General features: G+C 47.8%; 3 protein-coding genes across 4 annotated transcripts; 1 reads left to right on the forward strand and 2 right to left on the reverse strand.

Annotated features, from left to right (window-relative positions):
* Positions 1-10,858: 10,858 nt before the first annotated feature.
* On the forward strand, positions 10,859-59,401 carry mgst3a (microsomal glutathione S-transferase 3a). The gene is made up of 6 exons (XM_072511528.1): positions 10,859-11,007; positions 22,301-22,430; positions 28,433-28,506; positions 48,487-48,544; positions 56,952-57,024; positions 59,167-59,401. The coding sequence occupies exons 2-6, from the start codon at positions 22,311-22,313 to the stop codon at positions 59,283-59,285; spliced, it is 444 nt and encodes a 147-aa protein (XP_072367629.1). The 5' UTR covers positions 10,859-11,007; positions 22,301-22,310; the 3' UTR covers positions 59,286-59,401.
* A 3,876-nt stretch (positions 59,402-63,277) lies between these two features.
* LOC140426583 (4-trimethylaminobutyraldehyde dehydrogenase-like) lies at positions 63,278-152,586 on the reverse strand. Of its 2 annotated transcripts, XM_072511527.1 has the most exons (12): positions 152,157-152,302; positions 144,389-144,494; positions 114,671-114,816; positions 90,726-90,855; positions 80,875-81,009; positions 77,855-78,051; positions 75,669-75,809; positions 71,844-72,032; positions 69,539-69,626; positions 66,984-67,125; positions 63,721-63,833; positions 63,278-63,636 (listed from the first exon to the last, which is right to left on the reverse strand). In XM_072511527.1, exons 2-12 carry the CDS (start codon positions 144,393-144,395, stop codon positions 63,542-63,544), a joined length of 1,383 nt encoding a protein of 460 aa, XP_072367628.1. In that variant the 5' UTR covers positions 144,396-144,494; positions 152,157-152,302; the 3' UTR covers positions 63,278-63,541. The 2 variants fall into 2 exon arrangements, with proteins under 2 accessions (XP_072367628.1, XP_072367627.1); XM_072511526.1 differs by lacking the exon at positions 144,389-144,494 and having other exon boundaries at positions 152,157-152,586.
* Positions 152,587-159,968: 7,382 nt separating this feature from the next.
* tmco1 (transmembrane and coiled-coil domains 1) lies at positions 159,969-223,415 on the reverse strand. Its single transcript, XM_072511529.1, has 7 exons — positions 223,070-223,415; positions 198,125-198,202; positions 194,973-195,032; positions 185,606-185,652; positions 185,202-185,269; positions 170,417-170,561; positions 159,969-168,777 (listed from the first exon to the last, which is right to left on the reverse strand). Exons 1-7 carry the CDS (start codon positions 223,146-223,148, stop codon positions 168,679-168,681), a joined length of 576 nt encoding a protein of 191 aa, XP_072367630.1. The 5' UTR covers positions 223,149-223,415; the 3' UTR covers positions 159,969-168,678.
* Between the last annotated feature and the right edge of the window lie 64,943 nt (positions 223,416-288,358).

Raw genomic sequence — 288,358 nt, forward strand, 5'->3', positions numbered from 1 at the left:
GCGAATAGATGTTTTTGTGCTGGGTAGGGCATTGATCCCGAAGGTGAGGGGAACGGAGTATACGGCTATAGCCATTTCGGATCACGCTCCACACTGGGTGGACTTGGAGATAGGGGAGGAAACAGGAGGGCGCCCACCCTGGAGAATGGACATGGGACTAATGGCAGATGAGGGGGGGTGTCTAAGGGTGAGGGGGTGCATTGAAAAGTACTAGGAACTCAATGATAATGGGGAGGTCCAGGTGGGAGTGGTCTGGGAGGCGTTGAAGGCGGTGGTTAGAGGGGAGCTGATATCAATAAGGGCACATAAAGGGAAGCAGGAGAGTAAGGAACGGGAGCGGTTGCTGCAAGAACTTTTGAGGGTGGACAGACAATATGCGGAAGCACCGGAGGAGGGACTGTACAGGGAAAGGCAAAGGCTACATGTAGAATTTGACTTGCTGACTACAGGCACTGCAGAGGCACAATGGAGGAAGGCACAGGGTGTACAGTATGAATATGGGGAGAAGGCGAGCAGGTTGCTGGCACACCAATTGAGGAAAAGGGGAGCAGCGAGGGAAATAGGGGGAGTGAGGGATGAGGAAGGAGAGATGGAGCGGAGAGCGGAGAGAGTGAATGGAGTGTTCAAGACATTTTATAAAAAATTATATGAAGCTCAACCCCCGGATGGGAGGGAGAGAATGATGGGCTTCTTGGATCGGCTGGAATTTCCCAAGGTGGAAGAGCAGGAAAGGGTGGGACTGGGAGCACAGATCGAGGTAGAAGAAGTGGTGAAAGGAATTAGGAGCATGCAGGCGGGAAAGGCCCCGGGACCGGATGGATTCCCAGTCGAATTCTATAGAAAATATGTGGACTTGCTCGCCCCGGTACTGACGAGGACCTTTAATGAGGCAAAGGAAAGGGGACAACTGCCCCCGACTATGTCTGAAGCAACGATATCGCTTCTCTTAAAGAAGGAAAAGGACCCGCTACACTGCGGGTCCTATAGACCTATTTCCCTCCTAAATGTAGATGCCAAGGTCCTGGCCAAGGTAATGGCAATGAGAATAGAGGAATGTGTCCCGGGGGTGGTCCACGAGGACCAAACTGGGTTTGTGAAGGGGAGACAGCTGAACACGAATATACGGAGGTTGTTAGGGGTAATGATGATGGCCCCACCAGAGGGAGAAACGGAGATAGTAGTGGCGATGGATGCCGAGAAAGCATTTGATAGAGTGGAGTGGGATTATTTGTGGGAGGTGTTGAGGAGATTTGGTTTTGGAGAGGGGTGTGTTAGATGGGTGCAGCTGTTGTATAGGGCCCCAGTGGCGAGCGTGGTCACGAATGGACGGGGATCTGCATATTTTCGGCTCCATAGAGGGACAAGGCAGGGATGCCCTCTGTCCCCATTATTGTTTGCACTGGCGATTGAGCCCCTGGCGATAGCGTTGAGGGGTTCCAAGAAGTGGAGGGGAGTACTTAGGGGAGGAGAAGAGCACCGGGTATCTTTGTATGCGGACGATTTGCTACTATACGTGGCGGACCCGGCGGAGGGGATGCCAGAAATAATGCGGATACTTGGGGAGTTTGGGGATTTTTCAGGGTATAAATTGAACATGGGGAAAAGTGAGTTGTTTGTGGTGCATCCAGGGGAGCAGAGTAGAGAAATAGAGGACCTACCGTTGAGGAAGGTAACAAGGGACTTTCGTTACCTGGGGATCCAGATAGCTAAGAATTGGGGCACATTGCATAGGTTAAATTTAACGCGGTTGGTGGAACAGATGGAGGGGGATTTCAAGAGATGGGATATGGTATCCCTGTCAATGGCAGGGAGGGTGCAGGCGGTTAAGATGGTGGTCCTCCCGAGATTCCTCTTTGTGTTTCAGTGCCTCCCGGTGGTGATTCAGAAGGCTTTTTTAAAAAGGATTGAAAAGAGCATCATGGGTTTTGTGTGGGCCGGGAAGACCCCGAGAGTGAGGAAGGGATTCTTACAGCGTAGCAGGGATAGGGGGGGGCTGGCACTACCGAGCCTAAGTGAGTATTATTGGGCCGCTAATATTTCAATGGTGAGTAAGTGGATGGGAGAGGAGGAGGGAGCGGCGTGGAAGAGATTAGAGAGGGCGTCCTGTAGGGGGACTAGCCTACAGGCTATGGTGACAGCCCCATTGCCGTTCTCACCGAGGAACTACACCACAAGCCCGGTGGTGGTGGCTACACTGAAGATTTGGGGACAGTTGGGACGGCATAGGGGAAAGACTGGGGCCTTGGGGGGGGTCCCCGATAAGAAACAACCATAGGTTTGCCCCGGGGGGAATGGATGGGGGATATGGAATGTGGCAAAGAGCAGGAATAACGCAACTGAAAGATCTGTTTGTGGATGGGAAGTTCGCGAGTCTGGGAGCGCTGACCGAGAAATATGGGTTGCCCCAAGGGAATGCATTCAGGTATATGCAACTGAGGGCTTTTGCGAGGCAACAGGTGAGGGAATTCCCGTAGCTCCCGACACAAGAGGTGCAGGACAGAGTGATCTCAAAGACATGGGTGGGGGATGGTAAGGTGTCAGATATATATAGGGAAATGAGGGACGAAGGGGAGACTATGGTAGACGAACTAAAAGGGAAATGGGAAGAAGAGCTGGGGGAGGAGATCGAGGAGGGGCTGTGGGCAGATGCCCTAAGCAGGGTAAACCCGTCGTCCTCGTGTGCCAGGCTAAGCCTGATTCAGTTTAAGGTATTACACAGGGCGCATATGACTGGAGCACGGCTCAGTAAATTTTTTGGGGTGGAGGATAGGTGTGCGAGGTGCTCGAGAAGCCCAGCGAATCATACCCATATGTTTTGGTCATGCCCGGCACTACAGGGGTTTTGGATGGGGGTGACAAAGGTGCTTTCAAAAGTAGTGGGGGTCCGGGTCGAACCAAGCTGGGGGTTGGCTATATTTGGGGTTGCACAAGAGCCGGGAGTGCAGGAGGCGAGAGAGGCCGATGTTTTGGCCTTTGCGTCCCTAGTAGCCCGGCGCAGGATATTGCTAATGTGGAAAGAAGCCAAGCCCCCGGGGGTGGAGACCTGGATAAATGACATGGCGGGGTTTATAAAGCTAGAGCGGATTAAGTTTGTCCTAAGGGGGTCGGCTCAAGGGTTCACCAGGCGGTGGCAACCGTTCGTCGAATACCTCGCAGAAAGATAGACGGAATGGGAAAAAGAAGGCAGCAGCAGCAGCCCAGGATCGGGGGGGGGGGGGGGGTGGGAGGAGGAACCAGAAGGACTCTCAGGGTTGTTAATATATACTGTATAGTATGTATAGGTCGTTGCTACAGATAATTATATATTGGACTGTTAAATTATATTTTTGGAGAGTGTTACTTGTGACAAGGCAGTTGCCAATTAGGGTTAGTTTTCATTTTTGTTATTTATTATTTATTCATTTTTTGTTTATAAAATAGGTCATTGTTATTTGTGTTGTTATAATATTGTGTAAAGGATGCACAATGTACAGTGTTGGTTGACCAAAAATTTTCAATAAAATATTTAATAAAAAAAAGAGATGGCGAAGGAGTTGGGAACGTTTCTGGAACATATGAGAATGGTTGATTCCTGGAGGTGCAGGAAACCGAGGGAGGGGGGGGGGGGGGTGGGTGGGCAGGATTCCTTCTTCTCACACGTGTACAAGGTGTACTCTAGAATTGATTTGTTTGTGGTAAGTCGGGCGGAGCTGATGGGGGTTGGGGGCAGAATATGCGGGAATAGTAATTCTGGATCATGCGCCACATTGGCTGGAGTTGAGGCTTAGCTCAGGGTAGCTGCAGAAGCTGGGGTGAAGGGTAGATTCTGGTCTCTTGGCAGATAAGGGGTTTCGTGAAAAGGTGAGGCTGGCGATTGGGGATTACGTGGAGCTTAATCACAAGACGGAGGTGTCGGCGGCCATGTTCTGTGAGGCGCTGAAGGCGATGGTTCAAGGGGAGATTATCTTGTTCAAGGCACTCAGGAACAGGAGGAGGAGGGAGGAATATGGATAGCTGCTGGTCGTGATAGTCGAGGTGGATGGGAGATACTCGGGGGGGGCTCCCACTCACAGGTTGCTTGCGGAGAGGAAGAGCTTGCAAGGGCAGTTTGATTGGTCGACAATGGGAAAGGTGGTGGGGCAGTTAGGGAGGGCGAGGGGTGTGCAGTACAAGTACGGAGAGAAGGCGAGACGTATGCTGGCCCACCAGCTATGGAGGCTGTTGGCATCTAGGGAAATTCTAAGGATGCGGACAGAGAAGGGTGAAGTGGTGTCAGAGCCGGGAAGGATAAACGAGGTGTTCACGAGGTATTATCAGAAGCTGTGTAGGGCCGAGCCAGGTGGCGAGGAAGGGGATTTGGTGCAGATTTTGGACGGGTTGGAGTTCCCAAAGAGGAAGGGAGGAGGCAGGCGTTGGAGCAGCTGAGGGAGGTGATAGGTGGTCTCAGGGGAATGCAGTCGGGGAAGGCCCCGGGTCCAAGTGGCTTCCTGGTGGAGTTTTATAAGGTGTTTGCGGCAGAATTGACACCTCATTTGTTGGGATTGTTTAGTGAGGCTTTGGAGAAGGGGGAGTTGCCAGAGAAACTGACACAGGCTTCGGTTACACTAATCACGAAGAAGGGGAAGGATCCGCTGGAATGCGGGTCATACAGGCCCAATTCGTTGCTGAATATGGACATGAATGTACTGGCTGAGGTGTTGGTGGGGAGGATGGAAGGATGTGTGCCAGGGATGATTTCCGAGGATCAAACGGGTTTGGTCTTGACGATGGCCCTTTGGGGGTCTGTGGACTGGCAGGGGATTGTGAGGGGGAGCAGGAAACACCGGGATCCAAGATGGAGGAGGAGTCCTGTAGGGGGTCCAGTCTGAGGGTCATGGTGGGGCTTTGCTGCCGTTTGTTCCGGGAAAGTATAAGGGGAGCCCGGTGGTGTAGTCGACGGTCAGGGTGTGGAATCAGCTGAGGAGACAGTTGGGATGTCGGTGTTAACACCGCTGTGTGGGAATCACAGGTTCAAGCTGGGGAAGATGGATGGGATGTACGGGAAATGGAGGGAAGCGGGGCTGGAGAGGGTTAGTGATTTGTACTCGGAAGGGAAATTTGCAGGTCTGGATGAGTTGCGGGAGAGGTTTAAGTTACCGAGGGTGTGGTAATACCAGGTATTGCGGTACCAGAGAGCGGAATAACCATTGGCTAGACCGCGGGGTTTACCATTGGGCAATGTACATAGCCCCGCCCTGAGAGGCGGGGTATAAGAACCGATGCCGTCCCAGCAGCCTCCACTTCTGTAACATCGCTGCTGGGTACAGTTCTATCTGATTGAAGCTGAATCGATATGACTCCACGTGGACTCAAGCGTATTGATTGTGTATCAATTTAATCAGATGAGTACTTCTGAAGGATGGATCTGCGCATCAAGCCAGCGTGCCTTCAGCTCAGCCCGCACGCAGAAAACTCTACCGAGATTTTTAAGCATTGGCTGGCATGCTTCCAGAGCTACCTCGATACGGCTGCCGACACCCCCACGGAAAGGCAGAAAATGCACCTCCTACGCTCGCGGGTCAGCCCGGCGATCTAGCCCCTGATCGAAGGGGCGGCGAACTATGATAAAGCCATGGAACTGCTGGAAGGAACTATATTCGTCCACTTAATCAGGTCTACGCCCGTCACCTGCTGGCAACGAGATGGCAGAGCCAAGATGAGACGCGAGAAGATTTCTACAGGGCACTGATCGTGCTTGGCCAAAACTGCGGCTGCCCAGCGGTGACGGCGAACGAGCACTCCGAACCTTTAATTCGAGACGCTTTCGTGGCAGGTATGATCTCCCCCGACATTCGCCGAAGGCTGCTCGAAATGGAGACGCTGGGCCTCACCAAGGCCCGGGCCCTGGCAGGGTCCATGGACGTGGCGTACAAAAAGACCCTTGCGAACGCCCGCGCGCGCACCGCGCCCCCCTGGGCTGCATGGCACCCCGCCGCGGCAGTCCCCCAGACTTACCCGTTTAACCCCCAGACTTACCCGCTTACTCCGCAGGCCTGCGCGGCAGGGCGCCCCGCTACCGCCGTCGGCCAACGCTGCCTCTTTTGCGGCCAGACGAATCACCCGCGCGCGCTGCCCGGCCCACACCGTCACCTGCAAAGGGTGTGGCAAGAAAGGCCACTATGCCGCGGTCTGCCTCGCCCGCGCGGTGAACGCGGTGTCCAATGACTACCCTCAGCCATTCCTCCAGCCGCCCGCTGTGCAACCACAGCCGTTCTTCCACCTCCCGACCGTCCCAGGCCCACCGCCGCACTCCCTTTTCCCAGCCCCACCGGCCCAACGCGCACCGCAGCCTTTGCCCCGCCAGGCAGCGTCGCAGCCGCAGCCATTTTTGCCCCCGGCAACCATGCTGGAGGAGTACGCGCAGACATTTTGTCCCTCGCCGGTCCAATCGTCGGGGTCTCCGTCCCCGAACTCCGTGGGCGATCCCTGGCCGGCTCCATCTTGGATGGGGCCTCAAGTCCCCAGTGCGGCTGGCTACGTGCTGCCGGACCAAAACCCCTTGCTGCAGCTGGCCTCCATCACACTGGAGCAGCATGCGCCGCCAGTTTACTCCTCCCCGCCGCCATCTTCCGAGTCCCCAGACTCCACGTACGATCCATGGCCGGCGCCATCTTGGATGGGGCCTCAAGCCCCCAGCGCGGCTGGCTACGCACTGCCCGATCAAAACCCTTTGTTGCAGCTGGCCTCCGCCTCGTGGGAGCAGAGTGCGCCGCCATTTTGTCCCTCCCCACCGCTATTTTGTTTCTCCCTGCCACCATCCTCGGAGTCCCCGGACTCCATGTGCGATCCATGGATGACGCCATCTTGGATGGGGCCTCAAGCTTCCAACACGGCTGACGATGCGCTGCCCGATCTTCACTCCTTGCTGCAGCTGGCCTCCGTTACCCTGGACCAGAGTCGGCCCCGAACGCTAGCAAAGGCCACCACGACGATTGGCATCAACGGCCACGTGACGTCATGCCTCATCGACTCCGGGAGCACAGAGAGCTTCGTCCACCCCGACACGGAAGTCCTCCTCGGGGACCACGCTCCCAACCTGGCTAGCAACACCCGGACCTGTCCTGCTGCGGAAACATGCGAGGGCGCACAAGTCGGACCCGCTGGTCGAAAGGGTCCACCTGCTGCATGCCAACCCCCAGCACGCCTACGTAGTGTTCCCCTCCGTACGCCAAGATACGGTCTCCCTCGGGGACCTGGCGCCCGCCGGAGCACCTCGCGCGCCCGAGCCACTGCCACACCCCCCCCCCTCCGTACCTGACCGGAGGGTCAGTACTGCTGCCAGAACCCCGACCCAGAGCCGAGCAGGCACCGACGCCCCCTCCAGGCACCCCTTCCTTCTGCCCATCTTTCGACCTTACAGCGCCGCCTAGGGGGGACGAAACTGCCTGGGAGGAAGACACCACATTCCCGGAGTCACTACTGCCGGGGCCCTCATCAAGATCGCCGCCGAAACTTAGACGCTCCAGTAGGACGACCAGGCCGCCCGATCGTCTGATTGCAGCACCATTAAATTAACAACGCAAGAACTTTCTCCGCAACCCTCGATAGCATGGTACCTGCAATACCTGGTCCTACCATGAAAAGGCAACAGTAATACTGGCCATCACCCCGCTGACTTTTTTTTAACAGGGGGTGAATGTGGTAATACCAGGTATTGCGGTACCAGAGAGAGGAATAACCATTGGCTAGACCGCGGGGTCTACCATTGGGCAATGTACATAGCCCCGCCCTGAGAGGCGGGCTATAAGAACCAATGCCGTCCCAGCAGCCTCCACTTCTGTAACATCGCTGCTGGGTACAGTTCTATCTGATTAAAGCTGAATCGATATGACTCCACGTGGACTCAAGCGTATTGATTGTGTATCAGAGGGGTAGTGAGTTTAGATATGTACAGGTGAGGGACTTTGCACGGAAGGAGTGGAGGGCGTTTCCCAGGTTGCCTCTATTGTTTCTATTGGAGCAACTGCTGCTCCATGATGAGTTGGGGAGTGTAGGATCGGAGATATATACAGGTGGTTGGGGGTGCGGGGGGGGACAAGTGGTGAGGATCAAAAACGAATGGGAGGAGGAGTTTGGGGGGGGAAATAGGCTGGGGACTGTGTTACGAGCCGATGCGCTGGGTCAATTCAACCTCTTATTGTGCAAGGATGAGTATGATTCAGTTCAAGGTGGTGCACAGGTTAAACATGACCCGGGCGAAGATGAGTGGGTTCTTCCAAGGGGTGACCGATGAGTGCAAGAATTGTGGGCGGGGGGCGGCGTATCATGTGTCTATGTACTGGTGCTGCGAGAAGCTGGAGAGATACTGGGAGGCGGTGTTTGAGACGCTATCTAAGGTAGTGGGGGTGGGGGTCAACCCAGACTCAATGGTGGTGACTTTTGGGGTATCGGAACCTTCTGGAGGGAAAAGGGGCCGATGTTGTGGTCTTAGCCTCTCTAATTGACCGGCAAAGGATCCTGTTCAATTGGAGGCCGGTACGTCGCCGGGGGTGATAGCCTGGCTGTGAAACTTGTTGGAGAAGATTAAGTTCGGGTTGAGGGTGTCAGTGGAGGGCTTTGACATGTGCTGGAGGTTGTTCATGATGCAGCTTGCGGAATTGCTCATCAGGGGGGAATAAGACGGGAAAAACTGTCCCAACTGTGGGCTGTGATTGTATGGAGTGTGTATTTAATATGTTGTTGTTTTTACACATGTTTGGAATAAAGTATATTTTTAAAAAATATATCTATTACCTCCTCCTGCCCTACTTCTCCATCTCTGGCCTCTTGTGTATCTCTTATGCCCTCCCCTTCACCATTGGGGGCTATAAATTCAGCTGTCAAGGCCCAAAGCTCTGGAATTCCGTCCCTACATTTCTTTGTCTCTCCACCTCTCTCCTCTTTTGAGATTTTGTTTAAAATCGACCTCTTTGATCAAGCATTTGGCCACTTGTTCTAATATCCCTCCCTTTGGTTCTGTGTCAGGTTTTGTCTGATTACACACCTGTGAAGCACCCTGGGACATTTTACTACATTAAAACTTCCTTATAAATGCAAGTTACGATTGTTGACTAATGTGCCATTTAGGTGTTGGTGGCATTATTTACGTGAGGTTATTTGGTATATAGTGTCAGGCCCATGGATGACAATGCAGACTGAAATGAAGCCAAACAGCGTAACTGACACTGTCCTAAGCTTTTCTCATTTCGCTATTTAATCCAACTAAATCTAAGCATTAAAGAAAAAAAGCAACGTAAATTGTGTATGGTTCTAAAGCAGCAGTACATAGTTCAACTGGAGCTCTCAAATACAAACTAATTTCCGGACTGGATTCCCAGCTGAATTGGATGTTACCAACTTTAAAGATTCAACAAGGAGTGAGATGCCTGAAGACAAAATGTTGACTAAAACTACTTAAAACACAATCAGTTCTTCAAGTCACAATCTACAAGGTAAGTTCAGTTTGGGAGTATGATCTTCTCTCGGAAACTTATTTAATAGGGTGACCAGATTTTCAAAAGTCAGTACCAGGGCACATTGAAAAGTCATGAAAAGAGCCTCCATGGTGGTTTGCACATTGGGGACCAATGCAAGAGTCTGCAGGGGCACCTTAAGGGAGGGAGTCATGTAATAACAACTCCAGGGATATATCCAGCCAGAGTTGGCAATTCTATTAAGACCCAATCATTGAAGACAGCAGTTGCAAAACACAAACTTTTGTTGCAATGAAATTTCTGCCTTATTTTCTTTTTAAAACGTTGAACAGAGGCTTTGTTTGTCAAAAGGCCCCAGTCAGAATCATTTATTCCGCTTTAACTTTACTGCAGAATACACAATGGTAAAACCAATCTCCATTTCTCAACCTTGTTTATTTTAATTTAGACACTGGGTTCAAACAATAGACATTCTTAGTTATTAAAGTGACGTTATTGAAGAAAGTGGAATTTAAGCTCGCAAACTTGAATTGTGGGAGATTTTCTTTGCACCCAGAACTGCTAGAAAAACTTGCAATCTTTCAGTGAGAAAATAGGTTGAACGTCCTTGGCTCAACCAAACCTGTCTGCCAGTTTCCTCAGTGCTGACTGGTGGTTTACCGATAGGTGCCGCCTGACTAATGTTTCAATTGTGGCTTGGAGTTGGCAGACATCACTGTCAATCTTCTGTCCTCAGCCAGAAGCTGATTCCCTCCCAGCTGCTTTACAGCGCCAGGATCCCAGGTTCGATTCCCCGCTGGGTCACTGACTGTGCGGAGCCTGCACGTTCTCCCCGTGTCTGCGTGGGTTTTGTCTGGGTGCTCCGATTTCCTCCCACAAGTCCCGAAAGACATGCTTGTTATGTGAATTGGACATTCTGAATTCTCCCTCCGTGTACCCAAACAGGTGCCGGAGTGTGACGATGAGAGGCTTTTCACAGTAACTTCATTGCAGTGTTAATGTAAGTCTACTTGAGGCAATAATAAAGATTATTATTATGTGAGGTAAAGTGGCCGGGGAGGAGAGTGAAGTGAAGAGAGAGGTTGATGCTGCACAAGGTGGAGTGTGTTGACCCCAAAATCTCTGGTATTATTCATGGAAAGAGGGCAAAGCTGCCAAAGTGGGACATTTGAGCCGTTTGTTGGGGCACACGTCTGGTCACCATAACAAAAATAGAAAATGCTGGAAAAACTCCGCAGGTCAGACAGCATCTGTGCAGAGAGAAACAGTTTCATGTCCAAAATGACTTCTTCAGAGCTCTGACTACTGAGTTTTTTTCTGGCGTGTTCTGTTTTTATTTCAGATCTCCAGCAGTATTTTGTTTTTATTATAGTCTGGTCACCATGCGATTTGACTGGTGATCTTGCACGCTCTGTGTTCCACTTTTTCCAAGATCTGCAGTCCGCTTTTTCCGAACCACCGCTACTCTGTCTAACTATAAACGCCCAGATTTAGAACGCCCTCTGCACTGATCAATGCGAGTGTAAAGTCGGACAAGGACGAAGAGGATAGGGAAGGGAAAATCTGCGGTGCTCGGGTATGTTCATTTATTTTATTGGGGGACGAGAAGGGATTGACAACAACTAAACACAAATCTTTAGTGTTACAGATTGACATTATTTTTGGGGGATAAGGCTGCATGAAACTAACTTCCTGGTATACGTGAGCTAGGATTGCAGATAACCCTCCTCCCCCATTAATAACCATTATTCTTGAATGGCGGATGGATTTCAGTTTCCTTTTTTGTTGAGGATAATGTTGCGAAGCTCTCCAAATTTTTTTTTTTTAAAAAGCAGGGTAAGACTTTAAATGGGGTTTGTATTATTCGCAAACAATTAATTCCGTAGTTCTGTTCTCATGCGGAGTTACACCGCCTCTACAACACAACTCGGCTATTCAAGCCAATTGGTTTATTTATGCTGCACACCAGCCTTCTTTCAACCCTTAACCCTATTAGCATAACTATTCCGTTTGTGTTTGATATCCATTGGGAATGTTTGAGGGGTATAATTAGCGGGGTGGGATGGTGGACGACATTTACATTTTTGGAAAGTTACGTTTGCCTTTATTGTAATGAAGTTGGGTGGGGTATGGGAGTAAATATATCTCAATGCAATTCTACAGTGTAAGTTTGAACTGAGGAAGGCTCCATGTGCCTTCGAGGGGGTACTGCAAATGTCACGATGATTTTATTTACGGCTGCTTTATGTTGAGAGAGAGTAAAATGGGTCTATATTCTCTGGTGATTGGAAGAAGGAGGTAATCTCATTACAAAATTCTGAGGGAGGAGACATTTTTCATTCGGGATCTTTGAAAATTTGTACCCCCCTGAAGAGATGTGGATGCTCCATTATTGAGTACCGGAGGTCAATAGATTTTTAATAATTCGTTTAAGGGATGTTTCATTTACACCCAAATGAAAGCCTTCATTTTAAGACCTCCTATCCCTCTGTAGACAAGAGCCCCAGCCTTTTCATTGCTTCTTGTCAACAAGAGGTGTGTCCTAGTGAAACCTTGTTTGGTTTACACCCAACTCGACCCCTCTGTACAAAATGAACCCTTTCTTTGATAAGACTATCTGAGTTGCTCAGTCACTGATACTGCCTGTACTTTGCGCTGTCCCCTCCCTTCTGAAACATTTTGCTAACTTAAGTGGTGTCATTTAGCTAATTGTGTAACAGCCCAAGTTAACAAGCATGAATGGGAGGATTTGGTATAACCCATTCCCTGGAAATTGAGGTTTAAATTTGATTGCAACCCTGTCTCTTCCTTTAACACTTCTGGCATCTTCTCTACTTGAGCCCATCCTCTTGTTTTACCTATTTAAAATCTGCATTGCCCCTTCCACTGCTATCCCCATTTCCAAATACGGAGTGAGTTTATACTGTTCTGACAGTGTAAACTCTCCCTGGGCATGTATGTGGTCACCTGTAGCCTTTGGCCCTTGGCTCCCCAATAATTACAGTCACCAACTTTAAGTTAAACACCATTCCAATTATCTATAATGAGAATTATGCAGCAAATACAACTAGTTGACTATTTCCTAACTCTCTACTGCCCAAACAGCACTCAAAACAGGCTTTCTGGAGAGAGATGACACTCACAGACAGGCCTTCTATAGAAATACAGCACTCCCAGCAGCTTTCTTGAGAGAGAGAGAGCATCCCAGTAGCTTTTCTGGAGAGAGATAGTCAGTTCTCCCTCTGTGTTGCCAGAATCAAAACTGGAAAACAAGCCCAAGGCCCTATGTGGACTTGTGGCGATCCAAGGCGAGGACAACTTTGTAAGCCTGCATGCTTTACTGTATGTAGTGTAACTATTTTTTGTTAATAAAGACTTGGTCTTAGCTGTACGGCTACTAAGACTTTCTAAGAGGGACAAGATCCAATCACTAGCTGTTACCAGGCAGAGTATGGCCTTTTGGGCCAATTCATTGGCCACCAGCCAATCAATCAAACAGAATCCCAACCCATCTCTCTGGTGCTGACAAGTCCATTATCTCCTGTTCAAGCCAGCACAGGCTAACCAAGTTATCTCTTCTGGATTCTTCTTCAATTAAAGGCTGCTTACCTTGAGACATGTCCATTAATCACCCAGGGGTCAAAATAAAAAGAGAATAAACAGGAAGGACACTTTAAAAAAAAATTAGAGTACCCAATTCTGTTTTTAAGGGGAAATCGACTTTCCCTGCACATCTTTGTGTTGTGGGGGTGAGACCCACACAGACATGGGGAGAATGTGCAAACTCCACATGGACAATGACCCGGGGCTGGGATTGAACCTGGGTTCTTGCTGCCGTGTGGATGCAGTGCTACCCACTGTACCATCGTGCCACCCTCTGAAGGACCTTTTACTTGCATTGATTGCTAAGTTGTTCTCCCCTCTGATTTTGCTATCTTACTGCTCCTTCCACACTAACATTCAACATTTGTTATTTTGTGGGTCCTTTAGCCCATGTCCTTCAGCACAGACCACATTCACCTCTGACCACATCCTCTTTATTTCTCACCATCTGCAACCCCTCTTCCACTTGTTTCTGTGTTTGCCATTAGAAAAGTATCTCTTTTTCCTCTGTTTCATCGCCCAATGCTTTGCATTTGGCCTTTCACTTGTCACGATACTTCAAGAGCTGTTGATCTGCTCTGTCAGCTGTAACTTCTGACCTGCTGGTAGCCACAATATTTGTATGGCATGTGGCAGGGTGGCACAGTGGTTAGCACTGCTGCCTACGGTGCTTGTGGACCCGGGTTCAATCCTGGCCCCGGGTCACTGTCTTGTGGAGTTTGCACATTCCTGTGTCTGTGGGTTTCGCCCCTACAACCCAAAGATGTGCAGGTTAGGTGGATTGGCCACACTAAAATTGCCCCTTAATTGGGGGAAAAAATAATTGTGTACTCTAAATTTTAAAAAAAAGGTCCAGTGCAGTTTCTGGTCAGTGGTAACCCCCAGGATATTGATAGTGGGGGTAATGCCATTGAGTGTCGAGGGGTGATGGGTACATTGTCTCTTGTTGGAGATGGTTGTTGCCTGCAACTTGTGTGGTGCGGATGGTCAGCCCAAGCCTGGATCTTGATCAGGTCTTTCTAAAGATGAACATGGATTGTTTGAGTCGCGAATGGTGATCAACACTGCGAACATCCTCACTTTGACCTTAATGGAACAAAGGCAGATCATTGATGCAGCTGATAAATGGTTAGGCCAAAGACTGTACCCTGAGAAACTCCTGCGTAGTGATATCCTGGAACCTCCAACCACCACAGCCATCTTCCCTTGTGCTAGTTATGACTACAACCAGTGTTTCGCTCTGATTCCTTGATGCCATGCCCGGTTGAATATGGCCTTGATGTCAAGGGCAGTCACTTTCCCCTTGGCCTCTGGAGTTTAGCTCTTCTCTGAGCTGTAATGAGGTCAGGAGCTGAGTGTCAATGTTTTAGTTATTGCCCAAGTGCCGCTTGATAAGTACTGTTGGTGCCCTTTTTAAAAAAATTTTAAAAAAAATGTTTGTTCAGAATTTTTCAACACACAATTTCAACCATTCAAACCCGCCACCCCCCCCCCCCCCCCACCCCCGTAACAAAAAGAAATAAAAAAGTAACCGAGCAAGACATAAACAAACATACATAATACAGAACTTGTACAACTGGTTCCTCCAGCACATATTGACTTTCCCATATGTTTATGTTTTTCCTTTCTCAAGTGCCCCTAGGAAAAAACCCTTTCCCCGCCCACCCTTATACCCCCCCCCCCCCCCCCCCCCCCGGGTTGCTGCTGACTGACCTCCATCTAACGCTCTGCGAGATAGTCTAGGAATGGTTGCCACTGCCTGAAGAACCCCTGCGCAGACCCTCTCAAGGCAAACTTTATCCTCTCCAGCTTGATGAACCCTACCATGTCATTTATCCAGGCTTCCACACTGGGGGGCTTCGCGTCTTTCCACAATAGCAAGATCCTCCGCCGGGCTACCAAGGACGCAAAGGCCAGGATACCGGCCTCTTTCGCCTCCTGCACTCCCGGCTTGTCCGCCACTCCAAATAGTGCTAGCCCCCAACTTGGCTTGACCTGGACTTTCACCACCTTAGACTTAGTCCTCGCAACACCCCTCCAGAACCCATCCAGTGCCGAGCACGACCAGAACATATGGATGTGATTCGCCAGGCTTCCAGAGCACCTCCCACATCTGTCCTCCACCCCAAAGAACCTACTCAGCCTCGCCCCTGTCATAGGCGCTCTGTGAATAACCTTAAACTGTATCAGGCTAAGCCTGGCACACGAGGAAGAGGAATTAACCCTACTTAGGGCATCAGCCCACAGACCCTCTTCAATCTCCTCCCCCAACTCCTCCTCCCATTTGCCCTTCAGCTCCTCTACCAAAGCCTCCTCCTCTTCTTTCATCTCCTGATATACTGCTGACACCTTGCCCTCTCCGACCCATACCCCCAAAATCACCCTGTCCTGAATCCTCTGTGCCGGAAGCAACGGGAATTCCCTCACCTGCCGCCTCTCAAACGGCCTCACTTGCATGTACCTGAAAGTGTTTCCCGGGGGTAGCCCAAACTTCTCCTCCAGCGCCCCTAGGCTCGCAAACGTCCCATCGATGAACAGGTCCCCCATTCTTCTAATCCCTGCCCGATGCCAGCTCCGAAACCCCTCCGCCCATTCCTCCTGCGACAAACCGATGGTTATCTCTGATCGGGGACCACACCGAGGCTCCCATCGCACCCTTGTGTCGTCTCCACTGCCCCCAGATCTTTAGCGTTGCCGCCACCACTGGACTCGTGTTGTACCTTGTCGGCGAGAGCGGCAGCGGTGCCGTCACCAGCGCCCCCAGGCTCGTTCCTTTGCAGGACGCCATCTCCAACCTCTTCCATGCCACCCCTCTCCCTCCGTCACCCACTTACGGATCATCGCCACGTTGGCTGCCCAATAGTAACCACCCAGATTCGGCAACGCCAGCCCTCCACTATCTCTACCACGCTCCAGAAACCCCCTCCTTACCCTCGGGGTCTTGTTTGCCCACACAAAACCCATAATGCTCCTGCCTACCCTCTTTAAAAAAAAAAAAAAAAAAAAGGCCTTGGTGATCATAATTGGAAGGCACTGGAACACAAAAAGAAACCTCGGGAGGACCATCATTTTAATCGACTGTACTCTGTCCGCTAGCGAGAGTGGCAACATGTCCCATCGTTTGACATCCTCCTCCATCTGCTCCACCAGCCACGTCAAATTAAATTTTATGCAGGGCCCCCCAACTCCTAGCTATTTGGATCCCCAAGTACCGAAAGCTCCTTTCCGCCCTCCTCAATGGTAAGTCGTCTATCCCTCTTCCCTGGTCCCCTGGATGCACCACGAAGAGCTCACTTTTCCCTACATTGAGCTTTTAGCCCGAGAAGTTCCCAAACTCCCTTAGGATCCGCATGACCTCCACCATCCCCTCCACTGGGTCCGCCACATACAACAACAGGTCGTCAGCATACAGCGACACTCTATGCTCCTCTCCCCCTCGGACCACCCCCCTCCATTTCCTGGACTCCCTTAACGCCATGGCCAAAGGTTCAATTGCTAATGCAAACAACAGGGGGGACAGGGGGCACCCCTGCCTCATCCCTCGATACAGCCGAAAATACTCCGGCCTCCGCCGATCCGTAACCACACTCGCCACCGGGGCTCTATATAGGAGCTTAACCCAACTGATAAACCCCTCCCCAAACCTCCGCAACACTTCCCAGAGATACTCCCACTCTACTCGGTCAAAGGCCTTCTCCGCATCCATAGCTGCCACTATCTCCGCCTCTCCCGCCACCGATGGCATCATTATCATGTTTAGGAGCCTCTGTACATTGGTGTTTAGCTGCCTGCCCTTTACAAATCCCGTCTGATCCTTGTGAATCACCCCCGGGACACAGTCCTCAATCCTCGTAGCCAGCACTTTTGCCAGCAACTTAGCATCCACGTTAAGGAGCGAAATCGGCCTATACGACCGACATTGCAGCGGGTCCTTATCCCGCTTCAGGATCAAAGAGATCATCGCCTCAGACATTGTCGGGGGCAGGGTCCCCCCCCCCCACCCTTGCCTCATTGAAAGTCCTCACTAGCAACGGGGCTAACAGGTCTACGTACTTCCTGTAGAACTCAACCGGGAACCCATCTGGTCCCAGGGCCTTCCCTGCCTACATGCTCCCCAGTCCTTTTTAATCAGCTCCTCCAACCTAATTGGCGCCCCCAAACCAGCCACCTCCTGCTCCTCCGCCCTCAGGAACCTCAATTGGTCCAAAAATCGTCGCATCCCCTCTTCCCCTGCTGGGGGCTGAGATCTGTACAGCTCCTCATAGAAGGCCTTAAATGCATCATTTACTTTCACCGCACTCCGCACCGTAGTTCCTCTTCCATCCTTGACTCCACCTATCTCCCTCGCTGCCATCCTCTTACGGAGCTGATGTGCCAGCATCCGGCTCGCCTTCTCCCCATACTCGTACGTCGCCCCCTGTGCTTTCCTCCACTGTGCCTCTGCCTTCCCTGTGGTCAACAGGTCGAATTCTGTCTGGAGACTGCGCCTCTCCCTAAGTAGTCCCTCTTCAGGAGCCTCTACATATCTCTTGTCCACCCTTAAAATCTCCCCCACTAACCGCTCCTTTTCCCTGCCCTCTCTCTTCTCCCTGTGAGCCCTGATGGAGATTAACTCTCCCCTGACCACCGCCTTCAGTGCCTCCCATACTACCCCCACCTGCACCTCCCCGTTGTCGTTGGCCTCCAAATACCTTTCAATGCACCCCCGTACCCTCCCGCACACCACCTCATCTGCCAGTAATCCCACATCCAAACGCCACAGCGGGCGTTGGTCCCTCTCCTCTCCCAACTCCAGTTCCACCCAGTGTGGGGCGTGGTCTGAGATGGCTATGACCGAATACTCCGTTCCCTCCACTTTCGGGATCAGCGCCCTGCTTAATAAATCCAGCATTGTCCCAGTTCGGGGCGTATACGTTTACCAATACCACCCACGCCCCCTGCAGCCTACCGCTCGCCATCACGTATCAACCTCCATTGTCCACTACTATATTCTTGGCCTCAAACGACACCCGCTTCCCCACCAGTATTGCCGCCCCTCTATTGTTCGCATCCAGCCCCGAGTGGAATACCTGTCCTACCCATCCCTTTCTTAACCTGACCTGGTCTGCCACCTTCATATGTCTCCTGAAGCATGACCACGTCTGCCTTCAGTCCCTTTAAGTGCGCGAACACTTGGGCCCTCTTAACCAGCCCATTCAGGCCCCTCACATTCCACGTTATCAGCCGGATTGGGGGGCTTCCCACCCCCCCCCACCACTCCCTGCCGACTAGCCATCTCCTGTTTTAGGCCAGTCCCGTGGCCGCGCCTCCAGTCCCCCAGGCGGGGGACCCCCGCCCCGACCACCTCTTCTGTTTTCAGTTCCCCCTCGGCCAATGCAGCAGCAACCCTATTTCCTCTTTCCCCCCCCCCCCCCCCCCGCTAGATGCATATCTAGCTCTTTTGCTCCCCCATAACACTCCCGTAAGTCAGCTGACACCTGCTGACCCCGCCTTCCCATTGACCCCCCCCCCCCATGTGGAAATCCCCCCTCCTCCTCCCCAGCAATCTGTGTGCGCTCCTCCATCCCCCCCCCCCCGCCCTTCCCTAACGTGGGAAAAAGCCTGCGCTTTCCTGAGCCAGCCCCACCCCCTCTGGCGCAGCTCCTGTTGCGGCTTTATCCCAATTCCCTCTTCCCCGGGCCTCTCCTCCCTCCAGCACTGGCGCCCACATTCCCCACAGTCTCCCCATCAGATCTCTTCTCCCATCCCCATCCATCGTCCCACCCGTGGAACATTCCTTACGCATAGTTAAAACCCTGTATACAACCGACATCTCTCTCTCTTTCTCCCCCCCCCCCCCCCCCCCCCCCCCCCCCCCCCAAACACACACAACCACAGACCCTCAGTTTGAGTCCAACTTTTCAGTTTGAATAAACGTCCAAGCCTCTTCAGGCGTTTCATAGTGGTGTCGATCCTGAAATGTGACCCACAGTCGTGCTGGCTGCAGCATTCCGAATCTCACCCCCTTCCTATGCAGCACCGCCTTGGCCCGATTAAAACCAGCTCTCTTCTTTGCCACCTCCGCGCTCCAGTCCTGATAGATTCGGATCACCGCATTCTCCCACCTGCTGCTCTGCTCCTTCTTGGCCCATCTCAGGGACACTCTCTGTACACGATCGATGAAACCTCACCACTACTGCCCTTGGTGGCTCGTTGGCCTTGGGTCTCCTCGCCAGGACCCGATAAGCCCCATCTAGCTCCAGGGGACTTGGAGAGGCCTCCGCACCCATCAGCGAATGGAGCATCATGCTCACGTACGCCCCGGCATCGGCCCCCTCCACCCCTTCAGGGAGACCCAGGATCTGAAGATTCTTCCTCCTCGACCTGTTCTCCAGGTCCTCGAATCTTTCGGTCCACCTCTTGTGCAGCGCCTCGTGCGCCTCCATCTTCACAACCAGGCCCAATATCTCGTCCTCTGTGGCTTTTTCCCGCACCTCTCGGATCTCTACCCCTTGGACCTTCTGGGTCTCCTTTAGCCCCTCGATCGCCGTCAGCAGTGGCGCCAGCTTCTCTTTCTTCAGCTCCTCCACGCAGCGCCTGAGAAACTCCTGCTGCTCCGGCCTCCATGCTGCTCGATCTCTGCCCTCCGCCATCTTGTTTTTTCTCCCTCATTTCTTTCGCTGCTCCAAAGCCCCTTTTTTTACTGCTCCACTTCTGGTCCACTCCATATACTATGGAAGGGGGACCTTGCTCTCACCTTCCCACACGGGAAGTTGTTGAAAAATTTCCGTTGAGGCTCCTCTGGAGAGCCCAAAAGTCCGTTCTAGTGGGAGCTGCTTAAATATGTGGCTTAGCTCCGCATTGCCGCAACCGGAAGTCCTGTTGATGCCCTTTTTATCACTTTACTGATCGAGAGTGGTCTAATGGGCTGGTAATTGTCCCAATTGGATTTGTCTTGCTGCTTGTGTACAGGATATACCTGGAGAACTTTCCATGTTGCTGGGTAAATGCCAGTGTTGTAGCTGTACTGAAACAGCTTGGCTATGGGCACAGCCACTTCTGGAGCACAAGTCTTCAGTACTATTGCTGGGATATTGTCAGGGCCCATAGCCTTAGCATTATCCAGTGCTTTCAGCCATTTCTTGATATCCTACGAGTGAATCCGACATAGGGCCGAGATGGATCATCCACTCGGCAATTCTGGCTGAAGATTGATGCTTCCGTCTTTCTTTTTCCACATATGTGCTGACTCCTCCAATAATAGTAATAATCTTGGGGTGGCATGTGGTGCAGTGGTTAGCACTGGGTCTGTGGCGCTGAGGACCTGGGTTTGAATCCTGGCCCTGGGTCACTGTCCGTGTGGAGTTTGCACATTCTCCCCACATCCCAAAGATGTGCTGGTTAGCTGGATTGGCCACACTAAATTGGAAAAGAAAAATAATTGGCTACTCTAAATTTATTTTAAAAATAATCTTTATTCATGTTACAAGTAGGCTTACATTAACACTACAATGATGTATTAAGCAAGTTGCAGTATTCACTTGGAAAGTGGCACACTCATTGGAAGATCAATTTCCCATGAAGGTTTTGTGCACACTTTTGCCAGCAGCAGGCTTGTAATTGTGCTTTGGTAATTACACCGTTAAATCTGGCATATGTCATTATCTCTACACCATTAGGTTTCTAGCAAGTTTAATCCAGCAGCATGTGCATGTAAGCTATCATACAACATTTCCTCACCTTGTATAATTCTCCTGCATCTGAATTTAAATGTGATGTTTGCTACGAAGCTACTGTGAAAATCCCCTAGTTGCCATACTCTGGCACCTGTTCGGTACAGAGGAAGAATTCAGAATGTCCAATTCACCTAAACAGCACATCTTTCAGGACTTGCTGGAGGAAACTGGAGCACCCGAAGGAAACCCGTGCAGACTTCGCACAGACAGTGACCCAAGCCAGGAATTGAACCCAGGTCCCTGCTGCTGTGAAGCAACAGTGCTAACCACTGTGCTGCCTTTGTTGAGCATGGAGATATTTGTGGCACCTCCTCTGCCAGTGAGTTATGTAACTTCAACCTCCTCCCTCTCCTACCCGCCCCTCCCAAAAGGTGGTGTCGTTGTCCCCTCCTAATTCCCACTGTCCTCTTGTCAGCCATGGCTCAGTCAGAAGGTTGTGGGTGCAAGATTTCACTCCAGGATATGGCCACAAAGCCATAGAAGCTCAGATTCTGCTGAAGGATCATGAGCAGTTGTGGCTAAATTTTTAAAAGCCGAACCACCAAGCTAGTAATCTCCCTGGGCCATGAGCAAATTTGATAAATACGTGTTGCAAAGATTGATGACAGGTTTAAAAATCCCTGCCCTGACATGGGGTCACGCTATAAGATATTGCAGTTGGAATAACTTGAATTAATAGTTAACAATTTGGCCGTCAAATGTCAGTTGTAGGTAAATATTGGTTTACTGATCTTGTCAAAGCAATAATTTTCTCTTCCTCCTTACGGCCACCATATATTCAAATAGGGTGTCTGAAGCAAGTTGCAGTATTCACTTGGAAAGTGGCACACTCATTGGAAGATCAGTTTGCCACGAGGAAGGTTTTGTGCACACTTTTGCCAGCAGCAGGCTTGTGATTGTGCTTTGGTAATTACACAATTAAATCTGGCATATGTCATTATCTCTACATCATTAGGTTTATAGCAAGTTTAATGCAGCATTTCCTCACCTTGTATAATTCTGCATCTGAACTTAAATGTGATGTTTGCTTACCCGGTTATCTCCTCGTCTCTCCAAGCCACATCTATCTTCCTCACACTTAAGGTTGACTGTCACACTTGTCTTTCAAGCATATTTTGGTTTTATTATTGAAGGGAGAAACCAATTTTTGAATTTGTCTTTTTATAATCGCTGGCCACCCCAAAGTGCTTTACAGCCAATGAAGTACTTTCTGGAGTGGTTATAGGTGGGAAATGTGGCACCTTGCTATGTTCAAATTGTTTGCCGCAAACCACAATGAGATAATGACTGGTTAATTACCTGAGACAAGGTGGACAATTGTGCAACACATTTGTTCAACAGATGAGTTTCAATTAAGATGAATTGGGGGATAACATTGCAGTGATAAGATGCTGGTTTTGGAGGGTGTTGTATCATCCTGACCATGTTGCCAATCTCCAATTATTGGAAAAATTGCTTGTTGTAGTGTGCTATTTGGTAATGGAGAAACTGTCCTGTAAATCCTATTTGATCACTAACATAAAACACTTTATTTTTCTGTTTGCTTTTTAGAGTTTGAAAGATGGTGGGGGTACTTTCTAAAGAGTATGGGGCTGTGGTGCTGACTGGCACAGCCAGCTTTATCATGGTCTCTTACCTTGCTTTCAAGGTTGGAGCAGCACGCAAGAAGTACAAAGTGGAGGTGAGTTTATACCAAGGAGCATGATGAGCTGGAGTTGCCTATGGCAACTACTGATGTTGCTGAACTGGTTGGATTCGCTGTCAATTTGTTTAGATATGGGTTAGTAGTGAAATTTGTTTAGATATGGGTATGGGTCAGCAGTATGAAAGCTTCTCTGGTCTCTGGTGTAGGTGTGGTGGTTATGTACTTTGTGTTAGAGCAAAAGTGAAAATGGATTAAAGGTTCTCTTGCACAGTACATAAAACAAAACAATTCATGTCACTTTATCCTGAACAATTTTATTGTCTCCTCACAATAGCTTCCAGCGGCCTCCTGAACTGTAATAGCTATATCTGTGACCAACTTAGTTATTGACTAGTTCAAGCTTGGGTCACCAATGTGAACGAGCATTATGGCACGGAGATATACAACACTCGGCAGCTTTGCTTAATTATGTTTGTCAACATGCATATCAATTATGCCATTTCACATTTGACCTGTTGACTGACTTGTGTGTTTAGAAGATCACAATGCTTTTCTTCCATAGCAACAGTTCTTGACACTGGAGGCAATTTTTGTATTTGGGCAGTTAATGGTTTCTCAACCATGTACAATGCATAATTGTAAGCTTTGAGAGTATTTTAAATCTGTCTCCGCTTTGTAGCTTATGAAGATTAATGGACAGGAATAAGTTGACTCTGTTTTTGACTGCAAACAAAATGGGACAACACAAGGGCAGGAATAGTCAGAACATTGTCTCGTGTGTCTCCCATCCTCTTGTGAAGCCTCTTGCACTAGTGTTCTGAGCTCAAGCATGCTATAGTGCTGGATTTTTTTTCTGCTTCTGTTCAATAAATACACTAACACTTGTCATGCCCACATTTTAAAGGTGGATTCCAGGGAATAATCACTCCCAAATACGTGGCAGTATTAGAGAATGAGATGGAGAAGGGGGCCATCTTGGATGTGCCCGGTTCAGGGCAAAATTAAAGGAGGTGGAATTGGAAGGGGATGATGGACGGTAGAGGGAAGTGGAGGGTCAAACCTGCGGTAAGGGTTGTAACATTGATGTACGGGGACTGAACGGCTGGTGAAGAGGTCTCTGGTCTTCACGCACTTGAGGAGCTTGAAGGCGGGGGTGGTCTTTCTGCCTCCGGGTGAAGATCAGGTCAAACCTGAGAAAGTGATGGGTGGGTCAGGTATTTCACTCTGGATTTGATTCAAAGTCACGGGGGATGGGCATCTTGCTGAAATGCGGAACCTGGGTGGGAGGTATGTGATAGTGAATGCGGTGTTGGGAGGGGATGCCAGTGGTTCGAGTGAACGTTTACGTGCCAAATTGGGACGACGTGGGGTTTGTGAAGGGGTTGTCTGGAACATTCTGGACCTAGACACATCCCAGTAGATTATGGGGTATGATCTGAATTGCATGCTGGAACCGTGGGTGGATAGGTCGAGCCCTAAGTCAATGGGAATTTTGAGGATGGCTAAGCAACTGCAGGGGTTTATGGAAAGGATTGGAATGGTGGATCCGTGGAGATTTGGGAACCGGTGAAGAGGGTGTATTCCCTCCTTTTTGCACATGTACAAGTTATACTCCAGAATTGACTTTTCTGTAGTGAGCAGAACGGTGTTGGTGGAGGTGGAATATGCAGGAGTCGTGATCTCCGACCATGCACCACACTGGCTGGATCAGGCGTCGTTCGAGGCAAGAGCAGAGGCTGGGATGGAGGTTGGATTTGGGGCTTTTGCTGGACAAGGGGTTCTGTGAGATGGGTGATCAGACCCTCTCCGTGGAGTTGAATCAAAACTGGGAGCTATCAATGGCCACATTGTGGGAGGCAGTGGGTTTGGGGGAAGGGAAGCAATGGTTTTGGGGGAGGTTGTGGTTTGGGTAAGGGAGGCAATGGTTTGGGGGGAGATTATCTTGTTCAAGGAACACAGACAGGAGGAGGAGTAGGAGCACTATGGACTGTTTTAGAACTAGATCATTAAGGTGGACAGGAAATATTCGAGTCCCGCACCAAGGAGGGACTGGCTGAGAGAAAAAGGTTACATGGGCAGTTTGATAGGTTGATGAGGGGGAAGACAGTGGGGCAGCTATGAAGGGGGGTGCAGTATGAATATGGAGAGAAGGCCAGGCATATGCTTGTCCATCAGCTATGGAGGCAGGCCACATCAAGAAAGGGAATGGACAGGGAAGGGGGAGGTAGCCGTCTGAGCCGGGGAAGATTAACTAGATGTTCGGAGTATTACGAGAAGTTGTATAGGGCTGAGCTAGGTGGTGAGGAAGAGGATATGGGGTGGTTATTGGATGGGCCAGATGAGAGGAGGCAGACGTAGGAGGAACCGCTAGGACTGAATAATGCTGAAGTGCAAAGGGACTTGGGAGTCCTAGTCCAGGATTCTCGAGGTAAGCTTGCAGGTTGAGTCCGTAATTAAGAAAGCAAATGCATTGTTGTCATTTATCTCAAGAGGCTTGGAATATAAAAGCAGGGATGTACTTCTGAAGCTTTATAAAGCATTAGTTAGGCCCCATTTAGAATACTGTGAGCAATTTTGGGCCCCACACCTCAGGAAGGACATACTGGCACTGGAGCGGGTCCAGCGGAGATTCACAGGGATGATCCCAGGAATGTTAGGCCTAACCTACGATGAACGTCTGAGGATCCTGGGATTATATTCATTGGGGTTTAGGAGGTTGAGGGGAGATCTAATAGAAACTTACAAGATAATGAATGGCTTAGATAGGGTGGACGTAGGGAAGTTGATTCCATTAGCAGTGGAGACGAGGACCCGGGGGCACAGCCTTAGAATAAAAGGGAGTCACTTTAGAACCGAGATGAGGAGAAATTTCTTCAGCCAGAGAGTGGTGGGTCTGTGGAATTCATTGCCACAGAGGGCGGTGGAGGCCGGGACGTTGAGTGTCTTTAAGACCGAAGTTGATAAATTCTTGATTTCTCAAGGAATTAAGGGCTATGGAGAGAGAGTGGGTAAATGGAGTTGAAATCAGCCATGATTGAATGGTGGAGTGGACTCGATGGGCCGAATGGCCTTACCTCCACTCCTATGTCTTATGGTCTTATGGACTGAGAAAGATGATGGATAGCATAAAAGGGATGAAGTCCGGGACGGCCCCGGGGCTGGACAGCTACCAAGCGGAGTTCTATAAGGAGTTTGAGATGGAGTTGGCACCACACTTGCTGGGATGTTTTTTGAGTATCCAATTATGTTTTCCCCATTAAGGGGCAATTTAGTGTAGCCAATCCACCTATCCTGCACATCTTTGGGTTGTGGGGATAAAACCTACAGACACTGGGAGAAGGTGCAAACTCCACATGGGACAGTGGGCCGGGATAGAACCCCGGTCCTCGGTGCCGCAGGCAGCAGTGCTAACCACTGCGCCACCCCTTGCGTGCTGAGGCGGAAAGGGGCGTTGGCACTACCAAACCTGTTGCATTATCACTGGGTGGCGAATGTGAGGCGGTGGTGGGAAGGAGAGGGGTTAGGATGGAGGAGGAGTCCCCTAGAGGGTCCAGCCTGTGGGCCATCATGCCAGCGTCGCTTACGCTGGCACAGAGGAGGTACAGTGAGCCCGGTGGTGCAGTCCATGATAGTGTGGAACCAGTTGAGGAGACACTTTACGATCAAAGGAGATGTCGGTGCTGACACCGGTGTGGAAACCATGTGGGAGGAGGGTGGCATGTGGCACAGTGGTTAGGATTGCAGTCTATGGCGCTGAGGACCCAGGTTCGAATCCCAGCCCTGGGTCGCTGTCCGTGTGGAGTTTGCACATTCTCCCCGTGTCTGCGTGGGTTTCACCCCCACAACCCAGAGATGAGCAAGTTGGTGGATTGGCCACGCTAAATTGCCCCTTAAGTGGAGAAAAAAAAAAATTTGGCTACTCTAAATTTATATTTTTAAAAAATCTCTGCAACCTCAAGCTGTGGGAGATGGATGGCATATATAGGAAGTGGGGCTGTTGAGGGTCCTATGGAGGAGAGGTTTGCAGGTCTGAAAGAGCTGCAGTAGAGGGTGGAGCTGCCGAAGGGAAGCGAGTTCAGGTATATGCCAAGTGAGGGACTTTGCGTGGAAGGAAGGGAGAGGGTTTCCCAAGCTGCCAGAGTTTACCCTGTTGGGGCGGTTGCTGCTCATGAATGTGAAGGAGGAGGGTAGGATTGGTGACCTAGATGGGTGGCTGGTGGGAGCACAGGTGGTGAGGATTGAGGAGGGGGTGGGGGAGGGATAGGATGGGGAGTGAGGCAATGTGCAGGGTAAATTTGACTGGTCAGGTCATAAAATTTACAGTGCAGAAGGAGGCCATTTGGCCCATCGAGTCTACATCGGCTCTTGGAAAGAGCACCTCTTCTCTTCTCTCTTTTCCCCCCCCCCCCCCCCCCCCAAAACCCAGTAACCGCACCCAACACTTGAGGACTATTTTGGACACTAGGGGCAATTTATCATGGCCAGTCCGCCTAACCGGCACATCTTTGGACTGTGGAAGGAAACCGGAGCACCCGGAGGAAACCCACGCAGACACAGGGAGAACATGGAGACTCCACACAGACAGTGACCCAAGCTGGGAATCAAACCTGGGACCCTGGAGCTGTGAAGCAGTTATGCTAACCATTGTGCTACTGTGCTGCTCAGGTGGTGCATGTGACTTTGGTGAGGATGAATGGACTCTTCCAGGGGGTAGCAGATGAGTGAGAGAAGTGTGGGCAAGGACCAGCAAAAATCATTTGCATATGTTCTGGGGCTGTGAGAATTTGGAGATACTGGGAGTGGGTGTTCGGGACGCTAACAAAGATTGTGGGGGTAGAGGATGGGCCAGACCCAATGGTGACAATTTGAGTTAATGGAAATGCCAGAGCTGATAGAGGGCTGATGTTGTGGCCTTCGCGCCTCGTTGCCCGACGAAGGATTCTGTTGGAATGGCAGTTGACAACGCCATTGGGGGTGGCGGCCTGTCTGGAGGATCTGTACGACTGTCCCCCGACTGGAAACTATCAAATTTGAATTGAGCAGATCAACAGAGCTTTGAGACGTGGTGGGGGCTGTTCATGACCATTGTTTGTCCGGGGGGGGGGAGGGGGAATTAAGAGGGGTTAATAAGGGGAAACTTGCACAAATTGTGGGGTGTAGAATGTTTCTTGATTTATGTCTTTATAGTTTTGAATATGATTGGAATACTTTTTAAAATCACTTCCAAATGCCTAGAATTGCAGACTTTAAAATTGAGACAGTTGCATGTCACTATCAAATGGGCAGAAGGACAGGTTCATCTTATTAATGAGTCAAATAAGAAGCTTGACTCTTGGCTGCAATGTGTGTTAATACTGTAGTTTTGTATCAACTGGTGTATGTTTGAATAGAAGAATTTAAATTTGACTGGAAAATGAACTTTGGAGTTCATATTTTAATGGGTGGAACCATTTGTGAAGGAATTGGAAGTGAGCATTTCCTCAGCTAAATTATTTACCAAATAAAATCAAACTTTGGTTGTGCATTTTTCTTTGTTAAACATATGAATTAATGTTTAATGTCGCTTTTGAGGAGACAAGCCTGTCTGCCACACGGCAAAACAAAGATACTGGTGACATGTGAATTGAGGTAGGATTTTTATGTGGTGCAAATTGTGGGGCCCTTCATTTGGAAGAGGACAGGAAGCATAAGGCTGTCACAGAACATAAATTCTGCTTGAAAATATCTTCTGAAATTTCAGCAGGACGTATGTGAGTCAGGGGCTTTCATCCATTTGATTTTGTCATCCTCGCTTTTTTAATATAATTCTCATCATTATAGATATTCTCATGCCAATACAACAGAACTCCGGTTTTGGCAACTTTCTTGTGTTGACTTGTCCAGTGCATGTTTGGTTACAGTAATTCTAGTGAAGTCTCAATTTCAAATATATAGTCTGTGCATTCACTGTAGGTCACACTAACTGCAATTTGGTGATGTTGGCCCAATACCAGTAACAAGGTATGTGATTCTAACAATGTACGTCTTCTCTTTAAAAGTACCCTGCGATGTACAGTGACGATCCTGAGACAGGCCACTTGTTCAACTGCATCCAGCGTGCCCACCAAAATACGTAAGTCATTGAAAAGTTATACGTGCACAATAGTAATTTTCATAATTGAGTACTGTGATCTTTCATATCCTAAAAGGGCAGTTACAAAGCAAATCTTTCTAATTAATTCCAGTTGAAGGTCAACCTTGGCAAGGAATTACTTTAATTGAATTGGCTTTCTTCCCTTCTGAAACTTGATTTGCAATCCTTTCGCTCCAGTGCCAGTACTCATGCACAAATTCTACATTTAAGCTACTTCTACAACTAACAGGCCTGTACTTTACTTGGAACTGGCCCACCAGGTCAGGGAAACAGATAGCCTTTCATTCGGGTTCTGAGCCTGCGGGATTCGAAGTTGGTACAGATTGATAGCTGCGAGCGTTGAAGTAAGACTTGCAGTTTCGACCAGCTGCTGAAGAGTGAAGAGCTGGAGAAGCGGTGGAGAAAAGAGCGATTTGAACTTGGGGCTCAATTCTTATAGTCCCCAGAGGCTTCCCTCCTTTCGGGGCGGACCCTGTACCTGGTCCCAAGTGATTGGACTTTGTCCCAGTCGCTTGGTTCGATTTTCTCCAATGCTGGAGCGGTTCCCTGATCGATGGGCGGTCTTCAGGTGGTCGTTCACCTCTTTTTGTGTAGGCTCCTGCTGGCGCCAAGAGTCTGGTTTTGCTTTGTGTGTCTAAATGTTGCTTATTGTTCCCGGGGATTGCTCATTAGTATGCAGATGGCTGGTGTTTTGTTATGCTGATGGTTGCTGGTATCGAACTTGTCTGGCCTTTCCAGAGGTAAATACACAGCCAACCTGCAGCTGCTCGTTTGTGTCTTGTTGGATGACTTTCCCATCAGCCTTTGCCGTTCGCCATTTTGAATCGGGAGTTGGCCATTTTAAGTGGCTACAGGAGGTGGAAGAAAACTGCAACCTTATGATTGAACACATTGGTTAGAAATCTCAGCCCAGTGGTCAAACTGATCGTATACGTAAAACTGAGCTGGCACCAAGCCCATGGGCTTTTGGCAGTACCCCTTGGTGTGTGGTACTTTGATAATACCTCAAATGTGAATGATTTTTTTCAAATGTTCCACATGTTCATAGTCCCTTCAGTGCAGGAGGCCATTCAACCTATTGAGTATGCACCAACACTCGAGCAGCCCAACCCCACCTAACCTGTGCAGCTTTTGGACTGTTGGAGGAAACTTGAGCATCTGGAAGAAACTCTCTCAAACACCAGTGAGAATATGCAAACTCCAGACAGTCGCCCAAGGCTGCCATTGAACCTGGATCCCTGGTGCTGTGAGGCAGTAGTGCTAACCACTGTGCCACCCGTTGAGGTGTTTAGCAAATTTTGAAGCCTATATTATGAAGGGCCAGTAGCAGCATGGATACTGTCACTAAGCATGCTAATTTTATTTGCAAGGGTATCCCAACTTGGAACACCAGACGTGTATAGTTTTGAGACCAGTGAAACACCAGCGAGGAACAGGATAACTCCACACTCTCTCAAAGATGTACAAATTACTAAACACCGTTTACTCTTTTCCAAAATCTGTCTACCTATCTGCTCCTCTATCTCCCGCTGGCTGTTGGGAGTCCTGTAGTAAACCCCCAACATTGTGACTGCACCCTTCTTATTCCTGGTCTCTACCCATATAGCCTCACTGCCCTCTGAGGTGTCCTTCCGTAGTACAGCTGTGATATTCTCCCTAACCAGTAGCGCAACTCCGCCACCCCGTTTACATCCCCCTTTATCCCGCCTGAAACATCTAAATCCTGGAACGTTTAGCTGCCAATCCTGCCCTTCCCTCAACCAGGTCTCTGTAATGGCAACAACATCATAGTTCCAGGTACTAATCCAAGCTCTAAGTTCATCTGCCTTACCCGTAATGCTCCTTGCATTAAAACAGATGCACTTCAGGCCACCAGACCCGCTGTGTTCAGCAACTTCTCCCCGTCTGCTCTTCCTCAGAGCCACACTGTCCCTATTCCCTAGTTCTCCCTCAATGCTCTCACCTACTGTGCCCACCCCCCTGCCATACTAGTTTAAACCCTCCCGTGTGACATTAGCAAACCTCGCGGCCAGGATATTTATGCCTCTCCGGTTTAGATGCAACCCGTCCTCCTTCTACAGGTCACACCTGCCCCGGAAGAGCGCCCAGTGGTCCAGATAACGGAAACCCTCCCTCCTACACCAGCTGTTTAGCCACGTGTTTAGCTGCTCTATCTTCCTATTTCTAGCCTCACTGGCACGTGGCACAGGGAGTAATCCCGAGATTACAACCCTCGAGGTCCTGTCTTTTAACTTTCTGCCTAGCTCCCTGAACTCCTGCTGCAGGACCTCATGCCCCTTCCTGCCTATGTCGTTAGTACCAATATGTACAACGACCTCTGCCTGTTTGCCCTCCCCCTTCAGGTTGCCCTCTACCCGTTCGGAGACATCCTGGACCCTGGCACCAGGGAGGCAACATACCATCCTGGAGTCTCTTTCACGTCCACCGAAGCGCCTATCTGTGCCCCTGACTACAGAGTCCCCTATTAACATAGAACATAGAACATAGAAAATACAGCACAGAACAGGCCCTTCGGCCCACTATGTTGTGCCGAACCTTTGTCCTAGATTAATCATAGATTATTATTGAATTTACAGTGCAGAAGGAGGCCATTCGGCCCTTTGAGTCTGCACCGGCTCTTGGAAAGAGCACCCTACCCAAACTCAACACCTCCACCCAACACCAAGGGCAATTTGGACATTAAGGGCAATTTATCATTGGCCAATTCACCTAACCCACACATCTTTGGATTGTGGGAGGAAACCGGAGCACCCGGAGGAAACCCACGCAGACACTGGGAGGACGTGCAGACTCCGCACAGACAATGACCCAAGCCGGAATCGAACCTGGGACCATGGAGCTGTGAAGCAATTGTGCTATCCACAATGCTACCGTGCTGCCCTTAAGAACAAATAAATCTACACTATATCATTTTCCCGTAATCCATGTACCTATCCAATAGCTGCTTGAAGGTCCCTAATGTTTCCGACTCAACTACTTCCACAGGCAGTGCATTCCATGCCCCCACTACTCTCTGGGTAAAGAACCTACCTCTGATATCCCTCCTATATCTTCCACCTTTCACCTTAAGTTTATGTCCGCTTGTAATGGTGTGTTCCACCTGGGGAAAAAGTCTCTGACTGTCTACTCTATCTATTCACCTGATCATCTTATAAACCTCTATCAAGTCGCCCCTCATCCTTCTCCGCTCTAATGAGAAAAGGCCTAGCACCCTCAACCTTTCCTCGTAAGACCTACTCTCCATTCCAGGCAACATCCTGGTAAATCTTCTTTGCACCTTTTCCAGAGCTTCCACATCCTTCCTAAAATGAGGCGACCAGAACTGTACACAGTACTCAATGTGGCCTTACCAAAGTTTTGTACAGCTGCATCATCACCTCACGGCTCTTAAATTCAATCCCTCTGTTAATGAACGCGAGCACACCATAGGCCTTCTTCACAGCTCTATCCACTTGAGTGGCAACTTTCAAAGATGTATGAACATAGACCCCAAGATCTCTCTGCTCCTCCACATTGCCAAGAACTCTACCGTTAACCCTGTATTCCGCATTCATATTTGTCCTTCCAAAATGGACAACCTCACACTTTTCAGGGTTAAACTCCATCTGCCACTTCTCAGCCCAGCTCTGCATCCTATCTATGTCTCTTTGCAGCCGACAACAGCCCTCCTTACTATCCACAACTCCACCAATCTTCGTATCGTCTGCAAATTTACTGACCCACCCTTCAACTCCCTCATCCAAGTCATTAATGAAAATCACAAACAGCAGAGGACCCAGAACTGATCCCTGCGGTACACCACTGGTAACTGGGATCCAGGCTGAATATTTGCCATCCACCACCACTCTCTGACTTCTATCGGTTAGCCAGTTCGTTATCCAACTGGCCAAATTTCCCACTATCCCATGCCTCCTTACTTTGTGCAGAAGCCTACCATGGGGAACTTTATCAAATGCCTTACTAAAATCCATGTACACTACATCCATTGCTTTACCTTCATCCACATGCTTGGTCACCTCCTCAAAGAATTCAATAAGATTTGTAAGGCAAGACCTACCCCTCACAAATCCGTGCTGACTATCCCTAATCAAGCAGTGTTTTTCCAGATGCTCAGCAATCCTATCCTTCAGTACCCTTTCCATTACTTTGCCTACCACCGAAGTAAGACTAACTGGCCTGTAATTCCCAGGGTTATCCCTAGTTCCTTTTTTGAACAGGGGCACGACATTCGCCACTCTCCAATCCCCTGGTACCACCCCTGTTGACAGTGAGGACGAAAAGATCATTGCCAACGGCTCTGCAATTTCATCTCTTGCTTCCCATAGAATCCTTGGATATATCCCGTCAGGCCCGGGGGACTTGTCTATCCTCAAGTTTTTCAAAATGCCCAACACATCTTCCTTCCTAACAAGTATTTCCTCGAGCTTACCAATCTTTCACACTGTCCTCTCCAACAATATCGCCCCTCTCATTTGTAAATACAGAAGAAAAGTACTCATTCAAGACCTCTCCTATCTCTTCAGACTCAATACACAATCTCCCGCTACTGTCCTTGATCGGACCTACCCTCGCTCTAGTCATTCTCGTATTTCTCACATGTGTAAAAGGCCTTGGGGTTTTCCTTGATCCTACCCGCCAAAGATTGTTCATGCCCTCTCTTAGCTCTCCTAATTCCTTTCTTCAGTTCCCTCCTGGCTATCTTGTATCCCTCCAATGCCCTGTCTGAACCTTGTTTCCTCAGCCTTACATAAGTCACCTTTTTCCTCTTAACAAGACATTCAACCTCTCGTCAACCATGGTTCCCTCACTCGACCATCTCTTCCCTGCCTGACAGGGACATGCATATCAAGGACACGTAGCACCTGTTCCTTGAACAAGTTCCACATTTCACTTGTGTCCTTCCCTGCCAGCCTATGTTCCCAACTTATGCACTTCAATTCTTGTCTGACAACATCGTATTTACCCTTCCCCCAATAGTAAACCTTGCCCTGTTGCACGTACCTATCCCTCTCCATTACTAAAGTGAAAGTCACAGAATTGTGGTCACTATCTCCAAAATGCTCCCCCACTAACAAATCTATCACTTGCCCTGGCTCATTACCCAGTACTAAATCCAATATTGCCCCTCCTCTGGTCGGACAATCTACATACTGTTAGAAAAGCTTCCTGGACACACTGCACAAACACCACCCCATCCAAACTATTTGATCTAAAGAGTTTCCACTCAATATTTGGGAAGTTAAAGTCGCCCATGACTACTACCCTATGACTTCTGCACCTTTCCAAAATCTGTTCCTCCACATCTCTGTTACTATTGGGGGGCCTATAGAAAACTCCTAACAAGGTGATTGCTCCTTTCCTATTTCTGACTTCAACCCATACTACCTCAATAGGGTGATACTCCTGAAACTGCCTTTCTGCAGCTGTTATACTATCTCTAATTAATAATGCCACCCCCCCCACCTCTTTTACCACCCTCCCTAATCTTATTGAAATTACATGCTTTGGCGTCCTGAATATCGGCTACCTTAGTTGCTGGACAACAAATCAGGTTCCCATTCCCCTGCCAAATTAGTTTAAACCCTCCCGAAGAGTACTAGAAAATCTCCCTCCCAGGATATTGGTGCCCCTCTGGTTCAGATGCAACCCGTCCTGCTTGTACAGGTCCCACCTTCCCCAGAATGCGCTCCAATTATCCAAATACCTGAAGCCCTCCCTCCTACACCATTCCTGCAGCCACGTGTTCAGCTGCACTCTCTCCCTATTCCTAGCCTCGCTATCACGTGGCACCGGCAACAAACCAGATATGACAACTCTGTCTGTCCTGGCTTTTAACTTCCATCCTAACTCCCTAAACATGTTTATTACTTCCACACCCCTTTTCCTACCTATGTCGTTGGTACCAATGTGCACCACGACTTCTGGCTGCTCACCCTCCCCCTTGAGGATCCTGAAGACACGATCCGAGACATCCCTGGCCCTGGCACCCGGGAGGCAACATACCTTCCGGGAGTCTCGCTCGCGACCACAGAATCTCCTATCTATTCCCCTAACCATTGAATCTCCTACAACTATTGCTTTTCTATTCTCTCCCCCCCCCCCCCCCTTCCCTTCTGAGCCCCAGAGCCAGACTCCGTGCCAGAGACCTGACCGCTAGTGCCTTCCCCCGGTAGGTCATCCCCCCCCCCCCCCCCCAAACAGCATCCAAAACGGTATACTTGTTTTGAAGGGGAACGGCCACGAGGGATCCCTGCACTGTCTGCCGGTTTGTTTTTTTCCCCCTGACTGTAACCCAGCTATTCTTGTCATGTACCTTGGGTGTGGTTACCTCCCTGTAACTCTTCTCAATCACCCCCTCTGCCTCCCGGATGATCCGAAGTTCATCCAGCTTCAGCTCCAGTTCCCTAACACTGTCTTTGAGGAGCTGAAGTTGGGTGCACTTCCCGCAGGTATAGTCAGTGGGGACACCGGTGGTATCCCTCACCACCCACATCCTACAGGAGGAGCATGTAACTGGCCTAGCCTCCATCCCCTCTTACCTTACAGAATATAACTGCTGTGTGGACTAACTAGATCTCCGCCCTCCGACTCTGCTCCCAGTCAGCTACACTCCCTGTAAACTCCTGGCTCTCTTCTCACTCTTTGCGGAAATGTAGGAAACAAAATTAAAGGAGCACCTTACTCCCTCCTCACCTAATTCCCTCAGTCACCAAACTCTCACTATAGCACTCAAATGCACCAAATTCAGCACTCAGTGCAAACAAAGTCTACACTGTAGGGGATCACTTTTATACTGTGAATCTAGCCTCTGAAAACTGGCCTAATCCAATTAACTAATTAACAAGCTCCAGCTGCAAGTACCTACAATAGAACCTTTGTTTAAAGCTGATTGAAAATTCACCTTATTCTAAACCAAACAGCAACTTTTAAGTTAATTAACTAAATAAAAGAAAGACTAAACTTGAGATAAAAATGAAGCCTTATACTCCCTCGGTCACCAAACTCTCACTATCGCACTCAAAAAGCACCAAATTCAGCACTCAGTGCAAACAAAGTCTGCACTGTAGGGGATCACTTTTATACTGTGACTCTAGCCTCTGAAAAATAATTATTACTATTACTCCTGCGCTTTGACCCTCCCTTCTGAACATCAGAGCCAGCCGTGGTGCCACTGCTCTGGCTGCTGCTGTTTTCCCCTGATGGGCTATCCCCCCCTGACAGTATCCAAAGGGGTATACCTGTTCGAGAGGGGGACAACCACAGGGGATTCCTGCACTGACTGCCTGCCCTTTCTGGTGGTCACCCATTTCTCTGCCTGCCCCTTGGGTGTGACCACATTTACGTAACTGCGATCTATGACGCTTTCCGCCACCTGCATGCTCCTAAGTGCATCCAATTGCTGCTCCAACCGAACCATGCGGTCTGTGAGGAGCTCCAGTTAGGTGCACTTTCTGCAGATGAAGCCACCCGGGACGCTGGAAGCCTCCCGGACCTGCCACATCTCACAGTCAGAGCACTGCACCCCTCTAACTGACATTGCGTCAATTAATTAAAATTAAAATTAATTTTTTTTTTTTTAAATTTCAAAGTTACTGTTAACTATCTGTTTCCTAGCACTAGATTTCTAATAGAAATGCGAAAGCTAAATATAGTACACTCCGATCTCTGGCTTAGATATCCCTCTAAATTATAATTAAGTAATTATGTTTAATTCGTTACCAATGCTTAATTTTTTAAATTTAGTGTAGATTCCCAACCAGCTACTCAGGCCACAGCTTTTCTGTGATGTCACTTCAGTTTCCCCCCCGACACACAATTTGAAAAAGGTATAAAAGTAAAAATGAGTAAAAATCACTTACCTTCTTACCCTCTGTGTCTCAGATGTTCTCTCCCTGACAGAGACTGCTCCCCCTCCTCCGAACGGCTCCCGAAACTAGGCCGCGATCTTTTAAAATCTCCGCTCCGACTCGCAGCTCCCGCGCTTTTTAAATCTCCCGCGCTGTTTTCACTGTCCCGGCTCACTCAGCTCTCGTGCTGTTTTCACTGTCCCGGCTCACTCAGCTCTTGCGCTGTTTTCACTGTCCCGGCTCACTCAGCTCCCGCGCTGTTTTCACTGACTCGGCTCCCGCGCTGTTTTCACTGTCCCGGCTCTCTCTCCTCCCACGCTGTTTTCACTGTCCCGGCTCACTCAGCTCCCGCGCTGTTTTCACTGTCCCGGCTCACTCACCGCCCGTGCTGTTTTCACTGTCCCGGCTCACTCAGCTCCTGCGCTGTTTTCAGTGTCCCGGCTCACTCAGCTCCTGCGCTGTTTTCACTGTCCCGGCTCACTCACCGCCCGTGCTGTTTTCACTGTCCCGGCTCACTCAGCTCCTGCGCTGTTTTCACTGTCCCGGCTCACTCAGCTCCCGCGCTGTTTTCACTGTCCCGGCTCACTCTGCTCCCGCGCTGTTTTCACTGTCCCGACTCTCTCTCCTCCCGCGCTGTTTTCAATTTCCCGGCTCACTCAGCTCCCGCGCTGTTTTCACTGTCCCGGCTCACTCAGCTCCCGCGCTGTTTTCACTGTCCCGGCTCACTCAGCTCCCGCGCTGTTTTCACTGTCCCGGCTCACTCAGCTCCCGCGCTGTTTTCACTGTCCCGGCTCACTCACCTCCTGCGCTGTTTTCAGAGTCCCGGCTCACTCACCTCCTGCGCTGTTTTCACTGTCCCGGCTCACTCACCTCTCGCTGTTTTCAATGTCCCGGCTCACTCAGCTCCCGCGCTGTTTTCAGAGTCCCGGCTCACTCACCTCCTGCGCTGTTTTCACTGTCCCGGCTCACTCACCTCTCTCTGTTTTCACTGTCCCGGCTCACTCAGCTCCCGCGCTGTTTTCACTGTCCCGGCTCACTCAGCTCCCGCGCTGTTTTCACTGTCCCGGCTCACTCTCCTCTCGCGCTGTTTTCACTGACCCGGCTCACTCACCTCCCGCGCTGTTTTCAATGTCCCGGCTCACACTCCTCTCGCGCTGTTTTCACTGTCCCGGCTCACTCAGCTCTCGCTGTTTTCAATGTCCCGGCTCACTCACCTCCCGCGCTGTTTTCAGAGTCCCGGCTCACTCACCTCCCGCGCTGTTTTCAGAGTCCCGGCTCACTCACCTCCCGCGCTGTTTTCAGAGTCCCGGCTCACTCACCTCCTGCGCTGTTTTCACAGTCCCGGCTCACTCTCCTCTCGCGCTGTTTTCACTGTCCCGGCTCACTCACCTCCAGCGCTGTTTTCACTGGTGATGGGAGACTTCAACTTCCCCAATATTGACTGGGACTCACTTAGTGCCAGGGGCTTAGACGGGGCGGAGTTTGTAAGGAGCATCCAGGAGGGCTTCTTAAAACAATATGTAGACAGTCCAACTAGGGAAGGGGCGGTACTGGACCTGGTATTGGGGAATGAGCCCGGCCAGGTGGTAGATGTTTCAGTAGGGGAGCATTTCGGTAACAGTGACCACAATTCAGTAAGTTTTAAAGTACTGGTGGACAAGGATAAGAGTGGTCCTAGGATGGATGTGCTAAATTGGGGGAAGGCTAATTATAACAATATTAGGCGGGAACTGAAGAACATAGATTGGGGGCGGATGTTTGAGGGCAAATCAACATCTGACATGTGGGAGGAGGCTTTCAAGTGGCAGTTGAAAGGAATTCAGGACCGGCATGTTCCTGTGAGGAAGAAGGATAAATACGGCAATTTTCGTGAACCTTGGATGACGAGAGATATTGTAGGCCTCGTCAAAAAGAAAAAGGAGGCATTTGTCAGGGCTAAAAGGCTGGGAACAGACTAAGCCTGCGTGGAATATAAGGAAAGTAGGAAGGAACTTAAGCAAGGAGTCAGGAGGGCTAGAAGGGGTCACGAAAAGTCATTGGCAAATAGGGTTAAGGAAAATCCCAAGGCTTTTTACACGTACATAAAAAGCAAGAGGGTAGCCAGGAAAAGGGTTGGCCCACTGAAGGATAGGCAAGGGAATCTGTGTGGAGCCAGAGGAAATGGGCAAGGTACTAAATGAATACTTTGCATCAGTATTCACCAAAGAGAAGAAATTGGTAGATGTTGAGTCTGGAGAAGGGTGTGTAGATAGCCTGGGTCACATTGAGATCCAAAAAGACGAGGTGTTGGGTGTCTTAAAAAATATTAAGGTAGATCAGTCCCCAGGGCCTGATGGGATCTACCCCAGAATACTGAAGGAGGCTGGAGAGGAAATTGCTGAGGCCTTGACAGAAATCTTTGGATCCTCGCTGTCTTCAGGGGATGTCCCGGAGGACTGGAGAATAGCCAACGTTGTCCCTCTGTTTAAGAAGGGTAGCAAGGATAATCCCGGGAACTACAGGCCGGTGAGCCTTACTTCAGTGGTAGGGAAATTACTGGAGAGAATTCTTCGAGCCAGGAGTGAGACACAGCAAAGAGTGAGTTTGGGAATTTGAATCGAGGTGGGAATTGAATTGAATTAAAATTTGAATCAGTAAGGCAGCTCCTTTTAAATTTCAGGAGTTTAAATTAATTTATATTAAGCTAGTATTGGGCAGTGTAGGTTAACAAGGGGCTGTCCCACCCACTCACATACTGGTTGGCAGTCACTTTAATCTACTTTGATCTGAAAGCAGGTGGGGGAGGGGAGTCAATTCAGGACAGTTTAGAAAGAGCCACTTGTAAACTCACTCCCAGTGAGTTCTCCCAGTGAGCCAGAGAGAAGACCGAGCCAGGAGTGAGACACAGCAAAGAGTGAGTTTGGGAATTTGAATCGAAGTGGGAATTCGAAGCTGGGTGGGGAGGAAGTGTTTTTTATCCCTGGTAAGTAGTGTTTCTGTTTTTCTGTTTCTTTCATTGGTATATTTATTTATTTATTTTCTTTGTTTATTTATTTAAATTTTTTGGGGGGGAAATTGAAATTGTTGAAGTTAACCGAAGGTTTAAGACATGGCAGGAGATCTCAGACCCGTGTCATGCTCCTCGTGTGCGATGTGAGAGCTCAGGGACATGTCCACTGTCCCTGGCTCCTTCACGTGCAAGAAGTGTGTCCAGTTGCAGCTCCTGTTAGACCGCTTGACGGCTCTGGAGCTGTGGATGGACTCACTTTGGAGCATCCGCAATGCTGAGGACGTCGTGGATAGCACGTTTAGCGAGTTGGTCACACCGCAGGTGAAAGGTACTGAGGGTGATGGTAAATGGGTGACCAAAAGACAGAGCAAGAGTAGGAAGGCAGTGCAGGTGTCCTCTGCGGTCATCTCCCTGCAAAACAGATATACCGCTTTGGATACTGTTGAGGGAGGTGGCTCACCAGGGGAAGGCGGCAGCAGCCAGGTTCATGGCACCGTGGCTGACTCTGTTGCGCAGCTGGGCAGGAAGAAGAATGGCAGGGCTATAGTGATAGGGGACTCAATTGTAAGGGGAATAGACAGGCGGTTCTGCGGACGAAATCGAGACTCCAGGATGGTATGTTGCCTCCCTGGTGCAAGGGTCAAGGATGTCTCGGAGCGGCTGCAGGACATTCTGTGGGGGGAGGGTGAACAGCCAGCTGTCGTGGTGCACATGGGCACCAACGATATAGGTAAAAAAACGGGACGAGGTCCGACAAGCTGAATTTAGGGAGCTAGGAGTTAAACTAAAAAGTAGGACCTCAAAGGTAGTAATCTCAGGATTGCTACCAGTGCCACGAGCTAGTCAGAGTAGGAATGTCAGGATAGAGAGGATGAATACGTGGCTCGAGAGATGGTGCAAGAGGGAGGGATTCAAATTCCTGGGACATTGGAACCGATTCTGGGGGAGGTGGGACCAGTACAAACCGGACGGTCTGCACCTGGGCAGGACTGGAACCGATGTCCTAGGGGGGGGGTTTGCTAGAGCTGTTGGGGAGAGTTTAAACTAATGTGGCAGGGGGATGGGAACCGATGCAGGAAGTTGGAAGGTAGTAATACAGGGACAGAAATAAAAGGCAGTAAGGGGGAAAGTGTAAGGCAGAGAAGCCATAGTCAAAAATCAAAAAGGGCGACAGTACAAGGTACAGTGACTGAGGGGAGCTCAGTGAATAGGACCAGGAATACTAAAAGGAATAAAACGGGAAGTGAAAACATTAATGGTAAGCGATGCGGCAGGTTGTTACAGGAAGATGTGGGTTCGACGACAAGGAAAATTAGGAGAAAGGTTAAGAGGAAATATAACTTAGGAGAGGTTACTGATCGAGGTGTTAAGATTAAGAACCGAGGTAAAAAAGCCAACATAAGTGTACTTTACCTGAATGCTCGTAGTATTCGGAATAAAGTAAATGAGTTGATGGCGCAAATCATCGTGAATGACTATGATTTAGTGGCTTAGTGGCCATTACTGAAACATGGTTAAAGGATGGTCACGACTGGGAGTTAAATATCCGAGGGTATCAAACTTTTCGGAAGGACAGAGTGGATGGTAAGGGAGGTGGTGTAGCTCTGTTATTTAAGGATGACATCCGGGCAACAGTAAGGGATGACATTGGTGCTATGGAGGATAAGGTTGAATCCATTTGGGTGGAAATCAGGAATAGTAAGGCGAAAAAGTCACTGATAGGAGTAATCTATAGGCCACCAAATAGTAACATTATGGTGGGGCAGGCAATAAACAAAGAAATAACAGATGCATGTAGAAATGGTACAGCAGTTATCATGGGGGATTTTAATCTACATGTTGATTGGTTTAACCAGGTCGGTCAAGGCAGCCTTGAGGAGGAGTTTATAGAATGTATCCGCGATAGTTTCCTCGAACAGTATGTAATGGAACCTACGAGGGAACCAGCGGTCCTAGATCTGGTCCTGTGTAATGAGACAGGATTGATTCAGGATCTCATAGTTAGGGATCCTCTCGGAAGGAGCGATCACAATATGGTGGAATTTAAAATACAGATGGAGGGTGAGAAGGTAAAATCAAGCACTAGTGTTTTGTGCTTAAACAAAGGAGATTACAATGGGATGAGAGGAGAACTAGCTAAGGTAGACTGGGAGCAAAAACTTTATGGTGAAACAGTTGAGGAACAGTGCAGAACCTTCCAAGTGATTTTTCACAGTGCCCAGCAAAGGTTTATACCAACAAAAAGGAAGGACGGTAAAAAGAGGGAAAATTGACCATGGATATCTAAGGAAATAAGGGAGAGTATCAAATTGAAGGAAAAAACATACAAAGTAGCAAAGATCAGTGGGAGACTAGAGGACTGGCAAATCTTTAGGGGGCAACAGAAAGCTACTAAAAAAGCTATAAAGAAGAGTAAGATAGATTATGAGAGTAAACTTGCTCAGAATATAAAAACAGATAGTAAAAGTTTCTACAAATACATAAAACAAAAAAGAGTGGCTAAGGTAAATATTGGTCCTTTAGAGGATGAGAAGGGAGATTTAATAATGGGAGATGAGGAAATGGCTGACGAACTGAACAGGTTTTTTGGGTCGGTCTTCACAGTGGAAGACACAAATAACATGCCAGTGACTGATGGAAATGAGGCTATGACAGGTGAGGACCTTGAGAGGATTGATATCACCAAGGAGGTAGTGATGGGCAAGCTAATGGGGCTAAAGGTAGACAAGTCTCCTGGCCCTGATGGAATGCATCCCAGAGTGCAAAAAGAGATGGCTAGGGAAATTGCAAATGCACTAGTGATAATTTACCAAAATTCACTAGACTCTGGGGTGGTCCCGGCGGATTGGAAATTAGCAAACGTGACACCACTGTTTAAAAAAGGAGGTAGGCAGAAAGTGGGTAATTATAGGCCAGTGAGCTTAACTCCGGTAGTAGGGAAGATGCTGGAATCTATCATCAAGGAAGAAATAGCGAGGCATCTGGATGAAAATTGTCCCATTGGACAGACGCAGCATGGGTTCATAACGGGCAGGTCGTGCCTAACTAATTTAGTGGAATTTTTTGAGGACATTAACAGTGCGGTAGATAACGGGGAGCCAATGGATGTGGTATATCTGGATTTCCAGAAATCCTTTGACAAGGTGCCACACAAGGTTGTTGCATAAGATAAAGATGCATGGCATTAAGGGGAAAGTAGGAGCATGGATAGAGGATTGGTTAATTAATAGAAAGCAAAGAGTGGGGATTAATGGGTGTTTCTCTGGTTGGCAATCAGTAGCTAGTGGTGTCCCTCAGGGATCAGTGTTGGGCCCACAACTGTTCACAATTTACATAGATGATTTGGAGTTGGGGACCAAGGGCAATGTGTCCAAGTTTGCAGACGACACTAAGATAAGTGGTAAAGCAAAAAGTGCAGAGGATACTGGAAGTCTGCAGAGGGATTTGGACAGGCTAAGTGAATGGGCTAGGGTCTGGCAGATGGAATACAATGTTGACAAATGTGAGGTTATCCATTTTGGTAAGAATAACGGCAAAAGGGATTATTATTTAAATGATAAAAAATTAAAACATGCTGCTGTGCAGAGAGATCTGGGTGTGCTAGTGCATGAGTCGCAGAAAGTTGGTTTTCAGGTGCAACAGGTGATTAAGAAGGCAAATGGAATTTTGTCCTTCATTGCTCGAGGGATGGAGTTTAAGACTAGGGAGGTTCTGCTGCAATTGTATAAGGTGTTAGTGAGGCCACACCTGGAGTATTGTGTTCAGTTTTGGTCTCCTTACTTGAGAAAGGACGTACTGGCACTGGAGGGTGTGCAGAGGAGATTCACTAGGTTAATCCCAGAGCTGAAGGGGTTGGATTACGAGGAGAGGTTGAGTAGACTGGGACTGTACTCGTTGGAATTTAGAAGGATGAGGGGGGAATCTTATAGGAACATATAAGATTATGAAGGGAATAGATAGGATAGATGCGGGCAGGTTGTTTCCACTGGCGGGTGAAAGCAGAACTAGGGGGCATAGCCTCAAAATAAGGGGAAGTAGATTTAGGACTGAGTTTAGGAGGAACTTCTTCACCCAAAGGGTTATGAATCTATGGAATTCCTTGCCCAGTGAAGCAGTAGAGGCTCCTTCATTAAATGTTTTTAAGATAAAGATAGATAATTTTTTGAAGAATAAAGGGATTGAGGGTTATGGTGTTCGGGCCGGAAAGTGGAGCTGAGTCCACAAAAGATCAGCCATGATCTCATTGAATGGCGGAGCAGGCTCGAGGGGCCAGATGGCCTACTCTTGCTCCTAGTTCTTATGTTCTTATGAGACAGGATCTACTCCCATTTGGAAGCAAATGGACGTATTAGTGAGAGGCAGCATGGTTTTGTGAAGGGAAGGTCTCACTAACTTGATAGAGTTTTTCGAGGAGGTCACTAAGATGATTGATGCAGGTAGGGCAATGGATGTTGTCTATATGGACTTCAGTAAGGCCTTTGACAAGGTCCCTCATGGTAGACTAGTACAAAAGGTGAAGTCACACGGGATCAGGGGTGAGCTGGCAAGGTGGATACAGAACTGGTTAGGTCATAGAAGGCAGAGAGTAGCAATGGAAGGATGCTTTTCTAATTGGAGGGCTGTGACCAGTGGTGTTCCACAGGGATCAGTGCTGAGACCTTTGCTCTTTGTAGTATATATAAATGATTTGGAGGAAAATGTAACTGGTCTGATTAGTAAGTTTGCAGACGACACATAGGTTGGTGGAATTGCGGATAGCGATGAGGACTGTCGGAGGATACAGCAGGATTTAGATTGTTTGGAGACTTGGGCGGAGAGATGGCAGATGGAGTTTAATCTGGACAAATGTGAGGTAATGCATTTTGGAAGGTCTAATGCAGGTAGGGAATATACAGTGAATGGTAGAAACCTCAAGAGTATTGAAAGTCAAAGAGATCTAGGAGCACAGGTCATTGAAAGGGGCAACACAGGTGGAGAAGGTAGTCAAGAAGGCATACGGCATGCTTGCCTTCATTGGCCGGGGCATTGAGTATAAGAATTGGCAAGTCATGTTGCAGCTGTATAGAACCTTAGTTAGGCCACACTTGGAGTATAGTGTTCAATTCTGGTCGCCACACTACCAGAAGGATGTGGAGGCTTTAGAGAGGGTGCAGAAGAGATTTACCAGAATGTTGCCTGGTATGGAGGGCATTAGCTATGAGGAGCGGTTGAATAAACTCGGTTTGTTCTCACTGGAACGAAGGAGGTTGAGGGGAGACCTGATAGAGGTATACAAAATTATGAGGGGCATAGACAGAGTGGATAGTCAGAGGCTTTTCCCCAGGGTAGAGGGGTCAATTACTAGGGGGCATAGGTTTAAGGCGAGAGGAGCAAGGTTTAGAGTAGATGTACGAGGCAAATTTTTTACACAGAGGGTAGTGGGTGCCTGGAACTCGCTACCGGAGGAGGTGGTGGAAGCAGGGACGATAGTGACATTTAAGGGGCATCTTGACAAATACATGAATAGGATGGGGATAGGGACCCAGGAAGTGTAGAAGATTGTAATTTAGTCGGGCAGCATGGTCGGCACTGGCTTGGAGGGCCGAAGGGCCTGTTCCTGTGCTGTACATTTCTTTGTTCTTTGTTTTTGTTAAACCCCACACTCTTAACTACAATACCTGAACTCTACTTCCTCTGTTCCCCCAACAACATCCAAATTGAATAATAATCTTTATTGTCACAAGTAGGCTTACATTAACACTGCAATGAAGTTAGGAAAATCCCCGAGTTGCCACATTCTGGCACCTGTTCAGGTATACGGAGGGAGAATTCAGAATGTCCAAATTGCCTAACAGCAACTTGTGGGAGGAAACCCGTGCAGACACTAGGAGAACGCGCAGACTCCGCACAGTAACCCAAGCCGGGAATTAAACCTGGGATCCTGGCGCTGTGAAGCAACAGTGCTAGCTTCTGTGCGAATTACCAGCTATAGTTACCACTCAATCCAGGTCCAGCAAAGAAATTTTATTGCCGTTCAAAGGTATTCTGCACTGCTTTGGCTCAAAGCATGTTTGCTGTAAAATTCACCTTCAGGCTTGCTGGCTGTAAACTGGCTGAGACTGCTAAATGGTAACTGCCTCTTACTTCTCAGGGTCTGGGCATTTATACTTTTGTACTTTGATGCCTTCAATGTATTTGGCTGTCTGCCCCTATTAACTTCCTTGACTATGTCTACATCTCAGCTATTTTCCCTATCGTCTATAATCTGTTTCTCTTCCATAAGCTATTCACTGATTTATTATCTAAATTTTATCTCGTTACTGGGAGAAGTACCAATTGCCTTAACAGGGGAAAAATGTCCTCCAGAAGTTCCCTCTTTGTACTCTGGATAAAGTGTCCGCCCGCAATGACATTAGTCTCCCGGCCACATATAAGATTTAATTCATCGGAATAACCGAATGATCCAATCTTGACATTTCTCCGGATGTTTTAATGGTTGTGGAGTTGTGGTGTGTATGTGGATTGTCTGTACTAGGTTGTAGACAGCAAATCAATGCTGTAACATCAGTACTAGGCGTAAACCTTCTTTTCTGGTGGTGACTGTGCGGAGTCTGATTCTCCCCGTGACTGCATGGGTTTCCTCCGGATGCTCCGATTTCCTGCCACAAGTCCCGACATGCTTGTTAGGTAATTTGGACATTCTGAATTCTCCCTTGGTGTACCCGAACAGGCGCCAGAGGGAATTTTCACAGTAACTTCATTACAGTATTAATGTAAGCCTACTTGTGACAATAATGAAGATTATTATCATTATCCCTCTCTTTATTTAAATATATTGGCAGGCGTTCAATTATTTCTGCCTTTAGCTCCTGTAGAAAAACTATTTCCAATTTGGTAATCTGCCAATTCCCTCAGTTTGGTTTTGGGCACACATTTTTTCCCCCCAAATTGTCTATCCCTCGGATAAGATCAAGCTAGACGAGAGCCATTTTCTGCAGCCTTCTTTGTTAATATAACGTGTTCTTTCTTGTATCTCACACTTGATACATTACATTATGAAGTCACATTCCCTACGCCCAAGGAATTTGAGCGTTTCAAAGACCCAATTTTCTGACGCGAAGCACATGTTGTTTGAGGGTATATTAACACTGGTTTGTGTGGGTATATAGTTTTATTTTGGTTGGTGTGAGAAAATAAGTGAAACCCCAGTGAGAATAAATAGCCCAGCTGTCATGCAACAATTATTAATGACTATTTATTGACACGTGTGCACAAACCGGTAAATGATTCTACTCTCGCGCAAATAAGGTATGAATTGCTAATCCATTTATATCGTACCCCTTGTTACACAATATATCTACCATACCTGTGTAAGACATCCCCCTGTTCCCAAAATAACATCCAAATTGAATAACCAGCTAAAGTTCCCACACAATGGGCAGCGTGGTGGCGCAGTAGTTAGCACTCTGCCTCACAGTGCCGAGGTCCCAGGTTCAATCCTGGCTCTGGGTCACTGTCCATGTGGAGTTTGCACATTCTCCTGTTTTTGTGTGGATTTCGCTCCCACAACCTAAAGATATGCTGGATAGGTGGATTGGTCACACTAAATTGCCCCTTTAATTGGAAAAAGATGAATTGGGTACTCTGAATTTTAATTTTTTTTTACCACTATACAGAGATGATACTCCATCTGGGAACCGTCTTTTTCCTGGTCCAGCTATTACAAAGGTTTTCTACACTGCCTTCGCTCTTTAGACGCAGAAGCTGGTTTGTTGTGGCCTTGGCCTTCAGGCCTGGTGGAAGGCCCTGTGCTTTTGGAGACTGCTAGATTGGAACTGTTTCACCTGGCTTTTCAGGGTCGGGGCAATTATACCGTTGTTCGTTCATTATGCCATAAGTGTTTGGCTGTCTGCCCCTAATCAACTTCCTTGGCTATACGTTAACATGTATATCTCTGGGACCGTCCCAATCATCTATAATCTGTTTCTCCTCCATAAACTATTCACGCTTGATTATCTAAACTTGTTCCCATAACAATTGAGGCCCTTTGAATACTGTCTCCTACTATCTCCAGGCAGATTCATGACCAATGATTATCAAAGGGATAGAATGGTTGGTTTTTGGACTGAGAATTACAGTGGTAATCTTCATCTAGGTTTAGCACTAGGCCCATTATTTTTGATGTACATTGGATTCGGAGATGCAGGGTGCAATTTTGAACTTTTCCGTGATTCAAAACTTGGACAAAGATAGCAATGTCTGGCGGAATTGCCAGACACTTTCATCTGCCAAGTGTGAGGTGGTCTATTTTGTTGGAAAGCAAGATGGTGAAGGTACTTTTGGAAAACAAATGATGCATGGACACACAGACCTTGAGATGTTTGCATAAACTTACAGGACAGGTTACAGTAAAAGAGTCTAGATAAAACTAGTTCGACCCAAGCTGGAGTGTTTATTCCATTCAGGCCACTAAACCTTAGGAAGAATATAAAGACAGTAGAATATAAAGACAGTAGAAAGATTTAACCAGGGTTCCTCTAGGAATTGGGGATTGCAGTTAATTTGAGAAGCTAGAATTGATTTTTCTCAGGCAGTGTAGGACAAGAAGGGTTTGAGATGAAGGAAATGAAGAGAAACTATTGCTGATGGTTAGAAAGGGAGATTTAAGGTGCAAAGAACCAGGGGTAACATGAAGGAAAAAACTTAACTCTGTGACTGGGCGTGGGTTCAATAGTAAACTTAAAATTGGGCAATACTTTAAAAATTTTTTAAAAATACATGGATGAGTAATTGACGCGTCCTTTTCTCCTTTTGAAGGAGCTGCTCCAGACTCTTAACTGAATGGTCATACCCTCAGCATGCCAAACCATATGCTAAGATCATGGCTGATTGGCCTTGTTTGCTTTCCTCTCTGTCCCCCATAATGCTTGGACAACTCTGACTTTAAAATATTCAATGGCCCAGCCTTCACCGATCTGGGGAAGAGAATTCTGAAGACCCAAACTGTCAGAAGAAATTCTTCCTTCATGCCCATCTTTAATTAAGACTAGTCCACCATTTTTCAAACACTGTATTTAACTACAAATTATATGACTTTCTCCTTTTTCTTGTTACATGCTTTAGGCTGGAAACATATGCACCATTCCTCTTCTTTTTGTCAATCGGTGGAATGCAGCACCCAGTAAGTAACTTTCAACAATTTCATTATTCAATCTTTTGACCATATAAAAAAAAATGGAGTAGTCTTCAATTGTGCTCATCGGATTAAAAGTTATTGAATAGTTGTCATTCTAGGCATTCACTGTTCTCATCAAATAAGAGACAGCACCACATCCCATCGGGGCTGTTTAGCACAAGGCTAAATCGCTGGCTTTGAAAGCAGATCAAGGCAGGCCAGCAGCACGGTTCAATTCCCGTAACAGCCTCCCCGAACAGGTGCCGGAATGTGGCGACTAGGGGCTTTTCACAGTAACTTCATTTGAAGCTAGCTTGTGACAATAAGCAATTTCGGGGGCTGGTTTAGCTCACTCGGCTAAATCGCTGGCTTTTAAAGCAGACCAAGGCTGGCCAGCAGCACTGTTCAATTCCGGTACCAGCCTCCCCGAACAGGCGCCGGAATGTGGTGACTAGGGGCTCTTCACAGTAACTTCATTTGAAGCCTACTTCTGACAAGCGATTTTCATTTCATTTCATTTTTTCTGGTTGGTTGAAGTGTTTCGACTACCAACTATGCTACTGGTATTTCAGTTGATGCACATTTTAAATTCGACTGACCATTAGTAGTGTCGTTTCACCTGAAGATTCACCTTTCCCAATCCAAAGCAAATTTATGCTGTGGAAATATGTCCCTCCTTCCCTTCTGTCTGTGGCTTACATGAAACCAGCAAGCTCTCAAGAATTGCTATTCTGATAGTAGCAAATTCCTTCCCAAAATCGAACTACATTGTCGTCAAGGTATGGTTTCTTTCAACGGACCTTGGAGGCCGAGACTTGGCTGACAAGTGGAAGAACCTTCCATTTTCAAAAACCAATCCCTAATTCTTGACAATTGCACTATCTACTGGCCTCGTCGCAGCAGGCGCGATAAAGGAGCAGACCGGTTAGATCACGGATGAGGCTGACATCACCAGCTGCACTGATTGGTCTGGCCCGCTTCTGTTGGCGAGATCTGGATCCCTCTGCAGCATAGCGAGAAACCAATAAATCCAATCTCTATACCATTAACGGGAAGGTCCCCCCCCCCCCTCCCCATTGAGCAGTCACGTAAGCGACATGTACATCACATGATGTACTAATGATGCAATGGCTGCTGTGGGGATCTGAGCAGGTGAGTAGCCGTCTTAAAAACCGGGTTTTGGGGGTCAGGGTCATCGAGCGCCCAACATGCCACCTCCTGGATCATGTATACTCGCTGCTGGCTGTCTGTCCCAATGAACACCCCCGTGACCGAGCCCTTTCCTTGATGATATTCGCTCCCGCTGGCCCCACAGCTGAAGGCTATTTCTGATGGGGAATTGGTAATTTTAGTAATGTGAGCACTTCACAGCTTCCCAAGTGGATTCTCGTGGGTGCACGTTCCATGACGCAAGTGGTTGTTACTGCCTGGCATCGCAATCAGGCTGAGGCCTGGACACTTTGTCTGACCTCTGGAGGCAGCAGCCGACATTGTAGCACCCCCAAGAACTGGGCCACAGCACTGGGGTCATCCCATGTCAGAGGGTGGGTGTGGATTGGGAAGGGAACCAGCAGCCGGTGCAGGTAACTTTCCAGTGGGTGTCTGGGGTCCGGTGCTCAGGAGCCCCTGCTGCAGCTGGGGGTGCTTATGCAGGGTGTGTTGGATGGCAACGTGAGGGATGGTGGGGGAGGCCTGAAGGACCAGTAGGTCCAGGGTGGAAGCCATAGCTGATGTCCATCTTGCCCTCTCCAATTCCTTACAGATATCACAGGTGATATTGTGGAGCTCACGGAAGCTGCCCTCCATGCTGCTGACAGGCCAGACTGTCAGACTCTGCACAGCATCAGCAGAGGCCCAGGGCAGCGGCCCATTTGCAAGGCCCTGCCCCACACCAGTGGACCCAGCTGCCCATCATGCCAGGGAGGGACCCAGAGGGAGAGGCTGGCAAAGGCCCATGGTGTACAGGCGTTAGTGGTCTTTCGAACTGATGTTGGACAGCATGTGCTGCTGGACGCCCCACCTCAACAAGGACTTGGTGCAGGCCTGGCACCACGTGGAAGAGGAGGAGGATATCCGCTCCCAGTGGCCATCAAGGTCACCGAAGCCCTGAACTTCTATACCTCCGATCATTCCAGAGTTTGAGCAGTGACTTGTCTAGCATCTCCCAGGCAACTTCCCACAAGCGCTCATGGATGCCCTGCATGACCACTACATCCTGAGCAGTCGGAGATCCCTTGAGGTTGGCTCTTGGCGGAGAGGCTGTCCCAATGCCTCCACTGCTCTGGTGGTCCACAAGGGACCAGAGAGGCCTGCTTCTCATAGGATACGGCTTTGTCTGTCATCGCATCGCCCCATTATACCCTCCCCAGGTTCCTTGTTACATCACTCCCTCCAGGTGATGGGCCTGTATCAGCACTGTCAAGCGGGTCAATATACAAGGCAGGAGGGTGGTGATAATCCACAGCTGAGCTCTGGTGCTCCTCAATCTATGCCATAGTCTGACTCTGGACTATGTGCTCGTACCCATCACTCACCTGCACGAGAAACTCGGGGGGTGGGGGGCCAGGTCTTGTAACCGGGCGCTTGGGCCGGGGGCTCACTGGCCCACAGTGTGGAATAATGTGACAGAGGCGCCACATCTCTGGTGTAATGTGTTTAATGGTGTACAAGTAGGGTGAAGGCAACCTGCTGCTTACCATGGCCTTTATGTGCCTGATGGGCATCCACTGGAGGGTTTGAGGTCCCCAGCTGACTTGCTGGTGGCATATGCCTTGCCACCCTGCTGTGCACGCTGACCCAGAGATGTGACATTGCCAGTGGGGGTGGACTTGGGAGAGCTGCCTACCACTGGGGGGGGGGGGGGGGGGGCGGGGGGGCGGGGAGGAGAAGAGCAGAAGGACAGGGTATATCCTTCCTGAACCCCAATGCAAGCATTAACCTGGCCAGGTCAGCATCCCCAAAACCTGGAACGTCTGCACGCGGCCTGGGGTTTGCTCTGCGGGATCGTAAGTGCTGTTACCCCGTTAGTGAGGAGCTCCGGGCATGGTCCCGGTGTATCAGCTGGCATGACAGTCATTTGTAGCATTAGCCTGTGGGGCATCATAAAGTGCCCTACAGGGATGGTGCAGGCGGGAGGGATTCAGATTTCTGGATAACTGGGGCTCTTTCTGGGGAAGGTGGGACCTCTACAGACAGGATGGTCTACATCTGAACCTGAGGGGCACAAATATCCTGGGGGGGGAGATTTGTTAGTGCTCTTTGGGAGGGGGGGGTTTAAACTAATGCAGCAGGGGCATGGGAACCTGGATTGTAGTTTTAGGGTAAGGGAGAATGAGGGTATAGCGGTCAGAGCACAGATTTGACGTCGCAGGAGGGGGCCAGTGTTCAGGTAGGTGGTTTGAAGTGTGTCTACTTCAATGCCAGGAGTATACGAAACAAGGTTGGGGAACTGGCAGCATGGGTTGGTACCTGGGACTTCGATGTTGTGGCCATTTCGGAGACATGGATAGAGCAGGGACAGGAATGGATGTTGCAGGTTCCGGGGTTTAGGTGTTTTAGTAAGCTCCGAGAAGGAGGCAAAAGAGGGGGAGGTGTGGCGCTGCTAGTCAAGAGCAGTATTACGGTGGCAGAGAGGATGCTAGATGGGGACTCTTCTTCCGAGGTAGTATGGGCTGAGGTTAGAAACAGGAAAGGAGAGGTCACCCTGTTGGGAGTCTTCTATAGGCCTCAAATAGTTCTAGGGATGTAGAGGAAAGGATGGCGAGGATGATCCTGGATAAGAGCGAAAGTAACAGGGTAGTTATTATGGGAGACTTTAACTTTCCAAATATTGACTGGAGAAGATCTAGTTCAAGTACATTAGATGGGTCGTTTTTTGTACAGTGTGCAGGAGGGTTTCCTGACACTATGTTGACAGGCCAACAAGAGGTGAGGCCACGTTGGATTTGGTTTTGGGTAATGAACCAGGCCAGGTGTTGGATTTGGAGGTAGGAGAGCACTGTGGGGACAGTGACCACAATTCGGTGACGTTTACGTTAGTGATGGAAAGGGATAAGTATACACTGCAGGGCAAGAGTTATAGCTGGGGGAAGGGCAATTATGATGCCATTAGACGTGACTTGGGGGGGATAAGGTGGAGAAGTAGGTTGCAAGTGTTGGGCACACTGGATAAGTGGAGCTTGTTCAAGGATCAGCTACTGCGTGTTCTTGATAAGTATGTACCGGTCAGGCAGGGAGGAAGGCGTCGAGCGAGGGAACCGTGGTTTACCAAAGAAGTGGAATCTCTTGTTAAGAGGAAGAAGGAGGCCTATGTGAAGATGAGGTGTGAAGTTTCAGTTGGGGCGATGGATAGTTACAAGGTAGCGAGGAAGGATCTAAAGCGAGAGCTAAGACGAGCAAGGAGGGGACATGAGAAGTATTTGGCAGGTAGGATCAAGGAAAACCCAAAGGCTTTCTATAGGTATGTCAGGAATAAGCGAATGACTAGGGAAAGAGTAGGACCAGTCAAGGACAGGGATGGGAAGTTGCGTGTGGAGTCTGAAGAGATAGGCGAGATACTAAACTAATATTTTTCGTCAGTATTCACTCAGGAAAAAGATAATGTTGTGGAGGAGAATGCTGAGACCCAGGCTAATAGAATAGATGGCATTGAGGTACGTAGGGAAGAGGTGTTGGCAATTCTGGACAGGCTGAAAATGGATAAGTCCCTGGGTCCTGATGGGATTTATCCTAGGATTCTCTGGGAGGCCAGGGAAGAGATTGCTGGACCTTTGGCTTTGATTTTTATGTCGTCATTGGCTACAGGAATAGTGCCAGAGGACTGGAGGATAGCAAATGTGGTCCCTTTGTTCAAAAAGGGGAGCAGAGACAACCCCGGCAACTATAGACCGGTGAGCCTCACGTCTGTAGTGGGTAAAGTCTTGGAGGGGATTATAAGAGACAAGATTTATAATCATCTAGATAGGAATAATATGATCAGAAATAGTCAGCATGGCTTTGTGAAGGGTAGGTCATGCCTCACAAACCTTATCGAGTTCTTTGAGAAGGTGACTGAACAGGTAGATGAGGGTAGAGCAGTTGATGTGGTGTATATGGATTTCAGCAAAGCGTTTGATAAGGTTCCCCACGGTAGGCTATTGCAGAAAATACGGAGGCTGGGGATTGAGGGTGATTTAGAGATGTGGATCAGAAATTGGCTAGCTGAAAGACTACAGAGGGTGGCGGTTGATGGGAAATGTTCAGAATGGAGTTCAGTTACAAGTGGAGTACCACAAGGATCTGTTCTGGGGCCGTTGCTGTTTGTCATTTTTATCAATGACCTAGAGGAAGGCGCAGAAGGGTGGGTGAGTAAATTTGCAGACGATACTAAAGTCGGTGGTGTTGTCGACAGTGTGGAAGGATGTAGCAGGTTACAGCGGGATATAGATAAGCTGCAGAGCTGGGCTGAGGTGGCAAATGGAGTTTAATGTAGAGAAGTGTGAGGTGATTCACTTTGGAAGGAATAACAGGAATGCGGAATATTTGGCTAATGGTAAAGTTCTTGGAAGTGTGGATGAGCAGAGGGATCTAGGTGTCCATGTACATAGATCCCTGAAAGTTGCCACCCAGGTTGATAGGGTTGTGAAGAAGGCCTATGGAGTGTTGGCCTTTATTGGTAGAGGGATTGAGTTCCGGAGTCAGGAGGTCATGTTGCAGCTGTACAGAACTCTGGTACGGCCGCATTTGGAGTATTGCGTACAGTTCTGGTCACCGCATTATAGGAAGGACGTGGAGGCTTTGGAGCGGGTGCAGAGGAGATTTACCAGGATGTTGCCTGGTATAGAGGGAAAATCTTACGAGGAAAGGCTGATGGACTTGAGGTTGTTTTCGTTGGAGAGAAGAAGGTTAAGAGGACTTAATAGAGGCATACAAAATGATCAGGGGGTTAGATAGGGTGGACAGTGAGAGCCTTCTCCCGCGGATGGAAATGGCTGGCACGAGGGGACATAGCTTTAAACTGAGGGGTAATAGATATAGGTCAGAGGTAGGTTCTTTACGCAAAGAGTAGTGAGGCCGTGGAATGCCCTACCTGCTACAGTAGTGAACTCGCCAACATTGAGGGCATTTAAAAGTTTATTGGATAAACATATGGATGATAATGGCATAGTGTAGGTTAGATGACTTTTGTTTCGGTGCAACATCGTGGGCCGAAGGGCCTGTACTGCGCTGTATCGTTCTATGTTCTAATGGCAGGCTGGCCCAGGAAACACCACAAAAGGGACTCCGAGAATAAAGCACCTGCCCAATCCTGCACCATAGCCAATCGACAGAATGTACATAGCCCACGGGTCACTCATGGCTGTGTAGAGGCACAAAGCCACCAATATTTGCATAATGTACTAGCCTGTCTTGTGTGATTGCTGTCTCACGTTTTCCACCCTCTATTTAATGATCAGAGTATTGTTATAATTAGTCTTGCTGTAATTAATGCCAATATTTGTTCTTGGGGTTACTGTTAATTTTTGATACATGAGGTCCAATAAACGTATTTTCAAAAAATGTGCCCTAATTAATGTGACTGACTGCCTCGCTGGGTCGGCCATTGGGAAATCAACAATTCCTACTTGCTACCACACTAGGTTAGATCATGCCCTTTTATTTTAAATGCAAACTTAATACACTGCCAAATCTGGCTGGAAATGTCAATCTGTACATTGGAACTTTGAAAATATTGAAGAGTCAAGTTCCTTGAATTTATTGGCAGATGATTTATTTGATGTACCTTGGCTATTCATGGGGAGGGGTGGGGTGGGGGGGGGGAGAAGAGTGTCTCATTCAATCTCCTGGTTCGTGTCTGAATAGTTCATGTTTTTGGATGCTGCTCTGCAATGAGAACTATGTACAGCTGCATTCTTCATTATTTTGACTATTAAAGTCATCCAGTATTCAATTAAATTCTAACCGTCACTGTGGGCCATATTCAACAACGACTCTTAATTTACCGGTCCTTGGTTTGATTATTATCTGAATTCCACTAAGTTTAGCAACTATATCCACGTTTTCTTTAATGCATAGAAAAAGACAAATGTTATTCCTGTTAAATGTTTCTCTATTGATTTTTAGAATTGTCTGCTCCATCAAAATCTGAATAGTTCAGTAACCGTAACTACTTGTCATGTTGCAATCTTCTGAGAGAGTTCTGAGGAACAGAACTGTTTTGATAACACTCCAGTTAAAAGATGGCTGCTTCCAGTGTCTGACCTGTAAACCCTGCCACAAATCCAGGGTTGGGTAGGTCAAGTTGGGAGAATTATGCACTCTCCAGCTCATCACCTCCTGCATGCTCCTGAAGTTTCTTTTTGGTGCCTTCTCCATTCTTCTTTTGGTCAGTCACAAGCTCTATGCAGAAGGAGGCCATCGAGTCTGCACTGGCCCTCTGAAAGCCCTCTGAAAGCATCCTATCTCACCCACCCCCCCTAAACTTTGACACTTAGTGGCAATTTAGCATGGCCAATCCACCTAACCTGCACATCTGTGGACAGTGGGAGGAAACCGGAGAACCTGGTGGAAATCCACACAGGCACTGAGTATGTGCAAACTCCACCCAATCACCAAAGGCCAGAATTGAACCTGGGATGCCCTGAAAGTATTTCCACCGTCCTCCTAAAGGTTTCTGCTGTGATAAAAGTTGGTTGCTTGAAGAGTCTGGTGTCCATGTGAATGACGTGACTTGTCCAGCAGAGCTGGTTTTAGTAATTGGCTTTGATTCTGGGTATGTCCAGTTTGCTGTACATGCCATTGAATTTTGTGGATCTTGGATGGTACTCCAGTGCTTTATTGAGTGCAGTGTCCCATGTCTCCAAAAGCATATAGGAGCACTCAAAAACTGAGATGCAGTACATGGAGTTGAGAAAATGGGCTTTTCATTAAACAACCTGGGAAACAAATCCTCTGGCTACCCACTGCCATAGATATATCAATAGTGATGTAATGGGAGCATCCTTTTGACAAATGCAGACATAATAGTAACAACAAAATTCATCCTCACCTCACAGTAAGAGGACCTTGAGGGATCTGAAACCCAAGACTAAGGTCATGGGTTTACTGGGCAGCAATGATCACCATGCTCCTTTGTGCTTCAGAGACTTGGACAACCTATTTTCTTTGGTAATTGTAAATCCCAGTTAATGCTGTCAAGCCCCAGTGCACTTAAAAGCACAAATCGACAATACCACACGGCAAGTTCCACAAAGCAAAATTTGGCGAGGGCACCAGAACCATCTGCCATGGAATCTCCTCCATCCCCTTCAGAAGTCAGTACCTCAAATTACACTTCGGCATTGCAGCCTTTTTATTGTACAGCGCTGAATGATAGCCTTCATGTGTCCTCTTGTCTGTAAGTTCACTTTGAACTTATCTATGTTTTTGTTTTAAGCGACTGGTCAGTGCACTCGGAGGAATTTGGATAATTGGAAGACTTGCTTACGCACATGGTTATTACACTGGAGGTAGGTGCTTCAACCTAAATCTATATCAGACTTTCTGTATATTCCAATGTAGATAACCACCATTTGGGTTTAACATAGTCACTAGGAGCTTGGGGTGGTATTCCAACTACATTTGTTCACTGTCCATTTCGATTTTTTTCAAAATTACATTAAAATTCCTTAATTTGCCTCCTGAATTATCTTTGCATATAAAATTCCTTAAAATTTGCCTCCTGAATTATCTTTGCATATAAAATTCCTTAATTTGCCTCCTGAATTATCTTTGCATATAAAATTCCTTAATTTGCCTCCTGAATTATCTTTGCATATAATTTGTAGCAGTCACTCCTTGTAACTTAAAGAAACACTGCCACACCCACTAGCATAATGCTAGACAAATTCAAAAGGACATTGCAATGATATTACAATCAACACTAATTCATCTGTCATTTGAAAAACATTTGCCTAGATATTGGAATAATTTAACCCTCAATCAGGTGATTAGTCAAATCAGGAGTTCTGCAGGTTCCATAATGGCTGGTTGGGTTTCCCAGGCCTGGAGTAACTCTGGACCTGAAGGGAGGCCGGGAGGATTCTGGCGAGAAGGAAGTTACCTTGCTGCAATGCCTGTGAGCCAGGAGGAGTACATGTATACCCATTCCTCTATAGGAAGATTCCTGTGGTTGGGGGATTGCATCTTCACTGTGCCCACCCTCCTAAGAACCCAATTCAGCAGGTTCCTTACTTATACTTGCAGTGTGCTCTGGTGTACACTATTATCCCAACTGGAAGACTAGCTGATTGATCGGACTCTTAAGGGAAAATATGCAAGCTTTGGGGGTTTTCGTGTCTGACCCTCCTGCCTGTCATTGTGCTAGTGTCAAATTGAGCATCTAACGGTCATGAGAGTACCTTTATATTAAAAAAAAAAAAAAAAAAAAAAGTGTATACATCTGTAGTGAGAGTACCTTTTAATGGGTGTTTATTACTGCAGTGATGTCAGTGGATGGAGCTGGGCTGTCAGCTTTTTACCTTCGTTTTAGGCTGTTTGCTGCGGGGTGTTTTAGTTTTGTTTTCAGTGTTGGAGCTGAACCAGGCAGAGCAGGTTTACTGTTGATCTTGATCATTTGGTGAATTCAGAGTTATAAATGTTCTCAGTAGTGAATGTAAACCTAATGTGTTTCTTTGGTCTTCTGGATGTTGTTTGGGACGTTACTGAGGATTACTTAATGTTGTATTCTTTGGGAGTTGTATTTGAATTGATGGTTGCTAAGATGTTCACTGTTTTAAAAAGGTTAACTTGTTCATAGAATAAACATGGTTTTGCTTTTAAAAAAGACTTTTCCATTTCTGCTGTACCACACCTGTAGAGTGGGCCGTGTGCTCCCCGTACCACTATCTATTAAAAGTTGTGGGTCGGGTGAACTCATGATACGCTTTGGGGTTCTCTAAACCCGGGCTCATAACATAACCTAGATCTTGCCTTGCATAGTTGGAACACAACTATTCGCTTCAAACCTCAATCAGATCACTTAGTGTCTTGCTTTTTGTCCTGTACTTATCCAAGTTGAACATTTGCCAGTCTTAATCAATCTTCAGGAGGATCTTCAACATATCTTCCTAGATTGCACAATGAACCAGACATGACGCAACCTCTGTCCTAATATGTTGTAGTGTTCATTTTCTTTGTGGTGGTGGGGGGGATGCAGAAGAGTTGTCACCCCCTTTTAAAAGATTAGCTGAAATGCAAGTGTAGCAACTTTTGACCGCTTCAAGCCTTTTGAAGAAAATAATAATCTTTATTATTGCCACGTAGGCTTACATTACCACTTCAAATCCCCTAGTTGTCACACTCTGGCACCTGTTTGGGTACACAGACGGAGAATTCAGAATGTCCAATTCACCTAATGAGCACATCCTTCGGGGCTTGTGGGAGGAAACCAGGGCATCTGGACGAACCCACGCAGAACATGTAGTCTCCGCACAGACAGTGACCTAAACTGGAATCCAGCCTGGGACCCCTGGTGGTGTGAAGCAACAGTGCTAACCACTGTGCTACTGTGTTAGCATAGCTCCAGTTTAAACTACTTCAATTTTCAGTTAATGAATTGTTTTATAAGCATTCCCTTAAATCTTTGATTATATTTCCTTTCTTTTCTCTAGACCCTAAGAATAGAGTATATGGTGCGTTTGGTTCACTGGCTCTTCTGGCACTCATGGGGACTTCAACAGCATTTGGAATTTGCCAACTGGGATTGCATGGACATTGCTGCAAAGGTTAATTTATAACCTTGACAAACCCGACACTACAGCAGCAGCTTTATCTCTAATAGCAATCACCTGCTTCTGAAGTTTGTACACTGAACTTTTTTAATAAAATGAGAAGAAGGTTCTTGCAGATCGTAGTTTTATATGTTTAACTGTATCCAACGCATTACAAACTCCCTTTGTTTTTGACTAGGCTCCAAATCCATATGCAAGACTGCTGAATTGGTGCTAAAGAACGTTCTCCATCTTGGGGCAGTATTGGTCGGGCCCTCCGTGGCTCAAGCCATTCCCTTGGATAAAGCATCAACTTTGACCGTGCCCCTAACATAGTGCTGCCAAAATTGCCTCCATATCCCCAATTATTTCCCTGGGGCAAACAGGAGCAATTGCCAGCGCCCGCAACCCCTTACGAGCCTACCTCCAGCCTCACCCACAGTCTGTCTGTCCGGCTCCAAAGGCTGAACCATCAAGTCCGCTTTGACCTACCCACCAAGCTCTTAAATTAATTTAGAGCCAGGCCCAATTCCAAGCCACCTGCACTCCCGAAGTGGGAAGTTACCACCAGAAATGGCAACTTCCCAAACCAGCTCCCACCCTCAGACACCAAAAACACTCACTTCAAATTTAACATGTATAGCCTGAAAAGCCCCCAAATCTTTAAAACAGTCCCATTATATCCCCCACCGAAGAGCCCGGGTTGGAGCTATGCAACAGATCCTTTTCTTTTATCTCTCCCACCCCACCTTTGCCCCTCCCATTTATCCAAGAACCTCCACGCTATGGGTCAAGGGCTTTATCACCAGTGCAAACCAGAGGGGGACATAGATCAAGGAATGAGGCAGGAGTGGCCTAACAGAAATTTTGCATGTGTGCGCACCCACTCCTTTGGTTCCTTATACACCAAGCCCACACCACAAACTTGGGCCCAATCCCAAATCTCTCCATCACTGTGAATATTCCTGTCCAGCTGATCAAATTGCCTTCTCTGCATCCAGTGCCACCTCCAACAAACCCTGTCTGATCCTTCCCAGTCACCTTTGGCAGGTGCTCCTCCAACTAGTGCCAACTACATCAGGAAATCATCTGGCGCCAGTGCCATACCCATAGTGTCTCTTGCCACCCATGCCTCTTCCATCCCTGCCCTCTCCTACCTTCAGACACTCCAACCCATCCCAAAAGCTCCTTGAGGTCTGACTCATCCTCTGGAGGCTCCGACCTGTTCAACAGTCCATAAAACTCCTCGAATGCCTGGTTCACCTGCTCCATTGCCACCACCAACTCCCCCACCCCATTCTGAACAATCTTCTCAACCACCTGCCGGCGGAGCTGGCCTTCTCCCCATACTTGTACACAGCCCCCTTCAACTGCCGAATTGTCCAAATACTTTCAATCCACCCCAAATTTCCTTAACCAGGTGCTGTCGCTCCTCCCTGTTCACCTGAACCTTAAACAAGATGATCTCGCCCCTCATTACCACCTTCAACACTTCCCACACCACTGATGGTGAAACCCCTCCATTCCTATTAAAACCCACAATCCTCAATAGCCTTTCCCAAAGTTTGGACCTGACATCCAGCCAGAGCTCTGCACCAGCCCCTTCTTCAAGACCACATCCACCCAATGTGGAGTATGGTCCAAGATGACAGTTGCAGAATATTCTACTTTCCTCACCCCGGCCAACAGCGCCTTCCCCGGCCAACAGCGCCTTCCCCATAATAAAAATTAAGTCCTTGAATACACAATGTACTGGCGAAGGCCTGAGTACTCCCCATCTTACGGATGCAAAAACCTCCGCAGGCTTTCCTCCAACCCCCCTCTCTCCTGGGGGATCAGCAAACATTGCTTGAACCTACCTATCCACCTTTGGATTCAGCACTGTTTAAGTTTCTCCTTCACGAGGTGTACACACTAGCCAACACCACTTGCCTCTCCTCTAAAGCAACCATTGCTATAACACATCTGTCCACTGGTCAGCCACCAACTTCAGTCTGAAACCACTCTCTCTTTTACCCACGAATATCGCTATTTCCCCCCCCCCCCCCCCCCCCCACACACTTCATCAAAGCCCAAGTGGAACACCTGGCTCACCCACCCCTTCCGAAGCCTCACCTGGTGTCCTGGTCCTTGACCCTTAGATGGGTCTCTTGCAATACCACCACGCCGACTTTCCAACTCTTCACATGTGATAAAACTCTTGCCTGCTTCACCGGTCCTCCCAGCCCTTGCACATTCCATGCTACCAAACGGACCGTGGGATTTCACACATCCACACCCATCCTATCAGTCATAACTGCTACTCCCGGCCCCGTCCAGCAAGCAGTATCCAGCCCTACTCCTAGACGCTGTCAGCCACCTACTTTCCACCCTCCACTTCCCAGAAGCCCTCCAGCCACATCCCCTCAAAACCACTTCTCCCAGTATCGATTCCCATCCCCCTCACCATTCACACCTCCCAGGCCCATCAGAACCTGTCCATACAGGTTCCAAAGATTGTGGCCACTCTTTCTCTCTCCCCCTCTCCCGTTTGCTAGCGAGGTGGCAACTGCTAGAATCAATTAGGAAACCAACACAGGTCCCGTCCCCCCCCCCCTCCCCAAAACTCAATCCCTCAGACAAAAAAACCCCACCTCCCAAGCCCAACCTAGGAAAGAAAAAAGATAATGTCCAAACTCAATTCAGTCCCAGTTCTTCAGCCTTCACAAATGCCTCCGCCGTCTCAAAGTAGTCATCCCTCACCAGGTGGACCACCCCAAACCTCATGTTACTTTTGTACAATGCCGGCTTCGCCCGATCAAAGGCTGCTCGCCATCTCCGCCGTGAGATCCTGGTATATTTGAATGCCACTACCATCCCACCTCACCTTCACACACCTCATTATAGAATCCCTACAGTGCAGAAGGAGACCATTTGGCCCAGTGAGCATGCATCAGGCCTTGGAAAGAGCACCGTACTTAAGGCTTCACCTTATCCCTGTAATCCCACCCAATCTTTTGGACACTTAAAGGGGAATTTACCCATGGCCAATCCACCTAACTTGCATATCTTTGGACTGTGGGAGGAAAAACACACGGGGGAAAAGTGCAAACTCCACCCAAACAATCACCCAAGGCCGGAATTGAACCCAGTCCCTGGAGCTGAGGCAAGAGTGCTAACCACTGTGCCATTCAACACCTTTTCCTTCTATCACAGCTCTTTGTGGTTCATTTGCCTTTGGCCAGATCCACCAGTAAGCCCTATCCAGTTCGCAGAGAACAGGGGTCCTCCTCCTGCCCCAACAACTTGCCGAACATCTCTGCAAAATACTCCATCAGCTTCTGACCCTCGAATTCTGCCTTCAGACCTGCTCGCCAGGTCCTCCACTTTGGCACTCAGCCCTTTGTTATTCCCCACCACCCAGTGAGGTGAACTGGTCACTGTGCTGCAACAATGCCCCCCTCCTTGCTCCTCCATCAACAGCAGTGTGAAATTCTATAAGTTGGAAATAAAATTTTGTTTGAAATAACTGTTACAAAATGCATTCATGATAATGAACAGCATCATTTAATAAGGAGGAAAATCTCAGAACACCTAGTTTAAAAAGCAACATCTGAAGATGGTTAATCTTGCTTACTCAGAACTGAATCACCTCCCTGGTCTTAAATATTAAATTTGCTGCTAATTTAATTTTGTAAAATAACTTTCCACCAGTGGAAAGGCAGCAAGTTTTATGTCTGCTATTCCTCACTTTTCATATTCATTGACATGATTTTCTGCTCTTGTCCATGAACATTTAGAATAATGAATTTTACTCTATATGGAATGCAGATATAGAATTCTTTATGGGTATGACATTACCGTCCTCCTGAGCAAGAGGAAAACAAACTAACTGACGCTATAAGGACGTTCACCAGTTGAGATTTAAAATGTCCACGGATCCAAAAACATTTATCTTCACAAAGTTGTCATAGACTGTGCTTCAGTCAGACCTGGCTAAATGAGAGAGAATAAGTTACTGCTTTTAAAAGAATTAAAGACTGGTTTATAATTTTATTAAAACAAAACTATACAGTTGAACAGATAGGGGGAGAAAAAAAACCTCACTTCATACATTGGGTCCAAAAGCTTGAATGGCGAGTGAAACTTCACACCTTATACTAATTGCAGAATCAGCACAATTACAGTTTGGAAATTTTAAAGAAGAAAAAATAGCTTTCACTCCTTGTTATATGGGGTTATAAACTAACCTGAAACAACATTAAATTCAGGCACCAACAGATAATATTGTTGCAGTTTAGAAAGAACATTGTGGATCTCCCATTTCCACGTAAACGCTTTTTAGTTGTGTGTAATATTCAGTTGTCGCTATTCCATTCTCTTTTCCAAATCCTGTAACAATTGAACAGGGATTACTTTTCAGTTAAATGAAACACTTAATCTCAATTTTTCCAGAAAAATATAATTGATAGCTACCTGACATTTTATACCCTCCAAACGGTATCTCAACTGGGGAGACATTGTAGTTGTTTATAAAACACGTCCCTGCTTCAAGAGCCGCTGCCATCCGATGCGCTCGAGTCACATCTCTGAAAAACACACATTACCCACTGCAAAACAATCCACTTTTACATCGCTACTAATCATCAGGATACAAGTTCGACTCGAGTTTGAACAGCTCATTCACAGATGCATAAACTGAACAGCACAGGCACAGCACCAAGTGAATTTGTTGATCACCATCATTAAACAACTACCTCAGTCGTTCGAACTGGACTATATAAACTATCTCTCACCCAATCATATTGATAAGCACAGTATTACTCCTACATTCTGTGCTACGTGATATTTCATTCGCATTCCTGTTTCGCTATGTGAAGAATTGGCTCTTCTGGTCATTCAATATGCTTAACCTTCTCAAGGGTCAAGTATTCCAACAGGTCCCCCGCCACGCCAGGGCACAGGGTGGAGAGGCTGCTCTCCATCCCAGCAGGATCCGCCTTCAGGCGATCAACGAGGCGAAGGCTATGATATCTGCCTCCGCTCCCGTTTCCAACCCTGGCTGGTCCGACACCCAGAATATGGCTTCCCGGGGGACCGGGTCCAGTTTCATGTGCACCACTTTAAAAATTATCTTAAAAACCTCCTTCCAGTAATCCTGTAGCTTGGGACAGCACCCACCCCCCCCCCGCCGGCAACGTTCACACACATCTTCTACTCCTTCGAAGAATTGGCTCATCCTCGCCCTCGTGAGGTGTGCTCTGTATACCACCTTCAGCTGTATCAGCCCCAACCTCGCGCACGAGGTGGAGGCATTCACTCTCTGGAGCACCTCACACCAGAACCCCTCCTCCATATTCTCTCCCAACTCTTCCTCCCACTTTGCTTTGATCCCTTCCAGCGGTGCCTTCTCCTCCTCCAAAATAGCTCCGTAGACTGCTGACACAACCTCCTTCTCCAGTCCCCGTCGTCAGCACCTCCTCCAGCAATGTGGAGGTCGGCTCCTCCAGGAAGTTCTGTATCTCCTTTCTCGCAAAATCTCGAACCTGCATGTATCTAAACATTTCCCCCTGCTCCAGTCCATACTTCGCTTCCAGCTCCTTCAATCCTGCAAACCGACCCCGAAGAAACAAATCTTTGAGTGTCTTAATCCCCTTCTCCTCCCATTTCCAAAAATTTCCATCCCACCTCCCTGGCTCAAATCTGTGGTTCCCCCCAGTCGGCATTTCCCTTGACCCTGCCCCCAACCCGAAGTGCTGGCGAAACTGCCTCCAAATTCTCAATGAAGCTATTATTACCGGACTCGGAGTACTTCCCCGGGTATCAGGAGTGGCGCTGTTGCTAGAGCTTTCAATCCTGACCCCCTGCACAAACTCTCCTCCATTCTGACCCACTGGGAATCAACCCCTCTGACCCAGCTCCGCATCTTCTCCACATTCGTAATACATCAGGTTCGGAAGACCCAAACCCCCTGCCTGCCTTCCCCTCTGGAGTAGCACCTTTCTAACTCTGGCCACCTTCCCTCGCCATATGAACGACGTAATCCTTCCCTCAATCTCTCTGAACAAAGCCTTTGGCAGGAAAATCGGCAGGCATTGAAAAATAAACAGAAATCGTGGCAACACGTTCATTTTAACCACCTGTACCTGACCCACCAGGGACAGAGGGAGACCATCCCACCTTGCCAGATCCGCTTTCACTCTCCCCACCAAACTAGAAATGTTGTACCTGTGGAGCGCCCCCCCGCCCCCGGGCAACCTGCACCCCCAGGTACCTAAAGTGAGTCCCTGCCCTACGGAATGGCAGCCCCCCCACCCCTGCCCCCGCCCCTGGCTGAGACACCACAAAATACTCACTTGTCTAGATTTAGTTTTTATCCAGAGAAAGATCCAAACACTCGAAGCAGCTCCAATATTCCCCCTATCGACACACTCGGTTCCGACACGTATAACAGCAAGTCATCGGCATATAAGGACTCCTTATGCTCTATCCCACCCCCGCACTATTCCTTTCCATACCCCCGAACTTCTTAATGTGATGGCCAACGGCTCAATCGTGAGTGCAAACAGCAGGGGGGACATAGGACAACCCAGCCTCGTCCCACGGTGGAGAGAAAAGTATCTCGAGCTGATGTTGTTTCCCCTCGGCTCCTTATATAGTAGCTTTACCCAGTTCACAAATCTTGGTCCAATTGCAAACCGCTCCAGAACTGCCATCAAGTACCCCCATTCTACCCGGTCGAATGCCTTCTCAGTGTCCAATGCCACAACCACCTCTGTTTCCTTCCTCTCTGCCGGTGCCATAACAACGTTCAATACCCTTCTAACGTTTGAAAAGAGCTGCCTTCCTCTCACGAACCCGTCTGATCTTCACCCATCACCTTCGGGAGGCACTCCTCCAGCCTACCCGCCAGTACCTTCGCCAATATTTTTGCGTCCACATTCAGATGTGATATGGGCCTATACGATCCACACTCCGTCGGATCCTTATCTTTTTTTAGCAACAGGGAGATTGATGCCTGCCCCAAGGTTTGTGGCAACACCCCCTTCTCTATTGCCTCTTCAAACATCCCCACCATCAGGGGTGCCAGCTTATCCTTGAAGTTTTTATAATATTCCACCGGAAACCCTGCCACCTTCCCCGACTGCATCCTCCCAATCGCATCCTTTATCTCCTGCTCCCCTATCGCTACAATTAACTTTATTTTAAGAATGATATTGTACAGCAAAGCTGGACAGAAAACTATGTAAAGTGGCCACAAGAATTAAAATATCTACAAGTATGGAGCACGATAAGCGTGCCTCCATCAAACAGCAACAGAACCACAACGTGTTATTTTGCTGGAATAAATGATACTAAGAGCACTTCAAGCACCGGCATTGATTTTCTAGACCCACTTCTCTCCTAAAGGCATTACCTCTTCACTGGGATAAAACTGCACATGCCTCAAACAGCTCTGGCAGACAGAATGTTGTGTGTAAAATTCCAGATACGAGTGTCTGAAGGTTATTCTATTGAAACTGCCCAAGAGTCTCGCCTGACCTTGTCAGAAGGCATCCTGTGGTGGGGAAGATACAAAATTGCAACTTTCCCCTTCCTAACCCAGGGACGTGGGTCTGTAATACCATCGCTATTAACTGCATCTAACTAGGTCCACATTACAGAAAGAGCAGGTAAGCCACCGCCACTATTTATTAAATAAACAATCTAGCATTAGGAAAATGCGAGGTGCACAGTACCTGGTGAACACGCCAGCTGCCAGACCAAGATTGGTGTTATTTGCTCTCTCGATGACCTCATCCTCAGTATCGAATGCCAACACTGACATCACAGGTCCAAATATCTCCTCCTTAACACAGGTCATCTCATCTTTGCAATTCCCTGCCCAGACACAGATCATTACTTGTAGATGCCACAGATTCAAAGCCAGCATGTAACAGGAAATGAAGCATTTAACTCCCCCAATGTTCAAGCATCAGGCACTCATCGCCTATGTATGAGAATTAGTGCACAGTTAATTCATAACACAGCACTTTAAAGTGGGGGCTGGTTCAGCACAGTTGACTAGACAGCTGGTTCATGATGCAGAGTGAGGCCAGCAGCAAGGATTCAATTCCCGTACTGGCAGAGGTTATTCATGAAGGCCCGCCTTCTTTAACCTGACCACCAGCCAGTTCTCCCCCTCAAGAGAGGAAAGCAGCCTATGGTCATCTGAGACTACAGTGACCTTTACTTCAAAGTATTAAATCACTGTACTCGGCAGAAATGTGGATCAATCCTCTGTACCCTTTTATCAAAATTGTGGCACTGGGATTTTTAATTTTAATTAAAGCCATTTAATTTTTTTGTCCTTTAGTTTGCAAGTGTTTAGAGGCCTCCATGACTAATTTCTAGTAATGGATTTGTGAAAAGGAAGACGGGCAGCACGGTAGCACAGTGGTTAGCACAATTGCTTCACAACTTCAGGGTCCCAGGTTCGGTTCCAGGCTTCGGTCACTGTCTGTGCGGAGTCTGCACATTCTCCCCGTGTGCTCGTGGGTTTCCTCCGGGTGCTCCGGTTTCCTCCCACAGTCCAAAGATGTGCAGGTTAGGTGGATTGACCATGCTAAATTGCCCCTAGTGTCCAAAATTGCCCTTAGTGTTGGGTGGGGTTACTGGGTTATGGGGATAGGGTGAAGGTGTGGGCTTGGGTAGGGTGCTGTTTTCAAGAGCTGGTGCAGACTCGATGGGCTGAATGGCCTCCTTCTGCACTGTAAATTCTATGTAAGACAGACTTGCATTTCTTTTAGGACATCCCAAAACACTTTACTGTCAATAAAGTACTTCCAAAGTATAGTCACTGTTGTCATTTAGGAACCAGCTAATCAGTGCACAGCAAGATTCCGCAAACCTCAAGGTGATAATGACCAGATTAATTTTCATTTTAGTTGAGAGCTAATGTTGGCCAGATATCAGGGGGTGCTCCCCTGCTCCTCTGCAAAATAGTGCTGATCGTGGCACCTCAGATAGCCCAGTGCAGTACTGAGGGAACACGGTGCTATCAGACTAAATTTCTCCCTGCATGGAGACTTGAACAGTAAATATTCACCATGATGGAGAAGGTTTAAATGACAGCCAACCTGTTTATGAATTATTTATAGAATTAAGACCTAATGAAATAAATTAATACATTTATTATCTGGGCAGACCCATTATAAGTAGTGCCTGACTCCTCAGGAGCATCCAGATAGGAAATGCATTGTTATCTTAAAGTTGGTACTTGTGTAGCGCACAATGACTTACGCGAGACAAGAAGCGATGAAGTCTATCTAGGCTTTATTAAGCGAGACTTGTCCCCAGCAGCTCAGCAACAGAATGAGGCTGCGGGGAGAAGCTCGAGCTCTTATACTCCGCCTTCAGGGTGGAGCCAGAAGTCGGCAGATCCAACCAGGACCTGGGACCTATCAGCCAATAGCCTCTCGGCTTCACAGGTACCACATTACCCCTAATACATACCACCACAACTTGTGACACAAAATTTATTTTCACATAAATGCCTCGAGGTCGACTCAACATCACCTTTTCAAAGGCAACGAAGGATGAGCAATAACCATGACCTTGCCATCAACACCTATAATTCAAAGCGTTTCCAGGTCGCTACGGTGAGGTTGCCAAAGTGAGAATTTATGCAAAACGTTAATCCAAAGATTCTGATTAAAAAGGACTCATTTTGAAACTCCAAGTTAACAGTCTCAGAAAATGGTCAAAAGCAACAGAGCATCAAGCGATGGATGTATTGCTGTTTCAATTGTATTAATCAGTTTGTGTAGATTTATTTCTTGTAATAGGAACCAAGTCGTGACTGATCCTGAAAAACATGGTCTGGCAATGTGGCATTTTCTACCCTAGGTATCCGGAATCGGAATCATGCCTTACATCCTGATGGCTCAAGTGAGAACACAGTAGTTGGTTTAACCTGAAGTGTTCTACATCCCACTTACCACTAAGTTGGAGACAACGGCCGACTGATGGAAGCTGCTTTTTGTAGCGAGCACCAGTAAAGATTGTTGGGAATCAGGCCAACTACAACACTAATGTTCTAAATATATCATATCCTTGGAAGGCAAGTCATTTAATTTGCATTTAATGGCTGAACAATTACTTCACATGCATTTATAGTGCAATGAGAAGGTGTCAGAGATCACACCGCATCACTTTACACCAATCAAGATCTAATATTTTAAACAAAATGATCTTCGGTATCAAGTCTATTCTAATGACTTTGATCTATTAATTGTAGCATTGAGCAACACACCTAGAACACAGGGATTCATGAAATATCCATCTTTCAGATTTGGATCATCAGGAACAAACCGATCTCCGCCACACAGAACAGCTGCACCCTGTAAACAAGGATCAGGATTACAAATCTCATAGCAGCTACGAGCATTCCAATGCAATGGCAAGTACCTGGACTTGCACAGCACTACTCACATGCAGGAAGATGTCGCAGTGTGTTCACACTATTGTGGAAATGGATAAACTGCACACTGAACACAGGAAGGGACTAGTGTGGGGGAATCAAAGATACGGGCACAGGACGGTTTTTAAAGACAGCAAGTTGGAAGGAAGCAAGCAGTAAATTCCAGAGGGTAGGATCATAATACGCGAAATAATTTTTGCCGAGAGGGGAATAAAGTGATTGGAGACGGGTCCAGTATTCGATGGACAGAGTACAACAATGTAAAGCAAAGGAGATCCCCAAAGTAGGTTGGGGTGAAGGCATGCATAAATTTGAAAGCAGGTACAAGAATTATGAAATTGGCAGGCAAGTCAGTGAAGCTCAGACTAAGACAGGATCATGGGAATGTTGAACGGAGTGTAAGTGAGCACATGAAATTTGGCAAAGTAAATGAATTGAAGCGCAATGCAGAAGACAACTGGAAGGGCAATAGAGAAATTGAGCTTTGATACTACAAAAGAATGACTAGGGCTCTGGAGTGAGGCTGAGACTCAGGAGGTGCAACTATGTTGAGGAGAGAGAAAGCAGCTTGCAAGCTGAATGGACCTAGGGTGGGGAAGAGAGCTGAACTAACAAGTCAAGTAGGACTTGCAAGATTCTAGGTTTTCTGCTGCAGTCGAGGCCTCTCTTGGAGAGGCTGGCCTCAGTTTTGCCGACATTAATCTGACACTTGCAGTTTTCATTTTCCAGTTAGCATAAACTACGGAATGTTCATTATCACCAATCAGTGGCAAATATCTTTGTAGAAGCTCCATCATCCTTTTGACATCTAACAGACGAGATGCAAGCTTTGTATTACTTCTTACTCTATTGTGACTTGAATATTTTTTATTCTGGTTAATCAAATCAGTCGCTGTGCACAAAGATCACTGACTGGCAGAATCAAACAAGCTTCACTTAGACCAGCATTGGATCCAATCAAGCATATCAGGTTAGACTGTCTAGCTGCAATTCCAGTTCCGGAGTGCAACAATGCATAGATTTCCTTTCCCAGCAGATGAAATATAAATGTTTATAGGCACCACTGCCCAAGTTGCCCAAACATTTAAATTAACCCATAATGTGCTAGGAAACTCCATAGGCATCCAATGCAGTGCTTACACTAAAACAGTGCAAGGCATTAGAAACATAGAAAAAAGGAGCAGAAGGAGGCAATTTGGCCCTTTGAGCCATTCATTATCATGGGTGATCATCCAGCCCAATAGCCTGATCCCACTTCTCTCCCCCCCCCACCCCCCCACCACCCCATATGCTTTGATCCCCTTCTCTCCAAGTACTATATTTTTTTCTGAATACATTTAGAGTACAAAACTCATTTTTTCCAATTAAGGGGCAATTCAGCTTTGCCATTCCACCTACCCTGCACATTTAGGTTGTGGGGGCGAACCCTTGCAAACACGGGAAGAATGTGCAAACTCCACATGGACGGTGACCCAGGGCTGGGATTGAATCTGGGATCTCGGCTGCGCGAGGCAGCAGTGCTGACCACTGTGCCACCATGCTGCCCTCCAATTACTATATCTAACTGCTTCTTGAAACATAAAATGTTTTAGCCTCATCTACATTCTGTGGTAACAAATTCCACAGGCTGACCATTCGCTGGGTGAAGAAATTTCTCCTCATCGCTGTCCTAAATGGTCTATCCCGTATCCTCAGACTGTGACCCCAGATTCTGGACACCCCCACCAGTGGGAATATCCTTCATGTATCTACCCGGTCTAGTCCTGTTAGAATTTTATGGGCTTCTATGTGATCCCCCCTCATTGTTCCAAACTCCAGCGAATACAATCCTAACCGACTCAATCTTTTCTCATACAACAGTCCCGCTATCCCAGGAATCAGGGAGTAAACCTTGCTGCACCCCCTCTATAACAAGAACATTCTTCATCAGATATGAAGACCAAAACTGCACACAATATTCCAGGTGGGGCCTCACCAGGGCCCTGAATAATTGCAGCAAGTCATCCCCACTCCTGTACTCAAATTCTCAGTAGTTTCACTGCCTCAGATTAGACCACTGACTATGTTACAAACAACATACATGGCTAATGAGGATAATTAGTGCAGCAAACTTAGAACAACCAAAATGTTGGAGTACCTGCTCCTTAGCCTGCTTTACATAGGACAGAACTCGGTCAAGGTGTGGACGATTGATGAGACCGCCCATTTGAGTATCTTCAAGTAGTGGATCTCCAATTTTTATTGCTTTTGTCTTTGCCACCACTTTTTCCACAAACTTTGACAATATGTCGTTGTGTACAAACACTCTGGTGCCATTGCTGCACACCTGAAATGAAAAATAAAAACGGTACATTCACATAAATATTTACCCCAATAATAATTAAATAGCAAACAAAATTGTATCCACATTACGCGTCAGCTTTGGTTCAGTGGTAGCATTCTCGTCTCGGAGGCAGAAGATCATGATTTTAAAACTCACTACAGGAGCGGAGTTCATACCAGTGATAACCAGATTGAGCACAGAAGCTTCCGGGGATGTGAGAGTGAGAATGTAAATAAAAAAAGCAAAGAGAGAGTATGTGAAGAGAACGGCAGCCAACGTAAAAGTGAATCAACAAGTCTTCTCCAGGCATATAAATAGTAAGAGGGTGATAAGAGGAGGAGTAAGATCATTTAGGGATCAAAAAGGGGATCCATGCATGAAGGCAAAGAGCATGACGTAATACTACTACAGCATAATAATAATAATAATAATAGCTTATTGTCACAAGTAGGCTTCAATGAAGTTACTGTGAAAAGCCCCTAGTCACCACATTCCGGCGCCTGTTCGGGGAGGCTGGTATGGGAATTGAACCCGCGCTGCTGGCCTTGTTCTGCATTACAAGCGAGGTATCTAGCCCACTGTGCTAAACCAGCCCCTAATAAATACTTGCATATGCCTTTGCCAAGGAAGAAGATGCTGACAAAGTTGTGAAACTGGAGATAGTTGGCACAATGACTGGGCTAAAAATTGATAGAGGTATTAGATAGACTGGCTGTACTTAAAAGTTGATACGTTACCAGGACCAGATGAAATACATCTGAGCATACCAAGAAAAGTAAGGGTGGAAATTGCAGAGGCATTGGTCCTAATCTTCTAATCTCCTTAGATACAAGGATGGAGAATTGCATGTTACAACCTTGTTCAAAAGGGGCACAAGGATAAACTCAGTAATTACAGGCCAATCAATTTAATATTAGCAGTGGAAAGCTTTTAGGGATGATAATCTGGTAAAGAATTTCAGTCACTTGGATAAATGTGGATTTATTAAGGAAAGCCTGCATGGGACTTCCGATGGTGGCCATGGAGTGAGTGGTCGCACATTTGGCGGCTGCCGCTCAAGGTGGAATTGCTTGGTCGTTTTTCACTCGACGTTAAGGGGTGTTTGCTGATGTGAGGTGCATGAGCAGTGAGGAATAGAAGTGCTCCATCGACGGGGCCGGTTTATGGCTTACCAGACGAGGTGTTACGAGTAAGAGGCAGCAGCCTGGCCGAGAGGTTATTCGAGGTGTGACAGAGGAAAAGATTATCATAGAATTTACAGTGCTGAAGGAGGCCATTCGGCCCATCGGGTCTGCACCAGCTCTTGGAAAGAGCACCCTACTCAAGGTCAACACCTCCACCCTATCCCCACAACCCAGTAACCCCACCCAACACCAAGGCAATTTTGGATCTAAGGGCAATTTATCATGGCCAATCCACCTAACCTGCACATCTTTGGACTGTGGGAGGAAACCGGAGCACCCGGAGGAAACCCACGCACACACGGGGAGGATGCGCAGACTCCGCACAGACAGTGACCCAAGCCGGAATCGAACCTGGGACCCTGGAGCTGTGAAGCAATTGTGCTATCCACAAGGCTACCGTGCTGCCCGAAGATGGCGAAGGGTTCTGGGATGGTGTTCTCGCCCTGTGGTCTACTGACCAACTGGTGGACCTTCTGAACACCAAGCTCCAGCAGCAGAAGCAGGAGGTATCAGAGGACCTAGCGAAGGTGGTAGAGCTGCTTCGGATGACTATTGAGAGAGTGGAGCAGAGGGTGGAGGCGCAGGGTCTGCCATTCCAGAAGGTGGAGGAGGCTGTGGGTGAGCATGAGGACCAGCTGGCCTCATTGGAGGCAGAGATGGTGTTCGTGGTGGAGAGCCAGAAGAGGTGGCAGGAGAAGGTGGAGGACAGGGAAATAGCAGAGCCGGGCTGAGAGGTTGAGGTTGGTGGTGGACATTCTGAGGGTGGATCAGAGATATTCGGTGGCCACTTGTTAGGTGAATTCGACATTCTGAATTCTCCCTCAGTGTGGCCGAACAGGCGCCGAGTGTGGCGACTCGGAGATTTTCACAGTAACTTCATTGCAGTGTTAATGCAAGCCTACTTGTGACAATAATAAAGAGTATTATTAAAAAGGCATATCTCTGTGGGCGTCGATTTGCGATAATCATAGGTTTGCTCCGGAGGGGTTGGATGTGAGGTTCCAAGGGTGGCTGCAGGTCAGGACAGAATATTTTAGGGATTTGTTTTTGGGAAAGAGGTTTGCAGGCCTGGAGGAGTTGGAGGGGACATATCAGTTGCCGAAGGGGAATGGGTTCAGATATCTGCAGGTTAGGGACTTCATGAGAAAGGAGGTGCTGTCGTTTCCAATGTTGCCGCTCCCGATGCTGCAGGGTAAGCTTCTGTCCGGGGCAGGGTTGCAGATATACAAGAGGGAGAGCGCTCTGGTGGACGAGGTTAGGCGAAAGAGAGAGGAGGAGTTGGGTGGGGTGTTGGGACTGGAGTATGGAGTGAAGCTCTGCGGAGGTTAAATGCATCCTCGGCGTGTGCAAGACTAGGCCCTATCCAATTTAAGGTGGTGCACATGGCCCACATGATGGTATCCAGGATGAGTCAGTTCTTTCCAGGGCTGGAGGATAGGTGTGGCCAATGTGCAGGGAGGCCGGCGAATCATGTGCATATGTTTTGGGTGTGTCCGAGATTGAGGGGGTTTTGAAAGTGATTTCCGGACGTAACCGCAACAATTTGGGGTAGAGGTAGCCCAGAGTCCAGAGGTGGCAATATTTGGAGTGTCGGAGGATCCGGGAGTGCAGGTGGGGAGAGGGGCCAATCTGTTGGCCTTTGCCTCCCGGAGACTGATTTTGTTGTGCTGACAGAACGGAGCTGCCGAACGCGAAGGGGTGGGTGAGCGATTTGGCAGAGTTCCTGCATTTGGAAAAGATCAAGTTCACCATTTGAGGTTCGGAGGAGGGGTTCACCTCGAGGTGGAAGCTGCTCATCAATTTATTTAAGGAGTATCAAGTCGTCAGCTGGGGAGGGGGACATTCTTGGCTTTATCAACAGACTTTCATAAAACATTGGTTCAGTCTCAACCGGAGTATTGTATCCAATTCTTGGCACAGCACTTTAGGAAGGGTGTGAAGGCATCAGAGAGGGTGTAGAAGAGATTTACGAGAAGATTCCCTTTCGGGAAAGTCAAGAGAAGATTTGACAGATGCGTTCAAAATCATGGAGGGGTCTGGATAATTGGATAAATACCTGAAGATAAAATTTTGCAGGGTTATGGGGAAGAGGTAGGAAAGTTGGGCCAGCTGTTACAGGGAGCCAGCACTGACACAATGGGCTGAATGGCCTGCTTCTGTGACCTAACCATTTATGATTCTATAATTTAGCTTAACAGTCACAAATTCTATCAGAATTCAGCCTCTCTGGTCAGCATTCTGCACAGGCCCATCTGAAATCGGAAACAACCAGGACTAGCTAGAACTGATGGCATTTTGTTCCAATAACTTCCAAACGTGCTTTAGCAACTCGGAGGAGGTTTGCTAATCGTCCTGTCTCCAGTGCAGGTGATTTAGATGTATTCAATGGTTACAAATGTTGTAAAAGACAACTGAATGGTCAATCCAAGATCACAAAGAAACTTTGTTTACTTACCTCCCCTTGACTCAGGAAGTTCGCCAGCATTGCACCTTTCACAGCATTTTCCAAATCGCAGTCAGAGAAAATAACGAGAGGCGATTTCCCTCCTAGTTCTAGGGTGATATGTTTGACACTTTTTGCTACTGTTTCCATGATCTAGAGTTAGACAGAATGTTCAATACCACATAGGTTTGGAACTGGGGTTTTCCCAGAGACCAACTAATTGAAGAGAAGAACCTGTATTCATATTGTGGCTTATCGTGTCTGAGGAATGTTTCGAAGTACTGGCGTGCAATTAATCGCTTTGAAATATAATCACCATGTTTAATTAGGTAAAGGCAACAGCTCCAATTAACCCACAAAGAAATGTAAAATGACCAGGTCTGAAGACCAAATACAGATTTTGTGAACTTTTCCCGCCATCACTCACCTGTGGCCTGGGATCCAGTGACGATATTAGGCTTCGGGTGCGTGCCGTACTGGCAGCAGCCAATCCCTCCCTAGTCACACAGCTGTTCAATACAGCTGCTGACCACAGAGGCCGGCAGCTCTCGGTGGTCAGGACTGAGCCCTTGGGGTCCTTGATCATGGGGAAAACCCGCCACCGTCCAGTTAGGTGCCTGCGCAGCACTTAACAGGGTGGGCTTTCCCTGAAAGAGGCAAAACAGATCTCCCACTGGCGGGTGAGACCCCTGTCGCTTCCCTTACATGTCGCGCAAAGTCTCTGGATTGTGGAATTGGGTGGAGTGGAATATGAACACTTATCATCTCCCAGTCACTATTTTGCGACGTTGGATGACAGGGTACACAACCTTCAGTCAGAGAAAAAGTTCAGAGTCAGTTTTGATGCTCCCTCCATGTTTGAGAACCATGTTGACAACAAACATCTGGGCCAGCTGTGAAAATGGCAAATCCAAACAGTAACCACACCTGTGTAGAGTGCCCCAGTCTGTACATCTTTGAGAGGGAAAAGGATGGTGAATATTAAAAACAAGACAGTAGAACATTTCTAAAATAAATAGAAATACAAAGTGACAAACCACTTTAATTGCACGGCATGCTGAATATGGGACAATGTGCACAGTTCACTATGGGAATTTCAGCCAATGGCAAGCAGTTCCTCTGCTTCAGAGGAAAGATTATTTTATTTTTTATAAATTTAAGAATACCCAATTCTTTTTTTTTGCCAATTAAGGGGCAATTTAGTGTGGCCAATTCACCTACCCTGCACATCTTTTGGGTTGTGGGGGTGAGACCCATGCAGACACGGAGATAATGTGAAAACTCCACATGGACAGTGACCCAGGGTTGGGATCGAACCCGGGTCCTTGGTGCCGTGAGGCAGCAGTGCTAATCACTGCATCACCGTGCTGCCCCTAGGTAAGTTTATTTTTAATCTGGATTCTGAAACCAAAGAGCTTTGACAAAGGGTGATCTGGACTCAAAACGTTAGCTCTTTTCTACCCCTACAGATGCTGCGAGACCTGCTGAGATTTTCCAGCATTTTCTCTTTGGTTTTACTTTTAATCTATTCTTTCATGGATGTGAGTGCCGTGGGAAACGTCAGGGTGAATTGCCCTTGAACAGAGTGGTTTGCGAGGCTATTTCAGAGGACACAGTTAAGAGTCAACCACATTGTGGAGTCACATGTAGGCCAACCAGGTAAGGACGACAGATTTCCTTCCCTCGAGGACATTAGTGAAGCAGATCGGTTTTAAAGATGATAGTTTCATGGCCACTGATTACTCAGACTATCTTTTAATTCCATGTTTTATGAATTGAATTTATATTTCACCAGCTGCTGTGGTCCCCAGAGCATTAACCCGAGCTTCTGGAGTACTGATCTCACGCCCCCTCCCCCCCCCCCCCCCCCGCGCGCAGATTACATCGATCATCAATCCCATCTTCAACAGATCACTAAAATCTTCACCAAGAGCAGCCAATACACCTCTTCCTCCCTTTAGGCAAGTAGTTGACGTCTGTTAAACACCTCCCCACAACGGCACAGCTGGAGTTGGCACATCAGCATGAAGCAAATTTATTGGCACAAGCCTCAAGTCCCATCACTCACTGGTGTTGTGCCTCACCACATGGCCCCAGATGATGTAACCTTCAACCTTGGGTGACGTTTAAATTAAGAGCAGCTCCATACCTTTAATATTTCTAGATGGTTTATACCGGTAGCCTCAACCAGCATTTACCTTGATTCCAGTAGGAACGCTCCCAGTGAAAGAAACCTTTGCCACATCCGTGTGTTGGCATAGAACATTCCCCGTCTCTACAGCCCCTTGAACCACATTGAACAACCCATTCGGCGCCCCAGCCTGTGTGTAGATCTCAGCAAGCATCACCGCAGTCAGAGGGGTCAAGGGTGAAGGCTTGAAAATCATGGCATTTCCTGTTTGGAGAAGACAGGATTTTCAGAATATTCTAACATATATTTTCATCTCTACAGAAAAAGACTGCCTTTTCACCCTCTTGGCTCGTAACGTCCAGATATAAATCTAAGATACCAGGTGAAAAATCCTCACTTGCCAGCATCAGTTGGGATGCTCAATCATACTTGAAGCAAATGGGATTCACTGCTACAGTGTGAGCACAAGATTGGTTAATTCTGAAGGGAATGCAACTAAATTCTCAGTCGCAAAGATATGAACAGCACCCTCAGAAGATAAATCATTTCCTGGAGATGCAAGATTCAGAACCATTACAGTGCAGGCATTATTTTATACTGGTATGCACATTCCAACCCACAGAGCTCCCTGACCAGACAATTAACCTCTGCTTAGCTAGAGATTGCATTTAGTTCAACATTCGATTTGATGGCCTTAAAGGGAAAGTGCACTGAAATGGTAGCCCCCACCGTAGCAAGGCAATGGGCCAGATATTGCCCTAAAGAAGAGACCATAAAAGAGTGGAACTAGGCCATTCAGCCCATCAAGTCTGCTCCAGTATTCAATGAGATGATGAATGATCTAATAGAATAATCCTCAACTTCATTTTTCCACCTTATCCCCTTAACCCCCGGTTCCACTGCTGATTAAAAATTTGTCTATCTCAGCCTTGAACATAAGAGAGTTATTTTTTTCCAATTAAGGGCCGATTTAATGTGGCCAATCCACCTAACCTGCACATCTTTGGGTTGTGGGGGTGAAACCCACGCAGACACGGGGAGAATATGCAAATTCCACAAGACAGTGACCCGGGGCCCGGGATCAAACCCAGGACCTCAGCGCCGTGAGGCGGCAGCGCTAACCACCGCTCCACCGTGCTGCCCCTGCCTCGAACATGCTTAATCACCCAGCCTCTACGGCCGCTGGGGCAAAGAATTCCACAAATTCACTACCCTCCAAGAGAAGAAATTCATCCTCATCTTGGTCTTAAACGGGCGACCCCTTACTCTGAGGTTATGCCCTCTGGGCCTAGACTCTCCCCCAAGAGGAATACTAATTAATCATTTAACAACACTGGATAAAATAATTGTTAAACATCAAATATGTTGCTGAAAGGAATGGGGCAAACTTTAAAAATAGTCTCCGCGGTACATTTTGTAGTAATGTTCATGATAAGTTAAATGAAACCTTATTCATAAGGATGGGCCCACTATATCATGTAACGCGTTATATATTGTGCTACATTTTACAGTGAGCGGAGTGGAGGGGGATTAAGGTTTATTGTTTTCAGAGCCAGTTCTGTTGTTCACTGACTTTTTATTATTCGCATTGCCATTAAAATCTCAGTTGCCCCTGGTTGAAAAAGAATTGTTTTTTTTTTTAGGGGTTGCTAACAGTGACGTGGGAGTAGGTACGTTGACATTCTCAGGTGATTGTTGGCTCTCGGCATGCAGTAACACAGGCAGTGTCAGAGACCCGCGACGTCAGAATTTTCACACAAGCCTGCACATGCCTGATATCCTACATTTGCAGGTGGTTTCAGAGGGATAATGACAGTGAATGCTGACAGTTCACCATCAACCACTCCCCACTGCAACTTGCAAGATTCAGGGGGAACGGGGTCGCGCTGTGGCATTGTCACTGGACTAGTATTCCAGAGAACAGGATAATTCTCTGGGGACCCGGGTTCAAATTCCACCATGGCAGATGATGCAATTTGAATTCAATGAAAACATCTGGAATTAGAAGCCCAATGATGACCGTGAAACCATTGCTGATTGTCATAAAAACCCATCTGGTTCACCAGGCCCACAGCAATGTGACTCTTAGATGCTCTCTAAAATGGGTCTAGCAAGCCACTCAGTTCAAGGACAATTAGTGTGGACAACAAATGCAGGCCCAACCAGCAAAGCCCATGAATGAATTTAAAAAAAATACAGCCCAATATATATTGTTACAGAATATATTAGAAGAAAATTATTTGTATTAATACATTTATAATTCTTTTAAGGCAAAGTTTCCGTCTACTTACTATGAACACCACTACAAAAGTTTAATTGAAAGCAGACTTAAAATACACACCTCATTCCTTTCAGCCACATGATTGATTTCTGGCTAGTATTTTGCACCATGCTTTGCTTGGGTTAAACAACAAAAAAACAGCAGCTTTTCTGTCGTGTATTGTTTTGAAACTGCCACAGTTGCATGGAGCAAAGCCATGGAGAGATGGTATCGACAGACTGCTCACAGCATAGAGAGCAATTGATTTGGGCTGAGGCATAGTGCTTGTGTTGCAGTGCACAAACTAGTCCACAACCTTCACCGTTTCCACCCGTACACTGTTACTGGGCGGGTGCATGTTAACACGACAATCATTTTGTTCGCCTGTCAACCAAAAATGTTGTCCCGGAAACAGCGGGAAATTAAATTACACGTTAACTGCTCGAATAGTTTCAGAATGATCAGTAGCCAAGTTAAGTGATAGTGGATTGTGCCAGGGCGCAAGCAATCATACGAGTATGTGACACAAAAGGCGGGAAAAGACCAACACTCAGGATACCTGGAGCATCAAGTCTAGATAGTGCTTAACCCAGCCGCTCAACCGGCCCACCAATACCACCCAGCAGCATGTAATCTCCTGCAAGAGGAAACAAAGCATACAAACCCAATGCCAGTAAGCAAAAAAAGGATTCGAAAACTTCCTCTCCGATCCCCTCAAGGTGATCAGGAGCAGTCAGAGAGGTCACGTGGACTACATGCATGCTCAAAATGTAGTTTTAAAAAAATAGAATATGGTTCTGCCACGAAATGTGAAGTTGCGCTCTCACCACAAGCCAGAGCTGGGGCAGACTTCCAGCAGGCTATCTGGAATGGGTAATTCCAAGCTCCAATCCCCACACACACACCGAGGGGCTCCCTCCTTGTATAAGCAAACGATCCTCCGGAGAGCTGAATGTGTTGGCCTATGCACAGGAATAAAGGGAAGATACTTAAGTGAGATTCAGAAAATGCACAATTAATTCACCAAAGCAAAATAAAACAAGTAACAAAAGACCGAAGGAATGATACAACTGTGCCATGCAGGTCAGGAATTCCCCAGGTTAACAACCCAGTCAGTCCTTCAGTGTGGAGCATCAGCTTCCACAGTGTAAGAATGAGATCAGTAATTACCAGTAAATGTGTGCATAGCTCTGCCAATGGACGAGAGAGACAGTCATCCATGGGAGTAAAGCATTCAACTGGTCTTCAATTGGGAGATATTGATTACAGCTGTTTAAACCCCACTTTGGAGGGCCCTCCAGTTTAATTACTTTTTAAATTAACTTACTGAGCAGTTCAACAATGAGGTTACGATGAGAGAACAAATGTTCAAGTCACTCATTACATTATGACACTAATGTTGGACATTTGTTGGAATAGTGTGGCATGAAACAGAATTTCAGTACGCTCCCTTTAGTGATATGGCATATGATATAGTCTGGATTCAATGCTTGCGTGAGAAGGAACAAATGGAAAAGGTCATGCGAGATGTGTCAAAAAAATAATTGCTCAGGGGCGGCACGGTGGCACAGTGGTTAGCACTGCTGCCTCACGGTACCGAGGACCCAGGTCACTGTGCTTGTGAAGTTTGCACATTCTCCTCTGTTTGCGTGGGTCTCACCCCCACAACCCAAAAAGATGTGCAGGGTAGGTGAATTGGCCACGCTAAATTGCCCTTCATTGAGAAAAAGAGAATCAGGTACTCTAAATTTTAAAAAATAATAATTGTTCCTTTTTTTCCCTCCTTGGATCACGTAACCTCTATCCTGAACAGAGTCAGCCACATGTTTCTTGAAATATGTGGCGCTGGGGCAACAGAAGCTTTCCCCTCTCCTGTGGGGAGATTTCTTCAGCAGGTCTGGCATCATCTGTGGAGAGAGATAGATAGAGGAAAGAGCGATTCGAGTCCAATATGACTCTTCCTCGTCGGCCCTTTGCTCGGTCATGTTCAAGATCTTTTCCTTTATGCAAGGAAACCTTCAGAAATAACTTTTGTTATTCATTGGTCCTTCCTTATGGCAACATAATGGAGTTCAGAAAATTAGCATGAGGGGGGTTCAGTAATGCCAACCCATCATCCCAAATCAACTCTGAAAAATCAAGAGATTCAGTATAAATTAGTGAGTTGCTTCCCCCCTCTCCCCCACCTCAGACATCAATCAATGTAGATTGACAAATGTTTTCTAATTCACATTAGTGTTTGATTTAATCTCTCACAGATCATATGAAGCTACTTACTCCTATAGTTTATCTGTTGACACAGTGGGTGGTACTCTCAAAGATCCTTGATCTCCACCCAGCTCTCTCCCCATTTAGTTTTCTTCCTGCTTCCATTCAACATTATGACTAATGAATAATTCCACAGGGAAGGAAATTGAGTTTCATGCTTTTACATTTGTTAGTTCCGCCGTCTTGATCATTTTCATTCTTACATGGATGCTGCCTAGGCCAGCGTCTATTGCCTATCTCCAGTTGGCCTAGTGGCATTTTCCCATAGAATGTCTACAGTGCAGAACTGGAAGCCATTCAGCCCATCAAGTTTGCACCAGCCCTCTCAAAGAACACACTACCCAGCCCCACCCAACCTAGGCCCACTCCTAGGGCATTTAAGAGTCAACCACATTGCTGTAGATCTGGAGTCACATGTAGGCCAGACCAGGTAAGGATGGCAGATTTCCTTCCCTTCCTAAAGGACATGAGTGAACTAGATGGGTTTTTCCAATAATCAACAAGATTTTATGGTCATCATTAGACTTTTAGTTCCATATTTTCCCTGAATTCAAGTTTAAACATTTACTATGGTGGAATTCGAGCCAAGATCTCCAGAACATTATGGTGGGTCTCTGGATTATTTGTCCAGTGCCATTACCACTACGCCACTGTGAATTGGCTCTCTAGGTTAACACTGCAAAAACTTCCTCCCTTACCCTGTTAGCAGGATATTTAGCAGTTAAAAATGCAGAAGTGCTATTTTGTAGAAATAGGCGGGGGCTCAGCGCATAAAGCATCAGAGCTGTGCAGAGGCCAAGTCAGCATCAGCAGAGTCAACAAACTGGTTCCGACATGGCTTCTGGAACATTAATACACCATTTTAAAATTTGTTTATGGGATGTGGGTGTCGCTGCCTACGCCAGCATTTATTGCCCATCCCTAATTGCCTTTGTGAAGTTGGTGGTGAGCCTTCTTGAACCACTGTAGGTGGTGTTAGGGAGGGACTAACACCCACAGTGCTGATAGGGAAGGAGTACCAGGATTTTTATCCAGTGACAGTGAAGGAATGGCAATATATTTTCAAGTCGGGGTGGTGAGTGATTTGGAGGTGAACTTCCAGGTGAACTTCCCTTGTCCTTCTGGATAGTAATGGTTATGGATCCGGAAGGTGCTACCGAAGGAGCCTTGGTGAGTTTCTGCACTGAGTCTTGTAGATGACACACATGGCTGCCACTGTGCATCAGTGGTGGAGAGAGTGCTAATCAAGTGGTTCTCCTTATCCTGAATGGTGTCAAGCTTCGAGTGTTGTTGGAGCTGCACTCATCCAGGCAAGTGGAAAATATTCCATCACATTCCTTGGGCCTTGTAGATGGTGGACAGGTTTTGGGGAGTCAGAAGGTGAGATACTGGTCGCAGGATCCTAGCTTCTAACCTGCTCTTGTAGCCACAGTATTTAGATGGCTAGTGCAGTTCAGTTTCTGGTCGATGGAAATCCCCAGGGTGTTGATAGTAAGGGATTTGTCGAATGCCATGGGATGATGGTTAAATTCTGTCATGTTGGAGATGGTTATTACCTGGCACTTGTGTGGCGTGAATGTAACTTGCCACTTGTCGGCCCAAACCTGGATATTGTCCAGGTCTTGCTGCATTTGGACATGAACTGCTTCAGCACCCAAGTTGCGAATTCTACTGAACATCAGCGAACATCCGCACTTCCGACCTTCTGACAGAAAGATGGTCATTGAAGAAGCAGTTGAGGATGGTTTGGACTAGGGCACTACCCGCTGTAGGGATATGCCGGGCCAAGAGGTTACAGATCATGGGCAAATCCTGCTGCCGCTGATGGCCCACAGCGCCTCATGGATGCTTAGTCTGGAGTTGTTAGATCTGTTCAAAGTCTATCCCATTTAGCACAGTGGTAGTGCCACTCAACATGTTGGAGGGTATCCTCAATGTGAAGATGGGACTTTGTCTCCACAAGGAATGTATGGTGGTCACTCCTATGGATTATGTCGCAGACAGATGCATCTGCGACAGGCAGGTTGGAGAGAATGAGGTTTTTCCCTCTCGTTTCCCTCATCACCTGCTGCGGACCAGTCTGGCAGCTATGCCCTTTAGGGCTTGGCCAGTTCGCCTGTAGTGGTGCTGCCAAGTCACTCCTGGTGATGGACATGAAGTTCCCCACTCAGAGTACGGTGCTCATTGTCATGATATTCAAACACACACATCATGATGGACACACTAACAGGCAAATCAGAGTACACAACACCACAACCAATCACAGACAAGAACACCAACCACATAAAAAGCACGAGCACGACACCTGGTGGTGAGTAGGTCTGGGGAGAAGGGAACAAGAAAGAGCTGTTGAAACACCACAAGCAGGGAGCCCCCCACGTGCAGAGTGCAAAGACCAAACTGTAAATAGTGAGTTTAAATAAAGAAGCGTTGTACCATATGCAACTGTGTTGGCTCATCTGTGTGTCAGAACACCCAACACCACATGGTACAGGAGTGGATCGATACCTGCCTACTAACCTGCCATTCTGGACATGGACCACACCGGCAAACCGCAGCCGATGCAAGTCACGGGGAACCTAGGCACCAACTGGAAGCTCTACAGGCAGCGATTTGACCTGTACATCCGTGCCACCGAAAAACAGAATGTCTCGGATGATTCGAAGATTGCAATGCTCCTCTTCTACGCAGGCCCGCACGCAACCGATGTCTTTAACTCACTGGTGTTCGAAGAAGGCGAAAACCAGGCCAAATATGACACGGTCATCCTCAAACTGGACCAGCACTTTCAAGTTGAAGTAAACGAAAGTTTTGAAAGATACATTTTTCAGCAACGCCTGCAAGGTAAGGAGGAGCTTTTTCAACCCTTTTTGACGCACCTCCGGATTCTAGCGCAGTCCTGCGGTTACGGCACCACTACAGAGTCCATGATCAGGGACCAGATTGTTTTTGGCGTAGCCTCTAGTGGCCTACGCCAGCAGCTTCTTAAAATGAAAAGCCTCACCTTAGTGTCTGCTGTGGAAGCCTGTGTCCTCCATGAAAATGCTACCTGCCGTTTTGCCCGATTTCAGGCGTCCGAGTTGGCACGGAGGGGGTCCCCAGCCGTCGAATCGGCAAGCCAGGCCGCCCACGACGTCGAACGCATCCAGGCCGTCGATTACTTCCCGACCCACGGCCCGGACGACAGCGGCCGCTTCCCGCGCTTTTCGCGGTCTCCCGCGCAGGTGCGCGCCAAAAATAACGGCCACAACGAGGGACGCACTGCGCAGGTGCGCCCACCGCAAGATCGCACTGCGCATGCGCAGTGGCGCAACGAACGCCGTGACGTCATGACGTGCAGCAATTGTGGAGGTCTACATTTAAAAGGGCAATGTCCTGCAAAAAACAGACAGTGCCACAGATGTGCCATGATGGGCCACTACGCAGCCCGCTGTCGTGCGGCTCAACCCATGGATCCGGCGCATCCTCGACAACCTCGCACACGAGTCAGGACCGTCCAGCCCACGCATCAAGACTTCCAGTTAAGTGATGCAGATGACCAGGATGCCTTCCGAGTTGCCGTCATTGATGTCAACAAGGTCAATGCCATCAATCCAGCCGATGAGTGGTGTGCCACCCTGACGGTCAACCGATCGCGCGTCGCCTTCCGTCTGGACACCGGCGCATCCGCCAACCTGATTGCTTACTCTGCAGTCCAGGCCATGAAGGTCAAACCACCCATCACACCATCCCGGCTTAAGATGGTTGACTATAACGGGAACGTTATCCCGTCCATAGGATCTTGCCAGCTACAGGTGACTCACAAGAGGTACACGGCCACACTCCCCTTCGAAGTTGTTGGCTCATCAAAGGACTCGTTACTGGGCGCACAAGCGTGTAAGGTCCTTCACCTGGTACAGCGCATTATGTCTCTCTCTCCAGATGAGATATCCGACTTCCCGGATGCTGAGTTCCACGCGAATCTCCATTCCCTCCTCGCTCACAACCAGGAGGTTTTTGAAGGCATGGGGACATTGCCACACACGTACAAGATTCGACTCAGACCGGACGCCATCCCTGTCGTTCACGCACCTCGCAGGGTTCCTGCGCCTCTCAAAGACCGCCTCAAGGCACAACTGCAGATTCTTCAGGACCAAGGGGTCCTATCCAAGGTCACGGAGCCCACACCATGGGTCAGCTCCATGGTCTGTGTAAAGAAGCCCTCTGGCGAGCTCCGTATATGTATAGATCCAAAAGATCTGAACAACAACATCATGCGGGAACACTATCCCATCCCGAAACGAGAAGACCTCACCAGCGAGATGGCGCGAGCCAAGATATTCACTAAATTGGATGCGTCCAAAGGATTCTGGCAGATCCAACTGGACCCGGCCAGCCGAAGACTATGCACATTCAACACCCCTTTTGGCAGATTCTGCTACAACCGGATGCCATTCGGCATCATTTCGGCATCTGAAGTATTCCACCGCATTATGGAGCAGATGATGGAAGGCATCGGAGGGGTACGTGTATATGTGGACGATATCATCATTTGGTCCACCACTCCGCAGGAACACATGCATCGTCTACGACGTGTCTTTACCCGCATACGACAAAATGGCCTGCGTCTCAACCGTGCGAAGTGTGCTTTCGGCCAGACGGAGCTGAAATTCCTCGGGGACCACATCTCAAGGTCCGGGGTCCGTCCCGATGCAGACAAGGTTAGCGCCATCACAGCCATGCCACGACCGGCTGACAAGAAGGCTGTCTTAAGATTCCTGGGCATGGTCAACTTCCTTGGGAAGTTCATTCCCAACCTGGCTTCTCATACAACAAATATGCGCCATCTCGTAAAAAAATCGACGGAATTCAACTGGCACCAATCGCATCAGCGGGAATGGGAGGAGCTCAAGCACAAACTGGTCACGGCACCAGTGCTGGCCTTCTTTGACACGACTCGCCCTACAAAGATCTCAACAGACGCCAGCCAATCTGGTATTGGAGCGGTACTCCTGCAAAAAGACAGCACGTCATCATGGGCCCCGGTTGCGTATGCCTCACGAGCCATGACCCCTACCGAACAGCGCTACGCGCAAATCGAAAAAGAATGCCTGGGCTTGTTAACTGGACTGGACAAGTTCCACGACTATGTGTATGGCCTGCCACGATTCACGGTCGAAACTGACCACCGCCCCCTGGTCAACATCATTAACAAAGACCTGAACGACATGACTCCTCGCCTCCAGCGCATCTTACTTAAACTCAGGAGGTACGATTTTGAACTGATCTACACTCCGGGGAAGGAACTCATCGTGGCGGACACTCTTTCCCGAGCAGTGAGCACACCACCGGATGCAGAGGGGTTCGTGCGTCAAATTGAGGCACACGTGACTCTGACAGCAGCAAATCTGCCAGCTGATGATCCTAGTCTGGCCCACATACGCGCAGAGACGGCGACTGACCCCCTTCTGCAGCGAGTGATGCGCCACATGACGGAAGGGTGGCTAAAAGGGCAGTGCCCCCAGTTTTATAATGTGCGAGATGATCTCACCAATATAGACGGGGTCCTTATGAAATCGCATAGGATCGTTATTCCGCACAGCGTGCGCCAGATGATTCTTCATCAACTACACGAAGGCCACTTGGGCGTCGAAAAATGCAGACGAAGGGCCCGGGAGGCGGTATATTGGCCGGGTATTAATGAAGACATAGCCAACATGGTGCTCAACTGCACAACCTGTCAGAGGTTTCAGCCGGCGCAACCTCCGGAAACACTTCTACCACACGAGATGGTGACGTCCCCCTGGGCGAAGGTGGGTGTTGACCTATTTCACGCGCTCGGCAGAGATTACATTGTCATTATAGACTACTTCTCAAACTACCCGGAAGTCATGCCTCTCCATGATCTGACGTCGTCCGCAGTCATTGGGGCCTGCAAGGAAACGTTTGCTCGCCATGGCATTCCAAGGACTGTCATGTCAGACAATGGACCTTGTTTTGCCAGCCGTGAATGGTCGTCCTTTGCCGCAGCATATGGTTTCACTCATGTGACATCCAGCCCTCTGCATCCACAATCGAACGGGAAGGCTGAAAAGGGTGTCCACATCGCAAAGCGGCTCCTGTGCAAGGCGGCTGATGCCGGATCGGACTTTAACCTTGCCTTGCTGGCCTATCGATCGCCCCGTTATCCACGGGCCTCTCGCCAGCGCAGCTACTAATGGGTCGCTCCCTCAGGACGACGGTACCTTCCGTCCTGGCACCGACAACAGACCATGAGGCGGTTCTTCGGAACATGCAACTGCAGCGTGATCGCCAGAAAGGTCGGTACGACACACGAGCGACGGACCTGCCCCCCCCTGTCCTCCGGAGACAAAGTACGCGTCCATCAACCGTATGGTGGCTGGTCAGCACCGGCCGAAGTCCTCCGACAAGTGGCTCCCCGCTCGTTCCTGGTTCGCATGCCGGATGGTTCCGTGCGTCGCCGCAATCGGCGCGCCCTTCGCCGACTTCCACGCTCACAGCCACACAGCACGCCAGATCCTCAACAGGCTTCCGAGGATGACTTTGTGGAGCTGCCGCACATCACGCCCTTTCCATCGCCACCCATGGCCATGCCTGCACAGCAGCCGGTGGTTCTTGATCCACCCTTGAGGCGGTCAACCCGAATTCGTCGCAAACCCATTAGACTGGACTTATAATACAGTTCATATGTTTAACAAGTTGCACAATTTTACATGATAACCTGTTGTTGCTTATCGTTCCAGATGTCGTCTGACTGGACAACTGTTCAAGTTTTTTTTTCTTCTTCTCTCGTTCGCATTTCTGTTATGTTATGGTACAACTGGATTCATGTGACGCACTCGACATCGCCCCATGTACATAGTTCCGTCATAGACACATGCTGCACACGACACACACACACTCTTAGATGCACTCACGTCACGATCATATTTATTACCACGTAGGCACATATCTTTGTAAAAAGGGGGGATGTCATGATATTCAAACACACACATCATGATGGACACACTAACAGGCAAATCAGAATACACAACACCACAACCAATCACAGACAAGAACACCAACCACATAAAAAGCACGAGCACGACACCTGGTGGTGAGTAGGTCTGGGGAGAAGGGAACAAGAAAGAGCTGTTGAAACACCACAAGCAGGGAGCCCCCCACGTGCAGAGTGCAAAGACCAAACTGTAAATAGTGAGTTTAAATAAAGAAGCGTTGTACCATATGCAACTGTGTTGGCTCATCTGTGTGTCAGAACACCCAACACCACACTCATGACATTTGACAATGGTCCCAAGCTTTATTTAATTTAATTCAAGCTGCACCATCTACAGTAGTGAGATTCAGACATTGGTTCCCAAAGCATTACCATGGGTCTCTGGATTAAGAATCAGGCGACAATACCACTACCCAATTGGAAGGAAAATGCTGGGAAATGTGGTGTTCTGGCTTGTTTTCCTTTGAATCTGTGAAGAGGTGCAAGGATTGTACTGTATTACCCAAACAAAGCAAGGATTTAGCAAATGGTAACACAAGCTTTGGGGTGTTCCCTGGGTCAAGTCGCTGAGAGAGACAGTCACCGGTTGGTGCTTGGGCCTCTGGCCACCACAGCAGTCTGAAAATCCTGATTCTTCAGAGCCCTGCAGCTTGGCTTTGAAAGCCCGCGCTCCAAGCTGCGTGGTTCACAAAGCCGCTCGTTCATGTGAAAATTTAGCTTCAGGCACAGTGCCGGGCAGCAGTTTTTGGCTTCTGTGGAACTGTATCCGGTCACTGGTAAATTATTTTTCAATAATCTACAAAGAAAACATTAATTCCCGCAACTTCAGGGAGAAAACTGGAGCTGTGTTCCAGCAACGTAAAAGGGGGGAATTTCTGAAAGAATTTTTGGGTGTATCAGAGGAAGGATTTCAGTTTGGTGCCACAGTGTGGTGAAATACTGTACTGCACACCAGGGGAAAATTCATGAAGGAAAGTAATGAAATAAGCAGAAGCAACGAGATTGACAAAGAGATCAACAACAACTTGTATTTATAAAGCACCTTAAAGTAGTAAAGCCTCCCAATGAGTTTCACAGCTTCATTAAGAAATAACATTTGACGTTCTCCCAGTGTCTTCGTGGGTCGCACCCCCACAACTCAAAAAACGTGCAGGGGAGGAGGAATGGCCACGTTAAATAGCCCCTTAATTGGAAAAACTTAAAAAAAGAAACAACATTTGATACCAAGTCATCCAGGGGTACGTTTTAATGAATGTCTTTAATGAAAACAGGATGAAGGCGATCACTGCCGAGGTTAGGGCCTCAGCTATTTAAAGGATGGCTGTCAAGACTTTATGTGAAGTGTCCTTAATTTTTACTAATTAAGGCTCCGTTCAGGATTATTTTTATTCCATTTTGTAAGTTTGTTCTTACCAGCCAGTGTTCCAGCAATACCAGCGTAATATTCCACAGCCTGCCATGCTGTGTCCACATCAACTCTGGACTCACTGATGGGCTTTCCAGTATTAATGGATTCCACAATTGCAATATCTTCTCTCTGTTCCTGTTTTGAAAATGGCAAACAGTTCAATTGTTTGTACAACTATTGACAGGACGATATAACTTTTCTTCCACTACATGTATTGACATTTTCCTCCCTTCCCCTCAAACTTATTTTAAGCTGCCACCTGGACTTTGACCAAATGTCAATTATCTAATGTCCAGTCTTCCTTTATCCTCAACCAAAGTTTCTGGCCCACGATGGTTGAAAAGGCCCTTGACCATATCTATCCCATTTCCTGCATTTCTGTTCTCATCCTTCCTCACCCTCCCAATCCCACAATAGGGTTCCCTTATCCTCACCGTCTACAACACCAGCCTCCATTTCCTCCATCTCCACTGTGAAGCCACCAACAAATGCTTCTTCCCCTCCCTTATCAACATTCCTAGGGGACCTTTGCCTCCAGACAGCATGGTCCACTCCTCAGTTACCCCCAATTCACCTCATCTTCCTACAGCACCTCTCTATGCAAGTGAAGAGAATGCATCACCTGTCCTCTTATCTCCTCAGGTCTCACTGTTCAAGGCCATAAACTATCCTTCCTAGTGAGACAGTAATTTATTTATACTTCTTTCAATTTAATTCTGCTCATAATGCAGCCTTTCTACATAGAGGAGACCAAACGCATATTGGGCAAGCTCTTTGCAACCCACCGTGGAAATTTCAATCATTTCAGACTGACCTATCTTTGTTTTTAATTCATTCACAGGTTGTGGACAATGCCAGCTAGGCCAGCATTTATTGCCCATCCTTAACTACCTCTGAAAAGATGTGCTTGTAATTATCTGACACAACAAAGTGGCTCATTGGGTCACTAAGAGGGCAACGGGTGGCACAGTGAGTAGCACTGCTGCATCACGGCGCCAAGGACTCTGGTTCAATCCTGGCCCGTCTGTGTGGAGTTAGCACATTCTCCCAGTGTCTGCATGGGTCTCACCCCCACAACCCAAAAAGCTGCGCCGGGTAGGTGGATTGACAATGCTAAATTGCCCTTAATTGGAAAAAAAAATTGGATATTCTAAATTTATATTAAAAAAAGTCACTAAGAGGGCAGCTAAGATTGAATCATTTTGCTGTCAGTCTGATGTCACATGTAGACCAGGCCGGGTAAGAAAGGCAGACTTCCTTTCCTGAAGAACATTAGTGAACCAGTTGGATTTTTACAACAATCTGGTAGTTTCATAGGCACCATTGCTGACCCGAGCTTTTCATTCAAGATTTTAGAGTACCTGAATTCAAATTCCTCAGGTCCTTTGCTGAACTCCGGTTTCTGGATTATTCATCCAGGTAACATAAAGCACCAAGCTATCATACCCAATAAAAGGAGGAAAATGGTGGCGTTGTGGTATTGCCAATGGACTGATAATGCACGGTAAAGTTCTTGGCGACGGCGTTTCCAACGGTGTCAACACTTAGGCTCAGGATCACAGAATCCCGCCCTATTTGTCTCAATAAGATCACCTCTCATTTGTCTAAACAAATGAGATTGAGCACAGGCCCAAACTACTCAGCCTCTCCTCATAAGAAAATCCCTCCATACCTGGGATCAATGCAGTGAACCTTCTCTGGGCTGCCTCCAATGCCAGTGTATCTTTCCTTCGATAAGGGGACAAAAACTATTCACAGTATTCCAGGTGTGCTCTAACTAGTGCCTTATATAGTTTTAGCAAGGCTTCCCTATTTTTATACTCCAGTCCCTTTGAAATAAAGGCTGACATTCCATTTGCCTTCCCAGCTACTTGCTGAACTTACATGCTAGCTTTTTGTGATTTATGCATGAGGACCCCCAAATCCTTCGGTGCTGCAGTTTTCTGCAGCCTTTCTCCATTTATATAATATTCAGCTCCTTTATTCTTCCTACCAAAGTGCATAACTTCACATTTTCCAACATTATATTCCATCTGCCAAGTTTTTTCCCACTCACCTAACCTGCCTATATCCCTTATAGACTCTTTGTGTCATCCTCACCACTTGCCTTTCCACATACTTTTGTGTCATCCGTAAACTTGGAAATAGTGCATTCATTTTCCTCATCCAAGTCATTATTATATATTGTAAATAATTGTGGCCCCAGTACAGATCACTGTGGCACTCCACTAGTTACAGGTTACCATCCTGTAAATGCTCCTCTTATCCCAACTCTTGGTCTTCTATCAGTTAGCCAATCCTCTATCCATGCTAATATACTACCCCAAACACCAAAGGCTTATTTTATTTTGTAACCTTGTGTGGTATCTTATCAAAGGCTTTTTGGAAATCCAAGTATATTACATCTCCTTCATCTACCTTGCTCGTTACCACCTTAAAATAATTCTGACACATTTGTCAGGCAATGATCTCCCCTTCATGAAGTCATGCTGACTCTGCTCGAGTATATGATGCATTTCTAAGTGCTCTGCTATTACATCCTTGATAACAGACCAATAGCTACTTGCTTTTTGTCTCCTTCCTTCTTTGAATAAAGATGTTACATTGGAGTTTTCCAATCCTCTGGGGCTTTTCCAGAATTTAAGGATTCTTGGAAGATTACTACCAATGTGTCCACTATCACTGTAGCTACTTCCTTTAATAACCTGGGATGCAACCCATCAGGTCCAGGGGACATAACGGCCTTCAGCTCCATTAGTTTCCCCAAGTACATTTTCCCCTGTGATTGTTATTGTATTTAATTCCTCCCTCACTTTCTGCCCCTTTATTATTTATTTTTGGAATATTAGGGTCTTGTACCATGAAGACTGATGCAAAGTATTTGTTTAAGTCCACTGCCATTTTCTGGTTCCCCATTATTATTTCCCCAGTCTCAGTCCCCAGGGGGCGGCACAGTAGCGAGCACTGCTGCCTCACAGCTCCAGGGACCAGAGTTCAATTCCAGCCTCAGGTGACATTTTTGGACACGAAGGGCAATTCAGCACAGCCAATCCACCTAACTTGCACATCTTTGGACTGTGGGAGGAAACAGAAGCACCCGGAGGAAATCCACACTGACAGGGGGAGCAAGTGCACAAGTAGGGGGGCTCTTTCCAAGGGCCAGTGCCGAAAGGCCTCCTTCTGCACTGTAGGTATTCTAGGATTCATGGTCCCCATGTCAGGGTCCTATTCAGGTCTTCAAAAATAATCACTGACAAGGTGACACCATAAAAGGGAGACATGCATTTTATAGCATCTTTCATGACCTCAGGATGCCTAAAGTGATCCACACTTTAAGGAAGTACTTTCTTTGAAGTGCAATAATAGTTTTGATTTAGGAAAATGCAGCAGACAAATTATTCCATAAACAGAAAGATTCCATAAACAGAAAGAAAATAATGACCAAATATTAGCAATGTTATTTGGGGAATTAAATATTATTTTTTTGGGGGGGGGGGTGAGAGAAGAGAGTGGCACAGTGGGTATCATTGCTAGACTATTATTCCAGGCACCCAGGGAAATGCTCTGGAACAGCAGATGCTGAAATCAGAATTCATGAAAAGAAAATCTAGAATCAAGTCTAATGGTGACCATGAAACCATTGTCGCTTGTCGTGAAAACTCATCTGGTTCACAAATGCCCTTTAGGGAAGGAGATTTGCCGCCTTTACCTGGTCTGGTCTGCATATGACTCCAGATCCACAGCAATGTGGTTGATTCTTAAATGTCCTCTGAAATGGCCCTTGGAGCAACTCAGTTCAAGGGCAATTTAGGGATGGACAATAAATGCTGGCCCAGCCAGCTATGCCCACATCCCGTGAGTGAATTTTAAAGAATACAAGCCCAGGACAGCAAGAAGAAAATACCCATCTTTTTAAAATAGTACAGGATTAGTTAAAGTAGTCATGTTATAATAATAATCTTTATTGTTCTATGTTCTATTGCTACAGTGGTGAACTCGCCAACATTGAGGGCATTTAAAAGTTTATTGGATAAACATATGGATGATAATGGTATAGTGTAGGTTAGATGGCTTTTGTTTCGGTGCAACATCGTGGGCCGAAGGGCCTGTACTGCGCTGTATTGTTCTATGTTCTATGTTCTAAGTAGGTTTACATTAACATTGCAATGAAGTTACTGTGAAAAGCCCCTAGTCGCTACATCCCAGCACCTGTTTAGGTACACCGAGGGAGAATTCAGAAATGTCCAGTTCACCTAATAGCACGACTTTGCGGACTTGTGGGAGGAAACCGGAGCTCCCGGAGGAAACCCACACAGACACGGGGAGAACATGCAGACTCCACACAGACAGTGACCCAAGCTGAGAATAGAACCTGGGACCGTGGAGCTGTGAAGCAACAGTGCTAACCACTGTGCTGCCCTACTACTCAGCAAGTCATAGGAAATGAGCTCACACAAACATTCTTTAATGCTGCCAATGCCCTAATATTGTCAGAAATATAGAGAAAACAAGTCTATCACAGGAAGCTTCTCCATCAAAAGCAAAATACTGAAAACATAAGACATCCATTGGAATAGAAGGTAAAAGCTGGAAAGACACAGCCGGTCAAACAATACCCACAGGGAGGACAGTCAGTCAATGTTTCAGGCAAGAGTCAGATACATCAACCTATTCCTCCTCTCTGCGTTTAGCTCTGCTGTGTGTAATCAGCTTGGTTGAGTTTTACATACAGGAAGTAACCACAATGGGCCAATCTTGTGCACTTCTGAAAGTCAAGGCACTTGCTCACAGGATAACCTTTGCTGAACTGTTCTGCCCGCCAGGCAAGGAGCGTAGGGTGGACAGGATTTTAGTTTCAAACAAATGATAGCATGGAGCATCTGATGAGAATATGGCAGTCGAACAAGCAAACAGTGGAAACCAATAATTTGACAAATCACAGTTAGGCCAAGAACGTATTTGCGATACTGATGCGGCTGCAGGAGGGTGGGCGGTGTGGGGGCAGGGAATTCAGGTACCACACGAGTACAAGTACTTACTAGATGAATATATCAGCGATTCCACAAAAAAGCAAAATCTGATAGAAGAGAACTCACGGTAATTCTTTGCAAAACATTTCTGTAACCATTCTGGTGCTTGGCCGGTTGGAATAAAGACACTAAAGAACGTCTCGTTCTTAGACTAATTAAAGTTTTATTATTTAACAATTGTGTTATTAAAATAACTAAGAATAATATCAAAAACTACTAACTATAATAAATTAATTACGAGCTACTACAAACTGTGATATCCACTACGAAGACCCTCTGTCAACTCCCGGAGATAACAGTGTGATGTGGTTGTTCTCTACTGCCACCTGCAGTCGGAGGTCTTGTATATCACTATATATATTACCACATGCCATCACACGGCTGCAGAGGGGTGGGCAGTGCGGAGGCAGGGAATTCAGATAACACACGAGTACAAATACTTACTGGAGGAATATATCAGTGATTCCACAAAGCAAAATCTGATAGAAGAGTACTTGAGGTAATTCTTTGCAAAACATTTCTGTAACCATGGTTACCTAGCTTGAAAACGAATGACGTGTGCCAAAAAGGGCTATTTCCACATCAGCCCAATCCCAAGTCTACCACAAGAGCCAGAAAAACAAGCTCACAAGCTATTAGGTGAATTAACTTGCATCTGTTTCTAACTTTCTTCCCTTGCCTGAAAGTTTACTTTCCTTCCCATTTTCACATATCATGTCCCCCAGCAAAGGGGACTGGCGTCGACTTCCGGTGGCGGCCATGGTGTGAGTGGGTGGTCGCACAAAGGGAAGCTCCTGCTTGAAGGCACAAGAAAGAGCTCTTTTTACCTGATATTGGGTGGAATTTTGATTAAAAAGGTGCAAGTTAAGTCGGAGGAGTAGTTACCCCCGGGAGTGGTATGTCCGCTGGTTACCAAACCCAGCAGAAGGCGATGAGAGACCTGGCCAAAGAGTTGGAGGAAACCCGTGGCACAGCAGCCAGTGTAAGGATGGATGAAGGGGAATGGCTGGTGCAAGGTGGAAAGCCCCAGATGGAGCAGTTGATGGCTTTTATTCAGGAGGAATTCCGCCAACAGAGGAAAGAAATGTGGGAGGATCGCTCTAAGGCCATCGAAGGAGCCCTGTGCCCCTGTAGAGTTCGATGGAACAAGTGGAGAAGTGTTTGGAGGTGCAGGGGTCACAGATTCGGGAGATCGATGTAGTGATCTCGGACCACAGCGACCGTGCGGTGGCTCTGGAGGCAGAGGTGGGGCTCCTAGGGGACCCGTGTAAAATGTTTGAGGGCAAAGGTGGAGGAGCTGGAGTTAAGTGGGGAAAATGACGGACAGTAGAGGGGATTGGAGATGTAAGCCTTCTGTACAGCTGGTAACGTGGAGTCCTGGACGGAATGGGCCGGTTAAGAGGTCGCGGGTGGACTTCCATGGCGGCCATGGAGTGAGTGGTCGCTTATTTGGTAGCTCCCACTAGTGGTGGACCTTTGGGATCTTTTTCCCCAATGTATGGGGGATTTGACCAACAAAACAGGAGTTTGGTGAGGTAGAGGAATAGGATTCCCTGCTAGTGTATGGAGTCGTGGACCAAAGTGATCTGAAAAGGAGAGATCATTGGTCAAAGAAGGGAGTGGAGTCTGAAGCACAGAAAAAATGGCGGAGGGTCAGCGACCAAAATTGCCAGCCCAGTGGTCAACGGAGCAACTGGTGGCCTTTCTGCAGGAGAGCTTTGCTCATCAAAGAAAAGAATACCTGTATCCGATTTAAGACGGAGATTGACCGTGTGGAGCAGAGAAAGGAAGCCCGGGGCCAGGCGATTAAGAAAGTGGAAGAGGCGGTTGCTGATCACGATGAGCAGCCGTGATGGCAGTGGCGATGGGGCTGTTGAAGGACCACCAGAAAAGGCTGCAAGACAAAGTGGAGGATCTGGAGAACAGGTCGCGCAAGCCGAACCCGAGGATCGTTGGCCTCCCAGAGGGCTGTGAGGGATCGGTCGCAGGGTCTTATGTGGCGCGGATGTTCGAGAAGTTGCTGGGGGAAGGTGCGTTTACTCGGCCCTTGGAAGTGGACAGGGCGCACAGAGCACTGACGAGGAAGCCGCTGAGGAATGAGTCGCCAAGGGCGATGGTGGTGCGAATACACCGATTCCTGGACAAGGAACAGATCTTGAGGTGGGCCAGGCAGACGAGGTGCTGCAAATGGGAAGATAGCGAGCAGCGTATTTACCAGGACTTGGGTGCAGATCTGGCCAAAAGGGCGAGTTTCAATAAAGTGAAGTCGGCCCTCTTTAAGAAGGGGGTGAAATTCGGCATGCTGTACCCAGCTCGTTTGTGGGTCACTTTTGAGGGCCAAGAACTTTATTTTGGATCGCCAGATGAGGCAATGAACTTTGTTAAGGACAGGGAATTAGCAGGTGATGGAGGACATTGAACTTGGGAGAGACTTGGGGGGACTGTTGAAGGAGCGGCAGAAGCTGCAGTCCTCAGAATTTCGGCGGGAGCAGAGTGCAGGGGCCTGTCGGGAGGTGAGTTTTTGATTTAAAAACACTTACCTTAGAAAATGAAGACGAAATACAGGGCCTGGTGGTGAAGACAGAGATGCACGAGGCACAGCACAAAAGGTGTGTGGAAAGGTTGGAAGTACTGGAGAATAATTCGAGGAGGAAGAATTTAAGGGTTCTGGGTCTTCCCGAAGGCGCAGAAGGGGCGGACGTCGGGACATATGTGAGCACGATGCTTCACTCGCTAATGGGATTGGAGGCCCCGACGGGCCCTTTGGAGGTGGAGGGAGCTTATCGAGTTTTGGCGCGAAGACCGAGGGCTGGAGAAATACCTCGAGCTATAGTGGTGAGTTTTCTCCGCTATAATGACAGAGACGGTCCTCAGATGGGCGAAGAAAACGCGGAGCTGTAGGTGGGAGAACGCGGTGATCCGCGTATACCAGGATTGGAGTGCGGAGGTGGCGAGAAGGAGGGCAAGTTTTAAATCGGGCTAAGGTTTGAGGAACTGTGGCCGCCGGCCATTAGGGGCGGGGCCGAGTGGAAAGCGCGGGCTTTGTTCCCGCGTTATGGTAATTATGGCGGGAACAGGGACGCAGGAAGGAGGGGGCCTCGCACAGTGTGGGCCGAGGACAAGGGGGGGAAGCCGAGGTCAGCCAAAGTTCGCTGACTTCTGGGAGCAATATGGGGGGTGCAACTACGCTAGAAAGGGATCTAGCGGAGGGGGGGGGGGGGGGAGGGGGTTAACTGGGTTGCTGCTGCTAAGGAGAAGGGGGAGCTGTTATGGGATGGGGTGGCCGAGGCGGGAGGGCGCCGTCGGGGGGATACACGGGCACGTGGGAACTGGGTGAGGAGCTGGGTTAAAAAAGGGGATGGCTAGTCGACAAGGGGGGGGGGTAAAGTGCCCCCCAACCCGGCTGATCACGTGGAACGTGAGAGGGCTGAACGGGCCGATTAAAAGGGCACGGGTACTCGCACACCTAAAGAAATTGAAGGCAGATGTGGTTATGTTGCAGGAGACGCATCTGAAACTGATAGACCAGGTCAGGCTACGTAAAGGATGGGTGGGGCAGGTGTTTCATTCGGGTTTGGATGCGAAGAACAGGGGGGTGGCTATCTTAGTGGGGAAACGGGTACTGTTTGAGGCAAAGACCATAGTGGCGGATAGTGGGGGTAGATATGTGATGGTGAGTGGCAGATTGCAAGGGGAGGCAGTGGTTCTGGTGAACGTATATGCCCCGAACTGGGACAATGCAAATTTTATGAGGCGTATGTTGGGACGTATCCCGGACCTGGAGGTGGGAAAGTTGGTAATGGGGGGGAGACTTCAATACAGTGCTTGATCCAGGGCTGGACCGATCGAGGTCCAGGACCGGGAGGAGGCCGGCAGCGGCCAGGGTGCTCAAGGACTTCATGGAGCAGATGGGAGGGGTAGACCCCTGGAGATTTAGTAGGCCTAGGAGTAAGGAGTTCTCATTTTTCTCCCATGTCCACAAAGTATACTCACAGATAGACTTTTTTGTCTTGGGAAGGGCACTGATTCCGAAGGTGACAGGGACGGAATATTCGGCCATAGCTATTTCAGACCACGCTCCACATTGGGTAGACCTGGAGGTAGGAGAGGAAAAAGAACAGCACCCACTCTGGAGAATGGATATGGGCTTATTGGCGGATGAGGGGGTATGTTTAAGGGTGAGGGGGTGCATCGAAAGGTACTTGGAGCTTAATGACAATGGAGAGGTTCAGGTGGGAGTGGTCTGGGAGGCGTTGAAGGCGGTGGTTAGAGGGGTACTGATATCCATAAGGGCACATAAAGGGAAGCAAGAGGGTAAAGAAAGGGAGCGATTGCTGAAAGAACTTTTGAGGGTGGACAGGCAATATGCGGAGGCACCGGAGGAGGGACTGTACAGGGAAAGACAAAGGCTGCATGTGGAATTTGACCTGCTGACCACGGCTAAGGCAGAGGCACAGTTGAGGAGGGCACAGGGTGTACAGTATGAGTATGGAGAGAAGGCGAGTCGGCTACTGGCCCACCAATTGAGGAAGAGGGGAGCAGCGAGGGAGATAGGTGGGGTGAGAGATGAGGAGGGAGAGATGGAACGGGGAGCGGAGAGAGTGAACGGGGTGTTCAAGGCATTTTATGAGAGGTTATACAAGGCTCAGCCCCCGGAAGGGAAGGAGGGAATGATGTGTTTCTTGGATCAGCTGGAATTCCCCAAGGTGGAGGAGCAGGAGAGGGCAGGACTGGGAGCACAGATTGAGATGGAGGAGGTGGTAAAAGGGATTGGGAGCATGCAGGCGGGGAAGGCCCCGGGACTGGACGGATTCCCGGTGGAATTTTACAGGAAGTATATGGACTTACTGGCCCCGCTTTTGACGAGAACCTTTAATGAGGCTTGGGAAAGGGGGCAGCTGCCCCCGACTATGTCGGAGGCAACGATATCGCTCCTTTTGAAGAAGGAAAAAGACCCGCTGCAGTGTGGGTCCTACAGGCCCATTTCCCTTTTAAATGTAGATGCTAAGCTCCTGGCCAAGGTGATGGCGACGAGGATAGAGGACTGTGACCCGGGGGTGGTCCACGAGGGTCAAACTGGGTTCGTTAAGGGGAGACAGCTGAACACGAACATACGGAGGTTGCTAGAGGTAATGATGATGCCCCCACCAGAGGGGGAGGCGGAGATAGTGGTGGCGATGGACGCCGAGAAAGCATTTGACAGAGTGGAGTGGGATTATCTGTGGGAGGTGCTGAGGAGATCTGGTTTTGGAGAAGGGTATATTGGATGGGTACAGCTGCTGTATAGGGCCCCGGTGGCGAGCGTGGCCACGACCAGACAGAGGTCTGATTACTTCCGTCTTCATAGAGGGACGAGGCAGGGGTGTCCCCTGTCTCCGTTACTGTTTGCATTGGCGATTGAGCCCCTGGCCATTGCACTGAGGGGCTCCAGGAAGTGGAGGGGAGTGCTCAGGGGAGGAGAAGAACACCAGGGTATCCTTGTATGCAGATGATTTATTACTGTATGTTGCGGACCCAGTGGAGGGGATACCTGAGATAATGCAGACACTCAGGGAGTTTGGGGAATTTTCGGGGTATAAACTGAATATGGGTAAGAGTGAGTTGTTTGTGGTGCATCCGGGGGAACAGAGCAGGTGAATAGATGACTTACCGCTGAGGAAGGTAACAAGAGATTTCCGGTACTTAGGGATTCAGATAGCCAGGAGTTGGGGAACCTTACACCGGCTTAGTTTAACAAGATTGGTGGAACAGATGGAGGAGGATTTTAAGAGATGGGACATAGTGCCCCTGTCACTGGTGGGTAGGGTGCAGGCGGTCAAAATGGTAGTCCTCCCGAGATTCCTCTTTGTGTTTCAGTGCCTTCCGGTGATGGTCACGAAGGCTTTTTTCAAGAGAATTGAGAAAAGTGTCATGAGCTTTGTGTGGGCCGGGAAGACCCCGAGAGTGAGGAGGGGGTTCTTGCAGCGTAGCAGGGATAGGGGGGGGCTGGCACTACCGAGCCTAAGTGAATACTACTGGGCCGCAAATATCTCAATGGTGTGTAAGTGGATGGGAGAAGGGGAGGGAGCGGCGTGGAAGAGATTGGAGACGGCATCCTGTAAGGGTACCAGCCTACAAGCAATGGTGACGGCGCCGTTGCCGTTCTCCCCGAAGAAATACACCACAAGTCCAGTGGTGGTGGCAACACTAAAAATTTGGGGGCAGTGGAGACGACATAGGGGAAGGACGGGAGCCTCGGTGTGGTCCCCGATAAGAAATAACCATAGGTTTGTCCCGGGGAGAATGGATGGGGGATTTGGAGCATGGCAGAGAGCGGGGGTTGTGCAACTGAGAGATCTGTTCGTAGACGGGATGTTTGCGAGTCTGGGAGCGCTGACGGAAAAATATGGGTTGCCCCAAGGGAATGCATTTCGGTACATGCAACTGAGGGCTTTTGCGAGGCAACAGGTGAGGGAATTCCCGCAGCTCCCGACGCAGGAGGTTCAGGATAGAGTGATGTCAGGGACACGGGTGGGGGATGGTAGGGTGTCGGATATATACAGGGAAATGAGGGACGAGGGGGAGATCATGGTGGATGAGCTGAAGGGAAAATGGGAAGAAGAGCTGGGGGAAGAGATTGAAGAGGGGCTGTGGGCAGATGCCCTACGTAGGGTAAACTCTTTGTCCTCGTGTGCCAGGCTAAGCCTGATACAATTCAAGGTTTTGCACAGGGCGCATATGACCGGAGCAACGCTCAGTAAATTCTTCGGGGTAGATGATAGGTGTGGGAGATGCTCGAGAAGCCCAACAAACCACACCCACATGTTTTGGTCGTGTCCGGCACTGCAGGGGTTCTGGGTGGGGGTGGCAAAGGTGCTTTCGAAGGTGGTGGGGGTCCGGGTCGAGCCAGGCTGGGGGTTTGCTATATTCGGGGTTGCAGAAGAGCCGGGAGTGGAGGAGGCGAAAGAGGCTGATGTCTTGGCCTTTGTGTCCCTAGTAGCCCGGCGAAGGATATTGCTTATGTGGAAGGAAGCCAAACCCCTGGGCGTGGAGACCTGGATAAATGACATGGCAGGGTTTATAAAACTACAATGGATAAAGTTTGCACTAAGGGGTTCGGCTCAAGGGTTCACCAGACGGTGGCAACCAGGCGGGTCCTCAGGGATGTTTGTGTATAGATATTTGTACCAGGTTATGTATACTGGATTGCTCGATTTTATTTTTGGAGAGTTATTATTTTTGATATGGCAGTTGCTATTTAGTTTACATATTATTTATTTATTTGTTAAAATGGCCACTGTTATTTATACTGCTTCATTGTCAAAAAAGGAAAACCGTTGTATTGTTTTGTTTGGCCAAAAAATTTTGAATAAAATAAATTTTTTAAAAAACACTTACCTTACAGGAGCAGTCCTCAGAATTTCGGCGGGAGCAGAGTGCAGGGGCCTGTCGGGAGGTGAGTTTTTGATTTAAAAACACTTACCTTACAGGAGCAGTCCTCAGAATTTCGGCGGGAGCAGAGTGCAGGGGCCCGTCGGGAGATGAGTTTTTGATTTAAAAACACTTACCTGGTCCCGATTCTGTTCTTCTTTTCTGTGTTATTTTTTATTTTTCTAATATAAGGCGGGAGCCGGATGTTCGACTTCTGGGAAGGTTCCTCCCCGCCCCAAACCAATAAATTCTGGTGGAGAGGAAACCCGAGACACTACACGTGTAGTGTCTCCCACCCGCCCTCCTCCTCTAACTTAATAATAAGACCCATTAGTGTGAGGTAAGTGCCATATTATATTATTTTTTATTTATTTATTAACCAGAACTTGGTTGTAAGTTAGAGGGATAGCAGGGAAGGGAGTGCAATGTTCCTCCTGCAGGATGTTTGAGGTGAGGGATGCTGTTAGTGTCCCTGCTGATTTTACCTGCAGGAAGTGCAGCCATCTCCAGCTCCTCCAAACCGAGTTAGGGAACTGGAGCTGGAGTTGGGTGAACTTCGGATCATTCGGGAGGCAGAGGGGGTCATAGATAGCAGCTTCAGGGAATTAGTTACACCAAAGATTGGAGATAGATGGGTAACTGTAAGAGGGACTGGGAAGAAGCAGTCAGTGCAGGGATCCCGTGCGGTCGTTCCCCTGAGTAACAAATATACCGCTTTGGATACTTGTGGGGGGGGGGAAGACTTACCAGGGGTAAGCCATGGGGTACGGGCCTCTGGCACAGAGTCTGTCCCTGTTGCTCAGAAGGGAAGGGGGGAGAGGAGCAGAGCATTAGTAATTGGGGACTCGATAGTCAGGGGCACAGATAGGAGATTTTGTGGGAGCGAGAGAGACTCACGTTTGGTATGTCGCCTCCCAGGTGCAAGGGTACGTGATGTCTCGGATCGTGTTTTCCGGGTCCTTAAGGGGGAGGGGGAGCAGCCCCAAGTCGTGGTCCACATTGGCACTAACGACATAGGTAGGAAAGGGGACAAGGATGTCAGGCAGGCTTTCAGGGAGCTAGGATGGAAGCTCAGAACGAGAACAAACAGAGTTGTTATCTCTGGGTTGTTACCCGTGCCACGTGATAATGAGATGAGGAATAGGGAGAGAGCGCAATGAAACACGTGGCTACAGGGATGGTGCAGGCGGGAGGGATTCAGATTTCTGGATAACTGGGGCTCTTTCTGGGGAAGGTGGGACCTCTACAGACAGGACGGTCTACATCTGAACCTGAGGGGCACAAATATCCTGGGGGGAGGAGATTTGTTAGTGCTCTTTGGGGGGGGGTTTAAACTAATGCAGCAGGGGCATGGGAACCTGGATTGTAGTTTTAGGGTACGGGAGATTGAGAGTATAGAGGTCAGGAGCACAGATTTGACTTCGCAGGACGGGACCAGTGTTCAAGTAGGTGGTTTGAGGTGTGTCTACTTCAATGCCAGGAGTATACGAAATAAGGTAGGGGAACTGGCAGCATGGGTTGGTACCTGGGACTTCGATGTTGTGGCCATTTCGGAGACATGGATAGAGCAGGGACAGGAATGGATGTTGCAGGTTCCGGGGTTTAGGTGTTTTAGTAAGCTCAGAGAAGGAGGCAAAAGAGGGGGAGGTGTGGCGCTGCTAGTCAAGAACAGTATTACGGTGGCGGAGAGGATTCTAGATGGGGACTCTTCTTCCGAGGTAGTATGGGCTGAGGTTAGAAACAGGAAAGGAGAGGTCGCCCTGTTGGGAGTTTTCTATAGGCCTCCTAATAGTTCTAGGGATGTAGAGGAAAGGATGGCGAAGATGATTCTGGATAAGAGCGAAAGTAACAGGGTAGTTATTATGGGAGACTTTAACTTTCCAAATATTGACTGGAAAAGATATAGTTCGAGTACATTAGATGGGTCGTTTTTTGTACAATGTGTGCAGGAGGGTTTCCTGACACAATATGTTGACAGGCGAACAAGAGGCGAGGCCACATTGGATTTGGTTTTGGGTAATGAACCAGGCCAGGTGTTAGATTTGGAGGTAGGTGCGCACTTTGGGGACAGTGACCACAATTCGGTGACGTTTACGTTAGTGATGGAAAGGGATAAGTATACCCCGCAGGGCAAGAGTTATAGCTGGGGGAAGGGCAATTATGATGCCATTAGACATGACTTGGGAGGGATAGGTTGGAGAAGTAGGCTACAAGTGTTGGGCACACTGGATATGTGGAGCTTGTTCAAAGAACAGCTACTGAGTGTTCTTGATAAGTACGTACCGGTCAGGCAGGGAGGAAGGCGTCGAGCGAGGGAACCGTGGTTTACCAAAGAAGTGGAATCTCTTGTTAAGAGGAAGAAGGAAGCCTATGTGAAGATGAGGTGTGAAGTTTCAGTTGGGGCGCTTGATAGTTACAAGGTAGCGAGGAAGGATCTAAAGAAAGAGCTAAGACGAGCAAGGAGGGGACATGAGAAGTATTTGGCAGGTAGGATCAAGGAAAACCCAAAAGCTTTCTATAGGTATGTCAGGAATAAAAGAATGACTAGGGTAAGAGTAGGGCCAGTAAAGGACAGGGATGGGAAGTTGTGTGTGGAGTCTGAAGAGATAGGAGAGATACTAAATGAATATTTTTCGTCAGTATTCACTCAGGAAAGAGAGAACGTTGTGGAGGAGAATGCTGAGACCCAGGCTATTAGAATAGATGGCATTGAGGTACGTAGGGAAGAGGTGTTGGCAATTCTGGACAGGCTGAAAATAGATATGTCCCCGGGGCCTGATGGGATTTATACTGTGGATTCTCTGGGAAGCCAGGGAAGAGATTGCTGCGCCTTTGGCTTTGATTTTTATGTCATCATTGGCTACAGGAATAGTGCGAGAGGACTGGAGGATAGCAAATGTGGTCCCTTTGTTCAAGAAGGGGAGTAGAGACAACCCCGGCAACTATAGACCGGTGAGCCTCACGTCTGTTGTGGGTAAAGTCTTGGAGGGGATTATAAGAGACAAGATTTACAATCATCTAGATAGGAATAATATGATTAGGGATAGTCAGCATGGCTTTGTGAAGGGTAGGTCATGCCTCACAAACCTTATCGAGTTCTTTGAGAAGGTGACTAAACAGGTAGACGAGGGTAGAGCAGTTGATGTGGTGTATATGGATTTCAGTAAAGCGTTTGATAAGGTTCCCCACGGTAGGCTATTGCAGAAAATACAGAGGCTGGAGATTGAGGGTGATTTAGAGATGTGGATCAGAAATTGGCTAGCTGAAAGACGACAGAGGGTGTTGGTTGATGGGAAATGTTCAGAATGGAGTTCAGTTACAAGTGGCGTACCACAAGGATCTGTTCTGGGGCCGTTGCTGTTTGTCATTTTTATCAATGACCTAGAGGAGGGCGCAGAAGGGTGGGTGAGTAAATTTGCAGACGACACTAAAGTCGGTGGTGTTGTTGACAGTGCGGAAGGATGTTGCAGGTTACAGAGGGACATAGATAAGCTGCAGAGCTGGGCTGAGAGGTGGCAAATGGAGTTTAATGTAGAGAAGTGTGAGGTGATTCACTTTGGAAGGAATAACAGGAATGCGGAATATTTGGCTAATGGTAAAATTCTTGGAAGTGTGGATGAGCAGAGGGATCTCGGTGTCCATGTACATAGATCCCTGAAAGTTGCCACCCAGGTTGATAGGGTTGTGAAGAAGGCCTATGGTGTGTTGGCCTTTATTGGTAGAGGGATTGAGTTCCGGAGTCAGGAGGTCATGTTGCAGCTGTACAAAACTCTGGTACGGCCGCATTTGGAGTATTGCGTATAGTTCTGGTCACCTCATTATAGGAAGGACGTGGAAGCTTTGGAACGGGTGCAGAGGGCAGAGGGCATTTAATGAGGCAAGGGAGCTTCCCCCAACAATGTCACAGGCTTCGATCTCATTGATCTTGAAGCGGGAGAAGGACCCAGAACAATGCGGGTCATACAGACCAATCTCCCTGCTAAATGTTGACGCCAAATTGCTGGCCATGGTTTTGGCCTCGAGAATAGAAGATTGTGTACCGGGGGTGGGAGGGGAGGGCCAGACGGGATTTGTCAAAGGCAGGCAGTTAACGGCCAATGTCAGGAGGCTCTGTCATCATGATGTCCTCCGAGGGGAGAGTGGTGGAGGTAATGATTGCTATGGACGCGGAGAAGGCTTTCGACCGGGTGGAGTGGGAGTATTTGTGGGAGGTCCTGGGGCAGTTTTGGTTTGGGCAGGGCTTTGTAGACTGGGGCTAGTTGTTGTACCAGGCGCCGGTGGCAAGTGTGCGGACGAACCGGGTGAGATCGGACTACTTTAGACTATACCGGGGGACAAGACAGGGATGTCCACTCTCCCCACTGTTGTTTGCCTTGGCTATAGAGCCATTGGTGATGGCGCTGAGAGCGTCAAAGGACTGGAAGGGGCCAGTCCGGAGGGGTGGGGGCAGGATAAGAGGGTCTTGTTGCATGCGGACGACCTACTCCTGTATATTTCTGACCCGTTAGGAGGAGGATGGGAGAGATTATGCAGATTTTAGGGGAATTTGGCCGGTTCTCGGGATACAAATTGAACATGGGTAAGAGTGAGATTTTTGTGATCCAGGCGAGGGGACAGAAGGGGAGGCTGGGGGAGTTGCCGTTCAAAGTGGTGGGAGGGAATTTTCAACACTTGGGAATTCAGGTGGCACGGGGATGGGAGCAGTTACATCAAGTAAATTTGGCCCGGTTAGTTGAGAAAATGAAGGAGGACTTGCAGAGGTGGGGCATGCTCCTGTTGTCACTAGCGGGGAGGGTGCAGACCGTAACGATGACGGTTATCCCGAGATCTTTGTTTGTTTTCCAGTGTCTACCTATTTTTATACCAAAGGCCTTTTTTAAGCGAGTGAATGCGGTGATCTCTGGGATTGTATGGGCAGGTAAAACCCCATGAGTAAGGAAGGTGCTATTGGAGCGGAGCCGAGGGGGGAGGGGGCTGGCCATACCGAACTTTAGGAATTACTACTGGGCGGCAAATATACCTATGATCAGGAAGTGGGTAGTGGGGAAGGGGTCGGAATGGGAGCGGATAAAGATGGTATCATGTAGGGGCACAAATTTAGGAGCACTGGTAACGGCACCTCTGCCGTTCTCGCCGGCCCGGTACTCCACAAGCCCAGTGGTGGTGGCGGCTCTGAGACAGTGGCGGAAGCATATGGGAGTGGAGGGAGCTTCGGTGTGGGCTCCAATTTGTGATAATCACCGGTTTGTCTTGGGGAGGTTTGATGGGGAATTGGGTAAGGAGTGGGGGAAGGGAAGGCCTCGGAAATTTATAAAGAGCTCATGGAGTGGGAGGGAACCCAGATAGGGGAGGTGAAGAGGAATTGGGTAAGGAGCTACAGGCAGGTCTGTGGGAGGATGCACAGAGTAGAGTCAACATGTCCTTATCACGTGCCACGCTCAGCCTGATAAAATTCAAGGTGGTTCACCGGGCACACATGACGGTGGCCCGGACGAGCAGGTTTTCTGGGGTAGAGGACAGGTGTGTGAGGTGTCCAGGAGGGCCCACAAATCATGTCCAAAGCTGAGGGGATTGTGGCAGGGATTTGCGGCTATCATGTCCACGATGCTAAAAATGAGGGTGGCACCGAGTCCAGCGGTTTTTGGAGTGTCGGAAGACCCAGGAGTCCAGGGGGCGGAAGAGGCCTACTTTTTGGCCTTTGCCTCCTTGGTAGCCCGGAGACCGATCTTATTATCCTGGAGGGAATCGGAGCCCCTGAAATCGGGGGTATGGGTTAACGACATGGCAGGGTTTCTCAGGCTTGAGAAAATTAAGTTCGCTCTGAGAGGATCAGTGTTAGGGTTCACTCGGAGGTGGCAGCCGTTTACTCAGAGGTGGCAGCCGTTTATCGACTTCTTCGGGGAAAACTAAATTGTTAGTAGATACAAGAAAGGGGGGGGTTAGGGAATAAGGGGGGCAGGAGGAGTTAGTTTAGTTTAATTTAGGCAGGATCAACGAGAGATGGAGGGTCTTGGGGATTGTGTGTATAAGCTATGTTGGCGGGGTATGGTTGTTGGTTGGGGGGGTCGTTACGCACTGAATTATGTTTACATTCATATTTGTATCTTTTGTTGTTATAAAACCATAAATGACTGCACAAGATCAAACAGGCTTTGCGAGAGGCAGGCAGCTCGCGAGTAATACAAGACAGCTGTTGAATATAGTGATGAATCCGCTGGTGGTTCTGGTACCGGAGGTGGTGGGGTCTAAGGACGCGGAGAAGGCATTTGATCGGGTGGAGCGACGGTCCTTGTTCGAGGTTTTGGGAAGGTTTGGGCCGACATTTGTGGCATGGGTGCGGTTGCTGTATGTGGCACTAACAGAGAGGGTGAGGATGAATAATATGAGCTCACAAAGCTTTGACTTACACAGGGGTATGAGGCAGGGATGCCCGCTGTCGCTGTTGCGGTTTGTGCTGGTCATAGATGGTTGGTGATGGCTCTTAGGGGGTTCGGGGGTCGGCGGAGAGGCTGGGGATTATGAAGGGACAGAGGGAGCATTGGGCGTCGCTCTATGCAGATGACCTGTTGCTGTATGTTTCGGATCCGCTGGAGAGTGTGGGAAGGGTTATGTGTCAGCCGGGGAGGTTTGGAGGGTTCTCAGGGTACAAATTGAATGTTGGGAAAAGCAAGTTTTTCTTGGTGAATGAGCTGGGACAGCGGGCTAATTTAGGGGGGGGGGGGGGGATGTCATTTACGGTAGCGAGGGATAGGGCGGGGCTCCATAAGTGGAACTCAATGAAGCTGGTGGAGGAAGCCTGAGGGGATCTCAGGAGGTGGGACACACTGCATTTGAAGTTGGCGGGGAGGGTCCAAGTGGTGAAAATTAATATTCTGCCGTGGTTCTTGTTTATTTTTCAGGCTCTCCCTATCTTTATACCAAAGGCCTTTTTTCAGAAATTGGACACGATCATTTCGAAGTTTGTATGGGCGGGGAAGGTGCCGAGGGTGGGAGGACCCTGCTACAGAAGCAGAGGGGGTTGGCGTTGCCGAATCTGCTTCATTATTATTGAGTGGCAAATGTGAATAAGGTGCGGCGATGGTGGGAAGGAGAAGGAGTAGAGTGGGTTAGGATGGAAGAGGAATCTTCTAAGGGCTCCAGTTTTGAGGGCTATGGTGACGGCAGCATTGCCAATGGCTCCGAGTAGGTATTCAGGGAGCCCGGTGGTGCAATCCATGGTGAAGATATGGAATCAGTTGAGGAGGCATTTTAGGGTGGAAGGGATGTCGGTGTTAACGCTGCTGTGCAAGAATCATGGGTTTGAGCTGAGGGGGAGATGGATAGTGTATACAGGAGGTGGAGGGAAGTGGAGTTGGTCAAGGTGAGGGATCTATATCTGGAGGAAGGGTTCGCCAGTCTGGAGGAGCTAAGGGAGAAGATAGAGCTGCCAAGGGGGAGAGAGTTCAGGTATCTGCAGGTTAGGGACTTTGCGTGAAAGGTCTGGAGGGGTTCCTAGGTTGCCAGGATACACCCTGCTGGAGCGACTGCTGCTTCCGGATGTGAAAGGGGAGGGAAGAATTGGGGACAAGTGGCGGGGGCAACTGGCGGTGAAGATCGAGGAGAAATGGGAAGCGGAGTTGGGAGGGGAGATCAATTGGGGAGTATGGAGTGAGGCACTGCGAAGGGTAAACAGGACCTCCACTTTGTGCAAGGATGAGCCTGATACAGTTTAAGGTGGTACACAGGGTGCATATGACTCGGGCCTGAATGAGTGGGTTCTTTCAGGGGGTAGCAGATGAATGACAGGAGGTGTGGGCGGGTGCCAGCGAATCACACGCACATGTTTCGCAGTTGCGAAAAATTGGGAAGATTCTGGGCAGGCGTGTTCGCGGTCTTAGCCAGGGTAGTGGTGGAGGAGGTGGACCCGGACCCTTGGGTGGCGATATTTGGTGTCTCAGAGAAGCCGGAGCTCATGGAGAGGAGGAAGGCTGATGTCGTGGCCTTCGCCTCTCTGATTGCACGGCGGCAAATTTTGCTGGACTGGCGGTCAGCATCGCCACCGGGGTTAGTGGCTTGACTGGGTGGCCTGTACAACTTCCTGCGGTTGGAGAAGATAAAGTATGAATTAAGGGGCTCTGCCGAGGGGTTTGAGAAAAGGTGGGGGATATTTGTGACCGTATTTGAGGAGCTGTTCGTTGCCAGGGTGGAAAAGGGGAAAAATCTGTCCAGATTGTATAGTTGATAGTTGGGAAGTATGATTCCCGGGGTGTTTATTTGTTGCAACCTGTTTTGATACATGTTTGTAATAAAATACATTTTTTTTTTTTTTTTTAAAAAGAGGACTGGCGGCTGACTGGTTCCCAAGCAGCAGCAGCAGCAATGTCGTCAGAGCCTGGATAATGGACAGAAACATAGTATCTGGTGGGAATCTCACCCTATCCAAATGTTATCTTTCGCAACATTTGAAACAGCTGGGCTCCGTTAGACATTGCAGTTAGTCAGAAAATCGCACAGCTGTAACTCCACTCCCCAGTGCCGGTGTGCCAATTTGCAATGCTCCAAACCATCCAATATGAAGACGGTCTAATTTCCTCTGATGCTTCCGTGTCTAAATGCCAAACTGCAAGCTTCAAGATTTGGTAGCTCCAGCACCAACTGATCGCAGGCTGCAGAGAAGAACCAATGGGCTCAATCAAATCAAGTCAATTGGCTGGGATAGGGATAGGGAAAGTTCCGACTACGGCTCTGCTCCGGAACCCATGCAGCAATCACGAGTTGGGAATGCTCGGGTTGTGGATACTGGCCAATGCCAGGATGGAGTTTAGCTGCAATGCCACTGATGGGTATTTCAGTTAATCCTAATGCACTAATGCTACTTATTTGGAAGGAAAACAACTTCCCCTCTCTCCCTCGCCCATACCCAACCCCACCCCCCCCACCTCACCCTCTATTTCGGAAATGTGACGATTGTAACCATAGGGGGCTTTTCACAGTAACTTCATACTTGCGACAATAAAAGGTTATTATTATTATTTATCAAGGAGGCTGATAAATCATACCGAAGAACTCTTCATTGCAGTCGTCAACCTGACCTAGACATATGATTCAGTAAATTGTGGGGCTCTGTGGGTTGTGGGCCAAAGATCTGGATGTCCAAGAAATTAGAGATGCCTGCTTCCATGCCAAAACTGATTACAATAGACATCCATGATCTACAGTTTGCAGTGTCTTTGCCCACTCTGCACTAAATTTGCAAGGCACTCTCGATCTCTTCAAACCTGGCCTGTCTTTGAACATTGCCAAAACAAAACTCGAATCAACTCACACCTGGGCAGCCAAATATTCCACCTCTCAATACTGAAGCAAAGATTCTGGAATGCACTCCCCATACCATGGCAACTCTAAAGGCCAGCATTGGCAAGGAGATCCAACACTGGATGGGCAGCACCAGCTCAGTCTTTTACAAACTACTGCAGCGAATGTTTGACAACAGAGACCTCAGCAAGTCAAAATATTTGTGTACAGTGCAGCTCTCACCACCACACACCTGTACTTTAGGGAGATCTGGACTATGCATCAGCGACACACAACAGCGTCACAGAAATTTCATCAGCAATGCCTCCGCTCCATCCTCTGGATTCAATAGGCAGGCCGAACAAACACCAGAGCGCTTCTTGAAGCCGGCTCCACAAGCATTCAAGTTAGGGGCAGCACAGTAGCATAGTGGTTAGCACAATTGCTTCACAGCTCCAGGGTCCCAGGTTCGATTGCCGGCTTGGGTCACTGTCTGTGCGGAGTCTGCATGTTCTCCCAGTGTGCGCGTGGGTTTCCTCTGGGTGCTCCGGTTTCCTCCCACAGTCCAAAGATGTGCAGGTTAGGTGGATTGGCCATGATAAATTGCCCTTAGTGTCCAAAATTGCCCTGAGTATTGGGTGGGGATACTGGGTTATGGGGATAGGGTGGAAGTGTGGGCTTAGATAGGGTGCTCTTTCCAAGAGCCGATGCAGACTCGATGGGCCGAATGGCCTCCTTCTGCACATGTAAATTCTATGAAATCAAGCAAAACCTCTGCAAAATCAACTCTGATGGACTAAACACTGGTGGCAGGATAACCAAAACGCACCTTTCCTGCCAGGTCCTGTTTTCTCAACTCTCAAATGGTCGGTGTTCCAGGGAAGGACAAAGAAAAGGTCTCAAAGACAATTTGAAGCTCTCTTTGAAGCAAGGCAGCATTGACATGAATGACTGGGAGGAGCTTGCTATCAATCGCTCAAAATGGCTACAACTAGCTGCATCAAGCTGCCGAGTCGCAATGTCTTAATGATGAGGTTGAGCAGCAGCAGAAGGAATGATAGGGAAGCAAATCCTGCATTCCCAATTCCCCTACCTCTTGGAACACTCTGACTCATGTCGATGACATCCACAAATCGAGGGAGAGCCGACAACGATGGCATCAAGTTGCTAATTATTAACTTTGCCCCAAGAGACGCTGCAGACATGAAGCAGCAATAAATTAAGGGAGCTAAACAGTAAGTTAACTAACAGCCAAAGAAACACCCAAACAAAACATCAGTTGAACATTTGTTTCTCATTCAAATTCTAGTCTGCCCACAGCTAATGTTGCACAACAGCTTACCTGTACTTTGCTCTTTGAAAACATATATTCATGCCCGCACTGGAGTTCCTGCATCTAATTTAAATGTGATAACCTTTATGCAATGCAAATAGTACTCATTCTTTCTTAATGTGCTTGATTTCCAACTGGGTAATTCCATGCAAAAACTCAAACTCTGCTTGCATGTCATACATTTGACTTATAACTTTACATAAGAAGCACTAATTGGAATTATGATTCAGAAAATATCTTTCCAACCTTTATAAGTTATCTATTTGCAGTCTTATCAGTTAAGTTATCTTCCCTTATCATACTTTTTCTAACTTCACTCGACTACGCCAATGCTCTCCTGGCTGACTGACCTCCCATCTTGCTCCCTTTGTAAACCTCAGCTAATCCAAAACCCTACTGCCTGTATTCTAAAGCATACTAATTTCACCCATCGCCTCCAGGTTTGCTAACCTATATTGGCTCCTGGTCCAGCAATGTATCAAATTTAAAATACCAATTTTAGCCTGCTATTCAAATCCTCACCTTTCCCCATCCCAACTCTTCCAGTCCTCCAACTTTCTAATAACTCCGCGCTTCCTTCAATTTTGGACTCTTGTGCATGCTCAAGCTCGTTCACCCTTCCATTGATGGCAATGGCATTAGCTATCTAGGCCCTAAACTCTGAAATTCCCCACCCTTAACCGTTACATATCTACCGCGCCCTCCACCTTGAAGACACTCCTTAAAACCTAGCTCCTTGTTCCAAGCTTTTAGCCACCTGTCCTAATATTTCATTACGTAGGCTAGGTGTCAAACCTAGTCTGATAAAACTCAGGTGACATTTTATTAAGTTAATAGAGATGTGCAAATGTAAGTTGTAGCTACTTTGGTAGGCTGAAAATAAATCTAAATATATCCCTTGTACCCTTATAAGTCTTGCAGCCTCAAGTAAGATGCGGCCTCTTTCCGACCCAGATAGTCGACTCCAGGATTTATATGCTTCCTTCGAGCTCTGCACAGCAAGATCTACTTCCTGTTGACCTGAACATAGGAAGTCACATATCACACGACCTAAGAAAAAAAATAAGGAAAAGGTAAAGTCCTGAAGAACAGGAAGAGAACTGTTAAATCAACACAGCAAAATAGTTCAATCTTTAGTATTTGTTCCACCAAAATATATTTAGTGTGCAACTGAAGTCTAGGAAATTCTCATATTTGATCCCTGGCCCGTGCCGTTAGCTGATCGAATGAGTTCAGTTGGCTGGGTGGCTGGTTTGTGATGCAGAGTGACACTAACAGCGCGGGTTCAATTCCTGTGCTGGCTGAGGTTATTTATGAGGTTATTCAACCTTGCCCCTCACCAGAGGTGTGGTAACCCTCAGGTTAAATCGCCACCAGTCAGCTCCCAAAAGGAGAGAGCAGCGTATGGTCCTCACAACTGTGGCAACATTTACATTACTATGCTGTTCAAGACTAAATCAATCTGGCAACAGAACCCAAATTCTGCAGATTCTGGAGATCTGAAAAAGGGAAACTGCTAAAAGAAATACTGAGCAAGACAGGCAGCATCTGTAGAATGAAAGGCAGACTTGAATGTATCACAACCTCAGATTATACCAATGTGCTTTACAGCCAATGAGCTACTTTAGACATTGTTGTAACATAAGAGTTGGAATTTTCTGTGTTGTTGTCGCTTCTCCCGGACGGATCTCGCTGCCGTCTTGTGCTCACCACCACTTCTGCCGTTCCTTTCGTCTTCATTCTCCTCGTTCCCTACTCCTGGAGATGCCCTGTTCGCAATTGTATCCTGTGCCTTCCGTCCGGCTCTCATTTCCCTGCCTCGCCCCCACCTCCCTGATTCTCCTCTCTTGTTCCCTGTCTCTTCCTATCCCTGCCCCTCCTCCCCTCCCGTGGTTCGCCTGTCTTACCTCGTAGGCTTAGCTGTCGTCCCCCCCCCCCCCCCGGTCCATCTTGACTTTGACATTTGGCGCAAGCGAGCAGTTACCAATATTTTTGTGAGGGCCACGAAGAATCCAGCACGAGTTTTAAGGATACAAAGTAATAACATTTATTTACAATAACATATAACAGCAGCAACAACTTCCCTTGCTGCTCACTGCTTCCTGCTGGTTCCAAACTGACCAGCTTTATTTATACTTGGGAGTTTACTAATGGTTTCTCCGCCCCCCTCATTGGGGAAGCTCATACTCCCACAGGATTGTGGGATTGTCATTAGTCCCCAGCCAATGGTAAGCAGGCAGGTTATAACATCCCTCCCCCCCAAAGTCCAAGGAATCCACCGAAGACCCTGGCGAAGGAGGGCGTCGGACTCGTTTTGCCGCAGGCCGGACACCATTTGCACGCGGCGCTGGATCAGGCGGCGTGTAACGAGATGGAGACCGGCGCTTCGGTGATGAACGGCGCAACGGTTGTACATCCACGGCCCGTGGACCCGAGGATTCCCCCTCTGATGCATCCTGTGTCTCCTGCCTCCGTCATGTCAGCGTTTCTATCTCCATTCGGTTCTGTAATGAACTGCGCAGGCTTCGAGTGAGGCACCAGTGGAAGATTGTGAGGACTACCTTCCCTTATCTCTGGTCTCTGCGGCTGTAGAAATGAGCTCCGGGGGCGGGGAATCTTTTGAGGGGATACTCTTCTGGTCCGAACGTGGTCTACATGTTTGCGCTGGAGACGACCCTGGGCTTGCACCTGGTAAGATATAGGGCCCGTTTGGCGAAAGATTATGCCAGGAACCCACTGGGCACCACCAGCAAAATTCCGAACGAACACTGGGTCACCGGGCGCAAACTGCCGAATCGGCCGATGCCGAGAAAATCCCTGTCCCTGCCGTTCTTGTGTGCGGCGTACTTTTGCGCCAATGTCCGGGAAAACCATACTAAGGCGGGTGCGAAGTCTCCGGCCCATTAGGAGTTCTGCGGGAGCTACCCCAGTCACACTGCTTCTTTAGGCCTCCTTTGAATGTTTGCACGGCGCGCTCTGCCAACCCATTTGAAGCCGGGTGGTAAGGGGCAGTGCGGATATGGCGTATGCCGTTCATCTTAGTGAACATCGCAAACTCCTCACTCATGAATGGAGTGCTGCTATCCGTGATCAGCGCCTCGGGGAGGCCATGCGTACTAAAAGTCAAGCGCATCTTTTCAATTGTTGCGCAGGACGTTGTCCCCTGCATCTTATGCACCTCTAGCCATTTAGACTGGGCGTCAATTAATAGAAGGAACATGGATCCTTGAAAAGGGCCTGCAAAATCTGCATGCAAGCGTGCCCAAGGCCGCCCCGGCTATTCCCAGTGATGTAGGGGCGCAGCCGGCTGAAGCTTCTGATGCTCCTGGCAAATGGATCAGTTTTGGGCCACCTTCTCAATGTCGGTGTCGAGGCCTGGCCACCAGACATAACTCCGGGACAACATTTTCATTTTGGTCACACCTGGGTGCCCATTGTGCAAGTCTGTTAGTATCAGCTCCTGGCCTTTTTCCGGGACAATCACACGCGTCCCCCACAAGAGGATGCCGTCTTCCACGCTGAATTCTGACAGCTTGGAGGAAAATGCCCACAACTCGCCTGGGAGCTGTCTATGCTGCCCACCATACAGGACTATGTGCTGAACCTTTGACAGGACTGGCTCCGTCTGGGTCCACTCACGGATCTGTGATGCCGTGACAGGCAAGGTGTCCAAAAAATTTAGGGTTGCAACCACCTAACCGGTCATGTGGGTCGACATGGGGCCGGTCGATAAAGGCAATCGGCTCAGTGCGTCGGCATTTGCTATCTGCGTTCCTGGTTTGTGCTCCAGAGAATACTCGCAGGCAGCGAGCAACAAAGCTCAGCGCTGGATCCGTGCGGAAGCAATGGACGGTATCAGCTTATCCTCTCTGAAAAGTCCCAGCAGAGGCGTATGATCAGTCACGATAGTGAAATGGCGGCCATACACGTACTGGTGGAAGCGTTTCACCGCAAAAACCACTGCCAGGCCCTCCTTCTCGATCTGCGCATATTTTTTCTCCGCTGCAGTCAATGTGCGGGAGGCGAAAGCTATCGGTCGCTCGGCCCCGTTCTCCATCTTCTGGGACAGGACGGCCCCAATACCATACGGGGATGCATCACACGTGACAAGCAAAGGCTTTCCAGGATCATAGTGGGTTAGTAACCCAGATGACGACAATTGTTGCTTTACCCGCCAGAAAGCGGTTTCTTGCGGCTGACCCCAAACCCAGGTGTGATTTTTCTTTAGCAGAAGGTGCAACGGGGCCAGCGTAGTTGCCAGATTGGGGAGGAACTTCCCGTAATAGTTTACGAGACCGAGAAAAGAACGAAGATGCGAAGTGTCAGTCGGGGCGGGGGCCTGTTGAATCGCACGCACCTTCTCTGCGACGGGGTGCAGACCCTCGCGGTCCACCCGATAACCTAGGTAGACTACTTCCTTTGCCTGAAATACGCACTTTGTGCGACGTAAACGGACTCCAGCCTCCGAAAAGCGTCTGAGGACAGCCTCCAGATTTTCCAAATGTTCCTGCTGACGTCCCTGTAATAAAAACGTCATAAGTAGACAGCAACACGTGGTAAACCTCTCAAAATGCCCTCCATAACACGTTGAAAAATTGCACAGGCAGAGGATACGCCAAAGGGCAACCGTGTATATTCATACAGGCCCCGGTGTGTATTATTCGTTACATATGGTCGGGAGGCAGGGTCCAGCTCCAACTGCAGGTAGGCGTGACTCATATCTAATTTTGTGAACGAGAGTCCACCTGCAAGCTTCGCGTAGAGATCCTCTATGCGAGGCATTGGATATCGGTCGAGTCTGGAAGCCGTATTCACTGTAAGTTTATAGTCGCCACACAAGCGAACTGTGGCATCTGGCTTCATTACAGGTACAATTGGTGCTGCCCAGTCAGCAAAACAGACGGGCCTGATAATACCCAAACTCTCCAAACGAGCGAGCTCCCCTTCTACCTTCTCGAGCAAGGCGTAAGGCACCGGGCGTGCCCAGAAATAGCGCGGTGTGGCTCCTGGTTCGACTTGGATACGGGCTATGGCCCCTTTTATTTTCCCCAAACCAGGCTGGAATACATCTGGGTATCGTCCTAGCACCTCAGTCAACCCTTCAGAAACTGTTTCGAGGATGTGCTGCCATTGCAACCGCAAATGGCGCAACCAGTCCCGACCCAACAGGCTGGGCCCATGGCCGCGCACCACGATAAGTGGGAAACGCCCCTCCTGGCGTCCATAAACAACAGGGGTCATTTGTAGTTCCTGCAATGTCCAGTGGTTCCCCCGTGTAGGTGGCCAACCTGGCCTGTGAGTCGGTTAATGTAAGCGTCCGTCTACCCTGCTTGATGCGGTCGAAGGTCCTCTGGGCGATCACGGAGACCGCTGCGCCAGTGTCCAACTCCATCTCAAGCGGGTGGCCATTGACCCGTACTGTCACCTTAATGGGGGCCACACGGGGAGCTGTCACACAATGCAGCTGCAGGCAGTCGTCCTCCGTCTCCACGTCCTCAGGAGTAGTCACCGCAGGTTCATCCACATGGAAGGTACGGCCCCTGGGCTGGTCCCAGTTACGGACCCTGGGCTGGTCCCAGTTTCGGTCGGAACGACGGCGCTTCTGGTGCCCCCAGGACCGCCGTCCGTGACGGGGTCGGCGCCTACAAGTCTGACACGGACATGGCTCCTCATCCATTGGTTCTGGAGAAGGCTCCCTTCGGGGAGGAATGTCCGACGGCCACTGGCGTCGGTCCGGACGTCGCCTCGCCCAAGGTACCGCAGGAGTGCGGGGGGACGTTTTCGGACGGAAGGGGTTGCGCCCCAAGGCATGCACTTCCATTCCCTGTAGCTCCTGTACTCCTCGCTCTGCGCTCTCTCGGGACAATACTATTTGTATTGCCTGTTGAAAAGTCAATGTTGGCTCAGCTAACAACTTTCTCTGGGTGGCCGCATTGTTAAGACCGCAAACCAAACGGTCGCGTAACATTTCTGACAAGGTCTCACCATAGTCACAGTACTCCGCAATCCTGCGTAGCCTGGATAGAAAGTCGGCAAGGGATTCTCCAGGGGTCCTCTCAGCAGTATTAAACCGGTAACGCTGGACTATCGTGGACGGGGTTGGGTTAAAATGTTGCCCCACTATATTCACAAGTTCATCAAACGTTTTGGTGTCCGGCGCAACTGGGTACGCAAGGCTCCTAATCACCCCAAACGTATGCGGGCCGCAGGCAGTGAGCAATATGACCACCTGGCACTTGTTTTCAGTGATATTGTTTGCCCAGAAATAGTAATGCATCCGTTGTGTGTACTGGTTCCAGCTTTCCAGCGCAGCATCAAAAACATCCAAACGTCCGTACCCTCTGTAAACAACTTCCAACCTGTATCCAACAAAAATCCAGGGAGGTGGCTTCAGCAGTGTAGACAGCTATTCACTTTAACCCTCGTCGCCAGTTTTGTGAGGGCCACGAAGAATTCAGCACGAGTTTTAAGGATACAAAATAATAACATTTGTTTACAATAACATACAACAGCAGCAACAACTTTCCTTGCTGCACACTCCTTCCTGCTGGTTCCTAAACTGGCCAGCTTTATTTATACTTGGGAGTTTACTAATGGTTTCTCCGCCCCCCTCATTGGGGAAGCTCATACTCCCACAGGATTGTGGGATTGTCATTAGTCCCCAGCCAATGGTAAGCAGGTAGGTTATAACAAATATCCTGAGTGAATTCCGTGGGGGACTGAAGAAGTGATCTAGCCAGACCCGGAGGAAAGAGACAGACGCCGGCACAACGTAAGATTAACCTTGGTCTCTCTCTCTCGGATTAGTGGTTCAACCCCTCATCCCTGGCGGAAGTAACTAAACTGGTGACGGTGATCGAATCTAAATTCTACTTATTAAATTGTTAGTCGAGTACTCAGTGTCAGGGACCCCAATTGTGGTTAGACTTAGGTCAGGGACCTCTTGTTTGTTTTACAGGTTTAATTTTGGGTCAGGGACCCTGCAATTTGATTTGGTACCAGGGATTTTTTTTGATTGCCAGGGGCACATTTTATTGACATTATGGGACAGAGTTTAGACAAAACCGGGGGAAATTCCCCTCTATATTTCATGTGCTCTGAAAACCCTTCTCACGAATGTAATTTACGAAGGTTATCTGCAGCGCTGAACAATAAATTGGGCAACGATATTTGGCCACTAGGAATTGCGATAATTGCATTTCTGCTGAGAAAATTATTTGGCAGAGAAACACCGGCTTTCAATAAGCGCCACGAACAATCACTATTAATGAGTTGGAGAGATAATGCCCGTAGAAAAGGGATTGATGATTGTGTGGATGGTAAAGCAAAAAATTGGGAGACTTTAAAATTGCAATGTGAACTTTGGGATAAAAAGCATAAACAACAAGGCGAAAATAAAAAGTCTCCAACTAATAGGCAAAGAGGACTAGCCAATCAAATTAAACGAAAGGAGGATCCTCCCAATTGCTCTGGCATGCCGATGTTTCCCTATTCAGGCGATACGGAAGAGGAGGAGGATTTAACCCCTGGACCCCACCCACATCCTGCACACCCTGACTCTACAATTCCACCGTCCCACGCCCAGACTCCCCCTTATGGTCCCACTGCCAATGAAACTCCTGCTAACGCATCCCCCGTAGCAACATGCACTCGGTCACATACGCAAGCCATTAATATGGAACAACCCTTCACCTCTGTTAATCTGGCTTTTCTTGATTTATCAATCCAACCTGAGGAGGAGGAAACTTTTCCGCCACCACCTCCCCCTGCAAATTATCCCATTAGGAGTGTTATTAACCCCCATGCTGGTGATAATGACGGCCCATTCATTGAGGTGTGGCAGGCTTTTAAACCCCATGAGCTATGTTTGATCATGGCCCAATGTCCCTCCTGCAAAGAGGACCCAGAGGGGTTCGCTGAGTTTTTGAGGAGAACTGCGACCATGTACGGTGCTATCGCATGTGATCAATATTCACTGATTTATTCATCCCTTCCCCCAGAATTAGGGGAAAGATGGAAAGATGAATTAGGACTTCATGGGGACACGTGGACGGCCTTCAGCGCTGCACACCAAACGGAGGACGATCAGCGTGCTTTAATGTTCCCTGCACTAAAACGGGCTCTCCGTAAACCGGTTGACATCGCCAAACTCCTTCAACGTACCCCCACTTCTAAGGAAGATGGTTCAGAATTTTTTGACCGCTTTTGTGGCGTGTACACTCTTTACTCCGGGGACATAGCTTTCAATGCAGGCACACAGTCTCCCCAATTTAATGCACTATTAATGCAGGTTTTGCCTGATCGCGTAGCATCCAGTATTAAAACTAATGACATGGACTGGTCTGACAATTCTAAACCTCAAATGAAACACACTGTGTCTTATTATTGGAGCAATGGCTGCAACCGTGAGACCTGTTACAAAGACACTTCCCCCAAAATTAAATCCGAATTCATCCAACGTCCCTCTCAAAGAAGAGCTCCTAAAGGTCAGAACCCTCAGACAGATTCACGTTACTATCGCCCAGATTGCACGGACCCTCCTGAATTTGCTTACCGCTCACAGGCTCCTTACCCCTTCACTCCACACATGGAAGGATTTCGACAGCGCTCCTCTGCGTCGTCCTCCTGCCAAATATAATGTCACTTGCTTCAACTGTCAACATACAGGCCACTACGCTAGGGATTGTCCAGCACCCCGGCGACAAGGTAGATTTCAACCCCGTCGGCAGACACCCTTTACTACCTCTAATCCCTACTGACTAGCCAGATCAAACTTTCCGGTCCTCTCAACAGACCACTCTGACGAGCCCACCGCTACGATTTACATAGAGGGCGTGCCTATCCCCTTCCTGATTGACACCGGCACGACTCATTCTACGCTAGACTGGACATTAATTCAGAAACATTGCTTTCCCCTTTCTGATAAGCATGTGGAACTTGCTGGTTTCATGGGGGAAGGTGCTGTTTATCCGCTTACGAAGCCGCTCTCTGTTCAATTTGAGGGCCGGGAATGTTGCATCCCTTTCAGTTACCCGCGTCCTCGGTGTCAACCTGGCCGGACGTGACTTGCGGTGTCCCGTGCAGGTGGAAATTGTTTGCCTTGATAAATGGCATTACTATATCAGCTATCCCGCAGGCCCAGCTTCGAAATTTTCCCCTCTTCACTACTCCAGTGGTGGTCAGTTGATTTTGATCCCTCACACTTTTCACCTCCCTTAGATATTGCCGATCCACATGTCACTCTTTGCTACGATCATACAGGACGCTCGCCTGATTTGGAGAGCATTTACCAAGATGCCCTCGGTTCTCTACAATCCGTTTCCTTTGTTGGCCTCGCTAAGGGAAAAGGAGGGTCTGCCTTTCTTGTCAATTTACCCCATGGCCTCTGGCTTCAGTCGTGACTTGTGTCACCACACGTGACCCTTTCTGTGAACGAAGGCTACAGTGCAAAGTCCTTGGGATTTCTGGCAGCTGCACTGCGAGGACAAGCTGATCCTTTCTTTAATGGAAGTCAAATCCTACCCGCAGGCACTTTAGAATATTTTCAACGCCCATTTGTCCTCATTGGCACACTGCACCACCATCATTCAGTCCAATCTACGACTTCTGAACTACCCGCAGATTTATGGGCGGCCTCCAAACACGAAGTTAGTCTCACTAATGTCCCTCCCGTTGTTATTAAAGTTAAACCTAACATGCCCTTGCCCTCGATTTCACAGTACCCTTTGCGCCCCGAGGCTGAAGAAGGAGTCTCGATCATGATTCAATCGTTCCTTCAACAGGGAATTGTGGTACCATGCCAATCGCCTTGTAACACCCCGATTCTTCCAGTTCCTAAGATAGGAAGACCATCCGAATGGCGTTTGGTCCAAGACCTCCGACGTCTTAATCAGATAGTGGCACCCTTACATCCTATTGTCCCAAACCCGGCGACAATCCTTAGTAATGTCCAACCGGAAGCGACTGTTTTCACCCTTGTTGATTTACAACATGCCTTTTTTGCGATACCCCTCACCCCTGAATCACAGTATTTGTTTGCCTTTACATTTAAGGGCAACCAATACACTTGGACTAGGCTCCCACAGGGCTTCATTCATTCTCCAACCCTTTTCTCACAAGCATTGCACTCCCAGTTAGCGACATCATCAACTCCTGGTGGCTCTACCATCATCCAATATGTTGACGACTTACTCCTTGCCAGCCCTGACTTCAACGCTAACCAGCGTGACACCATTTACCTGCTCATCCGTCTCCATTCATGGTGATATGTGATCCCACCCACTAAAGTTCATAAAGGCCAACGGCAGGTCAAATTTTTGGGTGTCCTAATAAGTGCTACAGATCACTCCCTTACTCAGGAACGTATTAACCCTATACTGCAGACCCCATTTCCTACATCTCCCAAGCAGGTGCGAGCCTTTTTAGGATTGGTGAACTTTTGCAGACAATGGATTCCGAATGTTACTGTCCATATTAAAGAATATACTCCGTACTCCTCTCAGAATGCTCCTCTTAAGTTTGAACTTCCTGATTCAGCAAAACAATCTTTCGTTACTCTCAAAAACGCCCTGGCTACCGCCCCAGCGCTAGGACGACCTATGTACGACAGACCCTTTCAGTTGTACGTTAATGTTCTTGATGAATATGCCACTGGTGTTCTAACACAAGAACACTGTGACCGGCGTCGCCCGGTCGCCTACTATTCTACGAAATTGGATCCTGTAGCTTGCGGTCTACCTCCCTGCACCCAAATTCTTACGGCTGTCCATGTTAGCACAGGCAGCCTCTAATCTGACCCTTCACCAGCCAGTACAAGTGCATACCTCGCACTCTATTGTGGCTCTCCTAACGTCTCAGCAAACACAGTATCTGACTCAAGCCCGCTTGATTCGCTATGAGGTTTCACTATTGCAAAACCCCTACCTCTCTTTTCATTACTGTTCTACCATAAATCCTGCTGTGTTCCTTGAACAGCCCCCGATAACCTTGCTGACCCACTGCACGATTGTCTGCTTCGGAATCACTTCCTTATCGCGTCTCACCCGGATTTAACGGACGGGCCTATTGATAATGCAGATCTAATTTTTTATGTTGATGGCAGTTCCTCCATTTCTCTCACTGGCATCCCACAGTCGGGATATGCCGTGGTAACCGACACTGACGTGCAGGAAGCAGCAGCCTTCGAGACCCCTGTCTCCGCACAAAAAGCCAAGCTATTTGCCCTTACTCGAGCATGTATTTTGGCCACAGATAAAAGTACTAATGTTTACACTGATTCTAGGTATGCCTTTGGCGTTACCCACGATTTCGGTCACCTCTGGCAACAGCGAGGCTTTCTCACCTCTGCGGGAGCTCCCATTCAAAATGCTCTTTGGGTTAAAAATCTCCTTGATGCTATTCAGCTTCCCCATCAATTGGCAATTATTAAATGTGCCGCGCACACAAAAGGGGACACTCGTGTTCAATTAGGAAATGCCCGTGCTGATTCGGCTGCGGCTATATCAGCCTCTCTGGTTGTTCCCAGTGAGGCTAATCAGGCTCTAAACCAGGTACCTGCATTAGGAACTAAGGGCATGCCAGACATAACTGAAGTTCAAAATTTACAGAGGGATGCCTGGAAGTCAATGGGGCGTCACACTCCTTGACACAAGACCTCTGGCTTACTCCCGTTGGTCAAGTTTGTATTCTGAATTCTTTATTGCCGGTACTTATTGATATTTGCATTTGTGTACCCATCTTGGCAAGGAAGGAATGGTACAGCTACTCCTGAAAACTTGGTGGCACCCAGATTTGAATACAGCAGCGCAAACGCGGCTGGAACGATGCGTTATTTGCATGAAACATAATAAGGGTAAAGGCATTAAATGCCCTCCAGGAACCACTCCCTTGCCAGATGGCCCCTTTGCCTGTATACAGCTTGAGTTTATCGAATTGCCAAAAGCACAGTGCTATAAATATTGTTTAGTATTAATCGATGTGTTTAGTAAATGGATTGAAGCCTTCCCCACCACTAATTGTATGGCACATACAGTGGTGAAGTTGTTGTTAACGGAAGTCATTCCTCGTTTCGGGGTACCCAAAATGGTGAGCTCAGACAATGGACCACATTTTGTAGCTCGGATCAATACTGAATTGTGCGAAGCACTCGTAATTAAACAGCAACTGCACTGCGCGTATCACCCGCAGGAATTGTGGAGAGAGCCAATGGGACTTTAAAAGAAAAATTATCTAAATTAACTGAAGAAACTGGGTTAAATTGGCTAAAAGTATTACCCTTGGCACTGTTTCACATGCGAGTGACTCCCCATTCGCGGACCGGACTGTCAGCTGCAGAGATGGTCTATGGTCGGCCAATGAGGACACCCTGGGACGCCCATGAAAACCCCCTAGAGGGAGTAGACCTCCACATGATGGGGGAACAAATGCAGAACTATTTGAAGCAATTATCACTTTCTCTGATGTTTCTCCACTCACAGGTAAAACAGGCACATCTCCCAGTAATGGCAGGGACAGCCGTCCCTCGATATCCAGTGATCAAACCCGGAGACCTTGTGTTGGTGAAAAACTGGGACAGAAAGAAACTAGGACAACGCTGGAGCGGACCCTTCCTCGTACTGCTGACTACACCAACTTCCGTCAAACTTGAAGGATATTCAAGTTGGATACATCTATCCGATTGCAAGAAGATAGTCTCCAACCCAGACGAGAACACGGGATGAAGATCTTAATTATAATTTTTGGACTCTCTGGACTATTTAGCCTTAATGGCCACTCGGTAGTAAAAAAAAACGACCTAAACGAGACCTGCCTTCCAATACCTATTTATATATGTCATATCTTTATGCCGAAAAATTGAACGTAAGCAAGTGTTGGGTTTGTACCCACATCCCCGTCCATTCGAGGGAAGGAATACCTCTCCAATCCCTCCCCTTTCTTATCGCAGAGACGGTTGAATGGATTTTACGACAAAATCAAACAGGGAGCAGGGGAGATAGGGGGGATCTGGAAATATGGAGATCTGCTGGCTATGACATGACTACATTTTCAGCTTCATATCAACCTACCTAAAATCATGCCTTGACTCCACCCTCCCTCACTGTCCACTCGTATAATGTTCAAGGTCCCATGTGTTTTAATAAATCAGGGAAAGGAAAGTTAATGGGGCAAACTAGGTGCTACCTTACAGTTGACTGGCAAGGACCGGTACCAGGCATATTCAACAAGGGCATGTTTAACTGTGATTGGTCCAAGGTATGGAATATAACCTCTAACATTTCATGGGGACAGACATCCCCAATCCCCTGGATGACATCAGCTGATGATTTTACGGCCTATAATGGAACCTATTTCATATGCGGCACTAAAGCATATCCATGGCTCCCCATTGATTGGACAGGATCCTGCTTTTTGGGATATGTTGTACCTCAAATGCTTCACCTACCCACCCTTAAGCACTCCCCCTCGCAAGCAAAAAGGACTATTTCTAAAACGGAACAGTTCTTTATGATGGCCTTTCCCTTGTATGGAACAGGCAAGGCATCCGACGAACTGATCCACATGGCCACAGCATTGGAACAACTGGCGAACGTAACGGCAGCAGAAGCCAGGGAAGCTGAACAGGCACTGGCTGAGGTCTCAGCTGAGCTAGTAGCTGTCCGGACCGTGGCATTACAAAATCGACTGGCTTTGGATTATCTGTTAGCCTCGCAGGGAGGAACATGCGCTATCATAGGTCAGGAGTGCTGTAATTATATTCCAGATGGCTCTGAAAATATCACTAACCTGGCTGACCATATTAAGAGACAGGCTGCTCAAATTCAAGAGATTGGCAGTGAATTTCATGACTAACCCGCCGGGTTGGCTAGAATGGTTGGGTCACGGATTATTTGATTGGATCTTTAAGGCCTTCATTCTACTACTCCTAATTCTACTAGGGATAGGATTGCTTGGTTGCTTGTGTAAATGCATTTTCAAACGAGTCATGGATATACCTATTTAACTAGTTGTCATGATATGACAAAAGGAGGGAATGAGATATGGTACGAATTAAGTAATGGCATGATGGGAAAACTGGTCAATGGAAAGACTGGTCAAAAGGTTTGATACTATACAAGAAAGACTGAAACTGCTCATTCCAGCTCCCCAGGCCCAGGTAAAGAATGCTGCCCTAACCATTTTCAGAGCTGCATGGCCATAGGCCAACTCTGCATAACTTGAAGTCTGAAAAGATCAGCGCAGGTCGAGCCATTCCAAAACACCGGACCTCGACAACTCCTGATAAAACTAACTCGTCATAACCCAGGGCCGAAGGAATTTAAAACAAAGATAAGTTCAGGAAGAAACAAGTCTATTCTGACCTTTCAATGTTCCCTCCAAGGACTAAATAATGGTATGAGTGATATGACCAAACAGGGTCTGGTCTTTGCTTCAGTTTGTATTTCCGATCAAACTCCTGACCATACTGTTGTCACATAATCTTGATAAAGTTAATGTATAAATAGTGAGCTAATTCTCCGCGAAAAGCGCGGAACTTGTGACAGACTGAGCAGTTTTGTTGACTGCCCTCTAACTTCAAGTTTCAGCCATTACTGCAGGCAGTTGTTTTCGAAAATAAAGCGTGTTATTCTGTCTTAACGAGTGTGTTGAATTTTTCTACCACAGAAGCGGGAAAATATTAACTTTGACACCCCGGCTACTCCCCCCTGATTCTTGGCCACCTGGCTATTCTTCCACTTGTTCATTGGCCACAAACATGTCCCGGAACAATTGCGTGAATGGCTCCCACATTCTGTGGAAGCCGTCGTCTGACCCTCGGATGGCAAATTTGATTTTCTCCATTTGGAGAGATTCCGAGAGGTCGGACAGCCAGTCTGCAGCTTTGGGTGGTGCTGCTGACCGCCAGCCGAACAGGATTCTATGGCGGGCAATCAGGGAGGCAAAGGCAAGGGCGTCCGCCCTCCTCCCCAGGAATAGATCTGGCTGGTCCGAAACCCCGAAGACTGCCACTTTCGGGCTCCACCCTCATCCCCACCACTTTGGACATTGCCTCGAAGAAGGCTGTCTAGTACCCAGCAAGTCTGGGACAAGACCAGAACATGTGGGCGTGGTTGGCCAGGCCTCCTTGGCACCGTTCACATCTATCCTCCACCTCTGGGAAGAGCCTACTCATACGGGTTCTTGTTAAGTGGGCTCTATGTACCACTTTTAGTTGCGTCAGGCTGAGCCTTGCGCACGTGAAGGTGGGGTTGACCCTGTGCAGTGCTTCGCTCCAGAGTCCCCACCCTATCTCAATCCCCAGGTCCTCCTCCCATTTCTTTCTTGTTGCGTCCATTAAGGTGTCGGCCCTTTCTATCAGTCGGTCATACATGTCTCTACAGTTTCCTTTGTCTAGTATGCTTGTGTCCAGTAGTTCTTCCAGTAGTGTATGTCGTGGCGGTTGTGGGCATGTCCTTGTCTCCTTTCGTAGGACTTTTTGAGCTGTAGATACCTTAGCTCGTTCCCCCTGGCTAGCTGGAATTTCTCTGTCAGTTCGTCCAGTGTTGTGATCCTGCCGTCCGAGTATAGGTCCCTGACTGTCAGTGTCCCTCCGTCCTGCCCCCATCTTTTGAAGGTGGCGTCAGTCGGTGCTGGTGTGAACCTATGGTTATTGCAGATGGGAGCTTTGTCCAACATTTTGGTCAGGCCAAATTGCTGCAGTAGTTGGTTCCAGGATTGGAGGGTGGCTATCACCATCGGGCTGCTGGAATGTTTTTTGGGTGGGGATAGGAGTGCCGCCATGGCGAGGGCCTGGAGGGAGGTCCCCATGCAGGAGGCCACTTCCGCGCGCACCCACTCGGCTTCTGGCACCTTGATCCATCCCCTTATTCGCTCTGCCGTCGCCGCCCAGTGGGAGAATTGTAGGTTAGGGAGGGCTAGCCCCTCCCTGGATTTTGTTTTTTGTAGGACTTTCTTTGGGATCCTAGCATTTTTACCCCCCCCCCCCCCCCCATACGAACGCCATGATTAGTTTGTCCAGCGCTTTGAAAAAGGCCTTGGGGATGTAGGTCGGAATGGATCCAAGTAGGAAGAGGTACCTGGGCAGTACGTTCATTTTGATCGTCTGGACTGTCCCCACGAGGGAGAGTGGGAGTGTGTTCCATCTTTGTAGGTCCATTTTTACTTCCTCCGTCAGACTGGTGAGGTTCCATTTGTGGATCCCCTTGCAGTCATGGGCTATTTGGATCCCCAGGTAGCGGAATTTGTGTCAGGCTTGTTTAAACGGCAGTCCCGTGAGTGCTGCCCCCCCCTTACTTGTGGGTGTACCGGGAAGATCTCGCTTTTGTTCATGTTGAGTTTGTAGCCCGAGAAGGCGCCAAACTCTTTCAGGAGCGCGATGATTCCATCCATGCTGCTCTGTGGGTCCGACATGTAGAGGAGCAGGTCATCTGCACAGAGTGAGACTCTGCCTCCCCTTCGGATCCCCCTCCAGCTTTTTGCTGCTCTGAGCGCAATTGCTAGTGGTTCGATTTCAAACAGGGTTTTGATGAAAGGTCATTGATCTGAAATGTTAACTCGGTTTCTCTGAAGCACTCGGTGTTATCATACTCCTAGTTATTTGAATCATTTTGGTGAATCAGAAGCCAGTCCTCTTTCAAATCATGGAAAAAAACATGTCATTCCTGTGGAAAACTCATAATTTGGCAGTTTGGTTGAAAGCAAGTAATGCCTGGAACAAAGAACAAAGAAAATTACAGCACAGGAACAGGCCTTTCGGCCCTCCCAGCCTGCGCCAATCCAGATCCTTTATCTAAACCTGTCTTCTATTTTCCAGCGATCTACCTCACTCTGTTCCCTGCCCGTTCATATATCTGTTCAGATGCATCTTAAATGATGCTATAGTGCCCGCCTCTACCACTTCCGCTGGCAAAGCGTTCCAGGTTCCCACCACCCTCTGCGTAAAAAACTTTCCACGCACATCTCCCTTAAACTTTCCCACTCTCATCTTGAAATAGTGTCCCCTTGTAATTGACACCCCCACTCTTGGAAAAAGCTTGTTGCTATCCACCCTGTCCATACCTCATAAATTTGTAGACCTCAATCAGGTCCCCCTCAACCTCCGTCTTTCCAACGAAAACAATCCTAATCTACTCAACCTTTCTTCATAGCTAGCACCCTCCATACCAGGCAACATCCTGGTGAACCTCCTCTGCACCCTCTCTAAAGCATCGACATCCTTCTGGTAATGTGGCGACCAGAACTGCACACAGTATTCCAAATATGGCCTAACCAAAGTCCTATACAACTGTAACATGACCTGCCGACTCTTGTACTCAATACCCCGTCCGATGAAGGCAAGCATGCTGCATGCCTTTTTGACCACTCTAGCGACCTGCTTGCCACCTTCAGGGTACAATGGACCTGAACTCCCAGATCTCTCTGTACATCAATTTTCCCCAGGACTCTTCCATTGACCGTATAGTCCGCTCTTGAATTAGATCTTCCAAAATGCATCACCTCGCATTTGCCTGGATTGAACTCCATCTGCCATTTCTCTGCCCAACTCTCCAATCTATCTATATTTTGCTGTATTCTCAGACTATCCTCCTCACTATCTGCAACTCCATCAAACTTAGTATCATCTGCAAACTTGCTAATCAGACCACCTAGATCTTTGTCCAGATCATTTATGTATATCACAAACAACAGAGGTCGGAGCACGGATCCCTGTGGAACACCACTAGTCACCTTTCTCCATTTTGAGACACTCCCTTCCACCACTACTCTCTGTCTCCTGTTGCCCAGCCAGTTCTTTATCCATCTAGCTAGTACACCCTGAACCCCATACGACTTCGCTTTTTCCACCAAACTGCCATGGGAAACTTTATCAAACGCTTTACTGAAGTCCATGTATATGACTTCTACAGCCCTTCCCTCATCAATTAACTATGTCACTTCCTCAAAGAATTCTATTAGGTTTGTAAGACATGACCTTCCCTGCACAAAACCATGCTGCCTATCACGGACAAGTCTATTTTCTTCCAAATCTGAATAGATCCTATCCCCTCAGTATCTTCTCCAACAGTTGGCCTACCACTGACGTCAAGCTCACAGGTCTATAATTCCCTGGATTATCCCTGCTACCCTTCTTAAACAAAGGGATAACATTAGCAATTCTCCTGTCCTCCGGGACCTCACCCGTGCTCAAGGATGCTGCAAAGATATCTGTTAAGGCCCCAGCTATTTCGTCCCTCGCTTCCCTCAGTAACCTGGGATAGATCCCATCCGGACCTGGGGACTTGTCCGCCTTAATGCCTTTTAGAATACCCAAAACTTCCCCCTTCCTTATGCCAACTTGACCTAGAGTATTTAAACATCCATCCCTAGCCTCAACATCCGTCATGTCCCTCTCCTTGGTGAATACCAATGCAAAGTACTCATTAAGAATCTCACCCATTTCCTCGGACTCCACGCATAAATTCCCTCTTTTGTCTTTGAGTGGGCCAATCCTTTCTCTAGTTACCCTCTTGCTCCTTATATACGAATAAAAGGCTTTGGGATTTTCCTTAACCCTGTTAGCCAAAGATATTTCATGACCCCTTTTAGCCCTCTTTATTGCGCGTTTGAGATTTGTCCTACTTCCCCGATATTCCTCCAAAGCTTCATCAGTTTTAAGTCGCCTAGACCTTATGTATGCTTCCTTTTTCATCTTAGCTAGTCTCACAATTCCACCCGTCATCCATGTTTCCCTAATCTTGCCATTTCTATCCCTCATTTTCACATCCTGCACTCTAATCAACCTTTCCTTAAAAGACTCCTGCCGAATTTTGTTATACTTGGCCTCTCCCCAATTTAGCACTCTTCCTTGAGGACCACTCTCGTCTTTGTCCATGAGTATTCTAAAACTTACGGAATTGTGATCGCTATTCCCAAAGTAATCACCGACTGAAACTTCAACCACCTGGCCGGGATCATTCCCCAATACCAGGTCCAGTATGGCCCCTTCCCGAGTTGGACTATTTACATACTGCTCTAAAACACTCTCCTGAATGCTCCTTACAAATTCTGCTCCATCTACGCCTCCAACACTACATGAGTCCCATTCAACGTTGGGGAAGTTAAAATCTCTCATCACGACCACCCTATTGCTCCTACATTTTTCTACAATCTGTCTACATATTTGTACCTCTACTTCACGCTCGCTTTTGGGAGGCCTGTAGTAAAGTCCCAACAATGTTACTGCACCCTTCCTATTCCTTAGCTCTACCCATATTGCCTCAGTGCTCGAATCCTCCATCGTGCCCTCCTTAATCACAGCTGTGATATCATCTGACCAGTAATCCAACTCCTCCACCTCTTTTTACCTCCCTCTCTATCCCTCCTGAAGCATCTATACCCTGGGATATTTAGTTGCCAGTCTTGCCCTTCCGTCAACCAAGTCTCAGTAATACCAATAACATCATATTCCCAGGTACTAATTCAAGCCCCAAGTTCATCTGCTTTACCTGCTACACTTCTCGCACTAAAACAAATGCACCTCAGGCCACCTGTTCCTTTGCGTTCATCATCTCTTCCCTGTCTACTCTTCCCCTTAGTCACATTGAGTTTATTATCTAGTACCTTACTGGCTTTAGTTGCTGCCTCTTTACTGACCTCTAACTTCCTAATCTGGTTCCCATCCCCCTGCCACATTAGTTTAAAACCTCCCCAACAGTGTTAGCAAAAGCACCCCCTAGGACAGTCCTGCCCAGGTGTAGACCATCTGATTTGTAATGGTCCCATCGCCCCCAGAAACGGTTCCAATGTCCCAAAAATCTGAACCCTTCCCTCCTGCACCATCTTTCAAGCCACGTATTCATTCGGACTATTCTTGAATTTCTACTCTGACTGTCTCGTGGCACTGGTAGCAACCCTGAGATTACTACCTTGGAGGTCCTACTGTTGCTCTTTTTAGCCTTAGTCTATTTGCTCTGATTACGTCACCTTTGCTCATGAGTCGCCAGGTATCTTTATGATACCGCCACGTGGTTCAAGTTCAGGTTATGATTAATAATACAGCACACCGCTCAGTAAGGATTAAAACAATGGTCATTTATTATATACAACGAGCAATATTAATACACTAATACTACTATCTATATAATAAACCTCTACTATCTATATAATAAACCTATCACTACTGGCCAATACTTGACTTAGGAAGAGCCCACCAGGTCAGGGAAACGAATGGCTTGTCCAATCAGATCTGGCCCGCGGGATTCAAAAGGCTGCTACAGGTCGGTGGCTAGGTGTCTCTACCGGATAGCGATCGCTGGATTCAAACTTAGTGTTGCCGGTTGCTGTTTTTGCGAAGGTCTCGAGCAGGCGAAGAGGAGAGAGAGAGAGATCTGAACTTGGACTCTCACTTTTATAGGGCCCAGGGGCTTCCCGCCTCCCGGGGCGGCCCTTGACCCTGAGTCCCAAGTGATTGGATTTGTCCCCAATCCCTGGGGTCGATGTGTCCAATGGTGAGGCGATTCCTCGATCGGGGGGTGGTCGTTCACCTGTCTTTGTTTCGGCCACTGCAGGCGCCGACAGGTCTGGCCCGGTATTCAATTGCTAATATGTTACAATTGCTCCTGGGGATAGCCGATTTAACTGCAGATGCCTGGATAGATGGGCTGCAAACAGTCCTGAACGTAACTGCAAATACCTGGGTTGATGGGCTGTTGATAGCCCTGAGTATCGATCTGGGCTAACTTCCCCAGAGCCGAATATGCAATACTGTCTGCAGCTGCCTGCTTGTGTCTTGTTAGCTGCTTTTCCCAGCAATCTTTCGGGTTAGCCATTTCAAACTGGGTTTTGGCCAGATTAATCGGAACGCAGCCATTTTACGTGGCTACACTACTTTTTAAAAACTTATCTCCTAACTCCCTAAATTCTGATTGTAGGACCTCATCCCGTTTTTTACCTATATTGTTGGTGCCTATATGCACCACGACAACTGGCTGTTCACCCTCCCCTTTCAGTATGTCCTGCAGCCGATCCGAGACATCCCTGACCCGTGCACCCGGGAGGCAACATCCCATTTGGGAGTCTCGTTTACGACCACAGAAACGCCTGTCTACTTCCCTTACGATTTAATCCCCAATGACTATAGCCCTGCCAGTCCTTTTCCCGCCCTTCTGTGCAGCAGAGCCAGCCATGGTGCCATGAGCCTGGCTACTACTGCCTTCCCCTGGTGAGTCATCTCCCCCAACAGTATCCAAAACGGTATACCTGTTTTGGAGGAAGATGACCGCAGGGGACTCCTGCACTGCCTTCCTGCTTTTTCTCTGCCTTTTGGCCACCCATGCCCTGTCTTCCTCACCAATCCTAATTTGCGGTGTGACCAATTCACTGAACGTGGTATCCACGACCTCCTCAGCATCGCGGATGCTCCAAAGTGAGTCCATCAGCAGCTCCAGAGCCGTCATGTAGTCTAACAGGAGCTGCAGCTGGACACACTTCCTGCACATGAAGGGGCATTGGCCGCATCCCTGAACTCTCACATTGAGCACAAGGAGCATAACACAGGTCTGGGATCTCCTGCCATTTTTACACTTTACCTTAACTGATTACAAATATAATATCAAATAATGAATAAGTGAAAAGAATAAAGATTTTACTTACCAATCACCATACTTACCAACACACGAAGAGTTAAATTTCTCCCAGCTACTGCTAATTGGAGCACTTTCCTTACCAGCCAATCAGGTCACTGCTTTGCTGTGATGTGACTCTTCAAGGTAAGTTTTTAAAGAGGAAAACTTACCTTCCCGACAGACCCCTGGCCACTGCTCCCGCTGAAAATCTGAAGGCCGCTTCTCCGGCAGCTGTGTCCCCGCCGCTCTCCTCGTGCTCTTTTATACTGTGTCCCCACCGCTCTCCTCGCGTTCTTCTATCCAGTGTCCCCGCCGCTCTTTCACTGTGTCCCCACAGCTCTCCTCGCACTCTTTCACTGAGTCTCCGCCACTCTCCTCGCGCTCTTTCACTGTAGGCTGTGGCGTAACGGTTCAACTTCTTTCTACTTCTATCTGCCCTTGATCTTTACTCGGCTGGGATCCTTACAGTGATTGTCTTTTTTTTTTTTTTGGTTTGAGGAGGTAGGGAGGGAAACACTGAAGAAGTGTTTTGGGTTAACTGTCACTTGACAACAGCTCCTCCACAAAACACCTTCAAGATACGGTGACCGCATAGATGCAAATTTTCCCCGCAACAGCCAATCAGCAGCTCCACTCTACTTCCCTCTGCTGGATGATTGCCTTGACTTGAACACCTAGTGTCTTGCTCAGGTACACTTTCTGGATGCAGTGACCGCAAGGCACTTACGCACATTTTCCCCGCAACAACCATTCAGCAGCTCCGCTCGACTGCCCTCTGCTGCCCTCCGCTCTACTGCCCTCTAAAGGACGGTACCTCTCTTACAGAAAGGTCATGCATTATTGTACTTTCCGGTAATCAACATTAATAGTACTGGCCAGCCCACTGGTATGGAAGGGGAGAAGTAAGGGAAGACAAACTGGTCAGTGCCTGTGTTTATGCTTCACACGGACGTCCTGCCCTCCCACCCGGCTTCCTTTAACCCATACCCATCTACTCCTTTCTCTCATGTGTATCTAGCTTCAATTTAAATGCATCTACGTTACTTGCCTCACCACACCATGCAAGTTCCTCATTCTAACCACTCTCTGGGTAAAGATTCTCCTGAATAACTTACATCCTAGTCTGTAACTTATCTATCTGCTGACGTTTTGCTCATTTAATTTCTTAGTGAATAGATTGGTAGCCTGCGATTTATGACGTTTCAGTATTATTAGTCTGACAGCCAGGAGCTTAAGATGCCAAATCATTACTAATTCCAGTGTGCACCTCATCAGTAAAATGGTTCTTTGTTCACCAGCCACCAACTATTCTAGATTCCTTTGGCCTTGGGCTTTTCTGTGACTGGTTGAACTGTGATGTCACAGCCTGCAGGTAAGGGACTGGCTGTTGACTTGTAAGTAGTTTTTCTTTTCTTTTCTTTTCCCTCAGGTGTATTCGTGCGGGGCGCAGAGGTTGCTGAGTGTGATCTTGCTGAGAAGTGGAGTGAATAACAGGTAGGCTCTTTCTTTTTTTATCTAGAGGGGATGGCAGGGAAGATAGTGCAATGTTCCTCCTGCAGAATGTTTGAGGTGAAGGTCAGTGTCCCTGCTGATTTCATCTGTGGGAAGTGCAACCATCTCCAGCTCCTCAGAAACCGCATTAGGGAACTGGAGCTGGATGAACTTCGGGAGGCAGAGGTGGTCATAGATAGAAGCTTCAGGAATGTAGTTACTCCGAAGAATAAAGATAGATGGGTGACGGTGAGAGGGGCTGGGACGAAGCAGTCAGTACAGGGATACCCTGTGGCCGTTCCCCTTAGTATCAAGTATACCGCTTTGGATACTGTTGGGGGGGGGGGGGGGGCGACTTATCAGGGGTAAGCCATGGGGTGCAGGTCTCTCGCACAGAGTCTGTCCCTGTTGCTCAGAAGGGAAGGGGGGGAAGAGGAATAGAGCATTTGTCATTGGAGACTCCATAGTTAGGGGGATAGATAGGAGAATCTGTGGGAACAAGAGAGACTAGCGGTTGGTGTGTTGCCTCCCAGGTGCCAGGGTGCGTGATGTCTCGGATCGTGTTTTTGGGATCCTTAAGGGGGAGGGGGAGCAGCCCCAAGTCGTGGTCCACATAGATACCAACGACATAGGTAGGAAAAGGGATACGGATGTAAGGCAGGAATTCAGGGAGCTAGGGTGGAAACTTAGATTTAGGACAGAGTTATTATCTCTGGGTTGTTACCCGTGCCACGTGATAGCGAGATGAGGAATAGGGAGAGAGAGGAGTTGAACACGTGGCTACAGAGATGGTGCAGGAGGAAGGGTTTCAGATTTCTGGATAATTGGGTCTCATTCTGGGGTCGGTGGGACCTCTACAAACAGAATGGTCTACACCGGGACCAGAGGGGTACCAATATCCTGGGGGGGGAAATTTGCTAATGCTCTTCGGGAGGGTTTAAACTAGTTCAGCAGGGGCTTGGGAACCTGAATTGTATCTCCAGTATACAGGAGGTTGAGAGTAGTGAGGTCATGAGTAAGGTTTAGAAGTTGCAGGAGTGTACCAGCAGACAGGAAGGTGGTTTAAAGTGTGTCTTCTTCAATGCCAGGAGCATCCGGAATAAGGTGGGTGAACTTACAGCATGGGTTGGTACCTGGGACTTTGATGTTGTGGCCATTTCGGATAAATGGTTAGAGCAGGGACAGGAATGATTGTTGCAGGTGCCGGGGTTTAGATATTTCAGTAAGCTCAGGGAAGGTGGTAAAAGAGGGGGCGGGGTGGCATAGTTAGTCAAGGACAGTATTACGGTGGCAGAAAGGACGTTTGATGAGGACTCGTCTACTGAGGTAGTATGGGCTGAGGTTAGAAACAGGAAAGGAGAGGTCACCCTGTTAGGGGTTTTCGATAGGTCTCCAAAAAGTTCCAGAGATGTAGAGGAAAGGATTGCAAAGATGATTCTGGATAGGAGCGAAAGTAACAGGGTAGTTGTTATGGGGGACTTCAACTTTCCAAATATTGACTGGAAACGCTATAGTTAGAGTACTTTAGATGGGTCTGTTTTTGTCCAATGTGTGCAGGAGGGTTTCCTGACACAGTATGTAGATAGGCCAACGAGAGGAGAGGCCATATTGGATTTGGTACTGGGTAATGAACCAGGACAGGTGTTAGATTTGGAGGTAGATGAGCATTTTGGTGATAGTGACCACAATTCCATTACATTTACTTTAGTGATGGAAAGGGATAGGTATATACCGCAGGGCAAGAGTTATATCTGGGGGAAAGGCAATTATGATGCGATGAGGCAAGACTTAGGATGCATCGGATGGAGAGGAAAACTGCAGGGGATGGGCACAATGGAAATGTGGAGCTTGTTCAAGGAACAGCTACTGTGTGTCCTTGATAAGTATGTACCTGTCAGGCAGGGAGGAAGTGGTCGAGCAAGGGAACCGTGGTTTACTAAAGCAGTCGAAACACTCGTCAAGAGGAAGGAGGAGGCTTATGTAAAGATGAGACATGAAGGTTCAGTTAGGGCGCTCGAGAGTTACAAGTTAGCTAGGAAGGACCTAAAGAGAGAGCTAAGAAGAGCCAGGAGGGGACATGAGAAGTCTTTGGCAAGTAGGATCAAGGATAACCCTAAAGCTTTCTACAGATATGTCAGGAATAAACGAATGACTAGGGTAAGAGTAGGGCCAGTCAAAGACAGTAGTGGGAGTCCAGGAAATGGAGGGGGGTGGTTCGAGGGGGAGAGGAGCATCGAGTGTCGCTGTACGCAGACGACCTGTTGCTGTATGCGGCGGACCCAGTGGAGGGGATGGTGGAGGTCTTGCAGATCCTAAGGGAGTTTGGGGACTTCTCGGGCTACAAGCTCAATGTAGGGAAGAGTGAGCTCTTTGTGGAGCACTCGGGGGATCAAGGAAGAGGGACAGACGACCTACCGCTGAGGAGGGCGGAAAGGAGCTTTCGATACTTGGGGATCCAGGTAGCTAGGAGCTGGGGGACCCTGCACAAACTTAATTTGACGCGGTTGGTGGAGCAGATGGAGGAGGACTTTAAACGGTGGGACATGTTGCCACTCTCGCTAGCGGACAGGGTACAGTCGATTAAAATGGTGGTCCTCCCGAGGTTTCTTTTTGTATTCCAATGCCGTCCAATTGTGATCACCAAGGCCTTTTTTAAGAGGGTGGGCAGGAGCATTATGGGTTTTATGTGGGCGAGTAAGACCCCGAGGGTAAGGAGGGGGTTCCTGGAGCATGGTAGAGATAGAGGGCTGGCGTTGCCGAATCTGGGTGGTTACTATTGGGCAGCCAACGTGGCGATGATCCGTAAGTGGGTGATGGAGGGAGAGGGGGCGGCATGGAAGAGGTTGGAGATAGCGTCCTGCAAAGGAACGAGCCTGGGGGCGCTGGTGACGGCACCGCTGCCGCTCTCGCCGACAAGGTACACCACGAGTCCGGTGGTGGCGGCAACGCTAAAGATCTGGGGGCAGTGGAGACGGCACAGGGGTGCGATGGGAGCCTCGGTGTGGTCCCCGATCAGAGATAACCATCGGTTTGTCCCAGGAAGGATGGACGGGGGATTTCAGAGCTGGCATCGATGGGACGTTTGCGAGCTTAGGGGCGCTGGAGGAGAAGTTTGGACTACCCCCGGGAAATGCTTTCAGGTATATGCAAGTGAGGGCATTTGTGAGATGGCAGGTGAGGGAATTCCCGCTGCTCCCGGCACAGGGGATTCAAGACAGGATGATTTTGGGCGTATGGGTCGGAGAAGGCAAGGTGTCGGCGATATACCAGGAGATGAAAGAGGGGGAGGCTTTGGTAGAGGAGCTGAAGGGTAAATGGGAAGAGGAGCTGGGGGAGGAGATTGAGGAGGGTCTGTGGGGTGAAGCCCCAAGTAGGGTTAATTCCTCTCCCACGTGTGCCAGGCTTAGCCTAATACAATTTAAGGTTGTTCACAGAGCGCATATGACGGGGACGAGGCTGAGCAGGTTCTTTGGGGTGGAGGACAGATGTGGGAGGTTCTCAGGAAGCCCAGCGAACCATGCCCATATGTTTTGGTCGTGCCCGGCACTGGACGGGTTCTGGAGGGGAGTGGCGGGAACAGGATCCAAGGTGGTGAAAGTCCAGGTCAAGCCAAGCTGGGGGCTCGCATTATTTGGGAGTAGCGGACGAGCCGGGAGTGCAGGAGGCGAAAGAGGCCGGCATTCTGGCCTTTGCGTCCCTGGTAGCCCGGTGGAGGATCTTGTTAGTGTGGAAAGATGCGAAGCCCCCCAGTGTGGAAGCCTGGATAAATGACATGGCAGGGTTTATCAAGTTGGAGATGATAAAGTTGGCCTTGAGAGGGTCTGTGCAGGGGTTCTACAGGCGGTGGCAACCGTTCCTAGATTATCTCGTGGAGCGTTAGATGGAGTTCGGTCAGCAGCAGCAGCAACCCGGGGGGGGGGGGGCGGGAGGGGAAAGAGGGAGGAACAGGGAAGGGGGGGTTTCTGAGCAAGAAAATACATAAATGATCCGGAAAACTGATATGTACGGGAGGAATCCAATGTACAAAGTTCTGTATCATATGGACTTGCCATGTTTATGTCTTGCTATGCGAGCTTTCTTTTCTTTTTGTTACGGGGGCGGGGGGGGGGTTGTTTGTATGGTTGAAAATTTTGTTTAAAAATTCTTATTAAACATTTTTTTTTTTTCTTTTTAAAAGGACAGTAGTGGGAAGTTGTGCTTGGAGTCCGAGGAGATAGGAGAGGTGCTAAATGAATATTTTTTGTCTGTATTCACACAGGAGAAAGACAATGTTGTCGAGGAGAATACTGAGATTCAGGCTACTAGTCTAGAAGGGCTTGAGGTTCATAAGGAGGAGGTGTTAGCAATTCTGGAAAGTGTGAAAATAGATAAGTCCCCTGGGCCAGATGGGATTTATCCTAGGATTCTCTGGGAAGCTAGGGAGGAGATTGCTGAGCCTTTGGCTTTGATCTTAAAGTCATCTTTGTCTACAGGAATAGTGCCAGGAGACTGGAGGATGGCAAATGTTGTCCCCTTGTTCAAGAAGGGGAGTAGAGACAACCCCGGTAACTATAGACAAGTGAGCCTTACTTCTGTTGTGGGCAAAATCTTGGAAAGGTTTATAAGAGATAGGATGTATAATCATCTGGAAAGGAATAATTTGATTAGAGATAGTCAACACGGTTTTGTGAAGGGTAGGTCGTGCCTCACAAACCTTATTGAGTTCTTTGAGAAGGTGACCAAACAGGTGGATGAGGGTAAAGCAGTTGATGTGGTGTATATGGATTTCAGTAAAGCGTTTGATAAGGTTCCCCACGGTAGGCTACTGCAGAAAATACAGAGGCATGGGATTCAGGGTGATTTAGAAGTTTGGATCAGAAATTGGCTAGCTGGAAGAAGACAAAGGATGGTGGTTGATGGGAAATGTTCAGACTGGAGTCCAGTTACTAGTGGTGTACCACAAGGATCTGTTTTGGGGCCACTGCTGTTTGTCATTTTTATAAATGATCTGGAGGAAGGCGTAGTAAATTTGCAGATGACACTAAAGTCGGTGGAGTTGTGGACAGTTCGGAAGGATGCTACAAGTTACAGAGGGACATAGATAAGCTGCAGCGCTGGGCTGAGAGGTGCCAAATGGAGTTTAATGCAGAAAAGTGTGAGGTGATTCATTTTGGAAGGAATAACAGGAAGACAGAGTACTGGGCTAATGGCAAGATTCTTGGCAGTGTGGATTAGCAGAGATATCTCGCTGTCCATGTACATAGATCCCTGAAAGTTGCCACCCAGGTTGAGAGGGTTGTTAAGAAGATGTACAGTGTGTTAGCTTTTATTGGTAGAGGGATTGAGTTTCGGAGCCATGAGGTCATGTTGCAGCTGTACAAAACACTGGTGCGGCCGCATTTGGAGTATTGCGTGCAATTCTGGTCGCCGCATTATAGGAAGGATGTGGAAGCATTGGAAAGGGATTGCAGAGGAGATTTACCAGAATGTTGCCTGGTATGGAGGGAAGATCTTATGAGAGAAGGCTGAGGGACTTGAGGCTGTTTTCGTTAGAGAGAAGGTTAAGAGGTGACTTAATTGAGGCATACAAGATGATCAGAGGATTGGATAGGGTGGACAGTGAGAGCCTTTTTCCTCGGATGGTGATGTCTAGCACGAGGGGACATAGCTTTCAATTGAGGGGAGATAGATATAGGATAGATGTCAGAGGTAGGTTCTTTACTCAGTGAGTAGTAAGGGCGTGGAATGCCCTGCCTGCAACAGTAGTGGACTCGCCAACACGAAGGGCATTCAAATGGTCATTGGATAGACATATGGACGATAAGGGAATAGTGTAGATGGGCTTTAGAGTGGTTTCACAGGTCGGCGCAACATCGAGGGCCGAAGGGCCTGTACTGCACTGTAATGTTCTATGTTCCATGGTTGTGTCCAATTTGTACTATCTATATCTTGACATTTCCTGTGACTAATTGTGTCCAATTTGTAGTATCTATATCTTGACATCAGGCAGTCCTTTCACAAGAGGAAGGGGATAAATTTGAGACACACAAGAATGTAAACTGGCAACCTGAAAGAAAAAAAAACTTCTATTGATGGAGCACCTTGCACAACTTCGGGACGTTCCAAAGCACTTTGAAGTGCAGTCACTGTTGGAACGTAAGAACTTGTTACTTATGCTGCTCCACATAAAAACACGCACAATGCAAAACTTCTCTGCCATCCCTCACATTTATAAATACACAGGGCCTGCACGTTCTCCCCCAACAGCCTTTCTGTGGGCCAGTTAGAATTCCTACAGGCAGCTAGTCTCACTGTTGTTCTCCTTCCCAGCCTGCTCCACTCACTGTCACTTACTCGATCTGTTCCTTGTGTAATGTCTGCTTTCTCCCACCGCCATTATAAGTGGATCTACCAGCAAGAGGTGCTCACTCTGTCAAGTCCCCGGTCATGTGAACTTCATCCGAGGGTCTAAGTGGCTGCTGAGATAGCAGATGCATTGGCTTTAATTTTCCAAAATTCCCTAGATTCTGGAAGGTCCCATCAGATTGAAAAATAGCAAGTGTTACTCCTCTACTCAAGGAAGGAGGGAGACAGAAAGCAAGAAACTGCAGGTCAGTTAGCCTAACATCTATTAGAGGGAAAATGCTGGAATCTATTTTTAACGAGGTTATAGCAGGGCAGAAAACCTGGATGCAATCAGGCAGAATCAACATGGTTTTGTGAAGGGGAAATCACATTTGACTAATTTATTAAAGTTCTTTAAGTAACTAACAATGTGGATAAGGGAGCACCTAAGAGTGTGGTGCACAAAGATATCCAGAAGCCATTTGGCAAGATGCTGCAAAGTTAAAATGCAAAATACGAGTTCATGGCATAGGGGTAACATACTAGCAAGGATAGGGGGGATTGGTTAGCCAACAATCTTTATTGTTAGAGGCATAAATGGGTCATTTTCAGGTTGTGAAATGTAAATACGTTGTGAAGAGGACATGGGGGGGGGGGGGCAGGATTCTCCGCCGGCGGGATGCTCTGTTTTGTGGGCGCCCGGGGGGGTTCCCGACGGCGTGGGGCTGCCCCACAATGGGAAACCCATTGACCGGCCGGCGTAACAGAACCACCAGTGGGGCGAGGCAGAAATGTAGCGCGGCGGGGTGGAGAATCCAGCCAGGGAGGAAATGGCTATGTTACGTGAGTAGGCAGAAATTTGGCAGATGGAGCATAATGTGGGAAAATGTGAACTTGTCCCCTTTGGCAGGATGAAAAGAAGAGCAGCATATTAGCTAAATGGAAAGATTACAGGGCTCGAAGTACAGAGGGATCTGGGTGTCCTGGTGCACGAATCAAAAATGTGTATGTCGTAAAATAAGTGATTAAGAAGGCAAGTGGAATGTTGATGTTTAATGCAAGGGGAATCAAATATAAAAGTAGGGATAAATAAAGCAAAATACTGTGGATGCTGGAATTTGAAACATAAAACAAAACAGATATAAAAGAAGCATTAGGTATAAAAGGAAACAACCCCCTCAGGATTTTATGTGTTTCTGTAAGATCACCTCTCATTCTTCTAAGCTCCAACCTTTCGTCCTGTGATACCGCTCGTCATCCCAGGAATCAGTTGAGTGAACCTTCCCTGAACTGGTTCCAATGAAATTATGTCCTCTGTTAAATAAGGAGATCAAAATGGTACACATTAGGGATGTTTTGCTACAGTTGTACAGGGTATTAGTGAGACCATATTTAACTGCATGTCATTTTGGTTTCTTTATTTTAAGAAAGGCCTGATTCCTGGGGTGAGAGGATGTAGGAGTAACGGTTAGACAGGTTGGGCCTACGTCTACTGGAGCTTAGAAGAATGGGAGGTGATCTTATTGAAACATAAATCCTGAGCGGGTTCGACAGGTTGGATGCTGAAAGGATATTTCCCCTTATGGGAGAGACCAGAATGAGTGAACACAGTTTACAAATATGGCATCTCCATTTAGGACAGTGACAAGGGAGAATTTATTTTTCCTCAGAAGGTTACTAGTCTGTGGAATTCTCTTCCCAGAGATTGGTAGAGGCAGGGTCATTGATTCTCACTCTATTCGTTTTGTGGCAGTCTAACTGCCATAAATTCGCAATTTTACATTTAAAATGATCTATTTGCAGTGTGAATGAAATAAAATGAAGTGAAACTACATTTGGGAACTTCACTGGCTGACGTTAGCTAAAATTGTAAACCGTTCTCTCTTCAGATGCTGTCTCCCTCCCTTTTGGTTCCTCTGTAATCAACGCTCGTCCCTCAGCTCAATAAACTCAACCCCATCCCTCTGTATCACTGCATCTCCAATATGCATCTCCAACATCCTTCAACTGTTGTCTCCCAAACTCATGCTCATCTTTCCTTTGAGCCTGCCCAATCAGGTTTCTGCCCCTGGGACAGCACTGAAATAGTCAGAATCACAAGGTACAAATGACATCAATGCCTTATGTCATCCAATTCAACCTTGCTGTCATCTCGTTTGACCCTTGCACTCTTCATGTTATCAGGATGCTTGCCTGACACACAGTGCTGAATAAGCCACAATTTCCTCCAGTTACACACTGGAAATGTTTAAAACTATTGCCTGTAACCCCTGTCGCACATCAATTTCTTCCTTCTCACTGACCACTGTCTCAGTGACCACTATCTCAAATTGAACCAGTATGGTTGCAACCTCACCATCCTTTCTGCACTGAGCTTCCAATCTCATTGTCCGTTGACATGATGATTGGTTTCCACCTCGGATATTGGTGTCTCCACCCTAGTCTCAGCCATTTGTATACCCTGTTGGGGACCATTAGCATTTAAAGAGAAACTTAAACGCCCAGCAATTAACCATCAGAACTACACCACGAGATTTCACATTTATGCACAACAAAAAATATCATATATATGAAAAATTAAACAAAGTACTATTAACAACATTATAGTATACAATTACTTATGTTGTGAACTCAATTCTACTTTCTATTTCCACCATCCCCTCAAACAATTCCCTTATACAATACTACAATCTTGATGGTATATTCTCTTCTGTAGGGGCCAACCAAAAAGCTATGCCATAGAGCTCTGGAATTCACTTTAATTCTTCTCAGTGGTCCAGATATTCTCCAAAGCAAGTCTTTTATGGGATCCTGCCGTTAGCTTTTTTGGCAACATAACGCTCCACCTTTTCTTTACAGGCCTCACCAGTATGGTTGCCTCAACCCCTTGATGTTGTTGCCAGCAGGTAGCCAACTGCCTTCTGACAGTTTTCCAAGTTAACCAACACTTGTGGCTGCTTTCTGCCACAAGGCTCTGCGAGAACCACGGTAGATTTCCCCAACTAACTGCAAGCTACAACAAATCTTCCAGCTGATTTTCCCCGAATGAAACCCAAACAGAGAGTGAGCTTCACCTACATTCTATGTGGTGAACAAAGTTAGTATTCTTTTACTTTAACTTCAGTCTTTTTATTTAAAAAATATTTTTATTCTCCTCCTTTTTCACATTTTCTCCCGCATTTACACCCATCAACAATAAACAATAATCAGCAAGATATGTCAATCCCCATAATAACAACGATCCCATCTACCCACCAACCCCCAAACATCAGCCCGCATGTTTACATAAACAAATGACAAAAAGGAATCAGGGATTACCCATAGTCACCCTTAATCTACACAGCCCCCTCCCCCCCCACCCCAACTAATGTTCGATGTTATCCAGTTCTTGAAAGTGCATAATAAATAGTGCTCATGACTTGCAGAACCCCTCCGAGCTTCCCCTCAGTTCGAACTTAACCTTCTCAAGGGTCAAGTATTCCAACAGGTCCCCCCGCCACGCCAGGGCACTGGGTGGAGAGGCTGCTCTCCATCCCAGCAGTATCCACCTTCGGGTGATCAACGAGGCGAAGGCTATGATATCTGCCTCCGCACCCGTTTCCAACCCTGGCTGGTCCGACACCCCGAATATGGCCTCCTGGGGACCCGGGTCCAGTTTCACACACACCACCTTGGAAATGACCCTTAACACCTCCTTCCAGTACTCCCCCAGCTTTGGACAGGACCAAAACATATGAACGTGATTAGCACCCCCTCCCTCCCCCCGCAACGCTCACACACATCCTCTACTCCTTCAAATAAATCGGCTCATCCTCACCCTCGTGAGGTGCGCTCTATATACCACCTTCAGCTGTATCAGCCCCAACCTCGCACATGAGGTGGAGGCATTCACTCTCCGGAGCACCTCATACCAGACCCCCTCCTCTATAACCTCTCCTGGCTCTTCCTCCTACTTTTCTTTGATCCCTTCCAGTGGTGCCTTATCCGCTTCCAGAATAGCTCCGTACACCGCTGACACTGCCCCCTTCTCCAGTCCCCTTGTCGTCAATGCCTCCCCCAGCAATGTGGAGGCCGGTTCCTCTGGGAAGCTCTGCATCTCCTTCCTGGCAAAATCCCAAACCTGCTTGTACTTAAACACTTCTCCCTGCTGTAGCCCATACTTCGCTTCCAGCTCCCTCAATCCTGCAAACCCGAAGAAACAAATCTTTTAGCGTCTTAATCCCTTTCTCTTCCCATTTCCGAAAACTTCCATCCCACTTCCCTGGCTCAAATCTGTGGTTCCCCCGAATCAACATTTCCCTTGACCCTAAACCCAACCCGAAGTGTTGACGAAACTGCCTCCAGATTTTCAATGAAGCTATTATTACCGGACTCCCTGAATATTTCCCCGGAGCTATGGGAGCTGCGCTGTTGCTAGTGCCTTCAGCCCGACCCTCTGCACAAACTCTCCTCCATTCTGACCCACTGAAAATCAACCCCTCTGACCCAGCTCCGCACCTTCTCCACATTCGCCGCCCAGTAGTAGTGCAACAGGTTCGGGAGACCCAAACCCCCTGCCTGCCTTCCCCTCTGTAGCAGCACCTCTCTCACTCTGGCCACCTTCCCTCCCCATATGAATGAGGTAATCCTCCCCTCAATCTCCCTGAAAAAAGACTTTGGCAGGAAAATCGGAAGGCATTGAAAAATAAACAGGAATCGCGGCAACACATACATTTTAACAGCCTGTACCCGACCCGCCAGTGACAGAGGAAGGCCATCCCACCTTGCCAGATCGGCTTTCACTCTGCCCACCAAACTAGTGATGTTGTACCTGCGAAGCCTCCCCCACTCCCGGGCAACCTGCATCCCCAGATACCTAAAATGAGTCCCTGCTCTACGGAATGGCAGCCCCCCCCACCCCTGCCCCCACCCCCGGCCGAGACACCACAAAATACTCACTCTTGTCCAGGTTCAACGTGTACCCAGAGAAAGACCCAAATACCCGCAGTAGCTCCAATATTCCTCCTATCGACGCACTCGGTTCCGACACATACAGCAGCAAGTCGTCGGCATATAAGGACACCCTATGCTCTATTCCCCCCCGCATTATTCCTTTCCATGCTCCCGAACTTCTCAATGCGATAGCCAACGGCTCAATCGCAAGGGCAAACAGCAGGGGGGACATAGGACATCCCGGTCTCGTCCCACGGTGGAGAGAAAAGTATCTCAAACTGATATTGTTTGTGCGGACACTCGCCTTCGGCTCCTTATATAATAGCTTTACCCAGTTCCCAAACCTTGGGCCAATCCCAAACCGCTCCAGCACTGCCATCAGGTACCCCCATTCTCCCCAATCAAACGCCTTCTCGGCGTCCAATCCCACAACTACCTCTGTTTCCTTCCCTTCCGCCAGTGCCATAACAACGTTCAAAACCCTCCTAATGTTCGAAAACAGCTGTCTCCCTTTCACGACCCCCGTCTGATCCTCCCCTATCACCTTCGGGAGGCACTCCTCCAGCCTACCCGTCAGTACCTTCGCCAACACTTTTGCGTCCACATTCAAAAGTGAGATGGGCCGATACGCCCACGCTCCGGCGGATCCTTATCTTTTTTTAGCAACAGTGAAATCGATGCCTGCCCCAAGGTTTGCGGCAACACCCACTTCCCTATCGCCTCCTCAAACATCCCCACCATCAGGGGTGCCTATCCTTAAATTTTTTATAATATTCCACCGGAAACCCATCCGGCCCTGCCATCTTCACAGACTGCATCCTCCCAATCGCATCCTTTATCTCCTGCTCCACTATTGCTCCTTCTAATGTAGCCCTGTCCCCCTCCCCTAGCCTCGGGTACTCCAACCCATCTAGAAATTCCTGCATCTCACGGTCTCCCTCGGACTTGTACAGCCTTTTCATAAAACTCCTCAAAACCCTTGTTAATCAGCACTGGAGCCACCACCAACTTCCCTGCCCTATCCTTCACCTGAAGAATTTCCCTTGCCGCTGCCTGCCTCCGTGTTCATAAGCTACATTCCTTGCTCGTCTCAGTTGGCGCACCGCCTTCCTGGTGGGCAGTCGGTCGAAGCTCGCCTGTAGTTCCTTCCTCTTTTCCAGCTTCGCCAGGTCCCCATCCTCTGCATACCTCCTATCTACCTCCAACATCTCATCTATTACCCTCTGTCGCTCCAACCTCTCCTCTTTATCCATCCTGGCCTTAAACAAAATTACCTCACCCATCACCACCGCCTTTAGAGCCTCCCAGACGACTGCCTTCGATACCTCACCCGTACCTTGAAACCTACATATTCCTTAATTACCTTTTCAATTTTCTCACAGAACACTTGGTTCCCCAAAAGCCCCACATCCAGTTTCCACCCCGGTCTCTGCGCTGCCCCCTTCTCCAGCACCATATCCACGCAATGCTTTAACTTCAGTCTTGACTAACAATCTTCTCCCGTTGGCTCTCAATCCAGTGACATGTAGTCTACAATGAAAGCAACACTTCAACTGCCTGCTTTCTCAGCCAGCAAGCACCCAGCCAATTTAACACCCAGCCAATTTAACAAAGATGTATATCATCTAAAAGTAAAGGAAACAATAGCTTCTATTTAAGCAGCTACAAGGTCACTGGGGAAGAGGATAGTAGACAATTGCAGTCGGAATGACAACATCATTTTAAGCGACGTAAAAGTTTGGAGGTTACATTAAAGGCTGAATACGTTAAATTGTAAGATCCCAGGGAGAGATCTAATGGACTCTCAGAGGATGGCAGAGATATGAACAGATCACTTTGCGTCAGTCTTTAATCAAATTGTCACTGTTAATATAAATAGTTATCAGTCTAGTTATAATTAAAATCTTAAAGTAGACAGGGCTGCATTGGGTCAGATGGCAATCCCCCAATGGCTTTAACGAGATGGAACACATGTTTGGCGAGCACATGGTTCTCCTCTCTAGTGACTGGTCGTGACTTGGGAGCTGTGCCCTTGGATGAGAAAGATGCACAGTGTACCTTCAAGAGGGAGCTGACCTGTTCCTGGAGCAGTTTACTTTGCACAAAAGGTAGGTATGAATTAATATAAGACAATGGGATCTCCTGGGCAAGGTTTGATGCTCTAGGAGGAACAAGAGTGCATCTTTCCAGACATTTCTCTTCCCCCATAACTGACCTTGTTTTTTTCGATCTGGCACTACCTGGCACTTGGGGGACAGTCGCTTGATCTGATGTACAAGGCATCTCATTTTTCTATGTTCTCAATTCTCAAACTGCCCTGACTTACATTCGCTGGCCCCAGGTGTGAGGCCGTTTTGTTACAATACAGCGTACTGTTATAGCACATGAAAGCATACCTCTGTGGTTGGATTTAAGTCAGTTAGCTCCAGGTGCGAGACTATCCTCACAGGTGTTTTGCTATCACATTCTGAAGCATGTTTATCTGTTCTGTCACTTCACCCCCAACGTGATGGTGGTGGTCTCAGACGTTGGCGGTTCAGTATCAGAATTTTCACAACATTGAGCGCAGCTGCAACAGCTTTCTGCACCAACGCTTGCAAGTTAGATCTGCTCAGAAACTCCATATCAAAGCCAGAATTATTGTCACCATTATGTGTCAGATACTGTTGGAAGTAAATACCTGTTATCAGATCAAGTCAGAAGCATCTGGTTAAATGGTGTCACCATCCTGACCTATGGGCAGCAGAATCCACAAGCTTCAACACACAGACTTAAAAAGAATGCTTAAAGCACAAAGCACAGAACACGCTGCAACAACTTATATTTGTAATACAAAAGACATGTCACAGGAACATTATAAAAGAGTATGAGCCAAATAAGGAGATACTAGATCAGATGGCCAAAATCTTACCCAGCGTGGTAGGTTTTAAGAACAATCTTAAAGGATGATGTGAAGATGCAGGCGTTGGACTGGGGTGAGCACAGTAAGAAGTCTTACAACACCAGGTTAAAGTCCAACACGTTTGTTTCAAATCACTAGCTTTTGGGAGCACTGAGGTGTACAAAATTAGTGGGGGGGCATAGATATGGTGGATAGGAAGAAACATTTCCCATTAGTAGAGGAGTCAATAACCAGGGGGCACAGATGTAAGGTAAGGAGCAGGAGATTTAAAGGGGATTTGAGGAAAAGCTTTTTCACCCAGAGGGTGGTTGGAATCTGGAACTCACTGCCTGAAAGGGTGGTAGAGGCAAGAATGCCCACAACATTGAAGGTGCATTTAGATGAACACTTGAAATACCATAGCATACAAGGCTACGGACCAAGTGATGGAAAGGGGCATTTGAATAAATAGGTGCTTGATGGTCAGCATAGACACAATGGGTCGAAGGACATTTTTCTGTGCTGTAAAGCTCTATGATCTTGTGCCAGTGATGCTTTTAGCCAAAAATCCAAAACACATACCAGTTTACCTGGAATTATAATGTAGATTAATGCAGGTGAATAGAACTGAACCAAGTGTCCAAGCACTGCATGAGGTAGAATAGAATTGCTAGTGCAAAAGGAGGCCATTCGGCCCATCAAGTCTGCACTGACCCTCTGAAAACCCCTACCTAGGCGCAACTCCCATCCTATCCCCGTAACCCCACCTAACCTGCATGTCTTCGGACAGTGGGAGGAAAGGCCCCAGAGGAGGAAACCCACACAGACACAGCGGAAAGTGCAAACTCCACATGGCAGTCACCCAAGGCTAGAATTGAACTAATGAGTTTGGCCAAATGCCAAAGTGGTTCCAGACATTAAGGGGCTGCAAGATACTTGCACTGACTGCAGCCGCACTCACAACGTCAACTTCAAAGTCAGGAAAAGTCCCAATTGTCAAGTTTCGGTTTGTCTATGTGCCCAGAACAACATTTCGAACTCTTTTTGCAAAACAAAAATGCCTGCATTCATTTAGGATTATTTTGCAGCTCGGGTGCACCAACGGTTAACAGGGCGGTGGGAATAGTCAAAGAGTAAAACATACCCCACCCTAGACGCTTTACCTGAGGCAGGTTCATGCACCTTCTCCCTCCTACTGTCCCCATCCCCACTGTGCGGCTGCACCCGGCCTCCGTGCCGGTAGTTGAGCGGCTCCTTGAGTTGGAAAGCGCCGGTGGAGGCGGCGCGGAGCCAAGAGGCTGAAATCAGACGAGTGCGGATGATCTCCATGAGAGCGGAGGGCCTGCTCAGTGGGCTTTGCGGTAATGCAGGGGCAGAGTTACAGCTGAAACAAAGCCTCTGTAGCCAGAGCTACCGTTATGTTTTATTTCCAAATCTTTCCAGCAAGCGCTATGCAAGCTGTGAGGAAATGTAGAGGCCGAATTGCAGCACTATATTTCTGAGATGGACTTTGTCCCTCATTCCAAGCCGCACCTCCCCCGTCTGTGATTGGAGAGGTTTTATTGTGCGGAAGAGGCTTTGGCAAATTTGTTCAATTCACTTTATTACATTGTGCTGCTCCGTGAAGGACGTGGTTTTCAATTGTTTTTAGCCGCTGACGGCGTAGAAACAGGCTCCCCCTGCTCAAAAATAACTTATTTGCGTTAACCCCTCCTCCCTCCTGGTGCCGGAGGAGGCCCTGGGGAGGCGGCAGCGCAGGGAGTTGTGGTGCTGGAGGCAGTCACAGAGGAGCAAGGCCGCCTAGTTCCGATGGCAGGGATCTTGGATGAGCAGGACTTTATCAGGACATGGAAAATAGAGAGAGCATTGTAGATGAGCTGATTTAATAATAATCTTTATTGTCACAAGTAGGCTTACATTAACACTGCAAGTTACTGTGAAAAGCCCCTAGTCGCCACATTCTGGCACTTGTTTGGGTACACAGAGGGATGTCCAAATTACCCAAAGCAAGTCTTTCAGGATTCATTGGAGGAAACCGGAGCACCCAGACGAAACCCATGTAGACACTGGAGAACGTGCAGACTCCCCACAGACAGCGACCCAAGCCGGGAATCAAACCTCGGACCCCGAGGTCGGGAGGCAGGACAAGAGCATTCAAAAAGTCAAATATCAAGAGATTCTGGGCATTACAGTATCTTGTACAAAAAGCTTTGACGAGTCATCCAGCCGAAATGTTAGCTCCCTTCTCTCCACAGATGGTGTCTGACCTGCTGAGATTGTTCAGTATTTTTTTTTGTTTCAGATTCCAGCATCTGCAGTAATTTGCTTTTATATTGTACAAACTGTTTTTAAAATCTGCCTTGCACACTAAGCAGAATAAATGACTGAACAAACATGATGTACATGTATAAAAGCAATTTACTGCAGATGCTGGAATCTGAAACCAGAGAAAATGCTGGATAATCTCAGCAGGTCTGGCAGCATCTGTAGGGAGAGAAAAGAGCTAATGTTTCGAGTCCAGATGACCCTTTGTCAAAGCTGCATGTACATGTAGGCCTTGAACGTTCCCAGCCTTAATGATTATGTTGAGAATATAGGTCCAAGCGAAAACCTAATAGTGTTTCCCTTTTATTATGAGAAATCAAAGCTGGCTGAGCATGTCTTCTGTCACTGCTGTGACATAAAGTTAAGTATGGTCCCACACAATAGGGCAGTGTTTTTCAAACTTTATTCCCAGAATCCACTTTCGCCAACTGGTCGACCTTCAGGACCCACACTGGCTCACCTTCACGACACAGGCCATTTTCACTTATCTTTAATGCAAAAGCCTGCTTGGTTCTCATGATCTCAATTAAATCAGGTTCAAAGGAGGAGAGAGTAATGCGCACATCAGGTGCAGACAGCCAGTTCCTTTGTACTGTCAGCATCTTTGTGAAAACGAAAAATCAAACCTCACAAATGTAGGTCACCGTGAAGGGCAATAGCAACAAAATATTTGTTTTACTCAGCACTGGAGAATCCTGGGAGATGCTACTCCAGAATTCTGGCCGCCTCACAGACTTTTGGTGTGTTCTTAATGTGGTTTTAGATTTAGATTTATTGTCATGTGAACCGAGCTACAGTTAAAAGTATTGTTATGCACAGTCCAGGCACATCGCTCCATACATGAAAAACATACAAGATATGATAAATACATAATAAGATGTCTTACAACACCAGGTTAAAGTCCAACAGGTTTGTTTCAAACACCTGCTTTCGGAGCACTGCTCCTTCCTCAGGTGAATGAAGAAACATATATATAGACAAAGTCAAAGATGCAAGACAATGCTTTGAATGCATTCAAAAATTTTCAAAGGGCAGCACGGTAGCATTGTGGATAGCACAATTGCTTCACAGCTCCAGGATCCCAGATTCGATTCCGGCTTGGGTCACTGTCTGTGCGGAGTCCTCCCAGTGTGCCTGTGGGTTTCCTCCGGGTGCTCCGGTTTCCTCCCACAGTCCAAAGATGTGCAGGTTAGGTGGATAGGCCATGATAAATTGCCCTTAGTGTCCAAAATTACCTTAGTGTTGGGTGGGGTTACTGGGTTATGGGGATAGGGTGGAGGTGTTGACCTTGGGTAGGGTGCTCGTTCCAAGAGCCGGTGCAGACTCGCTGGGCCGAATGGCCTCCTTCTGCACTGTAAATTCTATGATAATGATAATAAATGAAATGAAAACCGCTTGTCACAAATAGGCTTCAAATGAAGTTACTGTGAAAAGCCCCTAGTCGCCACATTCTGTCGCCTGTTCAGGGAGGCTGGTACGGGAATTGAACCGTGCTGCTGGCCTGCCTGGGTCTGCTTTAAAAGCCAGCGATTTAGCCCTGTGCTAAACCTGCCCCTGGTGGGAACTCAAAACAAATTAGTCAAACATGATTTGCCCTTCATAAAACCATGCTGACTCTGATGGATAGTGCTTTGGCTTTCCTAATGTCCTGATATTACGCCCTTAATAACTGATTCTTTTTTTAAAATAAATTTTGAATACCCAATTATTTTTTTCCATTTAAGGGGCAATTTAGTGTGGCCAATCCATTTAACCTACACATCTTTGGGTTGTGGGGGTGAAATCAACGCAGACACAAGAATGTGCAAACTCCACAGACAGTGACCCAGGGCCAAGATCAAATCCAGGTCCTCAGCGCTGCAAGCAGCAGTGCTAACCACTGGGCCTACGTTAGCATTTTTGCAATCCACTGGAATCTTTCCCACATCCATGGAATTTTGGAATATCATAACCAATGGATCCATTATTTCTGCTGCCACTTCCTTTAACACCCTAGGATATAGGCCATCAGGCCCTGGGGACCTGTCTGCCCTCAATACCAAGAGTTTGCTGAGTACCGTTTCCCTATTCATAGATCATAGAATTTACAGTGCAGAAGGAGGCCATTCGGCCCATCGAGTCTACACCGGCTCTTGGAAAGAGCACCCTACCCAAGGTCAAAGTCAACACCTCCACCCTATCCCCATAACCCAGTAACCCCACCCAACACTAAGAGCAATTTTGGACACTAAGGGCAATTTATCATGGCCAATCCACCTAACCTGCACATCTTTGGACTGTGGGAGGAAACCGGAGCACCCGGAGGAAACCCACGCACACACGGGGAGGATGTGCAGACTCCGCACAGACAGTGACCCAAGCGGGAATCGAACCTGGGACCCTGGAGCTGTGAAGCAATTGTGCTATCCACAATGCTACCGTGCTGATTGTTCCAAGTTCCACCCTTTCTATTACCTCTAAATTGCCCATTCCTATAGGAGTGGTACTAGTGTCCTCAACAGTGAAAACTGAGGCAAAGTATTGATTTAGCATCGCTGTCATTTCTGTGTTCCCCACTTTTAACTCACCAGTTTCATCTTCCAAGATTCCAACATTCACCTTCACAACTCTCTTCCCTTTTATGTATCTGTAGAAGCTTTTGCTTTCCTTTTTGATATTCTGTGCTAGTTTTTTTTCCTAATTTACCTCAGCTTTTTTATTATCCCTTTGTTCATGTTTGAAAGTTTCCCGATCTTCCAGTCTGCCACTGGCCTTAGCAATATGATATAACTTCGTTTTTGCCTTTATAATATCCTTGATCTCCTTGTTTAGCCAATGATGTTTTTTTACCCCTCTTCCCATCTTTCTTCCTTGCTGGGATAATTTTAGTTGTGAGGAATTGAGTATCTCCTTGAACAACTGCCACTGCACACCAGCTGTCCTACCTTTTAGCCTTCCTGCCCAGTCTATACGGGAGAAATCTGACCTCAAGCCTATGCAATTTCCTTTGTTTTATTCCAGAACACTAGTGTGGGACTCCACTTTCTCATCCCCAAACTGAATTCTTAAATTCTACCGTACTATGGTCGCTACTCCCTAGTGGATTCTTAACTGAGGTCATTAATTAATCCCTCATTACAAAATACCAAATCGAGAGTCGCTTCCTCCCTGATTGGTTCCCAACATACTGTTCCAGGAAACAATCTCTAATGCATTCAAAGAACTCTGCCTCCAGAATCTGTTGCTGCGTGTTCTCAAAGTTCTGTATCTTCTGCCCTATGGAAGAGGTTGAAAGAGAGAGTAACCAGGGTGGGAGGTGTCTTTGATTATGCTGCCCGTTTCCCAAGGCAGCGAGAGGTGTACACAGAGGATGGGGAGGAGGGTTTGCATGATGGACTGGGTTGTGTTCATGTCTCTCTGTAGTTTCTTATGGTCTTGGGCTGAGCAGTTGCCAAACCAGGCTGTGATGCAGCCAGATAGGATGCTTTCTATGGTGCATCTAGAAAAATTGGTAAGAGTCATTGTGGACATGCCGAATTTCCTGAGCAAGTATAGGCACTGTTGTGCTTTCTTGGTCATAAGATGGACCAGGACAGGTTGTTGATGTTTCCACCTAGGAATTTGAAGCTGCCAACCAGCTCCACCACGACACCATTGATGCAGACAGGGGCCGAAGCGACACTTCATTTCCTGAAGTCGATGACCAGTTCCTTAGTTTTGCTGACATTGAGATTGTTGGCATTGCACCATGCCACTAAGTTCTCTATCTTCCCCCAACCCCTGTACACTGACTCAACATTGTTTGAGAACCGACCCACTACAGTCATGTCATCAGCAAACCCGAAATGGAGTTGGAGCTGAATTTTGCCAGAAGAAACAAGATCTCGCTGCTGGCCACTGGCAGGCCGCCCTCTGCCGCTGGGAACACACGATGGAGGAGGAAAAGTCCCACCCCATGTTTATCTGTTTATGCTAAAATGTAGATGAACTGATTCCGCATGGAACTTACAGTACAGAAACAGGGGCAGCACGGTAGCATTGTGGTTAGCACAATTGCTTCACAGCTCCAGGGTCCCAGGTTCGATTCTCGGCTTGGGTCACTGTCTGTGCGGAGTCTGCACATCCTCCCCGTGTCTGCGTGGGTTTCCTCCTGGTGCTCCGGTTTCCTCCCACAGTCCAAAGATGTGCAGGTTAGGTGGATTAGCCATGATAAATTGCCCTTAGTGTCCAAAATTGCCCTTAGTGTTGGTTGGGGTTACTGGGTTATGGGGATAGGGTGGAGGTATGGACCTTGGGTAGGGTGCTCGTTCCAAGAGCCGTGCAGACTCGATGGGCCAAATGGCCTCCTTCTGCACTGTAAATTCTATGATAACAGGCCATTCAGCTCAACTAATTCTTTCTAGTATTTCCCACAAGCCTCCTCCTTCTTTAATTCTATCAGCATTTACCTTCTATTCCATTCTCCCTCATATATTTATCAATCTTTCCTGTAAATGCATTATGATGTTAATGTATATGGGCGCACTACATACTCTCAACTTGCTGGAAGCATGTGAAGAATAATTTCCAGGCCACAAGCACCATCTTTGTTATCCAAGTTGCCCACAAGGATGTTAGTATCTTATTAATTATTCAAGAGGCCGGGATTCATCAAATTTCTGAAAAGTCACTCTTAAGAAGAAAAATATTTTAAATATAAATTTAGAGTACCCAATTCTTCTTTTTCCCAATAAGGGGCAATTTAGCGTAGCCACTCATTTCCTTTTTCAAAGAGTTAGTCACAATCAGTTGTTAAAGGGGTTTTAGTTTAATGTCGGGGGATTAAAATTGGGTGTGTTCTTGATTGATGATCGTGTTCTTTTTACATTCTAACTCGAAGCATCAGTTTTATTTTATTCTATCGATAACTTTTTAATTATCAGTAAAAATATATACAAAATAAAATCCTTCAGCGGCAATATCAATATGTGATAATGAAAAAGCTTTTCCACAAGTAATTGGCGGCGGCAGCAATGCCTCGATTCGAGGATGACGTCTGCTCAGGGTCGTGAGTTTCCGTCGTGGGTCTTCATGTGACTAAACAGGCCGATTCCAAACACACAGATCTTTGGGCAGATGGAATAGGACATCCTACAAGGTAGTGCGATGCAGAGTGCAGGATTTGTTTCCTTTCTTTCTCTGCCCCATCATTAAGTCATTGTGAGTGAAAGCGTGATGCAGCTGAATGGGCAAGTTGTCACCATTTTGAAAGATTGGTAGAAAGCTCCTCCCAGTCATTAACGTCAATGATGCCACGCTTCAAGGAGAGCTTCAGAATATCTTTCCCTTTTATCCTTTGTCCTCTCCTGGAATGTTGGTCATTTGAGAGTTGAGAAAACAGGACCTGGCAGAGGTGGTGTTTTTTAGCCATCCGGACAAATCGATTTTGCAGGGGTTTTGCTTGAACGCTCATAGAGCTGGCTTCAAGGACACTAGCAGAGATATTGCAGATTGACCAGGTCTACTGCAGTACAGGGGTGTAACAACAACTGCTCTGTACAATCGGATTTTATTTGACGTAAGGAGGTCTTTATATGTTAAAGGCTGAGCTGAAACATTAGATCTGGTGTTGGATTGCCTCATCAATGGTGGCTTTTTGAGAAAGATGGGAGGTGCTGAACTTACCCCAGCGTCTCTCCTTCAACCCCAGCGGCTCTCCTTCAACATATATGGGAGGTTGAATATTTGGCTGACCATGCTGATCAGTTTAGTTTTGGTATGAAGGTGACTGAGGTTAAAGAGTTTTCCATCTGGACTAAGGTCTTTCAAAGTATGGGTTTCAACCTGCGGGTGGATGTTAGAAAGGCCATGGAGTTTCGGGTCACATGTAATTGGATGGGGGTGGAGGGTAGAATTTCTTCAAATTATAAATTTAAAAGTACCCAATTCATTTTTTCATCCAATTAAGGGGCAATTTAGCGTGGCCAATTTATCTACCCTGCACATCTTTGTGTGAGTTGTGTGAGTGAGACCCACGCAGACACAGGGAGCATGTGTGAACTCCACACAGTGACCCAAAGCTGGGATCGAACCTGGGTCCTCAGTGCCGTGAGGCAGCAGTGCAAGCTTGTACATATAATCATTCTATAGTTTTAATGATGTCTCCGTTTTGCAGAAAATTATTGCTGCACATGTAGAACGGGCTTCTAAAACGGAGGAAATTTTGAGGATAATAGTGGCAGCAAAAATAAATAAATAGCCATCAATTAACTCCAGAATTCTCTTGGGTAAATATTTGAGGGGGGGGGGGGGGGGTCAATTAGTGACCTCATTGACTGATTTTAGCTCAGTTGGCTGGACAGCTGGTTCATGATGCAGAGTGAGGCCAACAGCACGGGTTAAATTCACGTACCAGCTGAAGTTATTCATGAAGGCATAGCCTTCTCAACCTTGCCCCTCGCGTGAGGTGTGGTGAAGCTCAGGTTAAATCACCACCAGCCAACTCTCCCCGTCAAAAGGGGAAAGCAGGTCATCTTAAATGGATATGGATACTTTACTTTAACCAGTGGAGTAAATGTCCATATAATGCCCATTTAAAATTCAAGTTGAGAATTTGATAGCAGCTCCCAAATGTCTGTTCAGATCAAGTGTTGCAGTAATTCCATAAAAAATGATGAGAGATAGAAAGACTATTTACCAACTCTCACAACACGTTATATTGTCATGGAAGGAGCAAATCAACGATTACATTTGACATTCAATAGGCATCTACCTACGATTCAGCAATTACAACAATAGACATGGAAAGCATTTGAACTGAATTGCTGCATTTACTCAGGAACGACTTCTTGATTTGTTGTCTGGAAATTCGAGAGACTGAGCAGGACACAAAATATTAAAAGGTTAAATCGTAAATTTTATGTATGGAAACAGCAAGGTTATGAGCATTCAATGTCATTAGTTGGGAAAACTGAAAGAAAATTCTGGCATCTACACAAAAAATGTCAAAATTGGAGCAAAGAAACTTTCTTTTTTTCCCAATTAGGGGCAATTTAGCAAGCCAATCCACCTATCCTGCACATCTGTGGGTTTTGGGGGGTGAGACCCACATAGACGCTGGGAGAATGTGCAAACTCCACCCAGACAGTGACCCGGGGCCGGGATCGAACTCGGGTCCTTGGCGCCTTGAGGCAGTAGTGCTAACCACTGCGCCAGTGCTGTCCTTAAAGAAACTTTCAAACTGGTGAAATCAAGCCTTTTAAAAGCAAAGCTAGAAGACTCGGGTGTGAGTTGCTGGGGCGTGTATGGGGCAGAACCAACATCTAGCTGATTTGCTTCAACGTTGGATATAATCCTTTTGGCCGGTTATTGACTTTCCACAAATGATGTTGGATCAAACTGCTGGGGCTCAATGCCATGCTACATTCTGGGTAAATGAACATGGCATAGGTCCTGAAGGCCAGCCAGTTGGCACAAATGTTTTAAAAATACACTGATCTAAATGGTTATTTAATATTGCCGCCAGTTGACCTTGAATGAAATAGCATGGGGGCTATTACACAGCCTTGCTTGACCTGGTCCAGAATTTTAAGATGTCTGTTTCAGATCTCCCACTCAAGACAGTAGCAGCCACATCATCATGAAGCAATTCCAGGATTGAGATGAAGTTTTTTGGGCATCCATATCTTTGGTGCACAATGCACAGAGACTCACTATTTACTAATCAGGTTGATCAATGCAATGAAGAGTCCCTGGTGAGGTTCTCAACATTTTTGTTAGATTTTTTTTTTTTTCTTTTAGAAACAAAGACCATGTTAGAGATTCCTCTGGAACATCTAAACCCACACTTCGCCTCTGGGAGGATTTCCTCAGTCACAAGAAGTAGGCAAATGCATGTCAGGATTTTCCCTGCTACAGACAAAAGGGAAAAACCTCAATAGTTTCCACAACAGGATTTCTCTCCCTTCATGTGGTAAAATGACCACCAATCTGAATCTTAGACCCAGTACAGAATTGGACACTTTAAATTAAAGCCACAGTCAGAGCCACAGTTAGCACTGCTGCCTCACGGCACCGAGGACATGGGTTTGATCCCGACCCCGGGTCACTGGAGTTTGCACATCTCCCCGTGTCTGCGTGGGTCTGACTCCCACAATCAAAGATGTGCAGGGTAAGTGGATTGGCCACGCTAAATTGCCACTTGATTGGAAATATTTTTTCAAAACAGCAAAATTCAGAACACTAGACAGAGACAGACAGCCGGGCAAGACATCGGAAGAGAATCAGCCCATTCAAATTAATCAATTGTTGTGGATTGCTCAGATAAAGTCAGATTTTCTGGCACCTAGATTACCTTACATAGGATAAGGTAAAGTGCAGACAATGCACCCGAGGATGGACATCTGGGAGGAGTTCCTGGTGTCCTAGAGTTGTAATCGGCAACTTCTTTGGATGTTGCATAACCCCGCTTAGTGACCTCATTGGCTGAGGGCCAGAAAAGCTTCTGGAAGGGCACGAAGAGAGGGATAAAATGGAGGCATCTAGTGCCCTTCCTAGCGAAAACATAAAGCAGAGGCAATGGAGAAGTCTCAACAGCAGACCAGAGGACAGTACGAAGCAGTGTGCGAGAGCCACCTTTGCAGCCAAAGGCCCTGAGACGACCAAGACTCAGAGGATTGGATTTGTTTAATGTCAAATGCACCGTGGTACAATGAAAAGTATTTTTCTACGAGCAGCTCAAACAGATCATTTAGTACATGAAAAGAAAAGAACAAACATAATAGGGCAACACAATGTAAATACATAGACACCAGCATCGGATGAAGCAATCAGGGGTGTAGTCCACAAGAGGGTCAGTCCATAAGAGGGTCATTTAGGAATCTGGTAACAGCAGGGAAGAAGCGGTTTCTGAATCTGTGCGTGTTCTCAGACTTTTGTATCTCCTGCTCGATGGAAGAAGTTGGAAGAGTGAGTAAGCCGGGTGGAAGGGGTCTTTGATTGTGCTGCCCACTCTCCCCAGGCTCTTGGGGCTAAAGGGATATCATGGGGAAGATGGGTTCAGGGTATTGAACTTGATCATAATGAATGGTGGAGCAGGCTGAAAAGGGCCAAATGGCCTCCTCCGGTTTCTATTTTAACATAGAACTTAGAACATTACAGCGCAGTACAGGCCCTTCGGCCCTCGATGTTGCGCCGACCTGAGAAACCACTCTAAAGCCCATCTACACTATTCCCTTATTGTCCATATGTCTATCCAATGACCATTTGAATGCCCTTAGTTTTGGAGAGTCCACTACCGTTGCAGGCAGGGCATTCCACTCCCTTACTACGCTCTGAGTAAAGAACCTACCTCTGACATTTGTCTTATATCTATCTCCCCTCAATTTAAAGGTATGTCCCCTCGTGCTAGACATCACCATCCGAGGAAAAAGGCTCTCACTGTCCACCCTATCCAATCCTCTGATCATCTTATATGCCTCAATTAAGTCACCTCTTAACCTTCTTCTCTCTAACGAAAACAGCCTCAAGTCCCTCAGCCTTCTCTCATAAGATCTTCCCTCCATACCAGGCAACATTCTGGTAAATCTCCTCTGCCCCTTTCCAATGCTTCCACATCCTTCCTATAATGCGGCGACCAGAATTGCACGCAATACTCCAAATGCGGCCGCACCAGAGTTTTGTACAGCTGCAACATGACCTCATGGCTCCGAAATTCAATCCCTCTACCAATAAAAGCTAACACACCGTACGCCTTCTTAACAACCCTCTGGGTGGCAACTTTCAGGGATCTATGTACATGGACACAGATCTCTCTGCTCATCCACACTGCCAAGAATCTTACCATTAGCCCAGTACTCTGTCTTCCTGTTATTCTTTCCAAAATGAATCACCTCACACTTTTCTGCATTAAACTCCATTTGCCACCTCTCAGCCCTGCGCTGCAGCTTATCTATGTCCTGCTGTAACTTGCAACATCCTTCCGCACTGTCCACAACTCCACCGACTTTAGTGTCATCTGCAAATTTACTCATTTTCTATGGATGCTTCTATGTAATAAAATCTGTTAATGTTAGATACTGTGAAATAATTATTTGTGGACTTCTCCATATTTCTTCTCTTCCTGTTGCACAAGTCAATTATTCTGGGTCTTGTACAAACGTACAGCAACATGGAAAGTTTTACCATATTTCTCCTGGCAAGCTAGTCATATATACATAAAAATCCAAAACAAAAAAATGTTTGAAATACTCAGTCGGTAAGCATGAATCTGTTCAGTGAGAGAGAAAAGACCTTTTCTCTCTCCATAGACGTTACCAGACCGAGTATTTCAGTTTCCAACATACACAGTATTTTGCTTTTGTTTTGGTACATAAATTGGAACTAGTTTCACACTTTTAAAAAACCTTTGATTTTAGTAACTTAATGGCCAGCACATCCTAATACTGTGATCATACTTAAATTTCCATCAGCACGGTCTGCATTCTATTTTAAAGTAGGGATCGTTTCCATTTATTCATTATCGTTCGAGAATGCCAAGTAATTAATATTTATCTCTTCTGTTCAGTGCCCTCACTCAACCCAAATTGTTTTGTCTGACTATCAGAATGTCAAGCATTATCAAGCCTGATGGAAATTTCCAGGAACAGATGATATTCATCCCAGGATTTTAAAGTAAGTAGAACATTGCCGACACCCTAACAATAATCTCATCAAATTCTCGTGATTCATGAGCCATTCCTTTAAGAAACGAGAGAGGGAAATAAAGGGGTCTAACCAATGACATGGTTCAGATGGTTAGAGTGTGGCATAGAATAACACCAACAGTGCTGATTCAATCCTCACAGCTATCAAGATGGCATATGATTAGCAATCCTTGGACAATAAATGAAGAGAACATAGTAAGAAGTCTTACAACACCAGAGAAATCTTACAACACCAGGTTAAAGTCCAACAGGTTTGTTTCAAATCACTAGCTTTCGGAGCACTACTCCTTCCTGAGGAGCAGTGCTGAGGAAGGAGCAGTGCTCTGAAAGCTAGTGATTGGAAACAAACCTGTTGGACTTTAACCTGGTGTTGTAAGACTTCTTACTGTGCTCACCCCAGTCCAACGCCGGCATCCCCACATGAAGAGAACATGGCAGAGACTTTGAACGAGTATTTTGCATTGGTCCTCACATGAGACAACACAAAAAACATCCCAAGAATAGGAGGAAAGCAGGAAGCAAAAAGGACAGAGGAACTTGAAACAATCAGCTCGAGAGAAAATGTACTTGAAAAATTAATGGGGCGAAGGGCTACACTTGATGGCCTGCATCCAAGGGCCTTGGGCTGCAAAGATAGTGGTCACGTTAGTAGTAATCTTTCAAAATTCTGTAGATTTTGGAAAGGTTCCAGCAGATTGGAAAACTGCAAATATAACACTACTGTTCAAGAATGAAGGAAGACAGAAAGCAGGAAATTGTGCCAGTTTGTCCAACACAGTATTGGGAAAATGCTGGAATACATTGAAGTATTGGTAGGACACTTGGAGAATCATAATACAATCAGACAGAATCCCTTTTGTGGAAGGGAAATCATGTTTGACAATTAGATTTGAGGATGTTACAAGCAGAGTGGATATAGGGGAATAATGTATTGAATTTCCAGAAGGCATTCTATAAGGCGCTATGAAAAAGGTTACTGCAGACGACAAGAGCTCATGGTATTGGGGGGTGATAAATTAGTCTGGATGCAGAATTTGACAACAGGAAACAGTCAGAATAAATGGGTAATTTTCACTTTGGCAAACTGAAATCTCAACTATTTCCAATCTACTTTAATGACTTAGATGACTGTATTGCAACCAAATTTGCAGAAGATTTGGGTAGGTAGGAAAGCAAGTTGTGAGGAAGACAGTCTGCAAGGGATATAGATAGATTAAGCAAAAAACTTTGCAGAGGGGGCATAATGGCCTGTAACCTGAGTTCCAGGACATTGTAACTGGGGTGGAACCCCAATGAAGTGTACCCTCCCCGCTCCCCCCAATAAGGGTTGCATGGCAAGAGTCTGGGAAGTTCAAACTTTTGTTGGGCAATTGGCCTGCAATGGGAACCATCCAATAGTACAATATAAATTGCAAACCACAGATGGTTCCGACTGTCTTACCAGAATAATTACTCAGGAAATGTTGGAAGAATCAAAACCCCCAACCCCCCTTGAACCAACCAACACTCCTGCACCGTACAAAGGTATCTTTTCCCAGGCTTCTCAAAGTGGCTGGGCCAGACCTTCAAACTTATTGCTATTAAAAAAAAGGGACGCATGGCCTTCTAACTTCAAAGCTGCTGCCCTCAACACACTGCCTCAGGCACCCCACTGCATTAGATTAGGTCTTGCTCAACCGGAGTCAGAGGGTTTGGCATGAAAGGAGCATCTGTATTTTAAAGGTAAAAAATTAGAAGCCAAGTGGCAATCAGACTCCGAATTGAGACTGCACAGGATTTCACGACCAATGTGCGAGGTTGTCCACTTGGCATGAAGAACAGAGAAGCAAATTATTTAAATGGAGAGACAGGGGCGGCATGGTGGTTAGCACTACTTACTCACGGCGCCGAGGACCCGGGTTTAATCCCTGCCCTGGGTCTCTGTCCGTGTGAAGTTTGCACATTCTCCCAGTGTCTGCGTGGGTCTCACCCCCGCTGTAATCCAAAGATATACAGGTTAGGTAGATTGGCCACACCAAACTGCCCCTTATTGAATAAATATAAATTGGTCTTCCAAATTTATTTTATTAAAAATATGGCAAATGGAATGGTGGCTGTATTGCAAGGGATGTCTTGCTACAACTGGACAGGGCATTGGTGAGAGGCACTTGCGCTAGTTTTTAAGCAGTTGAGAGAATGTTCACGAGGCTGATCCCTGGGATGAAAGGGTTCTCGTATTACTCGAGTTTAAAAGGAAGAGGTGCGATTGAGACCTTTGAGGGTAGATGCTGGCAGGATGTTTTCTCACACGAGGGAAATCTAGAACTAGTTTAAAAATAAGGGGTCTGCCATTTAAGATGAGGATGTGGGGGAATTTCTTCTCAGATTAGTCTTTGGAATTCTCTTCCACGGAGAGCAGCAGAGATCATGAAATATAATCAAGGCCAAGTTAGACAGATTTTCATTGAAAAGAGTAGGAGGTCAGACAGCCTGTCCCCAAGGTCACAATCAGATCGGCCATGATGTAACTGAACGGTGGAGCAGGCTTGATGGGTCAAATGGCCTACTCCTGCTTCTTTTGTTCTTGAGAGAAGGGGAACAAGGGTATTATAGACCAATTAGCCTAACTATGTTGTCAGGGAATTATTAGTATATCAATTAGGAAAGGAGTGACTGAACCTTTAAACTTTTCACCCAGAGAGCATCAGCATGAACTTGCAAAGTGTAGTCATGCTAATGGATCTGATTGAATTTTTTTTTTACAGAAGTGACTAAAGCAATGGACAGAGGAATGTCTATGGATGGAACCTAAATAGATTTTCAGGAAGCATTTGGTAAAGTCCCTCATAAGAGGTTGAAGCTAATGGAATTGAAAGCAAACTATTAACCTGGTTTGGAAAGTGGTAGGAGATGGAGTACGGATAATGGGCAGATACTTCAATTGATAGGATGTGGCTAGTATTGTCCTGTATGGATCTGTGTTGGGGCCTCAATTATTCACCATATTTTGATGGTGAAATAAAAAGCCAAATGCCCTAGTTTGGTGATGACACAAAAACAGACATTAATGTAATGGGAGTGTCAGATCATAAAGATAAATTAATAATTTAAGTGAAAGGGCAAAACTGTGGTAAATAGATTTTAATGTAGGCAAATGTCAGGTTATTCACTTTGGATACGGAAGAGCTAGAAAAGGAGTACTTTCTAAATGGTGAAAAATTAGCTAAAGTGGATGTCCAAAAAGACCTGGGTGACCAAATGTATAGTTCATGAACAGGTGCAGAAAAGAATCAAGTTAGGAATGGTGGTCTTTATCCCAAGAGGACTGAAAAACAAGGAGCTATGCTTCAGTTATACAAATCCCTGGTTAGGTCACACCTGGAGTGGAGTGCTGTTAATACAAGACGCATTCGGAATGATATACTGGATTTGGAGTGAGTGTGTTTGGACTCTAAAGGTTAAATTATGAAATTACACAAAATCTGGCTGGAATTTAGAAGATTATGGGGTGATTCGATCAAAGTTTTCACAATACTAAATGATAGATAGGATTGAGAGAGGAACTATTCCCACTGGTCGGGGAATCTAGGAAAGGGACTGAAGCGGTGGGGAAGACATCATCTAACAATTAGAACCAGTGGTCAAATACCTGAAACATTAATTGTTGCTCTCTCCACAGAAACTGACAGACTTGTTGAGTATTTCCAACATTTTGTTTTAGGAGGAAATTCAAACTCCCTCTTTTCCATCAAATGGTGCCTCAAGATAGTTTATTCCCACAGCACAGACATGATCTCAGCTTAACATCACATCCAAAGAATGGTATTTCTGACAGTACAGCATCACTATCACACTGAAGAGTATCTGCTTTGCTTGACCTCTTCTGGATGTCTGACCCGTCATATTGCTGAAGAGCAACAGGAATTTTATACTTGGCCTATGATATGCCTAGACTCAGAAATTTATGTAGTACCATTGGTTATTCAGAGAGGGAAAATATTCTATTAATTAGAACAAATGGCCATCACCCTGATAAACACTCTGGAAAAATACCAGTTTCTAGTTGCTACCCCATGTAGTTTCCCTCTCCCTTCCTATTTTCAGGTCCTCGAAGAATCCACCTACAACAAGGACTAAACAGACATTTTAAAAAGACTGAACTAACACCTGACAACAACTTGCTTCAATTGCGAATTGTAATGTGGAGTCAAATTCATATTTATCTTTTGCTGTTGCTGTATTCAAAAACTATTAGAGTTGGACCTTGAAAGGTTAAAGTTTTCTTCTTTTTGGATATCAGCTGCATTGTACAAGTTAATCTTCCTTTTTATGGACCAACAGTTCAAAACAAAACTGCTTCAGAAGATAGCAGTCATGTTGAAATTGAACATTTGATCAAACCCAATATAACCATAAGGAAATAACTTCTGTTGTTCACAACTTGTTTTAATTATCCCACCATCTTGAGCCCAATGATATCATTTATTCAACAATTCAAACAAACAGCAGGCAGTGAATGATTTACCTGGCTTCTGATTTTTTATCCCAGAAATGGCAGTTTAATATAATGTAACTATTTCAATTTTTACACACCAGCCTTTTTGCATTTCTATCATTGCTAGATACAAATAAGTTCAAAATGTTTTTTTTAAGCTGTGAAAGGTACAAATTATACTTCTGCATACAGTATGCAGATATTCGATACACAATACCAGTTACATCATGAGAATTTGCTTGCTTGAGGTGGAGGTCCCAGGAATCCCCCAGCCTGTTTGGTAGCTGCACGTGAAGGAGCCAGACCCAGGAGTTTCTGAATATTCTGGGAGAAGAAAGAAAATGTAATAGAATATTGTTTGAAATAAAGTTCAGTAATACGATCACACAAAATTGAATAATGTAAATCAGTAACAGACCACAAAGAAACTAAACTTAATATAAATGCACCAAAAACATTGGAGTGAGCTTTCAGTGCTGTTGGCTTCATAATATTCTTAGATGTAGATTTTTCTTACATTAGCCACAGCCCAAAAGTACAGAATGCAAAAAAGATACCTGCAAATTAACTAGTATTAGGTCAAAAAATGGAATTACGGTTAAATGTTTGTTCAGTTCAAAATGGACTGAAAACAAGGGTCATCTTTTTCTTAATGCAAGCATCAAGCCAGACGGTACTGAATATTAAAATGTGGAAAATGTTGTTATCCACAAACACACAAGAGCAGCAGATAAACCCACCCATCCTAAACACAGGAAATGTGAACGAACTTTTAAGGCAGGATTTAAACTTTTTCCTTCCCTTCCAAGGTAGTGAGTAAACAGCAATCCTGTGACCCCAGATAAAATCAGCAAATCGAGTCAGACTCGCAATCAAGCACTCATTAACCAATTCCACTCAATAGAAAATGTACAGAACATTAAACAAAAATCTATTGTACTCTAGGCTGTCAATTAGAAAATACAGTACAGTATGAAATCCATGCGAGTGAAACTGTTACACATTGAGAATATATAGGTAAACCAGGCAGATACATTTCATAGTTTATCATAGAATTTACAATGCAGAAGGAGGCCATTCGGCCCATCGAGTCTGCACCGGCTCTTGGAAAGAGCACCCTACCCAAGGTCAACACCTCCACCCTATCCCCATAACCCACCCAACACGAAGGGCAATTTTGGACACTAAGGGCAATTTAGCATGGCCAATCCATCTAACCTGCACATCGTTGGACTGTGGGAGGAAACCAGAGCACCCGGAGGAAACCCACGCACCCACAGGGCGGATGTGCAGACTCCGGACAGACAGTGACCCAAGCCGGAATCGAACCTGGGACCCTGGAGCTGTGAAGCAATTGTGCTATCCACAATGCTACCGTGCTGCCCCTTTGACATTTGTGAAGTCAAATAACTTCTAAGGCATTTACAGTTAGTTTAAAGCAGGCATTATTTTCTGTGATGAAATCGTTTAAAAAGGAATGTGCTGAGTACTAGCATGAGTGTTCATTTGAACTGAATGGCATTGGCCTTAATCCATATTATATACCGAGCTAAATTGTTAGTAATGGCTCGCAAACTTGAAGTCAGTTAAAGAAAGATTAGCCTTTGCCCTATGTAAATTTATAAAGTTAGGGCAGCAGGGTGGCGCCAAGGTTCGATCCCAGCCCCGGGTCATTGCCGTGTGGAGTTTGCACATTCTTCCCATGTCTGCGTGGGTCTCACCCCCACAACCCAAAGATGTGCAGGGCTGGTGGATTGGCCATGCTATATTGCCCCTTAATTTAAAAAAAAACTTATATATTTGCATGCTAAGTCTCTGTTGGCAGTCTGGTGCTCTGTGTATATGTATATGTGCGTTTAATATCTACATTTCTTTCCATTCTCTATGTGAATGTTATGTTTAACATCTACATTTCTTTCCATTCCTTCTCATGCCTGTACATAGCAATTTATTAATTGCTTACCTGTCGAATGGACATTGTACATAAAATGTACAAGAAAATAAAAGAACAGTCAGTATAATCTTCACCAAGAAGGTTGCGGTGAGACAATCCCTGGATGTACGACAAAGGCACAAATGGGAGCTTAGCTACCACTCTTCCATCAAATCTGTTAAGAGAAAACCTCAAATTACACAAACAGTTCACGATAGGGCGGTTAAAGCACCAGGAGTGATCAGGAAATCACAAGATTCTCTTGTTTGGTGCAATTGTCAGGGCCGATTTTTGAAAAGCATAACTATAGAAAGGAAGTGAATTTTAAGGGAGCTCAGATAAAAACCATGAGACCAAAGCATGTGGTTTGTGGACTTTTAAACTCAAGAGGTTAACATAGATTCCCCATCATTCCTTTTTAATGGTTTATTATGGACTTAATAAAATGAAAACAAGTTGCATTAAAAACAATGTGGCCAGAAAATAAAAATAACACGTTTTCAAAGATACAAGGGAATTATTTTGCTGCTCCAGTCCAGTCCGTGGTACAGAGTAAAAGATTCTGTCTAATGTATCCTTATACTCGGGCTACTGAAAAAAATTGAGAATGGAGGACCTTGAACAAGGCAAAACAAATTGCCAAATGTTCTTTTATGTTTTAAACATAAAAGTAAAATGTTTGAAAGTTGCACTATTTGAATAATGGTGACATCTCAAGCACTGGAATGTTGCTTTTAGCTGGTGGTGGGAAGGGGGGGGGGGGGAAAAGAGAGAAAGAGACTGAATATATATATTTTTTTTAAATTAAACTGGCAACAGGCAATGAAATCAATTGTGAAGAGTGGCAGTCTTAACCATTAAATCTTTAGTCATTCGTCCTGAAATATTTACCATTCTGAGAATCAACAATTTAAAAATGCAGTTTATCATCAAAAGCAACTGGCCATTTCTTCCTAGTGTACTGACTGGCATTTAGAGTCAATAATTCATAAGAGTCCTCAGTTGTTGCAATAAAAAAAAAGTCAGAAGGTTATACCTAAACAAAGACTTCTATAGGCATGTAATATAAAAAAGGGTGGGACTGATTAGAGACCAAAAGAGGAATGAAATCCATGCATGAATGCAGAGGGAGGGCATGACTGACGTACCAAAACAAAGTACTTTGCATCCATCTTTACCAAGGATGAATGGATGCTGCCTATAATTACAGTGAAAGATTAATTAGGCTAGACAATTGTGCTAAAAATAGAAGAGGATTAAAAAGGATGGCTGTATTTAAAGTTGACAAGTCACCAAGAACAAAGAAAATTACAGCACAGGAACAGGCCCTTCGGCCCTCCCAGCCTGCGCCGATCCAGATCCTTTATCTAAACCTGTCGCCTATTTTCCAAGGATCTACTTCCCTCCGTTCCCCGCCCGTTCATACATCTGTCTAGATGCATCTTAAATGATGCTATCGTGTCCCTTCTACCACCTCCGCTGGCAAAGTGTTCCAGGCACCCACCACCCTCTGCGTAAAAAACTTTCCACGCACATCTCCCTTAAACTTTCCCCCTCTCACCTTGAAATCGTGACCCCTTGTAATTGACACCCCCACTCTTGGAAAAAGCTTGTTGCTATCCACCCTATCCATACCGCTCATAATTTTGTAGACGTCAATCAGGGACCCCCTCAACCTCCGTCTTTCCAACGAAAACAATCCTAATCTACTCAACCTTTCTTCATAGCTAGCACCCTCCATACCAGGCAACATCCTGGTGAACCTCCTCTGCACCCTCTCTAAAGCAACCACATCCTTCTGGTAATGTGGCGACCAGAACTGCACGCAGTATTCCAAATGTGGCCTAACCAAAGTCCTATCCAACTGTAACATGACCTGCCGACTCTTGTACTCAATACCCCGTCCGATGAAGGCAAGCATGCTGTATGCCTTCTTGACCACTGTATCGACCCGTGTTGCCATCTTCAGGGTACAATGGACCTGAACTCCCAGATCTCTCTGTACATCAATTTTCCCCAGGACTCCTCCATTGACCGTATAGTCCACTCTTCCAAAATGCATCACCTCGCATTTGCCTGGATTGAACTCCATCTGTCATTTCTCTGCCCAACTCTCCAATCTATCTATATTTTGCTGTATTCTCTGACAGTCCTCCTCGCTATCTGCAACTCCACCAATCTTAGTATCATCTGCAAACTTGCTAATCAGACCACCTATACCTTCGTCCAGATCATTTATGTATATCACAAACAGTGGTCCGAGCACGGATCCCTGTGGAACACCACTAGTCACCTTTCTCCATTTTGAGACACTCCCTTCCACCACTACTCTCTGTCTCACGTTGCCCAGCCAGTTCTTTATCCATCTAGCTAGTACACCCTGAACCCCATAAGACTTCACTTTTCCCATCAACCTGCCATGGGAAACTTTATCAAACGCCTTACTGAAGTCCATGTATATGGCATCTACAGCCCTTCCCTCATCAATTAACTTTGTCACTTCCTCAAAAGAATTCTATTAGGTTTGTAAGACATGACCTTCCCTGCACAAAACCATGCTGCCTATCACTGATAAGTCTATTTTCTTCCAAATCTGAATAGATCCTATCCCTCAGTATCTTCTCCAACAGTTTGCCTACCACTGACGTCAAGCTCACAGGTCTATAATTCCCTGAATTATCCCTGCTATCCTTCTTAAACAAAGGGACAACATTAGCAATTCTCCAGTCCTCCGGGCCCTCACCCGTGCTCAAGGATGTTGCAAAGATATCTGTTAAGGTCCCAGCTATTTCGTCCCTCGCTTCCCTCAGTAACCTGGGATAGATCCAATCCGGACCTGGGGACTTGTCCACCTTAATGCCTTTTAGAATACCCAAAACTTCCCCCTTCCTTATGCCGACTTGACCTAGAGTTAAACATCCATCCCAGCCTCAACATCCATCATGTCCCTCTCCTTGGTGAATACCGATGCAAAGTACTCATTAAGAATCTCACCCATTTCCTCTGACTCCACGCATAAATTCCCTCTTTTGTCTTTGAGTGGGCCAATCCTTTCTCTAGTTACCCTCTTGCTCCTTATATACAAATAAAAGGCTATGGGATTTTCCTTAACCCTGTTAGCCAAAGATATTTCATGACCCCTTTTAGCCCTCTTTATTGCGCGTTTGAGATTTGTCCTACTTTCCCGATATTCCTCCAAAGCTTCATCAGTTTTAAGTCGCCTAGACCTTATGTATGCTTCCTTTTTCATCTTAGCTAGTCTCATAATTCCACCAGTCATCCATGGTTCCCTAATCTTGCCATTTCTATCCCTCATTTTCACAGGGACATGTCTGTCTTGCACTCTAATCAACCTTTCCTTAAAAGACTCCCACATTTCAAATGTGGATTTACCCTTAAACAGCTGCTCCCGATCCACATTCCCTAGTTCCTGCCGAATTTTGTTATACTTGGCCTTTCCCCAATTTAGCACTCTTCCTGGAGGTCCACTCACGTCTTTGTCCATGAGTATTCTAAAACTTACGGAATTGTGATCACTATTCCCAAAGTAATCACCGACTGAAACTTCAACCACCTGGCCGGGATCATTCCCCAATACCAGGTCCAGTATGGCCCCTTCCCGAGTTGGACTATTTACATACTGCTCTAAAACACTCTCCTGGATGCTCCTTACAAATTCTGCTCCATCTACGCCTCCAACACTACACGAGTCCCATTCAATGTTGGGGAAGTTAAAATCTCCCATCACGACCACCCTATTGCTCCTACATTTTTCTATAATCTGTCTACATATTTGTACCTCTATTTCACGCTCGCTTTTGGGAGGCCTGTAGTAAAGTCCCAACAAGGTTACTGCACGCTTCCGATTTCTTAGCTCTACCCATATTGCCTCAGTGCTTGAATCCTCCATCGTGCCCTCCTTAATCACAGCTGTGATATCATCTCTGACCAGTAATCCAACTCCTCCACCTCTTTTTACCTCCCTCTCTATCCCTCCTGAAGCATCTATACCCTGGGATATTTAGTTGCCAGTCTTGCCCTTCCGTCAACCAAGTCTCCGTAATACCAATAACATCATATTCCCAGGTACTAATTCAAGCCCCAAGTTCATCTGCTTTACCTGCTACACTTCTCGCACTAAAACAAATGCACCTCAGGCCACCTGTCCCTTTGCGTTCATCATCTCTTCCCTGTCTACTCTTCCCCTTAGTCACATTGAGTTTATTATCTGGTACCTTACTGGCTTTAGTTGCTGCGGAGGAGATGCTTCCGAGGATGCGGAGAGAAACAAGATTTATTGAGAATGGTTCCAGGGATGAGGAATTGCAGTTGGATACATTTGAGAAACTTTAGAGACTTGATGGGAGATTTGATGGAGGTTTTCAAAATTACGAGGGGTCGAGACAAGAGTAGATAGAAAAGCTTTTCCCACCATGGAAAAGGTCAAGAACTAGAGGGCACTGATTTAAGGCGATTTTCAAAAGAACCAATAGAGATAGTAGGAATTTTTGTTTGTTGTATATTGCGAGTGATTAGGATCTGAAACGCACTGTCCGAGTGTGGTGGAGGAAGATTTAACTGTGGCTTTCAAAAAGGAATTGTATAAATACCTCCAGAGGAAACATTTGCAGTGTTATGGAAAAGACATGTAGGAATGGGACTAGCAAAGCTGTTCTTGCAGAAACATCTAGAGGGTGACAGATGGTGAACATTACGTTGCTTTACACTGTTGCAAGGCTGCCATTATATGGCTTGGATAGAGCTTCGAAGCAGCTCCCCTGACTGCTGTTCGTAACGACACTCCTTGTTGTGTAACTAAGTGTGACTAATGCAGGATTTTAGATTATATTAGATTAGAAAGGGTTAAAAGCCTGGGTTAGAATGTATTTGACTGCAATAGTCAGGTTTTAAAAAATAATCTTGTTTTGCTAGACCAGAAAGCTTTCAGAGTCAGAGGTGAAGTTGATCATCGTTAAAGCCTGGGATAATGCACTGTTGTTTGCCATGGGGAAATCCATGTGTTTTCAGCCTGGGGAGATTATGTCATTGCTGGGTGGAGCCAAGGCATTCAGACATTTTTGAGAAAGCTTTTTGGGTTACCTTTTTAGATCACAAGTAAAGTATTTTGCTCTCATAGTAGAATAATTACGTAGGATTATTTAAAAGTATCATTAAAGCAGTGCAGATTTGTCTGATGACAAGGGAGAAGCTGAAACAAACCAGTTGAGACAGCTTCTTGAAGACATCCAGGCAGAGTCTGCAGGGGTTCTAACAGGAGCCAATTCTGTTCTGGAAAGCAGGCATGACTCTGGCCATTGGGATGCAGGATGGATTGAGAGTTGCATGTTTCAGACCATTCAGCGACCACTGCGAGTAACTGCATGTCACAGTAGCACAGTGGGTAGTACTGTTGCTTCACAACTCCAGGGTCCCAGGTTCGATTCCCGGTTTGGGCCACGGTCTGTGTGGAGTCTGCACGTTCTCCCTGTGTCTGTGTGGGTTTCCTCCAGGTGCTCCTGTGTCCTCCCACAAGTCCCGAAAGACGTGCTTGTTGGTGAATTGGACATTCTGAATTCTCCCTCTGTATAACCGAACAGGCGCCGGAGAGTGGCGACTCGGAGCTTCTCACAGTAACTTCATTGCAGTGTTAATGTAAGCCTACTTGTGACAAAAGATTATTATTATGTCAGTGATTGAACAGGAACAGCCGGTTCTGATGCGGGAACCCTCGTGCTAAAATAAATATTACTAATGAAACTAGGATTGGGTCAAGATAAGAGATGTTAAACAAAAGTTTTTTCTAACAATAACTCAGTCATGAAGTGCTTTGTAACTTCCTGTAGATTTCGCAAAATTTCAGTTTCTTTCTCTTTTTTAAAAAATAAATTTACTGTACCCAATTATTTTTTTTCCAATTAAGGGGCAATTTAGAGTGGCCAATCCACCTAACCTACACGTCTTGGGGTTGTGGGGGTGAAACCCACGCAGACATGGGGAGAATGTGCAAACTCCATACACTATTGTCTTCTGCTAATTTTCCCTGGCCATTAGAAAATTAGAATATGGGGTGGGAGGAGGAAGGAGCAGAAACAATGGGAAGGGAAAACGTAGTGAATGTCAATCACATGCTGCACATGAAACATGTACAAAATTCAGCAATTTTGAAAGCAGCAAGAAGATGAAGTCTGAACACCTTAAACATGATAGAGATGTTTAAAATCATGGAAGATTTAGATAAAAGTAAACAGGGGGCTGTTTCCAATGCTGAAGGGTCAATAGCATGATAGAACAGATTTAAACTCATTTGCAAAAGTTTTTTTTTTTTTTTTAAATGAGCTGCTGGAGTTTGAAATCCACTGCCCAATAAGATATCCGGATACAAATTCAACAGTAGAATTCAAAAGAGAATTGGATAAAGACTTGAAGAAAGATTAAAATGGATATGGGGAATGAACAGGAATGACATTTAAAAGAGCCAACATAGACTTGATGGGCCAAAGGATGATCTCCCCCTTCACTGTTCGATGGTTCTAAAATTCTATGGAGATTGGATATCTAAAGTAAACATCAAAGAAGTTAGAAAGGAACCCCATCTTAAATTTTCAACTTGGGAGGAGATGGTGGCATAGTGACAATGTCACTGGACCAGTCAGTCCAAAGGCGCAGGTTAAAGTCAAAGGCACAGGTTAAAGCTCTGGGGACAAGGGTTCAGATTCCACCATGGTAGCTGGTGGAATAGAAATTTGATTAATAAACCTGGAACATAAAGCTAGTCTCAGTAATGGTGATCATGACAACCATCATAGAACCCATCTGGTTCACCATGTCCCTTAGAGAAGGGAATCTGCCATCCAGCTGGTCTGGCATACATGTGACTCCAGACCCACAGTGATGTGATTGATTCTCAACTGTCCTCTGAAATGGCTGAGCAAACTACTCAATTCATGGGCAATTAGGGATGGCCAACAAATGCCGGATTTACTAACGACACCCCCATCCCATGAAAGAACTTAAAGAAAAACACATTTTCCGAAGCAAAATGTTTCTCAAATTAACTGGAATCAAATCTCAGGTGGACATTAAAATATCACAGGCTCTTTCTCCCAGAGTGCCATTTCTCTCACCAGGACAATGCTGCTGGTGGATATTCCCCACAATGCTTTTGACTGAATTAATTTCCAGCAAATAAGATTTTATCCATGTGCTACATGAACTCAAACTTTATAAATCGGGCATCACAACAGCACAACTACTGTAAAGGGAAGGAGAATTTTTGTGACTCGTTGAAAAGGACAGATATAACAATAACAGGTTAGCCTATTTTAATCAGTCTATTGTTATTAAACTCACATTTAAAAATTTCTACTATTTTCCACTTCCGGTTTAGTAAGCCAGAAGTACAGAAGCTCAACTTTTGAGCCATTTTGAACATCACAACCACACAATTTGCATACATCTCTGTTCACCGAGACCTGGGTATCATAATGTATAATAAAATAATAATAATAATAGCTTATTGTCACAAGTAGGCTTCAATGAAGTTACTGTGAAAAGCCCCTAGTCGCCACATTCTGGCACCTGTTCGGGGAGGGCGGTACGGGAATTGAACCCGTGCTGCTGGCATTGTTCTGCATTACAAGCCAGCTGTTGTGGCCAATCCACCTACCCTGCACACATCTTTGGGTTGTGGGCGTGAGCCCCACATCAGCACAGGGAGAATGTGCAAACTCTACACAGACAGTGACCCAGGGCCGGGATCGCACCTGAGCCCTCACCACCGAGAGACAGCAGTGCTAACCACTGTGCCACAATACGCCCTTACATCAAGGCACTTAAGGGCCAGTGAAAAGATCCAGAGTCTTCACCCATCTGAAAAAGCTGAGGGCCGACATAGTCTCCCACCCCTACCGGAGGGAGAAGGACTGACTGCGCTTGGAAAAAAATGGGTGGGACAGACGTACCAATCAGGTCACAGGCCATGGGCTAGGGGAGTGGCCATACTGCTCAATAAGAGGGCAGCATGTACAGCAACGAGGACGGTTATGGACCGACGGGGGACAGTATGTCATGGTTAGTGTAGTTCACGGAAACGTGCATGCTCCCAACTGGACGACACGGAATTCATGAAGAAAACCATGGCAGTAATCCCCGACAGACTCATATCAACCGACTCCATACTGGAGGTGGATCGGCGAGGTTCCTCAAAAGTGACTGACCTACGAGCAGAGAGGAAAAAGCTACAGATGGAATTTTTGACCTGTTCTCCATTGGGAAAGCAGTGCACCAACTCCGCCAGACACGGGGGACCTTCTACGAACATAGACACAAAGACAGCTGCCTGCTAGCTCACCAGCTGAGAAAGCAGGCAGCCACGAGGAACATAGCTCAGGTTAAAGACAGAAACAGCAAGCTTGTTGCTGCACCAGAAAAGATCAACAAAACGTTCAAAACCTTCTACCGAGGGTTGTACATCTCCGGGCCCCTGGAGGGGGACTCTAAGATGAAGCAGTTCCTCGATGGACTGGACATGCCAGTCATGGGAAAGACAAGAGAAGGGGCCAAGAAGCACCATTAGAACTGAGGGACGTCATGGAGAGTATCAGTTCCATGCAGGTGGGGAAGGCACCTGGGCCAGATGGATTCCCGGCAGATTGTTACGAAAACTTCATGCCAGCATTGGCCTCACACTTGCGGGAGATGTTTGCAGATTTGCTAGAAAGGGGCACCCTGCCAACAACACTGGCACAAGCCTCAATAATAGCCAATACACAAAAGGACAAATTCCCGACTTGAGTGTGGGTCCTACAGGCCCATCTCACTACTCAACATAGACGCAAAGATCCTGGCGAGGCAGCTGGAGAGCTGCGTGCCAGAAGCAGTCGCGGAGGACAAGACGGGCTTTGTCAAGTGCAAGCAGCTAACATCGAACATCAACTGCCTGCTGAACATGATAATGACCCCATGCGGGGAGAACATCAGAAGTGATCGTCTCCCTAGACGCACAAAAGGCCTTTTGACAGAGTCGAATGGAAGTACCTCATTGAGGTAATGGAACGGTTTGGGTTCAGGTTAGGGTTCACCTCCTGGGTAAATCTACTGTCCAGTGCTCCCAAGGCAAGCGCACAGACAAACAGCGCCAGCTCTGATACCTCCAGCTGCACAGAGGCACGAGGTATGGATGCCCGCTATCTCCACTGCTGTTTTCTCTGGTAACCGAGCCACTGGCGATCGCCCTCAACAGCAGGGAAGGGGTGGAGAGGTATCCGATGGCCGGGGGGGGGGGGGGGGGGGGGAGGGGGGAGGGGGGAGGAAATCAACCAGAAAACAGAGTTTCACTTTACACAAATGACCCCTACATCTCGAACGCGTGCCTGTGCACGTGCACCCTGGCCCTCCCGAACCTACCCAGTTCTACCACTGGGCGACCACCTCCGAAAGCGTACAGAGATGGGTTAAGGAACCCAGAGCAGAGTGGGTCAAGATGGAAGAGAATTCCTGCACAGGGCCGACCCTCCAAGCTACAGGTGCTCTCCAATGCTCCCGGCCACATGAGGAGCCCAGTGGTAGTAGCCATAGGATATGGTACCGGCAACACTTCGGTCTAATGTCCACCAGGGCCCCCTTCTGCAACAACCACAGGTTCACTCCCACAATAATGGATGCCCCCTTCAAAAGCTAGAGACAGGGAGAAGGGACTGACGGTTAAGGACATGTACACTGATGATAGAGTAGCAACCCTGGGGGAAATCACAGAGAGGCTCCAGTTACCAAGAGCAAACGACCAGAGATACAGGTCACCCGAGATACCAGGACACACGTTAGTAGAAGAACTGCTGGACGCAGCAGGGAAGGGAAACTGCGCAGACACGCAAGGGTGACTTTTAGCGCCCCTGGACGAGGCAAGGGAAAATGGGAGGAGGAACTAAGCATCGAGATAGCAGGGAGAGACTCTGGATCGAAGCACCGCACAGGGCAAACTTCATCTCCATGTGCGCAGGGCTGAGCCGAGCACAACTAAAAGTGGTGCACAGGGCGCACCTAACTAAAACTTGCATGAGGGGGTTCTTCCAGAGGTGGAGGGCAATGTGAATGGTGCCAGGGAGGCCTGGCCAATCACACAAGTTCTGGGCATGCCCCAGACTTGTCAGATTATGGACAACCTTCCTTGAGACCATGTCCAGGGTTGTGAGAATGAGGGTGAAACAATGCCCAAAGATGGCAGTATTCGGGGTATCAGAGCAACCAGAGCTCTTCATGGAAGGGGGGGGCCGATGCCATAGCTTTGCTTCCCTGATCGCCTGCCGATCTCTTGGAAAAAAAGGGGCGGGGGGGGGAAAGAGGGGAGAGAAAAAGGTGCGGCGGCGAAGGCACACATAGAGAATGCACGGAACAAGGGACAAAGCCGCAGGAGACTGGTCCGAGGGCAAGCCAAAGCCCAAACCAAATTGTAAATAGCACTTGCAAATTAGTGCTCTGGCCATATTTAAACATTGTCATGGAGCAATACTATAATGTATTTGCAAAAAAAAAAAAAAAATGGTTTTTAATTTAAAAAAAGAATCGCACATGTAGAATCAGACAACACAGGAGCATGCCATTCAAGTCCATTGTCCTTCTTCATGCTGTTCCATCCATTAAGTTCCACTTCCTGCCTTTCCCCATCGCCCTATTTACTCCCTTTCAAAGATTTAGCCGGTTCCCTTATGATATTACTGGATCTGCTTCCACAATCATATCAAGTAGTGCATTCAGATCATAATGCAGTGTTTGAAAAAATTTGCCTTGCTTTGCTCCTGGCTCTTTTCCAATTGTCTTAAATTTGCATCATCCAACTTTCTGGCTAGTGGAAGATGGGGCAATGTGAAAAAGAGAATATCTAATGGAGTGATGTGGGTTACTCCGAAATATCTTGTGTCAATTTGAAACTCAAGTCGCATTTACATTGATCAGAAACCACCAGATCCTAGAGGTGCAGGTCTCACACAGTGAGCCGCAACCAACAATAATCAGAATTGTTTAGGCCAGCAGACGTTGGACTTATTTTTTTTTAAAAAGATGACTTTTGCAACTACCACAGGTCTTTGGTGTTCTTATACACGTACTGATCCAAATTGGGTGCTCCTAACATTATAACACGGTTACTATGGCAGTACAAACAACCAGTGGATGAGTCCATTTATTTCTCATCTGTCATCTGCATTGAACGAACCAACATTAGCCAAACAGTATAATCAGGGTTCGCGTGTGCACAGAATGTTAGGTGTGCAGCCAGCATGCACTGCATAGGTTTTAATGAGGACACAGATTTAAAATAATTGGATTAAGGACAGAGGGAGGAGTGTTTTTTTGGGAACACAGTGAGTTGCTATGATCGGGAATGCAGTGGTTGAAAGGGTGGTGGCAGAAGCAGATGAAAGGAAATTGGATAAATACCTGAAAATGGAAAAAAGAATTGCAGGGCTGTGGGGAAAGGCGGTGGCTGTGGAATTAATTAGATAACTTAATCAGAGGACCGACAGTGGCTCAATGGGCCAAATGACTTGTGTTATCTGACTAAACGTGAAAAAGAGGAACATATAGCTCATTGTACCAGGTTCCTGCAGCCTTTGATCATGAAAAGTAAAAACAGCTTTAAAAACTTACAGCAATTGGCATTATCACTGCGTGCTTCAGGTCATTGAACTTTAATGAACACAAAAAGGCATATTACAATTACCAAGTAATTCCTCTCAACAGCTGCTTGTTCATAGTGCCAGGTGGCTTGACTGGAAGTGAATGTTGATGCAATTATTTCACCAACTAATTTCCAGATCTCTAAATGATATTTCTTGTTTTCATATATTTTCCAATTGTAAAATACTTCCTCTGTTACAGGAAGGACACAATTGTGCAGTGTATATATCAGTAAAAGTGAAATTCCAAGGGGTTAGCACAACCCTTAAAAACATTTTCCACAACACAAGGGTTCTGTTTCATAGCTAACAAAACTTTATTCTCCAAATATTCTACTCTATTAATAGCAGTATTATCTTAAGTATTAAATCATAAGACATTATGTATAATAAGATATCAATCTCTTGATAAATGCAAATATATAAATAGTGATTTCTTCAAAAATCGCTCAGCCCAAAAATCATGGAACTCAGGCTTACCAGTTACCAGAAGGAAATTCATCCCCAAATCTCAATACGTACATTTTATGAGTGGAAAGCAAACAGCAGAGAATAAAATCAACATCTAACAAACACAATAATTAGCCAAGCATGGAAGCCATAGAGTATTCACATGCTAGCCACCAACCTTTATAGCTTTGCATATTTTAGGAGATTGGCAGTTCGGCATGGTGTGGCTTTTGACAGCAAACATATTGTGACTTGATTCCAAGTCAAATTCAAGATTCTAAGAATTAATTCCCAAAGATCTGGCATATCATTTCTGGTTTCTTGAAACTGCAAGTGCCTACGGTTCTACATCCTAGTATCCTGAACGTAGGAAATAGCAGGAGTAGGCCATTCGGCTCTTCGAGCCTGCTCCGTCATTCATTATCATGGCTGATCATCAAGTTTAATACCCTGATCCTCTTTCTGCACCCCCCCCCCCACCCACCTTTTCCCTTGGTTCGTTTAGCCCCAAGAGCTACATCCAATTCCTTCTTGAACAACGTTTTGGCCTCAACTACTGTTGTAGCGAATTCCACAGATTCATCACTCTTGGGTGAAGAAATTTCCCAATTAATATAATCCTAACCGATTTAAGTCTCTCCTCATAGGACGGTCCTGCCATCCCAGGAACCAGCCTGGTAAACCTTTGCTGCACTCCCTCCATAGCAAGAACACCCTTCCTCAGATAAGGACACCAAAACTGCACTCCAGGTTGCAGTAAAACATCTCTATTCCTATGCTCAAATCCTCTTGCTATGAAGGTCAACGTACCATTTGCCTTCTTTACTGCCTGCTGTACCTGCGTGCTTACTTTCAGCAACTGATGCACGAGGATACCAAGGTCTCGCTGCGTATCCACATTCAAATAATAATCTGACTTCCTATTTTTGCTACCGAAGCGGATGACCTCACATTTATCCACATTATACTGCATCTGCCATGCATGTGCCACTCACTCAGCCTGTCCAAATCCCGCTGAAGCATCTCTGCATCTTCCTCACAGCTCACCCTCCCACCCAATTTTGTATCATCTGCAAATTTGGAGCTAATACATTTAGTTCCCTCATCTAAATCATTAATATATAATGTGAACAGTTGGGGTATGAGCAGATCCCACTAGTCGCTTTTGTTTCCTGTCTGCTAACCAGCTTTTTATCCATTTCCAATTCCATGCATTTTAACTTTACATAGTGATCTGCTAAGTGAGACCTTGTCAAAAACCTTCTGAAAGTCTAAATAAACCACATCCACTGGTTCTCCCTGGTCAACTCTACTAGTTGCATCTTCAAAGAATTCTAGTAGATTTGTCAAGCATCATTTTCCTTTTGTAAATCCATGCTGACTTTGTTTGATTACACCACTGCTTTCCAAATGCTATGCTATGAAATCCGTGATAATGGACTCCAGCAACTTCCCTATTACCGACGTTAAGCTCACTATCTATAGTTCCCCATTTTCTCTCTACCTCCCTTTTTGAATAGCGGGGTTACATTCACTACCCTCCAATCCGTAGGAACCATTCTAGAGTCCAAAGAATTTTAGAAAATGCCGACCAATGGATCTACTATTTCTAGGGTCATTTCCTTAAGTAGTCTGGGATGAAGATTATCAGACCCTGAAGATTTGTCCACCTTCAATCCCATTAATTTCCCCAAAACCATTTCTTTACTAATATTAATTTCCTTCAGCTCCACACTAAAACTTGTGCTTCTCAGAACCTCTAGTACATTATTCATGTCTTCCTTTGTGAAGAGGATGAATTTAGTTCCTCAGATATTTCTTTGTTCCCCATTATGACTTCCCCAGTTTCTGATTGTACGTGTCCCTGTTAGGAATTCCCCCGTTTCTGACTGTAACGGGCCTACATTAGTTTTTATTAATCTTATTCTCTTTATACACCCATAGAGAAGGTTTACAGTCAGTTTTTATGTTCCCTGCTAGTTTACTTTCAAATTGTATTTTCCCTTCTTAACAATCCCTTGGTATGCCTTTGCTGAATTTTAAACTGTTCCCTGTAAACACACAGAAAAAGGCCAAATGGTCAATCTAGCTCATCCCATGCAGACATGGTAAACTGATGAGCATCATCAACTCCAAACCACCCTCCTGTGCAATGCAATATAAGTTACGAGCTGAAACTAAACCATGGAGCCGACTCAAAAACAGAGGCTGAACTGTTTCTATGCATTAATTATACTGCATTTACCATTTCAGTAGTTGTTTGTATTACATATTTGCAAATTTGTCATTAGTGTTCGGAAGTTACTTATTTGCAATTTCTATTCTGGGTGCCAGGGAAGAGAAAACTGGCAGAAAGCATTAGCTTCTCTGGATGCATCATGGTACTGTTTCATTTAGCTCAGTGTTGCTGTTAGCAGCAACATTATTAATCTATTTAATTCAAGTTTCTTTTGACGAAAGAACAAGTTAATTTGAATAAGTGGACTACCTTATCTACATACATCATTTTGAATATTATATCTTTATATGGCCACCCAAATTACAGAATTAATGCCAAAAAAACAATTGATACGATGCTGCTCAAGCAGTTGTGGAACATAGCTAGCCACAAGTTCCAATATTCATGCACAGATTTAAATAAAAATTCTGTCGATAATTACAAATGATAAAAGTTCAAAGCCAGGTGTACTCACATGGAATTAAACATGCCCATCAAAGCTGTGAAGCAAAATCCAATAGCAAACATAGACTTCATTCGCACCTAAAAATTAAAATTAACAAGTAATTCCCAAGAGACAACTTTATATTGCTCAGTTTAGAAATAGATTCCATGATGTCAAAGAACGAGTACAAGAGTACGAGGGAGGGTTCTCTCATATTATGCCCGAATCTGTAAGATGCCTTTATACATATTTATGTACAAATACTACAAAAACACCACAAAATGTAATTCCACTGACTCTTCAACATCTCATGCCATATTTGAAAATATCAATAAAGTGGAAATAACCAAGTAAAAAGTACGGAATAATTTTCTCCAATGGAAATCACTGCATTGAACAGCATTATTAACATCTTGGGAACAAGTTTTTCTTACCATTGAGAGGTCCCGGTTATTATTTTTCAATTTTTCCTCTTGTCTCTCTGAAAGTAATGAGAATAAAGTTAAATTTACCTTTTGGTAATGGAGCATATACATTTACACAGTGTACCCTGTATCTTAAATCCACATCTGCCAGGTGGGAAGTTTTTTTTTAAAAATGCTGTTCAAGAGCAAGGCATTACTCATATATAAAATAGGGCATAATGTGAAGTGTTCACTGTTTAAGAAACTGATTATAGAAAAGAGACTTGCCTCACATCATATAAATGTTATCAAATCCACTCCTTGCTGCAATGTGATAGGAACCATGCGATTGGCTGGGTATGGAATACACATTACTGAAAAAGGGCACCTACCTTAGTGCAACAGTATCTTGAAAGCATATATTTACAATAGTTAATCAGCAGTGTGGCAGCTGGTTAGTTCAGTTGGCTAGATGGCTAACATGTGATTCTAAATATCACCAACCAACAGTTTGATTCCTGATAAAAGCAAATTACAGGGAGGTGATGGAATGCACGAGTAGAATGCAGTTGGGCAAGGCCCCAGAGATGGATGGCTTTCCGGCAGAGTTTTACCAGCAGTTTGAGACGTATTTGCAATTTGTAGTTGGCCCATCACCTGGTGGGTATGTTTGGTGAGGTGGTGGAAAAGATGGGGGGGGGGTTGCTGGCTATATTAGCGCAGGTGTCAACTTCGTCGATCCTGAAAAAGGCGAAGGACCCACTGGAGCGTGGGGCCTACAGGCCTACTTCACTGCTAAACACGGATGAGAAAGTCCTGGCGAAGGTGTTGGAAAGGGTGTGCCAAAGGTGGTTTCTAAGGACCAAAGGAGTTTTGTGAGGGGGAGGCAGCTCTCCAGTAACATGAGGAGGTTGCTGAATGTAATTATGGTTCAGTCAGGGGAATGGGAGCTGGAGGTGATTGTGTCCAAGGATGCAGAGAAGGCATTCAACCAGGTGGAGTGGAGGTATCTGTTTTGAAAAGGTTTGGGTTTGGACCGAAGTTCGTGGTATGGGTTTGATTGTTGTATGCATACCCCTTGGTTAGTGTTCGAATGAATGAGACGAGTTTGGGATATTTTGGGTTGCATAGGGGGATGAGGCGGAGGTGCCCACTGTCGCCATTGTTGTTTAAGTTGGCTATAGAGCACCTTGGTGATGACCTTCAGGCGTCGGCTGAGTGCGTGAGATTGCGAGGGGGGGGGGGTTAGGGAGCACCAGGTATCATTGTACGCGGACGACATGATGTTTGTGTTGGACCAGTTGGAAAGATTCAGGGCTTTTTCCGGCTCGAAATTGAACGTAGGGAGAAGTGAGGTGTGTCCGGTGAACACGGCAGAGTGGGGGCAAATCTGGGGGTGCTACCATTCAAGGTGGCAGGGGAGCGGGCAGTTTAAGTATCTGGGGATTCAAGGCCACAATGCATAGGTGGAACTTGACAGGGTTGGTGGAAGAGGTTAAGGGGGACTTTAGAAGTTGGGATATGTTGCACTTGACGTTGGTGGGGAGGGTGCAGGTGGTAAAGATGAATGTTTGTCTTTCAGTCCCTCCCAATTTTTCTCCTTAAGGTAGAGGCGCTGGTCTCGGAGTTTGTGTGGGCAGAGAAGGTGCTGAGGATGAGGAGAGCCCTGCTACAAAGGCAGAAGCACTGGGGAGTAAAGGAGGAGGAGTTGATTATTAATATCGGGAATCAGTTGAAGAGCCACTTTAATTTGGACCTCGTGTCAGAGTGGACACCACAGTCCAGGTACTGGCAGGTGAGGGACTTTGCGCGCAAGGAGCTACCGACATTCCCCCAACTACCGGAGTACACGTTGGAGAAATTACTGCTCTGGGATGGAGGTGGAGGAGAGCAGGATTGGAGACATATACAGGTAGTTGGGAGAGCAGGGCAAGGCGCTGGTGGAAAGGATTAAGCAGAAGCAGGAGGGAGGTAGGTAGGATGTGGTGCGTGAACGCAACTTCCTCCTGTGCTAGAATGCGTTTGATTCAGTTTAAAGCGGTGCACAAGAGCGGTGACAGAGCTTTGACAAAGAGTCATCCAGACTTGAAACGTTAGCTCCCTTCTCAACAGATGCTGTCAGACCTGCTGCGATTGTCCAGTATTTTTGGAGTTTGATTCCTATTCCAGCTAAGGTGGATGGGATCTCAAGTGTGGAAGGTAATGGTAAACCATCACTGAAAATTCACGAAGAAAATGGTTCGGGGTGACGCATTAGCTGACAATGAGCCAAGGACCTGCCTTTGGACTGAGCACATAAGAAATAAGACTTAAGAAATGGACTAGAATCAGCAGCATGTTAAACTGTGCAAACCAATTGGTAGAATTACAAATAAACAGAACGGAATTAATTATTAAAGACCGGTGTTCTCTGGGTCATTTTTAAAAATTTTTTTTAAATGTTGGACAGCTAACCACTGGAAAATACCCTCTATGAATAATAACACTGGAGAACAGGGAAATGAGATAACTACATTCTAAAGTGACATACTCATCAAATAGCGAGTTATAATCCATCTTGTTCCCAATTTCAAAATGGAGCAGTGGAGGTAAATTGACAAGGGAACAAGTCAGGTTGCTGTAAAATTAGTCATCATACAAAAGGTTTTGCCTTTACTTTCCCCAACATCTCCTGGGCAAACACTATGTACAAACACATGTTTCATCATCTGCATCAACAACATCTGCACTATCCACATAAAACTTTGGACCTTGCAGGACCACTTTCATTCAAGAGTCCAGTCACTTACCATGGGCTGGATTCGCCACTGGAGTTTTCCGTTACTCCAGGAGCGCACTCACGCCCGGGGATTTCCTGACGGCGTGGAGCTGCCCACAATGGGAAATCCCACTGGCTGGCTAACAGGACGGAGAATCCCGCTGCTGGCGGAAGCATGCCACACCAGTTTTTTGGTGCGGCGGTATGGAGAATCCCGCCCCATGAATTTTATAAAATACACACCCCGAAAAAAAAAAGAATTTAACCTCTTGCAGATTCCATTTTCATCGTACATTAACAGCATTGTGGATGTGCTTACAACACATGCAGCAGTTCAAAAAGGCAGCTCACCAACACCTTCTCACGGGCAATTAGGGATGGGCAATAAATGCTGGCCTAGCCAGTGATACCCACATCCCTTGAATGAGTAAAAATGTAATGTTTGAAAGCATGTATTAGTTTCATCCTATAAATACTGGTCTGAATGTCAAAAATTAGGTTTATTACCTTTGGAAACAAGAGGATGTGAAGAGCAATCACAATATTTCTAGTTTCTGACATTACAAAAAGAGAGTAGCTGTTAATCCCAAGCACACTATGTCCTAACATGGCTAATATAGGTAGATGTACAGGCAGAGATTCATCCCGAATATGAAAACTGCTTTTATACTGGGAACTCACAACTGAAGCATCAGGATAAAGCCCAAACAGGTAATATGGGCACCTATGATGAATTCAAAAAGTCAGTCCCTCACTTACCTTGAAATGAGCTCCCTTTTTTTTTTTTAAAAAAAAAAGGGACTCTGGATCCAACCCAGTCAACGACTCCTGCAGTTCAACTTCGCTGCGTCAATCAGCAACCAGTTCAAACTGAGATTATTGGCATGATAGCACTGTGGTTAGCACTGTCGCTTCACAGCGCCAGTGACCCGGGTTAGATTCCTGGATTGAGTCACTGTCTGTGCAGAGTCTGCACCCTCTCCACAGGTCTGTGTGGGTTTCCTCCGGGTGCTCCGGTTTCCTCCCACAAGACATGCAGAATCGGACATTCTGAATTCTCTGTGTATTCGGACAGGTACCATAGTGTGGCGACTTGGGGATTTTTACAGTAACTTATTGCAGTGTTAATGTAAGCCTACTTGTGACACTAATATAGATTATTATTCTCCAAGCAGCCTCAAAACCAAACAAAGATAAATTAATAGAAGATAAAAGTAAATTGCTGCAGATGCTGGAATCTGAAACAAAAACAGAGAACACTGGACAATCTCAGTAGGTCTGACAGCATCTGTGGAGAGAAAAGGGAGCTAACATAAGAGTTAGGATGACTCTTTGTCAAAGCACAGCTCAAAATGTTAGCTCCCTTCTCTCTCATAGATCATAGATTATCATAGAATTTACAGTGCAGAAGGAGGCCATTCGGCCCATCGAGTCTGCACCGGCTCTTGGAAAGAGCACCCTACCCAAGATCCACACCTCCACCCTATCCCCATAACCCAGTAACCCCACCCTACACAAAGGGCAATTTTGGACACTATGGGCAATTTAGCATGGCCAATCCACCTAACCCGCACATCTTTGGACTGTGGGAGGAAACCGGAGCACCAGGAGGAAACCCACGCAGACACGGGGAGGATGTGCAGACTCCGCACAGACAGTGACCCAAGCCGAGAATCGACCCTGGGACCCTGGAGCTGTGAAGCAATTGTGCTAACCACAATGCTACCGTGCTGCCCCTGTTTCTGTACTGTAAGTTCCATGCGGAATCAGTTCATCTACATTTTAGCATAAACAGGTAAACATGGGGTGGGACTTTTCCTCCTCCATCGTGTGTTCCCAGCGGCAGAGGGCGGCCTGCCAGTGGCCAGCAGCGGGATCTTCTTGTTTCTTCTGGCAAAATTCAGCTCCAACTACATTTCAGGTTTGCTGATGACATGACTGTAGTGGGTCGGTTCTCAAACAATGTTGAAGCAGTGTACAGGGTTGGGGGAAGATAGAGAACTTAGTGGCATGGTGCAATGCCAACAATTTCAATGTCAGCAAAACTAAGGAACTGGTCATCGACTTCAGGAAGTGAAGTGTCGCATAGGCCCCTGTCTGCATCAATGGTGTCGTGGAGCTGGTTGGCAGCTTCAAATTCCTAGGTGGAAACATCAACAACCTGTCCTGGTCCATCTTATGACCAAGAAAGCACAACAGTGCCTATACTTGCTCAGGAAATTCGGCATGTCCACAATGACTCTTACCAATTTTTCTAGATGCACCATAGAAAGCATCCTATCTGGCTGCATCACAGCCTGGTTTGGCAACTGCTCAGCCCAAGACCATAAGAAACTACAGAGAGACATGAACACAACCACCTGTTTCCTTCCCATCCACCAGTGCCATAACCACGTTCAATACCCTTCTAACATTTGAAAAGAGCTGCCTCTCTCCTCCTCCACGACCCCCAGCCCCCCACGCGCAACATTCACACACATCATCTACTCCTTCAAAGAATCGGCTCATCCTCGCCCTCGTGAGATGTGCTCTGTATACCACCTTCAGCTGCATCAGCCCCAAGCTCACGCACGAAATGGTGGCGTTCACTCTCCGGAGCACCTCACACCAGAATCCCTCCTCTATATCCTCTCCCAACTCTTCCTCCCACTTTGCTTTGATCCCTTCCAGTGGTGCCTTCTCCTCTGCCAAAATAGCCCGGTAAATTGCTGACACTACCCCCTTCTCCAGTCCCCCCCGTCATCAGCACCTCCTCCAGCAATGTGGAGGCCGGCTCCACCGGGTAGCTCTGTATCTCCTTTCTGGCAAAATCTCGAACCTGCATGTACCTAAACACTTCTCCCTGCTCCAGCCCATACTTCGCTTCCAGCTCCCTCAATCCTGCAAACCGACCCCGAAGAAACAAATCTTTTAGTGTTTTAAACCCCTTCTCCTCCCATTTCCAAAAATTTCCATCCCACTTCCCTGGCTCAAATCTATGATTCCCCCAAATCGGCATTTCCCTTGACCCTGCCCCCAACCTGAAGTGTTGGCGAAACTGCCTCCAAATTCTCAATGAAACTTTTATTACCGGACTCACTGAGTATTTCCCCAGGGCCATTGGGAGCGGCGCTGTTGCTAGTGCTTTCAGTCCCGACCCCCTGCACAAACTCTCCTCCATTCTGACCCACTGGGAATCAATCCCGCTGACCCAGCTCCGCACCTTCTCCACATTCACCGCTCAGTAGTAATACATCAGGTTCGGAAGACCCAAACCCCCTGCCTGCCTTCCCCTCTGTAGTAGCACCTTTCTAACTCTGGCCACCTTCCCTCCCCATATGAATGAAGTAATCATTCCCTCAATCTCTCTGAAAAAAGCCTTTGGCAGGAAAATTGGCAGGCATTGGAAAATAAACAGAAATCGCAGCAACCCGTTCATTTTAACCGCCTGTACCCGACCCGCCAGTGACAGAGGGAGACCATCCCACCTTGCCAGATCAGCTTTCACTCTCCCCACCAAACTAGAAATGTTGTACCCGCGGAGCCCCCCCCCACTCCCGGGCATCCTGCACCCCCAGGTACCTAAAGTGAGTCCCTGCCCTACGGAATGGCAGCCCCCCCAGCCCTGCCCCCACCCCCGGTCAAGACACCATAAAATACTCACTCATCTAGATTTAGTTTGTACCCCGAGAAACACCCAAACACCCGAAGCAGCTCCAATATTCCCCCTATCGCCACACTCGGTTCCGACACGTGTAACAGCAAGTTATCGGCATACAAGGACACCCTATGCTCTATCCCCCCCCCCCCGCACTATTCCTTTCCATACCCCCGAACTTCTTAATGCGATGGCCAACGGCTCAATCGCGAGTGCAAACAGCAGGGGGACATAGGACATCCCTGCCTAGTCCCACGGTGGAGAGAAAAGTATCTCGGGCTGATGTTGTTTGTGCAGACATTCGCCTTCGGCTCCTTATATAGTTGCTTTACCCAGTTCACAAATCTTTGTCCAATCCCAAACCGCTCCAGAACTGCCATCAAGTACCCCCATTCTACCCGGTCAAACGCCTTCTCAGCGTCCAATGCCGCAACCACCTCTATTTCCTTCCCCTCCGCCAGTGCCATAATCACATTCAATACCTTTCTAACATTTAAAAAGAGCTGCCTTCCTCTCACGAACCCGTCTGATCTTCACCCATCACCTTCGGGAGGCACTCCTCCAGCCTACCCGCCAGCACCTTTGCCAATACTTTTGCGTCCACATTCAAAAGTGATATGGGCCTATACGACCCACACTCCGTCGGATCCTTATCTTTTTTTAGCAACAGGGAAATCGATGCCTGCCCCAAAGTTTGTGGCAACAGCACCCCCTTCCCTATCGCTTCTTCAAACATCCCCACCATCAGGGGTGCCAGCTTATCCTTGAATTTTTTATAATATTCCACTGGAAACCCATCCGGCCCTGCCACCTTCCCCGACTGCATCCTCTCAATCGCATCATTTATCTCCTGCTCCACTATCTCTCCTTCTAATGTAGCCCTGTCCCCCTCCCCTAACCTCGGGTACTCCAACCCATGTAGAAACTCCTGCATCTCCCGGTCTCCCCCAGGTGGCTCAGACCTGTATAACCTCTCATAAAATTCCTCAAAGACCTTGTTAATCAGATCCGGAGCCACCATCAACTTCCCTGCCCTGTCCCTCACCTGAACAATTTCCCTTACCGCTGCCTCCCTCCGGAGCTGACCTACCTTCCTTGTAGATAGTCGGTCATAGCTCGCCTGTAGCTCCTTCCTCTTTTCCAACTTCACTGGGTCCCCATCTTCTGCATAACTCCTATCTACCTGCAACATCTCATCTATTACCCTCTGCCGCTCCAACCTTTCCTCTTTGTCCACCCTGGCCTCAACCAAGATCATCTCACCCCTCACCACCACCTTTAGAGCCTCCCAGACAACTGCCTTCGACACCTCACCCGTACAGTTGAAACCTACATATTCCTTAATTACCTTTTCAATTTTGTCACAGAACCCTTGGTCCCCTAAAAGTCCCACATCTAATTTCCACCCCGGCCTCTGCGCTACCCCCTTCTCCAGTATCATATCCACCCAATGCGGAGCATGATCGGATACTGCAATTGCCGAGTATTCCGAACCCTTAAACCCAGCCAGCAAAGCCTTCCCCACCACAAAAAATGTCGATCCGCGAGTATACCTTATGGACTGAGAAAAACGAGTACTCCCGTTCACAAGTACTCCCGTTCCCTCGGGTGCAGAAACCTCCAAGGGTCCACCCCTCCCATTTCCAACATTAGCCCAGCCAACGCCTTCACCTCCCCCCCATTGGGACCAGCAAGCGCAGCCGTGACCTGTCCAACCCTGGCTCCTGCACCAAGCTCCAGTCGTCCCCCCCCCCCCCCCCCCACACTATCAGTTCATGTGTGTCCAAGTTGGGGATGGCCCCAAGCACCTTCTTTGCGAATCCCACATCATCCCAATTGGGAATCTTTACACTTACCAGCGCCACTAACCTCCCCTCCAGCGCTCCTGTCACAATCACATAGCTACCCCCCTGATCTACCACCACCTTCTCCATCTGGAAGCGTACTCTTTTGCTGACCATTACCGCTACCCCTCGAGCCCTTCTGTCAAATCCAGAGTGTAACACATGACCAAACCAGCCCTTATGTCTCACTTGGTCCTTCACCCTCAAGTGAATCTCCTGCAGCATTGCTACATCAGCTTTCAAACTTTTAAGATGCGCAAGCACCCTTGACCGGACCTCCTAACTCCCTCACGTTCCACGTGACTATCCTAACTGGGAGTCTCTCACCCCCCCCCCCCCCCCCACACCCTTCGTATCCACCATCATACCACTGGGCCCTGCCCCATGAGCCTGACCCACCCCTATCCATTATTAACATCGAACCCCTTCCTTCAAGAAAAATAAACTTTCACAAACTTTCTTTAAAACTTCTTTCTCATCTTTTTTGTATTCCTCAAGAATTCCCCTGGGACTGGACTTCAGTCTTCTTAAAACATTCTAGGCGGGAGCCACCCGATGTGGAACATCTCCACTACATCATGCCCTGGCTTCGGGCCTGCTGCCTCGTCCTCCGTTAGGCTCCACCCCCGCAGCTCCGACCGCCGCGCGCACTGGGCCCGACGCCTCAGCTCCAGCCATCCGACACCCGCACGGGGTTCCTCGCCGGTTTTCAAACCGTCCCCCAAAGGCCGACAACAATCCAGGTGGTTTGGGGGGGGGGGGGGGGGGGGGGGGGTTCGGATACGCAACTCGGCTTCGGTGTTCAGGAGTGAGATGGGTCTGTATGACCCGCATTCCATCAGATCTTTGTCGTTTTTAGGAATCAGAGATATTGAGGCCAGTGCCAGCGTGGGTGGCATCGACAACAAATCATTGAACATCTCCTGCAGATGCGGAGTAGCGCTGCTGCAGATGTTTTGTAGAAAGTCCACCAGGAACTCCCTACCATTTGAAACTGCAAGGCTCATTTTGCTTTACAACGTGAATATCTAACTTAATAGCTAAATCTTTTTAGATATTAAAACCCAGTTGATGAGTGGTCTTGGGTTCATGTGAAAGGCACTATTTGTATACAGCTTTACAAAAACATGCTCTTGAAGTGAATCTCTGATCATTTACCGATTTTCTTCTTTTGTTGCTTCCCAGCAGATTCTGTTATAGCCTCTTTCTTTTTTTCTACTGTTGGGGAAAAAAACGAGAGAGAGCATAAAAAATTGGTCAAAGCTGAACTATGTGGATACTAAAATAACTAGCCACCTATACCCATTAGGGTCAACCCTTTTCTCCATCATAGATCAGGAGTGAAGTCATTCATCGACTATTCCACGGTCCAGTTTCACTCAACTCTTCCGATAATGAAAACAGCGTGTGCCACCCTACAGCAGGACGTGGACGACATCCAAACAGAGTTGAGAAGTGACAGGTAAAATTCACATGTACACATGGTGAATTAATACCACCTCCAAGGGAAAACTAGTCATTTCCATTGTCGACTCTCTCATTTACTTGTTGGGGTCACCACTGACTAAAGATTGCCACCATAACACCATGCCTAAACAGCAGTGCAGAGACTGAAAATTCAGACAAGTAACAAACCTCCTCATCGCTCAAGTCATGTCCATCACCTACATGCTGTTGTAACCCCCCTGTTCAAGAAGAGAACAAGGAAAAAGATGGAAAATTATAGGCCAATTAGCCTAACCTCGGTTGTTGGCAAGATTCTAGAATCCATTGTTAAGGATGAGATTTCTAAATTCTTGGAAGTGCAGGGTCGGATTAGGACAAGTCAGCATGGATTTAGTAAGGGGATGTCATGCCTGACAAACCTGTTAGAGTTCTTTGAAGAGATAACAAATAGGTTAGACCAAGGAGAGCCAATGGATGTTATCTATCTTGACTTCCAAAAGGCCTTTGATAAGGTGCCTCACGGGAGACTGCTGAGTAAAATAAGGGCTCATGGTATTCGAGGCAAGGTACTAACATGGATTGACGATTGGCTGTCAGGCAGAAGGCAGAGAGTTGGGATAAAAGGTTCTTTTTCGGAATGGCAACCGGTGACGAGTGGTGTCCCGCAGGGTTCAGTGTTGGGGCCACAGCTGTTCTCTTTATATATTAACGATCTAGATGACGGGACTGAGGGCATTCTGGCTAAGTTTGCCGATGATACAAAGATAGGTGGAGGGGCAGGTAGTATGGAGGAGGTGGGGAGGCTGCAGAAAGATTTAGACAGTTTAGGAGAGTGGTCTAAGAAATGGCTGATGAAATTCAACGTGGGCAAGTGCGAGGTCTTGCACTTTGGAAAAAAGAATACAGGCGTGGACTATTTTCTAAACGGTGACAAAATTCATAATGCTGAAGTGCAAAGGGACTTGGGAGTCCTAGTCCAGGATTCTCTAACGGTAAACTTGCAGGTTGAGTCCGTAATTAAGAAAGCAAATGCAATGTTGTCATTCATCTCAAGAGGCTTGGAATATAAAAGCAGGGATGTACTTCTGAAGCTTTATAAAGCATTAGTTAGGCCTCATTTAGAATACTGTGAGCAATTTTGGGCCCCACACCTCAGGAAGGACATACTGGCACTGGAGCGGGTCCAGTGGAGATTCACACGGATGATCCCAGGATGGTAGGCCTAACATACGATGAACGTCTGAGGATCCTGGGATTATATTCATTGGAGTTTAGGAAGTTGAGGGGAGATCTAATAGAAACTTACAAGATAATGAATGGCTTAGATAGGGTGGATGTAGGGAAGTTGTTTCCATTAGCAGGGGAGACTAGGACCCAGGGGCACATCCTTAGAATAAAAGGGAGTCACTTTAGAACAGAGATGAGGAGAAATTTCTTCAGCCAGAGAGTGGTGGAATTCATTGCCACAGAGGGCGGTGGAGGCCGGGACGTTGAGTGTCTTTAAGACAGAAGTTGATAAATTCTTGATTTCGAGGAATTAAGGGCTATGGAGAGAGAGCGGGTAAATGGAGTTGAAATCAGCCATGATTGAATGATGGAGTGGACTCGATGGGCCGAATGGCCTTACTTCCGCTCCTATGTCTTATGGTCTTATGATTCAGGTTAGATGCTATACTCACCACTCACCTGAAGGCACGGCCAAGAGTTTCAGCACCATCCAGTATTTACAGTAGTTTGTAATGATGAGCGTCCCGGTCAATGAATACAATAGCCAGCCCCTTCATCACTAGCACACCGTGGCTGCAGTTATGTATGCTCTACAGTCCCACCACAACAATTCACCAAGGTTACTGGCACAACACTTCCCTTATGACCACTATCAATGAGAAATGCTAACAGCAACGGTGTGGGAATTCCAACAAAGTGCCTCTACAGTCAGGGTGGCGCAGTGGTTAGTGCTGCCTCATGGTGCTGAGGACCCGGGTTCGATCCCGGCCCTGGGTCACTGTCCATGTGGAGTTTGCGCATTCTCTCCATGTCTGTGCGGGCCTCACCCCCATAACCCAAAGATGTGCAGGTAGGTGGATTGGCCATGCTAAATTGGCCCTTAAATTGGGGGAGAAAAAGAATTGGGTATTCTAAATTTAGATTTAAAAAATGTGCCTCTACATTCACAAACCTTCCTTACAGACATACATCATCACTCCGTCAACCTTCTGGCATTCCCTACCAACGCCTGGACAGCAGTGGTTCAAAGCAGCCTATTGTCAGCTTCTTAGAAACTGGGAGTGAACCACAAAAGTGGTCTTTCCAGCAATGTTCACGTGACAAGAATATGTTTTAAAAAATTTCTTCTGAGCTAAAAGCAAAGCAATGCCCAATTCTCTTGCCAACTTTACAGATTCAAGTAGCTAATGGAGTACTAGAGGCTAAAGAATAAGTCACTACGAATTACAGAATGGCTTAATGCACAGAAAGAAAAGTCACTTTTGCCACTTGAGCATCACACAGTAGATGTGTAAGATATCAGAGATAAGATAAATCTGCAGTAATTATAGTGCTAAAAAAGAACAGGGAAGGTAGTCACATTTTATCTTATAGAAGATAAGTACACTTTTAAAAATAAATTTAGAGTACCCAATTATTTTTTTTCCCCCCAATTAAGGGACAATTTAGCGTGGCCAATCCACCTAACCTGCACATCTTTGGGTTGTGGGGGTGAAACCTACGCAGACACGGGGAGAATGTGCAAACTCCACATGGACAGTGACCCAGGGCCGGGATTCGAACCCAGGTCCTCAGAGCTGTAGGCAGCAATGCCAACCACTGTGCCATGTGCTGCCCCTGAAGATAAGTACACTTACACTTCTTGCTCTGTTTCTCTACTTCAGCCTTCAGTCGTTTGTATTTGTCAGTTCTGTACACCAGTACCCATGTGATACCTGAAAATACAACAAAAAACATGTTTTTAATCTCTATAATCTAATGTTATTGCTTGTAGCTGCCTCTTGTCAATTCCACACAGGAGATCCATGCACTGCTTCCAAACTCATCACTAATGGGAAATTACTGGGGTGTACAGTACAGGGTTCATTCTCATATTTTGTGACAAAACATCCCTAATTGCTCCAAAATTTCAGCAGCCTCAACCTCAGCATAAGTAACGCAATCAAGAACATTTCCTGCACATGCACAGATCTAGATCTTGAAACATCTAAGACCTCCAGTATGGTACAGGAGAATATACAATGGTACAGGTCGGTGCCAATTTAACCCGAGGGTCACCACACCACACGAGGGGCAAGGTTGAGAAGGCTGGGCCTTCATGAATTACCTCAGGGACTTCCGGTGACAGGGATGTGCTGAGCAGTCGCACATCAGTAAGGCCTTTGACAAGGTCCCTCATGGCAGACTGGTACAAAAGGTGAAGTCACATGGGATCAGAGGTGAGCTGGCAAGATGGATACAGAACTGGCTCGGTCATAGAAGGCAGAGAGTAGCAATGGAAGGGTGCTTTTCTGATTGGAGGGCTGTGACTAGTGGTGTTCCGCAGGGATCAGTGCTGGGACCTTTGCTGTTCGTAGCATATATAAATGATTGGGAAGAAAATATAACTGGTCTGATTACTAAGTTTGCAGATTAGCAAGTTAACTTCAAACATCACGATTAATGGTTCATTCAAAAGGGCTTTAGAGGATTGTTTGAAGAGAAAGAACGTGCCAGGGTACAGGGAAAAGGCACGAAGACATGATGCTTGTTTGGTGAGCCAGTACAGACATGATGGGCTAAAGGACCTCCTACTGCCCTGCAACAATTCTGTGATTTAATTTTAAGCCAATTGTACTTCATGATGCTATTGTCAGCTTCTTAGAAACTGGTACTTCTTTGTTCCTATGGCAGTTGAGCTAATCAAAAAATAGCAATCCACTTACATAAAACTGAACTTTTTGATGGTTTGTTTCACAACTGAACAGAAAGCTAAAGCTTAATTCAATGATACTAATTTTGAATTTTACATCCGAATATTCAAATTATTTACTGTTCTTACAGAAAATTAAAAGATATCCTGAAGCCATTTAAAATACCTTACCTTTAAGGGTTGACAGCGTTTTAATCCTTCATCCAAGTCTATGTTTTCCAAAAATACGGCAGTCATATGACCAGTTATGCACCATGTTTGCAGATGCTTTGATACCAGAAAACAATAACATTACTCTGATAATTGAACTAACAAGCAACAGATCACACTACTGCAAAAGTAAAATAGTGTGAATGCTGGAAATCTAAAATATAAGTTCACTAGACGAGACAGCATCTGTGAAGTGAGAAACAGTTGGCATTTGGTCACAAAATATGAAATGTTATTTTAGTTTCTCGCTCTGCAGATTCTGCTTGCCCTGCTGAGTATGTGCAGCATTATAAGTTTCTAATTTTGGTCATTCACTAGTTGAGTACATTTCAAAACTCACAACAGAGATATAATCCTTGCTGATTTCCTCAACACAGCAACTGATGGTCATTGCAATTCTACAGCAGGGAATCACAGCGTAAACATTTATAAATCCTGAAGTGAAATGTTATCACTGGGAAGATTTGTCACGGGAACAAATATATCTAAACAGAAATGGAAAACCCTCAATCTAGAACATAGGTATTTATCTAGTAAAGTTGCCACAGTCACAGATGATCATGGGTTTCTTTCTCATTCGAGGGGGAGAGCTGATTGGTGCCAATTTAACCCGAGGGTCACCACACCACACGAGGGTCACCTCAGGGACTTCCGGTGACGGGGATGTGCTGAGCAGTCGCACATCAGTAAGGCCTTTGACAAGGTCCCTCATGGCAGACTGGTACAAAAGGTGAAGTCACACAGGATCAAAGGTAAGCTGGCAAGATGGATACAGAACTGGCTCGGTCATAGGAGGAAGAGAGGAGCAGTGGAAGGGTGTTTTTCTGATTGGAGGGCTGTGAGTAGTGGTGTTCCGCAGGGATCAGTGAAAAAATGGAATGAAAATCGCTTATTGTGAAACTTCCGGGTGCGGCGATCACCAGCTGAGTCGCACGTTTCGGCAGCTCCCTGTGAAACGGACTTTTGGGCTCTTGTTAGGAGCCCCAACGGCAATTTTAACGGCTGAAAACACCGTGCGGTAAACCAGAAGGGTGTTCCCCCTGGACACGGATGGAAAAAGGAGAGGAAAGTTGCCGGATTGCAGCGGATCCTTTGGAGCAGCGGCAAGGAAGGCAAGCAGAAACCAAGATGGCGTCGGAAGGTGGCAGTTTCATATGGGGCCCTGAACAACAAGAGTTTTTGAAACGCTGCGTGGAGGAGATAAAAAAGGAAATGAAGAAAGAGTTGTTGGCCCCGATATTACAGGCGATTGAAGGGCTGAAAGAGGAACAAAAGACCCAGGAGCAGGAGCTTCGGGTCGTGAAGGCGAAAGCAGCAGAGAATGAAAACGATATACAGGGCCTGGTGGTGAAGTCGGAGATACAGGAGGCACACCAGAAACGATCTGTGGAGAGGTTGGAGGCACTGGAAAATAACGCAAGGAGGAACAACTTGAGGATTCTTGGCCTCCCTGAAGGTGTGGAGGGGGCGGACGTCGGGGCATATGTGAGCACGATGCTGCACTCGTTGATGGGAGTGGAGGCCCCGACGGGTCCGTTGGAGGTGGAGGGAGCATACCGAGTTATGGTGCGAGGATCGAGAGCAGGAGAAGCTCCCAGAGCCATAGTGGTGAGATTCCTCCGTTTTAAGGATAGAGAAATGGTCCTTAGATGGGCGAAGAAAACTCGGTGTAGTAAATGGGAGAACGCGGTGATCCGCGTCTATCAAGATTGGAGTGCGGAGGTGGCGAGAAGGAGGGCGAGCTTTAATCGGGCCAAAGCGGTGCTTCACAAAAAAAAGATAAAGTTTGGAATGCTGCAACCGGCAAGACTGTGGGTCACATATCAAGGGAGGCACCACTACTTTGAGACGGCGGATGAAGCGTGGACTTTTATTGTAGAAGAAAAATTGGAATGATTGGACTACGAAAATGAACGTTTGGACAAAGTGGTGGGACGAGTGGGGGGGGGGCGAAGAGGGATTGTATGATTAATCCTGCGGTATGGTAACTTTTCTTTCTCCCACAGGTGGTGATGGGGGGAGGTGGGGAGGGAGAGGAGATGGGGCGTTGGCCATGGGAGGGGGGGGCCAAGGGAGAGGCGCGGGCTTGGTTCCCGCGCTATGATAATTATGGCGGGAATAGAGAAGCAGGAAGGAGGGGGCGCCGCACAGGGCGAGCCGTGATCACGGGGGGAAGCCGAGGTCAGCCAGAGTTTGCTGACTTCTGGGAGCAACATGGGGGGAGTAATTACGCTAGCGGGGGGGGGGGGGGGGGGGGGGAGGGGGGAATTACTGGGTTGCTGCTGCTGGGGAAAGGGGGGAGTGGGTACGGGAAAGGATGGGCGGGGGGGCACCGTCTGGGAGAAATACAGCTGCGTGGGAACTGGGCGAGAAGCTGGAAAAAGATGATGGCTAACCGGCAAGGGGGGGGGGGGGTGGGAAGCCCCCCAACTCGGCTGATCACGTGGAACGTGAGGGGGCTTAACGGGCCGATAAAGAGGGCACGAGTACTCGCACACCTTAAGAAACTTAAAGCAGATGTGGTCATGTTACAGGAAACGCACCTGAAACTGATAGATCAGGTTAGGTTGCGCAAAGGATGGGTAGGGCAGGTGTTCCATTCGGGGCTGGATGCGAAAAACAGGGGGGTGGCTATATTAGTGGGGAAGCGGGTAATGTTCGAGGCAAAGACTATAGTGGCGGATAACGGGGGCAGATACGTGATGGTGAGTGGCAAATTACAGGGAGAGATGGTGGTGTTGGTAAACGTGTATGCCCCGAATTGGGACGATGCCAATTTTATGAGGCGAATGCTAGGACGCATCCCAGACCTAGAGACCGGAAAGCTGATAATGGGGGGAGACTTTAACACGGTGTTGGAACCAAGGCTGGATAGGTCGAAGTCCAGGACTGGTAGGAGGCCGGCAGCAGCCAAGGTGCTTAAGGATTTTATGGAGCAGATGGGAGGGGTGGACCCGTGGAGATTCAGTAGACCTAGGAGTAAGGAGTTCTCGTTTTTCTCCTATGTCCATAAAGTCTATTCACGCATAGACTTTTTTGTGTTGGGTAGGGCATTGATCCCGAGGGTGAGGGGAACGGAATATACGGCTATAGCCATTTCGGACCATGCCCCACACTGGGTAGACTTGGAGATAGGGGAGGAAACAAGAGGGCGTCCACCCTGGAGAATGGACATGGGACTAATGGCGGATGAGGGGGTGTGCTTAAGGGTGAGGGGATGCATTGAAAAGTACTTGGAACTCAATGACAATGGGGAGGTTCAGGTGGGAGTGGTCTGGGAGGCGTTGAAGGCGGTGGTTAGGGGGGAGCTGATATCAATAAGGACACATAAAGGGAAGCAGGAGAGTAAGGAACGGGAGCGGTTGTTGCAAGAACTTTTGAGGGTGGACAGACAGTATGCGGAAGCACCGGAGGAGGGACTGTATAGGGAAAGGCAAAGGCTGCATGTGGAATTTGACTTGCTGACCACAGGCACTGCAGAGGCACAATGGAGGAAGGCGCAGGGTGTACAGTATGAATATGGAGAGAAGGCGAGCAGATTGCTGGCACACCAATTGAGGAAAAGGGGAGCAGCGAGGGAAATAGGGGGGGTGAGAGACGAAGATGGAGAGACGGAGCGGGGAGCGGAGAGAGTGAATGAAGTGTTCAAGACATTTTATAAAAAATTGTATGAAGCTCAACCCCCGGATGGGAGGGAGAGAATGATGGAGTTTTTGGATCGGCTGGAAATTCCCAAGGTGGAAGAGCAGGAAAGGATGGGATTGGGAGCACAGATCACGGTAGAAGAAGTGGTGAAAGGAATTAGGAACATGCAGACGGGAAAGGCCCCGGGACCGGACGGATTCCCAGTTGAATTTTACAGAAAATATTTGGACTTGCTCGCCCCGCTACTGACGAGGACCTTTAACGAGGCAAAGGAAAGGGGACAACTGCCCCCGACTATGTCAGAAGCAACGATATCGCTTCTTTTAAAGAAGGAAAAGGATCCGCTACAATGCGGGTCCTACAGACCAATCTCCCTCCTCAATGTAGATGCCAAGGTCTTGGCCAAGGTAATGGCAATGAGAATAGAGGAATGTGTCCCGGGGGTGGTTCATGAGGACCAAACTGGGTTTGTGAAGGGGAGACAGCTGAACACGAACATACGGAGGTTGTTAGGGGTAATGATGATGGCCCCACCAGAGGGTGAAACGGAGATAGTAGTGGCGATGGATGCCGAGAAAGCATTTGATAGAGTGGAGTGGGATTATCTGTGGGAGGTGTTGAGGAGATTTGGGTTCGGAGAGGGGTATGTTAGATGGGTGCAGCTGTTGTATAGGGCCCCAGTGGCGAGTGTGGTCACGAATGGACGGGGATCGGCATATTTTCGGCTCCATAGAGGGACAAGGCAGGGATGTCCTCTGTCCCCATTACTGTTTGCACTGGCGATTGAGCCCCTGGCGATAGCGCTTAGAGGTTCCAAGGGATGGAGGGGAATACTTAAGGGAGGAGAAGAACACCGGGTATCTTTATATGCGGATGATCTGCTACTATATGTGGCGGATCCAGCGGAGGGGATGCCAGAAATAATGCGGATACTTGGGGAGTTTGGGGATTTTTCAGGGTATAAATTGAACATGGGGAAGAGTGAGCTGTTTGTGGTGCATCCAGGGGAGCAGAGTAGAGAAATAGAAGACCTACCGTTGAGGAAGGTAACAAGAGACTTTCGTTACCTGGGGATCCAGATAGCTAAGAATTGGGGCACATTGCACAGGCTAAATTTGACGCGGTTGGTGGAACAGATGGAGGAAGATTTCAAGAGATGGGATATGGTAGCATTGTCAATGGCAGGGAGGGTGCAGGCGGTTAAGATGGTGGTCCTCCCGAGATTCCTTTTTGTGTTTCAGTGTCTCCCGGTGGTGATCACGAAGGCTTTTTTCAAAAGGATAGAAAAGAGTATCATGGGTTTTGTTTGGGCCGGGAAGACTCCGAGTGAGGAAGGGATTCTTACAGCGTAGTAGGGATAGGGGGGGGGCTGGCACTACCGAGCCTAAGTGAGTATTATTGGGCCGCTAATATTTCAATGGTGAGTAAGTGGATGGGAGAGGAGGAAGGAGCGGCGTGGAAGAGATTAGAGAGGGCGTCCTGTAGGGGGACCAGCCTGCAGGCTATGGTGACAGCCCCATTGCCGTTCTCACCAAGGAACTATACCACGAGTCCGGTGGTGGTAGCTACACTGAAGATTTGGGGACAGTGGAGACGACATAGGGGAAAGACCGGAGCACTGGGGGGGTCCCCGATAAGAAACAACCATAGGTTTGCCCCGGGGGGGATGGATGGGGGATATGGAATGTGGCAAAGAGCAGGTATAACGCAATTGAAAGATCTATTTGTGGATGGGAAGTTTGCGAGTCTGGGAGCGCTGACCGGGAAATATGGGTTGCCCCAAGGGAATGCATTCAGGTACATGCAATTGAGGGCTTTTGCGAGGCAACAGGTGAGGGAATTCCCGCAGCTCCCGACACAAGAGGTGCAGGACAGAGTCATCTCAAAGAAATGGGTGGGGGACGGTAAGGTGTCGGATATATATAGGGAAATGAGAGACGAAGGGGAGACTATGATGGACGAACTAAAAGGGAAATGGGAAGAAGAGCTAGGGGAGGAGATTGAGGAGGGGATGTGGGCAGATGCCCTAAACAGGGTAAACTCGTCGTCCTCGTGCGCCAGGCTAAGCCTGATTCAGTTTAAGGTATTACACAGGGCACATATGACTGGAACACTGCTCAGTAAATTTTTTGGGGTGGAGGATAGGTGTGCGAGGTGCTCGAGAAGCCCAGCGAATCATACCCATATGTTTTGGTCATGCCCAGCACTACAGGGGTTTTGGATGGGGGTGACAAAGGTGCTTTCGAAAGTAGTAGGAGTCCGGGTCGAACCAAGCTGGGGGTTGGCTATATTTGGGGTTGCACAAGAGCCGGGAGTGCAGGAGGCGAAAGAGGCCGATGTTTTGGCCTTTGCATCCCTAGTAGCCCGGCGCAGAATATTGCTAATGTGGAAAGAAGCCAAGCCCCCGGGGGTGGAGACCTGGATAAATGATATGGCGGGGTTCATAAAGTTAGAGCGGATTAAGTTCGTCCTAAGGGGGTCGGCTCAAGGGTTTACTAGGCGGTGGCAACCGTTCGTCGAATATCTTGCGGAAAGATAGATAGGGGAGAACAAAGAAGGCAGCAGCAGCGGCCCAGGACTTGGGGGGGGGGGGGGGGGATGTGGCCTGAGACAAGGCAGTTGCCAATTAGGGCTAGTTTTTTTTTTTTTTTTTGTTATTTAATATTTATTTATTTGTTGTTGTTTTTGTTTAAATTTAAAAAGGTCATTATTATCTGTATTGTTACAATGTTGTGTAAAGGATGCACAATGTACTGTGTTGGTTGACCAAAAATTTTCAATAAAATATTTATTAAAAAAAAAATAAATAAAATAAAATAAAATAAAATAAAAAAAAAAAAAAATTGCTTATTGTCACAAGTAGGCTTCAATGAAGTTACTGTGAAAAGCCCTGAGTCGCCACATTCCGGCGCTGGGACCTTTGCTGTTCGTAGCATGTATAAATGATTTGGAGGAAAATGTAACTGGTCTGTTTAGTAAGTTTGCGGACGTCACAAAGGTTGGTGGAATTGTGGATAGCGATGAGGACTGTCAGGGGATACAGCAGGATTTAGATTGTTTGGAGATTTGGGCAGAGAGATGGCAGATGGAGTTTAATCCGGTCAAACGTGAGGTAATGCATTTTGGAAGGTCTAATACAGGTAGGGAATACACAGTGAATGGTAGAATCCTCAGACAGTCAGAGAAATCTAGGTGTACAGGTCCAAAGGTCACTGAAAGGGACAAAACAGGTGGAAGAAGGTAGTCAAGAAGGCATACGGCATGCTTGCCTTCATTGGCCGGGGCATTGAGTATAAGAATTGGCAAGTCATGTTGCAGCTGTATAGAACCTTAGTTAGGCCACACTTGGGAGTATAGTGTTCAATTCTGGTCGCCACACTACCAGAAGGATGTGGAGGCTTTAGAGAGGGTGCAGAAGAGATTTACCAGGATGTTGCCTGGTATGGAGGGCATTAGCTATGAGGAGAGTTTGAATAAACTCAGTTTGTTCTCACTGGAACGAAGGAGGTTGAGGGGCGACCGGATAGATGTCTACAAAATTTAGAGGGGCATAGACAGAGTGGATAGTCAAGAGACTTTTTCCCCAGGGTAGAGGGGTCAATTGCTAGGGGGCATAAGTTTAAGGTGCGAGGGGCAAGATTTAGAGGAGATGTACGAGGCAAGTCTTTTTTTTTGTTTTGTTTAAACACAGAGGGTAGTGGGTGCCTGGAACTCGCTGCTGGAGGAGGTGGTGGAAGCAGGGACGATAGTGACGTTTAAGGGGCATCTTGCCAAATACATGAATAGGATGGGAATAGAGGGATACGGACCAGGAAGTGTAGAAGATTTTAGTTTAGACGGGCAGCATGGTCAGCACAGGCTTGAAGGGCCGAAGGGCCTGTTCCTGTGCTGTACTTTTCTTTGTTCCATCAGGTGGCTCTCCTCCAAAAGACAGAATATAGACACTTTTAGTCAAATTTAGCCCTCAAAATCAGACTAAAACATCTGCTCACCCTTAACCAAAGGTAGACAACAAGAATGTCAGGAAGCAGCAGGAGTTCAAAAGGCCATAGAGACACCAAAATTGCAGCAAGGTACAGGAGCGGCAAGCAAATGGGTCAGCAGATCCATGAGACGAGAGGCCCCCGGCGACTCCCGAGAAAGGAAGACCGGCAACCAGGAAAACCGAGCCCCACCCCACCCACGCCAGGTGGTGGGTGGAAGACGTTCCTCACCAGGGAACTGAAGGAGATGAGACACGACATTAAGGCCGTCAAGGTAGCGGTGGAGCCTCGACAGTATGGGATGGAGACTGGAGGCCCAGGTGACCAGGATAAAGGGAAGGTGCTGAACCAACAAAATCAATCAAGGCGACAGAATATCAAGGAATCGAGGCAGGGACTCAACTGACTACTTGGCCCAAATGCTAGGTAACCTAGTGGGTAGAGACAGCTTCCCCAAGCCGCCAGAGATTGACAGGGCTCACAGGTCGCTCAGGCCAAAACCCAAGGCGGGGGAGCAACTAAAAGCGGTCACTGCCAAACTGCACAAATACCAGAACCGGGAAAGGATCCTTTGCTGAGCTAGACAAAGCTTGCAGCTGGGAGGGACTCAAAATCAGAGTCTTTCAAGACATTGGGGCAGATCTGGCAAAGCGCAGGGCAGAATTTAATAAGGCAAAATCGGCTCTGTACAAAAACAATATTAAATTAGGGGTGCTGTACCCAGCCAGGCTCTGGGTAAGGGCAAGAAACATTACTTCACTGCCCCTGCAGAAGTGGACGAGTTTGTCCAAAAGAACGGTCTAGACAGACAGCAAGAGAGATAGTGATAAAGAAGGCAGAGAAGAACCAATGGACAATTTTGTGCGGGTCTGCATCACCTCGTTATGAACAGGGGCATCAATTCGTAGAAAGGAGGGTGCAAGTGCAGCAGTGCGCAGGAAAGGGTTAAGGAGGAGATAGAGGGGACACCAACAGAGCGAGGAGGGGGCCCTCCACACTAGCAGGAATGGTAGCCGCAGGAGATACAAGTGGTGGTGGGGGGGGGGGGGGGGGGGGGGGGGGAAAAGAGAGAAGAGAGCAAATCCGCAAGGGGACTAGCTTCAGCACGTTACTCTTGGAAATGTGGAACAAGATGGCACCTCATGTAGCCACTTTGCAGGGCCTCTAAACAAAAGGGAAACCCCAGAGTGCAGGGGCACAACCACATGGTGTACACACAGTTAGCAGCCATGTGGGTGGCCCATGGCCAAAGGGAAACCCCTGAGTGCAGGGGCCCGGGCTCATGAGTAGTACGGTGACCACGGCCATTTTGGATGCCCCCTCAGAGTGCAGGGTGCATCTGCAAGGTACGTATGGTTAGTTCCGCAATGGGAGGGTGGGGGAAGAAAGAGGAAAGACAACAGAAAACCTCCCATCGGAATAGCCACCCGGAGTCTGTACCAACCCAAGGATCCCAAAGAATTCCTACAGAGAAGAAACAACATGGGGGTCCTGGTCCTCCAAATCCTACAGTACTACCACTAGTAGCCACGGCGGAAAGGGTGAGGGGAAGGGTGAAAGAACCAGTGCTCCCATGCCCACCAGCAAAATACTCAACAAGCCCAGTGGAGGTAGCCATCCTCCGAACCTGGAACCAGATAAGGCAGCACTTTGGCTTGACCGAAATGTCCACCACGGCCCCAATCTGCGGCAACCACAAGTATGAGGCAGCCATGCTAGATGCCAGCTTTAAGAGGTGGAGACCGGGAGGTGGGTGTACTGACTGTTGGGGACTTTTACTCAGAGGACAGGCTAGCGACATTGGAGAAACTGACTCAACCATCTAACAAGAACAAACTCCGACCCTACAGGCTAAGAACTTTCTCTGCAAGGCAGCAAGACACACAATCCTAGAGGAACTATTGGATGCGGGTAACCAAACGGACGACTGTTAAAAAGGGGCACACTCGCCACTGGACAAAACATGGGAAAAATGGGAAGAGCTAGGGATGGAAATAGGGTATGGACTATAGAGTGAAGCACTGAACAGGGCCAACTCCACCTCCACTTGCGCCAGGCTAAGCCTCATGCAACTGGAAGGGGTGCACAGAGTGCACCTGACAAGAGCCTAAATGAGCAGGTTGTTCCTGGAGGTGGAGGACAAATATGGACGGTGCCAGGGAGGTGCCAACCACACTCACGTTCTGGACAATCCCCAGACTTATCGGGGACTGGACAGCCTTCTTCAAGGCAATGTCGAAGGTTGTGGGGGTGAGGGTGGAGCCATGCCCAAGAGTGGCAATCTTCAGGGTATGGGACCAGCCAGAAACATTCATGGGGAAGGGGGCAGACACCCTTGCTATTCTTTTTCACCCGAAGAATCCTGCTTGGCTGGCGATCAGTAGCACCATCCACAGCTGCAGAGTGGCTGGCAGACCAGTTGAAATTTTTCCACCTGGAGAAGATCAAATTCGCTACCAGAGCGTCAGAGGAGGGCTTCAACAAAACGTAGAGGCCATTCACCAACTTGTTCCAGCACCTGTTCGAAGCCAACAGCCAATAGAGCAAGAGGAGGTGACACTCGGGAACCAACGAGATAGCAGGGAACAGACAGGGAGGGCGAGGCTGGAGAACGGCTGACATGGATAATAGGGGGCCTAGAGTAAGGCCAGAAAGAACAGAAACCCCCAAAGAAACACCAAAAAAACGGTTTGGGGTATTGGCGGGGGGAGAAAAAGAGAGAAGAACCGCATGAATACAAATGGAGGACAATCGTCCACTTTACGATAGGAGACCGAAGAAAATATCTTAAAGCAACAAAAAGATGGAGGGGGCGGGTCGATACCAATGAACATTTCTTGTATATTGTACTCTTGCACACACCACGGTCTACTATACAAATGTAGAAAATGAAAAACTGCAATAAAAACATTTTTTTTTTTTTTTAAATGAATAACGCCAGTACGGGCATTGAACCCGCGCTTTTGGCCTCGCTCCGCATCATGAACCAGCTGTCCAGCAAACTGCGTTAAGCTCTTCTCCCCCTCCTCCTCCTATTATCTAGGCTTGCCGGCCATACCCCATGAAGGAATAAGGAATATCCTCGAGTTATTAAATATTCAAATTTCTATTCATTGGTAATCAGATTTGTCAGGTTCATTACTACATTCTTTGTTATACACGAGAAAATTTTATTCTATCACAACCCTATTTTCATTCAAAAGTCAATATTTACCACATTTTCCAAAAATGTTTGTAAACCTGTGATCTAGAAGATACCATTTAATTTGATGGTAGAAACAAATAGTGTTGAAGTTTTAACAAGACAGTCAATATTTCAAACGGAAATTTAACGTTAATAATTGGGGGTAGAAAGACTAGGCTAGCTGGAAGAATTTAAGTTTGCAGGTCAACAAGCACCAGTCATGGACTTCCGTTGTGTCGAAAACAGGGGTGGGTGAGGGCAGAGTCTCGGAGAGCTACAAAGAGTTAATAGACTGGGAGGGCGCCCCAATAGGAGAAGTCAAGGAAAAGCTTGGGTAGGGAGTTGGAGGCTGGGCTGTGGGGGGAGGAGCCTCTGAGGAGAGTGAACGCATTCTCGTGAGAAGCTGAGCCTTATTCGGTTCAAGGTAGTCCACAGGGCACATATGACAGTGGCCAGCTTGAGTAGGTTTTGAGGGGGTAAAGAATAGGTGTGGGAGGTGCACGGTTGGCCTGTAAACCATGGCCAAAGCTGGAGGTTTGCTGACATGATGTCTGAGGTGTTGAGGGTGAAGGTGGTCCCGAGTCCAGAAGTGGCAACCTTTGGAGTGTCAGAAGACCCTGGAGTCCAGGGGCAGAGAAAGGCCAACGTTTTGGTCTTTGCCTCCCTGGTAGCCCAGAAACAGATCTGGTTAAAATGTAGGGACTTATTATGCAAGGGCACAAGTTTGGGGGCATTAGAAACAGCACCTCTGCCATTCTCGCCAGCCCTATACTCCACAAGCCCAGTGGTAGTGGTGGCCCCGAGAGTCTGGGGACAGTGGAGGAAGCATACGAGAGTGGAGGGAGCATCGGTCTGGGCTCCTATCGGCAATAACCATCGGTTTGTACCAGGAAGACTGGATGGGGGAGTTTTGGAGATAGCAGAGCAGGGATTGAGAGGATGCGGGGCGAGTAATCGGTTTATAGATGGGAGCTTCCCCTGTTTGAAGGATTTGGAGGAGAGATTTGAACTGCAAGCAGGAAATGGATTCAGATATTTGCAGGTACAGGATTTTCTGCGAAGGCAGGTTTCGACCTTCCCGCTCCTACCGCCATGGGGGATACAGGACAGGATAGTTTCCAGAACGGGGGTGGGAGAGGGGAAGATTTTGGATATTTATAAAGAACTCTTTTCAGTGACAGAAGATCTGAGAGTTCAGGGGGCGAGAGAGGCTGACGTCTTGGCTTTTGCCTCCTTGGTAGCCCGGAGACAGATATTGCTAGCACGGAGGGACTCGAAGCCCCCAAATTCAGAGATCTGGCTTAGTGACATGGCTTGGTTTCTCAAACTTCAGAAAATAAAGTTTGCCTCAAGAGGGTCAATGCTAGGGTTCGTCTGGAGGTGGCAGCCGTTTGTCGACTTCTTTGGAGAAAACTAATTGAGCTAACTGTCAGCAGAGGTTGGGGGGGGGGGGGTGTTAAGATTATTGATTAGAAGAGGTGGGACTTGTGAGGAAGGGAGGTGGTCTTTGCGCTATGCTTATAGAACATTACAGCGCAGTACAGGCCCTTCGGCCCTCAATGTTGTGCCGACCTGTGAAACCACTCTAAAGCCCATCTACACTATAGAACATATATTTGCATTTGTACTGTTTACTGTTATTATAAAATCATAAATGCCTTAATAAAATGTTTTTTTTAAAAACAGAATGTAGGGACTCGGGGCCGCTGGGCATTTGGGTGAGCGACCTCGCGAAATTCCTCAGATTGGAAAAGATCAAGTTCGCCTTGTGTGCGCGCACGTGTGTTGGCTGATGTTGGGGGTTAAAAAAGGTAGGGGAGATGGAGGATAGCGGCAGGAGCCCCGGGGGGGGGGGGGGGGGGGGGGGGGGAAATAGATATTTATATGTTATTTGAATTCCTGTTGGCTCTCTTTTTTGAGATTTTTTTAATTTTTATTAAAACACCAGTCATGTTTTAAATGTAATTGGGTAGATTTTAAAAACAATTTGAAATGTGGTGAAAATATTTCACCAACTCATTTAAAGCCAAAATGTTGACTAGCAGTTTCAGTCTCAAAACTACTTTTGGAATAAATAACTTTCAGTCCAGGAGTTTCAATAAAACAGGATTGACCAACATGGATTGATCACTTCAGCTTTCCTTTCATAGATCCTTGTCCATTTCTTAGATTATAAAAAATTGGACCCAATCACCAGCCTCCGGCATATTAGGAAAGTATTGCTTATTTACTAACCACTTCAACACACTGTATAACCAAATGTCTTCTGTACATTTGAGCTACTTTTTGGCAACCCTTAAGTTTACACGCAGCAACATTCTTTGACACTGATCAACTACTCCTGTTGTTGTAGATCTTTCATGCTTCATGCTTTTGTAAAGTTAAAGGAACAGGTTCCTACACTTTGCATGGCAATTTTTTCCTCCTCCAAATGCCATATTATAACAGGATGCAGTTTTATTTCCCACAGTCCCTGTTCCTCCGCTGTCTAATGCCTACTCTTCAAGTACTCCTGAAACATTAACTTGGCTCCCTCTCCACAGCTGCTGCCTGACCTGCTAAGTATTTCCAGCATTTTGGATTTTCATTCAGTTCACCAGCATCCGCTGTATTTCACTTTTGGATTGGTGTTTAAATTCATTGCCACTTCTGTTCCAGCAATGCCCACCTTGAAGTTCTGCTTTTTCTCCGAAGGGATTTCTGTCTATCCCTTACCCCACCCTCCTCCCTTTCACATGCTCAAAATTTATCACTTTCTAACTTTCCCACTTCTAATAGAAGGTCATTTAGCCTAAAGCATTAACTGTTTTGTTCGCTACAGATGCAGCCAGATCGCACAAGCCAGATACCAAATATTGAGTTGTTCAACTATTGGACAATGCAGGCCATCTTCTTGCTCCCCATTCATTTCTAACCATCACTTTGTCATGCATACTGCTGGACTTTTTCCAATTCATCTGACACCAGCTGCCTGCCCAGGTAATTTGCTGGCATTTAATTTCCACTCAAATTATCGAAGTTTCCAAATGTTCCATGTCTGTATTATCCTGGACCACAGATTTGTCCAATTTTGCTCATAATTGAACAGAATCCTGATACATCGCACACAATATGCCAACGTAAATTTGTTACTTTCTTATATGCCAACGTAAAGAATACAAGTTCTGGCCATGAGTCCATTTTGAAAGCTCGTTCCAGAGAACTGGGACAAAGAAAACAAAAAATCCATAAGTACATTCACTCAAAAGGAAAGTTCATACCCCTACTGTGACAGTAGAAGAACTAAATCCATAAACAAACTGGCGATGAATGCCAACAAATTCTTAACACCAGGCAGCAACCACTACCCATACACAGGGTCCTGCTAGAGCGCGAAACTCTGTATAATGCAGATGTCTTGACTAATTTTTCAGTTTTTATCCTTCAGAACTTTTTGAAAGCATTGCTGAAGTATAAAGTCTTGACAATGATTTAGAACCAGCCAACAAGATGACAGCCTCATGACTAATGAAAGCAACATCTTTCTCTGCACAAATACAAATTAAACATGCACTGATATCCACATAATGGGCATAGCTGCTAGACTGGGTCTTGGGCAGTTGATGAGGGAACCAACAAGAGGGAAAAACCTACGCGACTTCATCCGCACCAACCTGTCCACCGCAGATGCACCTGCCCTTGACTGTACCAATAGGAGTGACTACCCCACGGTCCTTGGAAACAAAGTCTCATCTTCAGATTGAGGATGCCCTCAATGTTGTGTGGCACTGGGCTAAAAGAGAAAGATTTCGAATGGATCCAGCAACTCAAGACTTGGGCCGTCAGCAGCAACGGAAGTGTACTCAACCACAATCTGTAGCCTCATGGCCTGGCATATACCCCAATCTACCATTACCACCAAGCCAGGAGGTCAACCCTTGTTCAATGAAGGGTGCAGGACAGCATGCCAAGAGCAGTGCCATGCTTACCTAAAATTGAGGTAACAACCTGATGGAAGGTAAAACACAAGAATATTTGAGTGTCAAACTGCATAAGCAGCAAGTGATAGACAGAGCTAACCGATTCCACAACCAACAGATCAGATCCAAGCTCTGTAGTCCTGCCAATCCAACAGTAAATGGTGGTGGACAATTAAACAACTCACTGGAGGAGGCAGCTCCACAAATATCCCCATCCTCAATGATGGGGGAATCCCAGCAATTCTGTGCAAAATCTAAGGCTGAAACATCTGCTACAATCTTCAGCCAGAAGTGCCGAGTGCACGATCTATCTCGGACTCTCCAGAGATCACGAGCATAACAGTCTATAGCTAATTTGATTCACTCCACATGATATCAAGAAACAAATTAAGGCACTAGAAACTGCAAAGGCTACATGGTCCCCAACAATATTCTGGTAATAGTACTGAAGACCCGAGCTCCAGAACTTGCTGCAACCCTTGTCAACCTGCTCCAGTACAGCTACAGCACTGGCATTTAACCAGCAATGTGGAAAATTGCTCACATATGTACACAAAAAACAGAACAAATCCTACCAACCCATCAGTCTACTCTTGATAAGCAGTAAAAAGTGATGGAAGCAGTCATCAATTCTACCAAACAGCACTTGCTCAGCAATAACCTGCTCACTAAAGCTCAGTTTGATTTCCGCCATAAGACCGTTTGAGTTCTGCCATAAGACCAGAATTAGGCCACTCGGCCCATCGAGTCTGCTCCACCATTCAATCATGGCTGATATTTTCTCATCCCCATTCTCCTGCCTTCTCCCCATAACCCCTGATCCCCTGTGCCAAGACCACACAGCTCCTGACTTCAGTGCAGCCTTGGTTCAAACATGGACAAAAGAGCTGAACCCTGTAAGTGAGGCGAGAGTGACTACCCTTCACATAAAGGTCGCATTTGACCAAACGTGGCACCAAAGACCCCTAGCAAACCTGGAGTCAATGGGAATTGGAGTCATGCCTATCAGAGAGGAAGAAAGTTATGGACGTTGGAGGTCAGTCATCTCAGCTCAAAGGCATCACTGCAGGAGTTCCGCAGGTACCATCTTCAGCTACTTCATCAATGACCTCCCTTCCATCATTAGAAATGGGGATGCTTATTGGTGATTGCACAATGTTCAGCACCATTTGCAATGACTCAAGCTGTCCATGTCCAAATGCAGCAAGTCCTGCACAATGTTCAGGTTTGGGCTGATAAGTGGCAAGTAACATTCATGCCACACAAGCACCAGGCAAAGACCATCTCCATAAAAAAAAAGATTGTAACCATCGCCCCATGACATTACCATCGCTGAGTCCCTTATTATCAATACCCCTGGGGTTACCATTGACCAGAACGTTAAGTGCTATGGTTACAAGATCAAGACAGGGCAGACATCCTGCAGCAGGTAACTCGCCCGACTCCACAAAGCCTGTCCACCTGCTACAACGCACAAGTCAGGAATAAGATGGAATACCCTTCACTTGCCTGGATAAGTACAGTTCCAACAACACTCCAGAAGTTTGACACCAGCTTAGACAAAGCAACCTGCTAATTGACACCCCACCCACAAATATTCACTCCCTCCACCACTGACACACAGTAGCAGCAGTGTGTACCATCTACAAGATGCACTGCAGGAACTTACCAAGGTTCCATCAGCAGCACCTTCCAAACGCACAAACACTACCACCTAGGAGAACAAGGGCAACAGACACATGGATCCACCTGAAAGTTCCCCTCCAAGTCACTCACCATTCTGACTTGGAAACATATTGCCATGCTTCACTGTCACTGCATCAAAATCCTGGAACACCCTCCCCAATAGTACTGTGGGTGTACCTATACCACATGGACTGCAGCGGTTCAGAAAGGCAGCTCACCGTCATCTTCTAAAGGGCAATTAGGGAATGACAATAAATGCTGGCCTGAAGCCCTCATCACTTGACTGAATAAAAAAAAACGCAAAATCATGTGTATTCATCATTTGGGGCAGCACGGTAGCATTGTGGATAGCACAATTGCTTCACAGCTCCAGGGTCCCAGGTTCGATTCCGGCTTGGGTCACTGTCTGTGCAGAGTCTGCACATCCTCCCAGTGTGTGCGTGGGTTTCCTCCGGGTTCTCCAGTTTCCTCCCACAGTCCAAATATGTGCAGGTTAGGTGGATTGGCCATGATAAATTGCCCTTAGTGTCCAAAATTGCCCTTAGTGTTGGGTGGGGTTACTGGGTTATGGGGATAGGGTGGATGTGTTGACCTTGGGTAGGGTGCTCTTTCCAAGAGTCAGTGCAGACTCGATGGGCCAAATGGCCTCCTTCTGCACTGTAAATTCTATGATAATCTATGATAATTTATGATCATGAAAATGAACCTGAAAATCATTGCTCAGATCAAGAAGTTTTGCCACCAAATCAATGAAAATACCAATACCACAGAAGAGGCTGGATAAAACAAAGAATGTTTAGCAATATTCAAGTTTGGCATGCTATATTGCAAGATCCAGCAGAGGGCAGCAGAGTGGAGCCGCTGACTGGCTGTTGCGGGGAAAATTTACATCAGTGCATTGCGGTCACTGTATCCAGAAGGTGTACCTGAGCAAGACACCCTCCGTGTTCAAGTGAAGGCAAACATCCAGCAGAGGGCAGCAGAGCGGAGCTGCTGATTGGCTGTTGCGGGGAAAATTTACATCAGTGCATTGCGGTCACTGTATCCAGAAGGTAGTTTAAGGAGGAGCTGTTGTCAAGTGACAGTTAAACCCCAAACACTTCTTCAGTGTTTCCCTCCCTCCCTCCACCTCTAACTAAAAAAAAACAATCACCGTAAGGATCCCAGCCGAGTAAAGATCAAGAGGGAGACTTGAGGGCAGGTAGAAGTAGAAAGAAGTTGAACCGTGGCGTCACAGCCTGCAGGCAAGTGATTGGCTGGTGACTGGTAAGTAGTTTTTCTTTTCCCTGAGGTGTTCTCGTTCGGGGCGCAGTGGTTGCTGAGTGAATGTTTGCTGAGAAGAGGGGTAAATTTTTTACAAACTTACTGTTGGGAGTTTCCAGCTGAATCCGGTCGGAGTGAGGACAGAGTGACTGCTGGGTAAGTAGTAAAGATTTAAATTGTCTGCGCGTGCCCATAACAGCTGATTGCTGTTATCGTGCGGGGCGCAGTGGTTGCTGGTTAAGTGTTTTATTTTTACCTTATTTAAGTTAGGCGGTTCCTAAACCCTAGACACTAAACTTGTAGTGTCCCCCACCCTTCCACCTCCTCTAACCTAAAGGGTTGAGTGAATAACAGGTAAGCTCATTCTTTCTTTCTTTTTCTTGTTTTATCTAAAGGGGATGGAAGGGAAGGCAGTGCAATGTTCCTCCTGCAGAATGTTTGAGGTGAGAGACACCGTCAGTGTCCCTGCTGATTTCACCTGTGGGAAGTGCACCCATCTTCAGCTCCTCAGAAACCACGTTAGGGAACTGGAGCTGGATGAACTTCAGATCATTTGGGAGGCAGAGGTGGTCATAGATAGTAGCTTCAGGGATGTAGTTACTCCGAAGAATCAAAATAGATGGGTGACAGTGAGAGGGGCAGGGAGGAAGCAGTCAGTGCAGGGATCCTCTGTGGTCGTTCCCCTCAGTAACAAGTATACCGCTTTGGATACTTTTGAGGGGGACGACCTACCAGGGATAAGCCATGGTGAACGGATCTCCAGCACGGAGTCCGTCCCTGTGGCTCAGAAGGGAAAGAGGGAGAGCAGGAGAGCAATAGTTATTGGGGACTCGATAGTTAGAGGGACAGATCGACTGTTCTGTGGCAACGAAAGAGACTCACGGATGGTATGTTGCCTCCCGGGTGCCAGGGTCCGTGACGTCTCGGACCATGTTTTCAGAATCCTTAAGGGGGAGGCGGAACAGTTACAAGTCGTGGTACAAATCAGTACCAACGACATAGGTAAGAGAAGGGACGGGGATTTGAAACAGGAATTTAGGGAGCTCGGGTGGAAGCTCAGAGCCAGGACAAGCCATGTTGTCATCTCTGGTTTGTTGCCGGCGCCACGTGCTGGCGAGGTGAGGAACAGGGAGAGAGTACAGATAAACACGTGGCTGCAGGGATGGTGTAGGAGTGAGGGTTTCAGTTACGTGGATAATTGGAGCACATTCTGGGGAAGGTGGGACCTGTACAGACAGGACGGTTTGCACCTGAACCAGAGGGGCACCAATATCCTGGGAGGGAAATTTGCTACGGCTCTTCGGGGTTTTTAAAACTAATTTGTCAGGGGGATTGGAAAACGAGCTGTAGTCCAGCAGCCAGTGTTGAGAGTAGTGAGGTACTGAGGAGGGTATCAAGGTCACAGGAGTGTACTGGCAGACAAAAAGGTGGTTGAAGTGTGTCTACTTCAATGCAAGGAGCATCCGGAATAAGGTAGGTGAATGGAGTGTGGATTGGTACTTGGCACTACGATGTTGTGGCCATTACGGAGACATGGTTAGAACAGGGACAGGAATGGTTGTTGGAAGTTCCGGGATATAGACGTTTCAGTAAGAGTAGGGAAGGTGCTAAAAGAGGTGGAGGAGTAGCATTGTTAATCAAGGATAGTTTAACGGCTGCAGAAAGGCAGTTCGAAGGGGATCTGCCTACTGAGGTAATATGGGGCGAAGTTAGAAATAGGAAAGGAGCGGTCACATTGTTAGGAGTTTTCTATAGGCCCCCAAATAGTAATAGAGATGTGGAGGAAGAAATTGCAAAACAGATTATGGATAGATGTGGAGGTCTCAGGGTAGTCGTCATGGGTGACTTTAACTTTCCAAATATTGATTGGAACCTCCTATAGGTCGAACAGTTTGGATGGGGAATTTTTTGTACAGTGTGCGCAAGAGGGTTTCCTGACACAATATGTGGGTAGGCCGACAAGAGGTGGATTTGGTACTGGATAATGAACCCGGCCAAGTGTTCGATTTATTTGTGGGAGAACACTTTGGAGATAGTGACCACAATTCGGTGTCTTTCACTATTGCAATGGAGAGGGATAGGGCCATATACAGCAGGGCAAGGTTTATAATTGGGGGAGGGGTAATTATGATGCGATTAGGGAGCATAAAATGGGAACAGAAACTGTCAGGGAAAGGCACAAATGAAAAGTGGAGCTTGTTCAAGGAACAAATACTGCGTGTCCTTGATAGGCATGTCACTGTCAGGCAGGGAGGAAATGGCCTGTGAGGGAACCATGGTTCACAAAAGAGGTTGAATGTCTTGTCAAGAGGAAAAAGGAAGCGTATGCAAGGATGAAAAAACAAGGTTCAGTTGGGTGCCTTGAGGGTTACAAGGTAGCAAGGAATGAGCTCAGAAATGGGCTTAGGAGAGGGCATGAGAAGTCCTTGGCGGGTCGGATCAAGGAAAACCCCAAGGCTTTTTACTCTTATGTCAGAAATAAAAGAATGACCAGGGTGAGGTTAGGGCCGGTCAAGGACAGTAGTGGGAACTTGTGCATGGAGTCAGAAGAAATAGGAGAGGCATTGAATGAATACTTTTCTTCAGTGTTCACCAAGGAGAGGGGCCATGTTTTGAGGATGAGTGTGTGATACAGGCAGGTAGGCTGGAGGAGGTAGATGTTCTGAGGAAGGATGTATTAGCAATTTTGAAAAACCTTAGGGTCGACAAGTCCCCTGGGCCAGATGGGATATGTCCAAGGATTCTTTGGGAGGCAAGGGATGAGATTGCAGAGCCTTTGGCTTTGATCTTTGGGTCCTCACTGTCCACGGGGATAGTGCCAGAGGACAGGAGAGTGGCGAATGCTGTTCCTCTGTTCAAGAAAGGGAATAGGAATGACCCTGGTAATTATAGGCCAGTTAGTCTTACTTCGATGGTCGGTAAGTTAATGGAAAAAGTCCTGAAGGAGAGGATTTATGACCATTTGGAAAGATGCAGCTTAATCCGGGATAGTCAACACGGATTTGTGAAGGGTAAGTCTTGCCTCACAAATTTGATTGACTTCTTTGAGGAGGTAACTAAGTGTGTAGATGAAGGTAGAGCAGTTGATGTCATATACATGGATTTTAGTAAGGCATTTGATAAGGTTCCCCATGGTCGGCTCATGAAGAAAGTAAGGAGGTGTGGGATAGAGGGAAATTTGGCCAATTGGATAAGTAACTGGCTATCACATAGAAGACAGAGGGTGGTGGTGGATGGTAAATTTTCAGACTGGAGACCAGTTACCAGCGGTGTACCACAGGGATCAGTGCTCGGTCCTCTATTTGTGAATTTTATCAATGACTTGGAGGAGGAGGCTGAAGGATTGGTCAGTAAATGTGCTGATGACACCAAGATTGGTGGAGTAGTGGATGAGGTGGAGGGCTGTTGTAGGCTGCAAAGAGACATTAATAGGATGCAGAGGTGGGCCGAAAAATGGCAGATGTGGCAGATGGAGTTTAACCCTGATAAGTGCGAGGTGATTCATTTTGGTAGAAAAAATTTGAATGCGGATTACAGGGTCAACGGCAGGGTTCTGAGGAATGTGGAGGTACAGAGAGATCTTGGGGTTCATGTCCAGATTTCTGAAGGTTGCCACTCAAGTGGATAGAGCAGTGAAGAAGGCCCATAGTGTGTTAACATTTATTAACAGGGGGCTTCTTCACTGACGCGGGGTCAGATTTACCAGGATGCTGCCTGGTTTGCAGGATAGGTCTTATGAGGAAAGGTTGAGGGAGCTTGGGCTTTTCTCTTTGGAGCGGAGGAGGATGAGAGGCAACTTAATAGAGGTTTATAAGATGATGAGGGGGATAGATAGAGTGGACGTTCAGAGACTATTTCCTCGGGTGGATGTAGTTGTCACATGGGGGCATAACTAGAAGGTTCAGGGTGGGAGATATAGGAGGGATGTCCGAGGTAGGTTCTTTACTCAGAGAGTGGTTAGGGTGTGGAATGGACTGCCTGCTGTGATAGTGGAGTCGGACACTTTAGGAACTTTTAAGCGGTTATTGGATAGGCACATGGAGCACACCAGAATGAAAGGGAGTGGAATAGCTTGATCTTGGTTTCGGACAATGCTCGGCACAACATCGAGGGCCGAAGGGCCTGTTCTGTGCTGTACTGTTCTATACAAGAGAACAACAGTCCACAAATGAGCCAACTGCAGTATCATTCTTGCTGAGTTAAAGATCTGACAGAAAAATGGTAGCACCAGGGACCCGGGTTCAATTACAACCTTGGGTGACTGTCTGTGTGGAGTTCGCACTTTCTCCCAGTGTCTGTGTGGGTTTCCTCCGGGTGCTCCGGTTTCCTCCCACAATCCAAAGATGTGCAGTTAGGTGGATTGGCCATGATATACAAATTGCTCCTAGTGTCCAGGAATGTGCAGTTTGGGGGGTTTAGAGGGATGGGGCAAGGAAATGGGCCTGGGTAGGGTGCTCTTTCAGAGGGTCGTTGCAGACCCAATGGGCCAAATGGCCTTCTTCTGCACTGTAAACTCTATGATTCTATGAAAACCTTGATTCCGCATTTTTTTGTTTATGTACCATCAGCTAATGAAGACACTTTCTCTCTAGCTTTGACAAAGAGTCATCCAGACTCGAAACATTAGCTCCGTTCTCTCTGCACAGATGTGATCGGACCTGCTGAGATTGTCCAGCATTTTCTGCTTTTGTTTCCTTTGTCTGCCTTATCTACATCTACCATGATCTTGTACACCTCTAACAAATTGCCCCACGGCTTCCTTTGCTCCTCCAAGAACAACCTTAGCTTCTACAACCTAACACTGCAGTTATATTCCTCATTCCTGGAATGATTCAGGCAAATCTCCTCTGCATTCTCTCACGGACCTTCACCTCCCTCCAAAAATGTGATGACTAGAACTGTATGCTCCACACGGACAGTGTCTCCAGTTGTGTCTCAAAAGGCTTACCTTCTCATCTGAATCAGGTTATAGGTTTAAGTTTCAGTCCAATGTCTTTAGGCTGACTCTCCAATGCATGTCTGCGCAATGTTCAACCAAGGCCCCATCTGCCCTCTCAGATGGACATAGCACCAATCAAGGACCTGTGGCCTGGCCAACATTTGCATCCAAAGTCACTTGAGCACATTATCTCTCACATTGCTGTGTGGCATCTTGCGGTGCAGATATTGGTTGCAGTGTTTCCTACAACAATATGATACAAGGGCAGCACGGTGGCACAGTAGTTGGCACTGCTGCCTCACAGCACTGAGGCCCCAGGTTCGATCCCAGCTCTGGGTCACTGTCCGTGTGGAGTTTGCACAATCTCCTTGTGTTTGCGTGGGTTTCGTCCCCACAACCCAAGATGTGCAGGCTAGGTGGATTGGCCACACTAAATTGCCCCTTAACTGGAAAAAATGAATTGGGTATTCTAAATTTTAAAAAAACAATGTGATCGAATCCCTTCAGTGCAGGAGGCCATTCGGCTCATCAAGTCTGCACCAACCCTCCGAAGAAGTACCCTACCTGGGCCTACATTCCCACAACCCACATAATCATTTGGACACGAAGAGGCAATTTTGCCTTTGGGCTGTGGGAGGAAACTAGAGCACCCAGAGGAAACACACAAATGTGCAAACTCCACTGTCACCTAATGTCGGAATTGAACCCAGGTTTCTGGGCTTCATAGTGACTGCACTCTGACTTGACATGATGTGAAGGGCTTGGGAAAAGAAACTGGAAAAGTGCAAATCTTCCTTTTAACAGCGGCACCCCCCCTCCCCCTCTCCAAAAAGCAAAAATGCATTAAATCCCGAGCAGCTAAACCGACGAAAGGGAATACCATTGGCAGCAAGTGAGGTTCTTTATTTTGCGAGTATTGCTCACCCCTAACCCTGGGATAAACCCGAACCCTACAGTGCCTGGAGATAGGATTTGAGTAATTGAGCTCCGGGGCTTCAGGCCCGGCAAGAAATGTACTCACCTTCGGCTAACAGGGCGGTGCAGACCGAGATAAAGACGATCAGGATGGTGTCAGCACACATAGTGCTCATTATGACCATCGGCTGTTGGAGCGGGGGGAAAGGTTCGGCTTTAAACTTGTCCCCGGGCACAGTCCAGGCCCCGCTCCCTAGCAACCGGCGGTGGCTGCCGGGAGGAGAGAAGGAGGGGATAAGACGTGGGGGCCGTTTTTAATGCCTTTTTCCTGTTCAGTACTCAACCGTGTATGCGTACAGACATTCTGCATGGTTTTTCATTTTCTTCAAATAAATATTTGTTTTTTAGTCGCCGTTTAGGGGCGACACTGTGCGTGCGCGATGCCGGCACCACATTAACCCCGCCCCCTTCTGCTGGGGTGACGCTCGAAAAGAGAGAGAGAGAGAGGCTGCTGGTAATGGCTATATGTGTGTACAAGGAAACCAAGTTACCATTTGAGGTTAACGGAGTAGTTATCAGAACTGGTCGTTTCAGAAATAATATCTGAATCCCTCCCTCCATCAACATTGACTAGAAACTGAACTGGACCAGCAATATAAATACTTTGGTAACAAGAGCAGTTCAGAGGCTGGGAGAGTAATGCCCCAAATTCTGTTTAACCACCTGCAAGGCATGACTCAGGAATGTGATGGAATACTCTTCTCTTGCCTAGTATGGGTGCACTCCAACAATATACAAGAAACTCCACACCATCCAAGAAAAGTAGCCCACTTGATTGACAACCTCTCTACCCCCTTCAAAGTTCACTCCTCTCACTACCAGTATACTGTGTCTACAGTGTATATACAGTCTACAAGAGGCAGAAACTTGCCTTGCAAGGCACCTTCCAAGCTTGTGGCCTCCACCATCTAGAAAGGGGAAGGGCAGCAAGCACCTGCAAGTTTCAAACCATCCTATTTTTGAATTATTGCTGGTTCAAATTCCTGGAATTTCCTCTCTGCACTGTGGGTGCACCTTCTTGTCACAGGTTATGATTGCTGCGGTTCAAGAAGACAACTTGTTCCAAGATGTTGGGCATAGTTCGATAGGTCTTATTATTCTTATGTGACTCAACATTAAATATTTATTAGTGACTACAAACTATATACACAAGTACAGTTAAGCTAGGAGCTGTCTCCATACTTGCTCCTACACACTACTGTGCCCAACAGTACACTGATCCTGAGGTGTGGGTCATGTGTTCTCATGAATCACTGTGTAGGCGGTACTCTACTCAGTTCCATGTTAACCCTTTATGTGCCAGAGTCTTATATTACACGTCCCCCCAAATCTTTATCCAATATATGTAGAAGTTATCTGAGTTTAAGGCAGCACGGTGGCGCAGTGGGTTAGCACTGCGGCCTCACGACGCTAAGGTCCAAGGTTTGATCCCGGCTCTGGGTCACTGTCCATGTGGAGTTTGCACATTCTCCCCGTGTTTGCGTGGGTTTTGCCCCCACAACCCAAAAATGTGCAAGCTAGGTGGATTGGCCATGCTAAATTGCCCCTTAATTGGTAAAAATGAATTGGGTACTCCAAATTTTTTTTTAAAGTTATCCGAGTTTATCCTGTGTATTTATACAATTATTACTACCCCATATCAGTCTTTCAAATCTGAGTTCATAGGTTCAGGTGGTCTGGAGGCCTTATAGCCCTTCCCATTTTTTTCTGACTACTGTCAGAGAGGTGGTAAACTTTGTCATTGCAAGTAAACATTCTTGAATTTATGTTATTCTGGCATTTGGGTGTCTTTAAATCCTCTTTTTCAATTCTTTGGCCTTGAATTGCCCTTTTCTCAATTCCCCAATTGTAGTGATAGATGATGGTTTATCATGCTCTTTATGGAGCGGATGAACTCTGTGCTCGTCTGTAGAGTGATTATTTTTTTCACTTCTTCCTTTGCTGTAATGCATGCCAGGATGGTAGGTGGCTCTTCCTCTTGTGAGGATGTGACTTTATAGAAAGCTCACTTTGTTTGCACTGAGTGCTGAATTTGGGTGCTATAGTGAGAGTTTGGTGACTGAGGGAGTTAGGTGAGGAGGGAGCAAGCTGCTCCTTTCATTTTGTTTTGAAGGGAGCCGGGAGTTTACAGAGAGTGCAGCTGACTGGGAGCAGTGTCGGTGGGCGGAGTTCCAGTTGGTTCACAGGCTGGTACAGTCTTATGTGACTCAACATTAAATATTTATTAGTGACTAGGATCAGAGGGGATGGAGGCTAGGGCAGTTGCATGCTCCTCCTGTAGGATGTGGGTGGTGAGGGATACCACCGGTGTCCCCACTGACTCCACCTGCGGGAAGTGCACCCAACTCCAGCTCCTCAGAGACCGCTTTAGAGAACTGGAGCTGGATGAACTTCGGATCATCCGGGAGGCAGAGTGGGTGATAGAGAAGAGTTCCAGGGAGGTAGCCACACCCAAGATACAGGACAAGAGTAGCTGGGTTACAGTCAGGGGAAGGAAATCAAAGGGGCAGACAGGGCAGGGACCCATTGTGGCCGTTCCCCTTCAAAACAAGTATACCGTTTTGCATGCTGTTGGATGACCTGCCGGAGGAAGGCCCGAGCGGCCAGGTCTCTGGCACTGAGCCTGGCTCTGTGGCTCAGAAGGGAAGGGGGGAGAATAGAAAAGCAGTAGTGACAGGAAACTCAATGGTTAGGGGAATGGATAGGAGATTCTGTGGTCGCGAACGAGACTCCCGGAAGCTATGTTGCCTCCCGGGTGCCAGGGATGTCTCGGATTGAGTCTACAGGATTCTTAAGGGGAAGGGGGAGCAACCAGGAGTCGTGGTGCACATAGGCACCAACGACATAGCTAAGAAAGGGGATGAGGATCTAAAAAGTGATTTTAGGGAGTTAGGTTGGGAGGTAAAGAGCAGGACAAGCAGAATAGTGATCTCAGGATTGCTACCAGTGCAAGTGAGGCAAGGAACAGAGAGCGAGTGCAGCTGGACACGTGGCTACAGGGCTGGTGCAGGAGGGAAGGCTTCAGATATGTGGATCATTGGGATATCTTCTGGGGAAGGTAGGACCTGTACATGAAGGACGGATTGCACCTAAACTGGAGGGGCACCAATATCCTGGGTGGGAGGTTTGCTGGAGCTCTTTGGGAGGGTTTAAACTAGCTTGGCAGGGGGATGGGAATCAGAGCTATGGATCAGAGGATAGGGTAGCTGTTGAACAGGCAGAAATAGTATGCAGCGAGTCTGTGAGGAAGGATAGATAGTTCATAGGGCAAAGTTGCACTCAGTGGAATGGGATGAAGTGGGTCTGTTTCAATGCAAGGAGTGTCATGAATAAGGGAGATGAACTTAGAGCATGGATCTGTACTTGGAACTACGATGTTGTGGCCATTATGGAGACATTGATTTCACAGGGGCAGGAATGGTTGTTAGATGTTCCAGGGTTTAGATGTTTTCAGAAGAATAGGAAGGGAGGTAAAAGAGGAGGGGGAGTAGCACTGTTAATTAGGGAGTGCATCACAGCTGCAGAAAAGGAGGCAGTTGAGGAGGGTTTGTCTACTGAGTCAGTATGGGTGGAAGTCAGAAACAAGAAAGGAGCAGTCACTTTATTGGAGTTTTCTATGGACCCCCCAATAGCAGCAAAGAGATAGCGGAACCGATTGGGCAGCAGATCTTGGAAAAGTGCAGAAGTAAAAGAGTTGTCGTCATGGGTGACTTCAACTTCACTAATATTGACTGGAACCTCCTTAGTGCAAATGGTTTGGATGGAGCAGATTTTGTCAGGTGTGTACAGGAAGTATTCCTGACTCAATATGTCGATAGGCCGTCTGGGGTGAGGTCATATTGGATTTGATACTCGGCAACGAACCAGGCCAGGTGGGAGTGCAATTCGGTGACAGCGACCACAACTCCTTGACCTTTACCATAGTCATGGAGAGGGATAGGAACAGACAGTATGAGAAGGTATTTAATTGGGGGAGGGGAAATTATACTGCCATTAGCCAGGAGCTGAGGAGCATAAAGTGGGAACAATTGTTCTTGGGGAAATGCACAACAGTAATGTGGGGGTTGTTTAAGGAGCACTTGCTGCGAGTGCTGGATAGTTTTGTCCCACTGAGAAAAGGAAGGAATGGTAAGGTGAAGGTGCCTTGGATGACAAGAGAAGTGGAACTTCTAGTCAAGAGGAAGAAGGAAGCTCACGTAAGGTTGAGGAAACAAGGATCTCACTCGGCTCTGGAAGGTTACAAGGTAGCCAGGAAGGAACTCAAAAATGGACTGAGGAGAGCTAGAAGGGGACATGAAAATGCCCTGTCGGGAAGGATTAGGGAAAACCCCAAGGCGAGGTTCTCACTTATGTGAGAAATAAGAGGATGATCAGAGTGAGAGTAGGACTGATCAGGGATAGTGGGGGAACTTGTGCCTAGAGTCTGAGGAGATGGGGGAGGCCCTAAATGAATATTTTGCTTCAGTATTCACGAGAGAGAGGGACCTTGTTGCTCATGAGAACAGTGTGAACCAGGTCAATAGACTCAAACAGGTTGATGTGCTGGAAATTTTGAAAAGCATCAGGTTAGATAGGTCCCCTGGCCTGACAGGATATACCCAAGGTTACTACGGGAAGCGAGGGAGGAGATTGCTGCGCCGTTGGCGATGATCTTTGCGTCCTCACTCTCCACTAGAGTAGTACCAGATGATTGGAGGGAGGTGAATGTTGTTCCCCTGTTCAAGAAAGGGAATAGGGAAATCCCTGGGAATTACAGACCCATCAGTCTTATGTCTGTGGTGAGCAAAATATTGGAAAGGATTCTGAGAGATAGGATTTATGATTATTAAGAAAAACATAGTTTGATTAAAGATAGTCAGCATGGCTTTGTGAGGGGCAGGTCATGCCTCACAAGCCTCATTGAATTCTTTGAGAACATGACGAGACACATTGATGAAGGTCGGGCAGTGGATGTGGTGTATATGGATTTCAGTAAGGCATTTGATAAGGTTCCCCATGGTAGGCTCATTCAGAAAGTTAGGGGGCATAGGATACAGGGAAATTTGGCTGTCTAGATACAGAATTGGCTGGCCGAAAGAAGACAGCGAGTGGTCGTGGGTGGAAAGTATTCCACCTGAAGGTCGGTGACCAGTGGTGTCCCGCAAGGATCTGTTCTGGGACCTCTGCTCTTTGTGGTTTTTGTAAATGACTTGAATGCGGAAGTGGAAGGGTGGGTTAGCAAGTTTGCCGATGTCACGAAGGTTGGGGGAGTTGTAGATAGTGTTGAGGGTTGTTGCAGGTTACAACAGGACATTGACAGGATGCAGAGCTGGGCTCAGAAGTGGCAGATGGAGTTCAACCTTGATAAATGTGAAGTGATTCATTTTGGAAGGTCGAATTTGAATGCTGAATACAGGGTTAAAGGCAGGATTCTTGGAAGTATGGAGGAACAGAGGGATTTTGGGGTCCACGTACATAGATCCCTCAAAGTTGTCACCCAGGTTGATAGGGTTGTTAAGAAGGCATATGGCGTGTGTTGGCTTTCATTAACAGGGGGATTGAGTTTAAGAGCCGTGAGGTTTTGCTGCAGCTTTATAAAACCCTAGTTAGACCACTGTGTCCAGTTCTGGTCGCCTCACTATAGGAAGGATGTGGATGCTTTGGAGAGGGTACAGGGGAGATTTACCTGGATGCTGCCTGGACTGGAGGGCATGTCTTATGAAGAAAGGTTGAGGGAGCTAGGGCTTTTCTCGCTGGAGCGAAGAAGGCAGAGAGGTGACTTGATAGAGGTGTACAAGGAGATGGGAGGCTTGGATAGAGTGGATAGCCAGAGACTTTTCCCCAGGGTGGAAATGGCTGTCATGAGGGAACATAATTTTAAAGTGATTAGAGGAAGGCATAGGGGAGATGTCAGAGGTAGGTTCTTTACACAGAGAGTGGTGGATGTGTGGAATGCACTGCCAGCAGAGGTGGTGGAGTCAGAGTCATGAGGGACATTTAAGCGACTCTTAGACAGGCACATGGGCAGCAGTAAATTGAAGAGGTGTAGGTTAGATTGATCTTAGATTAGGATAGATGGTCGGCACAACATCGTGGGCTGAATGGCTTGTACTGTGCTGTACTGTTCTATGTTCTATGTTCTTACCTTTGCGTTTGGCTATTTGGTGTGCTGTCATTAATGAAAGGCTGCTACGTGGTTCCAGCATCATTTGTGGCACTGTCATGCTGGCTGGGGTTTGCAACGTCTGTCCTGTGGTCTCTCGGTTTATCTCCCTAACTGGCGTCAAAGCCAAAGGGGAGGCTCTTCTCATTGCTGGTTCTCTTGTCTATCATCTACTTGCGGTGTGGTGTTAACCATCTGGGTGAAGGGCTCCTGGCACCTGTAGCAAAAGTGTACAAATGAACTTTGCCAAGAGAGATGATAATTCAGGGCTTTTGTGAGGGCCACGAAGAATCCAGCACGAGTTTTAAGGATACAAAGAAATAACATTTATTTACGATAACATATATATACAACAGCAGCAGCAACTTCTCTTGCTGCTCACTCCTTCCTGCTGGTATAAATAAAACTGGCTAGCTTTATTTATACATGGAGTCTGCTAATGATTTCTCCGCCCCCCTCATTGGGGAAGCTCATACTCCCACAGGACTGTGGGATTGCCATTAGTCTCCAGCTAATGATAGGCAGGCAGGTTATAACATCCCTCCCCCCCAAAGTCCAAGGAATCCACCGAAGACCCTGGCGAAGGAGGGCGTCGGACTCGTTTTGCCGCAGGCCGGACATCATTTGCATGAGGCGCTAGATCGGGCGGCGTGTAACGAGACGGAGACCAGCGCTTCCGTGATGAATGCGTTGTATATCCACGGCCCGTGGGCCTGAGAATTCCCAATCTGATGCGTCCTGTGTCTCCATCTCGCAGTCAGAGTCTGCTGCCTCTGTCATCTCGGCATCTCTATCTCCACACGGTTCTGAAACTACCTGCGCAGGCTTTGAGTGAGGCACCAGAGGAAGATTGTGAGGACTACTTTCCATTGTCTCTGGTCTCTGTGGCCGTAGAAATGAGCTCCGGGGGCGGGGAATCTTTGGAAGGGATTGTCTTCTGGACCAAACGTGGTCTACATGTTTGCGCTGGAGACGACCCTGGGCTTGCACCTGGTAAGATATAGGGACCGTTTGGCGAAAGATTATGCCAGGGACCCACTGGGCACCACCAGCAAAATTGCGAACGAACACTGGGTCACCGGGCGCAAACTGCCGAATCGGCCGATGCCGAGAAAAACCATGTCCCTGCCGTTCTTGTATGCGGCGTACTTTTGCACCAATGTCCGGGAAAACCATGCTAAGGCGGGTGCGAAGTCTCCGGCCCATTAGGAGTTCTGCGGGTGCCACCCCAGTCACCGCATGGTGGGTGGTCCTATACAAAAACAAAAAGCGAGCCAGTCTCGTGTCCATTGACCCGGAAGACTGCTTCTTTAGGCCTCGTTTGAATGTCTGCACTGCGCGCTCCGCCAACCCATTTCAAGCTGGGTGGTAAGGGGCAGTGCGGATATGGCATATGCCGTTCATCTTCATGAACCTCGCAAACTCCTCACTTGTGAATGGAGTGCCGTTATCCGTGACCAGCACCTCGGGGAGGCCATGCATACTGAAAGACAAACGCATCTTCTCAATTGTTGCACAGGACATTGTGCCTAGCATCTTATGCACCTCTAGCCATTTAGACTGGGCGTCGATTAATAGAAGGAACATGGATACTTGAAAAGGGCCGGCGAAATCTGCATGCAAGCGCGCCCAAGGCCGCCCTGGCCATTCCCAGTGATGTAGGGGCGCGGCCGGCGGACGTTTCTGATGCTCCTGGAAAATGGAGCAGTTTTGGGCCACCTTCTCAATGTCGGTGTCGAGGCCTGGCCACCAGACATAACTCCGGGCCAACATTTTCACTTTGGTCACACCTGGATGCCCATTGTGCAAGTCTCTTAGTATCTGCTCCTGTCCTTTTTCCGGGACAATCACACGCGTCCCCCACAAGAGGATGCTGTCTTCCACGCTTAATTCTGACAGCTTGGAGGAAAATGCCCGTAACTCGCCTAGGAGCTGTCTTTGCTGCCCACCATACAGGACTATGTGCTGAACCTTTGACAGGACTGGCTCCGTCTGGGTCCACTCACGGATCTGTGATGCCGTGACAGGCAAGGTGTCCATAAAATTTAGGGTTGCAACCACCTCACCGGTCGTGGGGGTCGACATGGGGCCGGTCGATAAAGGCAATCGGCTCAGTGCGTCGGCATTCGCTATCTGCGTTCCTGGTTTGTGCTCCAGAGAATACTCGTATGCAGCAAGCAACAAAGCCCAGCGCTGGATCCGTGCGGAAGCAATGGGCGGTATTGGCTTATCCTCTCTGAAAGGTCCCAGCAGAGGCTTATGATCAGTCACGATAGTGAAGTGGCGGCCATACACGTACTGGTGGAAACATTTCACCGCAAAGACCACTGCCAGGCCCTCCTTCTAGATCTGCGCATATTTTTTTTCGGCTGCAGTCAATGTGCGGGAGGCGAAAGCTATCGGCCGCTCAGCCCCGTTCTCCATCTTGTGGGACAGGACGGCCCCAATACCATACGGGGATGCATCACATGTGACTAGCAAAGGCTTTGCAGGATCATAGTGGGTTAGTAACCGAGACGACGACAATTGTCGTTTTACCCGCCGGAAAGCGGTTTCTTGCGGCTGACCGCAAACCCAGGTGTGATTTTTTTTAAGCAGAAGGTGCAACGGGGCCAGCGTAGTTGCCAGATTGGGGAGGAACTTCCCGTAATAGCTTACGAGGCCGAGAAAAGAACGAAGATGCAAAGTGTCAGTCGGGGCGGGGGCCTGTTGAATCGCGCGCACCTTCTCTGCGACGGGGTGCAAACCTTCGCGGTCCACCCGATAACCCAGGTAGACTACTTCCTTCGCCTGAAAGATTGTGCAACGTAAACGGACTCCAGCCTCTGATAAGCGTCTAAGGACAGGCACCAGGTTTTCCAAATGTTCCTGCTCCGACGTCCCTGTGATCAAAACGTCATCTAAGTAGACAGCGACACGCGATAAACCTCTCAAAATGCCCTCCATAACGCGTTGAAAAATAGCGCAGGCAGAGGATACTCCAAAGGGCAAACGTGTATATTCATACAGGCCCCGGTGTGTATTAATCGTTACATATGGTCGGGAGGCAGGGTCCAGCTCCAACTGTAGGTAGGCGTGACTCATATCTAATTTTGTGATGAGAGTCCGCCTGCAAGCTTCGCGTAGAGATCCACTATGCGAGGCATTGGATATCGGTCGAGTCGGGAAGCCGTATTCACTGTAAGTTTATAGTCGCCGCACAAGCGAACTGTGGCATCTGGCTTCATTACAGGTACAATTGGTACTGCCCAGTCAGCGAAAGTCTCCAAACGGGTGAGCTGCCCTTCTACCTTCTCGAGCAAGGCGTAAGGCACCGGGCGCGCCCGGAAATAGCGCAGCATGGCTCCTGGTTCGACTTGGATATGGGCTACGGCCCCTTTTATTTTCCCCAAACCGGGCTGGAATACATCTGGATATCGTCCTAGCACCTCAGTCAACCCTCCAGAAACTGGAGGATGTGCTGCACTGCAACCGCAAATGGCGCAACCAGTCCCGACCCAACAGGCTGGGCCCATGGCCACGCACCACAATAAGTGGGAAACGCCCCTCCTGGCGTCCATAAACAACAGGGGTCATCGTAATTCCTGCAATGTCCAATGGTTCCCCCGTGTAGGTGGCCAACCTGGCCTGTGTGTCGGTTAATGCAAGGGTCTGTATCCCCTGCTTGATGCGGTCGAATGTCCTCTGGGCGATCACGGAGACCGCTGCGCCAGTGTCCAACTCATCTCAAGCGGGTGACCATTGACCCGTACTGTCACCTTAATGGGGGCCACACGGGGAGTTGCCACACAATGCAGCTGCAGGCAGTCGTCCTCCATCTCCACATCCTCAGGAGTAGTCGCCACAGGTTCATCCACATGGAAGGTACGGCCCCTGGGCTGGTCCCAGTTTCGGTCGGAATGACGGCACCTCTGGTGCCTCCAGGACCGGCGTCCGCGACGGGGTCGGCGCCTACAAGTCTGACACGGACATGGCTCCTCATCCATTGGTTCTGGAGAAGGCTGACTTCGGGGAGGAATGTCCGATGGCCACTGGCGTCAATCCGGACGTCGCCTCGCCCAAGGTACCGCAGGAGTGCGGGGGGACGTTTTCGGATGGAAGGGGTTGCGCCCCAAGGCATGCACCTCCATTCCCTGTAGCTCCTGCACTCCTCGTTCTGCGCTCTCTCGGGACAATACTATTTGAATGGCCTGTTGAAAAGTCAATACTGGCTCAGCTAACAACTTTCTCTGGGTGGCCGCATTGTTAATACCGCAAACCAAACAGTTGCGTAACATTTCTGACAAGGTCTCACCATAGTCACAGTACTCCGCAATCCTGCGTAGCCTGGATAGAAAGTCAGCAAGGGATTCTCCTGGGGTCCTCTCAGCGATATTAAACCGGTAACGTTGGACTATCGTGGACGGGGTTGGGTTAAAATGTTGCCCCACTAAATTCACAAGTTCATCAAACGTTTTGGTGTCCGGCGCAGCTGGGTACGTAAGGCTCCTAATCACCCCAAACATATGCGGGCCGTAGACGGTGAGTAATATGACCACCTGCCGCTTGTTTTCGGTGATATTGTTTGCCCGGAAATAGTAATGCTTTCCAGCGCAGCATCAAAAACATCCAAACATCCATACAGAGGCATGGTATAATAGAAAACAACTTCCAACCTGTATCCAACAAAAATCCAGGGAGGTGGCTTCAGTAGTGTAGACAGCTATTCACTTTAACCCTCGTCGCCAGTTTTGAGGGCCACGAAGAATCCAGCACGAATTTTAAGGATACAAAGATATAACATTTATTTACAATAACATGCAGCAGCAGCAGCAGCAGTCGAGATAATCCTTCTTGTTGGAGCTCTCAGGAACATGCAGTTCTGTATAATTTATGACAGTGGTTGTCTTGACATCTTGTGCTATTTTGGGGAGATTCAGGATTACAGAGGCATCACTAATCCAGAGAGAAAATAAAACAGTTACAGATGATGTACATTGAAGGTTTGTTTGCTGCCACACCTTATTTTTTCCAGAATCATGCCTATAATCAGAAGTCACATTCCTCCAAGCCCATAAAATGGTGTCTGTTGTTTGTAGCCAGAGATTCCAAGCACAGTTCTTTGGCTGATAGGACCATAACACTCTCCATTGTCCAATTTCGAGCTTTTGAGATGGCCATTTATCACGATGTCTGCTTTCCAGTATGAAAAGCTCAGTCTTTGACCTCACCCAAGAAGCATGGTTGTGTTTCCTCGTGGTATGCGGTCTCAATCCTTTTGGGATCTTCTCTACATTTTGATGTTTTGGCTTTAAACAGCTTCCTACTTGAGTAGTTACCAGGTTACATTGAAAGCATTAGGCTGAAATTGAACCCACTTGTGGGGATGCTTTGCCCTACAACATTCGCATGGTCACACTACTGGTTAGTTAGGGTATTGCTTCCCTTGGCCTGGAGTGTCCTGTTTCTGTGCTGTTTGACTAACTGTACAGTGGGGTTCATTTTGTACTACAGTTTGCTTCCACTCCTTAACAGAGATGTGTGTTGGAAACAGACTTCAGATTGCCTGACAATCTGGAAAGCTTTCTCAGGGTTTAGATCTTCCTTTGCTTGAAGCATGTCTGAGGGTGCTTCATCCACCAGTCCTACAAATATTCTATCCCTGATTAGCTCAGATTTCAGGTGACCGTAATCACAGCCTTCTCTACAGCACCTTAATGAAGGAGTCAACATGTTTTCCTGGCTGATGGACACGTTTTGTTAAATTTAGCCATTTCAAGGATTTTGTTATTGCGAGGTTAAAGTAAGCGTTGAATATTTTAAAATTTCATTCAATTTTGCAGATGACTCATTGCTTCCTTGTCGGCTATTGGGCTTACTGAATAAAGCAGTATGTTAACTTGTTTAGCTTCCATCATTTTATCCAGACCTGAAGCAATGATGTATCTAAGGAATTCTTTCTCCAGAGTTCTGAATTTTGTGACTAATCTGTGCCTTGGATAAGTCCAAATTAATCTTTTAAAGAGTGGATTTCTGATCATGGTTAATAAATATAAATTGGAGGTTGTTGTTTTATGACGCTACCTAAAATTCTTTTTTTTTTTAAATATTTTTTATTGAAGTTTACACTTTTACACTGTACAAGAGATGAATGAAACGGTTATTATTTACAATTTCCACGCTGTTCCTTTTCGGCACTCTCCCCCCTCCCCTACCCCTGCTCCGCCCCTCCCCTACCCCTGCTCCCCCTCCCCTACCCCTGCTCCCCCCCTCCCCTACCACTGCTGCCCCCCCTCCCCTACCCCTGCTCCCCCCCCCCCCCCCCCACCCCTGCTCCCCCCTCCCCTTTTCTACTGTCTCCGGGTCCTGTCTTAGGCCCTTCCCTTCGCCGTAGATGGTTTGTTTTGTCATTTGTTTTGCTCTTATAGCTTTGTGTGGGCCGGGATCGAATCTGGGACCTCGGCACCGTGAGGCAGCAGTGCTAACCACTGCGCCATCTTGCCACCCATCGTCCCCCCGTTCTATCAGTTGTTGGCTTCATACAGGTCCTGGAAGAGGCTGATGAACGGCCCCCAGGCCATCATCCGACCCTTGAATTACGTATTTGGTCTTCTCCAGATGGAGAAATTCCGGCAGGTCTGCAGCTATGTGTGGTGCTGCTGATCGCCAGCCGAGCAGGATTCTCTGGCGGGCGATTTGGAAAGCAAATGCAAGGGCATCGGCCCTCTTCCCCATATGTAGTTCTGGCTGGTCCGATACCCCGAAGACTGCCATTATTGCTCTTCACTGCTCCCAGGCCTTGGGCTTCAATCGGAATGACCCGTGTGCCCTGTTGACCTTTGATGGCTGGGGGAAGCTGTCCCTCCCGACCAAGTTGCCCAGCATCTGGGCCACATAGTCTGTCGGATCCCTGCCCTCGATCCCCTCTGGCAGGCTCACTATTTCAATATTTTGGAGTCGAGACCAGTTCTTCTGATCCTTGACTTTCCCTTTCATGCCCCCCTGGGACTCCACCAACCTTTTTATTTCAGCTTCCAGAGCAACAGTCCTGTCGCTCTGGTCAGTCAACACCTTTTTGAGCTCCTGGATCGTCTTCCCCTGAGCCTCCAGCCTCTTCCCCATTCCGTCGAGCGCCGTCTACATGGAGACCAGCGCTTCCGCCACTTTGACCGCTACCTGGATCTCCACTTTGATTTCCTCCTTCATCGCAGTCAATTCCTTAGTTAGAAATGTCATCCATCCCTCTCCAGGTGTGTGTGTGTGTGGAGGGGTGCCGGTGGAGTCCGTTGTTCAGGACATCGGTCTCCCCCTCTCAGGGGTGACCAAGGACCGCTCAGCTTGTGGGTTCACCGGCTAGCTCGCTCGCTGTTCATGGCCTTTTCCATCGCTTCTACCTTCCCTGCGGCCTCTTGAGCTTCCACTTGCATGCACATTGCTCTTTTTCTCTTCCATTTCTGTTTACGGTAGAATGAGTCCGAATGTTCGGGCATAATTCATCCAGAAATGCCTATTTTACTGTGTTCGGGAGGAGAGCCACCTGATGTGTGACTGCTCAGCACATTCCCATCACCGGCTCTGCTTCAAAAAATCTAAGATGGCGTCACGAAACACTTCTTCACAAAGGGCTTGCCCCGCACTTGCCAGTTTTGGCATACTTCCACATTAATGCCGTTCGCAACCTCCATGTTTCATTTTTTTTCACCAATGATTGCCTGGATCGACCAGTTATCCTAGCTTGCTTTAGCACAAACAATGTTCTTGGGTCTTGGAAGTATCAAATCCCAGCTTTTGCTAAGTTTTTATCGCTGCCTGCACATTCATGATTAATTTTTAATTGACTACTATTTTCTTCAGGACAGCACAGTGGTCCGGGGTCACTGTCCGTGTGGCGGTTGTACATTCTCCCCATGTCTGCGTGGGTCTCACCCCCACAATACAAAAAGATTTGCAGGGTTGGTGAATTGGCCACGCTAAATTGCCCCTTAATTGGGAAAAAAAAGAATCGGGTACTCTAAATTTAAAAAAAAAAAATTCTTTGTTCGGAGAGGGCTCAGCTTTGTTCGAGTGCCGGCTCGGGATTTGGATTTCTCAGACTGCGATTTAAATGGCAATTTAGGAACTCTGCAAGATTTGACTTTTTTCAGAACTTGCGATGTCCAGGAATTTTAAATGTTTAAGTCCCGACTGTGTGGTCTGGAGACTCTGCAAGCTCAGGGTATTGAAGCTGGACTTTCACAGTATTCAATGGAGTCTGCTTCTGCAGTAGGAAATTCAATTACTGCCATCAGCTTCCAAGGTTTTCTTTGGAGCTTATTTCTTGGGATTTCCTTCTGCACCTTCACTTCTTGAGCCTTTCTTCGGGGCAGAATGTTTCTTTGATTTTTTTCCTTCCGTTTTCCAGAATTTAATTTTTTTTCTGCAGTCTCTGCAATGTTTGAGGTGTTCCATTCACTGCCACCATGTTGTATGGCGTTGGGAGTAGTTCAGTAGTTCGTTTTTAAAATAAATTTAGAGTACCCAATTCATTTTTTCCAATTAAGGGGCAATTTAGTGTGGCCAATCCACATACCCTGCCCCTGGGTTGTGGGGGTGAAACCCACGCAAACACGGGGAGAATGTACAAACTCCAAACGGACAGTGACCCAGATCCGGGATCAAACCTGGGACCTCGGTGCCATGAGGCAGCAGGGCTAACTCACTGCGCCACCGTGCTGCCCCAGTTCAGTAGTTCTTATTCAGGTATTTGTAGTCTTAGGTAATTCAACAGTAGGTATTTATTAACTACTAAAATTTATATGGGCGGCACAGTGTTTAGCACTGCTGCCTCACAGCGCCAGGAACCCAGCTTGGGTCACTGTCTGTGCTGAGTGTGCACCTTCTCCACGTGTCAGCATAGGTTTCCTCCGGGTGTTCCGGTTCCCCCCCACAGTCTAAAGATGTGCAGGCTAGGTGGGTTGGCCATGCTAAATTGCCCCTTAATGTCAAAAGGTTAGTTGGGGTTAAGGGATAAGGTCGGGGTGTGGGCCTAGATAGAATACTCTTTCCAAGGGTCGGTGCAGACTCGATGAGCCGAATGGCCTACTTCTGCACTCTAGAGATTCTACGATATATATATAGGTACAGTAAAGGTCCAAGCTAGGAGCTGTCTCCATGTTTGCTTCGACACACTGCTCTGTCTCTCACTACACTAACCCCTAGATGCTGGTCATGTGTTCCCTTACATTACTGTGTGAGCAGTACTGTACTCAGTCCCTTGTTCACCCTTTATGTGCCAGATCCTTATACTACACAACTCTCTACCATCTTCTTGAGGGTATTTACTTTTGGACACTAAATGCAGGGCTTACTGAAGTGCCCAGGTCCGGTGAATGAATGATTAGAAACAGTTATTTGAGAATTTGAGAATGGATTGAACATTCTGCAATCATCAGTGACATTCCCATATCTAACTTTATGATGAATGAAGCAACTGAAGATATTTGATCTTGGACACTTCCCTGAAGAACTCATTCGGTGATGATCTGGGGCTAAAATGATTGACCTCCAACAATCACAGCCATTTTCCTTTCAGCTGCAGCCAGTGGAAGGGTTTTCCCTTACTCCCATTCGCTTCAGTTTTACTAGGGCTCCTTGATGCTACATTCTGTCAAATGGTGCCTTGATACCAAAAGCAGTCAGTCTCACTTCATCTCTGGAACTCAGCTCTTTTGCAAATATCTGGACCAAGGGTGTAATGTGATGTAGTGCACACTTGGTAGGCAGAAAGCAAATTAGTCTTGGTGAATAAGTGGAGTTTCTGTGAAAATGGCTAAGGTTTCAGCAACGGGCGGGCTGAGGGTGTGTGGAGGCAGGTGGTATTATGGAGATGGTCTTGCACAGGAGACAGAGCGATATGGATCATGTCATCAAACCTATTCTAATCCAAATATAGGTTTAGATTTAGTAATGTGATGCACGATCAATTACACTCAAGACGAAGTGATTTCATAACTGAAGGCTTTAATCTACTAGAACTTGTTCCCCAGCAGCTTCGGTACAGAAAGTGAAGGCTGCCGGGACGGCACCGGTCAGGCGGAGCTACGTATCAACAGCCAATGGTAAACTCATAGGTTTAACCAATGGTCATCAGCCTCTTAGGTACCGCAATACCTGAAAATACCACATTCACCCCCTGTTAAAAAAGAGTCCGGCGGGGGTGGTGGCCAGTGGTAACAGTCGCCTTTAACATGGTATCATCAGCTATGGAGGTACCGTGATACCTCCTTACAGGGCTGTTGAGAATATTTACAAAGTGTTCGTTCACGGTTAAAGTCACAGCGAAGCAATCAGTCGATCGGGTGGCCTGGTCGTCCTTCTGGATCGTCTGGGCTTCAGTGGTGATTCTGGTGGCGGTCCAGGTGGTTGCAACTCTGGGAGCGTGGTTTCGTCCTCTCTGGCAGCTTCGTCACCCCTAGGCTGCGCTGTTGGAGCAAACGGTTGACACGGGGGGGGTGCCTGTAGGGGGCGTCGGTGGGTGGGCGGGCCTAGGCAGGAGCGGCGGGAGTACTGACTCTCGAGTGAGGTCCTATGAGGGAGGTGGGGGGTGGGGGTAATGGTTCGGGTGCGCGTGGGGTTCCGGCGGGCGCCAGGTCCCGTAGGGAGACCGTATCTTGCCGGCCGTCAGGGAACGCCACGTAGGCATACTGGGGATTAGCGTGCAGCAGGTGGACCTTCTCGACCAACGGGTCCGACTTGTGCGCCCGCACGTGCTTCCGAAGCAGGATGGGTCCGGGTGTCGCTAGCCAGGTTGGGAGCGAGGTCCTGGAGGAGGACTTCCTGGGGAAAACAAGGAGACGTTCATGTGGTGTCTGATTGATTGGTAGTTGTACAGAGCAGCGACCGGATGGCGTGGAGGGCCACTGGGAAGACTGCTTGCCAGCGGGAGACTGGGAGATTCCTGGACCGTAGGGCCAGTAGAACAGTCTTCCAGACTGTTACGTTCTCCCTCTCCACCTGTCCGTTTCCCCGGGGGTTGTAACTGGTCGTCCTGCTTGAGGCAATGCCCCTGCTGAGCAGGAATTGACGCAGTTCGTCGCTCATAAAGGAGGACCCCCTATCACTGTGTATGTACGCGGGGAAACTGAACAGTGTAAAGATACCCTGGAGGGCCTTGATGACGGTGGTTGCGGTCATGTCTGGGCAGGGGATTGCAAATGGGAACCGGGAGTACTCGTCAATCACGTTCAGGAAATACGTGTTGCGGTCGGTGGAGGGGAGGTGGCCTTTGAAATCCATGCTGAGGCGTTCAAAGGGACGGGAAGCCTTTATCAGGTGCACCCTCTCTGGCCGGTAGAAGTGCGGTTTGCACTCCGCGCAGATTTGGCAGTCCCTGGTGACTGTCCTGACCTCCTTGATGGAGTAGGGCAGGTTGCGGGTCTTGATGAAGTGGAAGAAACGAGTGACCCCCGGGGGGCAGAGGTCCTCGTGGAGAGCTCGGAGGCGGTCCACTTGTGCAGTGGCACAAGTGCCGTGGAACAGGGCATCAGGAGACTCGTTTAGCTTCCCCGGACGGTACAAGATCTCGTAGTTGAAGGTGGAGAGTTCTATCCTCCACCGCAAGATCTTGTCGTTTTTAATCTTGGTCCGCTGTGCATTATCGAACATGAAAGAGTGAATCTCCTGCCGGCCAGGTAATGCCTCCAATGTCTCACAGCTTCAACTATGGCTTGTGCCTCATTTTCAACCGAGGAATGGCGAATTTCAGAAGCATGGAGGGTACGGGAGAAGAAGGCCACGGGCCTGCCCGCTTGGTTGAGGGTGGCCGCCAGAGCTACGTCAGACGCATCGCTCTCAACCTGGAAGGGGAGGGACTCGTCGATGGCGCGCATCGTGGCTTTTGCAATGTCTGCTTTGATGCGGCTGAAGGCCTGGCGGGCCTCCGTCGACAGGGGGAAGGTTGTGGACTGGATATGGGGTCGGGCTTTATCTGCGTAGTTAGGGACCCACTGGGCGTAATAACTGAAAAACCTGAGGCAGCGCTTCAGGGCCTTGGGGCAGTGAGGGAGGGGGAACTCCATAAGGGGGTGCATGCGCTCATGGTCGGGGCCTATAACTCCATTTCGCACTACGTAGCCTAGAATGGCTGGACAGTCGGTGCTAAATACACATTTATCCTTATTGTACGTTAAGTTAAGGATTTTCGCGGTCTGGAGAAATTTGCGGAGGTTGGTGTCATGGTCCTGTGACGAATGTGATATAAAATAGTTACTTTAGAGATACTAGTTAATGTAATGTAGAAATAAGCCACTTTGATTCTGGCAGTTAGGGACAAAGGGATTTGAGACCGCATGGAAAAAGCAGGAAGAGGTGTGTCTATGAGAGTGATGCTGCATTGATAGGGGCCAGAGAAAGGGATTGGAAGTGAGCCAATCAGAATAGATCAAACAGGTCAGGAGGGACATAGGCTGACCTATGGGCGTCGAGTATGTGAAACTTGATACCATTTGAATTGATTTTGCAGAGATCCTATTGTCTCTTTGTTCAGTCGCTTTCTGGAGTGTAAGAGGCTGGATGTCTCTTATGTTTCTGTAAGATGAATTAAGCTTGCAAGCTAAATAAATAACTTCTTTTTACGTGCGAATCCATCTCAACTTTTATTGAGGCCAGACTGACAGAGAAAGAAATTTGGGAATCAACACCTGCTGGTCATGGCCGCAGATGGTGACGTTATCCAGATACGGGAACGTTGCGCATAAGCCGTACCGGTCAACCATTTGGTCCATCTCTCGCTGGAAGACCGAGACCCCATTAGTGACACCAAAGGGAACTCTTAAAAATTGATAGAGCCGCTCATCTGCTTCGAAGGCAGTGTACTTGCAGTCACTATTACGTAGGGGTAGCTGGTGGTAGGCGGACTTGCGATCCACCATGGAGAAGACCTTGTATTGCGCGATCCTGTTTACCAGGTCGGCTATACGGGGGAGAGGGTACGCGTCCAGCTGCGTAAACCTGTTGATGGTCTGACTGTAGTCAATGACCATCCTATGTTTCTCCCCGGTCTTTACCACTACTACTTGAGCTCTCCAGGGACTGTTGCTCGCTTCGATGACCCCTTCCCTCAGCAGCCTTTGGACCTCTGACCTGTTGAAGGTCCGGTCCTGGGCACTGTACCGCCTGCTCCTGATGGTGATGGGTTTGCAATCCGGGGTGAGGTTCACAAACAGGGAAGGCAGGTCAACCTTAAGGGTCGTGAGGCCGCAGACAGTAAGGGGGGGTATAGGGCCGCCAAATTTAAAGGTCAGGCTTTGCAAGTTACATTGGAAGTCCAACCCCAGGAGGGTTGCCGTGCAGAAGTGCGGCAGGACATAAAGGCGGAAATTGTTGAATCTCCTGCCTTGGACAGTGAGGTTCGCTAGGCAGAACCCCTTTATTTCCACCGAGTGTGACCCGGAGGCCAGGGAGATCCTTTGGTTTACAGGGTGGGTAACAAGTGAACAGCGCCTTACCGTGTCGGTGTGAACAAAGCTTTCCGTGCTCCCAGAGTCAATCAGGCAAGACGTCTCGTGGCCGTTGATGAAGACCGTCGTTGTTGCTGTTGCGAGTGTCCGAGGTCGACTTTGGTCCAGTATCACCGAGGCCAGATGAAGCAGTTGCGAGTTCTGATCGGGCAGGGTGTAGTCGGCCGTGCTGGGGGCCTGGGGCCCCATCCAAGATGGCGTCTCCCATGGGTCGCACATGGTGGCCGGGGATGGACAAGGTGGCGGCGGGGATGGACAAAATGGCGGCGCCCACCCGTCCAGCGTGGTGTCCGGGGGGCAAGATGGCCGCGCCCGTGATCGCACGTGGCCCTAGGATAGGGGGGTAGCGGTGAGCGCAGGCCGGTCGGGCCTGAAGGGGGGGTTGCCGCGGCGGTCCGGAGTCGCTGGAGACCGCGGCCATGGCGCAGGCCTGGCAGACCCCCACAAAGTGGCCCTTCTTGCCGCACCCTTTCCAGGTGGTGGTGCAGGCCGGGCAGGGCGGGCGGGGATGATTCGCCTGCCTGCTGAAAAAACAGCGGGGCCCAGCGGCGTTAGTGGGCCGTCTCGCCGCGCAGGCCTGCGGGGTCAGGGGGAAGGTCTGTGGGGCTGCCGCTGCGGGGTGCCACGCAGCCCAGGGGGCCGCCGCGCGGTCGGGCGCATAGAACTGCGCGTTTTGGGAGGCTACGTCCATGTACCCTGCCAGGGCCCGTGCCTCTCTAAGTCCCAGGGTGTCCTTTTCTAGGAGTCTTTGGCGGATCACTGAGGAGGTCATACCTGCTACAACAGCATCCCTGATTAAAAGTTCAGTGTGCTCGCTCCCCGAAACTTGCGGGCAGCCACAGTTTCGGCCCAGCAGCAGTAGCGCCCGGTAGAAATCGTCCAGGTGACGTGCGTAGACCTGATTTGCAGGGCGGATGTAATGTCCTTTTAACAGTTCGATCACGGCATCAAAGTCCTCCGCCTCCTCGATAAGCGTGTAGATCCCAGGGCTGACCCTTGAGCGCAGGAGATGCATTTTCTGTCCTTCTGAGGGGGTGCCTCCGGCCGTCTCGAGATAGCCTTGAAAGCACGCCAGCCAGTGTTTAAATATTGCAGCTGAGTTCTCCGCGTGGGTGCTGAGCTGTAGGCACTCCGGTTTGATTCAGAGATCCATCCTTCCAGCTTAAGTCTAGTAGATTAAATTGATGCACAATCAATTACACTCAAGACGAAGTGATTTCATAACTGAAGGCTTTAATCGACTAGATCTTATTCCCCAGTAGCTTCGGTACAGAAAGTGAAGGCTGCTGGGACGGCACCGGTTCTTATGCTCCGCCTGTCAGGGCGGAGCTACGTATCAACAGCCAATAGTAAACTCCTAGGTTTTACCAATGGTCATCAGCCTCTTAGGTACCGCAATACCTGATAATACCAGATAATGTATGTACTGTATTGTAATGAGATAATAAACATGTGCCCAATATGTTTATTAGAAACTATCATGTTCTTGTGACCAAATTGAACACCACATAAGGAGACAATTGCAAGCATAAAAACCATAGGCTAGCTTGATACGTCTTCATAGAACTCAGGCTACTTTATCCTCAATAGAAGTGTTCATTATAATTAGCCTTTCTGCATAATTCAGTTTAGAAGACAAAAATACATTGCTGCAATAATTCACACCAAGCCTTACTGTCTTAAAGTAAACAGATTCACTTGAGCTTCCCCATTGAATGGAGTGTGTGTGCCAGGTCCAGTCCTCCTGTTGCAAAGAAGCTTTCCGAACCTGAATTTTCTGACCCTGGAGTGACTGCCCTGTCTCTCCCAAAAAAAGCCGCGTGTAATGGAGACAGAAACTAACTGCGGGAGGTCGCAGAAGGAAGGACAAGACAAGGCTGTAAGCTGCTGCAAGTGTATTTTATTTTTGCAGAATTTTACCTGCGACTATCTTAGTAGGTGTTTTAAAACCTTCATCTGAACATTGAAAGTTCTGCCTGTCACCTAGCCATGAGCCTTATTTTCTCATATTGTTTGTGACACGTTTGTGTTAATTGAGGAGCATTAACGGTGTTGAGTGGGGTATGTTGTCCACTTTGTCAGCATTGCTAATATAAAACCACCCTTGTCAGGCATGGCAGCATGATAAGGAAAAAGAACCACCCTTTCAGATCCTCCTTCAATCTGTCAGTTTTGAATTTTCCATTTCCTGCACTAATAATTCTCATGGATTCTTTGAAAGAAACTGGCTTTAGCTGCTATGTTCTGGGCAACCATAGAGTAGGAATTGGGTTGTTACTGTTGCGTTCTCTATTTTGCTTTACCTGGATGGCTTGGATGCATAGTGTTGAATGAAGAACACAAAGCTTTGTTAACGAACAAAACTATAAATTTATTTACACTACTACGATTCCTATAGTAGAAGGTTTCTATATTAAACTATCTCTGACTAACAGAACTCTCAAGTACACAACTGCTCGCTATGCCTGACACCCTTCTAATTCCTAACTCTTAACTCCCAGAATTCCCAAGTCACATGATATAAATAACTATTCTGTGGTTCCCTCTGGTGGTAAGAAGCATTATCATTAACTTGTTAGCTCTTTACATCCCAGTCAATATACATATCATTACAGCCCCCTTTTTCTTTAAAGATGTTTGGAAATTTCTATAGACATGTGTATGGTAAGAAGCATTGTAAGTTCTTTACATGTAATTGAGTACTGATATTGTACAGTAGCTAACAATTTTTTAACTTTTACAGTCCACAAATTGAGTCAGTACTCAGTCTTCACTGTGATAGTGTGTTACAGTACCAACAAGTCATCAGTGCAAGCCATCAAATGGTGAATTGTGGAACCATGTTCGTTATCTAACGTGGTTTCTTTCTGTGTTTGTGGTGTCGATTTTGTGTTTCCTTTGCCGTAAAAAACAGTTTGCTATCTGTATTTTCAGCAAGGACCAACTCTTCTAGACTGTTGGAATGTCATTGTTTCTTTCCAAACAGTGTGCCATGTTGGAACTTTCCACTCCTGTTCTTCCTGAATTGGTGCCATTATGCATGAACTTGGCATTGTCAACACACGCATCGGTTTGTTCTACCTTGAATGGTAGTTGTGTTTCACACACTGTACTGCAGTCCGTTGCTCTGTTGCCATCCAGATTTCTTTCCATGCTGTATGGTCTGTCCAGTGTGACTGCAAGTTTCAACACTTTCCCGTCATTCAAGTGCCATGTATCATTGAATTGTCCTTTGGTATCACAGTCGTACCTCTGAGTATATACTGTAGTACCAGAACTATTCTTGGTGCGCTCAGGATCAGTTCCTTATGATTCAATTTTAACTTGTTTACCATCCGTGTCCTCAGGATTATCTGATGTCTCGTCAGGCTTTGTGATGTCAGTTTCTGTTGGATGATCGGAAGAATGCACAAACTCTTGGTGCTCGTCATCTGGAGTCAACTTGTCCGCAATGTCATTTTCTTGTAGGCTGTTCAGAATTGATGCACTCTCAATTGATCTGTTCACTGCATTCATTGTTATTCAAGTTATACTCTTGTTGTCTGATCACTGTTGATGTGCTCTCATTGTCAGCCTTTGTAAAGTCCAGCTGAGATCTGTCAGTCTCGCTTTTGTCCTACACAGCTTGTATGCTTTTTGTGATCACTTCGACACTATTCGTAAATAAAGTGGATAGACTGTCATAGTTTTCTTTTTGTTGTTCATTATCTGTTTCTTCACTGTTTTTTATTATATAAATTTAGATTACCCGATTCATTTTTTCCAATTAAGGGCAATTTAACGTGGCCAATTCACCTACCCTGCACATTTTTGGGCTGTGGGGGTGAAACCCACGCAGTCACGGGGAGAATGTGCAAACTCCACACGGACAGTGACCCAGAGTCGGGATCGAACCCGGGACCTCGGTGCCGTGAGGCAGCAGTGCTAACCACTGCGCTGCCGTGCTGCCCACCTGTTTCTTCACTGTTATCCTTACTGTCAAATACAATGGATAGACTTTCAGAGTCTTCTTTCTTTGGCTCAGCAAATATACGAGGTAGACCTTCATAGTCTGCTTCTTCTGTGTCTTTACTGTCCTCATCGGATGATTGCGGTATCATTTCCCATGGGCAGTTACAATGATCTTCTGTCTTCACGCTGTCTGGAACATAGTCGTTTAACGACGTTCAGGGCTTCACACGTGTTGGCTCCCAATATGGACACTCACTCTGTGTCCACAATGGCGAATTGCACAATGTGACTTTGATTGTGCACCCATGCTTCTAGGTTACATATCCCTAACATTTCAATTGCATTCCCACTGTAGTCGATCAGCTGTTTCTGTCGATCAAAAACTGTCGGTGGAACTCTCGGGTTGTTCAAATCGGCGAGGCTGAGGAAATTGTCACTTGTTCCAGTGACAGGCTTGCAGTTGATTAATGTGCCATTCAGCATCACTGGAATTGTCCATTCATCGATTTGGAACAATTGTGATTAGGTTTGTTTGTTCAGCTTCTGAAATTTCTTGTGTACCTTTGTCTACACTTTCAATTATATCCACATAGAATATTTCTTCCACATCTATTTCATCTTCTGTGATGTTACACTCTTTATTTTTAGATTTGTTAAAATTTTCTTCTTGCTGGATGCTGCAAACTTCTTGATCAATGGTGCTGCAAAGGTCTTCTTCAGCTGTTTGTTCAAATTCAGGCAATGTTCTGCCATATGAGGTAAAAATTCTTCTGTTTGGTGCCTTTAAAACTTTTTTTTCGATTGCCGTGCATTTTTTTCATATGTGGCCGTGGCCACAATGTCTACACGTCATCACGTTTGTAGCATCATGCGCAAACTTCCATTGCGCATGCGCAAATCAATTCTCATTCGGAGTGCGCTCTTTTTTCAAGTGCACATGCGCAATCTTGAACAAGGATGTGAAACTACTGGCAAAATGTTGGTGTGTAGGTTTGGGGGGGGGGGGGGGGGTGCCAGAGGTGGTCTCCGAGGACCAAATGGGTTTTGTGAAGGGTGGGCAGCTCTCCAGTTACATTAGGAGGCTGTTGAATGTAGTTATGACTCCGTCAGAGGGCGCGTGGCACTGAAGGTTATTGTATTCATGGACGCGGAGAAGGCCTTTGACCAGATAGAGTGGAGGTACCTGTTCGAAATTCTGGGTAGATTTGGGTTTGGACCGAGGTGGGTCTTTTGTATGCGTCCCCTATGGGTAGCATGTGTATGAATGAGATGCGTTCAGGGTATTTTGGGCTACATAGGGGAAGGTGGAAGGGGGCCTGCTGTCGCCATTGTTACTAGCGCTGGCGATTGAGCCCTTGGCAATGGCTCTTTGGGGGTCAGCCGAGTGGCGAGGGATTATGAGATGGGGCGGGGAGCACCAGGTGTCATTGTACGCAGACAACCTGCTGTTGTTTGTGTCGGACCCACTGAAGAGTATGGGCAGAATTATGGGCCTACTGGAGAGGTTTAGGGTCTTCTCCGGGTATAAGCTGAACATAGGGAAGAGCGAGGTATTCCTGGTGAATGCAGCGTGGCGGGGAGCCAATTTGGGGTGTCATGGGAGTGTCCCTTCAAGAAAGGTTTTGTCTTATCACATGGCTTCAGTGATGTCATTGTGTGGGTGGAGCTGGGCTGTGGCTCTGTGAGTTTTTACTTTTGCTTTGAGTTTGGACTGGTTTGAACTGCACAGGTTGAAAGAAGTGTTTTTCTCTATCTTCATTTTAAAAGCTGTTGCTGACTACTTGGTAACTTAAAAGCGATAATTGCTTTCTGGAAGGAATTTAAATGCAGTTTGAAAGGGGGAACAGAGTATCAATAACAAGTCTTATACCAGTGAGAACGGTGTGTGCTGAGCCACGCCTTTGAAAAAGGGTTGCTGGTTTTACTTGGATTTTGTTAAGGGGGAATTCATTAAGGGTTATACATAGATTACTGTAGCTGTGTAGGGTTTTTATGTACGTAATTGATAAAACGTCTTGCTGTGTGTGTTTGTACAAATGTTAACTAAGTTCTGAGAATAAAGCTTGTTCTTTTTGATTAAAAGCGCCTAAGAAGTCTGTTGAATAACATCTGAAAGGCAGGCTCTTGTGCTCACTGTAACCAAAATCAATAAACAGTTATAGGTCAGGTGAACTCCATAATATACTTTGGAGTTTTCTATACCCTGGCCCATAACGGGGGGTACTACCGTTTAAGGTGGCAAGAGAGCAGTTGAGGTATATGGGGATTCAAGCAACGCATGAGTGGGCCACGATAGCCAAGTGGAACTTATCAGCATTAGTGGAGGAGGTTAAGGGCAATTTCAAGAGGTGGGATACTTTGCACTTGATGTTGGCAGGGAGAGTGCATGTGGTAAAGATGAATGTGGTGCCAAGGTTTCTGCCTGTCTTTCAGACCCTCACGATTTTTCTCTCTAAGGTCGCTTTCTGGAGGGTGGAGGCACTGATTTTGGAATTTATATGGGCAGGGAAGGTACCGAGGGTGAAGAGGATGCTACAGAGGCAGAGGCAGAAAGGGGGTTGGCGCACGCGCACCTTTGTATTAATACTGGACTGTGAAAGTGGAGAAGGTAAGTCATTGGTAGGGGAGGGGGTAGAGAAGATCAGGTTGGAGGAGGAGTCCTGCAGGGGTTCTAGCATGAGGACCCAGGTGACGGCCCCGTTGCCATTAGCCCTGGGGACGTATATGGGTAGTCCGGTGGTGCAGTCAACTATCAGGATATGGAACCAGTTGAGGAGACATTTTAAGCTGGATAAAATGTCGGTGCTGATGCCACTGTGTGGGAACCGGAGATTTAAGCCGAGGGCCGGGGGGTGGGGTATGGGAAATGAAGGAAGGCGGGGCTGGAGCAGGTTAGGAATATGTTCTCGGAGGGGAAGTTTGTGGGGCTGGATGAGTTGCAGGCGAGGTTTGAGCTGCCGAGGGGCCGTGAATTTTGGTATATGCAGGTGTGGGACTTCGCGCAAAAGGAGTGGCGGATGTTGCCCCAGTTACCGGAGTACACTTTGTTGGAGCAACTGCTGCTACCTAACAATTTGGGAGAGAGTAGGATTAGGGACATATACAGATCATTGGGGGAACAGGGCAAGGCACAGGTGGTGAGGATAAAGCGTAGTGGGAGGACTTGACTTTCTTTCCACAAGAATTCCATGACGTCACCTGACCATACCAAGGTGCTGGGTACAGTAGGAGACCTCCATCCCAGAAGGAGTTGCCTCCGAGCAATCACTGAAGCGAAGGCAAGGACATCTGCCTTCACTCCCATCTGCAGCCCTGGAGAATCCGACACCCCAAAAATGGCCACCAATCGACAAGGCTCCGGATCCACTGACATGGTGCTAAAGACAGAGACCCAAAAGCTTACTAGTTTGGGTCAAGACAAGAACATATGTGTGTGGTTGGCTGCCCCCCCGGAACAGGGGCAGCACGGTAGAATTGTGGATAGCACAATTGCTTCACAGCTCGAGGGTCCCAGGTTCGATTCCGGCTTGGGTCACTGTCTGTGCGGAGTCTGCACATCCTCCCCGTGTGTGCGTGGGTTTCCTCTGGGTGCTCCGGTTTCCTCCCACAGTCCAAAGAGGTGCAGGTTAGGTGGATTGGCCATGATAAATTGCCCTTAGTGTCCACAATTGCCCTTAGTGTTGGGTGGGGTTACTGGGTTATGGGGATAGGGTGGAGGTGTTGACTTTGGGTAGGGTGCTCTTTCCAAGAGCTGGTGCAGACCCGATGGGCCGAATGGCCTCCTTCTGCACTGTAAATTCTATGATAACACCACTCACATCTGTCCTCTACCTCCGGAAAGAAGCCACTCATCTTAGCTTTGGTCAGATGTACCCTATGCACCACCTTAAGCTGGATCAGACCAAGTCGCATACAAGAAGACATGGTGTTCATCCTACAAAGGGCCTCACTCCACACCTCACATCCACTCTAGGTCCCACCTCCCGCTCCCAATTTGCCTTCACCTCACCCGTCAAGTCCAAATCCTCAGACAAAATTCACCCGTAAATACTAGACATGCTACCCTCCTCCAACCCTGCCACCAAATGGGTCTTTTCGGCGGTGCCACGGGAAATTGCGGGAAATGTCGGGAAGGCCATTCATACAAAATTCCTTACCTGGAGGTATCTGAACGAGTTTGGCCCCGAAAGCCAAATTTTGACGACAATCTTTCCATTCTGGCAAACAGTCCCTCCACAAACAAACCCCGAGTTTTACAAGCCCCTTTCCTTCCCTCACCCCAAATGTGATGTCCAGTTTCGACGGCTCAAATAAGTGATTGGCACAAATAGGGGCCATCTTTGATACAGATCCAAGCTTAAAGTGATGCCTGAATTGTCTCCATATCCTTAACGTGGGCACGACCACCGGGTTCGAGGAATAACTTGCCAGAGAAAATGGAAGTGAAGCCATCACCAGTGCACCCAGTCTAGAACCCCTACACGACCTCGCCTCCAGCTGTCCCCATACGGAACCTGGATCGGTGCACCACCCCAGCATCTTCTCAGCATTGGCTACCCAATAATAACAAAATAAATTTGGCAACGTCTGATCTTTTGGAGAAATGCCCAGCAGATCCTCGGGGTCTTGCCCACCCATATAAAGGATGAGATCAACCCTCACAACAAAAGATTTAGGGAGGAAGACAGGAGTCATTGAAATAAAAACAAAAACCTTGGAAGAATATTCATTTTAATAGACTGGACTCTACCTACCAGGGACAGGGGAAGGTTGACACATTTCTGAAAATTGGACTTAACCTCGTCCACCAGACTTGCTTGGTTCAATTTATGAAGCTGTGCCAAATCATGGGCCACCCGGACACCCACAAACCTGAAGCTAGATCTGATCAAGCGAAAAGGCAACACTCCCAAGTTGGCTCCCCTCCCCATGGGATTAACTGGTAAGTACTCGCTCTTTTCCTGATTCAACTTGTAACCCAAAAATGAACCAAAGCTCCTCAGTAGCTCCATTATTTCACCCATAGTGTGGACCCGATCCATAACATAAAGCAGCAGATCATCAGCAAACAGGGACACCCTATGTTCCACGCCTCCCCTTCTTACCCCCTTCCACTTACCCAAAGGCCTCAAGGCTATGGCTAAGTTCTCAATCGTTAATGAAAATAGGAGGCGGGACATCGTACACCCTTGTATTGTTCCCCTATTTAATTGGAAGCACCCTAAACTCAAGATGTTGGTACGAATACTAGCCGAGGGGCCGTACCCACAAAATTAATTTTGGCCCAATACCAAATCTTTTTTAAAAATAAATTATAAGTACCTAATTCTTTTTTTCCCAATTAATGGGCAATTTAGTGTGGCCAATCTACCTACCGTGCACATCTTTGGGTTGTGGGGGTGAGACCCACGCAGACAGAGGGAGTATGTGCAAGCTCCACACGGGCAATGACCCAGAATTGGGATCGAACCCAGGTCCTCAGTGCCGAGAGGCAGCAGTGCTAACCACTGCGCCACCATGCCACCCCCGATACCAAACCTCTCCAGAATGTCAAAAGGTACCTCCACACCACCCTATCAAATGCCTTCTCGGCATTCAAAGACACAATTACCTCCGGCTCGGGCCCACCAGATGGTGGGAACAGCCTTCAACAGCCACCAAATATTGGCTGATAATTGCCAGCCCTTAACAAAGTCTGCCTGATCCTCTGCAGTCTCCTCAGGAAGACAGGGCCTTAATGCCAAAACTTTAGCCAGTATCTTGGCATCCACATTTAATAGCAAAATAGGCCAGTATGACTTGCACTCTGTGGGGTCCTTATCCCTTTAACAAAAGGGATATGGAAGCTGCAAGAGTGTAGCGGGCAGGGCTTCCTGGGAAAAAGAACCATTAAACATGTCAACCTGCAATGGGACCAAACCAACTGATCCACAAATTTCTTGTTGAATTCCACAGGAAACCCATCAGGCTGGAAGCTTTACCTGTTTGCAACCGCCCAATACCTGTCAAGATCTCCTCGGGGTTAATGGGCTACCAACTCTTTTCGTCCCCCACCACTGGAAACTCCAACTTATCTAAAAATGTAGACATGTCCACTCCACACAACCCCCTCCCCCCTCCAACCCACAGAAGGCTCTGACCTATAAAGACTTTTGTAGAAGGCCTCAAACACACTGTTAACTTTATCTGTGGTGGAAACAAAGCTTCCACTTGAGTTCTTAACCTGAATAATGCCCTGGGAGGCCAACGTCCGCCTCAGCTGATGAGCTAACAGATGGCTGGCCTTTTCCCCTTACTCACAAAAGACCCACCTTGACAGTCACAACTGCAGAGTTGCCAACTAGCATGGATTTTCCGTATTTTATACGGAAAATCCGTTCGAATACGGAAGGATGCATTCTCTCATTGCAATATGGAAAAGCCGCCTCCCGAAATGCGTTATTTGGTTTCCTTGGTGACAGGACGCTGAGCAGAAGCCCCGCCCCCTCTCCTCTCCACCCCGCACACTAACAGCACATGTGTGTCAGACATGCATGCGCTGTTAGTGTGCAGGACGGAGAGGAGAAGGGGTGAGGCCTCTGAGCAGGGCCCTGTCGCCAAGGAAACCAATAAGCACTTCTATGCCTCATGTGCGAGACCGCGCAAAGGTCAGGATCACCTTCCCTGAGGCATCAAGGTGTCTGGATTTTATTGGGATAAAAAAAATCACGTCAAGGGAGGGTGGACTACAGTCAGTTGATTCAACACTCGCTCTATCACTGATCTTTGCAGAGCACTGCTATGTATTTAAAGGTCAGGCAGCATCAATGAGGAGAGAAGCAGGGTCTACATTTCAGAATTGTTGAAAGGTCAGTGATCTGGGGCGAAATTCTCCGGAAACGGCGCCAATCAGATGGGCATCGCGCCGCCCCAAAGGTGCGGAATGCTCCGCATCTTTGGGGGCCGAGCCTCGACATTGAGGGGCTAGGTCGACGCCGGAGGAATTTCCGCCCCGCCAGCTGGCGGAAACGGCCTTTGTTGCCCCGCCAGCTGGCGCAGAAATGACATCTCCGGGCAGCGCATGCGCGGGAGCGTCAGCGGGCGCTGACAGTTTCCCACGCATGCGCAGTGGAGGGAGTCTCTTCCACCTCCGCCATGGTGGAGACCGTGGTGGAAGCGGAAGGGACAGAGTGCCCCCAAGGCACAGGCCCGCCCGCGGATCGGTGGGCCCCGATCGCGGGCCAGGCCACCGTGGGGGCACCCCCTGGGGTCAGATCGCCTCGCCCCCCCCCCCAGGACCCCGGAGCCCACGCGCACCGCCTTGTCCTGCCGTTCAAAAGGTGGTTCAATTTACGCCGGCGGGGCAGGCAATTTATCGGCGGGACTTCGCCCATCCGGGCCGGAGAATCGAGCGGGGGGGCCCGTCAACCGGCACGGCGCGATTCCCGCCCCCGCCGAATATCCGGTGCCGGAGACTTCGGCAACTGGCGGGGGCGGGATTCACGCCAGCCCCCAGCGATTCTCCGACCTGGCAGGGGGTCGGAGAATGTCGCCCCAGAAATTTTAATTCTACTTCCCTCTTTCTATACTGATGGAGTGCAGCTGATAATACATTATTAAGTTTCAGCAGGATTCAGTTCATAAATCCTTGTTATACTTGTGGAAACTGCGCTTTGTACTGTGAGCATGAAACAAAAATGCTGAAAAAGTAAACCTGAATCATCATGCATCTATTTAACCATACCTTCTGCTTTCTACTTTTTGCGGCTATTCTTTATTTGTTCTTTTACCTTTATATTCATAAACCCTAATTTGAACATCAAATCTGTTTGTACTACTTCATGAAAATAATTTTTGAAAGAAAGAAATGCACTGGATTCCTTTTGTCTATATACAGTTTCTTTTAAGAATTCGATTAAGTTAATCAAGCGTTCAGGACAATTTTGAACTTCGTGTCAAAAGGCGAATGTTTTGTTCACATTTTTCGTTCTTAGATTTACTGAATGTTTGAAACTTAATTTGAAAACACCCACTCATAATGATGTTCATGTATGAAGCATTGGATGTGCGCTTTCCATTTGTGTTTTAGATTTGTGCAATAACGGTGTAAAGCTAGACTTCAGATCGGTGGGCATATTTCCTTTGAAATGAAAATTTGGATTTTACTGCCAAAATGCTGATTTTTGGTATCTGCAATACTGGTTTCTGTTGGGAAAGGTTGGCAGCTCTGCAACTGCCTTACCTGTGGACAGCATATCAAACTGCGTCTGCAGCGTCTTCCTACTTGCCAGGAACTCTGGGGTAGGGTCACACAAGTACCTGTGGCCCACCTCCAAAATATCATCCACCAACCACTGCCGTTCCACCCTTACCTCCCTAGCCATATGCATTTTATATGATATAAGCTCTCCTCTAATCTCCACTTTCAAGACTTCCCAAAGCATGGAAGGCAACACACTCATTCCTATTAAATTCTACATACTCATCAATGGCCTTAGACATGTGCCTGCAGAACCCCATATCCACCAATAACCCTTCATCTAATATTCATGGTGGATGCTGAGCAGGTTACTGAATCCGCCAGATGTGGGGCATGATCTGAGATGACAATGATCGAGTACTCTGCCTTCCTCACCCAAGGAAGAAGAGACCAATCCACCAGAAAAAGTCGATCCTCGAATTCACCTTATGCACAGGAGAAGAGAATGAGAATTCTTTAAATGCTGTATTGTCCCACTTTGAGGCATATACATTAAACAATACCACCAATATATCTGCCAAAGATTCTGTGAAAATCACGTGCCTACCACATGAGTCCGGCCTAACATATATGCTGAAAAGCAAACCTGTTTATTGATTAAAATTGCCACCCTGAGCCCTGTTGTCAAAGCCTGAGTGAAAGACCTAGCTCACCCCCCCCCCCGCAGCGTGCTCTGATCCCTCATCCGCAAATGATTGTCCTGCAAAAACACCACATCGGCCCTCAGAATCTTTGGGTGATAGAAAACTCACCACCTTTATACTGGGCCCCCATTCCCCTTACGTTCCAGGTGACCAACTGAATCAGGGGCCTCCCGCCTCTCCTCAACCAGTATTGCAGATACCAAAAATCAGCATTTTGGCAGTAAAATCCAGATTTTCATTTCAAAGGAAAAATGCCCAGCAATCTGAAGTATAGCTTTACACCTTTATTTCACATTTCCACCGTGAAGGATTATTAAGCGCCTGTCCAGAGGATGAAGACCCAAGACCCACCCAAGATGGCCGCCAAACCCACCCATAAAGTGAAACAAAGAAAACCGTATAATCACCATCAGAAAACTAACCCTTCCCCCACCCCTCCCCTGAATCAGACCGCATCCAAATGCACATGTCGATTACATACCAAAGAACAATACCCCCTTGTGGTAAACCACTGTTAGTGTATTATATGTATTGTGGTAAACCACTGCCTGATGGCTCCGCCTGTGGCTCCTCCCCTTGGGCTCGGTATAAAGGTGGCTGACCTCCGGCCCTATCCAAGTCTGGGATCAGTGGCCAGGAGGCTTTCTGTTTAGCTTATTAAAGCCACAGTTTTGTTCACTACTCGTCTTGTGTTAATTGATGGCACATCAATTTAATAAGCTAAACTTTTAAGATTAATTCATCACTCAAGCCTGATCGCCTAGAGCTGGACCCATAAGCAGCCGACGCCACTGCGACTGCACTAGCTAAGCTGCTTCGAAGCTTACCTCGGATCTCCACCGACGACGTCACCGACCTCCAAAAGCTTTGAATACTCAACGCACGGGTGAGCCCGCAAGTTTTCCTTCTTATCAGAGACGCCCCCTCATATACGGAGGCGATAATGCTACTGAAGGGACAGTACGTAAAGGCAGTAAACGAGGTGTACACTAGGCACCTCCTTGCCACGAGGCGACAACGCCCCGGAGAATCATAAGCCGAATTCCTGCTTGCCTTGCGGGTACTCGGCCGGAACTGTGCTTGCCAGGCGGTATCGGCTGTCCAACACACGGAGCTGCTGATCAGGGACGCCTCTGTCGCGGGCATTAAATCCAATTACATCCGCCAGCACTTGCTAAAAGGGGGTACACTCGGCCTCCCAGAGACAGTGCAGCTCTCAAACTTGCTGGAAGTGGCTTTCCAGAACATGGAGGCCTACACCTCCGACCACGTTGTGGGCACCGCCATCACCTGACTCGAGTGCGGCGCAAGCCTGTGCCGCGCAGCAGCCCGCCAACTCCGGAAGCCCGAAATGCTACTTTTGCGGCCAGGGTAAACATGCCAGACAACGCTGCCCTGCACGGAATGCGATTTGCAATGGGTGTGGGAGGAAGGGCCACTTTGCCAAAGTCTGCCAGGCATGACCTGTCCCTTAAGTTCCTAGGCCCAGCAGCGCTGCCTGTCGGAATCACCCCCATCTGCTGCGCCACCCACCATGTGCGACCCTTGGGCGCCGCCATCTTCGCTGCCACTGCCATGTGCGACCAGTGGGGGCCGCCATCTTCGCCGCCATCTTTGATTCCACCCGCGACCCATGGGGGCCACCATCTTTGACGCCACCTTCGATGCCACCCGCCACGCGCGACCTATGGGGGCTGCCATTTTGGAACCACTCCGCCGCCCCATGGGACCCCTGCTCACCCAATCGTACGCTGGCCACCGCTACCTCCGACCGGAGCACCCACGACCTCCCGAAGCTCGCCTCCATCACACTCGACCAGTCTCGACCTCATCATCTCACAAAATCCACGATGACCTTCCGGATCAACGGGCACGAAACGGCCTGCCTCTTCGATTCCGGGAGCACAGACAGCTTTATCCATCCAGATATGGTAAGGCGCTGTGCCGTCCCAATTTTACCCGTGACCCAGAAAATCTCCCTGGCTTCCGGATCACATTCCGTAGAAATCCGGGGGTACTGTGTCGCGACCCTTTCGGTATAGGTCGAAGAGTACACTAACTTTAAGCTCTACGTCCTCCCCCATCTCTGCGCTGCCCTATTACGGGGCTCGACTTTCAGTGCCACCTCCAAAGCCTAACCTTAAAGTTCGGTGGACCCCTGCCCCCCCTCACCGTCTGTAGCCTCGCGACCCTTAAGGTCGCCCCATCCTCGCTCTTTGCTAACCTCACCCGGACTGTAAGCCCGTCGCCACTAGGAGCAGACGATACAGTGCCCGGGACAGGGCATTTATCAGGTCAGAGGTCCAGCAATCCTACAAGAGGGAATCATTGAGGCTAGTACCAGCCCCTGGAGAGCCCAAGTGGTGGTCGTCAAGACTGGGGAGAAGCATCGGATGGCCATCAACTACAGTCAGACGATCAACCGGTACGCGCAGCTCGATGCGTACCCCTCCCCCGCATATCTGACATGGTCAATCAGATTGCGCAGTATCGAGTCTTCTCCACAGTTGACTTGAGGTCCGCGTACCACCAGCTCCCTATCCGCCCGGAGGACCACCAATACACTGCCTTCAAGGCAGATGGCCGCCTCTACCTCAGGGTTCCCTTCGGCATCACCAATGGGGTCTCGGTCTTCCAGCAAGAAATGTACCGAATGGTTGACCAGTACGGGCTGCGGGCCATGTTCCCGTACCTAGATAATGTCACCATCTGCGGCCATGACCAGCAGGACCATGACGCAAACCTCCGGCATTTCCTCCACCCGCTAAGCTCCTTAACCTCACATACAATAAGGAGAAATGTGTTTTCCGCACAACCCGCCTAGCCATCCTTGGGTACGTTGTGGAAAACGGAGTCCTAGGGCTCAATCCCGACCGCATGCACCCCCTCCTGGAACCTCCCCTCCCCCACTGCCCCAAGGCTCTGAAGAGATGCCTGGGGTTCTTCACCTACTAAGCCCAGTGGGTCCCCAATTATGCAGACAAGGCCTGTCCACTCATTAAATCCACCATTTTTCCCCTGACTGCTGAGGTCCGCCTGGCCTTCAACCGCATCAAGGCAGATATTGCCAAAGCCGCGATGCACGCTGTGGATGAGTCCATTCCGTTCCAGGTGGAGAGCGATGCGTCGGACTTTGCTCTGGCCGCTACCCTCAATCAGGCGGGCAGGCCCGTGGCTTTCTTCTCCCGTACCCTCCATGCCTCCGAAATTCGGCACTCCTCCGTCGAAAAGGAAGCCCAAGCCATTATGGAAGCTGTACGACATTGGCGGCATTACCTGGCCGGCAGGCAATTCACTCTCCTCACTGACCAATGGTCGGTTGCCTTCATGTTTAATAATGCACAACGGATCAAGAATGACAAGGTTCTGAGGTGGAGGATCGAACTCTCCACCTACAACTACGATATCTTGTACCGACCTGGGAAGCTCAATGAGTCCACAGATGCCCTATCCCACGGTACATGTGCCAGCGCACAAGTAGACCGACTTCGGGCCCTCCACAATGACCTCTGTCACCCGGGAGTCACCCATTTTTTTCATTTTATCAAGACTCGCAACCTGCCTTATTCCATCGAGGAGGTCAGGACCATAACCAGGGACTGCCAGGTCTGCGCGGAGTGCAAACCGCACTTCTATCGGTCCGACAGAGCACACCTGGTGAAGGCCTCCCGCCCCTTTGAGCGCCTCAGCATCGACTTCAAAGGGCCCCTCCCCTCCACTGACCGTAACGTGTACTTCCTCAACGTTGTTGACAAGTACTCATGATTCCCCTTTACCAGCCCATACCCTGACATGACCTCTGCCACCGTCATCAAGGCCCTGCACAGTCTCTTCACCTTGTTCGGTTTCCCCACCTATATCCAAAGCGATCGGGGTTCCTCCTTCAAGAGCGACGAGTTGCGTCAGTTCCTGCTCAGCAAGGGCATCGGCTCAAGTAGGACGACCAGCTACAACCCCCAGGGAAACGGACAGGTGGAGAGGGAGAATGCGACGGTCTGGAAGGCCGTCCTTCTGGCCCTGCGGCCTAGAAATCTCCCAGCCTCCCGCTGGCAGGAGGTCCTTCCTGATGCACTCTACTCCATCCTGCCACTCCTGTGCACTGCCACCAATGAGACCCCCCACGAACGTATGTTTGCCTTCCATAGGAAGTCCACCTCAGGGGTCTCGCTCCCGTCCTCGCTGACAGTCCCAGGGCCCGTCCTCCTCCGGAAGCATGCGAGGAGTCAGAAATCAGATCCCCTCGTAGAGAAGGTCCTGCTCCTCCATGCCAACCCACAATATGCCTACGTGGCACATCATGATGGGCGGCAGGACACAGTCTCCTCAGGTAGTTGGCACCTGCAGGCTCCCCAGCGACCATCACCACCACCCCAACCCGACACCATCTCCCTCCACCACTACCCGGCTACTTCAAGATTTGGCACCCGCAGGCCCACCGGCGACTACTGGGTGAAGAAGAAGACAACACGTTCCCAGACGTGCAGGCCTCGACACCAGTGCACACACCACAGCCGGGACTGAGACGATCACGGCGGAAGGTCAAAGCCCCCGACAGACTCGACCTTTAAGTCCACTTCACCCCCGCTGGACTCTTTTTTTTAACAGGGGGTGAATGTGGTAAACCACTGTTAGTGTATTATATGTATTGTCGTAAACTGTTACTGTACTACATGTATTGTGGTAAACCACTGCCTGATGGCTCTGCCTGTGGCTCCTCCCCTCAGGCTCGGTATAAAGGTGGCTGACCTCTGGCACTGCCCCAGTTCGGGATCAGTGGCCAGGCGGCTTTCTGTTTAGCTTATTAAAGCCACAGTTTTGTTCACTACTCGTCTTGTGTTAATTGATGGCACATCACCCCTCATAACCAATCCCAACCTCCAACAAAAGAAAGATCTAGACTCATTGAACCATGAAAAGCAGGTCCAACAGGTTGCAGCCGACTTCCGCTGGCAGCCATGGAGTGAGTGGTCGCACATTTGGTGGCTCCAGCTGAAGACAATTGTTACGGTCTTTTTCCGCCCAAAGGGCAAAGTATTTGAGGGCAAAAGGTACAAGAGTGCCTGGAGAAGGTAATACTCCTTTGGTGTGGCTGGTGCATGGAGCAGCGGATGAGGAGTGCCACGAGAAAGAAAGTGACACAGTTGACACATGAGTGTTTTCATGGTGCGCCACAGCGAAAGAGAGCGGAGGGCAAGGGAGGCGCGCTGCCTGCCCAGTGTTTGACGGAACAGCTGATGGAGTTCTTGAATAAAAAGTTTCAGCAGCAGAGGAAAGAGGCCCCGAAGGAGCTGGCCAAGGTGGTGGAGCTGCTGAGATTTGGGATCGAGTGAGTTGAGCAGAGGCTGGAGTCCCAGGGCCTGGCGATTTAGAAAGTGGAAGAGTCATTGGGGGAACTTTTGGCCTCGTTGGTGGCTGATTTGGGAGTGATGCAGGAGAGCCAGAAAATGCTGAGGGAGAAGGTGGAGGATTTGGAGAATCGCTCCAGAAAGCAAAACCTAAGGATTGTTGGGATGCCTGAAGGCATTGAAGGTGCGGAGGCCGTGGTGTATGTGGCGAGAATGCTCGAGAAATTGATGGGGGAGGGGGCCTTTGATTGGTTCCTGGAGGTGGACCAAGTGCACAGGGCGCTGAGGAGGAGGCTGCAGGGCAATGGTGGCATGGTTGCATCGCTTTCTGGACAAGGAGAAAATCCTTTGATGGCCGAGGCAGACCAGGAAATGTACCTGGGAAGGGAACGAGCTGCGAGTGTACCAGGATTTGTGTGAGGAGCTGGCGAAGATGCGGGTCAGGATTGACTGGATTAAAGCTGCCCACTTCAAAAAGGGAGTCAAGTTAGGGCAGCACGGTGATGCAGTGGTTAGCACAGCTGCCTCACGGCGCCGAGGTCCCAGGTTTGATCCCGGCCTGGGTCACTATCCGTGTGGAGTTTGCACATTCTCCCTGTGTTTGCGTGGGTTTCGCCTCCACAACCCAAAGATGTGCAGGCTAGGTGGATTGGCCACGCTAAATTGCCCCTTAACTGGAGAAAATGAATTGCGGACTCTAAATTTTTATTTTAAAAAAAATTTTTTTGAAAAAGGAAATGAAGTTTGTGGTATTGTACCCGGCCCGCCTGTGGATAACTTTCCAGAAGCGAGAGATTTATTTTGACATGCCAGAGGAAGCGCTGAAATTTATGAGGGACAATGGTCTGGTGTGAGGACATTGAACTTTGGAGGAGTTCTGTGTGCTCTTTACAGTGTTTGGTGGTGGGTTAACAGGTGCAGGTTTTCATGGAGGAGCAACGATGGTGAGTGTGCCTTTTGTTACTCTTGAGGGACAGAAGGTTGGGTTGGTTGGGGGGGGGGGGGGGGGGCAACAGGAGGGAGGAATAATAGTTGGAGGACTTGGACGGGAGCCACCATGCTATCTAGGAGGGCGAGTTTTTTTTTAGAAAATAATTTTCACAGTTTAACAAATTTAACAAATTAACATTGCAGACAACCTAGCGGCCCAACGCACGCAACCACATCACAATAACATACCCAACTACCCTCCTGCCCTAGCTCCTAACTGCCCGTATATTAGATTCCCTGTCCTTATTTTACACTGCCATGCCATTTTCTCCCTCCACCTTTTCCCCTCCCCCCCCTTTCTGCTGACGTTCAGTTTTCCTTAAAGAAGTCGATGATCGGCTGCCACCTCCGAGCAAACCCCAGAGTTGAACCTCTCAAGGCGAACTTAATCTTTTTCAGACTGAGAAACCCTGCCATGTCGCTAACCCAAGCTCCTGACTTTGGAGGCTCCAACTCCCTCCATCCCAGCAAAATCCGTCTCTGGGCCACCAGGGAGGAGAAGGCCAGAACATCGGCCTCCCACCCACCCCTAGGCCCCCAGATCTTCCGATACCCCAAATATTGCCATTTCTGGCAATTTCGGAGTCACCCTCCCTTCCAGGACCTCTGACATGACCTCCGCAAATCCCGACCAGAATCCCCTCAACTTCGGACACGCCAGAACATGTGCACATAATTCGCCGGGCTTCCCCCACAGCATTCGCACATGTTCTCCACTTCGTCGAAAAACCCACTCATCCGGGCTACTGTCATGAGGGCCCTATGAACCACCTTGAACTGGATCAGGCTAAGCCTGGCACATGACGAGGATGAATTGACTCTCTTCAAGGCCTTTTCCCGTAGTCCGACTTCCAGCTCCCCTCCCAACTCTTCCACCCACTTTCTCTTCACCTCTCCAATTGGGACCCCTTCCCGCTCCATCAATTCATCGTATATCTTCGAGATCCTCCCCTCCCCAACTCCCGTTTTTGACATCACCTTATCCTGTAGTCCTCTCAGGGGAGGCGAGGATAGCTTGGAACCTGCCTCCGGATAAAGTTCCATACCTGCAGGTACCGGAACCCGTTCCCACCCGGCAACTCAAACTCCTTCTCTAATGCCTCCAGGCTCAGAAAGCCTAACTCAATGAAGAGACTCCCAAATCTCTCAATCCCTGCCCGCTGCCACCTCCTAAAGACCCCATCCAGGCCCCCCGGAACAAACCGGTGATTATCACAGATCGGAGACCACGCTGACACCTGTGGTGATATGCATCACTGTAAATACACAAGGGGTTAATGTAAATACACTACAACTAAGTAAACACTAGAGGGAGCACCGGAGATGTCATGACATGCAGACATACAGCTAATGAACACATAGAATAGGACACGACCAATGGGCAGTCAAGACACCCAGAGGTGGCACTATCACAAGGGGGCATTTACACAACCCATATAAAAGGACAGGGCACACATGCTCTTTCTCTTTCCATAGGCGACACTCAGAGAGAAGGACAGGGGCAGATCAGAAACATCACACCCACCGCATGGCTTAGAGCAGACTGGTTAGTTAGACTGAGTTACTATAGCAAGATTAGCAAGTAGGAGAATTGTTAACTGTTCAATAAATGTGTTAAACCTATCTCCAAGCCTGAACCTTCCTTTGTCAGAGCATACATCAAGGAAGCAGCTTATGCTACATGAAGAAGCATAACACAACGTGGTACCAGTGAGTGCCTGTTGAATCTATATAGTTCAACTCAACATATCCGTGACTACCAGCAACAGCACCCAGGCAGGATGATCGAGATTCCGGTTCCTTAGCAGCTCAGGTACCACGGCAATCTCAGTGCCAACTGGTGTGCATTCAAGCAGAGATTTGAGATCTACATGGTAGCATCCGACTTAGATGGCGTGCCAATGCTGAGAAGATAAAGCTTCTACTCACCATTGCGGGTGAAAGTGCAACAGAAATCTTCAACTCCTTCAAGTACACCAAAGGGCAAGAGAAGAGAGACTTCCAGACAGTCCTGGACAAGTTTCAAAACCGGACGGGGAGTGTCAAGAAACCAAAAGTGATTCAGGTGAACCAGAAAGGGCTCCAGATGAGGAGCATCGACAAGCCAAGGATGATTCAAGTGAACCAGACATGACTCCAGACGGGGAGCGCCGAGGAATCAGAGACGGCACGCTCAATGAAACAGCAGATGCCACAAAGGACACTGACACAAGTCACTTTGTGAAGGACTCAAATTCTCCACTCAGTGTGGTCATTGAGCGCAACAAACACAACAACAAAACCTACAAAAACAACAACAAAGACATCAACAAGAAGCGTACCAGAGGCAACAAACTCAACAACAAGCAAGTCAATAACAACAATGACTACGACAATGGAACAACAACTGGTACGACATGGTACAATTCTGCCCATGAAGGACAATGTTACTGCTCAGCTCAAGACAATGGCAAGAGTACAGGCATACCATGGCATGATAACGCATCTTACAAATTCACGTTTGCTCCACTACAAACAAGCAAACCAGCTTTCAAGGCAGCTGACATACGGCATCAATACCGCAAACACACACCAGTCCAGGTCAGACAGGAAAGATGACATCAAGAATTGCTACCACAAGCATTAAAAAAAAAGAGTCCAAATCAGACAACAAAGTGATTTGACCATTTCAACACCTCCTGATGACTTCTTGGTTCCTTAAGCACAGGGACACAGACGGCGTTCACAAAGTAATGACAACATCAACATCACCACTTCAACAACAAAACAAGAGAGCCACTCAACCACATGAATTCATGAACTTTGGACTCATACATATTATTTGGTATTGTATAATCATCACTGTCATCATGACTTGTACATGTCATCTCTTATCTACCTATTTTGTTCAATTTTCTTTAACACTGTACAGAAAATATGTAACACAAAAAAGGGGGGGATGTGGTGATATGCATCACTGTAAATACACAAGGGGTTAATGTAAATACACTACAACTAAGTAAATACTAGAGGGAGCACCGGAGATGTCATGACATGCACATACAGCTAATGAACACATAGAATAGGAAACGACCAATGGGCAGTCAAGACACCCAGAGGTGACACTATCACAAGGGGGCATTTACACAACCCATATAAAAGGACAGGGCACACATGCTCTTTCTCTTTCCACAGGCGACACTCAGAGAGAAGGACAGGGGCAGATCAGAAACATCACACCCACCGCATGGCTTAGAGCAGACTGGTTAGTTAGACTGAGTTACTTCAGCAAGATTAGCAGGAGAGTCGAACTCAAGTAGGAGAATTGTTAACTATTCAAGAAATGTGTTAAATCTATCTCCAAGTCTGAACCTTCCTTTGTCAGAGCATACATCAAGGAAGCAACTTATGCTACATGAAGAAGCATAACACAACAACACCCCCTCCAATCTGATGTGTTGTCTCCATTGTCTCCACACCCTCAGGGCTGTCACTACCACTGGGCTTGTGGAGTACTGAGCCGGTGAGAACGGCAGAGGTGCCGTTAGTAAAGCCCCCAAACTTGTACCCTTTCACGATGCCGCCTCTACCTGCTCCCACACCAACCCTTCCCCCACTGCCCACTTCCTAATCATCGATATTCACCCTCGGGGTCTTACCAGCCCACACAAAACCCAAAATCGCCACATTCATCTTCCTGAAAAAAGCCTGAGGGATATAAATTGGAAAACATTGAAAAATGAACAGCAACCTCGGGAGGACTGTCATCTTCACAGTCTGCACCCTCCCTGCCAATGACAGCGGGAGCATGTCCCACCCGTGGAAGTCTCTTTTCATTTGCTCGACCGCCCTGCCCAGATTTAACTTATGGAGCTGACCCCAGTCCCTAGCCACCTAAATCCACAGGTACCTAAAACGCCGACCCACCACTTTGAACGGTACCTTCCTCAGTCTCCTCTCAGGCCCCCGTGACTGGATTGCGAACACCTCGCTCTTACCCATATTTAACTTGTAGCCTGAGAACCGACCAAATTCCTCCAGTATCTCCATAATTTCAGCCATCTGTTATGTACAGGAGCAAATCGTCTGCGTAGAGCGAGACCCTATGTTCCATTGCCAAGGGCTCTATGGTCAAGTGTCATGTGAGAGTACCTTTAAGAAATGGGTGTTTATAAATGGGTGTGTATATAAATATCTGTAGTGAGAGTACCTTTAAGAAATGGGTGTTTATTACTGCAGTAATGACAGAGAGTGGGTGGAGCTGGACTGTCTGTCAGCTTTTTACTTTCGCTTTAGGCTTTTTGCTGCAGGGTGGGTTTGGTTTCATTTTAGTTTTGGGGAAGCTGAAATCACAGCAGGATGTGTATGAATCTCTGCAAGCTTATGAATGTTCATTTGCTGATTTCAACGTGGTAACTGTTCTCAATAGTGAATTTAAACCTGATCTTTCTGTTAAAAGGGTCTTTTGTCTTCTGAATGTTGTTTGGGAATTTATTAAGGATTATTTAGTGTTGTATTCTTTGGGGGTTGTATTTGAATTGATGGTTGTTAAGATGTTCACTGTATGTTTTAAAAAGGTAAACTTGAGTTCATAGAATACACATTGTTTTGCTTAAAAAAATACTTTTCCATTTCTGCTGTACCACACCTGTAGAGTGGGCCGTGTGCTCCCCATACCACAATCTATTAAAAGTTATGGGTCAGGTGAACCCCATGATACACTTTGGGGTTCTCTACACCCTGGCCCATAACAAATTGGGGGCTTGAGAGGGATAAAAGTCTATCTATTGGATTGGATAAGTGAACTTAAAGACAGTGAGGGGTGAGCATATTGTGGTTCCTTTTCAGGTGTGGTATTCTAGTTTAAGTGGGGAGTGTGTTATGGACAATGGCTCTTTCAATGGCTCTGAAGGTTTTGGGGTTGGAGACGGTCACACGCAGTACCTTACGGACAGAGACTAAAAGCAGACTGTTAGATATGGCAAAAACATTGCAGTTAACATTACCTGACAAAATGCAAAAAGATGAGGTAATTATGGCAGTGGCTAAGCATTTAAAGTTGCCTGAGATACAGTTTGACTCATTGGAAATGGCAAAAATTCAGTTTCAAATTAAACAAATGGAACAAATGGAATTAAAGCAGCTTGAATACGAAAGAGAGGAAAAAGAAAGAGAGAGAGAGGAAAAAGGAAGAGAGAGAGAGGAAAAAGAAAAGTAGAGAGAAGAAAGGAGAAAAGAAAGAATAGCCCTAGCAGAACAAAAATAAAGAGAAAGGGAGATACAGATCAGGGAAAAAGATAAAGAGAGAGAGTTTGAACTTCAGAAATTGGCCATGAAACATAACAGTCAGTTAAAATTGGCAGACGTAAAGGGAAACGTACAGTTGGTATATAGTGATGAGGATAGTGAGAAAGAGCGTCAAAGTCGAAGGCGTGGTGGGGATCTATTTAAATATGTCCAAGCATTGCCATGGTTTGATGAGAAGGAGGTAGAAGCCTTTTTCATTTCTTTTTAGAAGGTAGCTAAACAAATGAAATGGCCACAGGACATGTGGGTATTACTGATTCAAACAAAGCTGATAGGTAGGGCTAGTGAAGTGTTTGCATCACTACCGGAGGAGGTATCTGGGACGTATGAGGAGGTGAAAAAATCCATCTTAGGTGCATATGAACTAGTGCCTGAAGCTTACAGACAAAGGTTTAGAAATTTAAGGAAAGTATTTGGTCAAACATATGTGGAGTTTGAAAGGCCCAAACAGAGTAATTTTGATAGGTGGATAAGGACTTTGAAAATAGACCAAACATATGAAGCTCTCAGAGAAATTATACTTTTGGAGGAGTTTAAAAATTCAATTCCTGATGTAGTGAGAACTCATGTGGAAGAGCAGAGGGTTAAAACTGTGAGATTAGCAGCAGAAATGGCAGATGATTATGAATTAGTTTCTAAATCAAAGCTTGGTTTCCGACATCAGTTTCAGCCTGTGAGGGATATCATAGATATCATAGAATTTACAGTACAGAAGGAGGCCATTCGGACCATCGAGTCTGCACCGGCTCTTCGAAAGAGCACCCTACCCAGGCCCACATCTCCACCCTATCCCCATAACCCAGTAACCTCACCCAACACTAAGGGCAATTTTGGACACTAAGGGCAATTTATCATGGCCAATCCACCTAACCTGCACATCTTTGGACTGTGGGAGGAAACCGGAGCACCCGGAGGAAACCCACGCACACACGGGGAGGATGTGCAGACTCCACACAGACAGTGACCCAAGCCGGGAATCGAACCTGGGACCCTGGAGCTGTGAAGCAATTATGCTAACCACTATGCTACCGTGCCACCACCACGGATAGAAACTGGGGACATAAGAAATACTCAAGTGGTAAAGGTAAAGGTGATCTGATGGTCGATAATAAGGAGAATATACCTCAGATTAAAAATGAAATCCAGAACGGTGGAAAAGAAATGAAAAATTTCAAATGTTTTCACTGTCATAAACTAGGCCATGTAAAGTCACAGTGTTAGTGGTTGAAGAAAAGCACTGGGAAGGCTGATGTGGTAAAACAGGATAAGACAGTGGGGTGTGTTAAAGTGGTAAAGGAAAGCCCAAGTGAAGCGAAGGAGGTGCAAGAGGCGATTGATAAAAAGGTGCCAGATGTCTTTGATGCACTATCAATTACCACAAAGACGAGAGTAGTGGAATAATCGAGGATTTATTGAGCAAAGATGTTGTGCCTCCTGTAGCTGTACCAGAATAGCTGCAGCACCGGAGGGCACACACATTTATACGTCGCCTACTGGGCGGAGCCAGCAGGCAGGGATTTACCCATGTACCTCTATTATATGTGTCTTACCATAATACATATAATACTGTTAGTGGTGACTACCACATTCACCCCCTGTTAAAAAAAAAGTCCGGCGGGGATGGTGGAAAAAAGAATTACAAGTTCAGTCTGTCGAGGGCCTTGACCCTCCTGTGCGATTGCCTCAGTCCTGGTGGTGATGTGGGCGCCGACTTGGTCACCTGTGACTCCGGGAGTGTGTTGTCCTCGTCTTCGTCACCCCTGAGTGGAACCAATGGGAGGACGGATCCTCCTGGGGCGGGGGCTGCGGTGAGGTTCGCTGGGGGGAGGGCGAGTGGCGCAGGGGTGAATGAGGCAAACGGGGGGGGGGGGGGGGGCGTGGTGTCAGGTCGGAGGCCGTGGGTGGGGATCCAGCGGGTGCCCAGTCCCGGAGGGAGACTGTGTCCTGGCGCCAGTCGGGGTGTGCCACGTAGGCATGCTGCAGGTTCGCGTGTAGGAGGTGGACCCTTTAGACCAAAGGGTCCGACTTATGGGTCCACACATGGTTGTGAAGGAGGACGGGTCCAGGAACTGTCAGCCATGTTGGGAGCGAGACCTCAGAGGTGGACTTCCTGGGGAAGGCAAAGAGATGTTCATGAGAGGTCTCGTTAGTCGCGGTGCAGAGGAGCGATCGGATGGAGTGGAGCGCGTCGGGAAGGACCTCCTGCCAGCGGGAGACCGGGAGATTTTTAGACCGCAGGGCCAGCAGGACGGTCTTCCAGACAGTCCCATTCTCCCTCTCCACCTGCCCGTTTCCCCGGGGGTTGTAGCTGGTCGTCCTGTTTGAAGCAATGCCCTTGCTGAGCAGGAACTGACGCAGCTCATCACTCATGAAAGAGGATCCCGGATCGCTGTGGACGTAGGTGGGGAAACCGAACAGAGTGAAGATGCTGTGGAGGGCTTTAGTGACCGTGGCAGGATGGCGAAAGGGAACCGGGAGTACTCATCGACCATGTTCAGAAAGTACGTGTTGCGGTCAGTGGAGGGGAGGGGGCCTTTGAAGTCCATGCTGAGGCGCTCAAAGGGGCGGGAGGCCTTCACCAGGTGCACTCGATCTGGCTGGTAGAAGTGCGGCTTGCACTCCGCACAGACCTGGCAGTCTCTGGTGACAGTCCTGACCTCCTCAATGGAGTAGGGCAGGTTGCGGGCCTTGATGAAATGGAAGAACCGGGTGAACCCCGGGTGGCAGAGTTCATAGTGGAGAGCCCGGAGTCGGTCCACTTGTGCGCTGGCACATGTACCGCGGGATAGGGCGTCAGGGGGCTCGTTGAGCTTCCCCGGGCGATACAAAATCTCGTAATTATAGGTGGAGAGCTCGATCCTCCACCTCAAGATCTTATCGTTTTTGATCTTGCCCCTGATCATGTGTGTTATTGAACATGAAGGCAACCGACCGTTGGACAGTGAGGAGAGTGAATCTCCTGCCGGCCAGGTAATGCCTCCAATGTCGCACAGCTTCCACAATGGCTTGGGCCTCCTTTTCAACAGAGAAGTGCCGAATTTCAGAGGCATGGAGGGTGCAGGAAAAGAAGGCCACGGCCTGCCCGCCTGATTGAGGGTGGCAGCCAGAGCTACGTCCAATGCATCGCTCTCAACCTGAAAGGGGAGGGACTCGTCGACCGTGTGCATCGTGGCCTTGGCGATGTCTGCCTTGATGCGGTTGAAGGCCTGGCGAGCTTCAGCAGTTAGGAGAAAAACTGTGGACTGAATGAGTGGGTGGGCCTTGTCCGCATAATTAGGGACCCACTGGGCATAGTAGGAGAAAAAAACCCAGGCATCGTTTCAGGGCCTTGGGGCAGTGGGGGAGGGGGTGTTCCATGAGGGGCCGCATGCAGTCAGGGTCGGGCCCTAGAACTCCATTTACCACGACATAGCCAAGGATGGCCAAGCGGTTGGTGTGGAACACGCATTTCTCCTTATTGTACGTGAGGTTAACGAGTTTGGCGGTCTGGAGGAATTTTTGGAGGTTAGCGTTGTGGTCCTGCTGATCGTGGCCGCAGATGGTGACGTTATCTAGGTACGGGAAGGTGGCCCACAGTCCGTACCGGTCAACCATTCTGTCCATCTCATGTTGGAAGACCGAGACCCCATTAGTGACGCCGAAGGGAACCCTAAGGAAGTGATAGAGGCGGCCATCTGCTTTGAACACAGTGTATTGGCGGTCCTCCTTGCGGATGGGGAGCTGGTTGAAGGCGGACTTCAGGTCCACTGTGGAAAAGACCCGATACTGCGCAATCTGATTGACCATGTCAGATATGCGTGGTAGGGGGTACGCGTTGAGCTGCTTGTACCGATTGATGGTCTGACTGTAGTCAATGACCATCCTGTGCTTCTCCCCAGTCTTTACTACTACCACTTGAGCTCTCCAGGGCCTGTTGCAGGCCTCAATGATACCTTCCCGCAGAAGCCGTTGGACCTCCGACCTGATGAAGGTCCTGTCCTGGGCACTCTACCGTCTGCTCCTGGTGGCAACGGGTTTGCAATCCGGGGTGAGGTTCGCAAACAATGAAGGTGGTCGTGAGGCCGCATACGGTGAAGGGGGGTAGAGTTCCGCCAAATTTTAAGGTTAAGCTTTGGAGGTGGTACTGGTGGGGGAGGACGTAGAGCCGGAAGTTGCTAAATTCTCGCCTTGGACGGTGAAAGTCGCGATGAAGTACAGAGAGATTTTCTGGGTGACGGGGTGTACCGCGAGGGACAGCGCCTTACCGTCGTGGGGTGGATGAAGCTCTCTGTGCTCCCGGAGTCAAAAAGGCAGGTCGTCTCGTGCCCATCGATTTTCACCGTCGTTGTTGCGGTCGCGAGGTTGTGGGGCCGGGACTGGTCCACGGTGATCGAGGCAAGCTGCGGCAGGTGCTGGGAGGTCCCAGGTTGATCAGCGGTGGTGGAGGTTGCGGCAGGCGATGAACGGCCAGAGGAGCAGGGGTTCTGAGGCGCCATCCAAAATGGCGCCGAAGATGGCGGCGCCCATGGGGTGCACATGGCGGGTGGCATCAAAGATGGCGACACCCATGGGCCGCACGTGGCCTGTGGAGAAGAAGATGGCGGTGCCCATGGGCCGCACGTGGCTTGCTGGGAGGAAAATGGTGGCGCCCCTGGGTCGCACGTGGGGGGTGCAGGAATATGGGGCCTGGAAACAGCGGCGACCGACCGAGCCTGGAAAACAGAAACAAAGTGTCCCTTCTTTCCACATCCGTTGCAGGTCGCGCTCTGTGCTGGTTAGTGCTGCCGGGGGTGTTCGTTCTGCCCGCAAAAATAGCACTTGGGCCCCCCAGGGTTGGCTGGCTGCCGCGAGGTGCAGGCTTGCGGTGAGCTGGAGTCGACAGCTGGTGGGGCCTACGATGCCCACAAGGGTGCCGGTCGGTCGGGGGTGTACGACTGGACGTTACGGGAGGCCACTGTCTAGTTCCCGCGTATCAAGCGTATCCACTTCCAGTAGGCGCTGGCGGACGTACGCAGACCTCATGCCCATAACAAAGGCGTCTCGGATTAAAAGTTCTGTGTGCTGGACTGCCGACACTGCCTGGCAGTCATAGTTCCTCCCCTGGATGTGCAGGGAATGCTAGAAATCATCCAGAGACTCACCGGGGAGTTGCTGTCTCGTGGACAGGAGGTGCCTGGCATATAGTTGGTTGGCTGGCTGAACATAATGTCCCTTCAGGAGATCCATCGCTTCGGAGTAAGTGGGCGCATCCCGGATGAGAGGAAAAATGTCAGGGCTCACCCGTGAACAAAGGACTTGGAGGTTCTGCGTGTCCGAGGGTTCCTCAGCGGATGTTCGGAGGTAGCTTTTGAAGCAGGCTAGCCAGTAGTCAAAAGCGGATGTAGCATTGGCTGCTTGAGGGCTCAACTGCAGGCGATCAGGTTTGATGCGAAGATCCATTGTTTAAAAATCTTTGCTCAATAAATTGATGCACTATCAATTATCACAAAGACAAGAGTAGTGGAATAATCGAGGCTTTATTGAGCAAAGATGTTGTGCCTCCTGTAGCTGCCACCAGAATGGCTGCAGCACCGGCGAGCACACACATTTATACGCCGCCTACAGGGATTTACCCATGTACCTCTATTATACGTGTCGTACCGTAATACATATAATACTGTTAGTGGTGACTACCACAGTCTTTAAAGAATTTACTAGTGTGGGTAAAGTTTACTCCTGTGTATCAGGAGGAGTAGGTAAAGAAGTCACAATTTTAAGAGATACGGGAGCTAATCAATCTTTAATAGTAAGAGATGAGGTGTTATGTAGTTTGGGAAGAATATTGCCAGAAAAGGTGGTAATATGTGGAATTCAGGGTGAGAGGAATGGTGTTCCATTATATAAGGTAAGGTTGGAAAGTCCAGTGAAGAGTGGTGAAGTGGTAGTGAGAGTAATAGAGAAACTATCTTGTCCAGGAGCAGACTCGATGGGCCAAATGGCCTCCTTCTGCGCTGTAAATACTATGGTTATATCACACACAATCATGCACTCAGTCGCACACCCACACACAAAGCACTTTTAGTCACTCACACATGCTCTCAGTCACAGACACACAAACCCAACATTTACTCTCGGCGACACACACGCACACACCCAACATGCACGCTCAGTGACACACACACACACACCCAACATGCACGCTCAGTGACACACACACACACACACACCCAACATGCACTCTCAGTCACACACAAAATGCAGTCTCAGTCACACACAATCATGCACTCTCAGTTGCACATAAACATGTACTCTCAGTCACATATAATCATGCACTCAGTCACACATAAACATGCACCCTCAGTTGCACATAAACATGCACTCTCAGTCACATATAATCATGCACTCAGTCACACATAAACATGCACTCTCAGTTGCACATAAACATGCACTCTCAGTCGTACACAAACTTGCACTCTCAGTCGCACACAAACATGCACTCACAGTCACACACAAACATGCGCTCTCAGTCACACACAAACATGCAGTCAGTCGTACACAAACTTGCACTCTCAGTCGCATACAAACATGCACCCTCAGTCGTACACAAACATGCGCTCTCAGTCGTACACAAACATGCACTCTCAGTCGTACACAAACATGCGCTCTCAGTCACATATAATCATGCACTCTCAGTCACACACAAACATGCACTCTCAGTCACACACAAACATGCACTCTCAATCATACACAAATATGCACTCTCAGTCACACACAAACATGCACTCTCAGTCACACACAAACATGCAGTCAGTCGTACACAAACATGCAATCTCAGTCACACACAAACATGCACTCTCAGTCACACACAAACATGCACTCTCAGTCGTACAAACATGCACTCAGTCGCACACATACATGCACTCAGTCGCACACAAACATGCGCTCTCAGTTGTACAAACATGCACACTCAGTCACACACAAACATGCACTCTCAGTCGCACACAAACATGCACTCAGTCGTACACAAACATGCACTCTCAGTCGTACAAACATGCACACTCAGTCGTACACAAACATGCACTCTCAGTCGCACACAAACATGCACTCAGTCATACACAAACATGCACTCTCAGTCGCACACAAACATGCACTCTCAGTCACACACAAACATGCAGTCAGTCATACACAAACATGCAATCTCAGTCACACACAAACATGCACTCTCAGTCACACACAAACATGCACTCTCAGTCGTACAAACATGCACTCAGTCGCACACATACATGCACTCAGTCGCACACAAACATGCGCTCTCAGTTGTACAAACATGCACACTCAGTCACACACAAACATGCACTCTCAGTCGCACACAAACATGCACTCAGTCGTACACAAACATGCACTCTCAGTCGTACAAACATGCACACTCAGTCGTACACAAACATGCACTCTCAGTCGCACACAAACATGCACTCAGTCATACACAAACATGCACTCTCAGTCGCACACAAACATGCACTCAGTCATACACAATCATGCACTCTCAGTCGCACACAAACATGCACTCTCAGTCGCACACAAACGTGCACTCAGTCGTACACAAACATGCACTCTCAGTCGTACAAACATGCACACTCAGTCGAACACAAACATGCACTCTCAGTCGCACACAAACATGCACACTCAGTCATACACAAACATGCACTCTCAGTCGCACACAAACATGCACTCTTAGGCGCACACAAACATGCACACTCAGTCATACACAAACATGCACTCTCAGTCGCACACAAACATGCACTCAGTCATACACAATCATGCACTCTCAGTCGCACACAAACATGCACTCTCAGTCACACACAAACATGCACTCAGTCGTACACAAACATGCACTCTCAGTCGCACACAAACATGCACTCAGTCAAACACAAACATGCACTCTCAGTCGTGTTAAGCGAGATAACACGGGCTGCAAATGGATGCAGCTTTAACTGAAAGATACTCCAGACCTTGAAGTTAGTTCAATCTGATGTATTGAACGTCACACAGTTAGCACAGTTCTCTGTGAGTTCGACTCTCTGCTAACCTAAGTGTGATTACTCTGTCTGACTGAACCAGACTAGCTCTTAGTCACGTGCTGGAGGTTTATGTGATATATACACCCTGACCCACTCTGTAGATATCCCTAGTGGAAAGAGGCGGAGTGTGAGTGCCTCGTGCCTTTTATAGTGGGAAATCACCCCCAAATGTTCTGCCTGCTGATTGGTTATGTCCTGTTCTCTGTGTTCATTAGCTGCCTGTCTGTATCTCATTATGTGCATGTCTGCATATCATGACATCTCCCCTTTTGAAATGTTTTTCTGCAGCATATGTGAAAGTATTTACATGTGTAGGCTGAAAAACTAACGTATTTACATACTATGACAGATGGGAACATATGTATATGTGAAAACAGGTGTCTAATGTGCAAAAACAGAACATAGCAAACAAAATAAATGTTCATAAGTCCAGTCTCTGGGGCTTGCATCTGATCCTGGTCGACCGCCGGAGAGGTGGTGGTGGTGGGGACGACGGCGCTTTGATAGGCGGGATTGAAGCCTGACTGGTGGCCTCGTGGTTTGAGGTTTCAGGAGGTGGCACAATAACAGATGGAAACAACAAAGAATGTGGTTGTGGGCGGGCAACTGTGCGCAGTGCCCATCTGTTTTGCCGCACAACGCATACGCACAACATATGATCGGGGAGCAGCCTGTCGAACAACAACAGCTGGAGCTGACCAGCCTCCATCAGGTAGCTTGATCCGAACAGCATCCACCGGGGTTAGCACAGGCAAATCAGTGGCATGAGCATCATAGCCCTGCTTTTGCCGGTCCCTGAGTTTTTGCACCTTCTGCAGCACCGGGAGGTGATCCAGGTCAGGCAAGTGTATGGCTGGAAGAGTCGTCCGCAGGTCCCTGTTCATCAGGAGTTGAGCCGGAGACATGCCGGTAGACAGAGGGGTTGCCCTGCATGTAAGCAGCGCAAAGTTGACATCAGAAGCAGAATCTGCGGCCTTGCAGATGAGCTGCTTCACTCTGTGCACCCCTTTCTCAACCTTCCCGTTGGACTGCGGGTAATGCGGGCTGGAAGTGACGTGGTTAAATTGATATGACTGGGCAAATCTTGACCACTCTTGGCTTCTGAAGCAAGGACCGTTGTCACTCATGACAGTGAGTGGAATACCATGCCTGGAGAATGTCTCCTTACAGGCCTTGATGATGGTCTTGGATGTGAGGTCCGAGAGCTTCACGACTTCTGGGTAGTTGGAAAAATAATCAATGATTAACACATAATCACGACCATTGGCGTGAAAGAGGTCGATGCCCACCTTGGACCACGGGCAGGTCACGTTTTTGTGCTTCTGAAGCATCTCCTTGCTCTGTGCTGGCTGGAAGCGTTGACAGGTCGGACAGTTGAGGACCATATTCGAGATGTCCTGACTAATCCCAGGCCAATAGACAGCTCGCTTAGCTCTGCGCCTGTACTTCTCGACACTCAGATGTCCCTCGTGGATTTGCTGGAGTGGAATGACAATGCGGTCCAGCTTGAGGAGGATACCATCAACCAATGTCAGGTCCTCCTTCACATTGAAGAATTGAGGGCACTGCCCTTTTTGCCAGCCATTGGTGAGGTGGCGCATGATACGCTGCAGAAGAGGGTCTTTGGCTGTCTCGTCGCGAATGCGAATCACCTTTTCATCCAACGCCGGGAGGTTGCTGGCCCACAGTTGCACCTGTGATTCAATCTGTTGGATGAATGCCGGCTGTTCACTCGGCAAGGTTAAGGAGTGGGACAAGGATTCGCAATAATGAGCTCCTTGCCAGGCGTGTACACTAGTTCAAAGTCAACAAAGAACAAAGAAATGTACAGCACAGGAACAGGCCCTTCGGCCCTCCAAGCCCGTGCCGACCATGCTGCCCGACTAAACTACAATCTTCTACACTTCCTGGGTCCGTATCCCTCTATTCCCATCCTATTTATGTATTTGTCAAGATGCCCCTTAAATGTCACTATCGTCCCTGCTTCCACCACCTCCTCCGGTAGCGAGTTCCAGGCACCCACTGCCATCTGCGTAAAAAACTTGCCTCGTACATCTACTCTAAACCTTGCCCCTCTCACCTTAAACCTATGCCCCCTAGTAATTGACCCCTCTACCCTGGGGAAAAGCCTCTGACTATCCACTCTGTCTATGCCCCTCATAATTTTGTATACCTCTATCAGGTCTCCCCTCAACCTCCTTCGTTCCAGTGAGAACAAACCGAGTTTATTCAACCGCTCCTCATAGCTAATGCCCTCCATACCAGGCAACATTCTGGTAAATCTCTTCTGCACCCTCTCTAAAGCCTCCACATCCTTCTGGTAGTGTGGCGACCAGAATTGAACACTATACTCCAAGTGTGGCCTAACTAAGGTTCTATACAGCTGCAACATGACTTGCCAATTCTTATACTCAATGCCCCGGCCAATGAAGGCAAGCATGCCGTATGCCTTCTTGACTACCTTCTCCACCTGTGTTGCTCCTTTCAATGACCTGTGGACCTGTACTCCTAGATCTCTTTGACTTTCAATACTCTTGAGGGTTCTACCATTCACTGTATATTCCCTACCTGCATTAGACCTTCCAAAATGCATTACCTCACATTTGTCCGGATTAAACTCCATCTGCCATCTCTCCGCCCAAGTCTCCAAACAATCTAAATCCTGCTGTATCCTCCGACAGTCCTCATCGCTATCCGCAATTCCACCAACCTTTGTGTCGTCTACAAACTTACTAATCAGACCAGTTACATTTTCCTCCAAATCATTTATATATACTACAAAGAGCAAAGGTCCCAGCACTGATCCCTGTGGAACACCACTGGTCACAGCCTTCCAATGAGAAAAGCATCCTTCCATTGCTACTCTCTGCCTTCTATGGCCTAGCCAGTTCTGTATCCACCTTGCCAGCTCACCCCTGATCCCGTGTGACTTCACCTTTTGTACTAGTCTACCATGAGGGACCTTGTCAAAAGCCTTACTGAAGTCCATATAGACAACATCCACTGCCCTACCTGCATCAATCATCTTAGTGACCACCTCGAAAAACTCTATCAAGTTAGTGAGACACGACCTCCCCTTCACAAAACCGTGCTGCCTCTCACTAATACGTCCATTTGCTTCCAAATGGGAGTAGATCCTGTCTCGAAGAATTCTCTCCAGTAATTTCCCTACCACTGAAGTAAGGCTCACCGGCCTGTAGTTCCCGGGATTATCCTTCTTAAACAGAGGAACAACATTGGCTATTCTCCAGTCCTCCGGGACATCCCCTGAAGACAGCGAGGATCCAAAGATTTCTGTCAAGGCCTCAGCAATTTCCTCTCCAGCCTCCTTCAGTATTCTGGGGTAGATCCCATCAGGCCCTGGGGACTTATCTACCTTAATATTTTTTAAGACACCCAACACCTCGTCTTTTTGGATCTCAATGTGACCCAGGCTATCTACACACCCTTCTCCAGACTCAACATCTACCAATTTCTTCTCTTTGGTGAATACTGATGCAAAGTATTCATTTAGTACCTCGCCCATTTCCTCTGGCTCCACACATAGATTCCCTTGCCTATCCTTCAGTGGGCCAACCCTTTCCCTGGCTACCCTCTTGCTTTTTATGTACGTGTAAAAAGCCTTGGGATTTTCCTTAACCCTATTTGCCAATGACTTTTCGTGACCCCTTCTAGCCCTCCTGACTCCTTGCTTAAGTTCCTTCCTACTTTCCTTATATTCCACGCAGGCTTCGTCTGTTCCCAGCCTTTTAGCCCTGACAAATGCCTCCTTTTTCTTTTTGACGAGGCCTACAATATCTCTCGTCATCCAAGGTTCACGAAAATTGCCGTATTTATCCTTCCTCACAGGAACATGCCGGTCCTGTATTCCTTTCAACTGCCACTTGAAAGCCTCCCACATGTCAGATGTTGATTTGCCCTCAAACATCCGCCCCCAATCTATGTTCTTCAGTTTCCGCCTAGTATTGTTATAATTAGCCTTCCCCCAATTTAGCACATTCATCCTAGGACCACTCTTATCCTTGTCCACCAGTACTTTAAAACTTACTGAATTGTGGTCACTGTTACCGAAATGCTCCCCTACTGAAACATCTACCACCTGGCTGGGCTCATTCCCCAATACCAGGTCCAGTACCGCCCCTTCCCTAGTTGGACTGTCTACATATTGTTTTAAGAAGCCCTCCTGGATGCTCCTTACAAACTCCGCCCCGTCTAAGCCCCTGGCACTAAGTGAGTCCCAGTCAATATTGGGGAAGTTGAAGTCTCCCATCACCACAACCCTGTTGTTTTTACTCTTTTCCAAAATCTGTCTACCTATCTGCCCCTCTATCTCCCGCTGGCTGTTGAGAGGCCTGTAGTAAACCCCCAACATTGTGACTGCACCCTTCTTATTCCTGATCTCTACCCATATAGCCTCACTGCCCTCTGAGGTGTCCTCTCGCAGTACAGCTGTGATATTCTCCCGAACCAGTAGCGCAACCAGTAGTCATACCTTCTGAGCCTGAGGAGGATGTGCTGCAGCCGGGGCGTCATGTCGTTCAGGTCCTTGTGGATAATGTGGACCAGAGGCCTGTGGTCCGTCTCGGCGGTGAATGTCGGCAGGCCGTAGACATAATTGTGGAACTTGACAATTTCAGTGAGAAGGCCCAGGCATTCCTTTTCAATTTGGGCGTACCGCTGCTTGGTGGGTGTCATCGACCGTGATGTGTAGGCAACCGGTGCCCAGGATAAGGTGTCATCGCGCTGGAGCAACACCGCACCGATGCCGTCCTGGCTCGCATCTGTCGAGATTTTCGTTTCCCTGTCAGGGTCAAAAATGCCAATACAGGTGCGGTGGTGAGCTTGGCTTTCAGCTCCAACCACTCTGCCTGATGTGCTGCCTCCCACTCAAAGGCAGTGGACTTTTTTCACCAGGTTTTGTAGGGCCGTGGTGTGTGAGGCCAGGTTTGGAATAAACTTGCCAAAAAAGTTTACCATGCCTAGGAAGCGCAGCACCGCCTTCTTGTCTTCAGGGGTTTTCATGGCTTCGATGGCCTTGACCTTGTCTGCATCCGGGCGCACACCCTGCTGAGATATCTGGTCACCTAAGAACTTAAGTGTCGACATGCCAAAGCAACACTTGGCCCTGTTCACCTTGAGGCCATTGGCATGGACACGGCGGAATACCTGCTGGAGACGAGAGATGTGCTATTCGGGGGTTGTGGGCCATATGATAACGTCGTCCACATACACACAAACCCCTTCAATGCCCTCCATCATCTGCTCCATGATTCTATGGAAGATCTCCGAGGCCGAGACAATGCCGAATGGCATACAATTGTAGCAGTACCTGCCAAACGATGTGTTGAAGGTGCAGAGCCTTCTGCTGGACTCATCCAGCTGGATTTGCCAGAATCAATGTGACGCATCTAACTTTGTGAAAAACCGGGCATATGCCATCTCACTTGTGAGTTCCTCCCGCTTCGGGATGGGGTAGTGTTCCCGCATTATATTCTGGTTGAGATCCTTGGGATCAATGCAGATGCGCATCTCCCCCGAAGGCTTTTTTACACATACGATCGAGCTGACCTAGTCAGTCGGTTCTGTAAGTTTGAAAATGATGCCCTGGTCCTGAAGATCCTTGGGCTGTGCCTTCAGGCACTCCTTCAGTGGAGCTGGGACCTGGCGTGGTGCGTGGACCACAGGCATGGCATCAGGATGTAGCAGGACCTTGTACCGATATGGCAGAGTGCCCATCCCGTCAAACACATCCGGATACTGAGCGAGGATGTCGTCAATGCCGGCTTGAAGATCCTCTTTGGGGGAGGTTATTGTGTAGACCCGCTGCACAAGGTTTAGCTTCTTGCATGCCTGTGCGCCGAGCAGGGAGACCCTGTCTGGCTTGACGATTTCAAACCTTAGCTTTGCTATAATGCTCCTGTTGGAGACGGGCAGGTGGCAGGATCCCAGTGCTGTGATGGCATTGCCGTTATAGTCCAGGAGCTGGCAGGCTGCTCGAAGGAGCTTGGGTGGCTTCTTGATGCGGTTGAAATCTGCCTGTGAAAGGAGATTGGCAGAAGCATCTGAGTCCAGCTTGAACTGGATAGAGCTTTGATTTACTTGCATCACCACACGCCGTTCGTCCGCAGAATTCACAGTGAGGATGGACAGGCTTTGTGATTATGTTAGTGAGGCATGTTCACATGTGGTAATGATGCCCACATGGTAGGGGGACTCCAGGCAATCGTCCTCTGGATCCGCTGTACTGCCAGGATCAGAATCCTGTAACCTTGCTGTACACTCCGAATGTGTTTGCGTTGGAATTGGGAGTGCTGGCCCTTGACTGGTGGTGCAGACCTGCACAAGGCTGCATAGTGTCCAGGCTTTCCGCAGTTTAAACATCGCCTGCCTCTTGCAGGGCAGTGTTTATTTAAGTGGGCGGTGCCGCAGTTCGGGCACGTCATGACGTTGTTACGCTCCGTGCGTTGACGCACACGCGCAGTGCGGTCGGCATACGTTCGCACCTGCGCAGTGTGGTGATCGGCCTCTTCGTTATCCCATTTGCATCGCGCATGAGTGGGGCTCCGGGAAGAGCACGCAAAATGGCCGCTTTCATCAATGCTGAGGCGCTGCATCCTGCACACTCTCTGCCTCGTGGGAGGCAAGTTTCTCATTTTCAGCCGATTTGTATTGGGAATACCGATTTTTGGCGTGCTCTTGCACTGTATATATTTTAATCGCGACTGACAGGGTCAAATGCTTGATTTTTAAAAGCTGCTCTCTCAGAGGATCAGAGTGCACTCCAAAAACGATTTGGTCTCTGATCATGGAGTCAACAATATCACCAAAGTTGCAGGACAGCGCTAGTAGACGGAGATTAGTTAAGAAGGAGTGGAAAGATTCACCTTTACCTTGTACGCCTTGTTTGAATATATAGCGCTCGAAGATTTAATTGGTGTCCACTTCACAATGACTTTCAAACTTGTCCAGGATGGTCTGAAATTTTGTCTTATCCTGGCCTTCGGTGAAGTTAAACGAGTTGAAGAGTTTGATGGCTTGATCCTCCGCTGTTGAGAGGAGAAGCGCGATCTCTCTTGCATCAGACGCACCCTCAAGGTCTGAGGCTTCGATGTACAGCAGAAACCTTTGCTTGAAAGTCCGCCAGTTGGCACTGAGATTGCTGGAGGTCCGCAGCTGTTGAGGAACCTGGATCTTCTCCATGGTGCCGGGATACATTTGCTGGTCATCACGGAACAGATTGAGGTGAACCACCTAGGGATAGCAGTCTCCTGGTATCATGTTGTGTTAAGCACACTGAGATAACACGGGCTGCAACTGGATGCAGCTTTAACTGAAAGATACTCCAGACCTTGTTCAATCTGATTTATTGAACCTGTCACACAGTTAGCACAGTTCTCTGTGAGTTTGACTCTCTGCTAAGTGTGATTACTCTGTCTGACTGAACCAGACTAGCTCTTAGCCACGTGCTGGAGGTGTTATGTGATGTATACACCCTGACTCACTCTGTAAAAGTCCCCAGTGGAAAGAGGCGGAGTGTGAGTGCCTGTGCCTTTTATAGTGGGAAACTACCCCCAAGTGTTCTGCCCGCTGATTGGTTATGTCCTGTTCTCTGTGTTCATTGGCTGCCTGTCTGTATCTCATTATGTGCATGTCTGCATATCATGACAGTACACAAACATGCACTCAGTCGCACACAAACATGCACTCAGTCGCACACAAACATGCAATCTCAGTCACACAAACATGCAATCTCAGTAACACACATAAATGCACTCTCAGTCGCACACAAACATGCACCTTCTGTTGCACACAAACATGCTCTCAGTCGTACACAAACATTCACTCAGTCGCACATAAACATGCACTCTCAGTCGTACACAAACATGCACTCAGTCGCACACAAACATGCACTCAGTCGCACACAAACATGCACTCTCAGTAGCACACATAAATGCACTCTCAGTCGCACACAAACATGCTCCTTCTGTTGCACACAAACATGCTCTCAGTCGTACACAAACATTCACTCAGTCGCACATAAACATGCACTCTCAGTCGTACACAAACATGCACTCAGTCGCACACAAACATGCACTCTCAGCCGCACACAAACATGCACTCTCAGTCACACACAAACATGCACTCAGTCACACACAAACATGCACTCTCAGCCGCACACAAACATGCACTCAGTCGTACACAAACATGCACTCTCAGCCACACACAAACATGCACTCTCAGTCACACACAAACATGCACTCAGTCACACACAAACATGCACTCTCAGCCGCACACAAACATGCACTCTCAGTCACACACAAACATGCACTTTCAGTCGTACACAAACATGCACTCTCAGTCGTACACAAACATGCAATCAGTCGTGCACAAACATGACCTTCAGTAGCACGCAAACATGCACTCATTCGTTCACAAACATGCACTCTCAGTCGCACACAAATATACACTCATTTGTTCACAAACATGCTCTCAGTTGCACACAAACATGCAATCTCAGTCGTACACAAACATGCAATCTCAGTCGTACACAAACATGCAATCTCAGTCGTACACAAACATGCACTCTCAGTCGCACACAAACGTGCTCTCCGTTGCACACAAACATGTACTCTCTGTCACACGCAAACATGCATCGATCGTACACAAACATGCACTCTCAGTCGCACACAAACATGCACTCTCAGTCGCACACAAACATGCACTCAGTCGTACGCAAACATGCACTCTCAGACGCACACAAACATGCACTCTCAGTCGTACGCAAATATGCACTCTCAGTCGCACACAAACATGCACTCTCAGTCGCACACAAACATCCACTCAGTCGTACGCAAACATGCACTCTCAGACGCACAAAAATGCAGTCTCAGTCACACACAAACATGCACTCTCAGTCACACACAAACATGCACTCTCAGCCGCACACAAACATGCACTCTCAGTCACACACAAACATGCACTCAGTCACACACAAACATGCACTCTCAGCCGCACACAAACATGCACTCAGTCGTACACAAACATGCACTCTCAGCCACACACAAACATGCACTCTCAGTCACACACAAACATGCACTCAGTCACACACAAACATGCACTCTCAGCCGCACACAAACATGCACTCTCAGTCACACACAAACATGCACTTTCAGTCGTACACAAACATGCACTCTCAGTCGTACACAAACATGCAATCAGTCGTGCACAAACATGACCTTCAGTAGCACGCAAACATGCACTCATTCGTTCACAAACATGCACTCTCAGTCGCACACAAATATGCACTCATTTGTTCACAAACATGCTCTCAGTTGCACACAAACATGCAATCTCAGTCGTACACAAACATGCAATCTCAGTCGTACACAAACATGCAATCTCAGTCGTACACAAACATGCACTCTCAGTCGCACACAAACGTGCTCTCCGTTGCACACAAACATGTACTCTCTGTCACACGCAAACATGCATCGATCGTACACAAACATGCACTCTCAGTCGCACACAAACATGCACTCTCAGTCGCACACAAACATGCACTCAGTCGTACGCAAACATGCACTCTCAGACGCACACAAACATGCACTCTCAGTCGTACGCAAACATGCACTCTCAGTCGCACACAAACATGCACTCTCAGTCGCACACAAACATCCACTCAGTCGTACGCAAACATGCACTCTCAGACGCACACAAACATCCACTCAGTCGCACACAAACATGCACTCTCAGTCGCACACAAACATCCACTCAGTCGTACGCAAACATGCACTCTCAGTCGCACACAAACATCCACTCAGTCGCACACAAACATGCACTCTCAGTCGCACACAAACATCCACTCAGTCGTACGCAAACATGCACTCTCAGTCGCACACAAACATCCACTCAGTCGCACACAATCATGCTCTCAGACGCACACAAACATGCACTCTCAGTCGTACACAAACATGCACTCAGTCGCACCCAAAATGCTCTCTCAGTCACACACAAACATGCACTCTCAGTCACACACAAACATGCACTTTCAGTCGTACACAAACATGCACTCTCAGTCGTACACAAACATGCAATTAGTCGTGCACAAACATGAACTTCAGTCGCACACAAACATGCGCTCATTCGTTCACAAACATGCACTGTTAGGCGCACACAAACATGCACTTTCAGTCGCACACAATCATGCTCTCAGTCGCACACAAACATGCACTCTCAGTCACACACTAACATGCCCCTCTGTCCCTGTCTCACCACTGCACCACACCCCCCCCCCACCACCACCACCACCACCACCACCACTCCCCTGGGACGCGTGCAGATTGTTGTTCCACTTGGCGCTTTGGACATATATATAAAAATAAGCCATACATGAGAAGACAAAGAACATCTTTTGTGGTCTATTTCTGTCCATTACTTTTGTCTTCACGGCCCATTTTTCTTGACGAATTCTTCTGCTTTGCCCGGCATGTTGAAGTAGAACTTTATGTTTTATGTTACCCAATGTTTGCTGGGTAAAGCATCCCAAACTGTTTTTGTTTTTGAAATGGGCCAGGCACGTTGAACTCAGCCCAGCGCTTGGCCAGGTCGGCCCCAATGTCCTGATATACGGATTGCATGGACTTACCATTTGCACAACCACGTCCTTCTCACCCAGTTTAAGATTCGCTCCTTGTCAAGGAACCTGTGGAGCTATGCAATGATCGCTGTTGGTGGTTCTTCTGATTTGGGCCTTTGCCTGAGCGATCTGTGGGCTCTGTTAGGGTGGAATTTACTGGCTGTTCATGCTGGCAGGATATTCCAGTCGAAACAACGGCGCATGGGTTTGCCGGCGATGAGGGATGCGGTCAACGGGAATGGCCGCTGACGACAGCGGGACCAGAAAATCCCGCTGACAGGCCGCCTCCGCCGCCAAAAAGCACACAGCAGGTCGGTCGATAAATCCCACCAACATTTCTAGAGGAGAGCCACTTTTTATGCGACTGTTTAGCACATTGCCAATACCCCAGTGTGAGCAACCCTGCCTGTGCCCTACCGTACCCAGTGTAAGCAGTCCTGCCTGTACACTGCAGCACCCAGTGTGAGGAGTCCTACCTGTGCGCTGGAGCACCCATTGTGAGGAGTCCTGCCTGCGCCCTGCAGCATCCAGTGCGAGCAGTTATGTCTGCAGCCGACAGCACCCAGTGCAAGCAGCACAGTCTGGGTCCAGTAGTATCCAGTGTGAGCAGCCCTGTCTGGATCCTGGAGCATCCATTGTGAGCAGCCTTACATGCAACCTACAGCACCCAGAATGCGTAGCCCCGTCTGCGAACCTGCAGCACTCGGTGTGAGCAGCCCTGCCTGCATCCCGCAGTAGCCGGGTGGGTAGCCCTGCCTGCGAACACCGCCAGTCTTGACTGAGAAAGCAGCTTTGGCTGTGTTTATGAGTCAGAGCAGCACTGTTGCAGGTTGGCTAACAATGTTGTACAAACCTCAAAGTCATGAGTAAAGTGAAGGTGGCCAAGTACATGACACTTTTATCCGATCATGAATCAGACCGTTCTAATTTCCCACTGGTGTAACATACATTTAGGAGTAAAAATTATGATTCTGCCACTTTGCATTTTTAATAAGCATTCATGATATGTTAATGCCGGGCAGTACTAGTGGTTAGTACTGCTGCCTCACAGCGCCGAGGTCCCAGGTTCAATCCCGATTCTGGGTCACTGTCCGTGTGGAGTTTGCACATTCTCCCCGTTTGCGTGGGTTTCACCCCCACAACCCAAAGATCTCCAGGGTAGGTGGATTGGCCACGCTAAATTGCCCCTTAATTGGAAAAAATGAATTGGCTACTCTGAATTTATTTTAAAAAATGATATGTTAATGCATGGAAATGATGTTCCCGATATGGATCAGTGGGAAAGTTGTCCCGCCATTAAGCTGTTCTAAAAGTGATGAGGAGGGGCAGCATGGTGGCGTGGTGTTTAGCACTGCTGCCTCACGCCGCTGAGGTCCCAGGTTCGATCCCGGATCTGGGTCACTGTCCATGTGGAATTTGCACATACTCGCCGGTTTGTGTGGGTTTTGCTCCAACAATCCAAAGATGTGTAGGGTAGGTGGATTGGCCACTCTAAATTGCCCTTTAATTGGAAAAAATGAATTGGGTACTCTAAATTTATTTTAAAAATAAGATAAAGGTGCTGAGGAGAAAGTGCTGAGTTTTCCCACTGGTAGATAGCCTACTTTGAATTTGCCATTTCCTCCTGCCTCAATTCCCACCGCTGGTAGTACCATAACATTCTGCTCAAGGAGAAATCATTTCACTCAGAGGTTTGTGAACATTTGTTTTCTGCATCCCAAAGGGCTATGTATGTTCACTTAGAGTATATTCAAGACTGAGATTGATCAAAATAATGGAGGAATAATGGGGTGGCACAGTGGTTAGCACTGATGCCTCACGGCACCAGGGACCCGGATTCGATTCCAACCTTGGGCGACTGTGTGGAATTTGCACATACTTCCTGGGTCTGTGTGGGTTTCCTCCGGGTGCTCCAGTTTCCTCCCACAGTCTGTGCAGGTTAGGTGGATTGGATATGTTAAATTGTCCCGTGGTGGGTTTACAGGGATAGGAAGGGGGATTGGGTCTGGGTTAGGGTGCTCTTCCAGAGGTTCGGTACAGTCTCGATAGGCCAAATGGCCTCCTTTTGCACTGTAGGGATTCTATTTAGGGATAGTAGGAATAGGAGTTCAAAAATGGAGAAGAATCACAAGATAAGCCATGATTTTAGATGGCGGTGCACCCTCAAGGAGTCCATTCCTGCTCCTATTTCTTATGTTGTTTGCTGATTATAAATCCTGCAAGCCTAGGGGGGTTGTGCCGCATGTGTTATCACACTGCTCTTTCATCTCTGGACATGGAAAAAAAAACAGTATCAAAAGGCCATTTTCCAATCACCTTGGATTATCCAAAGTTCAAATATGGTTATTTTGGCATGGCATCCCTTCCCCAGTCTCTATTGATACTGTTATGGGCCAGGGTTTAGAGAACCCCAAAGTGTATCATGGAGTTCATCTGACCCACATCTTTTAATAGATTGCGGTATGGGGAGTACACAGCCCACTCTACAGGTGTGGTGCAGCAGAAATGGAAAAGTATTTTTTAAAGCAAAATAATGTTTATTCTATGAACTCAAGTTAACCTTTTTAAAACATACAGTGAACATCTTAACA

Source organism: Scyliorhinus torazame, chromosome 7, assembly GCF_047496885.1.
Source record: "Scyliorhinus torazame isolate Kashiwa2021f chromosome 7, sScyTor2.1, whole genome shotgun sequence".
Classification (NCBI taxonomy): domain Eukaryota; kingdom Metazoa; phylum Chordata; class Chondrichthyes; order Carcharhiniformes; family Scyliorhinidae; genus Scyliorhinus; species Scyliorhinus torazame.

Coding starts and splice junctions, on each gene's coding strand:
- mgst3a (XM_072511528.1), top strand. CDS start 22,311: ATGGTGGGGGTACTTTCTAAAGAGTATGGGGCTGTGGTGCTGACTGGC. Junction 48,545..56,951: donor TCGGTGGAATGCAGCACCCA/GTAAGTAACTTT, acceptor TTTTGTTTTAAG/CGACTGGTCAGTGCACTCGG. Junction 57,025..59,166: donor ACATGGTTATTACACTGGAG/GTAGGTGCTTCA, acceptor TCTTTTCTCTAG/ACCCTAAGAATAGAGTATAT.
- LOC140426583 (XM_072511526.1), bottom strand. CDS start 152,322: ATGGAGATCATCCGCACTCGTCTGATTTCAGCCTCTTGGCTCCGCGCC. Junction 72,033..75,668: donor ACTTCCTGAGTCAAGGGGAG/GTAAGTAAACAA, acceptor TTTTCATTTCAG/GTGTGCAGCAATGGCACCAG. Junction 69,627..71,843: donor TAAAGCAGGCTAAGGAGCAG/GTACTCCAACAT, acceptor CCTTGTTTACAG/GGTGCAGCTGTTCTGTGTGG.
- tmco1 (XM_072511529.1), bottom strand. CDS start 223,148: ATGGTCATAATGAGCACTATGTGTGCTGACACCATCCTGATCGTCTTT. Junction 198,203..223,069: donor CACCGCCCTGTTAGCCGAAG/GTGAGTACATTT, acceptor TTGTATTTTCAG/GTATCACATGGGTACTGGTG. Junction 195,033..198,124: donor AGAGAAACAGAGCAAGAAGT/GTAAGTGTACTT, acceptor TTTCCCCAACAG/TAGAAAAAAAGAAAGAGGCT.